This window comes from Diadema antillarum, unplaced genomic scaffold, assembly GCF_040938485.1.
Source record: "Diadema antillarum isolate AM-2024a unplaced genomic scaffold, OU_Dant_1.0 scf00000128, whole genome shotgun sequence".
Classification (NCBI taxonomy): Eukaryota; Metazoa; Echinodermata; class Echinoidea; order Diadematoida; family Diadematidae; genus Diadema; species Diadema antillarum.
This window is the reverse complement of record NW_027271017.1, coordinates 4,026,848-4,315,205: the sequence shown is the minus strand read 5'-3', so window position 1 is coordinate 4,315,205 and position 288,358 is coordinate 4,026,848. Positions and strand designations below refer to the sequence as shown.

Here is a 288,358-nt window from a genome sequence, read left to right as displayed (position 1 = left end):
GATTTCTTTTTGTTTTCATGGGAGATGTGCAAAAAACACAAGAAAGTTCACCTGTTAGCAAACATACATCAATAGATCAATAAGACAAGTTTATTCGCAGCCAATTTTAGTGATATTATATGCAACATTCATCTCACGAACAGAAAGATGGATTCTTTAATCCCTAATTAAACAATCCCTGCTGCTGCGGCGATGCCGCCCAGGATTAATTCCCCACTCAATGCAGCGTCTCTTGATATTTGTAACCGACGCCCCCCTTTCAACCCCATTTTGAAATTTCAGCTTGGCTGAAATTGTCTCGTAGTCCATCCCACTGGCAATCCAAGTAGCAATGTCATGCTTATGATCTTCGAGAGCCATATCGTACCATAGGAATATGTTGTCAGCGAGAACAAGCTGGGGAGCAGAAGGAAAACAATGTAACGTTCTATGTTGTAGGGCCAGGGCCGGCCTAGGCTGAGCGGAGCGAGACACGGACAGTGTGTACGATTACAAAAAAGCGCGCCACATACTGCATGACTGCCGTTGGGGGCGGTCTTCAATATCCCGTCGCTCGTTGCAATGAAAAATAGAAAAACGAAAATCGAACCGATATCCTATTTCCCATTTCCTATTTTATCAAATCTTGAGAAAATAGGATTTTGAGTCATTTTTCCCCATTTCATGTTAATGAAACGTGGAAAATAGAATTTCAGACAAAATCCGTAATTCTGTTTTCCGTTTTCAGTCAGCATTGAAATATTGACCTCTGGTTCATTTTCCTGTTGAAATAGCCGACGGGCGACAGGATTACCACGCAATATTCGGTTTTCTGTCACCAGTTTTCGACCGGTCACTGAATGGTACTTTAATACCCTGATTCGTTGGGGGCGGTCTTCAATATCCCGTCGCTCGTTGCAAATGGAAAATGGAAAAACGAATATCAAACCGATATCCTGTTTTTCATTTCCTATTTTTTGAAATGTTCAGAAAATAGGATTTTGAGTCATTTTTTGACATTTCATTATAATGAAATGCGAAAAACAGAATTTAAGAGCAAATCCATTATCCTGTGTTCCATTTTCAGTTGAAAATAGGATATTGATATTTGACTCATTTTTCCGTCGGAATAGGCGACGGGCGACGGGATTTCCACGCAATATTCAATTTTCCGTCACCAGTTGTCGACCGGTCACTGAATGGTACTTTTATACCCTGATTTAATCAGGGTATTAAAAGCATGTGAAAATCAAATGTAGGACGGTATAGCTTGTTTTTTTCACGGAGCAACTACATATAATTTTTATATTGAAAGTACAAATAGTTTTCTCAAGTCATTGTAAGGAAAAACGAAAGATACAGTTGCAAAATCTGTCTAGCTCTGCATGAAATAAATCCATACTAGCTTTGCCTAGTACCTCCTTGGTATACAATACACATGCAATTGTTCTATAACCTATATTCTACTAAACTGAGCCCATAATTCTGCGGAGTTTACAAGATTGATGATAATGTCCCTCAGAAAATGTGAGCTGTAAATATGCCTCGATAAAATCAGTGTGTTCGAGCACGTCTGAGAGGTCGCAAATTCATGTTCGTGTACGTCGGAATTGAAGGTTATCGTTATGATTCCGCTAGCGGGCATTGTATTCGAACCAGTAGTAAAACGCAGGAAATTCCGTAATTGGAGAAGGGAAAGTTGTTCTATGATATCATGGAGCCAGAAAATTATTTGCATTTCTTGTTCAACAAATGTATCAGTGTGATTAGGTTGTAAAGACCCAATCACACGCTGTGGAGAGATAACACTTCGGTCTCAGTGCATCGTCACTAATATTTGACTACGTTGTTCCCCTCGTGTCATATGATTGCATTCGTCGATGAATCATATAACGGCTGACTGTCAGCAGATTTGCTATCCAAGTAATGCTAAAGCCTTCGTTTAAGAAAAACTGTAGCTGGTCTCTTGTAATGTTGTAAGGAATACGTCCTCTGTGGTGGCCAGTTTCTTCCGGTTGAACGTAATGATAATGTGACACATCATGTTTAAGGAGTCGACTGAAGAGCTCTAGCCGAAGTGACTCATTTAATCTATCAAGCGATACCAGCAAAACTTCGTGTCCTTGAAAATAAGAAGCATGTCGTCTTAATTGTTCCAATGTTTGCTGTGCATTTTCCATATCGTGTCTATTCCTGGCCCCACTATTGTCAAGACGTTGCTGCAGTTCGAGCAGAAACACTCTTCCCCGTCTCATAAACTCGGCACGGTTCATCGTAACATGATTCCTCCCTCTTCGTGGCATGCTCCTGCCAGATCGTGCACAAAATGAAGTGATAATCTGAAAGAAAGAAATAAAGAATGAACAACAACAAAATTCAGGAAGAAGAGAGAGAAGGAGAGAGACAGCATCTATAGGAACTTCAATCCAATTGTACCAATAATCTCAAACATGACCGTTCGCTTATTTGCAGGTTGTATAGAAGTTCAAGTATGTAGATAAGATGAAACATTTGACTTTACTTTCCTCTCTTCTGTCCATCAGTCTGATTGCTAAGAAATTTCTTTCTCATATAACCTTTCTTGTCCTGAAGGAGCCGAAGAATGGGGTTATACTCTCGTGTACCCCCGCCCCCGAAGCAGATATATCTAGATTCCACTTTGATTTTATTCATTATATCTTCCTTAAAAGAAGGGTAGTATCATTCACAGTCACAAAGGCCTGCGTTGAATTATAATACGTTAGATGTGTATGCAATAAAACGAACATTAATTGATGTTACAGTTAACTATTCTTATCACAGCATAAGACACATGGCAAAAACACATCTTAAAAAGAGTGGAGAAAATAAAAACAAATTAAACCATGTTATCTACCTGCAATAGTACAAACGGTTCATATAAAACATTCTTAATTATTTATTTAATTGTCGTTAAGTCCTTCAGTCTTCTTAAATGTTTGCAATGAAAAGGTTGATTGAATAAATGGGAAACGCATCAAATGATTTGCTTGCAGCATTTGAGAAGGAGCATTTCTTATATTCTGTTCTAGGTGTGGGTACATGTTTTTTTATTACCTATTCGGATATAAAGACAACTGTCATCTACAGGGGCAATCAAATCCTCTAAAAACGCATCTGTTCCTCTCATACAGAGGACTATTGCTGTGTATAATATTTGGAACGATTACATTCTTTATTTGGTGTATGCTTGTGCCATTTTCTTCTCTGTTGTCATGTTTGAACATGTTAATATATAAATTATATATATATATATATATGTTGATAAGGTAGTCCACGTGTTGGCAAGATAAAAAGATAAGTAACAAAGCTGCAACAAAGTTCATGCTGTATTCACCAACGGTTTATTTCTTCACACAAATTTTCGAGCGTCTCGCCTCAGTGGTTTAAACCCCTGATCAGTGGTTTTAAACCACTGATCAGTGGTTTCCCCGACTTTTGCAACACATGGCATTCCATAGGTGTCTTGGTCTTGGTTTTACGCTTCTTTGATCCTCCGAGCAACTCGTTCACAATTGTAGCATCGCCTCTCCTGCGGGGGTGGGGTACTACTTCAGGGAGGCTGCCTTCCCATTTCCATACCCTGGACCCTGTCCCTAAGAGCCTTTAAGTTTGTTGACTATATCAGGTTTACTCTTTTCAGTCTGGCTGGCATGGATGCCTACCTGTGTCCGCACCCCAGAACTGTGTGTGTGGAATTTCTTAAAGTCCTCCTGCTCCTGTTCGATGAGTCTTGTAACGCGCACTACCTCATCAAAGGAGGTGATCAAATCGTATTTGTGGCATATAGCCATTTTGATCGCTTCCCTACTTAATGCCTTCCAAAGTACGACCCGGAGTGTCTCGTCTTTGGCTTGGGGGGCTATATACATGTACCCCCTCGCCCCTTGGCTTTGTCTATTGCTAGTTGTCATCTTGCACTAAAGGCTGAAATTGTTTCGTCTCGGCCTTGAGTTGTTGGAGAAAGATGGCTCCGGACTCCACTTTCCCATAGAACCCTTCGAGTTTATCATGTATTTGTCCAACAGTGGCGTTTATGTCAATGTAGCCCCTGTTTGGTGCAACACTAAATCATATGTTTCATGTTGTATAGTTTAAATGGTTTAAACTAGTATATAGGATGACCAGGATGCTGCAACGAAATGAAAGTGGGCAAGCAGCTCACATTCCTAAGCACTGTGGTCACTACCGGTCAGTAATGGACCGCTCTAAACACACACCTGTGTGCTGACAGGTTCCGAAGTCCAGCCAGTGTGGTTGCCATGGTAATGCACATGATATATACCAGCTTCTGGTAGGAGCTTGCGTCACTGCCCTTTTCTTTCCCTCTCTCCTCTCTCTTGCTTTATCCACTCCCACTCTTGGTTCCCAAACTCCCTCTCTCTCTGTCTCCCCTTACTCTCTCTACCTACCACTTCCTCTCCCTACCCCTCTCTATTGCCTTTTCTCGAGAAAGTAGCGTTAGTCATTTAATGAGAAATGGGCTCTTCCATCTCAACAGATGAAGGTGGATAAAAGTTACTCGAGTATATTGAAATCATGATATTTGAGAGTAATTAGTTTAACTCTTAATGTGCCAGGCCCAAAACCCCTAACGTGCCAGAGATTTTTAGCCAGTGCTCGGAAGCTCCGAATCTGGATAGACAGGGTAATTTCAAACTGTCATATCTCTGTAATTACTGCTTGTTTTGAAATGTTGTCTGCACAAAAAATGTGGAGAAATGGTAATTCTTTCGTGCCATGTCGTCAGTTTGCAGTAATATTTATCCTAATTTGAAATATTGCTGAAAGAAATCATATCATAAAAAAATTATTAAGAAATTTTGGGTAGCATGAAAAGGAAGAATTAATTGTGAATTTTCTTCAATAGAACGTGTGTTTGACTCTGTGACAAAGTTTTAGATATACATTTTTTCTTTCGAATGATACCACATTTGTCAACTAGAGTCGTATACTTTCAAAGATATTCGCAGTTTGTTTTGCCCATGCAATTTACTTTTTTGACCGAGTAGTTCATTCCCAAACTTTGGTTATTTAGTCCCGGTTCCTCTTTGAGAGTAAAGGTAATTGTCCCGGGTCTTGGAGGAGAGTCTTTCCACTCTTTTATCCATTTGAGCAGGAAGTGCCAACAGTAATCCCTCTTTTGTTAGTGTGAGGGGCGAGCGTGCCCTATTGAAATCGGCAGTCCTTTGTCGGTGAGGGGCTCGTTGGCGTGCGAGCCCATGGTCACAGGCGGAGATAATCCGAGGATGCCTTGAACAATGTGCTACACTGTCGGACCAAAAAATATCTTATTGACAATGCGGCGCATGCCTTCCTTATTATTTCATCAAAAGTCTACGAGTAATCGATCAATGGTCAGTTCCTTGTTTTGCGTAGCTACCCACCACCAAAGCGATCGCGGCATGACTAAAGTGTAACCTTAGTAACTTCATAACAACGACGCGTGTTTGGCTCACAACAAGCGATTTACTCACAGCACCACGAGGACAGCCGCTGAAACCTGCAGTTGAAGCCACGTGCTTGTTGCGCCTAGCGCTGGTTGAAACCAGATACGTGGAACAAAGTGGAATTTGAAAATATAGCACTACACATATCTCCATAATCCTCATTCTGAAACGTTCACCAGATTTTGAAGAGCAATCAGACCCTCATCTAGGTCTAATATTCCCGCGAACTGTATGCGAACATCGTTTTGTAGGAATATGAAATTCTCAAACTAATTAGTCTATTTCAAAATGAAGGACATAATGGCACACAGACCAAGAACTACACATCCATATGAAATAAACAAAGGTTACTGATAGTTCATTTGCGTGCACTGCAGTGCGGTGATTCGTGGGGGGGGGGGGAGGCGTAAAGAAAGGGAGAGAGTGATTTTTGGTTTGCCTATTTCTGAATATTCCAAAAGATTTTGATCGGTAACAATATCATTGTTTACTGAAATTATTTTGGAGCTTAGTGAGTTTCATTTTCGTATCGCACCAATATCATGACCATGTGAAAAAATCTATTACTTTGCTTTTTGACGTGATCGGTACATTGGGTGTTGGGTAACACTTAACAAACAGAATATCAGCGATATTAGAGGTATCCCAGAAATTGTACTTCACTTCGGAAAAGTGTTTAGATGCTGGACCTTCGCATGACGGCAGATTCATTTCCCGACATTTTAACCGCTAACGTCTCACAACCTTAGTAATATCGGAGAAAACTGCAAAATCAGAATGTAAAGTCTAGCACTCATCCGTCGCGAAAGTCATGCATCCACACATCAAAGAATATGATCAAGTCAAGCACGCATCCTTATGTTTTGAAAAAAAAAGAAAATATATATAAAATTGTTGAACATTATATGATTAGTATGATCACGTTATTTGAGGTAAAAAAAAAACAAAAACATGAGGGAAAACATTTGAGGTGCAGTAAAAACTAAAATCTTTCCAACAAAATTACCATGATGCAAAATGATAGAAAGAGAGAATCAAAGGACTTCAAAAATCATCGTACCCGTGTAGCAGCTATAAAGAAGAAGGCAATGCTGGTAAGTGGGATTGAGCCGCCGGGGCAACAAAATATCAAGCAAAGAAACAAGATGTCAATCAATCAAACAAACAAACAACGAAAGGAAACTACAAACATAAAGACAACCTTTAGAAACTCTGCTAATGTGGGCTTTTTTGATGTCATTATCTCTCTTTTGAAATTACGTCTCCTTACTCGCTAATCGCTCCTGATTAGTTTACGTTATTCAGCAGTATAGTCAATACAGCTATCTTCTGTCGGAAGATCTGAGGCGCTTTTCTTATTGCTGCTAATTCTGTTCACTACACGTCTTGTAACTCAGAGTGTCATCTTTTTCTCTAGCAGAAACAGTATTTACACTCTATACTGTCGAAGTTCAGTCGTCCCGGTGTAGCGTAGAATGCTAGCTTCATTATTCATACTTTTCTTTATCAATTTTTATGATTTCGATCACTGATCGTGCCTTTGCATAAATCAAAGTATGTGCTCTGTCTCCCCCTCTCTTTCTCTCTCCCTCACTCTCTCTTTATATCTTGCCCCTCAACTTCTTCATTTCTGATCGTTGACTTGTTATTCACATTAGGCATAATTGACTGTGAAGTTACGATAATCTCAATGTCAATAGTAATCACTATCGCTGCAAAGGAAGGGGGAAGTTTTCGCCGTCTGGTTCATGAGTTCAATTAGATACGCTCAATGATGATAATAATTATACATAATAAATGAATGCATGTACACGCCAAATACAGAATGAGCTGTTTTTCACGTTTGTAGTTTCGTATACACCCATGCAATCACTCGTATGCTGTAGGATGCATATAGGATGATGCTTCATTTCGCTACAAACTGAAGGGTTTCAAGGAATGAATGCAGAACACAGGTGGTACTGAAACTCATATTTTGTTGTGCACAGAAATGAAGCAAAATATGCTATAGGCAAAGGGAGTCGAAGTAATTCCTGTCAAAGATTAATTTGGAAACGTGTTTTACTGACCTAAAAACTCAAACCATGTTCAATAAAGCGTAGGTGTCACGCTAGTATATAAGTTTCATTCACAGGCTTCGACTATAACTATCATAGGGCTCTTCTAGTCTTCATAAAACATGTATCGTTTTCTTGCAGCTCCGCGATGCTCACTGTATTTGAAAGTCGACCGAAAGAACTCTCACAAAAGGCGAAGTTTGTATATGCTTATACTGCGTTTATTCATGAACTAAAGCTTTCTTTGAACATGCAAAATCTTCACAACTTATGCTACCATCAGGGGAGGTCTCTTGAATTCTTGGTTTCTGTTCTGTACGTTGCTCTGATTGACTCTTCTTTCTTGGTAAAGACCCTATCTGCGCTAATGATAATCATTTCCTATTTTTTCTCACAGTCCGTCGAAATCAGAGGCCTTCCTTCAACACCCTGTCATTACCACATTCTTCATACAAGGTACCCCACGTATTTCAAGTACCTGTATACAGCTTGTTGATTTTCTTTTTTTGATAACAATTAGATGCATTACTGACATAATCACTTCTTGAAAAATGTACACGAAAATCGTTGGCACAATGCATACAGTCAATCCACGTTGCTATAGACATGATGGAGGATGGTTATGGAAATACATGTACGGACCCATCACAACAGCCACGTCCCACCGGTATCGAGACAGGAGTAATGCAACTGGAATGGACAGAATTTGAATCTGTTTTGAAAATTGAATAATACAGAGCTAAAAAAATGATAGTTTGATTTTTTTTAAGAACATGTGAATACCTCTAGTATCCAAAATTCACGAAAATGGGTATTGTACTGCCCACGATCTTCAATTCTGATCTGTGGTAACAGCGAGTTCTTCAGATCGGCGACGCTAACATCAAGACGGCGCAGATTCCCGTGTTGGACAATGATCATGGCTGTTGGCTGTGTCGCGCATGTTCAGAACATAATGATCTGCCTGATTAGCGTCCTCTTAGCGTTTGCGAGGCAAATCTTTAGTTCGTGTTTATACCACTGTGTGGTCAAGATGAGAGAGATGAATGGCAAGTCTTATGATTGAAGCTTGTCTGTGTTCTTTCTTTCCTTTTTCTCGCAAAAGCTGATTGCTTTTCTTATAGGCTACAACAACACGGTATTATGTATCCTGAAGAAGCTTTGCAAAGCGGAATAAACAAAAAAATCTGACTGCAGCATGAAGGAGAAGCATTTTATGTTCTGCTTTACATGGTACATATTTTGTCCTATACTATTATGACAGAGAAGAAGCGCCGTCTTAGGTTATCAAGCGCAGTCGTTATAACATTACTGTCAATATATATATATATATATATATATACTTCTATATACATGTCGGTAGAAAAGATGAAGAAGTAGAATGGTAATGAATTTTGAAAGTCCGAATGTGCTAATAAATAGCACTGTTGGACTGTCAAAATGCATTACCACTCTACTTGTTTATCTTTTCTTTACTGGTACCAACACGCGGACTATGAGTTTCATAATACATAATCATAATCTATATATATATAGCATACAAGGTGAAGCGGCTTGGCCTCCTCCGTTGTGGGTGCTGCATTATATTCATGTGTAGGTGTGACGGGAAAGACTGCTCGCAGATGTTGCAGTAATGTTCACTATATAGCCTTTTACTCTCCCAAGCTTTCGACCGAGTTACCAGTCTTTTTCAAGGGCTTGGAACGTAAACACAAAAGCAGAAAAGCAACCAATTTGCATACATTTGAACAGAATAAGGCAAAATCGTATATATATATTTATATATATATATATATATATATATATATATATATATATATATATATATATATATATTCACAACAGTAGCTCAATATAAACTCCGTTGGAGACGTAAATTAGACGCATTTTCGCCCATAGGGCTTTGTCAAGTCAATACATTTGACACTTTACGTCTCCAACGGAGTTTATATTGACCTACTGTAGTGAATCTATACTTTCTTAGGACTCCGAGAAGAAACTATTTGTTGCTGTTATATATATATATATATATATATTATACAATAAAGAGAGAGAGAGAGAGCGAGGAAGAGAAGGCGCCTTGTACAGAACAAGTGTACATGTAGCTACTTCATTATTCATCCAGGGTGAGAAGATAAGGGCATTCACGAACGTAGTTCAACGAATGTGTGTATACGTGGAACATGTACGTTGAATTATCTATACGTCCATGAATGCCTTTATCTATTCCCACTCTGCATATTATGTATGTATGTATATCTTTTAAATCGACATGACAATGCTTTATTGAAATGAATATTTAATTTCTTTTCAATATTTAGTTCGTTGACATACTTGATGAAACCTAGATTTACAGCCCACAATCAATTGCGCGATAATATAGTCTGTCACAATCATTCACGTGTTTGATTCTGCTGGCAGAAAAGGTACAATATGACAGGGAAAAGGTAAGGTTGACATTTGCAATTGAGGTGTTGCCAGTTCAAAACACTCATTCCCCATTATTTTACGAGTGTTTACAGACCGATATTCTTGTTTCGACGGGATATGTTCATATATTTCCATAGTTTGACCAACAAAATACTGACACATGTTTTTCGAATGTAACAAACCATGACCAAGGTTGGATATCATGGCCTTCTTTTGTTTGAGGCGGTCTTTCGGTAGGCGTTTTCATCTATGCAAATAAGGCACTCTTATTGTATTCGCGGTGAGGTGGCGTGGCCATGAAACATCTATTCACGCGTGCCGCGCCTTTATTATGGGCTAGGTTTTGGAAATAGGCGACACTCTTTCTTTTCAGGTCTTTCAAACGAAAGTTTTATTCTAGAGCTATAATAACCTTTGCTTATACGTGATTGGCGAAGGTATCGAACGTTGATAGTTTTAATCCTGCTATTCTATCACCCGAACTGATCACATTGACTTACATAAGAAGGGGGAAATTGCCAGTGATCATCATTTATCTCGATCGATAGTGTGATTTTTTTATGCACATGTGAATACCTCTAGTATCCAAAATTCATGGAAATGGGTATTCTACTACCCGCGATCTTCAATTTTGATCTGTGGTAACAGCGAGTTCTTCAGATCGGCGACGCTAACATCAAGACGGCGCAGCCTCCCGTGTTGGACAATGATCATGGCTGTTGGCTGTGTCGCGCATGTTCAGAACATAATGATCTGCCTGATTAGCGTCCTCTTAGCGTTTGCGTGGCAAATCTTTAGTTCGTGTTTATACCACTGTGTGGTCAAGATGAGAGAGATGAATGGCAAGTTTTACGTTTGAAACTTGTCTGTGTTCTTTCTTTCCTTTTTCTCACAAAAGCTGATTGCTTTTCTTATAGGCTACAACAACACGGTATTATGTATGCTGAAGAAGCTTTGCAAAACGGGATAAAAAAAATCTGACTGAAGCATGAAGGAGAAGCATTTTTATGTTCTGCTTTACATGGTACATATTTTGTCCTATACTATTATGACAGAGAAGAAGCGCCGTCCTAGGTTATCAAGTGCAGTTGTTATAACATTGCTGAATTTATAATTGTATGTAAGATACATATATTTTGGTATATATATATATATATATATATATATATATATATACATGTAGACAGAAAAAATGATGATGAAGATGAAGACTGTCAAAATGCATTACCACTCTACTTTTTCATCTTTTCTATACCTACTGGTACCAACACGCGGACTAAACGTTTCATTATATATAATCATATATATACAACATATAAGGTGAAGCGGGCTTGGCCTCCTACGTTGTGGGTGCTGAATTATATTTATGTGTAGGTGTGACGGGAAAGACTGCTCGCAGACGTTGCAGTAATGTTCACTAATAGCCTTTTACTCTCCCAAGCTTTCGACGGAGTTACCAGTCTTTTTCAAGGGCTTGGGACGTAAACACAAAAGCGCGCAAAAAAGCAACCAATTTGCATACATTTGAACAGAATAAGGCAAAATTATATATATTATAAAGATACACATATGTGTATTAAAAATATGAATATATATATATATATATATATATATATATATATATATATATATGTTGATAAGGTAGCCCACGTGTTGGCAAGATAAAAAGATAAGTAACAAAGCTGTAACAAAGTTCATGCTGTATTCACCAACGGTTTATTTCTTCACACAAATTTTCGAGCGTCTCGCCGCCCTTTCTCAAGTGTTGATACTGAGAGAACAATAACAAAATTCATTTTATATTATTGTATTATTCATTGTATTTTTGTTACTTATCTTTATATATGTATATATATATATATATATATATATATATATATATATTATACATATAAGAGAGAGAGAGAGAGCGAGGAAGAGAAGGCGCCTTGTACAGAACAAGTGTACATGTAGCTACTTCATTATTCATCCAGGGTGAGAAGATAAGGGCATTCACGAACGTAGTTCAACGAATGTGTGTATACTGTATATACGTGAAACATGTACGTTATCTATACGTCCATGAATGCCTTTATCTTTTCCCACTCTGTATATATGAGTGTATATATATATATATATATATATATATATATATATGTACATGTGTCTTTTAAATCGACATGGTAATGGTTTATTGAAATGAATGTACTTCATTTTATTACAATGTTTAGTTCGTTGACATATTTGATGAAACTTAGATTTACTGACTAAAATCAACTGCATGATAATTATAGTCTGTCACAATTATTAACGCGTTTGAATCTGCTGGGAGAAAAGGTACAATATAACAGGGAAAAGGTAAGGTTGACATTCGCAATTGAATTACTGCCAGTTCAAAACACTCATTCCCAATTATTTTACGAGTGTTTACAGACCGATATTCTTGTTTCGACAGGATATTTTCATGTATTTCCATAGTTTGACCAACAAAATACTGACACATGTTTTTCGAATGTAATAGACCATGACCAAGGTTGGGTGTCAAGGCCTTCTTTTGTTTGAGGCGGTCTTTCGGTAAGCGCTTTCATCTATGCAAATAAGGCACTCTTATTGTATCCGCGGTGAGGTGGCGGTGGCCATGAAACATCTATTCACGCGTGCCGCGTCTTTATTATGGGCTAGGTTTTGGAAATAGGCGGTACTCTTTCTTTTCAGGTCTTTCAAACGAAAGTTTTATTCTAGAGCTATAATAACCTTTGCTTATACGTGATTGGCGAAGGTATCGAACGTTGATAGTTTTAATCCTGCTATTCTATCACCCGAACTGATCACATTGACTTACATAAGAAGGGGGAAATTGCCAGTGATCATCATTTATCTCGATCTCTCCTGCGATTCGACAACGTTACTGCTTCATAATCTCTAAATACTCTATCAGTCTCTTCTGAATGAGCTAAAGTGTGCTCGCTTCTATGGCTCCACCGAGAAAACGGCGAAGGCGTGAGTTCACTGCCGAAGAGGTCCGTGATTTCATGTTGGACTCTGACTTCGAAATCGAGGATATTGTAGATAACAACTGGGAAGAAGACACGCAATCATCTCGTAGCAGTGAAAGCACAGAAGAACGTGATTCCTCACGTCTTCTCCCGGAGTTTGAAGAGCACGGTGAATCACTGTTTGAAGACTCGTCAGGCGACGAAGCTGATGGAGGTGACGATGACCACCTCAATGATCTACCTCCGCCTCATCCAACAACTCATGCTGAACCACTCTCCGATCACGATTGGCGGAGACTTGAGCCTGACGAGCGATTCAAGTCAAGTCGACGAGTGTATGACGACCAACCCAGACTACTTTTCGACGCTGAAGGATTGGAGCCAGTGGACTTTTTTACGAAGTTCTATCCGACTCCCATCTTTGCCCACATAGCAGATGAAACGAACAAGTATGCGCAACAATTCTTCGATTGCCCAGCGCTCCTCCCAGAGGCTTCTCGATTCGGCGTATGGCTGGACACCGATGAGGAGGAGATACGCGCTTTCACCGCACTTCAAATAGCGATGGGACTGGTGTCAAAGCCATCTGTGCCTCAGTACTGGGAAACGAACTCCGACATCTTAGTGACTCCTGGGTTTGCCGACGTCATTTCCAGGAATCGATTTCAGCTATTGAACACCTTCCTTCATTTCAATGACAACGAGAAGACCTGTCAATCGACGAGAGCTTGGCGCCGTTCAAAGGAAGAATCTCCTACAGACAGTACATCCCAAACAAACCACGGAAATGGGGGAAAAAATTCTGGATGCTCTGTGACGCCCAACGGATTTTGTCTGCGGTGGCGGCAGTATGTCGGAGCCGAGGGACAAGACAAATGGGGACAGCGCCACTGAAGCCCTGGTGAAACAGCTGACGGAGCCATTCTACAACACGGATCGCGTGATCGTGATGGACAACTATTATAGTTCCGTAAAGCTCTACGAGGATCTGTCACGGAACGGACTTGGAGCCTGTGGAACGGTGAGGAGCAACCGACGAGGACTTCCAGAAGAGATCCGACGTGGTGGTCTGCACCTTGCGAAAGGTGACGATCCCGTGTTTTTCGCCAAAGGGAGGGAGATGTCAGCAGTGACTTGGCATGACGTGAAACTCGTGAACGTGCTGTCGACCGTCAGCAGCAACGATCTCAAACAGAAGCAGATACGGAGTAAGAACGCCGAAGGAGGTCGCCGTACGATTCAGAAGCCAGCAACTGTTGACGTGTACAACAGGTTCATGAACGGCGTGGACAAAATGGATCAACGCATGTCCTACTACCGCTACCCTCATAAGAAAATCAAGGGATACCGCGTAACCTACCACTTCACCATGGAAGTAGCTCTCGTGAACGCTTACATCGCATTTCGCATGGCTGGCCACAAGATGTCCACGCGCGACTTCAGATGTCGGGTGATTGAGGGTCTGCTGAACGGCTACAGAGCATCTCGCTATCGTCGGACACCGTCACCTCCCATCGCCGACAACGAGGCAAGACTGACTGAGCGCCACTTCCCAGCAGAGTTCGAAGATCGACAACATCGTCCTGACTGCTACGTGTGTTCGGACCGCAGGAGGGGAAGGCGAAGACAGACGAGGACATACTGCCGATAATGTGGACTTGCTATGTGTTGCATCCCGTGTTTCGAGATCTACCACACCAGAAAAGATTTCCGATCATAGGTCACAAACACTGAGTCTTCTGATGACATGAACTCTAAACAATGTCATGAACTTGTCGTGTATAGGCCTGTCTACCGTTGCTTATAGAATATGCATGTTCAAATTACAGCTCACAGATGGCAAGCATTTCCAGGTGCATGATTCATTGTAATTACATGGACATTATTGGTTTTACGATCCAAGACTGAGATGTATTGAAGTATAATCGCGATATCTGTCTGAACTTCACCCCAAAAGAAACGTTCCGTGTACTCTCACTTGTACTCATTTGCATGTACACAAAACCAGGTGGTTATTGTCTGTCAAATCGATCCCAATTACCAATGATTATGTCATTAGCCAGGGTAACGTGAAATCTTTAGACATGAATTTCTCTGCCAAGTTATCTCTCATATTACATTGCCTATTTACAGTGTACACACAATGTATGTACATTACAATAATGGTGATATTCCCGTAATTGTAAGGATTGGTTATTTATTATCCGTAAGTCTTCGAAATAGTAATTAATAGCATTAAAAAAATCAAATACTGTACAAAGAGATAAACGTTCATATTGATGATATGGTTATACACAAAATATAAATGACAATGTGATAATTTATTGAGATGTAGCTCACAAGTTCTTGTATTATCAGAAAAGGTTGATATTATGGGTCAAATCGATCCCCATGAGTAACTGGTGTCAGTGATATGCCAGTGATTGTGCCACTAGCAAGTTTATTATCAACTTGTACTAGTAATTTATTTTGTATACATACATATGTCCGACAAATTATGGAATTATGGATTTGTGTAGTGCTCATTACACTTACAATGTATACTTGTCAGTGGCAATTCTGAATCTCGATGGTATATTGTCGTGTTTATGAATTCAATGGTGTATCTTATCAAACTTTAGATTATGTGGGGTTATTTATGTCATTGTGTAATTATTCCTTGGCTCTTCAACAATAAGTAGCCGCTGTCATGATTTTACAGCGAGTTCCACGATCGCATTTGAATAAGTAATTGTCATATCACCACATATTACATGCATGTAAGTTGTCAATGTAAGAGCAGTGAATTCTTTTCCGGATATCACTAGTCATCGTGTGAATGAGGAATTGAAAATAAAGCATTATTCACAGTGACGAGTGAAAGAGATAAACTATACTCATCTGTTTCTTATTTGTAATTTAATCAGCGTTGCTGAGTGTGTAATGTCAGATCAAAGCTGATCAATTATAGTGAGATTGCAAAACTGAAGTGTATGTAACTACTGAAGGATACTAGTAGTATCTAGAGATATTGACGAGAGAAGGTGCAATGTATATTCAGTAACAGGTTGTATATGTGGAGTGAGATCAGTTTGAAGAGAGAATACTATTGCCAGAAAGACAGAGAGAGAGAGAGAGAGAGAGAGAGAGAGAAAGTGACGAATGGAAATGGAACTCGACGTTCCAAAAATAGTTATCTATGACATACAGTATAACGATAATAATAATAATAATAATAAACATGTGTGCATATAATATATATATATATACATATATATATATATGTATATATACATACATATATATATATGTATATATACATACATATATATATATATATATATATATAAATATATAAGTATATAATGTGCGTATATTTCTTACTCTCTCTCTCTCTCTCTCTCTCTCTCTCTCTATATATATATATATATATATATATATATATATATATATTGTATACATACATAGATCGAGGTCGTCAGTTTCTTCTTCGCCTAAAAACACAAAATCAAATAAACAACCGACAAACAAGACTCAAAAGCACACATACAAACAAAGCAAGAGTATGATTATTAGCACACTTAGTTGTATGTAAGGTTGGAAAAGTATAATAAGCGAAGCTGAAAACATGCACAACAAAGGAATTCATCAAATCATACACTCCATGCAAACGTACTGTACAACAACGTCAACATGTAAGCTAACAGTTTTTATATCCGCATCAAATCATACGAGACGCAAGGTACGAAGAAACAATGCACGAAGCCTTGTACAGCAATTCCTCTTTAGAGTATATAGTTCTCCCCCCCCCCAAAAAAAAAAAGAGAGAGAGAGAGAGAAAAAAAAAGAAGAAATGAAATTCGCCAATAGGGTATTAGTAACAACAAGAGTTTGAGAGACAAAGCTATTCTGTCAGAAAGAGAGAGAGAGAGAAGGGACAGATGGATATTGAGGTTAACGTTACAACAATAATTTGAAGTTATTCATATATCATAGAGAGATATAATAATTTTACCTCGACTTCTTCACTTATTTTGTGAAGTAAAGATTTGAGTTAACGACATTCTTGTATGACCAAATTGCACCAATTATTGAATATTGAAAAAGGCTGCGTCTTGATCGTTTGTATGGATAGTACCCCCCCCCCCCAAAAAAAAAAGAACACACACACACACACACACATATCAAACAACACACAAACAAGAATCAAGGCAAGTTCCACAACAAAAGGTTTGATTATACGGGTACACTTAGTTCTATCTTAGATTAGAACAAAAAAGCTAAGCTAAAAAAAGGTCAAAATCACGTTGCACTTTGCACAAATTACGTAAAACAGCGTCAGGTGTCAAGTAAGACAGCCTACAGTACTGTGATCTGTTGTATTTGCCAAATTTATTCACGAAATTTTGTAGAAGAGGAAGTGCAAGAGAGTTGCTCGCCAAGTATATGAGGAGCTCATTGATACACAACAACAATAAGAAGAAATAAAGACATATCGCGGTTCGATTCATTGCCCAGAAATATCAAAAGTAATATCTTTATTTTGTATTTCCGATGGATTTTTCACCGAGTCAAAAATCCGTTATAAAACGATCTTCAGAAGTGTAACGTCATAATAATTTGCAGCCCTCGATACGTACGATAACAACAACAGAAATGAAAACACGGCGCACTACGCGGTGCAGATAGCAATAAGGTTCGTAAGTCCACAGGGTTTTAGTGAGAGTTTAGTCAGTTTGAATGACTTCCGCTATCTTGGAAAGTCCTTCACGTACGTTTTTGGATTTGATCAATGTCAACATTGGAATTCCTTTTGTTGACTAGTTTTGTTGAGCACTTTACCATTTTACAAAACATGGGACACTTATCGTCAGAAGAAAGTACACAATAAACGCATACAAAGGGCCAAAAAGATAGGACATTAGCTATCGCGATGTGTGCTTTGTGAATGTCTATGAATCGTTTACTATGTATACAGTAGGAGAGCGGATCGTATCACCGAACGCCTTTTTTTTGTGGCTTTGAATTCAGCACAAAGTGGATGAAATGTCGGCAAAAAATAACACCGGTTATTCACAAAGTCCTGAAAATACGAATTCAGCAAAAGTACGCAAATTATTCACTCAGGTTTTTGGAGAATAGGCTTCAAGTATATCTTTCTCTCCAAAAATTTAAAAAAAAAATCAAAAGTTGTCTTTTACAACCGCAAAAAAAAAATCGCATTATAATTAGGTACATGATTTTCGTAATGGCATAGTCAATGCTTTCACATCTTGTTCTTGCACCAGAACCACAATTCTTACCCAAGGTTCACTACATGTACCTACTAGTATTCTTACCGAGGGGAGGACAAAGAGAAAAAGAATCGGCTAATGAGGCTCATTTTTTTTTCTCACCGCAAAATGTCTAATACGAACATTTTGAATAGTTCCCATGATAAAATCTTGCGATAAATCGACATCTTCTTCTAAATCTGAGGTAAAATGTGAATTTCTTAACGTTTTTGCATTTTTGTGTTGCATTCTATTTTTGCGGTTTCGGTCCTTATAAACGATTTGTGAGGCCAGTCTACGAGGTCCCGCGAGTATTGAAGATCGTAAGTACGCAGAAATATGCGTACGAAATTACTATGATGTCGGGCAATACCATACCAGCTGCATTATGTATTCAGTACCTCCCTTTCTCAAGGTGTGTATATCGAACTCTTTCTAGCGCTAATGATATTATGTAATGACACATTCATACACAAAAGGGGACTATACCTGGGTATTTTTATACCCTTTTCACCTCCCCCTCTTTTTCTCCCATTCTGTCTTTAGTCCTAAAGTACGCCAACCTAAATTTCTCCTGGTATTCACTTTCATTTGGACAAGGAGACCGGCAATGACAGGCTAAAAACAATGACGATCACGTCAACGCAAATTATATGGATGTGCCGTGCGGCTTAGTTCACGAGTCAAGTTTTCGCTTGCTGGTACGCGTGCATACACAAGGACAAAGGCGTTTTCTTCTTTTGTATCTGATTGTATGTAAGCGTCGGGACGATTACAGTACATCAAACAGACAAAAGGATGAAAGGCTTGACCGTCAAAATAAAAGCTGACCTTCTCTGAGGGACAAAATGAAAGCATGCTTTCAGCCGTCCCGCAGGACAGCATCCAAGTGGAACAAGACGACTGGAACCTCATAGAAAAGACACGCAGACTCAATAGCGTACACACGCGTGGTTTACCAATGAGACTTTTGATTTATACACAGCTCACAGAGGGTGCGCTCACGCCGAATTTTCCCGGCGCGAAGAAAACATACCTTGTCGAAAAATCATGAATTTACTCTAAAAAATCCTATGTAAGCATACACAAATATTTAGTTCAAACGATAGATACACTTATCTGCTATCATTATATATCAATGGCAGTTTCATAGTGCAAGTAATTATGATACCACAAACATTTTAATGAGCAGGAGTTTTCTTGCTCTTCTTAGTCGCCGATCGGCGACCATGGCACGTCAGGACTATGGTCGCCGATCGGCGACCATGGCACGTTAAGAGTTAAGACAATGTGTTTCATGTGTTATGTGTATAAGTGCTAATTACAATGTGGTAAAACAGCACACTATGTAGTACAAATATGCTTTACCTGAAGACTCCACAACCACCCCCCCCCCCCCTCAGATTACAGTATCCACCCTCTAATTTAGCAAGGTGGTGCTGTCCACCTCAACTTGCATCATCTTGGCTCAAACTTCCTCCTCTTTTGCTCCCGCTCTTCAAAGAGCGAGGATGTGTTGAGCACCCCAGCTTTTGACAGTCTTCACAACTTCTGATATTTCAGGTAAGCTATTTGCACTCAATCCTATTCATGTAGTTATTGATATGTGTGATTGCTTTCAAGTAATATCATTTAGGATTAATGAGATTTTGCTGTAGTTCAAGTATTTGAAACAAGTCAATTGATAACATGTGCCTTAACATTTCATTGATTTTACGAGTTAAGCTCACTTGCTTTTATGATGATAAGGACTGACACTTTGGTAAATTGTACATTAGGTCATTTGTTCATCTGTTCAGTGTTGCTAATATACGCCGCACATGGTGCTTTGTTTGACGCTTCAATTGCATGACTTTGAAATGAAAGTCACATTTGTTTTGGATTTAAATAAAGTGGTATTGTCAGGACAACCAGATAGACTGCAGCTATCTGTTGCTGCGATATCACATTAGGCTCACAATGCATTTATGTAAAACTTAACTGAACAGATCATGCACTTGCCGTATATTACTTTCAATGCATTTATGTATCGAATGTTATTTATGTTTTAACACAACGTTTCAAGATTCAATTGATTCATGTTTGATCCATGAAGTTTTGCGTCATTTAATAGACTACGTCTTTGAAGTTAGATATAAGAAATCATTTGATAATCCTCTTTTGCTCCCGCTCTTCAAAGAGCGAGGATGTGTTGAGCATCCCAACTATTTACAGTCTTCACAACTTTTGGTATTTCAGGTCAACTCGACTACAGAGACCTGAAACAATGGCATAAGTAAAATGTCTGCACTGAAAACTTGCTCAATCGTTGCAATGGCTTGTATTTGGTTAAATTGTTAGGAACAAGCTTGTAATGACTTAAGAAATAAAACCGTTGAGAAACAGGACAACTAAATCCAGACATGTAGGGTCTGATTGGAATGCCCTTGGCATGACTAAATCATATTGTACATAATGTATATGTGTTTCTTATTATAATCATTAAAGGAAGCTATATATTTCCTTTAAAGACAGTTGTCTAATAGTTATTGATTAGCAGTCATGGTAGTAAATTTATTTAATTACTCCTTACTGGTGAGCATAGTATGCATGATGGTGAGCGTAGATGAAAGTGTTTCACCATGCTGTATGTGTGAATGTGTATAGTTGAGACTGAGTGATGTTGATGTGACTTGTTACACACTGCACATATGTTTGAAACCTTCCCGTAGACCGAAAGGTGGGGATATATTTCGAGTGTTAGTGTATGTTAACATAATAGTACATACACATAACAATAAGCCCAACCAAAATTCTTCCGCTGCGTATTAATATCTGTGTTTTACGAAAGGTCCTCCCCCACCCTAAAAGTTTCGGCGCTACACCAAGGTGCATAACTAATTGACTGGCTTTTCCTCTAAGCGACCGCCTAACTAGCCGGGCAAGCGCCTCAGAACTACTAGAATTATCCCGATGGAGGCATTCTGCTTCATACTTTCATAGCTCAAAATCAACTTTCCCCCCTTTCAGTTTTGGGTCCCCACTAAACTGGGAGAGGCGAACCGAGTTCTGCAGGGGGAATGGATGGGGAGGGCCGGGGAATGGCTGGGCAGACTAGAGGTGTTGTCTGTGAGGGCTGGAGAATTATTCCAGTGCTCTACCTGATGCGCCACAGCAGTGTGGGGTTCATTAATGTAGCCTAGAACACTGTGCCTTAGCGTCAGCTCTGGGAATCGCAGTAGCAAAGGATGGGTATACTCACGCTGATTTTGGTGGATGCTGCACTCCCTGTGAACTGCACAGTGCACCGCATAGTACTGCCGCATCAAATGCGGCAACACCACCAAGCTGAACTGCTGTTCGAATTCGTCTAACTTCTGATTTTTATGATACCACCGCGTCTCCGTTAATCCTAGGCTACGGTGAAGAAATGAAGCCAACCGGTCGAACTCCTTCTTTTCTACCTGGAAAATATGACACAAAAACATGCCTTCGGTGGACTGGTAGCCCCCACTTGACCCCGCAATGAGTCCTGTGATCACTAGTTCGTATACTAACAAACAACTGCACAGCTCTACAAAATCCTCAGTGTGCAAAATTCAAAAGCAATAAACCATCTACCAGGGTGGCAAATATCCCCAGGGGCTCTTGGAGATGTCAAGGTACCCCAAACTGATACTTTAGGGGGAGGGGCTTACTGAAAGCTTCTAGAAATTCGGCCTGGCCTGCGAAAAACCCAGAATGTCTTCGGAAAATCCCCCACAATTGTTCGTCTAAAATCAACTCCATATATTTTACACCTCCCCCTCAGTTACTCGTTGAGACTATAGCATACTTTCCCAAAACAACATCAACAACAGCAACAACGACAACAACAACAAAAAAATCTGAATGTAACTGAAACCTTAACAACAATGTACTCTACAATATTGTTATTATCATTAATAAGTAATATTATAGGCACACACACACACACACTACGCCCCCAAAAAATATGTTGACTGCCTGCAACAATTAAACAATTAGGCCTTCGTCATTGAAGAATATCTTCTATCTAATTAAAAGAAGAGCGTCGTGCTAATGACGCGAAGGTTGTGAGTTCCGTTCTAGCCCACCCCCAACCTCCGCTCTCGGGGAAGGGACTTGACACAAGGTCGACATGTCAACCCGAGTAGACTGGATTTTATTTTCTAAAGGGTCTGTTAGCTTAGTCGTCTACTCGACCTGGAGCTAGAGGACACACCATTCATTCAACAATTAATGAATTAAAACAATTTAAAATCAAATTAACAAGGAAAGGCGAGTGCGTGTGATCACCACTATACCTGAATCATAAGCTTATACAGAGGTAGCTTCTTGGTGTTATCAATACTGCTTTGCCTGAGCCAACATATGCAATCCTATCCCCAACGGGGTGGTGCCGATTGTTTCAAATAATTTACTCTACTGGAGGAAGGGGGGGGGGGGGAAGTGTTAGTTGGGAGAATGAATTAGTAGGGTGTGGCCACTTATCACTTTTTTTGGTGAGCTGGTTCTGGTTGTCGCCAGGCAGCTCTCGTCTCTGGTGCGTTGGTTCCCCCCGTCGATGCACTGGCGGACTAGGGTGGCAGGGCGACTTCTGCTTCCCTCTCCTCTGGTTTCGCCTAAGCGAGTCCTGGATCACGTCCACAAATATAAATAGACACCTGTTTCCGTCTGTGATCTTGTACTTCAATCTGGTTGAGTTGGCACTGGTATTATCCGTAGTAAACAGCATAGACCTGACTTTCCTTTAACCCGAGCACCAACTGATGGCGTCGGGAAACCTGCCCCCTTATATACGGGATGGGCTCCCGCAAGGGGTCTATGGGAAGCTCCATAACGGGTGTATGGAACGCCCCGCTATTCCCCACAGGGGTGCTCCTACTACAGAGCGGTTGTATGGGAAACTCCTAGTGCATTATTGAACAAGAGTTCTACATATGCGTTTACAATTTTATCATTCAGCCAGTCATTACTGAGAAGTAGAACAATTTTCAGATATTTTTCTTTTCCTATGCAAATATCTTGTTTCTTTCGATTTAATATTTCGTTTTCCATTTCTGATGTGACATTGCAATGCTGAACGATTGTTTGAACTTTCCCATAAGGTATGTCACTCTGCATCTGTGCTATTTCAAGTCTTCGTAATAGTATTGTTCTTCATTGATTCACGCACCACAGACCCCGTTACCCATCAGAACCAAACACATCTTTAGGGCTAAGGGTCACTGGGTGACAGTCTCGGGGTTCAATGGACAGTCTGGGTCGAAAATGATGGGAGGCTTAGGAGTTGGTGTGCGGGAGGCTCAGCCTGGTACCCGCTGCTGAGGGAGGGGTCCGCTCAATGTTACTGGTGTTGAACTGCCTCATGATTCAGATGAAAGTTTTCAGTTCGCAATATTCCGGAGTTTAGGGCTTTAGAACATAAATTGATATCACTGTATATCATTGTGATCGTCAGAGGTAACCTAGTTTGCAGGCACAAACCCTTGTTGGTCGTAAAGGAGTCTGCGCCAAGACTACTACATTCACCACTTTGGCACTGTCCCATAGGCCCTGTGTTGAAGCTTCAGGCTGCAGTGTAGTGGTGCGTGTATTAGTCTTGGCGCATGCAGACTCCTACATACGACCAACAAGGGTTTGTGCCTGCAAACTAGTGGTAACCAGGGAGGTGCTCTTCCCACCTCCTTGATGCAGCGCAGTCTGTAGGGCCAAGGACGTAGGCGTGAACGAGTGCACCATGCCGAGCGCGATGCGACTCACGTCGAGCTTCGCATGAGTTACCCAAAGATCTAGATAACAAACGAGTTCTTTAACAGCCTTGTACGAGTTTCAGTCGTAGGAAGGGCAACACATTTACCCTCTCCATATCGGCAGTGATTTTGCTCAGTTAGTATAATTCGTTTGCCTCCAGAAAAAAACAAAAGGAACGGGTGTCGATTCCTTTGCCATATGCAAGTACCTCCTTTAATCTAATGAACATTGCTTTAGATTAATGGTTCAGACCTATTAACCAGATTTCTTTTTGTTTTCATGGGAGATGTGCAAAAAACACAAGAAAGTTCACCTGTTAGCAAACATACATCAATAGATCAATAAGACAAGTTTATTCGCAGCCAATTTTAGTGATATTATATGCAACATTCATCTCACGAACTGAAAGATGGATTCTTTAATCCCTAATTAAACAATCCCTGCTGCTGCGGCGATGCCGCCCAGGATTAATTCCCCACTCAATGCAGCGTCTCTTGATATTTGTAACCGACGCCCCCCTTTCAACCCCATTTTGAAATTTCAGCTTGGCTGAAATTGTCTCGTAGTCCATCCCACTGGCAATCCAAGTAGCAATGTCATGCTTATGATCTTCGAGAGCCATATCGTACCATAGGAATATGTTGTCAGCGAGAACAAGCTGGGGAGCAGAAGGAAAACAATGTAACGTTCTATGTTGTAGGGCCAGGGCCGGCCTAGGCTGAGCGGAGCGAGACACGGACAGTGTGTACGATTACAAAAAAGCGCGCCACATACTGCATGACTGCCGTTGGGGGCGGTCTTCAATATCCCGTCGCTCGTTGCAATGAAAAATAGAAAAACGAAAATCGAACCGATATCCTATTTCCCATTTCCTATTTTATCAAATCTTGAGAAAATAGGATTTTGAGTCATTTTTCCCCATTTCATGTTAATGAAACGTGGAAAATAGAATTTCAGACAAAATCCGTAATTCTGTTTTCCGTTTTCAGTCAGCATTGAAATATTGACCTCTGGTTCATTTTCCTGTTGAAATAGCCGACGGGCGACAGGATTACCACGCAATATTCGGTTTTCTGTCACCAGTTTTCGACCGGTCACTGAATGGTACTTTAATACCCTGATTCGTTGGGGGCGGTCTTCAATATCCAGTCGCTCGTTGCAAATGGAAAATGGAAAAACGAATATCAAACCGATATCCTGTTTTTCATTTCCTATTTTTTGAAATGTTCAGAAAATAGGATTTTGAGTCATTTTTTGACATTTCATTATAATGAAATGCGAAAAACAGAATTTAAGAGCAAATCCATTATCCTGTGTTCCATTTTCAGTTGAAAATAGGATATTGATATTTGACTCATTTTTCCGTCGGAATAGGCGACGGGCGACGGGATTTCCACGCAATATTCAATTTTCCGTCACCAGTTGTCGACCGGTCACTGAATGGTACTTTTATACCCTGATTTAATCAGGGTATTAAAAGCATGTGAAAATCAAATGTAGGACGGTATAGCTTGTTTTTTTCACGGAGCAACTACATATAATTTTTATATTGAAAGTACAAATAGTTTTCTCAAGTCATTGTAAGGAAAAACGAAAGATACAGTTGCAAAATCTGTCTAGCTCTGCATGAAATAAATCCATACTAGCTTTGCCTAGTACCTCCTTGGTATACAATACACATGCAATTGTTCTATAACCTATATTCTACTAAACTGAGCCCATAATTCTGCGGAGTTTACAAGATTGATGATAATGTCCCTCAGAAAATGTGAGCTGTAAATATGCCTCGATAAAATCAGTGTGTTCGAGCACGTCTGAGAGGTCGCAAATTCATGTTCGTGTACGTCGGAATTGAAGGTTATCGTTATGATTCCGCTAGCGGGCATTGTATTCGAACCAGTAGTAAAACGCAGGAAATTCCGTAATTGGAGAAGGGAAAGTTGTTCTATGATATCATGGAGCCAGAAAATTATTTGCATTTCTTGTTCAACAAATGTATCAGTGTGATTAGGTTGTAAAGACCCAATCACACGCTGTGGAGAGATAACACTTCGGTCTCAGTGCATCGTCACTTATATTTGAATACGTTGTTCCCCTCATGTCATATGATTGCATTCGTCGATGAATCGTATAACGGCTGACTCTCAGCAGATATGCTATCCAAGTAATGCTAAAGCCTTCGTTTAAGAAAAACTGTAGCTGGTCTCTTGTAATGTTGTAAGGAATACGTCCTCTGTGGTGGCCAGTTTCTCCCTGTTGAACGTAATGATAGTGTGACACATCATGTTCAAGGGGTCGACTGAAGAGCTCTAGCCGAAGTGACTCATTTAATCTATCAAGCGATACCAGCAAAACTTCGTGTCCTTGAAAATAAGAAGCGTGTCGTCTTAATTGTTCCAATGTTTGCTGTGCATTTTCCATATCGTGTCTATTCCTGGCCCCACTATTGTCAAGACGTTGCTGCAGTTCGAGCAGAAACACTATTCACCGTCTTATAAACTCGGCACGGTTCATCGTAACATGATTCCTCCCTCTTCGTGGCATGCTCCTGCCAGATCGTGCACAAAAAGAAGTGATAATCTGAAAGAAAGAAATAAAGAATGAACAACAACAAAATTCAGGAAGAAGAGAGAGAGGGAGAGAGACAGCATAGGAACTTTAATCCAATTGTACCAATAATTCCAAACATGACCGTTCGCTTGTTTGCAGGTTGTATAGAAGTTCAAGTATGTAGATAAGATGAAACATTTGACTTTACTTTCCTCTCTTCTGTCCATCAGTCTGATTGCTAAGAAATTTCTTTCTCATATAACCTTTCTTGTCCTGAAGGAGCCGAAGAATGGGATTATACTCTCGTGTACCCTTGCCCCCGAAGCAGATATATCTAGATTCCACTTTGATTTTATTCATTATATCTTCTTTAAAAGAAGGGTAGTCTCATTCACAGTCACAAAGGCCTGTGTTGAATTATAATACGTTAGATGTGTACGCAATAAAACGAACATTAATTGATGTTCCAGTTAACTATTCTTATCACAGCATAAGACACATAGCAAAAACAAAAAGTCCTCCTGCTCCTGTTCAGTGAGTCTTGTAACGCACACTACCTCATCAAAGGAGGTGATCAAATCGTGTGGCATATAGCCGTTTTGATCGCTTCCCTACTTAATCCCTTCCAAAGTACGACCCGGAGTGTCTCGTCTTTGGCGCGGGGGGCTATATACCCCCTCGCCCCTTGGCTTTGTCTATTGCTAGTTGTAATCTTGCACTAAAGGCTGAAATTGTTTCGTCTGGGCCTTGCTTTGCAGCGTAGAGTTGTTGGAGAAGGATGGCTCCGGACTCCACTTTCCCATAGAGCCCTTCGAGTTTATCATGTATTTGTCCAACAGTGGCGTCTATGCCAAGGTGCATAACTAATTGACTGGCTTCCCCTCTAAGCGACCACCTAACTAGCCGGGGAAGCGCCTCAGAACTACTAGGATTATCCCGCTGGAGGCATTCTGCTTCATACTTTCATAGCTCAAAATCAACTTTCACCCCTTTCAGTTTGGGGTCCCCACTAAACTGGGAGAGGCGAACCGAGTTCTGCAGGGGGAATGGACGGGGAGGGCCGGGGAATGGCTGGGCAGACTAGAGGTGTTGTCTGTGAGGGCTGGAGAATTATTCCAGTGCACTACCTGATGCGCCACAGCAGTGCTGGGTTCATTAATGTAGCCTAGAACACTGTGCCTTAGCGTCAGCTCTGGGAATCGCAGTAGCAAAGGGTGGGTATACTCACGCTGATTTTGGTGGATGCTGCACTCCCTGTGAACTGCACAGTGCACCGCATAGTACTGCCGCATCAAATGCGGCAACACCACCTAGCTGAACTGCTGTTCGAATTCGTCTAACTTCTGATTTTTGTGATACCACCGCGTCTCCGCTAATCCTAGGCTACTGTGAAGAAATGAAGCCAACCGGTCGAACTCCTTCTTTTCTACCTGGAAAAATATGACATAAAAACATGCCTTCGGTGGACTGGTAGCCCCAACTTGACCCCGCAATGAGTCCTGTGATCACTAGTCCGTCTACTAACAAACAACTGCACAGCTCTACAAAATCCTCAGTGTGCAAAATTCAAAAGCCTGGCTTTTGCAATAAACCATCTACCAGGGTGGCAAATATCCCCAGGGGCTCTTGGAGATGTCAAGGTACCCCAAACTGATACTTTAGGGGGAGGGGCTTACTGAAAGCTTCTAGAAATTCGGCCTGGCCTGCGAAAAACCCAGAATGTCTTCGGAAAATCCCCCACAATTGTTCGTCTAAAATCAACTCCATATATTTTACACCTCCCCCTCAGTTACTCGTTGAGACTATAGCATACTTTCCCAAAACAACATCAACAACAGCAACAACGACAACAACAACAAAAAAATCTGAATGTAACTGAAACCTTAACAACAATGTACTCTACAATATTGTTATTATCATTAATAAGTAATATTATAGGCACACACACACACACACTACGCCCCCAAAAAAATATGTTGACTGCCTGCAACAATTAAACAATTAGGCCTTCGTCATTGAAGAATATCTTCTATCTAATTAAAAGAAGAGCGTCGTGCTGATGACGCGAAGGTTGTGAGTTCCGTTCTAGCCCACCCCCAACCTCCGCTCTCGGGGAAGGGACTTGACACAAGGTCGACATGTCAACCCGAGTAGACTGGATTTTATTTTCTAAAGGGTCTGTTAGCTTAGTCGTCTACTCGACCTGGAGCTAGAGGACACACCATTCATTCAACAATTAATGAATTAAAACAATTTAAAATCAAATTAACAAGGAAAGGCGAGTGCGTGTGATCACCACTATACCTGAATCATAAGCTTATACAGAGGTAGCTTCTTGGTGTTATCAATACTGCTTTGCCTGAGCCAACATATGCAATCCTATCCCCAACGGGGTGGTGCCGATTGTTTCAAATAATTTACTCTACTGGAGGAAGGGGGGGGGGGGAAGTGTTAGTTGGGAGAATGAATTAGTAGGGTGTGGCCACTTATCACTTTTTTTGGTGAGCTGGTTCTGGTTGTCGCCAGGCAGCTCTCGTCTCTGGTGCGTTGGTTCCCCCCGTCGATGCACTGGCGGACTAGGGTGGCAGGGCGACTTCTGCTTCCCTCTCCTCTGGTTTCGCCTAAGCGAGTCCTGGATCACGTCCACAAATATAAATAGACACCTGTTTCCGTCTGTGATCTTGTACTTCAATCTGGTTGAGTTGGCACTGGTATTATCCGTAGTAAACAGCATAGACCTGACTTTCCTTTAACCCGAGCACCAACTGATGGCGTCGGGAAACCTGCCCCCTTATATACGGGATGGGCTCCCGCAAGGGGTCTATGGGAAGCTCCATAACGGGTGTATGGAACGCCCCGCTATTCCCCACAGGGGTGCTCCTACTACAAAGCGGTTGTATGGGAAAATTGTAAAGGAGTTAAGAAGTCAAATTCCTAGTGCATTATTGAACAAGAGTTCTACATATGCGTTTACAATTTTATCATTCAGCCAGTCATTACTGAGAAGTAGAACAATTTTCAGATATTTTTCTTTTCCTATGCAAATATCTTGTTTCTTTCGATTTAATATTTCGTTTTCCATTTCTGATGTGACATTGCAATGCTGAACGATAGTTCGAACTTTCCCATAAGGTATGTCACTCTGCATCTGTGCTATTTCAAGTCTTCGTAATAGTATTGTTCTTCATTGATTCACGCACCACAGACCCCGTTACCCATCAGAACCAAACACATCTTTAGGGCTAAGGGTCACTGGGTGACAGTCTCAGGGTTCAATGGACAGTCTGGGTCGAAAATGATGGGAGGCTTAGGAGTTGGTGTGCGGGAGGCTCAGCCTGGTACCCGCTGCTGAGGGAGGGGTCCGCTCAATGTTACTGGTGTTGAACTGCCTCATGATTCAGATGAAAGTTTTCAGTTCGCAATATTCCGGAGTTTACGGCTTTAGAACATAAATTGATATCACTGTATATCATTGTGATCGTCAGAGGTAACCTAGTTTGCAGGCACAAACCCTTGTTGGTCGTAAAGGAGTCTGCGCCAAGACTACTACATTCACCACTTTGGCACTGTCCCATAGGCCCTGTGTTGAAGCTTCAGGCTGCAGTGTAGTGGTGCGTGTATTAGTCTTGGCGCATGCAGACTCCTACATACGACCAACAAGGGTTTGTGCCTGCAAACTAGTGGTAACCAGGGAGGTGCTCTTCCCACCTCCTTGATGCAGCGCAGTCTGTAGGGCCAAGGACGTAGGCGTGAACGAGTGCACCATGCCGAGTGCGATACGACTCACGTCGAGCTTCGCATGAGTTACCCAAAGATCTAGATAACAAACGAGTTCTTTAACAGCCTTGTACGAGTTTCAGTCGTAGGAAGGGCAACACATTTACCCTCTCCATATCGGCAGTGATTTTGCTCAGTTAGTATAATTCGTTTGCCTCCAGAAAAAAACAAAAGGAACGGGTGTCGATTCCTTTGCCATATGCAAGTACCTCCTTTAATCTAATGAACATTGCTTTAGATTAATGGTTCAGACCTATTAACCAGATTTCTTTTTGTTTTCATGGGAGATGTGCAAAAAACACAAGAAAGTTCACCTGTTAGCAAACATACATCAATAGATCAATAAGACAAGTTTATTCGCAGCCAATTTTAGTGATATTATATGCAACATTCATCTCATGAACAGAAAGATGGATTCTTTAATCCCTAATTAAACAATCCCTGCTGCTGCGGCGATGCCGCCCAGGATTAATTCCCCACTCAATGCAGCGTCTCTTGATATTTGTAACCGACGCCCCCCTTTCAACCCCATTTTGAAATTTCAGCTTGGCTGAAATTGTCTCGTAGTCCATCCCACTGGCAATCCAAGTAGCAATGTCATGCTTATGATCTTCGAGAGCCATATCGTACCATAGGAATATGTTGTCAGCGAGAACAAGCTGGGGAGCAGAAGGAAAACAATGTAACGTTCTATGTTGTAGGGCCAGGGCCGGCCTAGGCTGAGCGGAGCGAGACACGGACAGTGTGTACGATTACAAAAAAGCGCGCCACATACTGCATGACTGCCGTTGGGGGCGGTCTTCAATATCCCGTCGCTCGTTGCAATGAAAAATAGAAAAACGAAAATCGAACCGATATCCTATTTCCCATTTCCTATTTTATCAAATCTTGAGAAAATAGGATTTTGAGTCATTTTTCCCCATTTCATGTTAATGAAACGCGGAAAATAGAATTTCAGACAAAATCCGTAATTCTGTTTTCCGTTTTCAGTCAGCATTGAAATATTGACCTCTGGTTCATTTTCCCGTTGAAATAGCCGACGGGCGACAGGATTACCACGCAATATTCGGTTTTCTGTCACCAGTTTTCGACCGGTCACTGAATGGTACTTTAATACCCTGATTCGTTGGGGGCGGTCTTCAATATCCCGTCGCTCGTTGCAAATGGAAAATGGAAAAACGAATATCAAACCGATATCCTGTTTTTCATTTCCTATTTTTTGAAATGTTCAGAAAATAGGATTTTGAGTCATTTTTTGAAATAATGAAATGCGAAAAACAGAATTTAAGAGCAAATCCATTATCCTGTGTTCCATTTTCAGTTGAAAATAGGATATTGATATTTGACTCATTTTTCCGTCGGAATAGGCGACGGGCGACGGGATTTCCACGCAATATTCAATTTTCCGTCACCAGTTGTCGACCGGTCACTGAATGGTACTTTTATACCCTGATTTAATCAGGGTATTAAAAGCATGTGAAAATCAAATGTAGGACGGTATAGCTTGTTTTTTTCACGGAGCAACTACATATAATTTTTATATTGAAAGTACAAATAGTTTTCTCAAGTCATTGTAAGGAAAAACGAAAGATACACTTGCAAAATGTGTCGAGCTCTGCATGAAATAAATCCATACTAGCTTTGCCTAGTACCTCCTTGGTATACAATACACATGCAATTGTTCTATAACCTATATTCTACTAAACTGAGCCCATAATTCTGCGGAGTTTACAAGATTGATGATAATGTCCCTCAGAAAATGTGAGCTGTAAATATGCCTCGATAAAATCAGTGTGTTCGAGCACGTCTGAGAGGTCGCAAATTCATGTTCGTGTACGTCGGAATTGAAGGTTATCGTTATGATTCCGCTAGCGGGCATTGTATTCGAACCAGTAGTAAAACGCAGGAAATTCCGTAATTGGAGAAGGGAAAGTTGTTCTATGATATCATGGAGCCAGAAAATTATTTGCATTTCTTGTTCAACAAATGTATCAGTGTGATTAGGTTGTAAAGACCCAATCACACGCTGTGGAGAGATAACACTTCGGTCTCAGTGCATCGTCACTAATATTTGACTACGTTGTTCCCCTCGTGTCATATGATTGCATTCGTCGATGAATCATATAACGGCTGACTCTCAGCAGATTTGTTATCCAAGTAATGCTAAAGCCTTCGTTTAAGAAAAACTGTAGTTGGTCTCTTGTAATGTTGTAAGGAATACGTCCTCTGTGGTGGCCAGTTTCTCCCGGTTGAACGTAATGATAATGTGACACATCATGTCCAAGGGGTCGACTGAAGAGCTCTAGCCGAAGTGACTCATTTAATCTATCAAGCCATGCCAGCAAAACTTCGTGTCCCTGAAAATAAGAAGCGTGTCGTCTTAATTGTTCCAATGTTTGCTGTGCATTTTCCATATCGTGTCTATTCCTGGCCCCACTATTGTCAAGACGTTGCTGCAGTTCGAGCAGAAACACTCTTCCCCGTCTCATAAACTCGGCACGGTTCATCGTAACATGATTCCTCCCTCTTCGTGGCATGCTCCTGCCAGATCGTGCACAAAATGAAGTGATAATCTGAAAGAAAGAAATAAAGAATGAACAACAACAAAATTCAGGAAGAAGAGAGAGAAGGAGAGAGACAGCATCTATAGGAACTTTAATCCAATTGTACCAATAATCTCAAACATGACCGTTCGCTTATTTGCAGGTTGTATAGAAGTTCAAGTATGTAGATAAGATGAAACATTTGACTTTACTTTCCTCTCTTCTGTCCATCAGTCTGATTGCTAAGAAATTTCTTTCTCATATAACCTTTCTTGTCCTGAAGGAGCCGAAGAATGGGGTTATACTCTCGTGTACCCCCGCCCCCGAAGCAGATATATCTAGATTCCACTTTGATTTTATTCATTATATCTTCCTTAAAAGAAGGGTAGTCTCATTCACAGTCACAAAGGCCTGCGTTGAATTATAATACATTAGATGTGTACGCAATAAAACGAACATTAATTGATGTTCCAGTTAACTATTCTTATCACAACATAAGACACATGGCAAAAACACATCTTAAAAAGAGTGGAGAAAATAAAAACAAATTAAACCATGTTATCTACCTGCAATAGTACAAACGGTTCATATAAAACATTCTTAATTATTTATTTAATTGTCGTTAAGTCCTTCAGTCTTCTTAAATGTTTGCAATGAAAAGGTTGATTGAATAAATGGGAAACGCATCAAATGATTTGCTTGCAGCATTTGAGAAGGAGCATTTCTTATATTCTGTTCTAGGTGTGGGTACATGTTTTTTTATTACCTATTCGGATATAAAGACAACTGTCATCTACAGGGGCAATCAAATCCTCTAAAAACGCATCTGTTCCTCTCATACAGAGGACTATTGCTGTGTATAATATTTGGAACGATTACATTCTTTATTTGGTGTATGCTTGTGCCATTTTCTTCTCTGTTGTCATGTTTGAACATGTTAATATATAAATTATATATATATATATATATATGTTGATAAGGTAGTCCACGTGTTGGCAAGATAAAAAGATAAGTAACAAAGCTGCAACAAAGTTCATGCTGTATTCACCAACGGTTTATTTCTTCACACAAATTTTCGAGCGTCTCGCCTCAGTGGTTTAAACCCCTGATCAGTGGTTTTAAACCACTGATCAGTGGTTTCCCCGACTTTTGCAACACATGGCATTCCATAGGTGTCTTGGTCTTGGTTTTACGCTTCTTTGATCCTCCGAGCAACTCGTTCACAATTATAGCGTTGCCTCTCCTGTGGGAGTGGGTTACTACTTCGGGGAGGCTGCCTTCCCATTTCCATACCCTGGACCCTATCCCTAAGAGCCTTTAAGTTTGTTGACTATATCAGGTTTACTCTTTTCAGTCTGGCTGGCATGGATGCCTACCTGTGTCCGCACCCCAGAACTGTGTGTGTGGAATTTCTTAAAGTCCTCCTGCTCCTGTTCGATGAGTCTTGTAACGCGCACTACCTCATCAAAGGAGGTGATCAAATCGTATTTGTGGCATATAGCCGTTTTGATCGCTTCCCTACTTAATCCCTTCCAAAGTACGACCCGGAGTGTCTCGTCTTTGGCTTGGGGGGCTATATACATGTACCCCCTCGCCCCTTGGCTTTGTCTATTGCTAGTTGTCATCTTGCACTAAAGGCTGAAATTGTTTCGTCTCGGCCTTGAGTTGTTGGAGAAAGATGGCTCCGGACTCCACTTTCCCATAGAACCCTTCGAGTTTATCATGTATTTGTCCAACAGTGGCGTTTATGCCAAGGTGCATAACTAATTGACTGGCTTTTCCTCTAAGCGACCGCCTAACTAGCCGGGCAAGCGCCTCAGAACTACTAGAATTATCCCGATGGAGGCATTCTGCTTCATACTTTCATAGCTCAAAATCAACTTTCCCCCCTTTCAGTTTTGGGTCCCCACTAAACTGGGAGAGGCGAACCGAGTTCTGCAGGGGGAATGGACGGGGAGGGCCGGGGAATGGCTGGGCAGACTAGAGGTGTTGTCTGTGAGGGCTGGAGAATTATTCCAGTGCACTACCTGATGCGCCACAGCAGTGCTGGGTTCATTAATGTAGCCTAGAACACTGTGCCTTAGCGTCAGCTCTGGGAATCGCAGTAGCAAAGGGTGGGTATACTCACGCTGATTTTGGTGGATGCTGCACTCCCTGTGAACTGCACAGTGCACCGCATAGTACTGCCGCATCAAATGCGGCAACACCACCTAGCTGAACTGCTGTTCGAATTCGTCTAACTTCTGATTTTTGTGATACCACCGCGTCTCCGCTAATCCTAGGCTACTGTGAAGAAATGAAGCCAACCGGTCGAACTCCTTCTTTTCTACCTGGAAAATATGACACAAAAACATGCCTTCGGTGGACTGGTAGCCCCCACTTGACCCCGCAATGAGTCCTGTGATCACTAGTTCGTCTACTAACAAACAACTGCACAGCTCTACAAAATCCTCAGTGTGCAAAATTCAAAAGCCTGGCTTTTGCAATAAACCATCTACCAGGGTGGCAAATATCCCCAGGGGCTCTTGGAGATGTCAAGGTACCCCAAACTGATACTTTAGGGGGAGGGGCTTACTGAAAGCTTCTAGAAATTCGGCCTGGCCTGCGAAAAACCCAGAATGTCTTCGGAAAATCCCCCACAATTGTTCGTCTAAAATCAACTCCATATATTTTACACCTCCCCCTCAGTTACTCGTTGAGACTATAGCATACTTTCCCAAAACAACATCAACAACAGCAACAACGACAACAACAACAAAAAAATCTGAATGTAACTGAAACCTTAACAACAATGTACTGTACAATATTGTTATTATCATTAATAAGTAATATTATAGGCACACACACACACACACTACGCCCCCAAAAAATATGTTGACTGCCTGCAACAATTAAACAATTAGGCCTTCGTCATTGAAGAATATCTTCTATCTAATTAAAAGAAGAGCGTCGTGCTGATGACGCGAAGGTTGTGAGTTCCGTTCTAGCCCACCCCCAACCTCCGCTCTCGGGGAAGGGACTTGACACAAGGTCGACATGTCAACCCGAGTAGACTGGATTTTATTTTCTAAAGGGTCTGTTAGCTTAGTCGTCTACTCGACCTGGAGCTAGAGGACACACCATTCATTCAACAATTAATGAATTAAAACAATTTAAAATCAAATTAACAAGGAAAGGCGAGTGCGTGTGATCACCACTATACCTGAATCATAAGCTTATACAGAGGTAGCTTCTTGGTGTTATCAATACTGCTTTGCCTGAGCCAACATATGCAATCCTATCCCCAACGGGGTGGTGCCGATTGTTTCAAATAATTTACTCTACTGGAGGAAGGGGGGGGGGAAGTGTTAGTTGGGAGAATGAATTAGTAGGGTGTGGCCACTTATCACTTTTTTTGGTGAGCTGGTTCTGGTTGTCGCCAGGCAGCTCTCGTCTCTGGTGCGTTGGTTCCCCCCGTCGATGCACTGGCGGACTAGGGTGGCAGGGCGACTTCTGCTTCCCTCTCCTCTGGTTTCGCCTAAGTGAGTCCTGGATCACGTCCACAAATATAAATAGACACCTGTTTCCGTCTGTGATCTTGTACTTCAATCTGGTTGAGTTGGCACTGGTATTATCCGTAGTAAACAGCATAGACCTGACTTTCCTTTAACCCGAGCACCAACTGATGGCGTCGGGAAACCTACCCCCTTATATACGGGATGGGCTCCCGCAAGGGGTCTATGGGAAGCTCCATAACGGGTGTATGGAACGCCCCGCTATTCCCCACAGGGGTGCTCCTACTACAGAGCGGTTGTATGGGAAAATTGTAAAGGAGTTAAGAAGTCAAATTCCTAGTGCATTATTGAACAAGAGTTCTACATATGCGTTTACAATTTTATCATTCAGCCAGTCATTACTGAGAAGTAGAACAATTTTCAGATATTTTTCTTTTCCTATGCAAATATCTTGTTTCTTTCGATTTAATATTTCGTTTTCCATTTCTGATGTGACATTGCAATGCTGAACGATTGTTCGAACTTTCCCATAAGGTATGTCACTCTGCATCTGTGCTATTTCAAGTCTTCGTAATAGTATTGTTCTTCATTGATTCACGCACCACAGACCCCGTTACCCATCAGAACCAAACACATCTTTAGGGCTAAGGGTCACTGGGTGACAGTCTCGGGGTTCAATGGACAGTCTGGGTCGAAAATGATGGGAGGCTTAGGAGTTGGTGTGCGGGAGGCTCAGCCTGGTACCCGCTGCTGAGGGAGGGGTCCGCTCAATGTTACTGGTGTTGAACTGCCTCATGATTCAGATGAAAGTTTTCAGTTCGCAATATTCCGGAGTTTAGGGCTTTAGAACATAAATTGATATCACTGTATATCATTGTGATCGTCAGAGGTAACCTAGTTTGCAGGCACAAACCCTTGTTGGTCGTAAAGGAGTCTGCGCCAAGACTACTACATTCACCACTTTGGCACTGTCCCATAGGCCCTGTGTTGAAGCTTCAGGCTGCAGTGTAGTGGTGCGTGTATTAGTCTTGGCGCATGCAGACTCCTACATACGACCAACAAGGGTTTGTGCCTGCAAACTAGTGGTAACCAGGGAGGTGCTCTTCCCACCTCCTTGATGCAGCGCAGTCTGTAGGGCCAAGGACGTAGGCGTGAACGAGTGCACCATGCCGAGCGCGATACGACTCACGTCGAGCTTCGCATGAGTTACCCAAAGATCTAGATAACAAACGAGTTCTTTAACAGCCTTGTACGAGTTTCAGTCGTAGGAAGGGCAACACATTTACCCTCTCCATATCGGCAGTGATTTTGCTCAGTTAGTATAATTCGTTTGCCTCCAGAAAAAAACAAAAGGAACGGGTGTCGATTCCTTTGCCGTATGCAAGTACCTCCTTTAAGGTGTCACCATGCAGTTTACAGCAAAATAATCATTTTTGTGCATTTTCTTCTATTTGGTGTATTTTAGCTTGTTGAAGTTGTTTTATATTTATCATGTGTACAATGACAAATGTATTAGTGAGCATGAAATCCGACACCCAATATTCCTCATTACCATATAAAGGAATACATAAGAAATACTTTATTAAAGCCTCTCTCATCAACCACTCATCCAATCATGTTACAATTTGGTGTCAAGATAGCTCATGTATATTAGACATGATTGAATGTTTTGGTTTTTGTGTTTTTAATTTCTTTTTTTTTTGTATGATTTTTTTTTAAACCAATCACATTCAAGCTCACCTAATTATGTATTCATTTGTTAATTAAGAAGAAATTACACAACCAGGAGATATAATTTTTCATTCAAACAACAGCTTACACATCAACAAAACATCACTGCAAGTTTGGGCTTAATCTATGCTTTCATTCTCACAAAATCTTTCACTGAAATATATCACCTCACATGAAATCACACTTCTGTTAAAACAAAGGAAATAAAAAGCTGTGCAATTCGCATTACCTCATCAATGCACACACACACATGCCAACACCTGGATAATGCAAAAAAGGGGGCATAAATGCATTTTCTGCTTGTGATACATATATTTACAGATAATATCAAATATTTACAATGTCACATATAAAATTGGAATTGGAAATTAATTCATTAATATATAATTAAACATTAAAAACTACAATAAGGGTTGAAGGACCCAGCCACCAGCATTGTCTGCGTGAGTAGCTGGGCCTTCCTGCTACAGTATGTATAACTACATAGCTGCTGGGGTCGTGGGGATGTGGCAGTGTTATGCTGGTCCCTGAAAGACAAGGGTAGTGTTAAGTAATGAAAGACAAAGGGATGAATTAATTAAACAATATAATTAAAATAATAGAACTTTCTATAAATCAATATATACATATACACGCAGGAAAATAAACAATTTTTTTTTTTTTTTTTTTTTTGCATGGCAACTGCAAATACGAATCAATCTTGTCTTAGATTAAAGACAAGTTGACAACTTTTCAATAATCTAACATTGTTCATAAACATCCTTCATAAAATACAAGTATAATTATATCAAAATGTATAAATAATGAATTAAAGCGCGCATTGAGATGTCCATATCAGTGCAGGCAAAATATTGACCTGCAATCAATGTGCATACTGAATTGGACTCTCTATGAGAAGGCACCCATCGAATACACCCCACCCTCCCTCTCTTCATCCTCCTCATCCCTAGCCTTCCTAGCCTTCCTAAGTGCTTCCCTCCTTTTCTTTTCCTCTTCCCTAGCCCGTTTTTTAGCCCTTTTTTTCCTAAGATTATCCCTTCTTTGCGAAACTTCTGTGGCATGAGCTCCCAAACTGAGATTGAGTCTGTGGAAGACTCTCTCACGACTGGTTTGCGCGCCACAGTTGAACGCAAGGACTGCAAGATCTACTGCAGTGCGAACAACACGTGGGCCTCGCCATAGGTGTTTTGGACACCGTTTCCAGATGAGAGAATGGAAGCTCTCATTCTGGTTCTGGGTCATGCCTGGGAGGCATCTCTCGAGGAGATCGGGCTTACTCAATCGTGAGAATGTTGGCAGGAGAAGGTCCAGAAACACGGGGTCTAAGTGATTCTCATTGTCCTTCTCTTTGCCTGTTTTCTTGTACTCACACCATGTGTTCTCGCCATCGGGACAATATTGATGACGTACATCAGGATCAGGCAGTTTGACTGAATGATACAAGATGGCCAATATTGCCCTTCGCATCTTCTCTACTGCCCTATCCCTAGCCTCCTCACTATCTAAAGCCCCCTTGTCTGCATGTTTACGTATTGTACTTCTATATAATTTACATAGCCTACCAATTGATCCCGTGTCTGATGTCCCCCTTAGCCTACCCTTTGCACGCCCTACCCCCTTCCCATCTGCTAATTTGCCTTTATTTTGTTTCCTTACAGTGTCCAGTGCCTTGTACATTCTCTTACCTACATGCCCTACACAGTCTACCTTACGAACCTCATGACCCTCCCCATAAACATCCCTAACAGCATTGAATGAACTACTATCCCCATCACACAACATATACCTATACCTTATCTTATGCTTACTAACTGACCTTTTCCACATTGTTACTGCCGCATCTACTTCCATTTTACCACTACTCCCCTTATGATTACGGAAACACCTATCCTCATGCCCAGCCCACCATGTTTTGTATTTATCTTTCGTCTTATCCCACCCCTTCCTAACTTCACACTCCTTACAAACCTTTGACAAAACTTCCCTATCTATTACCTCCCCAGTATCTAGTGAAATTACCGCCCCCACCCCGTGATTCGATACGTGCCCCCTCCTGTGCCACGTTCCATCATACGACACTGCCACATCCACCACATCATCGGCTGTCAGCCCGGGGTTGCCCTCCCTAGCCTTCTCCCTCAGGCGCTCAGCAGCCTCGGACATTTGGTCCTCGCAGGTCTGTGATAGGGAAAATGAAAACAGTAAAAATACAATTTATCATACAGATAGATGTTTTCACATGTCAAGAGAAAAATGTGACAAATAATTAAAAAATGAGAAAAATACAACTTATTCCTTTCAGTAAATAAGTCAACTAATCAATACTAATAATTTGAGTTTAACTATTTCAAAGTTAACTTGTGTACATGTTATCAATTTTGATATCAAATTACTGCCAAAATTATAATTCACAACACTTCAAACAAACCTCATGTATGGATGTTGACAGAGAGGTCACATGTCGCGTGTAGCTCCTGCAGGTGACAGGCGGTGGTGTGCCCAGCAGAGCCGTCATGTCCTCCAGGCCAGCCCTTGCCAGTCCCACTTCCATGCCAGCCAGCGTTGCCCTCTTGTTGATTTCAGCTGACTTTCCTGCTCCCTCACATGCATTGGGTGAAGAGCAGAATTGGTGCTCTTCACCACAAACAGAGCATTGTAAGATGAGGGAGCAGTTCAGGCCATCACGCTGGCTGGCATCCTCGAGCGGAATGAGGTGTCCTGAAAATAAGAGAATATTTTGTTACCCTCTATACAATACAAATGATGGCTGATCAATTTATGCAAGGGAACACTGAACTATGTGACAGAATTATCAGTTGTTCCTTCTATTGACCAGTAAATAACATTCATAATCTTTTTTCTAATACACTAACTTAGAATTTATAATGTACGCTACCTATAATATAGTGGTACACCAACATGTCAACTCACGACATGTTTCGTGGTCACACAATCCAACTTCAGTCTTCACCATATTCATCTGTGTAATGCTACTTGACACTAGGACACTCACAGGTGGAATTCAACACTATAACACTCTCATTCTAAGTCAAAAACACTCATAATTATTACCTGCCTCCTATTTCTTGTATGCTTTCAAATTCAAGATGAACTTACTTACAGTTAGAATCTAGAGCCTTCTCTACATCTGTCACATATCGCTTTCCAATAGAGAAGCCAGTCTAAATAAAGCAACCATTCATCTCAATCTAATGTAAATATAAATAAGAATATACATCATTACTTGTATAAAAGTGTCATTTCACAAAGATCTCACCTCCATTGCAAACATGTGCTGCCTGAAGAGCATCCTTCAGCTGCTGGCCACTGATGAGGTAAAACCCCTCCAATTCCCGACGCGAATTGCTATGGGTGGGACTAGGGGCACTTGTACGTGGCAGTGCTGACTTGTTAGCCTCCAGTTTTCTTTCGGAGGCTGTTGGTGCTCCTTCTTCTTTCTCCTCCTCAAGCTTCCTTTTTTTTACTTCATAGGAGGGCACTCCATGGAAACCTTTGCGTTTTTTGACATATCCTTGCCGTTTTCGCGTCATTTTGCTACAGAAAGTGAGTGTACTGGTGCTACTGTTCACACAGGCTGAGCAGGGCTAGAACCATGTGTGACCTCTCTACTGTGTCAGGGTCTGACACTAGAGGGCAGCATGCCACATTTAAGATCATGGGCTCATTTTGCTGAGCTCACTGTGCCCTTCAAAATGATGCCTCATTTCATTATTTTTTTTCAAAAAATGGTGATTTTTTGGTATGTTGAAAAATGATAAATTATTTGCTGGAAAATAGCATGCAAGGTCATTAAATACCTATGTAATTATGCAATTTGAACTTGATTTTGAGGCATTTATTGTTGAGATACAACCATACAATTACAGATATTCATTTTTTAAATATCCATGAATCAACTGGACTTAAAATAAAAAAATCAAAATTTTTCAAGTATTTTGACCATTTATTGTGCATTTCCCCCCTTAATCTAATGAACATTGCTTTAGATTAATGGTTCAGACCTATTAACCAGATTTCTTTTTGTTTTCATGGGAGATGTGCAAAAAACACAAGAAAGTTCACCTGTTAGCAAACATACATCAATAGATCAATAAGACAAGTTTATTCACAGCCAATTTTAGTGATATTATATGCAACATTCATCTCACGAACAGAAAGATGGATTCTTTAATCCCTAATTAAACAATCCCTGCTGCTGCGGCGATGCCGCCCAGGATTAATTCCCCACTCAATGCAGCGTCTCTTGATATTTGTAACCGACGCCCCCCTTTCAACCCCATTTTGAAATTTCAGCTTGGCTGAAATTGTCTCGTAGTCCATCCCACTGGCAATCCAAGTAGCAATGTCATGCTTATGATCTTCGAGAGCCATATCGTACCATAGGAATATGTTGTCAGCGAGAACAAGCTGGGGAGCAGAAGGAAAACAATGTAACGTTCTATGTTGTAGGGCCAGGGCCGGCCTAGGCTGAGCGGAGCGAGACACGGACAGTGTGTACGATTACAAAAAAGCGCGCCACATACTGCATGACTGCCGTTGGGGGCGGTCTTCAATATCCCGTCGCTCGTTGCAATGAAAAATAGAAAAACGAAAATCGAACCGATATCCTATTTCCCATTTCCTATTTTATCAAATCTTGAGAAAATAGGATTTTGAGTCATTTTTCCCCATTTCATGTTAATGAAACGTGGAAAATAGAATTTCAGACAAAATCCGTAATTCTGTTTTCCGTTTTCAGTCAGCATTGAAATATTGACCTCTGGTTCATTTTCCTGTTGAAATAGCCGACGGGCGACAGGATTACCACGCAATATTCGGTTTTCTGTCACCAGTTTTCGACCGGTCACTGAATGGTACTTTAATACCCTGATTCGTTGGGGGCGGTCTTCAATATCCCGTCGCTCGTTGCAAATGGAAAATGGAAAAACGAATATCAAACCGATATCCTGTTTTTCATTTCCTATTTTTTGAAATGTTCAGAAAATAGGATTTTGAGTCATTTTTTGACATTTCATTATAATGAAATGCAAAAAACAGAATTTAAGAGCAAATCCATTATCCTGTGTTCCATTTTCAGTTGAAAATAGGATATTGATATTTGACTCATTTTTCCGTCGGAATAGGCGACGGGCGACGGGATTTCCACGCAATATTCAATTTTCCGTCACCAGTTGTCGACCGGTCACTGAATGGTACTTTTATACCCTGATTTAATCAGGGTATTAAAAGCATGTGAAAATCAAATGTAGGACGGTATAGCTTGTTTTTTTCACGGAGCAACTACATATAATTTTTATATTGAAAGTACAAATAGTTTTCTCAAGTCATTGTAAGGAAAAACGAAAGATACAGTTGCAAAATCTGTCTAGCTCTGCATGAAATAAATCCATACTAGCTTTGCCTAGTACCTCCTTGGTATACAATACACATGCAATTGTTTTATAACCTATATTCTACTAAACTGAGCCCATAATTCTGCGGAGTTTACAAGATTGATGATAATGTCCCTCAGAAAATGTGAGCTGTAAATATGCCTCGATAAAATCAGTGTGTTCGAGCACGTCTGAGAGGTCGCAAATTCATGTTCGTGTACGTCGGAATTGAAGGTTATCGTTATGATTCCGCTAGCGGGCATTGTATTCGAACCAGTAGTAAAACGCAGGAAATTCCGTAATTGGAGAAGGGAAAGTTGTTCTATGATATCATGGAGCCAGAAAATTATTTGCATTTCTTGTTCAACAAATGTATCAGTGTGATTAGGTTGTAAAGACCCAATCACACGCTGTGGAGAGATAACACTTCGGTCTCAGTGCATCGTCACTAATATTTGACTACGTTGTTCCCCTCGTGTCATATGATTGCATTCGTCGATGAATCATATAACGGCTGACTCTCAGCAGATTTGCTATCCAAGTAATGCTAAAGCCTTCGTTTAAGAAAAACTGTAGTTGGTCTCTTGTAATGTTGTAAGGAATACGTCCTCTGTGGTGGCCAGTTTCTCCCGGTTAAACGTAATGATAATGTGAGACATCATGTTCAAGGAGTCGACTGAAGAGCTCTAGCCGAAGTGACTCATTTAATCTGTCAAGCGATACCAGCAAAACTTCGTGTCCTTGAAAATAAGAAGCGTGTCGTCTTAATTGTTCCAATGTTTGCTATGCATTTTCCATATCGTGTCTATTCCTGGCCCCACTATTGTCAAGACGTTGCTGCAGTTCGAGCAGAAACACTCTTCCCCGTCTCATAAACTCGGCACGGTTCATCGTAACATGATTCCTCCCTCTTCGTGGCATGCTCCTGCCAGATCGTGCACAAAAAGAAGTGATAATCTGAAAGAAAGAAATAAAGAATGAACAACAACAAAATTCAGGAAGAAGAGAGAGAAGGAGAGAGACAGCATCTATAGGAACTTTAATCCAATTGTACCAATAATCTCAAACATGACCGTTCGCTTATTTGCAGGTTGTATAGAAGTTCAAGTATGTAGATAAGATGAAACATTTGACTTTACTTTCCTCTCTTCTGTCCATCAGTCTGATTGCTAAGAAATTTCTTTCTCATATAACCTTTCTTGTCCTGAAGGAGCCGAAGAATGGGGTTATACTCTCGTGTACCCCCGCCCCCGAAGCAGATATATCTAGATTCCACTTTGATTTTATTCATTATATCTTCCTTAAAAGAAGGGTAGTCTCATTCACAGTCACAAAGGCCTGCGTTGAATTATAATACATTAGATGTGTATGCAATAAAACGAACATTAATTGATGTTACAGTTAACTATTCTTATCACAGCATAAGACACATGGCAAAAACACATCTTAAAAAGAGTGGAGAAAATAAAAACAAATTAAACCATGTTATCTACCTGCAATAGTACAAACGGTTCATATAAAACATTCTTAATTATTTATTTAATTGTCGTTAAGTCCTTCAGTCTTCTTAAATGTTTGCAATGAAAAGGTTGATTGAATAAATGGGAAACGCATCAAATGATTTGCTTGCAGCATTTGAGAAGGAGCATTTCTTATATTCTGTTCTAGGTGTGGGTACATGTTTTTTTATTACCTATTCGGATATAAAGACAACTGTCATCTACAGGGGCAATCAAATCCTCTAAAAACGCATCTGTTCCTCTCATACAGAGGACTATTGCTGTGTATAATATTTGGAACGATTACATTCTTTATTTGGTGTATGCTTGTGCCATTTTCTTCTCTGTTGTCATGTTTGAACATGTTAATATATAAATTATATATATATATATATATGTTGATAAGGTAGTCCACGTGTTGGCAAGATAAAAAGATAAGTAACAAAGCTGCAACAAAGTTCATGCTGTATTCACCAACGGTTTATTTCTTCACACAAATTTTCGAGCGTCTCGCCTCAGTGGTTTAAACCCCTGATCAGTGGTTTTAAACCACTGATCAGTGGTTTCCCCGACTTTTGCAACACATGGCATTCCATAGGTGTCTTGGTCTTGGTTTTACGCTTCTTTGATCCTCCGAGCAACTCGTTCACAATTATAGCGTTGCCTCTCCTGCGGGAGTGGGTTACTACTTCGGGGAGGCTGCCTTCCCATTTCCATACCCTGGACCCTATCCCTAAGAGCCTTTAAGTTCGTTGACTATATCAGGTTTACTCTTTTCAGTCTGGCTGGCATGGATGCCTACCTGTGTCCGCACCCCAGAACTGTGTGTGTGGAATTTCTTAAAGTCCTCCTGCTCCTGTTCGATGAGTCTTGTAACGCGCACTACCTCATCAAAGGAGGTGATCAAATCGTATTTGTGGCATATAGCCATTTTGATCGCTTCCCTACTTAATGCCTTCCAAAGTACGACCCGGAGTGTCTCGTCTTTGGCTTGGGGGGCTATATACATGTACCCCCTCGCCCCTTGGCTTTGTCTATTGCTAGTTGTCATCTTGCACTAAAGGCTGAAATTGTTTCGTCTCGGCCTTGAGTTGTTGGAGAAAGATGGCTCCGGACTCCACTTTCCCATAGAACCCTTCAAGTTTATCATGTATTTGTCCGACAGTGGCATCTATGCCAAGGTGCATACGAATTGACTGGCTTCCCCTCTAAGTGACTGCCTAACTAGCTGGGCAAGCGCCTCAGAACTACTAGAATTATCCCGCTAGAGGCATTCTACTTCATACTTTCATAGCTCAAAATCAACTTTTCCCCCTTTCAGTTTCGGGTCCCCACTAAACTGGGAGAGGCGAACCATGTTCTGCAGGGGGAATGGACGGGGAGGGCCGGGGAATGGCTGGGCAGACCAGAGGTGTTGTCTGTGAGGGCTGGAGAAGTATTCCAGTGCTCTACCTGATGTGCCACAGCAGTGCGGGGTTCATTAATGTAGCCTAGAACACTGTGCCTTAGCGTCAGCTCTGGGAATCGCAGTAGCAAAGGGTGGGTATACTCACGCTGATTTTGGTGGATGCTGCACTCCCTGTGAACTGCACAGTGCACCGCATAGTACTGCCGCATCAAATGCGGCAACACCACCAAGCTGAACTGCTGTTCGAATTCGTTTAACTTCTGATTTTTATGATACCACCGCGTCTCCGCTAATCCTAGGCTACTGTGAAGAAATGAAGCCAACCGGTCGAACTCCTTCTTTTCTACCTGGAAAATATGACACATAAACATGCCTTCGGTGGACTGGTAGCCCCCACTTGACCCCGCAATGAGTCCTGTGATCACTAGTTCGTCTACTAACAAACTACTGCACAGCTCTACAAAATCCTCAGTGTGCAAAATTCAAAATCCTGACTTTTGCAATAAACCGTCTACCAGGGTGGCAAATATCCCCAGGGGCTCTTGGAGATGTCAAGGTACCCCAAACTGATTTTTTAGGGGGAGGGGCTTACTGAAAGCTTCTAGAAATTCGGCCTGGCCTGCGAAAAACCCAGAATGTCTTCGGAAAATCCCCCACAATTGTTCGTTTAAAATCAACTCCATATATTTTACACCTCCCCCTCAGTTACTCGTTGAGACTATAGCATACTTTCCCAAAACAACATCAACAACAGCAACAACGACAACAACAACAAAAAAATCTGAATGTAACTGAAACCTTAACAACAATGTACTCTACAATATTGTTATTATCATTAATAAGTAATATTATAGGCACACACACACACACACTACGCCCCCCAAAAATATGTTGACTGCCTGCAACAATTAAACAATTAGGCCTTCGTCATTAAAGAATATCTTCTATCTAATTAAAAGAAGAGCGTCGTGCTGATGACGCGAAGGTTGTGAGTTCCGTTCTAGCCCACCCCCAACCTCCGCTCTCGGGGAAGGGACTTGACACAAGGTCGACAGGTCAACCCGAGTAGACTGGATTTTATGTTCTAAAGGGTCTGTTAGCTTAGTTGTCTACTCGACCTGGAGCTAGAGGACACACCATTCATTCAACAATTAATGAATTAAAACAATTTAAAATCAAATTAACAAGGAAAGGCGAGTGCGTGTGATCACCACTATACCTGAATCATAAGCTTATACAGAGGTAGCTTCTCAGTGTTATCAATACTGCTTTGCCTGAGCCAACGTATGCAATCCTATCCCCAACGGGGTGGTGCCGATTGTTTCAAATAATTTACTCTACTGGAGGAGGGGGGGGGGGGAGTGTTAGTTGGGACAATGAATTAGTAGGGTGTGGCCACTTATCACTTCTTTTGGTGAGCTGGTTCTGGTTGTTGCCAGGCAGCTCTCGTCTCTGGCACGTTGGTTCCCCCCGTCGATGCACTGGCGGACTGGGGTGGCAGGGCGACTTCTGCTTCCCTCTCCTCTGGTTTCGCCTAAGGGTCACTGGGTGACATTCTCGGGGTTCAATGGACAGTCTGGGTCGAAAATGATGGGAGGCTTAGGCGTTGGTGTGCGGGAGGCTCAGCCTGGTACCCGCTGCTGAGGGAGGGGTCCGCTCAATGTTACTGGTGTTGAACTGCCTCATGATTCAGACGAAAGTTTTCAGTTCGCAATATTCCGGAGTTTAGTAGTGAACAGGGGTCGTTATTTTTACTGTTCTTTGCAGGTTGTCATCAAAGAAATGTCTGGCTAAGCAAATGAACAGGAGGCTGGGAGGTAATACAAATTCATTCTGCTCTGTTGTGTGGGAGTGATGTTTACTTTAGCAAATTTGTTTTGCCTTGTTTCACTTCCTTACTTGACATATATTCTGAGATTAATTGGGGCAAGAATACTTCGTTTGAATGAAAATCCTTTTCTCGTGGTAAAGGAAGCGTCAATGTGTAAGTGGTTTCCTCTTCCGAGTTGCGATGGTTGCACTCCACGCATGTCTTGGTGCGTTTTATAATAATGGAAGTGTCAATTTTTTTACACCTAATTCTCAGATATGTGCCGGCTAACTTTGTGATGTATTCATTTACGTCTACCAGTTCACCAGATTGAACTCCAACAGCTCTTTGGGCTGCTCTGAGATTTGGCTTTAACTCTATGTCTGAGAAACATCTTTTATTTTTGTTTTTAGTTATGTCCTTAAACAGATGATGAATAGATTTAGCAAGACGCTTATCTCTGTCATATTCCAATTGATGGAGGTGGATGTTTCCTTGAATACTACGCGTGGTTATCATACTCGGAACTTGTGGAGTGGTCGCTATCATCTGATTTGCTGCATTAAACCAGCAGTTATTGTTTGAGTTTGGCATTGGAATCACTGCAAGTGTTGTTTCCCCAGCACATGGTATTGCTTGCTGACGTGATTCTTGATGAATGTCACAGGGGACTTTCCTCTGAATGTGGGGAACGAAAGTCCTCCCTGCGACCTGGGATCTTTTCTATGTAGTCAAAGGTTGACTTTCTCAAAATGCAGCAAATTGTTAGCAGACCATTCATTCAATCAACTCTTTCGACCTGTGCAACTCATGTGCCTCGAAATAAGTAGCCAATCAGTGCACACAGTGTTCTTACAATATAACAATCAATGAGATTTATTATACTGGTCTCAAATCGAAACTCACTATTTCTTCTTCAATATCCTTTATAAATATGTCGAAAAATTGCATGAACGAAGAATGTGCCCTTTTGAAATTTTCTTCTTCGCAGTATCTTCATTACCCCAACTGGGTAGCTCAACATCGCTTTCAGAATTGATGGTGTCTTAGCTGTCATTGTCAAAGTTGCTTAATGAATTGATTCTCCTTGTTAATTCTTGTTTTGTCTTGGTAACAAGATTGGTCTCTACAGGGGAATTTAGCACAGTGATGATTGCACGTAGTACTGTCAGAAAACTATCCCACAATCTAGCATTTAATAGTAATATATTATTATTAATAATATACTATTAATAGTAACAGTAATGAAAACATACCACTTTGCTTGTGCTTTGAGTAGACATCTAGACAATGTTTCTTGATGTCTTTCATTATATGTGCTGTACATGAATGTATAACAGTCTTACATAAATCACCTGGACTAACTGTAGCTTTACCAGTTACAATCCTAAAACACCTGTTCAAATATTGGGTGTAATCTTCCCTATTAAATACATTCATTGAAGCTAAGATGAATACCCATGCCCTCTCTGAGTTGATTTGTTTGGGAATACAAAGCTTTTGGGAACCGCCGCAATATTTACCTTCATAAAATTGTAACTGATTAAAAAAGTTAAGAATGGTCGGTAAACATTGATCTCCGGAAATCATGGAAGCAATGGGTAATGGTGATTTTCCTGAGATCGGGTTTCATATCGTAAATTCATAGTAAATTATTCTCTTCTGTGTAAGAGTTGACTGGGTGATGGATCCAGTTGCGTCAACAAATAAAGTGTGTTTCGGACTGAGATCATGAAAGAAGTGAACAACACCTCGTGTAAAAGTTATCGCATAAAATGGATTAATTGAAACCTGTTGAATGAACCCCACCCCAAATTTTCACTGCTGTCCCCTTAATCCGGTAAGTTGCTAAGCTTCGCTAGGCTATCTAATTCTTATCTAGCTTTCCTGTTTTGGAGATTAGATTCACTAGATATTTTTTGGAGCACGCTGGGGGAGGCTCCCACACCCCGTCTTTTTCCTGAGATGAAAGTTACGTCATCCTCCTCTCGCAAGAGTTGTCCATACTTTTTTAGTGGTTTTATACCTCTAGAGATTTATGAACACAATTGTTCCCTCAGGGACCCAGTAATCTTCCTTGCTCTCCTCTCTTTGATATTATGTTTGATACTGCCAAAACATAGGGGTTAGGTCAATGCTTATGTAGCCCCTGTTTGGTGCAACATTGAATGATATGTTTCATGTTGTATAGTTTAAATGGTTTAAACTAGTATATAGGATGACCAGGATGCTGCAACAAAATGAAAGTGGGCAAGCAGCTCACATTCCTAAGCACTATGGTCACTACCGGTCAGTAATGGACCGCTCTAAACACACACCTGTGTGCTGACAGGTTCCAAAGTCCAGTCAGTGTGGTTGCCATGGTAATGCACATGATATATACCAGCTTCTGGTAGGAGCTTGCGTCACTGCCCTTTTCTTTCCCTCTCTCCTCTCTCTTGCTTTATCCACTCCCACTCTTGGTTCCCAAACTCCCTCTCTCTCTGTCTCCCCTTACTCTCTTTACCTACCACTTCCTCTCCCTTCCCCTCTGTATTGCCTTTTCTCGAGAAAGTAGCGTTAGTCATTTAATGAGAAATGGACTCTTCCATCTCAACAGATGAAGGTGGATAAAAGTTATTCAAGCATCGAAATTATGATATTTGAAAATAATTAGTTTAAGACAATGTGTTTCGTGTGTTATGTGTATAAGTGCTAATTACAATGTGGTAAAATAGCACACTATGTAGTACAAATATGCTTTACCTGAAGACTCCACAACCACCCCCCCCCCTCAGATTACAGTATCCACTCTCTAATTTAGCAAGGTGGTACCGTCCATCTCAACTTGCATCATTTTGGCTCAAACTTCCTCCTCTTTTGCTCCCGCTCTTCAAAGAGCGAGGATGTGTTGAGCATCCCAGCTATTTACAGTCTTCACAACTTTTGGTATTTCAGGTAAGCTATTTGCACTCAATTTAATTTATGTATAGTTATTGATATGTGTAATTGCTTTTAAGTAATATCATTTAGGATTAATGAGATTTTGCTGTAGTTCAAGTATTGGAAAGAAGTCAATTGATAACACGTGCCTTAACATTTCATTGATTCTACGAGTTAAGCTCATTTGCTTTTATGATGATAAGGACTGACACTTTGGTAAATTGTACACTAGGTCATTTGTTCATCTGTTCAGTATTGCTACGCCGCACATGATGCTTTGTTTGATGCTTCAATAGCATGACTTTGAAATGAAAGTCATATTGATTTTGGATTTAAATGAAGTGGTATTGTCAGGACCATCAGATAGACTGCAGCTATCTGTGGCCACCATATCACATTTGGCTCACAATGCATTTATGTAAAGCTCAACTGAACAGATCGTGCACTTGCCATATAATTACTTTGTGTGTATTTATGTATCGAATGTTATTCTTGTTGTAAAACGACATTTGACCTATGAAGCTTCGCTTCAGTTTAATAGACTATGTTTCAAAGTTAGATATAAGTAATTATTTGATAATCCTCTTTTGCTCCCGCTCTTCAAAGAGCGAGGATGTGTTGAGCATCCCAGCTATTTACAGTCTTCACAACTTTTGGTATTTCAGGTCAACTCGACTACAGTGACCTGAAACAATGGCTCAAGTAAAATGTCTGCACTGAAAACTTGCTCAATCGTTGCAATGGCTCGTACTTTGTTAAATTGTTAGGAACAAGCTTGTAATGACTTAAGAAATAAAACTGTCGAGAAACAGGACAACTAAATCCAGACATGTAGGGTCTGATTGGAATGCCCTTGGCATGACTAAAGCATATTGTACATAATGTATATGTGTTTCTTTATATAAACATTAAAGGAAGCTATATATTTCCTTTAAAGACAGTTGTCTTAATAGTTATTGATCAGCAGTCATGGTAGTGAATTTATTTAACCACTCCTTATTGGTGAGCATAGTATGTATGATGGTGACTGTAAATGAACGTGTTTCACCATGCTGTATGTGTGAATGTGTATAGTTGTGACTGAGTGATGTTGATGTGACTTGTTGCACACTGTACATATGTTTGAAACCTTCCCGTAGACCGAAAGGTGGGGATATATTTCGAGTGTTAGTGTATGTTAACATCATAGTACATACACATAACAATACTTGCCCAACAAAATTCTTCCGCTGCGTATTAATATCTGTTGTTTTATGAAAGGTCCTCCCCCACCCGAAAAGTTTCGGCGCTACACTTACATTGTACTTTTGCTCTTTTTTTCATATTCATTTTTGTCCTCATCGCAATTTCTTTCTCACATTGTTACTTTGCCCTTTTTGTCACTGTCCGCCGCTCCCTTTTCATTTCTGCTTTTCTTTCTTGCGGATGGAGACACTTGAGGTGATGCTTACTACTGGTGTTGACTGTTTTACTGGTATCTACCTTACGTTTACGTTGTCCAACTTCCTGCCCAAAGACTTTCTTACCATTATTGCAATTATTCAATCCACATATGAATTCGACATTCTTTCCGGTCTTTAAAGTTTTGGGAATACCTACACAATGATAGTGATACCATTCTTTTCACATCATGCATTTGATATACTGAAATGAGGAATCATACGGAGTTCTGCATGCACAATACAGTGGACTGTCAATTTTGTCGCTGCGTTTTGCTGCATTAATTTGGGTATGTTCATACTCTGCAAACTTGTCTTGAATTTTTCTGCGATTTTCATTCCACACTCTTTTTAAAACTTTGGAATGTTTTCCAACTCTCCTACGAGAATACTTTATTTTTTTTTGGCAATAAGTATCCAAAAATTGCTAGTATTGAAGTATTCTTTGCTCTTCCCGTCCATGGCACTGTGCATTGCTTTCACCATATTGTTGATATCAAGCGTCTGATATTATACTTTCCTTAAAGCTCTTTGTCCCTCCCAGCAGTTATTGTTAAAGTTTGACATTGGAATCACTGCTAGTGTTGTTTCCCCTGCATATGGTATTGCTTGCTGACGTGATTCTTGATGAACATTGACTTTCGATTTCTTGTGATTTCCTTGATCATCATTGAATGAAAAGGGTCTTCTGGGCGCTTTCTGATGCTTACTACTGGTGTTGACTGTTTTACTGGTATCTACCTTACGTTTACGTTATCCAACTTCCTACCCAAAGACTTTCTTACCATTATTGCAATTATTCAATCCACATATGAATTCGACATTCTTTCTGGTTCTTAAAGTTTTGGGAATACCTAGTACACAATGATAGTGATACCATTCTTTCCACATCATGCATTTGATATACTGAAATGAGGAATCATACGGAGTTCTGCATGCACAATACAGTGGACTGTCAATTTTGTCGCTGCGTTTTGCTGCATTCATTTGGGTATGTTCATACTCTGCGAACTTGTCTTGAATTTTTCTGCGATTTTCATTCCACACTCTTTTTAAAACTTTGGAATGTTTTCCAACTGTCCTACGAGAATACTTCATTTTTTGGGGCAATAAGTATCCAAAAATTGCTAGTATTGAAGTATTCTTTGCTCTTCCCGTCCATGGCACTGTGCATTGCTTTCACCATATTGTTGATATCAAGCGTCTGATATTTGTTAGTAAGATTAGTAAGATTTTATTGACTCTATCAACCCCCTCTCGAATTCAGGAATTCTTCTAACCTTCCCACGGGATAAAATAACAATCTTGTTCCTTTCCTTAAAGCTCTTTGTCCCTCCCTTCAAACAAGCACCGCTGTGGCTGTCCTTTGTGAGATTAGTGTCCATGGTCCCCGTCTCATATTTGTTTCCATCTTGCTCATCAGGTAGTGAAGTCATCTTTACAATCACACTCACCTGCACTGTACCCGTTGGTAGAAAAGGACCACTCTTGCAGTCACGGTATAACTTGAACAGTTCATGGCTCTCTAATTCCCGAAATACTTTACAAAGTTCAGCTTATTCCAGGAAGACACACAGTTCACCTTTACTACCACGGAGGCCCGGTCCAGTCCTTCTTCAGTCCAGTTGGTAGCCTGATCTTGAAGGGCGACCTCAGGGGTGATATGTTGGTATAACTCGCCTCTGAGATATCGGGCCTTCTCATCGGACGTGAAGCAGTGGTGGGTTGAACACGACTGACGGGAGACCAAGCCTAGATCGATTACTCTGGCCCGCCATTGACCTGTTGTTGAAGAACATACATGGGCAAAATTAAAACACATACCATTTGTGTTTTTGCCTGTGTATAGAAGGATTATAGGGAGGGAAGATGAACATATAATTTGGGTAGTGATGGGAAGGTTATGATGACTCGAAAAACAATGAGATGAGTGGATGAAAGACAATTTTTAACCTCACTTGTACAATGCATTATCCTAAAGTGCTTTCATTTTTGTAAGCATTTGTCGATGAGTAAGATAATGTGCTACTAGAGGGATTTAAATAATTTTTTCTACGTTCGAAAAAGTAATAGAAAAGGGGAGAAGGAAAACCAAAGTGTTCAGTAGATATTAGTGGTTGAACTCACCTGAAGAGGACTTTTTCAACAAGACATTGTCCTCTTTTAAATCATTCATCAGATACCCTCTCCCGGCTTTACAAATGTACGTATGCAGCACAGATCTACACTGCAGTCAGAACTCGGCTATCCTGTACTGAACAGTCCTTCCTCTAGACCTGTTTTGTCAATGTATATCAAGTCGGTGATATAAATTATTCCTTCTCAGTCAAGTCTGTAACACTGGAGAAGTTCTACACCGGTGTGCGTATTCAGGGGATGAACTCTTTTGTTAGAGAGGTTATGCCTGATCTCATTGTGACGAAACTATGATTTCTGTTGGAGTTAATTTGTGTCATCGCAGTAGAAAAAGACACCACTCCAAAATGCTCGCAACCATTAAGCCGATAGGCACATGGCATAAAGCACACGCAAAGCCATTCATGATTAAGGTGCCTGTTCCTGCTGGTTTTATTGAGAGAGTTTCTTCGACATGGTTCACATTATTGTGAGAAGAGTTATCACACAGAGGTGCCTAGCAGCTCCTAGGTCTGCACTCAGTGACGTCTAGATATCTTCTGAAGACAATTTTCCTATTTCTTGTCTCCTACAAAATTGCTGATCTTTGAAAAGCCACTATGAATAAAGGGAAAGTAAAGTTGTCCTATATGGACAAGTCAGCCATTTACAAAAGGGGAAGGGTACATTAAGGGAAACAAAAAGAATACTACCTTGGTCAAGTCAGCACATTGCTGCTACTTACTTTTGTATTGTCTCAAAATCACATAAAGACATAACATGAAAAATAACTCCTGACCAATCACACCACTACCCCTTCTTACATAACTTATCTTACTTGTTGTCTGGGATGAGAAATAAAGAGTTGTATAGCATCTACACTTTTGACCAATCATAAAGAAGGTCAGTCTTACATAATTCATGTTATAAGTTGTCTGAAATCTATTCAAAGAAACACAAAAGAAAATTACTTTTAGCCAATTATCTCTCTGTCTGGACCAGCTATGTATATCTTTATTTCTTGTTAGCCTCCTACCCTAAGGGTTAAGACCACCTGACCTTTGAGATGTTTGCCCCTGGACAGGGGATTTATCTTACATTAAGCTCCTGTGGACTGCCACCTGTTGTGGTCTGGAGATGGCGATGTAATATACAGTGCTATACATTTAAATGTGAAATGGACACTACTATACGCATGGGGTATTTCCCACACAATAATAGAGCTGACATGTGCGCATATCGCACTCATGCTCGTTATGGTGTAACCGGTGGATTAATGCTGCCATGTCTTCAATATTGTAAGCGGCGGCTACTCCCTTAAAGGTGGAGAAAGATTATGTGTATAATACCTACCTGATTTGGAATGATGTTTTCTCCTGGTTCGGGTATATATCCTGATTGCCCAAGGCCCAAAGAACTCAAGGCTGATGTTTCTGTGGGCTCGTAGTTCTCTCTCTTCGGTCGTGCAGCATTTGCATGCCTTCGGATACCGAAGGCAATCAAACCGTCCTCAACGGGTTTTAAAGAATTCAGAATACAATATGCTTTTTTATTTCTAAAATGGAAAAAAAAAAAATCTTCATTTTTTCATGTGCCCCTGAGGTAACACAAATGTTGAATATTTGTTATTAAAGAGAGAGGAAGACTCTCCAGTCTTTGTTGCTAATAGTCATGCAGGGGTTGGTAAATGAGGTCCTCCTGAAGCAGAAGAACTTTGGGACATCCCGCCAGAAGAGATATCAACTTCGGGAACTAGGGTCTTTTTGTTGTGTGCATTGAGTACATGTACAATGTACATCACACCCCAGTCTTTTCCAATAAAAGTCTTTATATCAGCTTTCCCATCAAGTAGAATGCCACAAATTTGATACCAATTTTTGTGTTGTGCACAAGTATCATAGCTACATATAGCTCTAGATATTACATGTATCGGGATCATTTGATAGATTGTAAGTCTGCTGTATGTTGTCTTCCTCTACTGTATGCATAAAGTGTTTTGTATTTTGTTTTATTGTGCAAGTTTACTAGCTGCATGTTAACATGTCACACGTTCATTTGTTATACTGGAAAACATGATATATTCGAAGCTTGAAATTTTCGCGAATTGGAGCTGACAGCCTTTTTTGTGGCATGACATTTTCGCGAATTGCCACTGCCGTTTGATGCATATAGTGTAGACAAGAACCTTCGGGTGCATTTTAATTTCGCGAATCTTGGCGCTCGCGAAATTCGCGAAATTAAAATGCACGCGAACATTCCTCGTTCTACAGTATGATGTCTGTTGTCAGGAAATGCCATACTGTAAAAAAGGAAATTTTCAGTTTGGAAATTCTTTGCACATTTTGCGCAACCAGAAACTAGTGCAAAAATATAAGGCATGGGAATATTATTACTTGCCATGTGTTCTAGTAATTCATGTCTTCATTCTGCGGAATTTAAAACATATGAAATTCATTTTACCCAGCAAAGCGCGAAAAATAACTCGCATGAAAATATTTTACAGTACTTTTGTAATGCAATGTCACGGGTACGTGATAACCTTAAAGTTATATATTTGTAGAAGCCTATATCTGTTGTACAAGTATTCTACATGCAGACATCTCTAGTGTAATACATTGGGACCCTGTTTATTGAAGAGTTATACTTGATTTGTACGGTTGATTTTTATCATACGATTGTAAGTCTTGTGTAGTAAAGGAATTTACAGTCGATTATATCTTTTGATAAAACGGGGCCCAGTTACACAAGAGTAACTCTCAACAATAATTAGAGAGTCCTGGTTAAGTTGATTATATATTCATGTATTTGTTGCAGAAGTTGCTTTTTGAAGTTTCTGTTAGGTTTTATGTGATTTATATCTCTATGTGGTAGTAAACAGGAAGATAAATCACATTTTTTTTTGTGTGTTGCCCTTGTGTTAATGGTTGCTATGTTTGTTCTGCCTACAAGTTACAGTACCAGTACTTTATATAGTGAAGTTCCTGGAGAACTGTAATTGTGTCCTTCCTAAAAGGTGCAAGAATTATACTCCTCTAAAGAAACTACTTTATAAGACTAACTCAAAATGAATACAGTTCTGTCAATAAGCCCAATTTGATGAAAAATGGATTTAGCACTTTTAAAAAAGGAAGGATTTCTTCATTTGTGGAACACCTTTGTGAAGTAGGGTCTAATGGGACACTGAATCTATCAAAGGGTTTTCAGTTGCTAAAAGTTTTGGTGCAAATTGTGATGTCCTAACAATTTCAAGAAAGTATAGAAAGAATCCAGCATATCTCTGTTTTTTCTAGCATAATGAAAACAGCGTTTGAATAAAAGTTTATCTCTTCGGAAGGAATAATATTCCTCTTGACATACAATGTATGTCAATAATAAGTTAAGTGAGTGTATATTTTTCATATGCTTATGTGGACTTCTCTCTATATTACTGTAAAACATGATATATTCGCGGCACGAAATTTTCGCGAATTAGAGCTGACGGCCTTTTTCGTGGCATGAAATTTTCGCGAATTGCCACTGGCGTTCAATGCATATAGTGTAGACAAGAAATTTCGCGAATCTTGGCGCTCGCGAAATTCGCGAAATTAAAATGCACGCGAATATTCCTCGTTTTTACAGTATTCCATGACTTTGAAATCACAAAAGCTGTAAGCCATTTTATCCAGTGATGACGGCACATGGATATGAGCAAAATTTCAAAAAGTCATAACTTTTGACGATAGTCTAATTTTTCCTCAAACTTCACTGCTGCTTTGCATGATTTCTGCATATTAATATTAAATTGAATACACATAAATGTATATGTTTGGAGTAATTTCCCTTGTAAGGCTGGTCTGTGTGAATCTCAATCGTGACACAAATGAATCTGGATATTTTTCAACTTTGTGGAGTGCTAATGCCTGGTGATTCTCAATTGAAAATGATGCTCTCTTTTGTTACATGTTATGACCTGAAATATACTCTGTATCAGCATGCATATAATACATTGTATACTGACTGAATATGTTCATTTTCTGTTGAATTTGCTTGAAGGATAGTACTTGTACCAGTACCTGTGTTGTGTGAGTCATGAGTTTATTCTTGATGTCCAATGCAGATTGTTCATGATCAACCATTTGTGAAGAGATATTTAGATATCTCAGGTTATATACTGTATGTACAATGTAGTTGCCTTTAGGGTGTAAGATATAAGTTCATTATAATCTTTTTTTAGAGCTCTTGTGTACATGAGACACATTGAAATGACACACACACATACACACACACACACACACACACACTCTCACACTGCTCACACCTGAACTAATTTTACAGTCTCAGATTTGGGTCATTGTATCACAGAAAAGACAAAACCTACAATTTAAAATCCTAATTACTGTTAATTTTTAATCAATACCTTGTATATATTTGTTTTTGTTTTGTTTGTTTTTTATGGGGGGGGGGGGGGGCTGTGACAGTATACAAATAATGAATGTTTATGAGTGCAATGGACAGAGTATTTCATGAGGTGAAAGATGAAATGAGTTGAATGGATCAATATTTCATGTTTCAGCGAATTAAATATTCTGTCCACAGCATGAATGAAAAAAACATTTTATTATATGATATTTACATATAACACCAAAAAATAGATTCTTGTCATTTGCTGTTTTATGAATTCAGAAAAGACAGAATGTACGATATCTGAGAGTGATTGCTGAGCACTATAATCTGTATGATGACGTACAGTTCTAGTAAAATAATCAATATTGAACCAATCAAATGACAAGGATTTATTTAGGCATTATATAATGAGAGCTGTCACACAGCCGCAGCAGGGACCCTTCTCGATTATGTTTTGTTCATCAAACATCAAATCAAACCACACAATTGTACCATCAGACACTCGAAATAAACTGTCGAGTAACACACAATCATTTTTTTCTCGTATTTTTGCCAAGGCATTCCATGCGTTCATTTTAATGGCACAAAAACAGGACATGGTGAGTGGAATATGACATCACAAAAATGAAGAAAACAGAATCAACTGAGAATGAAAACCAACGGTGATTGCGATACTCCAAAATGAACAATAGTGCACTGAGAAATAATTTCGAAAAAAAGAAGAAGTAAAACATGACAAGCATACAGTTTTGAGACTTTTGACTGTAATTAGCATTGACCAAATACTCTAATAATGCTCACAAACATTACATTTTTGATTTGAAAGAAGTGAAAAACGTGAAGGGAACAGTAGAAAGAAGCTTGTGCAAGACAGTTTAGCGGGACAAATAGATTCAGTACTGTGGAGTTCACGTGTGATACGAGCCTACATATTACACAAAGTTTCGATGAAAACGTTTGATCTACAGTTCAAATTTATTTGAGGAAAAGTACTGCTAAAACTGACATTAAACGGTACCAGATGATAAACTGTCACCAGAAATAGTCTCAAGCCTGTCAATCGGTGCAAGGATTATCATTGAAGAGTACTTTGTTGCATAATTCGTGCATTTTACTGGGTATTTTAACCTGACAAAACACTTGAGACAAAGTTCCAGTCTTTGTTTCTACAACATGAAATTCAGCATGTGGGGACTGTGTAAGTGTGTTGAAGTGAAGGTGGCTTGTTACAGACAGATTTGTGTCACACACTTCGTTGTAGGTGAAATGGAAGACCTATATCTCGCTTTTCTTGTGAAAAAGAAAACAAAAATTATATTGATTGATGGATATGAACAAACGAATCGTCAGAAAAGCTCAGAAGATGCTAGTGATAGTGTTTGCGAAAAAACCTAAATCTTGTGGTCAAGCATCAAGTAATTATTGTTTTCATAAGAATATATTTATGATCTTCATTTCAAATATATTTGATGTTGCAGTTATCCTGGGTGTCTGATGAATGATAAATTGAAAGGGACATCAGTGCACTAACGTTGCGCACTCTTTGATGAATTTGTTGTTTCACGGAGAAAAATTTACATTTATAGCACAACTATTCATCACGATTTTCATAAAGCTAAGATGTAAACTCTTCTTAAGATTACCATAATTATGACTTGATACACCACACGAAGGACACATATCTGTTTACTACGTTAGGGAACCGTTTTCTCTCTCTCTCTCTCTCTTTTTTAAAGTCTGTTCTCCAACTTCTCAAACAGAAGAAGTACATCTTTCACAACATATACTTCAATGACACATATTCATCTCAGCCTATCTGTTGAGAAACAAAACTGATACGCGACAAGAATCACGCTAGAGGATTTCACTACCTGGTAAACAACGGGTGGCACCGTTTTCCACATCCAAAACCAAAGTGCAAAATGAAAAGCTTCGACATTGAAGATTTAGAAAAACAAACTCAGTGCATCTTTGCATATTTTCAAAAGGAACAAAAGAGAAACGACATCTGAACTTGATCACAGTTAAAACTCTTGTCTATTCACCTAGGTTCTGGCCATTTTTTTTTTCTCTCAGAATCTTTTAAATATCGTAAAAACATCTCAAAAACGCATCGAACGAGCACAAGAAAAAAAGAAAGCATACATACCATTTCTTATTAAAACAATCTTACAACTTCCATACATCATCTGTATTTATGTCAATATAGATACATAATTCTGTTTAGATTTTATCTCAAAAAATGGTCAACATAACAAGGAAATAAAGACAAAAAGAAAAAAAAATGCACAAGAAAATACAGGCGATAATATTATATATATAATATATATATCCATGTTGTTGACTCTCAAATGGAAATATACATTTCCTTTTTAACAAATATGTACATATCGCATACATTGTGACTTCCATCCTGACACCAGAAAGATGGGGGAGTCAGAGAGCCTGCCATAGTTTGCGCATCAGAATAATCATGTACAGTACCAGTAAATTATACAAAACGTCACTTTGGCTCTCCATAGACACTTTCCCCCAAGTTCTTGCGTTGGCAGAATGTACAAGCTGAAGAACGATGATGTTCTTTCTTTTTTTTTCACAATTTTTTTTTTTTTAGTCTCCCTTTTTAATCAAAAGCATTTATACAGCTTGGCTGACATATTACAAAAACATGAATACTTTCACTACTCATGTCTAATATAAGGGCTGTTTTATATATACTTTTTTGATTTTTGTTTATACAGGTACTAACAGTATGACCATCCAACTGTCTTCTAAGGCAGAAAAAAAAAAGTGTTGTCTTTGCTACATGCTATGCAGAGTTTCTAAATGTATGTGGTGTAGAAGACCTACTCATTAAAAACTATCTATAGCAAACTTCAGAGCAAAGGTCAAAACAAACCTATCACTGCCTAGAAAAGTGAAAAACCATGATAAAGTCGGTTGAACTGATTCATATCTTTTTTTAAAATTATTATTCTCCTTCATATGCAATATCTTTAATAAATATCTTGTTCTGTATTGATAAAATAAGACAGACTTGTATTTCATTAAAAAATATGGAACTTTTATGAATGTAAATCCCTTTTGAATCGTTTATGGGCGGTAGACAAGCTTTTAATCACAATCTTGATGAGTTGCAGTTGACTATATTTATCAGAGATGAAGATTTCACAGCCAGATTATTCGAGGTGGAAAAGGGGAATTCTCCAGATTTTGCAGTACTTTGTCAATTCTAGTAGCTGTTAAAATGATGGTACACTGATGTAATCAATTGCGAAGGAAAGACATTGCTTTCACAGTAAATGTTACGTGAAAGCTATGTAATTGAAGCGAGTACCAGTATTGATATTCCAACTGAAGGTAGTTGTTGACAAGGTGGAAATAAATAATGAAGTGTACCGACTAATATGATGTGAAGGAATTCCAACCTTGGAACGTCTCTTAGTTTATTCAGTACTGCACAGATTTCTCCAAAATTTCATGGCCTTGATAAGTTTGGGATAAATGCCGGCTATCATACCAAAAGAGATTCAATTTGGTAGAATGTGAATTCTACTCATCAAAATCTAAAGATTATCAACAATGCCCATGAGAATATTCTGTTCAATTTGTAGGTAGAATTTTGACCCATTTCAGAATGCATTGCAATTTCACATTGGTCTCACAAATGTCAAAGCTTTGAACAATATTAATCCATACTGCACTATCATCTATCATTAAAGATATCCTTTGGTGAGATTAAAAAAAATACAAACAAAACATGGACAAAGTTTAGAATATCATGAAAGAAATGGGCAAGCATTTACGAAAAACAAATATACAAATGCAGGAACTTCCGTTAACCCTTATACAACTGGGTAGTTTCCTTTTTTGGACAGCACAGTGTCTTATCAATCATGTTTACTTTTTGACTTCATACATCTAAAAGAGAGCCCAGCTGTTGATACAACAACTGTTTGAGACGGACAGTGGGCAGGGCAGCAAAATGCCTTCGGTATTTCTCGAGGGCCATCTCAACGTGTGGATGCTTTGCCGTGAAGATCGAGGCCATTCCTCATTAGCCAATCTGCTCTAAGGGTCTGGAGAAAACGAGCAGCCTGTTATGAAATTTGCTTCTCCAAGTCATCATTCCTTGGCTGTCACATTCCCCCTCCCTTTGTCACTGCGTCATTTCGTCACCCCCATTTCTTTTTCTTTTTCATTTCGCTCATGGCACATCTTGTGGTCATGCAGATGTTTCGAGCTAAACTTCCAATGACGTTGATCTGGCGGCCTCAAGTAGAGTTGTATATAATGCCACGCAGCAGAGATACACAAAAATGAAGGATCCAACCTAGTCATTCAGCAAATCCCCGGTTTACTGTATATGTAAAATGCAGGGATAATATATGTCAAAACACTTCTTGCAGATGGGCTTTTTAAACAAAATAGCTCAAGATTTCAGACAACATGCATTCACTGGTTGCAGTAGAAGAATGCGACTTCGACCCGCGTCTCTGAACACGAAAACAACAACAAAATAAAACAATGTACTATCTGGTTCCATTTTACACTGGATACCGTCTCTCCATGAGGCTAGGACATCTACACGGAGTTGCTCATCACGTGAAAAAACTCGAGTTGGGGCGCTACACTCGTGCAAATCTTGGGCGATTGGTTGCGTTGTGATGAGTAAAGACGGGAAGAGTTTGTTGCCGCGGCCCCCAATGGGACGATTGACGGTGCTGTTCGTTATCTAAAATATAAACTCTGATTTAGATTTTGAAAGAGTTTCTCTCTCCTCGTACAGGTCCCTTCAAACGTCTCCTTATATGTTCTGAACTTGAGTTATCGTGGCCGAACAACAAAACATATCCTCTCTGCGTCAAGATCACGGATCTAAAACACACCAGTCCGACAGGAAAAGGAGGAGATCACGGCAGAACGGACCGCGAAAAAACGGGATGCCCTCTTCAGGCTATGAGTTAAAACTCTCCTCCTCCTCGTGGGCAAACGCCATGGGGTTTGCCGTCACCGTCAGTCCCAGGTCGTTTGTATTCCCGAAGGAACAGGTTGTCGTGGGGCTGCGGTGGGGGCGCCCTCCGCTTGTTCTTGTTCAGCGAGTCCTGCTGCTGCTGCTGCTGTTGTTGTTGTTGCTGCTGATGGGCGTCGCCTGCCACCATGCCCGCGACTCCACCTGCTTGGTGTTGGTGGTGCTGCTGCTGCGGCTGGTGGTGGTGGGGGTGGTGTGAGACTGAGGAGGGAGGGGGTGGCAGGATTCGTTGCGAGGGCTGCTGCTGCTGCTGCTGTTGCTGTTGTTGCTGGTGGTGGTAGTGCAAGGGGTCGGCTGATGTTGGTACCCTGTGTTGCTGGGGGAATAGGGATGTGGGGATTGCCGGCCCTGTGTTGGATGATGACAGAAACAAGGAGAACACACATTAAACAAAAATATGTGATTGGATACATCGAGTTCAAACTCTTTTTAAAGCAAAATCTTCAGTGGTTGGGAAACAAATAGTGTTATGATTGCTGGGAACATATCAGCTAACTGTGGCTATCTGCCCCTATCATCACTTAAAACAATTGAGCTGGACTCTGGTGCATGTCCAGTGTGTTACCTGTTCTCTCCTTTTTTTTTTGGTGACTGCAGAAACAAAGTTGCCTACCAAAGCATGTGTTTGATGGTTCAAGGACATTTGCTCCTGCGACAATTGCTCCAATGAAATGTCTGCATGCTAAGCCAAACATAAATTCTACCTTCAAACATAACCCTAATCGTAATCCTACTCCTCACATCAAACTAAACCTAAAACTCTTTCACAACCCCAACCCTCCCCTAAGTCCTTGGAGATAATAAGACCGGAGCAATTGTCGCAGGAGCAAATGTTGTGTTAAAGTGTTTGATAATTCTTTATCTTTCCTCAAGGAGCAGATGTCCTTTCATGAACAATACCCCCTTGAAGATATCTATCCCGTCTCTGTATGTTTCAAAGGTGTGCGAAGTGGAAAAAAAAAAAAACTCTGCCTGTGACTGAGTGTCGTTCCATAATACGTGTGAAAATATATTTGACATGTGAAATACGACTCTCTGGAAACATACATGAAAGGCTGTGATTACAAGTCACAGTCCGAGCGGAAAGGGATGTCACAGTGGACCTAAGATTGATCACGCACCTTTTCTACTGTTCGGCGTCACTCTCCTCGTCTGCTTCGCTGATCCGTTGCCCATGTGATCGCCCACCTCGAGGTCTCTACCAACTGTCGCAAAAACAACAGCAAAAAAAAAATTTCATGAAAATAGGAATATACTTGACTCGATTCTCTTTACCTATCAAACTTAAAACGATCAATTAACTGACGACAAGATCTGATGGTCGTAATACTGTAGAATGTGATAAATTTTCGAAGAAGCTGCCTTCTTTTATGGTACTGAAAAATGACAGTGTTCCTTATATTCACTTGATTGCTTATTTCAGACATGATAAGCAAAGAGTTAAATAATATGATGTAAGATTTGAATTTGTGTTCTGTTAGCAGAAAGCGCCCCAGTCTCCTTGTGACAGCATTCACACGACAAAATCACGGTGGTTTTAACCAGAGCAATCACGGAGATACTCAAGTGTTACAAGCTTCTTGACTGACAAAAAAGAATGATTCCTTGAATTGTGAAGGCTTCTATATTCTGTTGTCGGGATATGAAAACATTTTCGGGAAGCTTGCTGCAGAATCAGGGAGGAATGGCTACTCCAGTATTGTAATGGCAGGGAAGGGAAATGAAAATGCCAAATATTTCAGCCCTTTTTTTGTTCATCTGGATATATACCAGATCAATTTCAGTCCCTTTTGCAGTCTGATCATTTGAGCATACAGGGATGTACTCCTTGTGAACAGACTTGCAATATTCTTAGGGCTGATAAGGCACATCTTTTGGTGGGAAAAAAATATTTTTACCTTTCTAGAACAGACATGTGCAGTCATGCAATTTGGGGGAAAACAGTATTTTCCACTAAATCTGCGACATTTTTGGTTGAAAAAAAAAGAAGTACAAAATACTGCAAAAAAGTAACAGCTAGCATATCTGTTTGAGGCATAACACTGTACCTCAAATGTATTCATATAGTGAGGATTTACAGGTGCACTTCACACACAAAAGGGAAAAAAATTGAGGAGGGGTGAATCTGACGACCCGCAAAAAAGACGACGCACCTTTGGTGCTCTCCGCTGGCGGCGATCCGACCACAGGGATTCCCGCACTCTGCGCCGCTGCTGTCACGGCACTGGCAAAGTCCGTCTCGGCGCAGAACGACCCATCCGAGCTGCAGCTGGTGGCGCTGTTGCGATTGCTTCCCCTGTGCTACTCCCGTTCATGGACGCCCACGACGCTAACATCGAACCTGCGGGTGGCACGGTATGCAGAAAAATAAACCGATAAATAACGTCTCCGTGTAGAAAAAAAAACAACAATCTTTTATCATGTCTCCAGAATTCTACATAAGAATTGAACATTTAATGCATAGTTATTAGCACAGAACACTCTTAATGATCTCCCCTTCAAAGCCCTTGCATAGATTCTCCTTTTGCAGAATGAGCTATTCCTACTTTGGCTCTGAAAACCAGTGACCAAAACAGACAACTGTACCATCACATCGAACAGAGACAAACTGTGCAAACCTCAAGAAAATTGTGTGTGCAGCAAACTTGTCAAAGAATTTGTGTACTTTGGGGAAAAAAAAAGTTGTAATTTCTGTTTTTAAATCATAGCAGAATTCCTGATACAGATAACTAATGCAATATGTTACCATAAACCTATCTCGAAATATTGGAAAGAAGATTTTGCTGGCTCTGCAAGCTATTGATGGCGATGAGCTGTCTTGTTTATTTGTTTTGTTTGTTTGTGTTTTTTAGTCCTGATGATGTCTCATGAGGCTTGGGCAGATGAAGAAGAAGAAGAAGAAGAAGAAGAAGAAGAAGAAGAAGAAGAAGAAGAAGAAGAAGAAGAAGAAGAAGAAGAAGAAGAAGAAGAAGAAGAAGAAGAAGAAGAAGAAGAAGAAGAAGAAGAAGAAGAAGAAGAAGAAGAAGAAGAAGAAGAAGAAGAAGAGAAGAAGAAGAAGAAGAAGAAGAAGAAGAAGAAGAAGAAGAAGAAGAAGAAGAAGAAGAAGAAGAAGAAGAAGAATGGAGACAAGAGAGGGCAGACTGGGACTTAAAGAATTTTACCTGTACAATTACTTGACGTTTCTAAATCCGTCTCTAGATCATCTGGTATTAACTTGGGCGATTGGTCTTGCAGACCTGAAAAGGCAGTAAGATAGGAAAGAGGTATTATATCACTGAAACTCTGTTCTTCACTTACAAAGGAAAAACATGACATAAGTTTCATGCAATTTTAGCTCAAGCATGCTGAGGAGCTTTGATGGTCTTTGTCTAAATGTTTATTATATGTAAAAGTTTTGACAACTCAATTTACATTGTAGTTACAGTTTTATAGGATCTGCATTCATTATTGCTGCCAGGTAACTTACTAGTGACTTCTTCAAATGATCATTCACACCCATGCATTTATCAAATTAGATAATCACTACACAGAGTTTTCTTTGGAAGGAGTTTAATGATGATGACAGTAAAGCCCGCTACACACTACACTATAAGACCGATCGCACAATGGATACCGCACACCATACGATCATACTACACAACTAGGCTTATGACCGTTTTGACTTCAGTACATCCATACCAAAGGATATAGAAGTGCACGCAGTGCACACTGCATATGCTTGCATTTTACTGTATTGTGATTGGCTGAAAGCCCATGACCAGTCATGAAAATTTGACATGTCAAATCTCTGCAACTGCCACCAAGACCCAGTTGCACGACTAGAACCTGGCAAGAGTCGTATGACCGGTCTGATCGCATAGTGTGTGGCTGGCTTCAATTGTTATGCTGTGCGAGGTTCTGCTTCTGGCATATGTGTGGAGGTTATTTCTCAAAAGGGTGGTGTATGGCCAAGTCATGCTGGCACAGAGACAGAAACACCAGTATCAGGTGGTGGTCGGGAGGTGATGAGGGGGATGACAAACTTACCGGTGTTCCCTCCTATCCTGGGGAGCATTGGCTGGGCCTCCTCATTGTCCGACATCGCCTCGCTCTGCGACATGAGATCATCGTTGAACTCAAGTAGCTCACGTCCCAGCTGCTCGTGCCGCGGGTCCTCAAACACCTGGTGGGGGGCGAGCGGCTGCACCCCCTGCACCCCGCTCATGGGCGGGTACTGTCCGTTCATGAGCCCCCGCTGGGGCAGCGTGGTGGCCACGCCCATGGGGTGCTGCCCCAGCAGCTGGTCGTCGCCGCGGGAGACCACGGGGAGGGTGTGCGGAAGCCCGTTGGACTGGACCGTGTGTGGGTGTGTGAATGGCGCCGTGTACGGGTACGACAGTTGTTGCGGATGCTGCCTCATCGGCAGAGCCGGAGCGTGTTGGTGGGTGGGCGGATGCCCCCCGCTGCTCATCAGGGCGGGCTGAATGGGGACGAAGGTGGGGTGGCCATTGCAGGGCGGCAGGGGCTTGGGCTTGCTGATAGAGTCCTGTAATTGCATGGTGGACGGGTCTGCCCCCATCGGTGGCTCCTCCGGGGGAGGGGGCAAGAACTCGGTCCAGTTACTGGAGGGGTACTTTCCCCCTACCCCTGGACGTACTTTAGGTTTTCTTCTGCTCCCTGTGTGACAGCGACAATAGGAAGAAACGCCTTGCATAACTCATTGATTCCAAAACATTTCTGATGACATACCAATCATCTACCTCGCTTTGTTTCACATTTGAAAAAAATGTCACCTCTGAAATAAATGAAAAATAAAACTAGCACTTGCTTTGCCTATTGAAAGCAAAAACCTTTGCCAAATGCTCTAATCAAACAGTCTGCCTCAAACGAATTGTACGGTTTTGGTTCCAGAACTAGGGAGGAATATATCTTGTCTCTGTTCAACTTGAATATCGCTCCATGATGCATTCAATTTTTCTTTCATGGATCTGTGTAATGCAGCAGAATTATTCACCTACTGAGGCAACATCTCACCTTTACATTGTCTTTTACATTAAAATTTGGCAAGATGTTGGTCTAACTTGTGAAAGGACAAACCTTGTGAACTTGTTCCAGAGTCACTGAGTCCACTCTGGCAGTCTGCACATAAATGGGAGCCATCTGGTATGGGGAGAAAAGTATCATCATTGTAAATTATAAAAGTGTGTGGCAACATTGATTTTTGGTTGAACACGTCATCACTGAGATTCAGAGGATGTGCTTAGCATCACCTCTCAGCCTTAGATTGCTCATCATCATCATCGTAATCATCACCACCATCGTCATCATCACCAACATCACCATCACCATCATAATCATCAATATAGTCATCATTATCATCAATATCATCATCATTATCATCAATTTCATAATCATTATCATCATGGTGGTCATTTTTCTCACTGACATCATCATATCTTGATCACTTCATTATCATCATCATAACTTTAATCTTTATCATAGCTACCTTCCCTAATCATTTCCCAGCCACCATTGTTTTGCCATCATTGTCAAAGTTGTAATCTTCATGATTTAAAGCCACTCCCAACTGACCTAACTTTCGAGCCCCTCAATGTCCTGTCCAGAGTTTTATGGGGGGTAATAAGCACTGATAGCCAACACAACCTACTTTACCAAAGAAAAGGAATTGGAGTATCAAGTACTTGTATACCTCAGGCAGGAGGATTATGACTCAATTTCAGATTTACAAATGGTTCTGGAATAAAATGAGTTCTTGAAGGAGACATCATCAGCTACACTGTACTTCCACAGACTCTCAGATGCTGAGATTGGGACTGAGGATCTGGGAGGGGAGAGGAGGGGGGTAAAGGGGTAACTGAGGGGTGGGACTTCTTACCTCTCTGAGGAGGCAGAGGGGGCACGCCGTCCATGTCGCCCTGCCGCCCTTTCTTGCCGGATTTCTTGCGCCCCTTCAGCTGGCCCGCTGAGGAGGGCAAGGGGTACGTGATGGACCCTGAGGCCGAGCCCGAGCTGGTGTCGCTGCAGTTCTGCCTCTGCGCCGCCATGTACTCTCTGATCTACATTGGCAATAGAGGGCAGCAGAGCAATGAGAAAAGGTTAGAAACACACACTTCTTATGTTTGCCATCTTTGGAGAGGTATTTTATTGTAAAAGTTCTCAAATATACAATGTACATGTAAATTTGATAGCATAACATACGTGGAAGAAGATATGGTAGTACTCTAGCTTCCTGCCAATTTCTCATATCATTTGAATATAACATTTGCTGTCAAAAAACACATGAAAATAATCTTTGAGACTCATTAAACACACACACACATACATACATAAAGGGATTTCTGTAATTTCTTTTTGGCTGAAGGGTATGGAAAAGACGATAAGGGTGGCAAAAACTGGGACAGGTTATGGTTTGAAAAGGGACGAAAATGGCACTATCAGGGGTATGGGAGCAGAGTATTCACGGTGAATTGAGATCATCAAATTGCAGTTTGGCAAGGTTTCAACCCTCATAGCGACAGCCAGCTCAAAATGCCCCTAGCGCAAACATGTCACAAACATTTGCCGACAATGAATGATGCAAGCCTTACTGGCGAAGCTCGCGGAACTTACGTTTGGAGGAAGGACCAAGGTGGTAGAGGCGTAGGGCTCCGCCATGTGAGGGGGAAGCGACTGGCAGTGTTCCGGCAACATGTGGGTGCACTGGTTCAGGGGCAGGGTGTGCGCCATGTGTGGGCAGGACGGACTCTCGTCGTCATCTTCGGATTCATTGTCGACCACTGCGTACACCGGAACATTATTTCTGGAGCGGGACGGAAACGAGACTTTCATTTACATGAATACTTGCATTATATGATATCACACAAGCTGTACATTCTAAAATTAATTCATTATGATCACATGCCTGCGAATTAGCAGGAATTGAAGTGAGCCTAGACTAAAAGCGAAAAAGAGAAAGTTGCAGTGACAATATTTGCATAACAAAGTGACAAAGCAAAATTTTGTAAAACTTCTCTTCTTTCTGTTCTGTACAACCTGTTTCTAAAGAAATGTTGGTGTGAATTGTCAGAACTTCAATGGAAATGCAGATGGTCATACTGTGAGAGCAGATTTCACAAAGGGTCTAAAATGTCCATCTTTAAATGCCATCTATACTTCAAGCATAACAAGTTGCGCTGTCGATTTTACAGCAGAATAGATGTTCTGCACTACAGAATCCTTTCAAAACCGTGACTCAACTTCATTGCCACAGCTAATATCTGTTTACACATGCACACGAAAAAAAGAAAAGAAATAAAAATACCCCAGAACAAAAGACTAATGGTCACTCCGCTCACCTGTTGTACTGGTCACTTTTACAGGTGCTCATGTCCTGCTTTTCACCCTGGGTCATCTGCAGGTGATCTTTGGATTCTGCATTCACAAAAAGAAAAGAAGTATATATTTGTTTCATGTCAATGTCATCCATTTATAAATGACTTCATTTTACTCACCAATACCATTCTGAATCATACAAACATGGCATAAATGTTATCAAACCAAACTTTGTATCGATAAAGTCATAAACATTTAATCTAGAACAAAGGTGGCAAACCTAACAGAATTCTCCTTTTTTCGGCTGATTTTTGAAACGAGCTTGATTCATTAAGTCTTGATAACTACGATATATATGTTTTGTTATTTTACTCCACTTTTACAATAGTATAATAGTACAATAGTATCTCTCTTTCTTTTTTTTGTAAAAAATTCATTCCTTTTTGTTTGCTTTTGTTTAGCTGAAAATGGGGGCATTCATTCTGGAAGAAATGTCATAAAAAATCTCTTTCCTGAATGAAGGGTTCACTTTCTGAAAAACACATCCACTTTTTTGTTGCTTTTCAGCATTCAAACCTCTTCACTTGTGTAACAAATGTGAGAGAAGTTGGAACTACTCCGATATTGACTAAGGGCCACCAAAGAGTGAAATACCCTTGTTCAATTTCTCACTGCATTATGTTTATAGCTCGAAACCATTCTTGTTTGAAAAGAACATAGGTTAAGATGCTGTTGCACACTGGTATACATGCATCAGGAGAAAAAACCATTAGTGTTGCTGAAAACTGGCCAAGAAGAAAAAAAATAACACTGATTGCACACACACTGAACGTGCGATCAATGTCAACTTTCAACTCAAACTGCTGTAAAAACTCACACATTAAAACATAACTCTACAAACTTGCAATGTTTTTTTTTTGCCTATTTTGCAGTAATTTATGTTTTTAAAAATTCCATGCACCACTGCTGAAAGGCACATGCATTTTTCATTTTTTAAATTTTTTTTGGTGTTTTTTAATGTAATTAGTGCGGGACTGGTCCACATTTTGCCTTTTGTAAGTCAAACAGCACACAAAATTCTTTGAAACACATTAAAGGAGCATTCATCCCTTTGCAATTTTGAATGGGTGGGGATTTGATTAGGTCGGCAATACACACACAGAGCGAGATTAATAACGGAAGACAGACAAAAAGTTCAAACGAAATATTGACTTAAGTGTGTTTGCTTCGGTTCTGCAGAGAAAAAAGGAGGAAGGAGCAATTCTATTAGTCTGCAAATTGTATGCATCATCCCATTTTTTTTTTCTTTTTTAAAGCATTGTAACTTCAGATGAATTTGCTGCTGTTAGGAATTTAGGGGGGAGAAATCTTTGGGTGCTGTGATGGCAACCACCTGCATGAAAAGATTTGCGCCGATGAGTGAGTGTTGCATAGAAATGTTGGCTTCTACAGAGTGGAGCAGTGTTTGGAGGAAAAGTCATGTGATATGAAGAGGGCTTGAAAGAGTGGGGCGCCCTCGTGTGGTTGCAAGAGAAAGAATACCAAATTTCTATATTCTTTTTGAGTGATGGGTGCATGGAGAATGGGATACTAGTGTTATCCAGTGAACAGTGTTGTAATGGGGTGTGAGCGTTAAGCATATATGCTGAGAGTAAATGGAAGGAAAAAAAAACCACTATGGCAACTTCAATATATTTGTCAGAAAAGTACACCATCACTAGATTTGAGTTATGCATATGGTAAAATGGTGAGTGAATGCCCGCTGTGTGAACAGATGGAAGAAGAAATCTGGCTGAATAGTGAGAAATGCTGATATAAATAATGATCTTCATAATGATCTTCAATTGTGTTTAACACATTTGGTTCTGCTTAGATTAAATTCAAATCTTGGTGTGTACATGTATCTATTCTTCAGCATTAATTTGTTTCATGGGAAACAATGTTCAGATTGGTAAAATAAAGAACAAGAAAGTATAGAGTGATTTCATGTAGTGATTGGAATGTATCTATAAATGATTTATGAATTATGTAATGACAAGAAAATTGACAGAGCCGAAAAAACTGACGTGATGCACCAAAAGTACAATTGATATCCACTCTTGCTTTGCTGTTAACTGACTTCTGAATAATGAACCACTCTGCCGCATATCACTTTTAGTCGTCATGTGACACAACTTCCATCCAAAATAATCAAATCTTAACTCGAAACAAATAAGAGGTGTTGAGGCTCAGTGGTTAAGCCCACAGACTATCAATCACAAGGTCCCAGGTTCAAGTCCCCTGGTGGCAGCAGTTGTGCCCCTAGGCAAGGCGCTTCCCACTCATTGCCTAGTTCTACAGAAATAATTGGTCCCTTAGTTCCTTGGTCTGTTTGCCTACTATTAACCATCTATTGCTTCCTATTTAACAGAACTCATGTAAAACAAATTGATTGAAATCAAATCACGCAATTTGGGTGTGGTTTCCTTAGAAATAAATATATCTCAAAATATATATAAAATGTATCAATCCTATCTGATCATTAAGTCAAAGAATGGACGAATGCCCACACTTGTAAGAGAAGAATAAAGCACCGTTTTCAAATCAATCTAGTCTTGAATATCAAACACAAAGCAAGAGCAGAAAGTACAAGAAATAAGAGATTCACAGGTAAAGAGAAAGTTGGAACAGGTCTTCACTCGCACTGGTATCATATTATCGTTTGCAGTACTTATCAGAATTGCGATGCGTCACGGAAGATCCACTAAATGGTCTGCTACAAAGCACTACTTGGTACTTCTTTCTTTTTGCTCTTTTTATCTCCATCTGCCTTAAAACTTGTGTTTTTTTAAAACCCTTTAAAATGCCTCCCTCACCCTTTGAGCAGAGGTATATAAACGGATGCTTTTTAGATAAAATTCCGGTGTTGAGTGAAAACTTGCATCCCTCCTTCAAGAGAGAAAGCAGCACATATCTTCCTCAAGAATTTATATTATCTCTTTTAATTTACCTGAAATTGATACATGATTTTGGTCACTTCAATTTGAAATACTTAAATATGCTAGTCTAAGGAATTCGGGCCATGAATTAAAAAAAAAAATCATATTGAACAGACTTGCAATTGTCAATTACCAGTTTCACTGAATGTGACCATTCATGTCGAAGATAAAAGTCATTTTTCAGGGAGATTTTAGGTAATTCCTGTTTTTGTAATAAAAAAAAAGATTGGAGTGTGTATGTTTTTCTAACTTGAATCTTACTTAATGAGAATGATTTTACCAATATCAAAACTCAGCCAAATCTTTACCTTGTGCAAACACCTAAGGTCATTAGTAAATATCTTGAAATTCATACAGTCATATAACTTCGGAAGAGATTTTGGTGGGTTGAACTGAGAAGTTCGAGTTCATTTTGATGCCTACTTTCTACAAAGCCTATGTAATATATAAACGTGGTATTCTTATATCTATCTCTTTTTTTCTCCATAAGTTTATCTCTCTATCTCTCGTTCTCTCTTGAAAGGGGGAACTGTAGAAAGCTGTGGAAAAGGAGGGTGAGGGGTTAGTGAGTGAGTGTGAGTGTTAGCGCACCGTAAGCCTCTAGCAGCCAGTAAGCGGGGCTAGTCGCCCCGCTGTGATGGGGTTGCAGGTATTGGTTCTTGCCCAGCACGCTGCGGAGCGAGCCGTTAGGGGGCGGGGCAAAGGTGGTGACCGCGGCGGCCGAGCCGTTACCATGGAGACTGGAAGACTGGCACTCGGACGAGTTGTTGCTGCGCCACGTCTGGTCGGGCGGCCAGCTCGGGTGGCCGTTGCTGGTGGGCTGGCCGTCGTACTGACTGGTCAGTGACGTCCTGCGGAACGAAATAAACCACTCACAAGTGACCAAACATGTCCATCAATAGTCCTGGGAACCAGCTTCATGCTACATATCAATTTACACTGCTGATATATCTGTAATACCAATCACATCAACACATGTTTTGTGGCTCCCTCAGCTAAGAGGGCACAGTTACCATGGCAACAACATCACATTATTACTCTTCATTTAGAACCCATGGTTTCCGTACTGCTTTAATTATTGTACCACACACTCACTAAGAAGAAATCAATGAACATTATTCTGAAGAATGACATAGCAGTAAAACAGATGTTGCTTGTTCTAATACAAATTCTGCAACACTTTCGATGGGCATGCTTCCTTAGCCTCTGTTTAGGAATTCTCATGTCATTATGGCAAGACTGAACCTCCTAATATGCATTTCTGTGGTTGTACCCATGGAAACAACATCATTCAATGTGGCTTTGCATACGAATGAGGATGTTCGAAGGAATGTAGTCTAAACTTAAAAGTGCCAGGACTTACATGTGTGTTGCTCCTTCCAGACCTAGCGGATCTAAGTCAAGAGAGAGAGGGAGCGGGAGAAAGAGAGGAGGAGAAAGAGACGGAGAGATGGAGATGGAGAGAAGGAAGAGAGAATGGCAGGGAGGTTGGAAGAACGAGAAAGGGGAGAGACAGTTACGAGAAAAAATGAAGTAAAAGAGAGATAGAACGGAAAACATGGTTATTCGTCTCATCCCGGGAATTTGCAGTGGTCTTATGAAATGACAGTCATAAACTGAGCACAAGCCAAGATACTACCATGAATATGATGACTCACATATTCGTTCACATATCGCGAAACTCTTCCGGTAAAACTATTCGTATTTCAGAAGGGAGGCACTCTCCCATAAGGTATTATACTAAGAAAGGAAAAAAAAAAGGCTCAGAACATCAACCTTAAAAATCTGAAGAAGTTGTCTTTATGCAGTTTCTGCTGTTTTCCTCTCTTCTTCGTTGAAAGTCATTATTATCACTTCACTGAAGGTCAATGCTGTGTTGCAGTAATTGCAAAAAAAAACCCCAAAAAAACTTAACTGTCAAGTTGAATTCTGATTTGAGGAAAAACAGGAACCAAAAAGATATCAAATTATCTCATATCAAATGACTATAAAGAGAGAGAGAGTGAACTCGAAATACAGTAGCTTGAGCAAGTTGCTGGTAGTACAACGTGGCTACTCTATTAATTGTTCTCTCGGTCAGCAACACTAGAGTGCGACTTTGCACAAGAACACTTCTTCTCTCTACCACGGTGTATTCTCATAAGTATCCAGCGGGAAGCTGCTGCTGTAACATTTCACACATGTGCACTGTTAAGTGTCAGCAATGCTTTAATGCTATCCCAAGCGGTGGCGAGATAGTTATTTTCAAGTCGGCCTACTAATGTGAGTGCAGGTTTGATTTGCGGCATCGAAGCAAGAGTATTTCTTGAATCCTTCAAGGTGCATGGCGTGGTGGAAAAGGAGCTACCAGTACAGAAGAGATAAATCCTGAGGCATCCCTTTGGCTAAGGGACTAACAACAATAATTACAATTACATTAGCATGTGTATTATCATTATAACAATTTGTATTACTGTTATCATTATAATCGTCACCATTATCATTCATAATCAATTTTGACAAATCCATACCAGAAAACAAAACAAAACATAAACCTTCAAATGGACTCACTCTTGGTTAGATTGGCGGCGTGCTTCAGCTTGCGTCGTCGCAGCACGAAGGCCACGAGCACGAGCAGGATCATCATGACGAATCCGGCGATGATCCCGTAGAACCACGGCTCGTCCGTCACGCCGCCCCTGTTGGTGGTGTCGATCCCGTCTCCACTTCCCGGCACAACGGCAACTTTAGAGAGAAAGAGAGAGAGAGAAAGAGGAAGAAAGATAAGAGATGTGACTATCAACATTCAAATAGAAGAAGACTTTTCTTTCCAATTTATGACATTCTTCCGTCGAGTTGTTTTCATTGCAACTGATTAACAAATCGTCCTACATTGACGTAGATGAGCACTGAATTAATCAGTGTTCTAGGTAGTTGCAATGACAAAAGAAATCATGGGCATGCATTTCGTGAATTTGAATAATGACGTAGTACCCGCAGCAAACTACAAGGACTTAAGCACCAGCACTGGCTGTCGGGCAGAAGCTTGGTGGTGTAATGGATAAGACGCCTGTCCGGAGATCAGGAGGTCAAAGGTTCCAATCCTGCCCTCAAGACTTCTCTTCTTAAAATACATTATAGACAATACACACATATAGATTGATGATGAATCATTCTATACTGTATTCTGTATGATGTCACAGTCAGCATCACAAATCTTGAATACATGGCTGCCATCAGCGTCCCCTATATTTCAAGGTGATTCCAAACAAGCAACCAGGGAATTACTAGTGTGTTCTTTCCATGCATCTCAATGGGCAGAAACGATTCCCGAATCTGGCAGATTCTGATATTATCTACTCCAGGGATGATAAATTATACAAAAGTTTTCAGGGAGCCCCGCCCTGCAGATGCAGGAATATTTGGTAGCTCTGTGAATGGAAAATTACCAATACCCCGGGTCCCTCCCACTGACCCTAATCTTAATCTTAATCCTAATCCTGAACCTTATCCTAACCCTTACCCAAACTCAGAACCCTAAATCTAACCCTAACCCTAATCTTTACTCTAACCTTATCACTAATCAGTATTTAGCCGGGGGGGGGGGGGGGGGGGGGGGGGGAGGTAATTGTCCTTGGAGGTTAATTTCCCTGATACAATATTATTCTAAAGTTATCTTTTCTTTCTCTTTTTTGAATTCGGAGATGGGGAGTAACAATCTATTGCCCAGTCCCAGCTACATAAGAATGGTATGTAGGGCAAACAACATACATCCCTAATATTGTTTGAATGTATAGGTGGGATGATTGAACAAAAAATGTACCCAGAGTTGCTGGCAGCGCCACGACAACCACGGAGCTGGAAGGTCCCATGCCGGCCGTGGTGTAGGCGGACACCAGGACGCGATAGACCTTCCCAGCCTCCAGGCCGCTGATGCGGCTGGAGAAGGTTGTGTTGCCCTGGATAGTGCGGTTGCGTTGCTGCGAGGTCCTGTTGCCGCGGCACGAGACGTGGTAGCCGGCAATGTAGCCGTGTACCCGCTCCTTGGGCGGGGCACGCCAGGAGACGATGATGGCGCTGGAACCATTGCTACGGGCGACAACGCTCTGGGGCGGGGCTCGAGGAACTGAAATAAGAGAACAAAATACAACAATCAATACACTACCTTCTGCTTTTAATAGCATTCCCTGACACAACAGAAAAATACTCATCTATTGTGAAACTAACTATAAATACCTCTGATCTTCTACAGTCAATAACAATATTTGTAGGAAGGCCAACATGTTTGGTTTTCTAAATAAACAAGTATCACATATCTGATACGGGTACATAATATCGAGAGGTGATTAGCAACTGATACTAAGCATTTAACCAATTTTTTTGGAGAGAGAAAAAAATTGTTGCACAATTTCTTCTACAACTTACTGTCGGCGCCCGTTCTGGCGATGGTCTCTTCACTCAGGATACCACAGTAGAGGCCGTTGAATGGTTGGACACTGATGGCGTACTCCGTCCACGCCGATAGACCGTTCAGGGCGAACGTTGATTCGGGATTGGTGATCGTCTCGATGAAGTACGCGGCCGGAGCGGCGCCAATCTGGCGATACTTTATGTGCAATCCCTCTACGTACTGGGTTGCATGCTGTCGGATCTGATTGTTTTGAGCCAGAGTGAAATAATAAAAATAGACTGCTTACAATGTCTTTTGATTACTCTCAAATTTCTAGTTTGATTGGAATGTTTCAAAATCAATTTACGAAACGAAAAATATGTCTCAATACAGCAGTGAAGAGAAACAATGCCGGACTTCAAGTTTTGACTTTTCTTTAGTAGCATACGTTCAATTTGGCTTCACAAAATGTCACCTCGGGTAAATCAATACTCTATGAATGATCATAACAATATAATTTTCTGTCTTTAAGAGTCATAGTAGGCTCCAGCTCTGTCTCTATTCATCTAACATGTCTTATATGTAAATGAGTTTATGGCAAATTCTACCATCAATGTTATCACTACTATCTCCTGAATACCCAGTCAAAGAAAAGGAAATATCACACAGGAAGAAACATGTGGTTGTTGAGGGATTTCCAACACTTGTCCATCGTTTTGTTGATTGGCACTCCCCTCCCACACGATCTTAAAAGGTGTACATCATGCACACGGAGAGTCATGGATGCCCTACCAGGTGTGAACCAGTGAGGTAATAAATAAATATATTCATCTGCACTTACCTCCCACCGGACCTGTATGGCATTGGGTCCCAGGGCCACAGCACTCGAGATGGCGATGGCGCTGCCATCCAGCTTGTTCTGCATGTAGCGGCTGTCTCCCGGCCGACAGAGCGGGCCCTCGCCTGGTGGAGGACAGACAAGTTTGTTGATGGTAAAAAGCGTCATCGTATGTCAATATATCATTCCTACATACTTCCATCCATCAAAATTGTCCAAAGCCTGATCAGAGAAAAGATAATTCCCTCATAGGGGAGACACTTGACATTTTTATGATAAGGATATGATGAGATGTTGATATTTTCAGGGGCCCTCTTGCATAATCACGGAGGCTTGGCGGCTCTCTGACATGACATAAAGCAGTGGTGGATCCAGAGGGGGGTGCACCGGGCGCGCACCCCTCTTTATTTTTTGATAAAACAGAAGAAATAAAAAGAAAAAATGGGGGGGGGGGGGGTGTGCACACTCCCTTTAATTTTGTAAAGGCGCCTCCCTTTTACGGAATTCCTGGATCTGCCCCTGCATAAAGCATTAAATAAGTAAGAATATGGCAAAAAAATGCTTTGTAAACACCAAGTATGATCCAGCAACAGTGTTCCAGGGGTGCCAAAGATAAGATCTTCTTTAAATTGTTGGGTGTTGCAAAAAAAAATGAAACAAATAAGAGAAGAGAATGGTAATTTACCTTCTTCCAACGTCCTTGCAGCCATGGCCGGCGACTCCGGCCCCGCCCGACGACAGACTTGTGGGCGCACAGAGACGGTGTAGTCGGTGCCGGCGTCCAGCCCCGTGATGATGGTGGAGGTCATGCCCTCCACCGACTGCACCAAGGCACCTTCGGCGCCGCTGGACAGCCGGTATCGCACCTGGTAGCTGCTGATCTGGTCCTCATTCTGGGTGGCCTTGTAAAGATGAAATAAACATACATATTTTAATTTCATCTGTGAGACTACAACGTAGTACCATTAACGAAAATTAATTTACTGAGACACAATTTCTACCTTGCTTTTTTATTCTTGATTATGCCTGAAGTGACAGAATCAAATCAATATTTCATCCTAAAAGTATACTATGGTGACAAACTAATCAGTAAATATGCCACATTGATATAATTTGTCATGACCATAATGTTATATCACATCTAGACATTATATATTTCTGTATATATATATATATATATATATATATATATATATATATATATATATATATATATATATACATATATATATATATGCCTTTCTATAGTTCTATATTTCCAACATGTCTATGCAGCCAGAAAGGGGTGTCTAACTGATAGAGCTTCATGAGACACATTAATTTCGACCAGTTAACTATATCAATGGCAAAGTTTGACACTGGCTATTTTTTAAAACACTGCCAGCTTTTAATTAACAAAGAAGGGCCTCTGTTATAGGAATGAATTTGTGTCAAACCAACACTCTCTGAACCAAAGAAACCATAAGAAGTACATGTATGTTCACATCTTAAGTGTATTTTGCATTTTCATAATTCCATTTTTCATACAATCAGAAAAAAAATCCTTATCACACATCGGCCATTTCAAGGCTCTTGGTAAAAAAAACTAGATATATCGCTACGGCGATTGATATGCCTCCGTCATAATGCATGGTTCTCCTAATAGGTCTATAGTACAATGTCTTGACAATGTGTGATGACAGTTTCAAACAATTGGCAAAATATTAAAATGACAGGTTTGACACAAATGTGCTGAATGTTCACTTTCCTAGAACTAGGTTCAATTGGATGAATGATTAAAATGTCAGAGTGCAGGTATTTGGAGAATTGATGATTTTTACTTGACTTTTGACCCTTTTATAAGTTTATGCATTGAGTAATTTTTCAAGGTATTGAGAAAAAGTATAATTTCAGTATCAAATGGGAAAATAGCATTATCTAAACCTGGCCTTTGACCTTCGACCTCACAGTTCCAAAGAGAATCACTGTTAGGTTGAACATGCATAAATATGTAAGTTTTATGATGATACCTTGATTTACTTTTGAGATATGGAGGAAAAAGTGCAATTCAGCACTTTCACTTGACCTTTGACCTTTTGACCTTTGACCTTTCGGCAAGAAACTTCCCACAGAATATATATTGGGTAATACATGTATACATCAAGTAAAAAAAAAAAAAACCAACCTTCATTCATTGCATAAATATAAGGAAAGTAGTGATATTTTGAGGAGTTGACCTTGACCTTTGACCCCCCTGACCTTTGACCCATGACCCCCAACTTCCCTAGATAATCACTGTTTATCGGTACAAGCATATATACTAAGTTCCATGAAGATACCTTGAACCATTTGCGAGATATGGAGAAAAATATGAAATTTCAATTTTTTTTTCACAAAATAACCTGTGACCTTTGACCTTTGACCCTGTGACCCTAAAATCCACACAAAGTATTATCTCCCAAGGATATACCCTCATACCAAGTTTGATGTAAAACCACCACACGGTTCTTGATATATCGACAAAACAAAACAGGACGGACGGACGTACGTACGGACGGACGGACGGACGACCCGAAAAACATAATGACTCCGGCCACTTCGTTGCGGAGGCATAAAAAAATCACTAGTAAATTGCATAACACTTTTTTTTTCTTCTTTTGGAATACATGTTCAAGTACATAGATCACTGCTTGACATCAACAAAGGTAAGCCTACCTGCCACGTGACTTTGATGGCTGAGGGACTAAGGGCTGTGATTGCAGTGATTTCAACTGTCGTGGAGCTCAGGACATCGGACTGACATTCTTCAGTGACCCTATCATCTGTGAACAAAAATTTTTCAAAACATGCTAGCAAACAGGTGCACAAATTGGTTCAAAATGAGGATAACATGATTGTTCAACAGTAGAACGTGTTGCAACCTCGTTGTAAATTATTGTCATCATCGCTACCCTTATAACTGATTTTTTAATTGGCATTTTATTCTAGAAAATTAGAGATTGTGTTTCTCAAATTGGCAATTTTATGGGTTTTTTTTATTACCTTCTGACTTGTGCAGATCTGATTTCTCCAATAGAAAATATGCAGCAACAGTTAGAGTTGTAAACATAGAATTGGTCATCGCTAAATTGGCAACTCTAACTGTTGCTGCATATCTTCTATTTGAGAAATTAGATCTGCACAAGCAATGACCAGTTCTATGTAATCTTTATCCAATACAAGACTATTAAAGATATGCAGCAAAGGTCAAAGTTGCCAATTTAGTAATGATCAACTCCATGTAATCTTTCTTCAATAAAGATACGCAGCAAAAGTCAGACTTGCCAATTTACTGATGACTGTAAAATAATCGTAGCAAAATTCCCCCAGGATATGATGGATTTGTGGAGTAAGCACTAAGTAAAAAGTTGCCCTTAAACAGAGAGAAAATATGGCTGCTCTGATATACATGGAGAACCATGAAACAGTACAGGGATGTCGAGACACAAGAGCGAGAAGGGAGAAGGAGGAGAAGGAGGGGGAGGTTACCTTGTGTGGAGAAGGTCTCCGAGATGGGACTGGGCAGACCAAGGCCGTTGGAGTTGATCGCCCTGACGACAACCATATAGGATGTTGCCGGGATGAGGTGGTTTAGGGTCACGCCCTCTCCCTGGATGTTGGTGGCGGCAACGGTCCAGCCTGGAGGGGGAAGGAGGAGGAGGAGAGATGATCGCATCAAACTTGGTGCTGCAAGAAATGTTGCCATAGGAAGCATCTCCATGGCAATGAGCACAAACATCACTTCTTTTCAAAGTTTCATTCTTCACTATGGGTCTCACCGGTGACAGAAATTAGCTCATTTGCTCAGAATAAGTCAGTCTCTTGTGAAAGCAAAGGCTTTTCATGTACAGTATCTACTGAAAATCTTCATGACCACCCTGGCACCAAATAGGGGGATGGCTTACCAGCACCATTCGTTTGCTCCAGCCGATAGTACTCGACCTGGTAGCCGATGACCGGCGGTGACCGGTTGGCGATTGGCGGGGACCACCGCAGCTGGATGGAGGACTGTGTGGCGTTGACCAGGCTGGGCTGGGAGGGGGCGTTGGGGAGCTCGTTGGTGCTGGGTGCAGTTACGACGGGGTGTTCCGCCGTCTCCTCATCTTTGGATTCAAACAGAACGGGGAAAGTCACTACCGAAATACATTCAAGCCCCTCTTGATCTACAGCAGTTATTCAAAGCAATAAACATTAACAGAGGCCTTAATGGACAGATCAATTTTAACAACGGGCAGGGTGCGAAAGAGAATTGACCACAAAGAGTTCAACATAGAGTCTCATGAGACAAGCATGTACATATAATTTACATATACATTTTCATTTCATCTAAGTATGATATATACAAAATCTTTTCCCCCAAAAATAGTTATGCCAAATTAGACTTGAAGCATTTCAGAAAAAATACTGCAAGAAGTGGGATTGGTTGATGATGGACGTATTAAAAAAGGACACCAAACCCACTTGTGAATTTACATCATCTGCACCGCTCCCCCCCCCCCCCCCCCCAAAAAAAAAAAGAAAAAGAAAAAGAAAAAGAAAAAGAAAAAGAGAAAACTTCTCAGGGAATAGTACATGCATCCAAATCGATATATACATACATCCACAAATCTCGCATGAAATTTATATCACTGGAACTACATTCATTATTCCTTCCCCTTTACCCATAATGCAGCAGAAGCAGAGGGGACTTATTTCTACTGGAATCATCTTACTGCCCTAGATATGATTCCAACTCTTCATAACTCTTGTCAACACAGTATAACACCTGCCATCTATAGACAAGTTACATTCTCCCTGTAGACTATCAAGTAAACAACAACAATAAATAAATTGCAAAATAAGGAGTTACATTTCATCCTCCATTTCAAAATGGAATATAACAATACAAACAAAAGTACGAATGAAAGAAATGTAATGCACAAAACACACCTATGACCAATAGGGTTGCCGAGCGGCTTGTCTCTCCGCTGCTGTTCGTGGCGATGCACGTATACAGGCCGCTGTCGCCGCTCTCCACTCCGGTGATCTGTAATGTCCCGTCGGGCTGCTGCGAAATTCTGCGGGGAAGATTTCGAGCAGAAGACAAGTTAAGCTAACTGACACACAAAGTTCACAAATATGATATATGCAGCACAGTTGCTTAACAATGAATGAGGAATGCTTATATATATATATATATATATATATATATATATATATATATATATATATACATATGTATATGACAGATTTAGTTTTTACTGATGATGAGTTGTGCTATAGCACACAAACATACTCTGAAATGGTGAGAATACCATATCGATGAATGCTGGATCGAGACCATTGACATGAGCAAGTTTTCTAGCATGCTGACTTATGCAAGAGTGAACATATGAGACAGGCAAAACCAAATATCAGTACCAAAGACCAGATCCCTCCCCCCCCCCCTCCCCCCCCCCCCAAAAAAAAAGAGACCACTAAAATGTCAGAATATTGTTTTCAAAGAAGATAATCTGATGAAACACATATTGACTTAAATTGAATTGAATTTATTCTCATAATTCACAGCAAAACAAAATAAAATACATATCACTGGGCAAAAGCATTAAAAAAAAATCATCAGATAACAATTTAAAACATTTATTAACCCGTTGAGGACGAGTCCGGAGTATACTCGGGCAGGTGTCCATGGGAAATGCATGTTGTAGCAAAATCAGTCCGTCCTCAACGGGTTGAAGAAAAATGTATTGCTACAAAACTAAATGTAACGTTGTCGGGGGGAATCAACATCACAAGGCTACTTGTGAGTAAATGACAGAACCAAAGCTTAGGTCCATTACGAATAAATGTGAGAAATATGATGGAAGGAACATATAATCTCAAGCTTACGGTGATCCTCCACCCGTGACTGTTTTGTCTTACCTGGAGCTGCTGTAGGAAATGGTGTTACCATCCTTAGTCCAGTCGATGGTCGGGGTGGGATTGCCGGCCGAACGGCACAGGAAGGTGGCCACAGAGCCCACGACCAGCGTCTGATTGGCCGGCCCGTATCGCAGGATGGGGGGCGGGGCCATGGACTCATCTGGATTGGGCAGGTGGGGGGGGGGGGGGCAGAGAACCAGAGAGGAAAGGTTAGAGAGATTAATTTTCATTTTGTCAACTTCAGAAAATGTGAATAGCTCATGAAAACGGAAGACTCATAAAATAACTCTCAAGCAGTTCTCTTTTCCCATAATGTAACAGTCAATATATCTGCACGAACAACAAAGTACTGTAAAAGTGGATATTTTCGCGCGACTAATTTTTCGTGCTCGGCCCGGTAAGAAGAGTTTTGCATGATTTTAATTCCGCAGAATCAAGACAGTAAGTATGGGAACATATGGCAAGAAAAATCATTCGCGTGCTTTTATTTTCGCGCTGGTTTCTGGTTGCGCCAAATGCGCGAAAATTTCAACACTGCAAAAATTTCCACTTTTACAGTAATGCATCCACTTCAAAACTACAATTATGCAACATTTCTGCAAACACACAATTCCCTCATGCAGCTGTACATTTCTTGCACTTACAGTGTAAGAAGGCTTTACAAACTATGCTTCAAAACTTGACATGGGAAGGTTAAACAAAAATGTAATAATGAGCACTTCAGTCTTATTGTCAAGAGTGGCTTCCTGCCAGTTAGAAGTGAGGTATCGAGGTTCTGTGGTTTGTGGTCTACATTGAAGAAACAGATGCCTCGGATTCAAATCTCGCTTCGAAGGCATACTAACACGAACACCACAGGTACTAATGCATGGTCCCCACATTGTCATCATCATCATTATCATCTCCTTGCCTCTACTCAAATGTTTAAAACGCTTTTGAAGGCATACAATTTCTGGGAGCTTTGCTGACATCAGAAACTCACAATGAATAACTATTATATTTGTTTAGAGCAAATCTCAGCCCAAATCCACCAAAAATTCAAAAATTCTGTCACCAAAAAACTTTACTAGGACTTTGCACAACAAAGAGCACAGACTGACTAAGCAGTAAAATTAGAAATCGAGGGTTGCCAACAACATCTTACTTAAAGAAACGGTGTAAAACCCACACTTACATCATCAATTCTTTGAACATATATCCACAGACAAGAACATCAAGTGAGCACAGAGCAACAAACATGGCAAACACAAACAAAATCTGACAAGTGTTTTGAAGGAAAGTATGGAAAAGTTTGAATTTGTCCCTCTTAGTTTAACACTAAGCTCCTCTCTGACCAGTTAAAGATGATCAAATCAGAGTGGGGAGTTAACATCCAGTGCAAAGTTCAGTTTAATTGCATGTGTGCTCTTGGAATGCTTAGTAGTCATGTGGTGTGAGTAGTGTGTGTGAGTGTGTGTTTGTGTGTGTGATACTTCCATGACAACTACCAATCAACCAATCAAAAGTTCTCTTTTGATAATGAAAGGGATTAAAACAAATGCATGCTCCCAGGCTTCTGTTCAAGCGTCAAAATGCCACATCGAAATGACATTTCTCTTAATCAAGATACCGGCCACTCCACATAGCATCAGTGCTGCACTGTCGTTTTCAATAAGTCATAACAAAAACTGACAAATATTAAACCAGCATTTCCTTGAAGCAGAGCTCAAATGTTGTAGGCAAACTCTGTAAGGTGGTCTCCAGTAGTTGATTGCAAATAGAAAGTCATATCCTGAAGTCTTTACATTTTGTTTTTCCAAAGGCAAATTTTGCAACACTCAAATTTTCACAGACACAAGGCCATGTAAAAAATTATCATTCTAGCTGGGGGTGGGGAATAAACCCCCAAAATAGTGATTTATATTAAAAAAAATAACAGCTACAGATTTTGTTTCCTGTCTTCTATATGAGGCAAGCATGTCGGCATTCATGTCGACAGATGGTGCTTCCGCCACTTGGGAATTCTTACAATTTGTTCCCGAGACTGTCAAGATTGGCCGTTGAGTTCTACAAACTATTTTACAAGCAAGAGAGCAGCCATCTAAGAAAGTCTCACAAAGTTCAGCCTGGCTGCAACCAGTTCGTTTGGCAGCTTTGAGAATACCACCTTGTCTTTCATCTACAATGGGTCTGCCAAAGCAGAAGCAATTTCTGCCCCCACAACCACGGCAAAATGAATCTAGGAGAATTTTGAGAAACCTCTACAGGTCATTTATTCTTTAGGGATAGGAAAAACAAATTGAATGTCTTAGTAAATAAAACTGACAAGTCTCAAGACCAAGAATAACCAGATGCCAGACCAACCTTTCCTCCATAATCATTAGGAGACCATGGGATGTGAACTTTTTCAAGCTCACTCCGTTTCACGGCAAAGATATATACGAAAATGTCACTTTTACTTGTCCTTTCATTGGGAAACAAAGACGTCAGCGGGAAAATATATACCATGACAGCTACGGCAATCACCATACGTCAGTCCGCCCTTGAGCATTGAAGGAGGAATCAAATCGCTTGGTTTGCCTTCAAGAAATGAAGTTGATATCAGAGAAGAAGGAGCCAACCTGCTCCGAGGGAAACATGAGCTGTAATGACTTCAAGATGATTAGTTCGGGCCTACACCCATCATCCAAAATCAACTCTCTGAGTACTAAATCATGCTGCAAACTAATTCTGGCAGGTAAAGGCATTGGTTGGTATTCAATTCGCCGTCCAAAGCAACTGCGGAAACTGTTCCGTCTGTTCTTTTTTTTTTTTTAATGATGCACAGACAGCAAGTCCATCTTGTAAATCTCTTTTTTATTTTCTCTGGAGGGTTAGCAAAAAAAAATCCACCATGCTTTATTGACGACAAGTTTATATTTGAAATGTCCGACTTCATTTTTCTCCTGAGTTGAGCTATTGATTCAGAATATGGTAATGATGATGTCTTGCCATATCTTTTTTCCTTCTTTTTTTTTCAACTCTATGGATTTTGACGAATTAAGGAATGCTTGTTGCTTTTTTTTGTAGCAACATTGTCAATATGAAATGTCATCTTAAATGCCAATAAAACAACTTTCAATGGTACAACATACCCTCAGTGTCTACTGACAATGGACATGAAATACATGTATGATATCCCGTTGCTACATTTCCATTGTTTTAAATTTATGGCTCCTGCCAGATGTCTGTGACAATTAGACTCATCCATTTTAATTTCCTTCCAAAATGACGAATGTACCATCTACAAACTATTTTGAATTTGTCGACTGCATGTTTGTTCTGTGTATTTGTATCATAATTTGTTGTTTGTGGCTGCTCGGGAAGTGAATGAATGCTTCCTACTTGCAGCAAGCGACCGCGGAAACGATGCCTTTTACGTTCCCTCCGAAGGACTACATCCCTGAGATCCGCTGAAATATTTGCGACACAGAAAGATCCGCTTATTTGTTTTGGGACTGATGATTTTAAGACAACTGAGCACAGCATGCTTGCACTTCCGATGATGTTCAAACCATGCCACATTAAGCCTCATGCGGTTCCACAAATTCACTTCGAGGTCGATCATTACCAACCACAAAGTATTGTCACAGCATTTCAACACACCAGGGCCATATTCATGTAAGCATCCCAAATTTCAATACAGAACAGACGTAATTTTGATTCTAAAACAATATTGCATCCATCTACAAACAAAAGATGAATATAAATGCTTGAATATTCATATCTGAATTACAAATTCCTCAGAAATGTAAAGAAATTTGAAGTTGAGCCCCCCCTTTTTTTTCATTTGTCCAATAAATTTTGACAATCCCAAGCGTTTTCTTAAAAAAAAAAGAATATCAGTGTTTTCCGTATACATGTACTTCATCTTTAATTGCTTTGATAAAACTCTTGCATTCCACAAAAATCTAAGATCAAAGCATATCCTGTTTGGACAAATGACTCAAATTTGGAAACTAAATGCACACAGAGCTGTTTGTAAAGTGTAATGGTTTTGTTATGTTTTGAACGTTGAACTTTTTAACCTTAATGGAGTACCCAAAATGGGAAGGGGGGGGGGGGGGGGGTTGACATTGGGACACATTTATCAATTAGATTACATGCAAACTTCGGCAAACAGAAAATGGAGTTTTTGCTTTTCTTCTCTTTCTTTTGCCTACTTGACTCCTTACTTACACTGCAAGAATTCTTCACAGAAAAAAAAAAGAAAAAAAAGACAAGCACAGATCACATTCATCCTATTATCTTCCTTTTTTTCTTTCAAACTCTCACCTGCCTCACCGCCTGCACCAGTCCCTCCTTTTGGTATAAACCGGAAGATGGTAGCAGAACGGCCCAAGCAAAGGGACGGGGGTTTGGTTTGGTTTTTCGAGGGGCCGAGGGTCGAGTGTACATGGAGAATGTTCGTGTGGGGAGAGGTGGCGGTGGTGTTAAAATGTGTGTGGATCGATAGTATGGGGTGAGGAGGATACACCCGGAAACCACGGTAAGAATCATGCGGTAGGATGCGTGGTGGTGGTGTGGTTGGTAGTAGTGGTGGTTGTGGCAGTTTGGGATGACATCCAATCGTCATGGCAACCACCAGGTGATGCGGGGGGATAATCCCAATGCCACGGTAAATCATGCAGATTGATGATTGGTAGTGGTAGTGGTGGTGGTGGTGGTAGTAGTAGTAGTAGTGGTGGTGATGGTGATGGAGGAAGTGTTGGCATGTTTCCATGGCAACCATAGGGTAAGAAGATGGTGGTAGTTGGTGTCCCAATCACCATAGCAACCATGCAGATGAGGATGATGGAGAAGATGATGAAGATGAAAGCATGCCAAATGAAGGACAGATACCCAAGAAGGAGAAAGAAGAACAAAGAAAATGCCAAAGTGGAAAAATACACAAGGAAAAAAGAAAATCAAGCAATAACCAACAGTAAAAGTCAGGTAGATCCAAAGGTGAGAGTAACAAATTCGAACAACAAAAGAAATCTTCTAAAACGAGATTCAAGCTTCAGGCACTTTGGAGACAGAATTTTGCAAATCAAATCCCGCGTTCAGAACTCATCTGAACTCATCCTACAAATTATTTTGAGGACCATCGCTTAGATGATTTTGTCATTGAATTACTAATTAAGTGGATCATCAAAGTTAGTTTTGTAAATTCCTGACACATTGACAATTTTTTGGTTTCTCTACTTGAATGGTCCCATTATCATGATACTACAAATATGTGCCACAGGTTAGTGGGATTAGAATTGTTATGATAATGGTGTAAATATGATTTTTACATCGGCATTAATTCTATGCTGTAATCAGCACTATTCATGCATTCAGGTAATAAACAATAGCAACCTTATATTCGCTTCTTTACGAGCTATTGTAACAAGCCTGGTTTATGTGCATGAAAACATTGTATCTCTAGAATAGAAACAAATAAAATCACAACGAACCAATAATCAACGAAGATAAAAAGTCTTGAAATTATATCGTAGGAAATATCAAATAGAGGTGACAGATAATATCCATATAGTAGTTACAAGAGTTACTTTTGATAAACAAGGAGCAAGTATCCAACTTAAAAGTGACAGCATGCAAGTTTGTTAGTCATATTTCAAATATGGTTGAAGAGGGGGAAATATAAACAGAGAATTTGTACGACAAGATAGAGGGCGCTATTCTCACCGATCACTCGGAGTACTGCGCTGGCCTCGGCCACACCCGTTCCACCGCTGGCGTAGCAGACGTACGTCCCCGCATCCTCCATTCGCACGGAACTGATCTGGAGTTCGCCGGACGCCGAGACCCGAAAGCGTCCTCTCTGTTGCTTGATGAACAACAAGTTTTCCTACAAAGTGACGATAAGAGAATAAAAGAGTTGCCATTAATAAATATTTGATGGATGTCATTTTCTCAGTTCTCTCATTATGTTTTGGTTTTTATCTTGAGAGCAGAAACCTTATGTTAAAGCCTACTTCTTTTGGTGAAAACAATATGCAACATCAATACACAGCCATGGAAGGGTTAAAGAATAAAAAAGTGAGTTCTGAATATTGAGTATGAACTCTTGCCAAGTTCTTACTTGCATTCTTTTTATTTTTTTCATCTCATTTTGAAAGTTGTGACAACGTAGTCTTTGCCAGGAATGTTAAAACGCTGAGCTAACCGATGTACGAGCTGGAATGAAGCCCCAAACTCTGTAATGACAGCCAACGAGAATAGCTTCTTAAAATGTATGTGTGTGTGAATCTCCCCTCTGGCAAGACCAAGTTCTGTGGTTGGGATCAATTTGCTGGAGTAGAAGTACATATATCAACTTTGCTTCCTTTTCTCTCATTTTGGATATAAAACACTGACTAGGTGAAAAGAAGGACAACAATTGGGGAAGAAAAGAAAAATGAACTGCAGTAGATGGTTTAGCAGTAAGGCATTGGAGTAACAGCGCTCCCCTGTGGTTGAAAGTAGGTTGGCTGGTGTTCTACGCAAAAACCCTAACCCTGACACTTCCAATGATGGCAAAGAAACCGAAAGATCCCCCGAAGACATGATCAGCTACACAAGATAATAAATTCGAATACACAAACCCACTTCTTCTTAAAATGCACTTATTACCTCTTTCGGCACACCTTTTATTTTTGTACCCTCGTTATCTGCGTGATATGCACTTTCATTTGACATGTTTTCTTGTTAACCTCCATTTCTTTTTCACCCGCTCCTCTCTCTTTCCGAAAAAGTCGCTTGCGCATCTTACTCATTTTCTTCCGACCCCATTTTCATTAGCCGATAAAATCTGCCCCATTTGAACTTCTCGCCGGATGGATGGACGGGCTCTTAATGCGCTCAAAATGTTATCTGTGGCCATCAGCATCGAGGGCGCATCAACGACGGACGGAATCACCCCCCCCCCCTCCCCTCATCCACAGGTGTTGTCTCCTCATCATCGCTGCACTACATCTTAATAGCTTTTTGGCCCCAAGTCATCCAACGTCCTCATTGGTCCTTCCCCCATCCTCTTCTCCGGATGAAATGAAAAAAAAGAAAGAAGATGATACGAAAGAATCGACCACAGTCACTCTCGAAGTCAGGCGGCCCGACCTCTGCCTCACAATACTGGCATCTGTTGCTCTCAAGAAAACTGACTGGTACCCCAGGAAGATGACCAGTAAACCACGCCCATAAAATGCTACCTTTACCCGCTTTAAGGAGATAACTGGCACCCTGTCTGCAACATCGCCTTCCCATAGACCTCTGCAGAATGCTTTCCTATTTTTCTGATGGGACAATGAGTTATCCAAGGATATTACTTTCCCTTTCAGCCAATCTCATGCTCTTGCCACACTTTAAAGAGGCACTCAGGAAAAAAACATAAGTAAAATGTTGTCTCTCCACCACGATTATATCCTCAGCAAAATCTTACAAGTTGAGGGACAGTCAAGTTTGAGAAAAAGTAAGTCATGCAAGTCAAAATCCTGACTAACGGAACCATACCTGGTATGAAAAAAGGATAATATTATGATGAATAATTAAAAAAAAAATAATTGGGGATATCCAATCCCTTTTAGTTTCAATTTTCTTATTCATGATTTCTACTAACTTGTATGAGAAATAAAAATCACTATGAACTTTTAGTCTCACAAAATCAAATTATGGTATATTTCAGGGAGCATTATTTGCTTTCCACTGGTTACCCCTAGCTTCCAAGAACCTAATACGAACCTTAAAAACCACAAAGAATATCTAGAATAATGTCAATTGCATACTTTGAGTAAGGTGTATGATTGATAAAACAAAAGTTAGAATAACTGAGGGTATGTGTAACTGTAAATTTGATATCTTTCTTATACCATGAGTAGAACAGCCATAAAGTAAAACTGAAATCGAAAAAGCTTGTTACAAAACTCCAGGGGGAAAAATATCTAAATCATGTTTTTGAATATTCTGTTCTTTGCCACCCTACAGCTGCAGGCACTGTAGCCGTGTACATCAACGCTCACAAATTGTACCATTCGAGTATTTCTTCTGAAAAGTAAGACGAAGAGAGAACAGAGAGTATGGGGGGAGGGAAGGTGGTTTGAACGAGAGTGGATGACGGAGTCGGAGAGCACTTACAGAAGACTGCTTTCTCCTCCGGTGGATCGTCAGCGACCCGCAATGCGCCGGGGTCACCCCACGGGGGAGTGCCAACAAATTTTGGTATTCTGGGGCAATTTTCTCCCCCTTTGATGTTCTGTCCTTACAGTCTTTAGCTTGACATGCTTTGCTACGCTTGATCCTCCTCCTCCTCCTCCTCATCATCATCATCATCATCATCTTCTTTGATGGCTCTTTTTCTTGATGAATCGTATGATTTATTTGCATACATTCCTCACTCTAGTTCTTCCCCTTCTTTAACCCTTTATGTGTTTTCTGTGTCGATTGGCACAAACCCCCCCCCCCCCCCCCCCAACAAAAACCATAGTGTTTTACACACTGTTCAAAGTCCCTTTCACAGCAAGGGTTAATGGGTGAGCAGTGTGGCTCTTGGACTTCGGTTCTTTGGGAAGAATAGTAAATCGGAGGAGAAAGAGAGAGGGAGAGCAGAAGGAAATGGGAACCATACGGGGCCTCCTCTGCTGGTAGGAGACCGGTAGGAGATGCGGTCTGTTCACCTGCATACATGATTCATGGATGGGGGAAAAGACCAGTCGAGGAGGAGTCGTAAATTTGGAGTGTCTCGGAGGTTGGGATACCATGAGGGACCACAGTGAACAACTGGCCTCCGATAATGCTCGCGATTTCGTACCACTGCCAATCAAGTTTCCTACTTCCCGTCCCTCCCAGCATATTAATAATATATATGATCTACGCATGATTACATGAAGCATTACCAGGTGATAGAAAGAACGTAATTGAAATCTCAAATTTAAGCGAAATTCATTGCTACAGCAATTACATGACTCACCTTTCATTCAGTCATCTCACTGAATACTCTTTAGAAGCTAAAAAAAGTCCCAAAACAAAACTTCAACTTCTATCTGAAATATATTCATTTGTTTTTCTCAGAAGACCTAGAAAAAATTTAAAAAAAGACATGACAACTTTAATTTGATTCTTTTGACAAAATGATATGGAAGAAACAGAGGACAACAATTCTGGAATATTTCGTAATTCAGAATATGGTGCACCTATAGATACCAGCATCAAGCAACTATTGAGTGTTATGCGATATCACTACACCTCATGTAGCGTAAGGGCCAAGTACTACAAGAAATCCACTTGACGCTTTTTCTTACAGCGTGATTACCAGATCTGGGATGGGGGAACAGACAACATGAAGTACAACACCTCTGGCACCTTAGGGAAAACGCGTAAAACTAAAGACGAGACTAAAGATAGCTAGAGATGGGGGGGGGGGGGAAGAGGGATGGGATGGGATCAAATAAGGTTCATGTCTCACCTCCGTGCCTTCTTTCTGCCAGTGGATGATGGGGGCGGGGCTGCCGACCGCCTCGCACTGGAACCGCGCCGTCTGGTCCACGCGAATGACCTTGTCGCGCGGCGCCCGGACGAAGTCTGGTACGGCTGGAGAAAAAAACAAGAAAACAAAAAAGACAATGTGAAGTGAAGAAGCAAAGTTTCCACCAACATGAAGAATCAATGCCATTTTAAAAGGAATGTTTGAAAATGATTTTTAATTTTTATGATGAACAACAAGATTTTGAGTTCAAATTAAAGATTCTTGTGTTGATTACTTTTTATTGCAACTGACTGACAAATTGCCCTTCATCGATGTAAACAAACACCACAGCATTTTTTAATAGTAGCCATAATAAAAAAGTCATGGGCATACATACTTGGGTTGGACTTGCACCGGCAACCTCCCGGTTGCTATTGCTAGACTAACATCATATCTACTAGAATACTCAAATTCCTCCCAATAGTCAGTAACCATTCTAATCCCTTATAGCAGCAGGTACAGTATATCCATTCAAATTTAATGATTCTACTTTCTTTTTATCTTGCCTACTACTCAAAGCACTGAATAACTGTGTTTATTTATGTCTATGAAGAGCAATTATCAATCAACTGCAATAAAATTTCACGTTTATGGACAGCACAGGCAAAAGGTAAATCCAGAAACATTATGTGTCTGCAACTATTTGGGAGTAGAGGGTTAGAAAGCTGTGTTTATGGTAGAGAACGTCATCCATGATGAAATGTACAAATATTATGCTAATTGGTGTAAGTCCATGATGCCATTTCATGAAGTACAAGTAGATTTGTGGTGTGGTTAATTTTTCATCTATAGGTTGCTCGTCAACATGTCAGCATCCTGTAAAGCGTATGTATGAATATCCCGATTAGGCGTGCGTGCATGCGTGTGCATTCCCCGTGCGATCGCTGGGACAAATTAGCGAACATTGTGCGCAAGTCATTAATGATTCATAGCATGACGAGCTAGTCAGATGTGCTGATGAGGTGCCTTTCTTTGTTTTCTCATCAAGATGATGATTGCCAAAGCTTACGTTTTCTTCCCCGCCACGAAAAACTGCTAACGAAAAATGGCGGGAAGAGAGGGGCAAAAACAGTTCCCCTGTGCCTGATGTGATTCGTTGTCTAAGAGGACACAAGTGATACTTTTGAAAACGTTAAACATCCACTGAAGTCTCCCTTAAGGCTACAGCAGAAAATTTACCTTTTGCTGAATGGCAGAATACATGCAATGAATTAATTTTGTTAGACAAGCTGTAAGCAAGCACATCTGCACAAACCTCTGATCATTTTGCATCCAAAGACGTACATAAACAGAAACAGGTCAGACACACGTATCATGATGGACTTTTTTTTTTTCTGAATTCATAGTTTGGTGACAACTCCTACTGTTACATTTTTGCTACATTGTTCACTTTTTTTTTTTAAGGATGGTGAAATAAGAGTGACATTTTTTTCTTCGCTTACTTTCTGTAATCAGAAACAAGTTTTATAGGCACACGATATTCCGCTGTTCCTTGTTCAACGGATGCTACAGATGATTTCTTTTTAAAGAGTTTAAAAAGAAAGGGATATTCGGTGCTTAGTGGTGGATGCGCATGTCGCGGCACACGACGTGCGCATTCGGCAAATCTCCCGTGGTGGAGGCGGTGCAAGCAAACTTGGGGAGGAAAAGTCACTTTTGCCGAACTCGGACGACATCCAAAACCATCGATGGGAGATTTTTCCGGCAAAGAGGCGATGTATCTCTTGACACACAGAGAGTCGAGTGCCGGGGAAGAATTTAATCTTGCCCAGCCCAAATTGAATCAATCCCGACATGCTATATGCATTATCGCGAGGGGTGTAAGTAATGGAACGGAATTACGCCGGCCCTAACTCGATTACGTCGCGTCAAGTTGACGCATGTACAACAAATTAATCTCGCGTGAGCCCCAGCTTTCAGGAGAAACTGAAGAAAATTTGCACAGAGAGAGAGAGTGAAAAAAAAAATTAAAGTGAGAGAGAAAAAAAATGGACGAGGAAGGAAGGTGATTTGATACAAGGGGAGCAATTCTTGGTGGATAACTTTGGGGGGTTGTTTCTTCAATTTTGGAATACCATCACACAAAATTCCAGAACATCCCCACACTTTTCCCCCCTCCGTTTTTTACATCAACACCGCCATGCCTAGCTCTGGTGATATTAACACCAGCTTGTCGAGTTATACACAAAAGGACCAACACATCAATCATATTCTGTCCGCCACGGACCAGTAATCGTACTGAACTATCAAAGGAGATAAACAGCTGTTGATGGCACCTTGTTTCATTCAAATCACATCACTTTTCGCTATTTATTGACAGGGCACACTGTTCCACTTTTGTGATGAAGTATCAAGTCTCCAAAACTTGTCTCAATCATTTTTGTTTCTTTTCTTTCTTTTTTAAATACAATTCTGATCACAAAAAATCCCTTGAAAAGGGGCTCTTCATAGTCCTCCACTGCAATTTGAGATGCTATTGTAGCTCTCTGTAATGGCATGTTATAACATTCAACAGATTTTTTAACCCCACTGAAATCGGACGAAAGCGTACTCTCACTCAAATTCCAGCTCAAACTCTTCAACATAAAGAGCTCTTACTTGGATTACACAGAATAAGGAAAATTAACCCTTCTTTTACCAAAAATACTGTATTAAGGTGGATAAGGTATTTGAAATAGGCAATTTATAGTCAGAAGCGGAAATTGACTGAATACTTTATTCCCATAAAAACAGTGATTTTTCATCTAATCTCAGGAGTTGGGACACTGGTATTCAGGGAAGAATCAGGTGTCTGCTCCCTGGCGGACCTTAAAAGGGGTACTTTGGCAAGATATGATGACATTTAAATCCTTTGCATACTTTGAGTGCTGACTGACACAGAAAACCCCATAGCATTGTACACACTATCCAAAGTCCCCGGCACAGAAAGGGTTACATTCATGAACTCCCAACCCCTGAAGTCAGGCAATGGACCGCCCTTCCCTCCCCATCCCACCCCCTAGTTTCCTTCCCCTCCCAATCCCCCTCCCTTCCACCCTCGATAACCCCCCAATCATTGTCTGGCATGGCCATGCCCACACCCCTGTTCTTGTAATTATCTTGTCACCCCAAGTTCTACAATAATCACTCACAATCCGGGTTTCATCTTCTTATCGCCATCTTTGTCCCTCTCATTCTCTCTTCCTGCAAAAGTACTTACCGATGATTCAGTTTTCTCGACCAGAAGGCCAACCATGGACAATAAGAAAAACAATTTCTGTCTTTCTCTATCTTACTTTTTTTTTCCATTTTTCAGGATGCGTATATTATTCTCCAACATGTGGTTAAAGAATTCTAAATGTACGGTATGGGAGCTACCACAATCAATCACCAACATTTTGGCAAGGGTTGGTAGCGGGAATTCTTCCACAGATAAGATGACTGGTTTTCTCTGTAATACATGATTCATTTGTGCCTGTCATTGGCATTTCTTCCCTTATCCAACGAGAAGTTGACAAATCAACTTTACGGAAATAGAATTAAAGTAGTAATGCATGAGCTTGTTCTCGGCCATTCACCTTTTCATTTTCCAACACCCTCTAAATAGGTTGACTGTAAGAAATAAAAGTGTATTTGAAGAGTTTGTCCGCAAAAACCGATAAGTCCATATTTGCCAAATGGAGGTATTTGTGATTAAAGGTCAAGAAAAATAAAGAGAATAATTAGACATATTTTGCTTCTTTTGACCATAACTTAAAAAATGCACATTTATATGTAGTGACCAATATATCATTTAAAAGGTATTATTTTGTACTTAAAGACAGAGACGGTACTTCAAAATTTTCAAAAATGGACTTATCGGTTTTTGCGAACAAACTCTTCATTTGATAAGTGTAAGATATCCTCAAAGACCGCGCCAATATTTGGAACGAACGTTCATTCAAGATCACTTTATAAACAGGGTTTTTTACCAGTTAAGTTTTTGTTTTTTGTTTCTCTTTCTCTTTCTTTCTCACTTTCACAAACAGATGTAAAGCAGACTTAAATAATGGTACCTTGCACTTAGGAATCTCAAACTTACAAAATGGGACACATTTCCCATGCCCTGAGGTAATACAAATCATAAACACAATTCCATATATATTTCTCTCTCTCCCCTCAGAACAGACAGGGGCTCCTCGGATGGACTGAAACAAAAAGCACGCTGCTTACCACTGACTCGAAGTCTTGCCCGAGCATCGCTGGTCCCCCAGATGTTGACCGCCGTGCAGATGTAGTAGCCGTCATCCTGTTCTTCCGTGTGACGTATTCGGAGCGAGTTGTCCGGCAGCTGCGTCGTCCTGCGAAAAAATGGGGACGAAAAAGTTTGACAAGATTGCGTAAATTAGAAATTCTTCCCTACCAACCTGCATCGTACTGGCTCATTTTGTTGTGCATTCATGACACCTGAAAACTATTTTTGCTGTCAATCAACAATAACTTTGTACAGCAAACAGAAGCATGATTAGGGATATATGTCTGGGAGAAACAATACTAAAGTTTGCATTCAGACTTACACAAATATCAGGGAATATATGTATACATATATATAAATATATACATTTGTATTGCATCACAATTTGCTATGTATTTCTTTGTTTTATACAACTCCTTCACAAACTACCTTTTGTGTGATACCATTTTAAAATATCATTTATCAGCTGAAATTGTTATTCAAATTCAAGTTGGAAAATCTTGCCCCAAGTATCTCAGTTTACATGTAACATGTTTCTCAACACCTTTTCAGATCAGATCTTTGGTAAGTCTGAATTCGCCCCTTCTCAGTTACTGGGATCTCCTTCTAAGTGTGCAGTGGGTGCCAACATGTGGCTGGGATCAAAACTTTGGTCTTCACGAGGGATTTATCAAGCAAATTGAGTGGATCAAAGTTTTTCTTTCCCCCTTTGGTGGGCGAGGGGGGATGAGTGGGGCGGGGCAAATATTCTGGCAAACAAGGTTAGTGGCAGGCTTGTCTTTGAGGTCGTTCAACTTTTCATTGTGTATACTCTTCTCATCTTTCTCGCAATATATAGTGTGAGTAGGAAAATGGTACAGCTAAAAAAAAAAAGAGAAATTCATATGGTGGTATAATCTTGAAGAGAGAGAGCATATATGTATCATATCAAAATGGTTGTCTTTTAAAGTCTTTCAAAACTTTGACTGAAACTTTCAATTGTGCCTGAAACAGCAAACTCAACAGAACTTCTTGATTTTACAAAATCAACACAAAATGTACAATATTTCTATACATAGCTTTAGATTCCTGAAGCTATTGTTGATGTACTGGCAACATTTAATAAAATATTGTTGCTTTGGAGTCAAAATTAGCATTGATTGATGAGTCAAAGCTGAGGATCAGTATTTCTACTCAGCATCACAACTTTGTCTGCAAACATCGGTGTCAACTCGTAATTAGCTCCATAATATGACAATACCTTTGCACAACAAACTTTAGACACACCTCCAAGCCTTTGTTGGTTAATTCTCCACTAGTTTAATAGAGAGAAGAATAGAAGATAATCTTCTGTAACCATGGCAACCCCTTTGGTATCATCCCTACTCTCCGAAACGGCCCTCACACTGCCTTTTTGACCCAGCATCACCAGGTACCCTTTTATACACCTTGGTCATGAGGAACACATTGGGCAAATAGCATCTTGTCCAATGACGCTTACATCAGGCAGGATTTGAACTGAGAGTCCCCTTTTTAAGTGCCTAGAGCCGTGACCACTGTACCACATGTACATCTGAGATCTGAGCTAACGGTGTACCCAGTGTACACCACCCGGTGGAGTCAAAAATACCTAGCATGGCAGACAAAGGGCGTAAGTTTAGAAAGATGGAATTTAAAAAAAGAAAAAAGTATGACATGAACTTTACCTCAACTCTCTGCTAAAACAATAAAGCGAACCTCAGCTTGCCACACGATGGAACGTGATGATGAGAGGAGGGACGCCAGTCTCTACAGTACAGCATTCTTTCCCATTTCTTCTTCTCCCCCCCCCCCCCCCTCCCCGAAAACATGTGTTCATACAATCACCCCTGGTTTTGCATTCACACCAGACCTCACTGTACATGGGCAAAAACTAATCTCAAAATAAAACTTGGGTCCCTGATGTAAGCTCTCTACCCATCCTTTTTTGCCAGCTAATGTTAAGGACCGTGTATCTCCCACCCATCCCCCAATGTACCAGTTTGGCCCGATCTCTCTTCCCCCCTCCCTTTACCAATCCTTTACCTCGCAAGTCAGTATCATACCAACGAGAAGTTCGTCTCATATTTAGGCGTGTATGGGAGATGGGGGAGGTGGGAGAGGAATCTTTTTTTTTCTTTTTACTGACGATTCAGACAAGACAGCGCTTATCCATCATGACTGATATGGGGAGAAGTAGATTACTCCGGTGATGGATTTGCTGGTGGGGTAGGGGTGGGTCTCCCTCTTTCTCCTCTTTTTGCCCCCTTTCTCCCTCTCTCTTTCTTCTTCTCCCTTCCTTTCTTGATCTTTCTCTTCATCTATCCTCCTCTCTCTATCCTTTCACAAATCTTTTTTGTATTCTTTATCAACCTATTTACTGCTCTGTGTATTCATTTACTTATCTTTCCATCCATCTATCTCCCTATCCACCTATCACGGCATGTCTCATCATCCATCTATCTATCTATCTATCTATCTATCTATCTATCTATCTATCTATCTATCTATCTATCTATCTATCTATCTATCTATCTATCTATATCTATCTTTCTATCTATCTATCTATCTATCTATATATCTCTCTATCTATTCATCTATCAGTCAATCTACTACTTTACCAATCTCTTCACCAGCTACCTGCATATCTATTCTTCTACTCTTTATATATTTTAATAGCTCTCATTCTCTCCATCAATATACAGAATTAGCTTTTTTATTCTCTTTCATGTTCTTCTTTCACCATGTTAACCCTTTTTTGGTGATTTTCATGTCATTGACACAGAAAATCTCATAGCATTGTACAGATCTTCCAAAGTACCTCGCACAGAGGAGGTTAAACCTCCGATATTTCTCCATCCAACATTTCTCGATGTTTGTTTTCTTCATTGCTTCATGGAAACTATATCTTTTTCCTGCTTAAAACCAGACAGGTATCATCGATTCTGACACACATGACGAGACCATCATGTCTTCTTTATTTTTTGTCTTCTTTAAGATTGCTATTTTGATGTGGATATTAATGACTGAGTTGAGCGCTGGAGCAAAATTGCATTAAGATACTGATACCCAAATTCATGAGAAAACTTCAAATGTAATGGCTGATCAAGCCACACGCAATGGAGCGTTTTACCAAAAAACTGCCACGTCTTGGTGCAACATTTCGTCAGAGGCGATGGTATGGCCATCTCCTTGGTGAATCATGGCTTAAACCCTCCTGCACGCATCGCGACCGATCTCCGCAATGTGCTCGAAGGAGCATGAAAACATTAAGACAGACACCATCTCCTCTTCTTAGTTGTTGTTTTTTTCCCCCTTCATTTTGTGTTTTCCTCAGCCACGGCTTGTACATCGCTTTTCATCCCAAAGAAGAAGAAGAAGGGGACTTCATCTTTCTGTCACTACCAATGCTAACATGTCATCTTTCAGATGCTCAAATTGCATTTGACGTTTTTTCCATTTGTATTTCTGGTTTTGCTCTTGTGGGGAGAAACATTGTCCAGGAAAACATAAGTGCCCCCCTCCCCCCAAAAAAACCAACAACAGCAAAACACAAGACACTACAACACAAAAATAAGGTAAACCAAAAATGATTTGAAAAAAGATGCCTCAATGATATTTCAGGCTCTTGGGAAGTGGACATGATTTCGTGATTTGAAATTTCCGCATGTCAGTTTTGATTATCGTCAGGGGACGACGGCATAATGTTTACAACATTTTAACATGTCTAGCGATCAAACTGCAAGACATTTCAACCCTGTGTCAAACTCATTATGACATGACCAGAAAAACAAAAACAAACATGGTTTATCATAATTTGTCTCCGCTCTCTCTCCAATTGCATCTAATATCCCGGAAACATATTTATTGCCCATTACTGCAACTCGCTGAGAGGAAACATTTTCGCCACTCCGAAGACTCGTCACGCACAGAGGGTATTTAATCAAACAGCGCTCGCACAAGACAGAATCTAGGATGTTGGCGAGGATGTCATGTTGCATGATTACATGCACCATTGTTTCTTTTTTTCCCCTTTCTTTCGAATGGCATCAATTCCAACTCGCCCGGAGCGTTCATCTCGTCTCGAGGTATCCTCGGAAAATGGGTCAATGCTATTGGCCATCAATAAAACATGTGACACATGACATTTATGCCTTGCTTCTAATTGTGGCGAGGGGAAAGAAAACATGACAACATGTATCTTCTTTCTAATTTTTGTTTCTTTTTCTTTTTTTGATTACAAATGCTCATAGACGCAATTAGATGTAATGTGCCCAGGGATGGGGTGTAAAAAAAAAATAATTTGGCCCTGTGAAGCTTGAAATCAGTTCCACAAGTTCACAAGTCACGATCAATCAACCACTGGGTATAAATTTGTAACACTCCTACAAGGAAAGTTCATCTCTTGACATTCACAGATTACTTTATTGCATTATATTACAGATATTACAAATGGAAGTATTATGGGATGGATGCATGATTTTTGTTATCTCAGGACACTGCCGAAGCAGGTTGATTCAGCTATCAAACGACAACAGGGGGGCATTTCATGTAGCATTTTGGTTAGATTTTTTTCAGACAAATTTACTCTCAGCCAATCAGAAGCAGGGATTTCAGTAGCTTATAACAGTTAGTCAGAAAAATTATCTGCCAAATGCTTCATGAAATGCCCCCCCGACCCCCCCCCCCCCCCCCACTCCCAATGATTGCAACCCAGAGGTAAGAAGGTTAAGACATTTCAAGTTTTTACTACTGATGATGGTTTTCTTTATATATCACGTTACTTGCATTTTGTGATGGTGGCGCTCAGGGGGCTAATAAACTCTCATCCAACTCGATGTGATGACACCAACTCATCTAACCAACGAAGACAACACAGGCTACTCCTTTGGGTTAGGTGATGAACTTTTGGAACATGCTTCTTGGGGATGCCCCTGTCCACTTTTGGCCACTAAAATCTATAGTTACATTCAAACGCAGTTGCCAAACTTGAAGTTTAGGTCGAAAACTTAACTGTGGACGATTAGCTTCGCTTGTGAATTCACGACGCAGGTTCACAAGCGCACCTAAACTTTAAGTTACAACTTACGAGGGAATCCCACTCGATGATTACAATGGCAGAGTGCAGAGTATTTGCTAGATAACCTTGTGCCCATACAAAATAGCGCAGCGAACAAGACGCGAGGCTCATGCTAACTCACAAGCTCGTTGATTATTGTGTCCACACGGAGCGAAACTCCGAGTGGGGACCCCCAGTGGCTCATGGAGAGAGCGCAAACCCTAAGATGTCTCGTCGTTCTAATCATCGACTAAACTTAAGGATTGCTAACTTTCGAGTGCGTCCACACGGTGCTTAACTACAAGCTAATCATCAAGAGTTAAGTTCCCGACCTAAACTTAAAAGTTTACGAACAGCGTGTAAACCTAACTTGATAATATATGACACTGACTTTTACTACTATAACCCCCCCCCCCCCCCCCAGTGGTCACTTTCTTGGTCACTGTATTTCCTCCTTACCTGCCAGCCGGGATCTCTCCGATGTCCCGGCTCCAGGTGACAGTTGGTTCGGGGTCGCCCTCCACCTCGCACCTCAGCACGGCCGCCTCGCCTGGAGCCGTGATAGTGTCCTGGGGCGGGTTGATGAAGGATGGTTTGACTGGTGGGCGGGGCAGGTGGGGTATGAGATGGAGAGAGAGGAAAAAAAATGGAAAGAAAATGATGAACTGAAAACTGATAAATGATAATGATTTGCTTTTTATGTAAGCCCCATTCCACCACACTGGACTCTTGAATCTTATCATTACCCTGGTAACTGTAATCAACCTTTACATCTTCAGCACACAAACTTCTTTCCCTTACAAGCAAAGGAGCATTCCAGCTGAGCTGCAAACTTCTGGCACACACGTGCTACATCCAACCACTAGAATGCTCAACTTTCTACCAGGTACTCTTTTCTGCACCGGAGCGTTGGTGCTGAAATTGTGTATTTTTGTTTTTCAGCTATACCTGGGTCAGCCTCGGAAAGACAGAAGGTCTATTTTCATCTCTCCCCTTCCCCTCCCTCGACCTACACCTCTGAAGTTTTTTAAAAAAAAATCATGATTGATATTTCATATTTTGCCTATAATTTGTCACAGTCTGAAGATGCTTTTTGTTATAGCGTTGTCATCTTATACAAACGACTTCTACATCCTCTTAGTGCATTTGTTCGGCTACTTTCTATCAGCAGGGGAAAGAAAACGAAAAGAAAATGAACCAAATATAGACATATGCACGCACATGTATCTCCAATTACAATGAAACATCCATCATAAACAAAATCAAAAATAGAAGAGAAAAGATACAATAAGTGAGAGTGACAAAAGAAGATACCCTGGCGAAGAGATGCCAAGATACGAAGATGACAAAAAAAAATGGATGAGAAGGGAAAAGTTTTGACGTGCACTGAGAGTCAGGGTATCTCGATGGAAAAGAACATAACAAACCTTGATGCTAAGTCTCGCTGACAAGCCCGAATGAACCCCGCCATTTTCCCTGCCTTCTCCTTATCCCTGCCAGCATAATGCACAAACTCCAAAGCTTACCCAGATGAACCCCGGCTCGACGTCTTTGTGCATACATATTTCTCGGATTCATACAATTTTCCTATCGTCCATGTTTTTATGATACCAGTGCAGGAAACACGACAACATAAATGTACACAACGGACAAAAAGATTGGGAAATAGAATACCAACCTTGGACGGTTAATGTCGCGGCGCGGCTCGTTGCTTCTCCGGCCACATTTGTCGCTCGGCACTTGTACACTCCTTCATCATCTTTCCTCAGCTGCAAAAAAAAAAATTGAATAAAAAATATGAAAATTTTAGTACTGTGGATCATTTGTTACCCTGCAAATCTTAAAATTTCATTCAATTAATCTTTACAACAATAGATGGAATAATTTCCCTTCTTCGACAGAATCAACATTTCCACATAAACATAAGTGAGCGAAACAAATGCACCAAATTAAAAAAAAAATGGATTGTAATATGCAGATTACTTCACTCACAGAAATTAAAACTGTGTGTGGTATAATTCACAGTTTTTATTTTCATGAATTTCAAGAGTCCACAGAGATTCATGTCACTCACATCTCAAGAAAATATTCCCTCCAGTATAAACATAAATAAGCTGGATATTGTTTCAAGATTGGGAATTTGTTAATTCTTCCCCTGAAGAGGAATGGTACTTATTCCTCCTTTCATCACCATAATTCTGCATCTCAAATGTAACCACTTGGAAAATTGAATTACAAGTCCCAATTAACTTAATATCATCCTAAAGATATACATTGAATACAGCATACACACATTTTATAGACAGACACAAATGTATAAAGACTTTATCCAGATTCATCCGTTTGAACATCACCATAAAGCTCTGTTAACAGACTTCTGCAATCTTTATGTTGAGCAACAACAATGTTTGAAGATATGACGGAACATATGACATCATTTCAAAATCACAAAATGATACTTAGATGACGTCATGTGAATGAGTGGTCATGATGAACTAAGCAATAATGGGCACTATTCATGGGCAAGTGCAATGACCACGGAAAGTTGTATGTGATATGGTCTTGACACTTCTACAATAAAGTGACCACAAAACTTGGCAGCAAGAGCGAAAAATAAAGAAAAAAAGGAGGAAAGAGTTAGACAAACACAAATAGGTGATATACCGATAGTGTATCACCTACAGGTGTATCTTGAACTCTATAGGCTAGCCACCTTGTAAGCAAAACCATGGAGTCATTGGCTTGTCAACCGCCATCCTTCATCTTTTTTCATCTGTCTACTTTGTGCTCGTTGTAAAGTTCAAAACATGAAATAACTTTCTCTTTTACAGGTTACGATGCGGAAGAAACAAAATATCAATGTCCTTTCACATATAGAATCTACATGATATCAGCTTATCCTATAATATTCACGCAAAGAAATGATGGGAAGAAGAATACGGCGACTGCGGCATCTCAAAACTGTCGCCAACGAGTAACAGAAGACACTGACAATTGGCCGGGGTAGAAACCCCATCTCTGACATAACCCATGCGCTCGCAACCGCCCGAACCCCCGGTGAGACCTGCGATTTGAGAAAGTGATAAAACCCTCGACAGATGTTCCGCCGAGACAGCTTTCGGTTCTGACTATCCAAGCTCTTTGCTTTCACTCCGCAAAGTCATGCCCCATCCACACTTAAAAAAAAAATGACCTGGAAATCTTTGAGGGGATTTTACTTCACAGAAAAGATATGTTTTGAACACAATAACAACCTGTCGTTTAAAAGTGGTGGACCATAAAAAAAAAAATCTCGGAGAAAATGAACCAATAAGTACATGTATAACAAAACTGGAGTGACTATTGCAAATATGAGGGATGCATTTTCGCTTACTAAAAATGATATCAAGTTAGATGCCTTGATATGTTGAGTTCACTACAAAAGCTGCAGAAGAAGGCAAATTGGAAAGAAAGAACAAAATTAGCCAAGTAAAGATTTAATCATTTGAGGGGGTAGTCTTGTTTTATAAACTCTTCTTTAACTTGGGCCATGTTTGGTCACCAGAATGCCAAATCCTCTAAATCCTGAAATGTATCCCTCATCCTTAAGTTGGTGACACATTTCAAGAGAGGCAAAAAAATCTTATAGTCTCAGTTTGGCAAGATATGAATGTATTTCATTTTGATTTCCTGAAGATTCAAGGAATTGCACCTACAGTTCCCTCAAAGCATTATCAAATATACTGTAGGCTATGTATCAAAATTACGAGTTGCCAATTTGGATAATAAGATGGCAACATTGGTAGCAAAGGAGAATTCATCTGCATCATGGAAGAAGGACTTGCAGACAAAATGCACGCAGCATGGCGACAAACACGGCATGCCCTCCACGACTGCCTTCTTGATTAGCTCGATGTGGGAGGAAGGACTCTCTTATTTTGCAGGTGTGAACTGGGCCCCATCCACTTTCTTATCACTTTCTCAGTTTTCTACCCCCTCCAATATCCCCTTACCCTCCTCCTCCTCCCTCCTTGCTAGACCCATCCTCAACTTTCTTCTCTTCACTCAACACCATCCAATCTTTGTAAAAGGTCAAAAACAGCTACACTGCTGCATTTAATGTCGTCCCTTATCCCCCCCCCCCTCTCTTTTTCTTTTGGAGGTAGTTCTTTTGATATTTCAAAATGTACTTTTTTTTTCTCCTTCTTCTTCGTCTTCTTCATTTCTGTCATTTAATTCTTATCTTGTCTGAGATTGCTTTCTGTGAAGAATGCCTGCTACCGTCGGTTGCGGTTCGACAAGTTTGGGAGAGGACCCCTTGGCCCTTGTTTTCCTTTGCCTCTTGATCCAAGACTATTTATAGAGTTCTCTTCTACTAAACTTTCCAGCAAATTTGCTGCATCTTTTTTTTTTCACTGTCATATCTTTTTATTCACCTGTTAGAGATTCTTGGCATATTTCACATGTGAGTATGAATATATGAGTGGTTCCATTGTTCGCGCAAAAAGTTTCTCACGCATCTGTTGCTATCTAAGTCACTGCTCATGCAGGGTGACCAGCTTTTCACACCTTAAACATAGGATGAATTTTATCATACTGTTAGAAGATGCACGCATAATGATTCTTGCTGATAAGTTATCAGATCCTGGACCTGAGAAGTTGTCATTAATCATGAATTAAAAAATTAAACAGATGACGAAGACACCGCAATAAAGTGGTGCAAGTGAGTGCAGACATTGCCTCGTGTTGTCGGGGTATTAATTACGTTGGGGCCACATCAGCAAAAGGGCAACTGTGTGAGAGGTGCAGCCCCAGTCGCTATTCCGTCACCGTTTCGGGGTGCGCACTGTACTGTCTCAGAGATTAAGGTATGGGCACACCGAAATTCCCCTGTTTATTTGGTTTGGTAACACGATGCCATAACACGGCTTCTGATGTGTAGATGCCTTTTTCTCTCCTTCTGTCATCATCTCTCTCTCTTTCTATCTTTTTCTCTCTCATTATTTCATCTCTCCTTTCTCTTTCTCTTACTCTCTTCACACACACACACACACACACACACACACACACACACACATTCCTCTCTCTCTCTCTCTCTCTCTCTCTCTCTCTCTATATATATATATATATATATATATATATTCCTTCTTCTTTTTTTTTTCTCTCTCTCCAAATGTATGTATATATTTCTCCAGTTAACTCTCGTTTCTATATCTCTCCCCATCTATTTCCTTTCACCTAACAAATCATATATATATATATATATATATACTTATCTCACAACTTTTCAAATCTGCTTATCGGTTTCAATGAATCAATCAATTAGGAGAAGAAATCTACACCTCCTTGACAGCAGTTACCCTGACTTCAAAGAACAGACATGGAATCGCTGGTGACCCGTCTTTAGACCAAATGCAATAAATCACCCGCCTCATTCCCTTCCTTTCCTCACTCTTCCCCCCCCCCCTTTCCTCACTTTACCTACATACATTGTATGATAACGGGGAGCATTCTTATACCACTGTCCATTCCAACCCCCTCCCTCCCCCAATCTCTTCCAGAAAGATGTGCCCCTCCCACCTAATTGGCCAAAATTCTCCTGATAGGTGCACGCCCGATTTGTGGGAGCGAATGCAGGGAGGGAAATTTGTCAAGCTGGAATGCGCCGAATGACGTTACGATGGAACAGGAATTCTCCCTAGCTATTGTGGAGGAGGAAGAACAGGAGGAGAAAGAAGATGAGGGGGAATAGGAGGAGGAGGACGGGATGATGAGGAGGAGGAAGAAGAAGATGGAGAGGATGGTGGAAATAGGGGAGACAGGTTGAAGGAGATGGGAAGATGGATGAGATCGTCATGAATGAAGTTTTAATAGACGGCTCTACTCACAGAAACATTCTGAGCTCTCACTCAAACTACATGTACATGTATATAGAAAGCAAAGAAGCATGTTGGGAAGGGGGAGGGAGGGGTTGTGTAGGAAGAGTTACACGTTGTATGTTGGAAGGAATGAGACAACTGAAAATCTTCCCCACTGCCTTGGTTGTGGATGTTGTTTGCAGTGTAACTAAGCAAGCATCCCTGCAACTCCAGTAAAGGCTGGTGAAGCTAACGTTCTAGCCACTTCTTCGCAGAGTATCTATTCCACCGGTTGAATGATCTATTTGTCAATAATGCGGACGCAGACTGGTATTGATATGCTCGGAAGATACCTTATCATCAAATCTAACAAAGAGCTGTAATTGATTATCTTGAGATGTTTGTTCAATACACAGGTAACAACAGACTTAGCACTGATACAAATCCCCAATGCCTGCTTCAATTCTTGAAAAAAGGGGGTGGGGGAAGCATTCGTTTGGTCTTTGAATCTTAAACCGAACCAATCATTTCTTCTGCGTGTGTGTCTGTAAATTTGAGCAACACATACAACATACACATGTCCGCTGATCTAGTTGTATGTTTATGGAAAGAAGGCATCACACTTATTGATTTTTCACCCCGCATCACGTTGCGCAGACAGCTGCACTTTACATGTGTCGATTCATGGGAAACGTATACGGCAGATCTTGTACTCGGCATGGAGTGTTCGGTCTTGTATTACCCTGCCCCCTCTGGGCACAACACATCACAAGTTTTAGGAGCTTTAGATGCAGCGCTACTCGGATCCCCTCCAAAGATAGGAGAAGACGCACCGTCCACGCACCTCTGTCGCACGCTGTGGAACGTGGTGTGAGACAAAATTTCAATTTCAGCTGCGCCCCCAGCAACGGGGCGGCTGTCATCCCCTACATCTTTCCCCACCGGCTGATTTCGGCGCCGACCCATTGCCCCCCTCCAACACTTGTCATCACGCACGTGCCCTGCCAGCGCGTCATCGGTCGCAGCGCTAACCGAGTCTACAAAAGCGGGCCTCATTTAACTGCATCCTACACCATTAGCACGCTTCCGGATGATCTAATTTGACGGTAATCCGATAGGGTCGTATCGCTTGCACATTTCTCAAACATACCATCACTGGACATTTTCTTTTCTAGTCTTTTTCCCCACATCACCTAGAAGGGTACTAAAGCCAGAGGCAATTGTAAGACACATCATGTGCCTAGACAGATCAATAATACCTGAGTTTAAAAGAATGCTGATGAAACAAACTTCTGGTCTTAAAGTCTGGTCTCTCACTGGGCCTACAGTTGCTCTTCATTTGTTAATTCTTCAAAGCATATCATCTTAAAATGATATTACTTTCTCAAAGATAAAGTCTCCACCTCACCTCCTTCAACATGAGATTCCCATCGGCCATTATCTTCACGCGGATGTTGTCCGGTTCGATGAGCTCGTCGTTCTTCAGCCACGTCACCTCTGGGTTGGGGTACCCCCTGGGCGGGGTGCACACCAGGACTGCTGAGTCGCCAGAAATCAGCTGGTCGCTCTCCGGCTCCAGCTTGAAGTCCGTTTTCAGGTCTGAGAAGTGGATGAATGAAGATGAAAGATTGCAGAGGTTTAGGATTAGACGCTCAAGTTTAAGGTCCAACAAAGATTAAAGGCATCAATGACAGGCGAATGGCAAAACTGACTTCAAAGTTTGATTTATTTAAAGTTTGAATAATTCAATCAAGAAGACATTGCAATCAACAATGTGGACTTAATGATGCTGTCTGTGGTCAAAGTAAACAGACAGAATTTCAGAGGAGAACTTGCATTCTCACAGCTCTTTTGAGCGGGCCAAAATTCAACGTGCTGAGTCGATACGGTTTGCCATTCTCACAATATCATACTGTGATGTAGAGAGTCCAAGTTAGGTGTTCCAAAAGAACTAGGCACTGAACTGATACTACTAAAATCTGTCTTACACATGAAATTATGATACTTCGGTCATATCTCAAGAGCAGATGACTCCACTGAATATTCCATTCTCTTGAGATACAGCCAAAGTAACAATGCGATGCAACAAGGGGAGATTCTGGCTGCCTCACTACCGTTGCTACATTGTAGATCTATGCAAACCCTCTGACCATGAACCCTGTGGGGTGTATAAACAATGTGGCGCAATATGCTTCATTTCAAACCTTACAAACACAAAGACACAACACCGTACGACCTCTCAAACAGAACTGAATAACACAATGAGGGCAATAAGTGTTGAAATTAGGTTAAAAGTACAGTGAACATAAAGAACATGAGTTAGAGATTTGTAGGAAAAAAACAACAACAACACAAGGATGTCATTCAATCAATCAACTCCCTTTCTATAATGAGACGAGATGATAAGAACATTCACTCACAGGTAGGCTGGAAAGGAATTTGTCCATCTTGACCTAAAAACTAAATAGCCCTTAATTCTATTAGTTCCATTACCTGCCTCTTTTTTCCCCTCTTCTGTTTTTTTTTTTTTCACCTTGGAGATACCCTAGACTAGGATGATTCATCAGTGGTCTGACACTTCATCCAACCCCCTGAGCAGTGGAGAGGAGTTTCTCCGATCCCGGTGGTTTTAACACCGGACTGGTTTTGGGTTACCCAGCGGACTTGTTTTCACTACTTAGCACGTCCTTAAATCAAGCCCCATGCTAAACATTCAGAAATGGTCTCCAGTTCCTTAAGGGGAAGGGATGAGAAGGGGGGGGGGGGGGGTAGGGAGAGGGGACGTCACTTGAAGGTGAAGTACCAAACAAAAAAAAAAAAGAAGAAGCAAGTTCATTGTCTTGAAAGAGTCGCTTTCCCCGCATGACATTCATTAAAACAGTCACTCCCTACATGACCTGTGACAGTAATAGCCGACTGTTTACGTTGATATTAAAATATCGGGGACCGGGTGTTTATACGCTCTCTGTCTCTCAACCGAAACATCCTCACCTCCGCCGCGGCCGGACTGAGCCCGGGCCGTAATTTGCGAGCGCAGCGGATGAAAACCGCACATGAGTCACTCTGTCTCTTGTTTTCATTTGGTTGCTCTCTTCCGACCCTCCGTCTAACGAACGAACCCACAAATTGGAATTGGAAGAGAGACCCTTCCCCCCTTTTTTTTCCTAATCCTCAGCCACGGATCCGGAAAAATCCACCGTGATTTACCGTTGGTGCTAAAAATCGCCAAAGAACTCCCCCAAGAACCGTGGCTGATGATTGCCATGGCACTATTACGAAGGGCAGTATTTACGGTCGATAATCGCCACCCCCCTCCGCAAATTGCGCATTCTTGCGACTGATGATGTGTTCTTGGCATTTTCATAAATTTCCACAACTTAATGGTCGGTCGAAGAATTTGCCGTGTTTGTAATAAAACCTATGGCTCCACGCTCGTAAACCAATGCCGACTTAAACAGAGTGGAGACTTTCTATCCTTGTATATCTGACAACCAACAAAGATCACTCAAGCCCCGAGACTTATGACCTTTTTGCTCTTCATCCAATTCCACTTTCTTCATTAAGCCTCTGTGTACCTTGACTGCAGATTGGCACAGAAAACCCCATAGCACTGAACATACTGTCCAAAGTCCCTGGCACAGAAAGGGTTAACCTTACTGCAATGAACAAGATGTCTACATTTGTAACAATATAACATACCAAGGAATATTAGAACATTCATACACTTTTATAAATACAGGAAAGGTCACAACTTGTGGATATCATGAGTTTTATGTATGCCCTATCATACTGCTTTACATTCCTTAGCATCTTTGTGCCATTGACTTAAGTCTGTTTATACTGATGTTCATCAAGTGTATTTAGTGGCACACTATTCAGTCTGATGTATATTTTCACGTGAAGTTAAGGAATAAATGAAGTGTGATGAACAAGACAAAAATGTGTAACCTTGCAATTTGTGAACAATGCCCTATATCTGTTCTTTAAAAATAGATATATCCCAATGGAGTGGTACTATATCTTTTGATGGTAAGATCTGGTCATACACACATTGGACCATTTTCAAGTCATTCTACATGTCACGTTTCTTACTTTTCCACCCAGATATATCGACAAATGAAATCCCTTCAAACTTTTGAATAACCTGTTGGTTGCACAATTCTTTGGGCTGGACACAATACGAAGAGTTTGTTTGATGTGGGTTTGTGAAGAGAGCACTTTGGAAAAGATCAAATCGCCTTTCACATGTTCAACAGAGACAGACATATGATGCACTGGGCATTATTTGAGCTGGAAGCATTGTGCAACATACATTAAGCCCTATAATATCATCATCAAGTGCTTGTAAAAGGTTGAAGTTGTCCTGAAAATGGTGAAAATACATCAATATAAATATCATCATTATAAAGGTACAATACAAATAGTGATGTCATAGTAAGATGTGGAAATTTAATACATTTTAGTCTGGACAAGAGTAATCTGTTACTTATGATTCATCATTTTTCGGTAAAATCCTTTTCATAAGCATTTTGTAATCATATAACAACAACTTCTGTCAATAATGGAAGAGGAAGAGGAGAAAAAAAAATAATTGGTGAATTGGGGATAGATGATTGATGTAGGATTGGACAGATCAGAGGAGGCAACCCCATTTTCAACAACTGTGCATCACTCCCAATTACCTCATCAAAACTACCTCATCAGGTTGCTGCACAGTGGGGGCATTAGTATCCAATCCAGACTTATCTAAACATCTCCCCTCCTTGACTTCCAACTTCAGTTTATGATTGCGATATATTGATACTTATTCTAAATGGATGCTTGAAGAGTGTACCCTATGTATGTAGTCTTGGCACCGTGCAGACTTCATTAATAAAGTGTACCTCCTACATATGACTTTCACAGAAATGACAATGCCCGGTGCTTCAAAATGTGAGAATATCATTCTCAAATGCCGTAAAACTTACATCTCTGGTAATCAAAAGAACAGGAGACGGTGAAAATAGGAGGAAACATCATAGCCGACCAAATCATCAGATGATAAAAGTCAAAGGAAGAATTTGAGGATGAAAAGTGGCTGCAGGATGCAGACTAAGCATCACTTGGCATCTAACAGGTGTGTTGAGTAAACTGGGAATGGACACTTTGAAAGCGGCCTCATTTCCCGAGCAATTGGACGGATTTTAGCGACGAACCGTGAGTCAGAATCGAAAGGAAACAACACAGCGGCAAAGGCGGACCATTTGACTGTTCTGACCAAAGAAATACTTAGGATGTCAAAGAAAACATAAAGTTTCTCCAAAAAGTGCAAATGTGGGGAAGAGAGGAAGTGTATTTTTTTTTACTACCTGAGGTTTCACTCCTGTAATTAAGGAAAAACAACCCACCAGTGATATGATCGGGAGGTGGGGGGAGATGGGATGAGATGCGGAGGATGGTTGGTAGTGAAAGTGATGACAAGGTGGAGGACACCTGTGACTCAAGGGAGACAACGGGTGTGGCAAGGGATGCCTCAAGAGATGGAATGGACTTTCTTGGGGGGAATGCAGAACAGCAATTTTTGCAGAGTTGCAGGTTTCTTCTTCTGTATTGAGTGTCTTCGGAATTGGGTTGTTTTATACCAGGGTGTGGCCATTTCTCCTACCACCAGTCACGAAACCCCCTCTAATCGCATCCATCGACCAATGATCCCTGTGTTCCAGATTCAACATCACCACTACTGCCATAATCATTTTCATCACCACCCCTACCATCATCATCATCATCATCATCATATACATCACTAACACCACCACTATCACATCATTATTAAAATTGTCACCAACATCACCACTGCCGTCACCACCATTATCATTCTTTTGATGTGGTCATTATCACACTGAGAATCACTTTCATAATTATCCGAAACTTTTCCTCACGATGCCACACAGTAGATAGATAGATAGATAGAGAAAGAGATGGAGAGAGATAGAAGAAAAAGGGACAAGACATCAGGGCGTCGCCGGGAAGTTCTAGCCACCTGCTCCTCTAGACCACAGATAACCTCATGATCCCTGTGCATGGAGAAGGAACCATCACATATATGACTGGGGATGGTAAAAACATGGGCCACTGGATGTCACTGACATTCAGCAAGAGTCATCATTATCGTCGTGGCAACGGATGATTTTCCGCCATCATGCTAATGGATAATGTTCTCGTGTGAGGCTCCTCATTAGCGAGAGAGAGAGAGAGAGAGCAATGGATTACCACACAGCTGGTATCTTCACATCTTAGGAAGCTAGTTGTAATGTTCTTCTTATCAACATTTAAGATCTCCATGTTCCAATGCAACTACACTCCTGGTAGAAAGCTAATCACGACGATGTTGCTCAAAAGGAACCAAATTTGGCTATTTCTCTTCAAGCTGATAGGTATCATGGGGGAATGCAAACATTCTGTTATTAGTGCCGAAATATGGTAGTTCTCAATTTTTGCTAGCAGCTCTTTGTGTCTTCTTCATACATCCATGAAGTTCTGATAAAAAGCAGTTTTCCTTTTAAAAAAAAAATCACCAATCATAAAAGTTTTGATATGATGTGGTATGATTACTCATTTGCACCAGAGCAATTCAAATTTACAATCATCTGCATCTTTTTTTTTTCAGTTTCCTGAATATGAGTTGGATATAATCAAGACCTGAAATGATTTGCAGACTGTTTGGGCACTGCTACCACCCCTTTAACCTTTGGACTCGCCCCTCTCCCCTCCTCCCCTCCCCCCTCTCCTCCATCTCTCAGAAGATTTGGTATCGTGATCCCTCCCTGGGCACCCGGCTTGCTCGTGTCGAGACCAATTTCCCCCTCTGGTCCTAAGGAGGCTCCGCGAGAGCCAGTCACCCCCGCACAAACCTTGCGAGACACAATCAACTCAATCACTGGGCCTTATCTTGAGCTGTTTTCTTTCCATCTACTGGTACTTTGCGACCGTATTCCTCCCGCATACCGAGGGTTACCTGCAAGATCTGTTTTCTCTATGCTGGTGTTTCTGGCGGGGGGATTTCGCATCTTCATCCGTGCAAAATACCATGCCCGTTAGCAACCGTCATCGAAAGTTTCCCAAGCATTGTTAAAGAGGAGGAATTAAGCTCAGCTTACATGAAGGCGAGATGCAATATATTTTTTTTTTTGGTCCCACTTCCACTCTCATATTCCTCTAGCTCAAAACAAATTCTTGGCTTCTTCCCTCCAATTATACCATCCTTGTTCAAAATCTGCCTGACTTGCTAGTTTCAGTTCAACTGAGGTAAACATAGATTTCAGAGCAAAGTCACACGCTTCTGCTGGAAGTTTGTTTTCGTTTGTTCCATTTTCATCTGAGAAGATGGGTGGATAGTCCATATTCAGCTGCAATAACTGGTCTTCCATGGGGTCCAGCAACTTGGATGTAAGGCGGGACCACTTCATCGGGTTTAACACCCTGCTCTTTGTGATGAATATGAATGAAGCGGCATCTTTTATGTGCATGAGTTGGGACTCTCTCACACGCGGGACCTTCATTTTATGTCCTATCCGAGGGACAGAGTGTTTTGCCTCTTGCTACAGGGGACAGTATGATTACACACAACAATGCTCAGTGGGACCCGGGAATTGAACTGAGGTCCTTTGGATCGTGAGGCAGACGTGCTACCGACTGAGCTAACTCACCGCCCAACCAACACATCCACCACATCGAAATCAAGGCTTGTGCTCTTGTTTTCAAATCAGATTAATATGAGAGATGAGAAGAGAACATCTCTCTCCTATGAAATCCGTAAATGTAGGGAAAGAAAAGCAGGATAGCACAACGAGTACCAGGGTATTTTCACCCCGAAAGTCCCTGCTTGCATAAATGAAAGCGGCGATAGAGATAACACGAAGTGGGAGGAGGAGATGGGATGCGGTTGCCACGGTGAGCAGAGGACAGGATGATCTGGTGGGAGAGGGTGGATAAACCACACCGGATCGGTTGCGACTTGAGCACACATCAATTTCGCGACGGGAAATGTGTGGTGATTTGCGGAATATGAGCAAAATATGTCACTCTCAGCTTTCCGCTTTACCCGTTCTCCGGAGTCTGCCCCAGCAGTAGTTCTCTCATCAGCCAAGGCTGGTAGGAAACTGTGGGGTTGATGCGGACAAATTGATGTTGAGGGGGATGGGGTGGGGGAGAACAAATGAATTGAGTGGTTTGGAGTCGCCTGCAAATACACCTCTGATGAAGGCTGCGTCTGTCGACCTGCTGCCTTGAAGACAAATCCCATTTTTTGCGGCTAAGTTGACATCAGTCTTTCTTTTCCATTTTTCTCTTACGCCAAATATGACTGCTACGATCTCACATGCCACAGGAAAGGAAGGAGGAAAGAGCAATTCGAGGACTGTTTGATTCCAAATGGGAGCTCGTTTTTGCGGGGACAGCTGTGCTCGGATGCGCACTCTCATTTTCGTCAGCATCGATCTTGCGATGTCGTTTTGATTTCGGGCGTTATTGGGTTATTTGGCTGATGCGATTTCTGCCACCGTGCCTCCCATTAGACCTCGTCTCGCATTTCCACTAGCACGCAAAATTGGGGGAAACAGATGAAAAAAAGTAAGCAAAAAGCTACCATATCTTTACCTTCCACTGGTGGTACTAACTTAGTGAGATAGTTTGTAAGCAGAAAGCACACAATTGTTCATAGCACAACCGTCTCTGATATCATGAAAAAGGACTCCACCATCATTCATATCTCCATTTTCGTCTTTTGTAGGTTACTCCTGCACAACCTCTATCCAAACTTTCTCCGCTTAAAGGTTCAGCCGTTCTTGTTAAAATACCCCCATGTTTTGACTTCTGACTGATCAAGAGTTTCTTCCATAACTCCATATGGGTGAATAAATTAAATACTTTTGTTTTTCATCAGACATACAACCGCTCAATCTGACCGATTCTCGCTGCAATTATAGAACACGACATCATGGTGATGCTCGCATCATGTGAGCTATTATTAGAAATGATGTCACCACCACACAGTGACGAAGCGCTACTTTTACACGCGGATAGAAAGAACACCACTTCAATGGACTCGCTTCCATCATCATGACAGTTATGTCAAATTTCATTCTAACATCCTCTTGCTTCTCCTGCAGTTTTCCTCAAAATCAACTCCAACTTTCTGCGATAAACTCTTTGTTAATGTACTTGGGATTTATAGAGATAACAAGTAGAAAACACTCATACAATAGTTGGAGGTAAATATCTATTATCGTGATGAAACCAATGATATGCAGTCAACCTTGCATAAGTCGAATAATCACATGAGTCTGAGGTCTCTTCAAGTCCTCTTTCCTTTATATTCCATTGATTTCAATCCTACATAAGTCAAATTTTCTTTTGTCAAAGGTATTTCTTGAGTCCAAATAGATTCGACTTAGACAAGGTTGACCATATTCACTCATACTTTTTTTCCAAATACATACATGACAGTTATCAATGCTATGTTAAGTCTTGCACATTTTGAGGCTATAATAGTTGCCAAACCAAACCTCACACTGAGTGACATGATCGATGAATTTTACTCACAAAACTTACATATTTTTATATAAAATTCTGACACAGAGATTTAAATGTTCCAATATACAGTAGTCTAAGAAAAAGCAAAGTTGAAACTCAAATGAAAACTACAAATATCCCCCTCTCACACTAAAGCCAAGAATAGAACGAGTAAAAACTGTGCTCTTGTCCTCTGGAAGTCTTTTTATCCTCAGGTCTGCTGCCTCTATTCACAGGGAACTCACAGAGAGACGAAGGGGGGGGGGGGGGGGGAGGGAGCTCGTTTACCACCTGTATTTAACCCATTGAGGACGGGCTGATTTTGCTACAACACACATTTCCCACAGACTCTTGCCCGAGTATACTCGGGACTCATCCTCAACGGGTTAACTGAGGAAAAAAGTGTGGTAAGGAGGTTTGAAGATTACCCATTCCTCGCCGAGGAAAACAGCCATCAGTTTAGGGCTCACCTGGCTGCCAAAAAGCGCTCCTCCCTCAAACCGTCTCTCGTCATTAAGTATGACACGGATCCAAATCAAAAGCTGATCCCCGTCTCAAGCTGTTGGTTTTGATCCACATTTGCCAACTCGCAGGCTACAGCGTACGCAAAATCACCGGCAAGTAGCAGACTACAGCATGTACTCCCATCCTACACAGCCGACCTAGTACAATCTTTCAACCTGGTCCATACCGAGTTCTGAAATGCCCATAGACTTTATACGCAGGTCACCAGGTTCCCGTATGGAGCTGGTTAATAGATTTTCGTTTTTCATAGACAACACAACGTATATGAAGTTTCTACATCTTTACTTCATACCACTACCATTTCAATATTACTTACTCCATGGCTGCACACTAACCTATTTTTTTTACTGGTCCGACTTTTGGACAAGCAGGTGCCCATTTTTCCATCTTTTACTGGTTCATTACTGAAAAAAGTTACTGGTTCAACAATGATTATTACTGGTCAGGGACCGTCGGACCAGTGCCAGTGTGTAGCGTTGACTAACTCCTTCGTTCATTTGATTGAATTGGTCAATTCGAAACCATGACTTTTATTTCACCAGTTTTCATTTTTTCTAAGTTAAATAAAGACTACTAATAGTTCCCCCTGGATTTTTTGTCTGACATTTTATCACTCAGCAGTGATCCTGTACATCAATTCAAATTGTTAAACACATTTGCTGTTTTTTCCCCCACATTTTATCACATGCTTTGATAAAGTGTGTGTCCAGTCTTTTTGTATCTCTGTGCAGTTATATACTCTATTGACATAATACAACTGATGAATGCTACTCTTTTACCTGATTCTTGACTAAGAACTCAAATATGTAATAAGAAGTCATTTCTTTCATCAAACTATATCCTGTCAGCTATTTCATTTCACACAAATCTAACATCAAATAGATACTTTTATCACATTTCCGATGCCCAACAACACAACATTCCACACAGAGTCCAAATTTGGTGTTTTCTATATATCACAGCCGAGAAAGGAGACAACTTGAAGCTAATCTAAACAAGATATACCTCCATACAAAATCCATCACCTATGTGTGGATTTTGCGAACAAAAAATTTCTGCGGTTTCAAGAGTGGACATTCCCGCAATGCTGAATTCCTAACACGCATCCTGTTTGCAGTACAAACAGTCCCATCTTTTAAGTCATTGTTCTCTGTCTGTCTCTAACTGCCTGTCTGTCTGTCTATCTGTCTGCTGGAAGATAGAGCGTTCCCTCAAACTTGTCACTTCCAGCACTACCCCCCAGCCTCTAAAAAACCTCCTCCTGCATTCCGACCCGGCTTACAGGAGATACATCCCAGCATCCCCTGATTCAAAGTGCATCGCCTCACATCAAATTGTACGGACCTTCCTCCTTTATACGACCATCTCACCTCCCCCTCCCCCCCATCCCCCCCAACATCATTCATTAGCCACGATTCCACGAAGAAAAAGAAAAAAGAAATCTAGTTTCAAAAATCCACAGCACTTTTAAAGGAAGAAATCAACCTGAAGTCTAGTCAGTGTAAACTTTTTATCACAACAACCAATCTACTTCATATCTCTAGACATCCGATCAAATTTGAACATTCCAAAAACTGATACCTGATATTCTTCCCCTTCAGAATGACTGGTAGAGAAAGAGACCCTGAGGAGAACTTCAACATTTTTGGATAAATATTGGGAGTAAAATTGGACAGCTTGATTTGAATTTCACTGGTTAGATTTTAGACAGAAATTTTTGTTGATGTACTTTCTGGCTTGACGAAAGAGAGAGCTGACAAAATTTTTGCCGACCTTCATCACCATTTTCAACTTTACAGTACAGTAGTCAGTGGCAGCATTTATCAACTTTTCTAGGTTTGAAACATAGTAACAACCCTGTGCAGTGTGTGTGAACGGTGGCAAAGAATCTTGAGTTTTGCATCGCGATGCAAAAACCGCGAACTCCTTTGTGTGAATGCAGCTATTGGTCAACTTTTTTTTCACCAACAGTGTTACTGGTCCTATCGTTAAAAGGAAAGGTGAAATGAAATGGATTGTGGGAGAGAGAGGAAGGAAGGTGGGCGTTTTCACTTAAAGCCAACAGGGACGTGAGTTTTTACATAAACTTATCTTCAATTACAGTCCTGTAGTTTTGCTCTTATCTTTTTTTTATATATCTCTCTCAGTGAGATTGAATGACATCATAAATGTATAATTGATATATATATGTTTCCTTTTCTATTTTCTACTTCTAGTCAAGCTGCCTATATTAACCCTTGCGATGAAACCCACACTTGGGAAGAACTTGTTTTTCTCGCATGCGATGAAACATAAGAAGATGGATATTTCCAGAGAGAAAACTGCCCATTAGACACACACACACACATACACACACATACACACAAAGACAATTTTGTTATCGGCCCATAAACATGACCGACACATGCCTCCGAGATGCAATTTCACGAGAAACGGCGCCGTAATTATTCCTAAACAAATGGAATAATCGAGAACATGCATTTTTCATAGGCACAGCCCGAGAAACTCTTGCTGACTTCCTTTCCCCCACCCCCCGAAAAACAGAAAAACGTTGACGTCTCTCGCCCGGCAATATATTGGATGGACGCCATCTCAAGCGACAACATCGACGAAATGAAACGAAGGAAATGTCAGAGGGTATCAAAAAAGAGAAGGAGGAACATCAAGGAAGACGGCACTGGAAAGGGAGGGGGCTCGGGGCTCGAGAAATAGCCCCAAACCACGCAAAAGTAATTACAGATACGGCTGGGAGGGGGTTTGGAAGAGACAGGGCCCCCTAAATGGGTCATTTTAATGAGTTTTCTTTGTGACTTCTTTGATATGCCAATTATTGCATGCCCAGAATGCAAATTTTGTTGCACACTCCACTTGTAATTGATTGCCCTCTTGGCATTGTGGCAGAAGTTTTTGTCTTCTTCTTCTTCTTCTTCTTCTTTTTCTTCTTTTACTTCTCCTGTCTTGCTCTTTAAGAGCTTCAAGATTGCAGCAATGAAAATGAATAGAGACTGGAAGAGGGTCGATTCCACAAAATGAGCGAGATGAAGAGAAGGGTTTCAAGAAAACTGAACTTTGAGAACTGCCATCTGACATAATTCAAAATGATGAAACAGGTAAACTGTATTCTGAATACTTTTAACAATCAAGAAATGGTTACTTTTTTATAAATGAATCTAAAATATCAACTAAACTCAATATCATACAACTGCTAAGGTGTATATTCATGAGTGGTTATTTGAACCTTTATGATGATTGTATTCCCGATGAACTTTACATAATCATTTAAATAGTTGTGGGTTTATTTCTGTAGTTCAAAGTGCCATATGGAAGGAAGAAAATGAATGGGATTAAAAAACAAACAAACAACTAATTCTGCTCGAGGTTGATTTCTTACAGTTTACATTCCATTTGTCATTTGTAAGATATTTGCGAGTTTGGGTTTGCATTCTTTAACACTTGTCACTTTAGCTGGTCTCTAAACCAGCGTTTACTCTGACTGTTGTGGAGTGTATTTCTTGTCTTTCTGGGAAACCTGCTTTGATTCCTCCTCGATCCGTTTTTAATCAGATTTTCCACTTCTCTCGCTCTTTCCATTTCTCTTTCTATTTCTGTATATACCTCTTTATCTTTCTCTCTCTATAGAACTATCCATCCATCTACCTATCTAATATGTCTACATACGTCTGTATCTTTAAGAGAGAACTGCAAGGACGTAAAAAGAGAGAAAAGAGGAAGAGAGGGAGAGAGAGAGAGAGAGAGGATAAAAAGGATGTTACCTTATCAGATTCCTTTTATGGTCACTGGTATCGCCTGACTAAAGTGAGAGAAAGCGGCGCTCAACGTTCGATTGCGTTTTCATAGCAACGTTCCGTTCCGCACCCATCCTCCTCATCTTCTCCATGAAACCTCTCGTCTCCTAGATCTCACGACAGGACGGACAGGCGAGGGGGGGGGGGGGTCTAATCCGCACTCCTCTTTGTTTTCATTGGATCTTTGCGGTGCTTGAAGCGGAATTGTTTTAGTGTAGTTTTACGGGTTCCTCCCGCTCGAGAGACAGGGAGACGAGAAGGGCGTTGATTGGGAGCGCATCTCTGTTGTCACGGCGATGAGGAGGAGACGGGTGCCATGATACCTTGCCTTAAAACAAAACGAGCCTGTTGGAATGCTCATGGAGCAGTGTGAAATTTATCCATCTCGGGGGACAAAAAAAACCCCCAAAACCTGGGAAGCTATGTTTGACCCCAGTAGGGAAGATGGATAACCGAAGGAAGAGGAAGGTAAAGACAGATAAAAGAGATGGAAAAGAGAAAGATGAATAAGAGAAAGATTAACTCTGCGATGAGCAAATGGAGCCATTTTCTTACTGAATAACAAAGCTGGACTTGAAGAATGAAGGAAAGATGAAGAATGGAGCTAGCATTGTTCTCACAGAAGCTGGTATACCTCCCACCTCGTAACCCAAATCAAAGAGCTTCTCTTTAGAATTAGAAACCGCTAATGGAGATGGAGGGCATTTAGATTCTAGATTTTACGGAATAACCAAAAGAAATTGTCAGTTGGGATGGGGTGAACGAGAACTAAACGAGACGGACTCTGGGCATCTTGCTCTTCACTGATGTGTTACACTTTTGCATTTTGTGACATATATATTTCATGTCCTTCTGTTTTTAAACTTCAGTTCTGTCTGATTGATTATACTTGCGACATATTAAGGTCAACTTGGGCACAGAGCAGCGGTTCAGTTCAAATTTGCTTTTTGCCAAAATATAAGGGCTTCTCTCCTTTTAATATCTCTGTCCTTTTGCAGACGTAGGCACATTTTATGGCTGCCCTCACATTAGCCAATTTCCTATCTAACATGCATTCAAAAAACACTTGTTAAAATTCACACACCACTCCGGCACTAGAGACTCGGAAAAAAAAATGGGGACAAATATTCCGACGAAATTCAGCAGCAAGCAGCAAGGGGGGTCTCACTTTCCTACTTTCCCCTTCCGCTCCTTCAAATCATTAACCTATTCTACCCTCCCGTACACTTTTTGAGAGAATTTATTGTTTTTTATGAGAGCGGTGTCTGAAATTATGGATTCTACTGCCATGCAAATCTTACCCCCCTTAAGAGCAGTTACAATTCAATTTGTAACTAGAGGGGGCATGTATGAAAAGGAAAAAGGAGGGAGATACAGAAAAAAATATATATAGAGAAAAAAAAAGGACGGCAACTTATTTTTCTCTCTTTGAAATCAAGTGCTAGATGTAAACAAGAACACCAATTCAACAAGTGTGCATTTTAGTGAGAAGACATATGCCTATCCTAGCCTTTAGTGTGTGTCAGTATGTATGTGTTTGTGTGTGAAAGACAGAGAGAGAGATATACAGAGAAATGATTAGACAGACAGACAGACAGACAGACAGACAGACAGACAGAGAAAAAACAGATACTGGTAGACATAGAAAGAGATAAATAGAGAAAGTGAGAGAGAGAAGGGATCACCTGCCCTCGTTCTTTCAGGCAAAAACAAAAGTGGAAAGGTATTGACAAAACTTGAAGGATGTCCAAAGATTGAAAGTACCCCCCCCCCCTCCCCTGCCCCCCTTTTTTTTCAGGAGAGAAATATTCTTTGGGGAAAAAATGAAAAAGAAAGAGAGCATTTTCAAAGAGAATCACCTCACACTCGCTTCTTTTGAATACATCACTCAGATCACGCTTCTGTGAAAGTCAGTCAAAAAAATCCCTCCCAAGACTCCATCTGCTATTCCTTCTCTCTCTCACATTCTCTCAATCCCTGTTTTCCTTCCTAGTTTCTTGTTTTCTTCATTAGTCTTAGTCTTTAACCACTCCATCCCACCCAACCTCCCAAAAATTTACACGCCGCTGTTTTAAACTGGCTTCCTTTCGCCTAAATCCCTGTTTAGTTCCTCTCCTCCCTGTTAACGCCTCCAACCCATAGTCTACCGGTTTCTCCTTCCACGCTTTCGACTGGTTAGCCCCCCCCCCCTTCTTCGCCCTCTCCCTTCTCTTCTCTCGCCTCTTAATGCATTCTCGAATGCCTCTTGATTTTCCAGGCACTATCACTTTCCACGCTATCGATTCTTCTCGCATTCCGTACTTACTTTTTCTTTTGCTTCTTACCTACACCATCACACCTTTTACGTCAAGCCACTTTTTTTTTTCTTCTCCCCCCTCAACACCTTTTACCCTCTTGCTGTAGTGTTCTGTTACACTGGCATACATTTTGTTCCTGACTGCTACTCTTTCTTCAAGGAACAAATTTCTTTCTTTTGGTACGATCTTTTCTATTGAAGACATCTTGAGAAAAATCTGTTACCAGAAATAGGTGAACTGTATACACAAGAGCAAAGATTCCAGTCCAAATTACAACATACACGTACTTAACAGCAGATCTCATTTAATTCAGTTGCAACAGACTCTGTCTCAATAGTCTCTCATGAATATACAATGTTTATCATACATTTATAAACAGATTACACTTATGTCACTGTTCCTTAATTTTCCATTCATTTAATGTTATTTGTTTCCTAACTAAATGAATGATACCTCACCTAAAAGTTATGTTTGTACTTTAAAAATTCCAGTCTCCAAATCTCTGGGTTTTATCTTTTTTCAGTAAAGATATGTGCAATTCTTACTGTATCTCATTCATTTCCTTTTCATTATATTTAATCATATTACGGCAATCCCAGCTTTGAATATGAGATGTACCCTTTTTTCCACCCTTTATTGTTCAAAGATCTAATGTCCAGCCTCTAATACAGCACTCGCTCACCCTTTCTTGTTTCCATCTTTCCTCTTCTTCTTTTTTTCACGCAAAAAAAAAAATGTACACATTATCCTCCTTAAGAAAACTGTTGAAGTTCTTGACTTGTCCATTTATGCAGAAAGAACATTTCCCCCCACAAACATTACTCTTAAACTCACTCTAGGTGTATGCAAGATTATGCTATTTTTCTCTTCTGTTTCTCCTTTACTTTTTGTCTTCTTCTTCTCCTCTTCTTTTTCCTTGTTCTATATCAGCTTCTTATCATTATTATTCATATTCTTTTTCTTCTTCTTCATATTCATCTTCTTCATTAGCTTTAATTGTCTTCTTCTTCTTCTTCTCCTTTCCACCCCTTCATAATCTCCTTCTCTTTTTCATCCTTCAACTTTATCATTTTCATCTTTCCTCCCTTCTCATTCTCCTCATCTCTTGATACATTTGGACTTTCACTTTCCTGTCAAAACCCTTCTTTTCTTTCTGTTTCTCTTCCTTTCTGAGACTGCCTTTAATGGAAAAAAAAAGGAAAAAAAATTGTCGGGGGGGGGGGGGGAAGTGGTGAGAAGGGAAGAAGAAACGATGCGGGCCATATCGGTTCTTGCGGAGTGGCACCTCGCGCCGGTGCACGCTCCATCCCAAGCACCTGAAGTGTTCCGTTTGCAAGTTGCACACTAATGGGCTGAAAGCCGAGACCGCGACCACAACTTACCGCGTCAGATCACGTACGCGGTCCTTGATTTCGGATGGTCGTGGGATGGGTGTTTTTTTCCTCTTTCTTTCTGTTTGCACCTTTTTCTTCCCCCCTTTAACTTTCCTCTACAGTAGCACCCTTCACTGTTCACAGATTTTTTGCCCTCTATATTCTAGCATCTTCTTTTTCTTTGCTCGCTTGCCCTTTCAAGCGTTGTTTACCAACTAAAGAGAAATCTCTCGTTTGTGTTTTTCCCGTGCTTAAAGGCTAGATGAAATTTTTGGCCACCGTCCCGCAGACATCATGACACTCCCAATTCAATCTGATGATTGCATGAATAACAAAGTCACAAAACTGTCAAAATAAGGACTACAACACTTCAGTTCCCAACACCAAACAACAGCAACACATATGTGCACATAAAGGACATACAAATGTACTCCTCACATGTCAGTAAAAAAGTCCACCAGCAACTTCATCGAACTTCCTCAATGATATCTGTTACGTCACCATGGATCACATTTTCACGGCAACCAGCATCATCTTTCCTGACATATGGTATCTTGAAGCTAGATCACTCATCCAACACTGTGTCCCCGCTCAAAACCTAGATATGTCTTCTTCAACATCAATTATGTGTGGAAACTTGCAGCTTGGCATACACTACACCTAGGTTTTCCTGGAAAAAACAGACAGCTTGCTAAGGACCTGGCTTGACATATCAGCAGAAAACATATGTAAGCTGAATTCAAAGTATAGACATTCAAATGTGACTAGAGGGTCCATTATAAAGTTGCCAAGGAAAAATTTCCAAAAATAAGTAGAGCCCCCCCCCCCCCCCCCCTAATTGCAAATAAGCAACAACGTCTGCAATGCCAGCAACATCAATAATGCTAGCGACGTCAGCAACCTCTGCCATGTCAGCAACATTAACAATACTAGCTACACTGGCAATACAAACAACACTAGATGCGGGATCAACCTTATGCACGTAAGCAGCACTAGCAACATCAACCTCTAAAATACACCAGTATGAACAATATCAGCAACAATACCAGCAACATAAACAAGAGACCCGCGGGTCTAGCGCTCACCTGAGTATCGCAAGTTCACCTTTCACGCAGTCACTAATCTAAATTATTCACAGCTCTACCAAAATTTGACCAGGCATTCTCAAGTAGAAGATGAAACTGTACAATAAGGGCCCAAATTTTTTAAGATTCCTTAATTTGGGGGGGGGGGGATTGGGGCCCCCTGGGGCCCTCTGGGTGGGGCATGGTGCCCATTTTTATAAATTGAGATCCTGACCCCCTAGGGATGCTACCTGCCAAGTTTGATGAAAATACATCATGAGGTTTTCAGGAAGAAGATGAAAATGTACAATTCAGGTCCCCATTTGGACCTTCCCAACCAACCCCCCCCCCCCCCTGCCCCCAAGAGGGGCACCCCTTGATCTCCTATGAACAAACTTGAAAATACAGTCATTAATGTACTAACTCATAGTATTATTTTACCTCTATAACTTCTGATTCTAGAGAAGATTTTTAAAGATTCCTTCATTTTGGGGGTTTGGGGCCCCCCTGGGGGCCCCCTGGGTGGGGAATGGTGCCCATTTTAAGAAATTGAAATCCTAACTCCCTAGGGATGCTACCTGCCAAGTTTGGTGAAAATGGGTCATGGGGTTCTCAAGAAGAATATAGAAATGTACAATTTAGGCCCCATTAGGACCCCTCCCCTGGGTCCCAAGGGGGGCACCCCTGATTCTGCCATGAACAAACTTGAAACTACAGTCATCAATGTACAAACTCATAGTATTAACTTAGCTCTATCACTTCTGGTTCTGGAGAAGAAGATTTTTACAGATTCCTTAAGTTTGGGGCGTTTGGGCCCCCTGGGGGCCCCCTGGGTGGGGCATGGTGCCCATTTTAACAAATTGAGTTCCTAACCCCCTAGGGATGCTACCTGCCAAGTTTGGTGAAAATGGGTAATGGGGTTCTCAAGAAGAAGATGAAAATGTACAATTTAGGCCCCATTAGAACCCCTCCCCACCCCCCTCCCCTGGGTCCCAAGGGGGGCACCCCTAATTTTGCCATGAACAAACTTGAAACTACAGTCATCAATGTACTAACTCATAGTATTAACTTAGCTCTATCACTTCTGGTTCTAGAGAAGAAGATTTTTACAGATTCCTTAATTTTGGGGGGTTGGGCCCCCCTGGGGGCCCCCTGGGTGGGGCATGGTGCCCATTTTAACAAATTGAGTTCCTAACCCCCTAGGGATGCTACCTGCCAAGTTTGATGAAAATCGGTTTTGGGGTTTTCAAGAAGAAGACGAAAATGTAAAAAGTTTACGCACGACGCACGACGGACGACGGACGACGGACGACGGACGACGGACGACGGACGACGGACGCCGGACGAAGGGCGATCGCAATAGCTCACTTGAGCCTTTGGCTCAGGTGAGCTAACAACAAAACTGCCCACATCAGCAACATTAGTATACATAATCGGCAGCAGCAACATATGCAACAATACTGGCAACATCAACAATATTGTCAACACCAGCAACAACACTGGTAACATCAGCAACAATACCAGCAACATCAGTATACATGTACATAATCAGCACCAGCAACATCTGCAATTCCAGCACCTCCAACAAATACCAAACACACACACACACACATGCACACACACAATCTTTCCCTGTGATTGGTGGTTAGACAACAGACAACACGAGTACCACTTACATGCAATCTCCAGGGTGGCGTTGTTGCTGAAGACCGTTCCAAGGCTGTTGCTGGCCTCACACTGGTACAGCCCGCCATCCTGCCCGCCCTGCCGGCTGCCGATCACCTCCAGGAAGAAGAGGGTGCCGCTGGCGTCCAGGATGCTCCTCCGTCCACCAATCCGCAAGGGCCGGCCATCCTTGAACCACTGGATGCAGAATGGAGAGGAAGATGGTACTGTCGTGATTTCATCATCATTTTTTTTAAATTATTTTATCTAAAATCATGAACACAAAGGCTATTTGGGAGGGGGGATGTTAGGACAAACACTATTGTCAGTGAGTTTTCTGAGCTTAAAAGGATGGTATAGTATTGATTGAGGTGAGGATTCAGCTAGTAACTTTTTGATAGATACTTAGAAAACACTTTATGAAATGATCAAAGGCATACAATTCTAAGAGGAATTCAAATTTTATTTGATGAAAATTGGTTTTGAAAAATGGCTGAGATATCCAAAAACAAAGTAAAATGAAGCAATCCAAATAAAAGGTGGGTCCCACCTTTTATCAAGATTGCTTTATTTTGGATAGCTCAGCCATTTCAAAACCAATTTTCATCAAACAAACTTTGAATTCCTCTTAGAATCATATGCTCTTTCATATTTCATAAGAGGTTTCTCATTATCTTGAAAAATCATCCTAAAAAAATGTTGGAAACCTGAGGCCTCGTCTCACCCGAAACTGTACCATCCCTTTAAGATTTGAAAACATGTCAGCCAAACACAACAGCAGCAACAACAACAAAAACATTTAGCTCCTCTTATGACTTCAGGGAAGATATTAACAGTTGCTCAGAAGTCAAACAATCAGCCAGTATCTGAAAGGGATTTGGGGTTTTGGGTGAGACCTAACTTCAGGTTTCTATTTTTTGTTGTTGTGAGATAATGAAAAACCTCTTATGAAATATGAAAGAGCATGCATTTTCCAAGAGGGATTCCCTGTTTATTTGATGAAAATTGGTCTTGAAATGGCTGAGATATCCAAAACAAAGCTATCCTAGTAAAAAGGTGGGATGTACCTTTTATTAAGAATGCTTTGTTTTACTTTTTTGTTGTTTTTGGATATCACAGCTATTTCAAAACCGATTTTCAGCAAATACACTTTGAATTCCTCTTAGAATGGTATGCTCTGTATTATTTCATAAACTTGGTTTCTTGGTATCTCGCATACAGCTACTTCAAACCAGCATATTCTACACGACAGTATTGATAAGTCATCATATCCTACTCTCTCCCTCTGCCAAACATAACGAAGCAAAGCAAAGCAAAACATCGGATTTGTTGATACGCTTATTATTCTCTTTAGACATCATTATGGAGATTCTGAAAATTGTTGAATAGGAAAAGGAAGACAGACAAAAATCTAAAATGATATAACACTGCATGGTCCTCTAGCTATTGGATACCACTGAGCAACAGCATTCTCGTCTTCGTCTAAAAGGGGGAAAAAAAAGGGCAAAAAAATCTGAAAGAAAAAACCTCAATAGTAAATCTTCAAACCACCGGCCATTCCAAAGTTGTGACAGAGTGGAGATAGTGGATCTCGTGTGAACGAAAACATCTTCGCCCCGAACAGATATCAGATGATTCTCATCACCTTACGACCCAGAGTAACAGAGGAGAAACAAGGAGAGAAAGGAAACAGATTTAGAGAGAGAGAGAGAACGAACGGCACAGCTAGTTTTCCCTTCCGATTCAAAGACATTGGGCAGACCGTTGCAATCTTATCGCGGGTCATTACGAATGTTTGTCGGCCCAATATTCCCCGGCCCGCTGCAGGCCCAATCAATATTCGTCTCCAGACATATATGTTGTTCTCTCCCTCTTGAACTCATATCATCGTATCTTTTCCTTCTACCCCCCCCCCCCTCCAACTGAACCAGCACGAGCTGCTAAAGAAAAGCTGCAGTGTTCAGACTTCAATTTCGTCGAGTTGCCAGCACCTTTTCTTGGCCAGTGTCAATGACACTGCAACAGACCTACTTTTGTTATCGACGTTATATCGATGAGAGAGAATAAAGAACTTCCGCAATCACAGTGGAAAGGTAATCTGCTTATTCTTTTCTCTCTTTTTTTTTTCTTCATTGCCGATGCATCCCTTCAACATTCATAGATAATACACAACAATATTAGGAATACCAACACTTCTGTAGTGAAGGTCTCTAAATGTTTTGCATCAAAGGTGCTTGGTCTTTCTACCATGATAATTCCCAATGAAAGCAACAGGTACTTCCAAAAGGTACAGACGCAAATATTATTGAAGCATTGCTCAGTGAAGTAAGCATGGATGCCTGATGAAGTACAAGTTTCACTCTGCTTAAAAAAAAAGAATCTAAAACCTGCCACCTGCCATCTTTTACATTAATTTTGACCAGCTGATTTGCGAATGAAAAGAAAAGTCTCAACTTTTGGGGTTTTGGAGGAGAAGTCCAAGAAAGAATTGTGAACACTGCTGTTGAGTTGGAAGACTCGAGAGGATTTTTTTTTTTTTTTTTGGGGGGGGGGAGGTGCAGAAAATTATAATGTGCAAGTGCAACTCCTCATGAAATTCCTTCATGAAAGCCTCCATGTTATACAACATATTCTCCAGATTATCATGAAATAACAAAGAAAAAAAAAACAGGAACAAACTCTCTAGGAAGTTAACTAAAACTATAATCTGGGCTACCATGACTTCACCCGTGTTCCCCTTCTTTAAATATTGTTTTCAAGCAGCGCTCCATACGACTGGAAACTCTGGTACAAAACTGACCCCTTGATAGAAAGAGAGAGAGGGAGGGAGAGATGTAGCTCCAATCAAATCTACCATCTGTGATGCATGTCTTGATTTTTATTTCTTGACAAATTAACAAGTTGTACATGTATGAATATATTTTTGGGGGAAAATACTTCATATTTTACAACCCTCTTGGTACCTCCCTGACCTAATAACCCATCATTGGTCCAAGGTAAAGAGACCACTTATACTCAGGACCTTTTTCTCTCTCCCCTGCTCCAGTTAACTCTGGCCAAAATTGAGAGAAGGAAGTGGCAGGATAGAACCAAAACAAGTCTGAAGTCACATAGAGAGAAATAGAGAAATAGATAGATAGATAGATAGATAGATAGATAGATAGATAGATAGATAGAGATAGATAGATAGATAGAGAGAGAGAGAGAGAGAGAGAGATAGAGATAGATAGATAGAGATAGATAGATAGAGATATATAGGTAGATATCACAGATAGATAGACAGCTAGATGGATAGGATAGATGGAAAGATAGAGATAGATAGATAGATAGATAGAAATAGGTAGATATATAAATAAATAGAAAACAGAGATAGATGGATAGAGATAGATAGTGATGGATAGATAGATAGAGATACATAAATAGATAGACAGATAGAGAGATTGATAGATAGGAGAGATAGAGACTGATGAATACCAACTGGAGACACTCTGAGATAAAGGACAAGGGCAGAGAGGAAGGAGGATAATATGCATATGAAGAGGAGGAGAGAAAAGATGAATCTTTCACACAAGTGGACTGGTATAATTTTTAGGCTGTCCTGACAAGAGTCTGAAAAGACATATTGCAAGAAAGAGTTGTTGACAACTTTTCTCATTTAGGGACCACTTTGGTTGTCATGGTAACCAACTACTTATCACGTTAACTGTCCTGTATTGGAAAGGGATCCACATATGCAATGTTCACATGTGGCCTGGGCCACTCTAAAGGTAAAAATGGACTGAACACGCTGGATGGATCCTGCACGCACCCATGAGATGGAGCATCAACACCTGCCAAAAAATGTACACAACCCTTATATGACTGGATTACACCCATAATTAAAATTTTCTGATTTGTACTTGTATCACATTGGAATATCAATATATAAGTTGAATATTGGCTATCTTCCTAGTATACATTTGTATTTCCATCAATATTTGTTAAAAACAGTGATATCCACACTCACTCTATAAGAAACAGTGGATCTGATCGTTTTCCCCCTGTTCGTACAGTTTTAGCCATTGAGACAATAACTTCTATTGGACCTTGTTTCTGGAATGAGCTAGATTCTGTCCGGTTGCAATCAAGTTCTCTAAGATCCTTCAGGAAAATCTTAAGCCAGTTTTTAAAAATCCTATATTTAATTATTTTGCTGTGATCACTTGAAGTATCTCTGCGCACTGACAATGATGAGAGACAGTTCTGCTTTACCTCCTAACCTACAAAAAGAAGTTCAAAGAAAAGAAAGGAAGAAAGAAAAAAATACTGAAGAGGTGGGTGAGGAAAGGAAGGGAAAGTCAGGGACGTGGAATATGTTTCCCCCTCCATCTATTTTTCGTCTCCGCAGCTGTGAAGAGGGGCTTGGCCGAGATACCCGAAGAAGAGGTTCGGCGGTCCTGGTTAACCCCTCTTGACTTTCTGACGGGAACGAAAAGCAAGGATCAGATTGAAACACTCCTCGTTGTGTGGAGACTGTTCGGTTGAGGTTGCCATGGCAACCGCATCTTCAGCAAAGGTGGAGAGAAATGGAGAAATGGAGAAACAGACAGATGGGCTGAAAGACTTGAGAGAGACGGAGGAGGGCAAGGGTGGGAAAAATGAATTCAAACAGGAGAGCAAAAAAAAAAAAAAAAATGAAAAGGAGGAATAGAAAATTGAAAGAGACCTAATTATCTGTGAATATATCTATCTACCAATTTCTCTATATAATCATTTGTCTCTCTTTGGCCTCAAGTGAACAAATACGATGAGCTAATAGAAAATATTTTGTGGGGAAATTCCAGGCGGTGAAATGAGGAGGAATTATGAAATCTTTTCCAGTAACAAAAGGAGACTGCAGGAAGAACCTGTTTGTCTTCTCAGCTGGTTCTTCCATTTCCATCTCAGCATGTGCCTTCCAGTCACTCTTTAGATGGATAGATGGATGGATGAATGGATTGATAGATCTACAGTCTGATGGATAGACAGATCAATAGAGAAATGGACAGTATGGACATAGAGATGGATAGAATGATGGATAGATTGATAGCCAGGAAGATGGATATTAGGTGGATTAATAGATGGATAGCTAGACAGAAGGATGGATGGATAGATGAATAATAGGTGGATAGAGGGCATATAATGTAGATTGATAGATATGTGGACAGACAGATGGATAGATGGATCTGGATATGTGGATAGACAGATACATAGATGAATACTAGGTGAATAGATAAATGGATGGATAGAAATAGATACATAGACAGATGCGATATACAATGATAGATATGAAGACAGACAGAACGAAAGAGAGAAAGAAAGAGAGAGAAAGAGAGAGATGGAGGAGTTTAACATCTCAACTTAAAAAGGGTTTTGCCAGTTTCGTGGAATGTGGACGAGGCAATAACTCCCGGGATGGAGAAGATGCAGCCAACTTTACAGGCCGGACGACATTCCTGCACTGTTAGCAAACGTCTGCAACCCGAGGTGTCGTGGGAAACGAGAGAGAGGACTCTACTCAGCTGGACTGTCCAGAACTTCACACGAAAGAGAAGGAGAAGTTTGGAATACCAAGGGAAGATCTGCTAGGAGCTTTAATCTTGTCTCAACAAGGTCCCTCCCTTGCAATACTACTAATTACCTATAAAATGCCAAATATGTGAGAAAAAAAATGATGCAAGTAGAACTGACAAAAAAAAAAACCAAAATTTGAAACTTGCACTTTGTATCCAACTACCAACAGCATTGAAATTCATAAGTCTGCACATCTTTTTTTTTTTTTTTTTTTTTTTTTTTTTTTGGGGGGGGGGGGAGTATTGTTTCGTATTTTTGGTGGTGGTAGGAGATGCCTCCTGTTCTAATTTTTAGAGTTACTTGGTTGAGATATACACAACTCTTGCTCTAACAACATTTGTATCCTTCAATTGTGCTTTTGTGTCTAACAGGTGCACAGAAGAAAGGAATTGGGTGTTGTAGTTTGACATATTTGGGAAACACGTTGATCAATCAACCCCTCTTAGTACCCTCCCCCCCCCATCTTAGCTCCACCTCCTCGTACTGTGGTTCATCATCCATGTACTAGTATTATTTTCATTATTAAGTTATATACCCAGTCTATGAACCACCTCATTCACTGATTGACCTCTCAAAAACAACAACAACAACCCACAAACATCTGGTGTCAAATGATGGGTTCGATGAACTTTTACCAGCATGCACACATACCGTTCTCAGCATCCCACTTCTAGAATTTCACACCAGGAGTTTTGGAAGATATTGCCCAAAGGGAAAAAAAAATATGAATAATGATGCATTTTTTGTTTGTTCTAGAAATCGTAGGAAGAAGATTTTAATAAATCTTTTGAAAGAAAATCAACAATGACATCACTGATGTTTTGTGTATTTGAAGGTTGAAATACATTTCTACTTGGACACAGAAAATTGGCATTTTTTTCTGTCTGCATGAGTTGATAATCAAAGGTTATCAAAATGCCCTTTAATGAGAGGGAATAATGCCATACAACCTTGAAATTCAGGTACTTGTACATTTCATGGTTAATCTACTGATTAAATTGGATGATGACATAAACAAAGTCATTTGTTTGTGATTATTTGTGAGCAGATAGAGCATCATGTGCAACATTAAACAAAAAGGATACAAGAGGACTTAGATTGTGTGAACTACGAAGAGACTGTCTTTATATTGATATATTCTTTTTAATTCCACTGGCTTCTCCTACTAATACTCATATTCAATTTTCATCTCCAGCGTAATTCGCCTCTTATCCAATGTCTTAAGAAGAATATCATTGCAGTCTTTTTTTGTATTAAATATTGCAAAGCCTGATCAAATACCAACTGATGCCAACCGATTACTCCAAGATCTTTTATGATACCGCTTAATCCTCCACTGAGCATTGACTTCTAGCAGCGCCGTTGCCATGGCGATCTGCATCATCCTGGCCGATCGGTATCTGAATCAACAAGGGCACATTGTGATGGACGAACGCAAAGTCATAATTTCTCATCAATTAGCGGGGGCTAAAGCTTGCTATAAATGAGAGAGGAGAGCCCCATTTCCTGACAAAAAAAGTCTAAAGGGATTCAGACGATCAAATTGGATCTATTCAAGAATTCTGATCACAATCCTTCCGTGCCTTGTCATTTTTTTCTGCAGAGGCCAAGGTCAGAGCCAGGTAGAAAGCAGAAAAAAAAAGAAAGATAAAAATCAACAATAAACACACAATGAAAAGAGCCCTACATACTTCTTTCTTTCTGTAGCATGCCATCCAAATGTTGTATCATCATCAACATGGATGCGACAGCAAAGGCTTGTCGTGCGACATTCCGACCAGGTATTCCCTCTGGTAATCTAGTTACCGTTAAAAATTGCAACTTAGTGTTGGAAGTTCATAAATTGATGTACAGAATGTTTTGATGGCAGCGTGGAATTCTTGGTGCAAAATCTTGCAAAATCCATTTATATTTCCCTGACTAAATGAAAGTGTTTAAATGTTTCTATCTATCTATCTATCAATTATTCCAATCATGCCAATTAATGCAATAGGTATGAGCAGCGATTAAGGACCTATTTTTTGACTTATGCTGTGTCCTTGACTTCAAAAAGGCACTGTAACTTGCTCATTATCATTACTGAAACTGAGCAAAGCACAACTTGATGTTATTGAATGAACAAGTGGGGCTGAAATAAAAATGAAAAAATAAAAATCACCTTTTAGCATGAAAATCTGTCCCAAAAAAATCTTTTGCAAACATATGACCATTCTCCTATGCTGTCTCATACAGAAGACAGAAAAACTGAAACACTTGGCCACCGTGTTTGTGCGAAAATACAGAAAATCTCTCCTTTTAAAAGGAAAGGCCTTCGAGGTAAGTTTACTTTCATCAAAGAAGGATTTACAGACAAATGACCCTGGCCAGAAATTGAGGAGGAGGTAGACCATCTCTGCCTCTGGAAATCCGAAATATGATTCGGTATTGATACTTTCCGACCGGGAGTAAATCTTCGCGGATTCATTGTAAGAGATCGGCACTAATTGTCTGACCGACCGGATTATCTCCGCCTCCGCGACTGTCATTCACACCGGAGAAATACCGCACGGAGCGGTCTCATTGCTGTGACGACTTTGGACATGCGCAGCAGCTAAACCGGGAGCTCAAATACACAACGCACACACACACACACACATGCACGGACGACAACATCCCTGCAATCAGCATTCCTGTCGTGCGTGCACTGCACAACTATTCGCTCCAAAGTAACACTTGTTTTTAATCAATTACGACGCTGTTTGGTTAACATTTTCCCCCGCTAGACTTCCCCCCTCATACCACTGGTGGAGACTGGAGTAAAAGCGCCTGCAAATTAGTGTTCAGGAGGGGGGGAGGGGGAGGAATTCGGTTACAAGGGGAAATCAAAATTGCTGGGGGTGATGGCTTTTCTTCTCTCTTTTCCGACTGTTCATCCCCCTTCCCCTCACCCCCTCCCCCCTTTTTCTTTTTCCTCCCTGGTCTGATACAGTCAAGATTCTAAACACATTGAGACACCCAGTCTCGCATAGCGCTGGAATTGCCGCTCGACAACAACGATGATGATGGTGGGGATGTTTTCATTTTGCCAGTGCTGGGAGAAAAAGAGTGATGGGGCGAAGGCAAATATATAGGAGACCAGAGGGCGGAGGAGGGGTGTGGGGGTAGGGAGGGGTTGATGGAGGATGGTGGTATTTATCTAAAAAGGTTGAGGGCAAGAGTTGAGCTTGAGATGTGTTACTTCTATCACCCATTGTGTTAAGGGGGGGGGGGTAGGCAAAGGCAGGGAGGGAGGTTGGGCTGGACAGGAAGAGAACGACAGAGGGAGCCCTACCATCTTCCAACTCTCAAAGTTTACCGAGTGTGGGACTGCCTGCTCAGTTTAACCAGGGCAGTGGGACCCTGGTGTAACACGGGTGGAGTGGAGGCATATTGTTACATAATCACACAGTGTCTTCAGAAATGGCATTGTAATAACACCTCTAATAAAGTTTATCATAAATAAATATTTATCTCTCGGAGGTGTTGGCAGATACTCAACTTTATATTTAAAAAAAAAAATGGAGTTATTCCCAGACTTTTGTTTCACTTTCTGAACAGAAGGGTTTAATAAGTACTCGACTTTGCAAAAGCAATCGTGTACTCCTGGTCTGTGGCTGATTAAAGGTTAACAGACAAGGTTGGACAAGTCATAAAATCAATTACTTGACACTTCTGATCCACCTTATCATATGAAATGCAGTTTCTAATTTTACAAAAAAAGGTGTTTTTAGAGGGAAAACCAGACCACGTTAAAGGAACTAGTCCTTGTTTAAGTAACATCAATTCCTGCTGGATTATGACCAGTATATTCTCTCTCTCACACACATACACACCTACAATTGTATATACAAAATGTGCATGCAAACAGAATCTTCAAGCAAACATTTCGGTCGCTCAACAAAAAAAAGAGTTTGGGACATCCCTCTTACCCGAATGGTTGGTGGCGGCTTCCCTTCCGCTCGGCACTCGAACTGGGCTGGGTCACCCCTCTTCACGATCAGACTCTTGGGCTGTTCCACAAAACGCGGGGCAAAATCTTCGGATTTCTTTCCAGGCGATACAACTGCAGAAACAAAAGGAAACAAGACAAAATAAAGATGACTAATAATAATAAAATTATCCCAGAATAGTTTCAGAGATGTAAGGAAAACAGCAATTTATTACACATCTAATGACACTACTTCAAGAGGACTGGTCGAAAAATTACACTTCAGTTTTGACCTAACACACTCCAACATGTTCCATATTTGGTCAGCTTATGAATGTTGAAAGAAATCATTCTTCAAAGGAATAAAAATAAAATTTATGACTTGATAGTATTCACTAACATCTATCTTCACATACAATTGTCATGCTTGGGATAATAGACAAAAGTAAGAAACTTCACACAAAATACACAAAGAGAGGAATATAGATGTCAATTGTCAGTTTATTCCATTTTTTTTTTTTTTTTTTGGGGGGGGGGGGAGGGAGAGGGGAATGGATAGATTAACACATCTGGCTTGAAATCTCATGTTTGGACATGCTTCATGTACAACCCGCTTCTCACAAAGACGTGGGAGGAGGTGACAAATTCATTGACTGGTTATCACGAGCGTCCTCGACCAGACTCGATATCGAAACGGCGAACAGAGGTGACAATTCTTGGCGTCGTCGCGCCATTTGACACTGGTCTCGTCGGTAAATCACAAAAAGCGTTGTTTAGCGGATCGCAGACAGCGAACCCCAAACACTCCGTGATTGAGAATAAATGACAGATAACGTCAACATCTTAAATCATTCCACGGTAAAAGTCACAGTGAAATTCTCTTAAAAGAAAACGGCATTTCTGAAATAAAAGAATTCCATCGGAATGAAGAAACCCAAACCCCGTCTCTCCAGGCAGACAAGAATCATATGACATAGTGAAAGGGGGAAAAAATATATTCTGTTCTCTCTGAAGTGTTCCCTCCAATAGAGAGTTTTTGTGTTTATTTCTCTACGTCAAATATTCCATTTCTCATTGCTCAACAGCATTGATTTGTGATCCCTGCCACACTGACATGTTAGTTTGTGGAAGTCCAAAATTGGTGAGCATCTTCAAGGGGTGGGGAGGGAGGATGGGGGGGGGGGGGAGCAGGGGGGGGGGAGCTTTATGCAGATACACGCCTGCAAAAACATAAGAGGTCTACTGTCAAGGACCGACTATATAATCACCAAGTGTAATGTGACAAAGCTTGCAGGCTCACTCCCAGTGAACTCCAGTATCTATTATCCAAAGAATGAAAATCTATCTTCTTCCTTTTTTCTTCCTGTAAGGTGCAAACACTTCCCCACGGAGTATACTTGCACGTTTGTGGAGGGCTCTCGCGAGCAGTCAACTCTTTAGAGTCTTTGGGGCATGAAAGGGTATACATGTGATTACTAAAAGTTAGGGATGTGTATGTATGGGTTAAAACCACACGAATCATGGCCTTGGATGAATAGAAAACACTGATGCCTCTAATCCTTTTGATTTGAAGGCGTCGAGGGATGGCAAGTTGATTCCATTGTGGGGATATGCTACTCAAGAGATGGATAGTGTTTGGGGAAAATCTTCCACTCTTCTTTAGAAGAAAGGTCCATGTTTTTGGGGATGTGGAAATAAGCCTACAAAGGCACAGAGTTGCTAGTGGTCTTAGGACCACGCCCATGATCTCCCAATAGGCCCGTTCACACACAAGGGAAAAAGTGCGATTTAAAAATCGATTTTCTTATCGCGATCAAAATTTCGAAATGTTTTCGTGTGTGGACAGAAAAATCTCACTAATTACCGCGATCCTTATCGCGATCCAACTCGCACTATTAGTGCGATTTTTCAGAATAATCGCGATTATTTTGCTTGTTTACAAAATCGAGTCTCTTTGAATCGCGCGCTAGCAGCGCGAAACGCTATTCGGACTGCGGGGTCAGTCTTCGGTCATGCAAGTTTCGCGCATGCGCAATTTGGCCACTGATCGTTCTTTCCTTGCTGCGAAGTGCGATTTTTCCCTGTGTATGAACGGTCGGAAAAAAAAAATCGAAAATTGGATCGCGATTGTAATTTCGATTTCCGTTGTGTGTGAATGGGCCTACTGAGTAAGGTGATCCTACTAGCATGCAGTTGGAAGAGATAAACACCATACCATCACACTGCATAGAGATGGGGGACAAGGTCAAAGGACATCCCACGAGTTTGTTGTGAGGGCATCTATGCAAATGAGGAACAGAGCAGCAAAAGTTAGGCTCCTAGAAGAAATGTTATTCAACCTTCCTCGTACATTTAGCCTTTATCAAAAATGTGTGCATGGTTTGTGGAAACGGTGAAAAGAAATATCAGAGTGTGCACGTTCTTGGAAGGTTTTTACGCAAGATCTTTCTTTCCTTTTTTCAGGGGGCATCAAGACGCATGGAATGGGACGAATGCCGCAGTGGGAGAAGTCCGTGTGGGTGTATCAGCATGTCTGTGAAGTTGATTGAGGCAGTGTAAATATTGTCGTTTTGTCCAGGAGAGTCCACTAGTGCTGATGAGGAGAAACATGAGTGATGATGCGGAGGGAAAACAAACAAATCGTCGGCTCTCCCTCTCTACCCCTTCTCCTAATCTGCCACGATTCCTCAGGACCCTTTATATTCTGCTCCAACCCTTTACCCACTATTTATGTCATTCTTTATCTCTTTCTAGCCCTCCATCTCTCACCTCTCTTTCTATGTATTTCTACACATCTCTTTCCATATCTATACTATATATCTCTCTCTATATGAACATCTCTCTCTCTCTCTCTCTCTCTCTCTCTCTCTCTCTCTCTCTCTCTATATATATATATATATATATATATATATATATATACATTGTACATATATCTCAATCTCTATCTATCTCTTCATAGCTTTCTTTATCTATTATCTTTCTCTCTCTCTCTCTCCATATTTCCCCTCTCTCTATTTATCTCTACAAAGCTCTTTGTAAATCTATATATCTTTCTCTCTTTCTCCATATCTCCCTCTCTCTATATATATATATCTATCTATTTCTTTATCCATATATTTTTCTTTCTTTCTTTCTCCATCCCCCTCTCTATCTATCTCTATATATCTCTTTATGTATCTATCTATCTCTCTCCCTTTCAGTTCTATATTTCTACTTCTTCTCACTAACTCTGCTTTGTCACCACTCCATCTGTTCTGTCCCTCATCTTCCATATCTTTCTTTTCCAACTTATAACTCCTGGCAATATATTTGTGGAGTGGGGACATAACCAAAATCTAGCACAAACACCTCTCCACAGAACACACAGTTTGCCCTCATTTCGGGAAAATTGACAACTTTAAATGTGAGCGGTGACGAGAAATTAGATTTTCCGCTAATAAATGTTGGTTCAACATCCGCAAACTGTCTTGCAACATTATTATCTTGACACCCAATAATCAGCCCACTTTCCACTCGCAGAGAGAAATTAATGTCTCATCAGTATTGTTATTAAAAAACATGGACAGTGGGGGGAGACAAACATCACGGGGCAGAGACGAATCGCAACAACCCGACAAACCGACATCTGGGTTGGTGGGGAATAATTCTGATGAGAATATTACAGCACCAGCACGGATATTGCCCCTGTATCTTCTTTATCGTCGTGTGTAGTAGCAGCAGCGATCATTAACTAATTGCGTTAAATCATCCCCGCTGCGATTATCGGGGACAAAGAATCATTGCCTATCCTAACGTGGCCGACTTCCTGCTCATATTAAAAGATGCTCCTTTCCCATCCTGGTATAGGGGGATATGCAAAAAAAAAAAAAGATAATCATAAACTAATTTCACTTTCGAGGATTCTTTATGGTGCGTGCGTGGGGTGGGGTATGGGCCTGTGACAGGGAAAGTGATAAACAGCTGTTGCAAAAAAAAACAACAAAATATGGCCGCCTCTCTTCATGGCCTGTTTAAGACATCCGATGTTAAGAGCTAATTAAAAACACAAAATCTATGACTGATGTTGACCTAGATTATCGAATGCCAACCTGTTTCACTGTCTGTTGAATGACACATCAATGAATTCCCCCCTCTTCTGTTCACCGACAGACGTCCAAACTGTTTTTGTTTTTGATATAATAGGGAAACACTGGACACATTTGTTTCTTAAATGCAATCATCGTATGCACACTAAGCCCTATATGTCAACTTGTGTAATTGGTTAGTACTACCTTGATTCAAGAAGGTCTCTACTGCACAGAAAAAAGAAGAAGAAGGAAAAAAAAGAGAAATGTTTTCATTTCCATCTTGATCAACAAAGAAGACAAGAAAAGTTTGTAAAAAAAGATTACATCACATTTTCTTTCATTTTTTAATTGTGTCCACTTTCTTTGAGGCATCTGCCCGCATCAGAAAAAGAAGAGGAAAAGCACAAGGTGGAAAAAAGTTCGACCTGTGCAATTGATAATCAATATTCTCATTCTTTGTTGATTTTTCTAGTCATAAGTTAAGGCTACAGCTATTCGGGGTGATTTGTCACTAGGAGCTACAGTGGGCAAATTTGATTTACGAGTCCCCCGTGAGATTTCTCCGAGAGCGATAGGTTATACCGCTCACGCTGATCAGTATGCACGAGATGTGCATCAATGCCCAAATAATGTCTTCATAATCACTCACTTCGCCTTGTGATTGTACGCCGGAAAAAAATAAATAAAAAAGATTCTCAAATTGGCAACTGTAAAGGAAGGAAAAAAAATGCTTTAAACAAGACGCGATGAAAGCTCTGCTAGCTTTGTTTTCTTCCCGACTCCGCTATCTCTTTCTTCCCTTTTCCGCCTTCCATGCTCCGAAGGATCCCTCCGGCCATGTCCTTGCTTAATTGCCGGATAATTACTCCCGCAGACGTGGCGGTCCGGGGACCTTTAAAACAGTCGCACAGAGATTCCCCTCCACCGCCACACGTCACCGCAGCTGGGCGGTCGACCGACAGATGCCGGGAGATGAGCCGTCGCCGTCGACCAATCAGGTGCTACGACAAGTGAAATCCCAGGCTGGGGCAGCCAATCGACCTCACTGCAATTTTGTTTTTCCCTAATTGGCTATGTTAATGAATGAGGTCAAGAAGAAGAAGGAAAAGTAAGAGAGGAGTTTTCCAAGGTCGGGGGATCATTTTAGTGGAGAAAAGATAAACTCAAGAAGAGGAACCAAGTCTTGCTTGTAAATTAATCTTTTTCTTGTCCTCTTTATTCTATTTCATAGGTGTTTCATTATACTAGTACTGGTCCTGAATTTTCCTATTTTCATTCTTCTCCGTAGGCATTCTATTTTTGAGTACTGGTCCTGGATGGAGTGTTTTTTTTTGCAGTCATGAACATCAATTTTTTTTAAAGGTGAACTTGACTACTCCGAGACCTGGGAGGGTTTTTTATTTTTTGAAATATTTTCTTTCTTCGAATCATCACTTTGGTGTAATTGCACTTCTTCTATGTGCTGGGAGGCGAGAGCTTGAGTTGAGGGAATTGGGGGAGGGGGAGGGGTGTGGGAATGGGGCTACGGAATGGGGTTAGGATAGAAAAAATGAGGTTGAATCAATCTCGTAGGTGTCTGTGCATGCGATACTTAACACTTGAAAACATGCTTGCATGCAAGAGCAGCAAAACTTTTCTTCAAGAGGGAATACAGTCCCTTCTTGTATTGCCACTAACTCAACAAAGTAGAGCTACAAACCATCTCACCCACTAGCCCAGGGCTACTGAAAGTCAATGCAAGACAAGTGTACACTGACAAGTGGCTAAATGAAATATGCATCCCTTGCCCACGTATGCTCATTTAGGGCAAGTGGGGGAGAGATCTTCTATCATGCCCTGACCCATATAATGAAAGCACTGCTCATGATCATAACTCTTTCATAGCAGGAGTACATTAGTTATGTGCTGTTCTGTCGCGGGCATTATCAATTTTTTTAAGAACTCCTAACATCAAGATGAATGAATGGGACTGAACAATCTCTGTTTGATGAACACAATGCCATCCTGTACCAGCAAAATCAATACACAAGAAAATCTGTTGTATACCTCTCATGCAAGGTCTAAATTCTACATCTTGGATATGTACTGCTTCATTGCAGGAATCAAGTATTTCATTATCATCAGAGAGGCAGCTTCGAGACATATTGAATACGGCACCAACAAAGTTGTTTCCTCGCGTATGATCAGTTAGCTCGGCTCTTACGTTTCCCACGTATTCTCTGCCTTCCAACTGCTGTGCAACATATTATTCATGCTCATCAACTTGGCACTATAGGCCATCAAAGTGATTCATTAGCGTTCCGAAGAAAAACATCTTTTCTTCTTCTTCCTCTACCAAAGCTACTGTTTTAACCTCTCCCCATAGCCCCCTCCCTTCTTTTTCAAGATTTCACCGCTGAGGTTCCCCATCTTCATATATGTGTGCATCTGGAGGGTTATGGGGCACTAAAAGAAATTTATCCGTAATTTCTGCTCGGCTGATGTTTTCCTTCAATTTCGGCATCTGACGGATTTGTTATCTTTGCACTTTTCCTCTCCCTCTCCCTCTCCCATCGCTCTCCAGATGTAGTGATCTGCGCACGGAGGAAAATGGCACTTAATTTCATTTCCACTTGTTTTTCCCGCGGTCGGAAGAACAAGGAACGAACGCCGTGGCAACAAGCTGGAAGATGGTGATGCCTAAACACTATCTTCATGTAGTGGTGGGAAGAGCTGGGGCAGTGAACTTGTATCTAGGTAAATCTGTTTTAATATCCATCGACTCCTAAATGGGGGTACTTTCAATTGACTTAGCATATGACACAAAAGTCTCCAGCATGCAGCGAGTTAATGGAGGATATATATATATATCTCCCTCGTTAGGTATCGCCTTGTCATTGAGACAGATGCAGCAACAGAACACAAACACACACACACACACATACAAACACACACACACACACACACACACACACACACACACACACAGCTCATAACCTGAATGTTTCAGTATAATAAGAGCATTTGTGTTTTCCTATGCAACATACACATACAGCTGTACATACCCACACCACGTAGTGATATAACTGAGCCATCTTAAAGTTGTACTGAGTTGCAGAAAACTCAACAAAGAGTCACATCCATAAATTGGTCCACTGAAGGGAACCCCCTTTCTCACTGATATTAAGACAAAAATACACACTTTGCCATTCCAGACTGAATAAGGAAATAAAGGAAATGTCATATATTGGCTGAAAAGGTGTTAGTCTACAACTTTCTTTGATTTGTGCTTTAATTTTTGTATGCAGATGATATGTATCAATGTTGGTGTTTCGTTTTGTATTGCGCTAAAATATTCAGTCCAGTGGCTAGGGTTAGGGTTAAGGTTAGGGTGATCGTTATTAGTGTAATTTATTATCCACTATGAAAAATTCACCCAATCCTGCACTCTATAGAGCATGCCTTGCCCTACCATACAACCGAAGCACACGGACCAAGCCTCCCTGGCTTTCTACAGTACCAATCAGTCGAAACGCAATGCTAATGATGCTACGGACGCCACGGGTATTTCATTGTTGCTGTTTTTTTTTTTTTATCCACCTCCTTCTTTATTCTCTTGTCCGTTCTTCACGCGCGCGCATAATGAGGGTCTGTCCGTGCTTGGTGTCATCCCGTTCACGCTCGGCTGTCTGTCCCGCGGTCCTCTCTCGTCACCGCGGCTTCCCGAGATCTCGCGATGGAAATCTGCTAAATGGGTCCAGTGCTGAGGGATCACCCCCCAACCCCCTCCCCACCATCCTAATCCTACGAAAACAGGTGATCTGGAGGGAACAGGCACCACATGAAAAGGCGCGACAGAGATCCTAGCCTCGGCTCCAGGCTCCGGGACGGCATTTATGAAATATCCATCGCAATTCAATTTCCTAATTGAAGTCCGTTTGGTCTTGCATTGAATGAACAGACATTATCTCTTCTACTGTCCTCTCAGTTCCAACACTGTTTGACTCCTGATCCATGAGATTTCAGAAAACATGGATAAAAGGGACTGAATTCAGCCCTAGCTTTTTCATCTTTGAGTAATCAACGGTTAGCGCCAGAGATATTACAGAACAGCCCGACCTGACATCTACGTCATTCAAGGGAAAGACTTCTTTCTTTTTTTTGGTCATCTTTAAAGGGGTAAGTGTCTGATTGTTATCTTTCCTTGCAAACTCCAAAAGTTTTGCTACCTCAAAAAGAAAGAAACAAAAATCCTGGAGACTAACAAGTAGAAGAAAAGGAGAGATAGTTGACACTCTAAAAACTAGTTGGTCTGTGCAAATCAGCTTAGATTAAAGTTCATTTAACTCCTTGAAGATTAATGATTTAAAAATCATTGACATCTTACACATCAAACTTACTACTGATAACAGCATTGTGAAGATATACATGTAGGTACACAGGGGGGCAATTTCATAAAGTTGAGGGAATAATGGTCTGAGGATAATTTGGTAATGGTGGATCTTTAAAGGGACTGTACAGTACTGGTTGAGGTAGGGATTCATGTTTTGAACATTCCTAAGTGAGATAATGAAAAGCCTCTTATGAAATGTGAAAGAGCATGTAATTTTAAGAAGGATTCAACGTTTATTTGATGAAAATTGGTTTTCAAATGGCTGAGATATCCAAAAAAGTGCTAATAATAAAAGGCGACATGCCCCAACTTTATTAGTATCTCTTTGTTTCACCTTGTTTTTGGATATCTCAGCCATTTCAAAACCGATTTTCATCGAATAAACTTTTGATAGCCCTTAGAACTGCATGCTCCTTGACATCTCATAGAGTGGTTTCTGAATATCTCACAAAACGTTAAAAGCTAAATCTTCACCTCGACAAGAACTGTACACACCCTTTAAATGCGCTCTTTCAGGTACTGTGAACATGAGCAGACACAAAAGTCCGTAATGCTCAGTTGCCAGATTCACCAAGTCCTCATGGTCTTTGATTAACCCGTCGAGGACGGACTGATTTTGCTATAACACGCATTTCCCATCGACACTTGCCCAAGTATTCTCGGGACTCGTCTTCAAAGGATTAAGCAATAAGAGGTGCATACTGAGTAGACCGTGTTGAAAAATGCTGTGGGATTGGTGTTACTACATCAAGGTATCAGAGCAAGGGTGGGCTTTTATTTTTAGTGTGAATTGGGTTTCATCCAAACAGGTATAAAATGGAAGTGATGGCAATGAACTTCCAAGGGCTTTGGGGGGTTACAAGGTGCGATAAATGGTGAGTTTGAGGTACTAAAGGTCGCAGGAGGTCAGTGCCAACCTGATGGATATTCAATCTTTAGGCTTCTCGCTAAAATCGAATTAATTTGTATCCAAATATTGCGAGGGGGCCTGGCATTGTCTTCAAGTGGATCGGCTGGAAAACATGCAGACATGTCGAGGGGCGAACTCAGCGTTTCGCTACACGTTGATGACGCTGCAAAGCGCCAATTCTCACGAGGTATGGGCAATGACTTTCGGCCTAACTCCCCTGGAGTGCTTGCCACACGTGACTGACTCATGAAAAGATTTGATTGTACGTTTTTCCCCTATTTTTTCCTGCTAAAAGCCATGTTCACATACACTTCAAAGTTTGTACCATTATAAACAAGAGCTACCAAAATGCCTCTAGCACCACTTTCTCCGTATGAAGCGAGCAAGATATTACAAAATCATATTCCCATGTGGTTTGTGGTTATGAGTTCAATGCCCCTTTTAAGCTTCTTACATGAATTTGTGATCCCGTGCACGTCAAATTTGTTAGGTTTTTGCCACTTACGTAGTATACCAAAGAAGAGTGTTGACTGCATGTTTCTTCAGCTGCATTTAAGTCTCGCCAGCTCTTTCTCTCAGCGTGGAGAAGGGGGACAAACACAAATGGAAATACAAGGTGCTTCGATATCTCTTGTGAAAAATGGCATCTCTGCCTTTTGAGTGGAAGAAGGCAACGAGTGGATCCGAGAGAGAAAGAGGGAAACGAAGGGAGGGAGAGGGAGAGCGAGAAGGCTTTTCTCAAAATGCAGCACCTTAAAACTTCTTGACCTCAACGGGATCATCTTTCCCGAGTGTGATCTCCGAGAAATGTCACTGAAGATGCTGTTTTCGGTGCAACAGTGGACTGAACCTCCTCGGAAAGCATTGAAGAATGATAGTGGACAATACTCAGTAACATCGGCCCACTATGAAATGAGGGGGTCCTATAATTATAGTACATATAAGGATATATGCTAATTTTCTTCACCTTCCACAGATACTTCCATCGGTGACTGAGCTCCGTATATGACAGTGAGGGGTCTTTAATTTGTTTGGTGTGTTTTTTTTTTTGTCTAGAATACCCATGTGTGCATAACCCATAGTAAGCCATCACACAAATCAAATTGGACAATGGTGAAGCCACACATATTGCAGTTTACCCATCTTTCTATACGGAGCCCGTAAAGTTTCACCTTACAACTTTGTTATATTTTTTTTAAATCTTCTTTTAAACTGACAGAAAGCATATGACAAAAAAAAAAAAGGTTTCACACAACACTTCCTGTTCTACATTCCAGTGAAACAAAAACTAAAAAAAGAGGGGAGAGGAACTGAGCGCACAGAATATACTACTATTCCAGTACCCCATGCTGCAAATGATCTAGGCGAGAGAGAAAAAAAACTAATAGTGCAAAATATGTCTAATAACAGCAGACATTGATGTTACATTACACAGGATAGGGGCTCCCCTCCCTCCCTCCCCCAAACCGAACACCTCAATTCCCTGTGATAAATTGAGGTCGAAGGTCAAGTTGGTCGGGATGCTATCCCTTTTAGGAGGGTGCCCACAGCCACGAGATTAACCCCTTGACCTCGGAGGATTACTCTATTGAAAGTATGTTGGGGTGACAGACACAGAGACATGGGAGGGAAAACCGACCAAAAATGATGATGCACAAGTAAGAATGGGAAGTACAAAAGAGGGGGGGGGGGGAAGACAGGATCGAGAAAGAGATATAAAAACAAGGCCATACATTCTCCTGATCAGAGTGTGGTCCTTGTATGATTTTGTGTCAAAGTCTTTAACGGGGAAGTATGGCATCTACAGCGAGAACCAAAAAAGTTTCATTAAAGTTCTGCTTTGACGAGTCTGTCTTGACGAATGTGCATTTTTCGACTCTATATATGCATTTCTGGCTCATATACGTGTGCGATCACACTTTTTTTCTTTTTGCATATCAGAAATGCGATTCTAACCCCATAATCAAAACAGCTTTGTGTTTAATAGCTGCTCAAAACTCCCTGAAAGTTGCTTGGCAACCTTAAATCTGCACCAGAACCCAAAATCTAAGTGACCAAAGCAGATTTCAAAGGAAATGTTCACATGTGCCTGAGCAGAGCCACTAAAATCATCAAAATTGACCTCAGAGTATCAGAAAGTATGCAATTAGAAATATATCACATAAACCAGACACCATGATGTACAATTTATACCACAGAAAGAAAATTGAAGAGAAGGGCATTTTTTGTGTCTTTTTTCCCAATCTGATGCTTTCAGTTTAACCCAGTTTTTCCATACTAAATCATCCTCACCCCGCCCCCATTCAATATCTCTGGATACTAACAATCTATTTTAGAATGTTGCCAAAAGACGCTAAATCCTCACTCTAATGGAAGGAAGATAGCCTTTTTTTTCTCTGGCTGAACAACAAAGAATTACGGGGTGGAATGGATTTAGACTCCCTCGACGCGTCGACAAAAATCCTTTTAAGAATCCCTGGGCGTGGATGAGCGAGTATTCCTCACTCTCGGTAACAAGGATCTTTTGTAGCTTCATCATATTTTCTTTTTCGCACTTCTTTCTTTCTTTCTATATGATTTTGTTTTTCCAACACATGTTTGCTGTTATGTTTGCAATGGAATGTTCTTTTCACACTATCCCAATCTCTTCTGTTTATTGTGATTCTGTGGTATCATGTGCTTCGTATTCCAACTCTCGTTACAACATCTCGTTACAACATCGAGATTGGTCTTGGCAAACAATTCCGGAGCTCCACTTGTAAGCTGGCTGTGACACGCTGGGATGACTTCAAAAAAAAAAAAAGTAGTTAGACAAACTGATCTTTCAAGAAACAGTTACAAACATTTCTTAGGCTGGGACTAGTCGAAAATGCCTTAAATTAAAAGAAAGCAATATTTAGTACCAACTGAAATTTGCAGATAAAAAAATCATGATAGACTTCATATTGCCTGGTAACAAAGTCTCGCAATGAATAGGGCCTACACTCTAAAGTAAAACCACATAGAATTGGACCAAATTACAGTACTTATATGTAGTGGATGACAGAATGGTCCATACAGAGCTCTTCAACAAAAACGATTTGGCGGAACTTTTCTCAATTTTGTCTCAGGAGGGGAACCGACAACCCCCCCCCCCCCCCCATGAAAAGGAAAAGAAAAAAAAAATCACACAAAAATCATGCTCTGTCTTCTTTCTTTGTTATACAACTACGTCTTCACTGACACTGACCGACACTGACCGAGCAAGGTACATAAATGGCCAAGAGAGAACAAACTGCAGACCACTCCCTGAAACCGTCTTTGTCCCTTCGCCATCTGATTTCTTGACCTTAATCTTGCTGCTGTTGAGGTATATATGGCCATGCCCAGACCAAAATAAACACGCTCCTAAAAACTGTATGTAAACACGAGCTGTGATAAATTTCTCGCTGTGGCCAATATATATCCTTTTTAACCCGTTGAGGACAAGTCCCGAGTATACTCTGGCAGATGTCTATGGGAAATGCGTGTTATAGCAGAATCAGCCCGTCCTCAATGGGTTAATAGGAAGGCACTACTAGAAAGGAGTCCAGCTTTTTTTTTTTGTTTGAAGATAAGAACAAACATTAAAGGGCAAAAAACTGAATTGCCATGACCTCACAAGATCAAGGCTTCGCTCTTTGTTGCAAAAAGGACGGAATCTCTTCATTCTCCTCAGAGTAAATCAAAAGTTATAACTGCCACCACACCTAAAACACTATACGAAAGATAAAGATTGGAAGATTTGGGGCTTTTATTGCTGTGATTCTACTTTTGCACTTGATACCCAAGGAATGGCAACCCACATCTGGGTGAGAAATGCATGCAACCCATTCCTTGGTGCACGATCATATCCATAATTTTGTCGCTTGATGCAAAACACGCAGATCTTCAACTTATTTTTGGCATTTCCCTACCATGCCTCTTTTCCTTTCTTTTGCTCTTATATTTCACAGCCTTCTTTCTCTATAGATATATCTTTTTTTAAAGCATTCATATTCTCTAAATGTAGACCACCTTATAACAAATATCAAGGAGCAAAATGACAGACATTTAACATGATCCTTTACTCTCAAATGTGGTATTTCTTCAATGTCATGGCAGAACAGAAACTCACATTTCTTCTCCTGGTCGGAGACAAGAAAAATATACAGGCATCAAAAAAGCGCTAAATATTTACCCTAAACAGACAGACTGTTTTTGCTAGTTTGCATTCATTCCCCGTCCTCTTTATCCATTCTCTGAGATTCAAAGAGAAGGAGGGGGGGGGGGGGGAGGGATTCCACATCTAAAACATTCCACAAAAAGGCATCATAGAGGTGGACGGTGACTTATTTATAATTCTCGCCAAAAACCTGTGACGTTCAGACGATCAAAATATACTGCCAACTTGTGAGCAGACACTATGAATCATTCTCAAGCGCTTCCGAAAAAGTGGCACGGAGCACTTTCGGAATGAAAGATGCGCCGAGAGGCATTAAACTTTCGGAAACTGAAACTTGGGGGCACGAAGAATGTACAAAAAAGGCAAAGAGGAAACAAACATTGGCACAAAAATACTGAGCATCGAGTTATCTTTCGACAGGAGAATCCAGTAACTTACAAAGAAATTGGTAACAACGAACAATGAAGAAGATCCTCATCTTACGAAGAGACAAATGGAGAATTAGACAAGTCTTAGTGAAAGACAAAAATAAGAGAAAGTGCCACCAAGATGTCCAGTTTAGAAAGAGAGATGCACAGAATGAGCCAAAGAGACAGAGAATGAGAGAGGACCTGCTGTGATATATGGGTTGGCGTATATGACAAACCAAATCCATTTTCGCCCCCGTAAACAAGGGAGGAAGGCGAGATTAATAAACAAGAAACCCTGCGAGATGAAGAATGATACGTGAGAGTCAATAACCCGGGAACAAAACTATGGCGCCATCTGGCGGACGGACTTGTCTGGTGTCTGCGACAGTGCGGAGTTACTTTATCAAGCTTTAAGGAGAATTGGGGGGGGGGGATGGTTTTTCAGGGTTTAATGTTGTATGTGATCAGATAGGAGCTGGTGGGGTTCAGTGGTAAGGACCATAGACCCTCAATCCTGAGGCTCTAGGTTCAATTCCCCTTTCTGCAGTGGTGGTGCCCCCAGGCAAGACACTTTATCCTCGTGGCCAGCATGCCTGCTTGCTAACAGGCATTCACTACTCCCTCAGTGGCCATGTTACATAGAACATTTAACTTAAAATAGTTCAAATAACAATAATCTACCAGTGGTATAATCTTCTCTACAATCACAGAAATAAGGGGTTAATGATGGTATGTGGGGAACGAAATGGTCGTCTGGGCACTGTTCATTTCTTGGGCAGCACCAAGAGTTGAAAGAGTGATCAACTCCCTCACTTCTATTGGTGACCTGTTTACATGACAATGCTGACAGTATTCTGAGATTGTGTTTTCCGGAGGAGAGAGTTTTGAAAATCATTCCAGGACTCGCTGGATGTTGTTGAAGAGGGTCAAAGCCCGAGGTCTTTGGACGATGTAAATAATTCTGGAGATGTTTGGTGAGAGACTGGTAGTCATTTGAATCGTAAGCAACGACTTGCGACTGCCCCCACGGTATGTGTGAAGGAAAATAGATGTCTATACACTGATGCCAACTCAGCTTAAACTGTGTTAAAGACTGACTTCTATCAGAGAGGAGTGACATGCTCAGGATTTCTCAGCCACTGATACCAGTCCAAACTGGATATCCTCCACCTCCTCCACCTCCTCCTCCTCCTGTTCCTATCAACAAGGGCAGGGGAGTTGACTTGTTCTACTCCACTGGTTTTCTTTCCTGAACTTTTAAGTTTGTCTGTCCCTCATCACCGGGGTCAGAATTAAGCGGTCGGCGCTAAAGGACGGGAGAATGACGGCCTGTGTATTTGTGGAAGAGCGACTCTGAAGGGGGTCTGGACGTGATGTGCTCATCAGACACCGGTCGTTTGTCAGCGCAGAAGTTTGTTATCTTCTGCCCGAATTTTTACGGCTTCCTCAAAATTTCTAGAGCTGGATAATGTCATTGACCATTTCCTTAATGCATGTTCACAGTCATCAATACCTTCCGCTAATACTATGCCGCCACATCAGTTATCCTATCGAAGATTCCATCTTTCAAACAAAACTTCAGATTCAACTTTCTGTAAGGCCTGCTACTTGCATGGTATGCGTCATGTGATCACTTTTGAGTGCGTCAATCAGTGAATTAGCAGCAATTTTTCAGTCAGTGATCACTTTTCTATCTTATAACGATACATTACATGAATATTCTGAAGGAGTGCAATAAACAATCTTGCCCGCTCGCCCAAGGACAACTAAAAGACCAATTCTGGCAAGTAAAATGAAAGGACACTTGCCCCTTGAGTCTAAAGCCCTTGTCTGAACATCCATTCAGGTGAGAGAATTTATAGAAATATAAAATGATAATGATATAATGTATATATCTTATTTCCCTTGCCTGAACATCCATTCAGGTGAGAGAAATATATAGAAATATATATGTATATATCTGATTTCTTGTAAGACTTTGTAATGTATGTCGCAAGACGCCAGCCGCTTTTCCCTGCAACAACCATCAAGAGGAGAATGTCTCTCCTCTCGCCTACACAAAGACTAAACAAAAATTTCAGATCAAATGGCTACTCTTGATACTGTTAATGAAAAGGCTTGCCCCCCAAAAAAAAAGAAATCATGCAGTCCCAACCACTGTTGTAACTCACAGAGATACCTACTTAGAAAACTAGCCATTAAGAAAAAAAAGAAAGAAGAAAAAATGTGAGTCATTTCACAACTGAGTTAACCCAAACTCCTTAGAAGTCTCAAAGATGTAAACATATCATCTCCCATAAATACCTCCCTCTTTTATGGAGCATTTTATCAATTGATTCCAACCCCCCCCCCCCAAGTCCAAGGACATTTTGATGGCCCTCTCTAGCCGAGTCCGTGTTCCATCAGAGGCAATATAAAGCTGTCACCTCGGTAGCCAAGAGATGGGGCTCCCTCTCTCCAGTTTATGTCTTTGATGTCAAAGCGGGTCACTCGTACCCTGGCCCCCCCATCCTCTGGGTAAACAAACAAATTTTCATACGGCCGGCCGGTACACCTCTTATTTATTGATGGATTAATGAATAACGGAGAACTGAAGTCGTCAGAAGCCGAAATTTGCTTCTTCCGCCATCGTCTTTGATGTGGCTTGATGGAAATCAACCCAAAGTGCATTTGAAGAAAACTTCTTTTTTTTCTTTCTCCTTCGTCTCGTCCGTCCGTCCTCTCGACTTCATCTTTCCACTTCTGTTTATTTATCTCCACCAAATGTCCCGGGTTAGCCAAGTCGGTTTCTGTCCGCTTTCCATATTTCAGTCTAAATCAATCTGTGGCCCACTTTAACACCCGAGTTTCAATTATAGTTTATGCTTAACGTACGGGAACAGACAGCCCACAAATCAAGCTTGTCATAACCGCATCTCGCCATCGCGAGAAAACATGTCTGTTTTCCATCTTGCCGTGGAGCAGAATAATGCAATCCGTAAAGCAACATTCGATTTCCTCCCCAAATTGCAAGTGTCAAGAAATCGCACGAGGAAAGTGGCTGCCAGTTTCCTCGTTACATCGGCATCAATCTAAAAATTGCGAAATGTCAATTTTTCGCAAATGGTTTAAGAATTGTTCCATGACCACTGATAAATGAAAATGACAGATTTATACCAAACATCTATATCAAATTGTGTTTTGGAGAATACCAACCGAGCATTAGAGCCATTGACACACATTGTAAAATGACTGTAAAAAAACATTCTGCTGAAATTATGGCATGTCTCTTTATATCATTTCTGTTGAAACTTTCAATGCTAAATGCTTCACATTTGACTCTCTATCTATTTCTCTCTCTTTCCTTCTTTCTTCCATTCTCTTCATCATTCTATCTATCCACAACGTAGTCTGATAGTTAATACCATGATCCAGATTAACAACTAATGGCTTTATCACATTCTCTCCAATACACTGTATCAACACACTTTATTCCGTTAACATACTTCTGAAAATGTGAAATCACTTTATCCCAGAATACCAATCAAATTACCTCAAAACATTCCACTGACATTAGCAAATGTTAATCTCCTTTTCCACGCAGAACATTACTCTAGCTCTCTCTGCACGAATCTGATCTGTGTCCTCACATCCCTACAAAAACTTATTCTATGTTTCAATAACCTTTCTTTCTGTCGCTTTCTCTCTTCCTCACTTGCTTTATACCTGAATACAACTTCAACATTTTCGGTAATCAAAAGGTATATATATATATATATATATATATATAAGAGAGGGTGTGAAGTCTATGGGCATGGTACGTAAAAATCCCATTTATGATATAACACGTCAGGCAACGTCATATACACATAAGGAGGAGCAACCATGTGGGGGAAATAACATAAAGGCAAAGAAGAAAGAAAAACAATCCCAAGCAATCGTTCTCTCCGAGCGGAGGGAAGAATATTGAAGACAAATATCAAACTGGGACAATTGTATTGCGTTACGAGAGGCACTCCGGTCAACTCGAGAGGAAAGAAAAAAATAACATCGCAAGTCTGATTTGACCCAACCAGAGAAGAAAATCAATCTGAATATATATATGTATGCAGGAAGTATGTGTATGTATATGAACTCAACCGAGTGCTGTGTTTGTTTGTTGTTTTTGTTTGTCTCCCCTTTGTCCACCTTACTTCCAAAAAATGGCTACATTTTTAAGTTTTGCTTTGTTCTGTTTTACTTGGGGAGGGGTAGTGGGACCAAATACAATATTGCATTTATATCCATAACACAACTGTATGCGCTAAGGTTCAGTGTACATCTGAAGAACGTAATTATGAACCCCCTCTTCCCGAAGTAGTCTAGTTACACAGGAGTAATATTAACATTCACAGTCCTATACGGAACAAACTAGAACATGTCATTTCAGTATTGTCTAGTCTATTCAAGTCAAATAAATGGGTATTAGTCAATCAAACTATTCAAATTCTAATGGACAGCTTCTCTGCAAATATTACTTGTTCTTACAATGTCTCTAATTGAAGTTTTAGTTTAAAGTGTTTGGTAAAAGTACACAGCAAATGTGGCAAAAGCATCCTTATTTTCAGTCACAAAATGCAGTGCATTGGAGAAACAAGTTCTTCTTTGGCCTGCCTAGTGGAAAATGGCAACCACAAAGTTTTCTTCCCAAATTAGAAGACACTCTGCCTCCTGATAACAAATTGCTGTGTGAAATGTGAAAAGGCACAATTCTCCATCCTTTCTGACTACACACATGGCTTCAAAATAGGCTGTCCAAAATAATTCTCTTCATACACTAGAATATGCTCTCTCTTATGGACACAGGGGTATTCATCTTGAAAGTCTAGATAAATTGGAGAAACCGGTATTAATACAAAATGAAAGGGAAAAGAGTGAATGCACGTGATGGGGGCAGAGCGGATGAAAAATGTCATAAATGAAAGAAAGATTCAGAATACACAGAGTTCTTTTCCCCATCAACTGTCACAGATATCCACTGCCACGGAATATCTGGAGAATAGATGCTAGCGTTGAATTATTGGTTGCCGTGGCAACTGAGAGTAAGTCCCTCAACCAACAGAGAGAGAGAAAAAAAAAACCCACCAATATTGTTCATTTCTTAAAAATCGTTCCACATTTCTCCTCTCTCCGTTCCTATTCTTTTTTCTTTTCATTCTACCTCCTTGGCGTTACTCTAACTGCTTCATCTGCTTGACTTGGGGTGCATTTTAGTGCAGCGGACATTTCACGCTGCGAGGTCCCCACAGACTTAGGCTAACGCAACAGAATCCCTCTAAAGTGTAGTACTGTATGTGCTGCAAGAGCTCGTAGCATCAAAAGAGACTATGGCCTGACCAAAATTCCAACAATCGGATTTCCCAGCTTTAACTTGTCAGCATTAGCACAAATATTGTACCAGTGTTCTTCTTCTGATTTTGCCTTTTTGGTGAGATATCCAGGAATGAGTGAACAAGTTGTATTTTGTTTCTAATAGTACAAGGGCTCTCAAACAGAATGGATGTATATACTGCTAAGGAAAGATTTGAAGTACCATAAGATCTTGGTCACTGGGAATTTAATCCTCTTTTCGTTGATCTGACAAAAAAATTACATGTGCCTCTTTGGTGAGTTTGTCCAAGCTCTAACCAAAACCTCAAGTCAAGATTGGGTTCGTATCAGAGCAATGTCTTACATGCTTTAGGCTGGGATGCTTAGTTATGATGCTAGCATTTTAAAATGATAAATCAAATGTGTGTGTTATGTGTGCCTTTCATTCCTAAGATTCAAACAGCATCATAAAGTCACCTCGATACAAAGTGCCCAATTCTCCTGAAACAATAGATATTTGTATTGCAAACGTAAACTAAGGTTTGCCATTTATTTACTTATCACATTACGCAAAAGCCACTTCTGGTCACAAATCCCTTCAAAGTTGGGCAACTGATAACTCCCGCATAAACCAAGCATCACCAGTTGTGACAACATTGTGACAAAGTTGCGACATTGTGCACATATACATAAACAACATGCATGTGTTAACATGCTGTCCATCATCTAATGAGATGACAGAGCTGACATTGTCGAATGTCGCAACACACACTGCCATTCCTGCCCATGAAAATCATTAGTTCAACTCGTGTTCGATGCATCCAAAACTTTGTTGTTTTTCTTTGCTGCCGATGGCTAACAAATTCTCTTGGCGTCAAGGCGAACACATTCATTCACACCCTGTACATGGGATGGGTGTATATACCGGTATTGATGCCTACGAGGGTGCAACCTATCGCTATAGCGACACCCTCTTTCTCCCAGAGTCAGACGTCCTGACGAGATTCATTAGCTTCACCTTGATCATCAGCATGTGATTATGATAAGTAGCGAGGAGGGAGAAACGTGTCGGTCGGCCCCGGCATACACACGCACGCATGCATGGGGTGCAAAAAAACATGTGTACGACTGCTTGTAAACTCCTGCCAAAACATCGGAGGGGTGCCGGAGATGGGATGCTAAAGCCATCACCGATGGATGGGTTGGAGGGGGGACGCCATTCTCCACTTTGTGCCCCGCTGTCAGAGAAGAATTCTGAACGAACTTCCCCTCCGATGGGAGGAGGGGGGTGAGAAAGGGGGAAACAGGCATCAACTGCTTTTCTTCTCTCTGCTCTCCCGCTTTCTCACGTCTGCGGTTCATTCACGTACGAATAAAAATCGTAGGCCCTAACTTCCGCTGTCTCTCTGATGATACAAGCGGGGCTTTCTTTTCTTGTTTACGGACCGGCGTATTTAGCTTTAGTTTTTCAGTCTGTCAATCAGCCCATTATTAATCCATTTCGTCTGCATATCTGTCTCCCAACATATTGGCCTATGTCATCACGGTTGTCATGACGACATACGTCAGTCTCATCTTTTGATCTCCCGTGCACATCAGACCGCCATCAGCTATTTGTGTGACACATTAGAGCTCTAGCCTAGTTTCAAGGCTCTGCTTACTTTCACTCTCATTACCTTCTACGCCACATATTCGAAAATGTTGCAATGTGGATTCAATTTGTCAATCTCATCTCTATTGCTAGCCTCGACTCCAGATTCTCACAATACGGTATTACGATACTTTCTTTCTTTCACAGTGCACTCATAGAAAAAGGCACCCGTGCTACCTAGCATCATCAAACGAACATATCAACATTAATGTATGCTTTCATACTTAAAGAGGGAAGAGTATTCCCCTCCCCACGAAAACTCTTTGAGGTGAAGGACACTATTAGAACTTGTCACGTTCATCTTGTTCGCAGACCAAATCCTGGCGGCGTTTTTCTCTCCTCGCTAAATTCGGGGACCGTGCATGGAGTTCCACTGGGCCTGGTATACTCATTTTCTTTATTTTTGTTTCTTTTCAGGGGAAAAGGGGTAATTTTTGTGTGCTCAAAGTCAAGGCGGAGAGAGAGAGACGAGCGAGTTAGCAGGCAAGCGGGGAGGTCGGCCGGTCGTGGTTCAACACCAATCCCTTGATCCCAGGGTGTCACTTCCAATGAAAATCATCCTTATCCTCACTGACACAGAATTTGGTGAAGGCACCCTTATTCCTGTGGTCTCTCCCCGCCCCCCCCCCTTCCCACCACCACTATAGAATGCAAACTACGCTTCGAATCAAGTTTTGCTGCACCAAAAATGTAGCGCAGAAGACCATGATGGTCTCATATTATTCTTCTTCTCGCTGATTTTCCGTCTCACTATGCTTATCTGTCCATCAATTCATTTTGCCAATCTCTATCTGTATTTACCTTCCTTTTTCTATCTACAAGAGCCTACATATCTCTCTATTCCTTTGCTATATACCTGCTTGTATTTACCTAAATCTGATTGCCTGTGTGTAGCAAGCTGGTGTGTAGAATTATTTCAGTGCGCAACTACTCTTCCATATTATGCATGTCATTTTATACTCATCCTGATGAATCTATTTCTTCCATCAATCTACCAGGTATTTATTTATCAGTTTTATCTCTTTATCTTCACCATCAATTGATCCATCTTAACAACAGACTTAACAAACATCTATAAACCTGTGTTCTTCAATACTGAAAGTCATTCCTTGCAGAATCCCATTACACACTTATAGAAAAAACACCATACGACATTATTGCGTAGGATCTTCACCTGCCATCTAGGGTACAGCAAGAGTTTGGTTCTTTCTCAAAAGTTTCACTCTCATATCTATTCTATATTTTGAATTCTACCTTCTGTGGAAGTTTATCTCTCCTAAAAAAAGGTTATAATGTCCCCTAGATCAATTCATGACCACTAAAAACTTTTTGCCATTACAGGAGTGCTTGTTACTGACTTGAGTAAAGATTGCACACTCATCTCAAGATTGAGAGAAAAAATATAGCAATAAGCATTAATGAAATTCGATCAATTTTCCACGACACCAGCACACTTGACTTGCATTGTTGCTGCTCTGCGAATTCATGAGTGCATCTCCGGCATCGCCATGACGACGACTATGAATGAATCCGGGGCACGGGTTGACTAAAGGGGACTGTCAAAGATGCGTTAAATGAAAGCCCGTCAGAGCATCTACCGATTTCTCGGACAGCGTCATTCATGTGCTTTGACATGTTTGATTAGTAATTAACATGTCAGACTCCCCCCCCCCCCCTTCCTACCAGTACTGTACCCAAGCTAAATCAGCTAGTCACTACAATACGCTGCAGCTTTTTCATTTTTTCCTACCCCCAGAGTAAATGCGAGGATCTTCGCAGCTCTTAATGGCGAGATTTCCTGCCAATAAGACCTCTGCAACATGCACTTCAAACACATGAGGGGGCTAAACAGCCATTGATTGGCCGTAATGGTTGTGTATATTGACATAGGCTCACCGCCGGGACGATTACGAAAGCGAGAGAATCATATTCCTATCCAATCAGACTCAAAAAAAGAGAGAGAAAAAAAAAGCCCAAATAAAACATCTCTTTCACTAGCAAGGTATGATGTGGAATGTGGAATGAGTACCCCACTCTCTTTATGATTGAACTGTACTCTGTATTTAGATAAGAGGTGATGTTTGAGTATATTTTTGAACACTTTCAACTTGCTCATTATCAAAAGCATTTCTGACGTTTCCGTAACATTGCTGTATTTATCATCAATTACCTTTCTGCAGATGAATAATACATGAACTTAACTTGGTAGTTACAAATTCTCTCCTTTAATTGGACAAAGGAAGTAAGACACTTCAGTATTTAAGAAAAAAAAAGACACCCCCCAAATCAGGTTAATACCACGAAGTGAAGTGGATGGCTCAAGCTTTCTGACATTTATATTCGTAACCCCCAAGGCACACTTTCAGATACCCAACATCCTCATTGAGGATGATACTTACGATCCCATTAAACCTCAAGTGGCTGTTGTCTGTGATGGACAACTGCCGATACGAGCAGACATGAGCATCTCCTCCGCTATCCAATCCACCACGCCCGTTTCTTGCGCCCCCCACGCCCACTCAAACTCTCAACAACTGCATCCCTCTTCCATTCTTCAGGAAGAGTGCATGGGAGGATGGAAGAAAGAAACAAGGGGTTGGGTGGGGGGGGGGGGGCAGGAGGAGAGGAGGTATAAAAGTTCACAAGCATCGCTCCGAAAACTTATACCCCTCTTCTCCAACTCCCATCTCGCATATTTCTCGCATGAGGTATCTCTCAACGTTCGAGGCCCCGACAACGACGGTGGTATTGTGTTCCCCCGGTTTTGCATGCCTCGCAAAATGCTTGCCGGAAACCGGAGGAGACCGGAGCTAAAGAGGAATGGCAGAAACCGATTCGGAAACTACTCCCACCAGTTTTCCCCATGGTATGGAACCGAGCTGTTCCCTTCCTACCGGGCAGTCGGACAACCTTCTCACTGAAACATCTGGGGCACTTGGGAGCATGTAAAAATGCTAGTTTTGATTTGGAGGGGTGGGGGCGTTGGCAAGATGATGACGACGATGATATGTTGAGTCTTTCAACCTATGGAGGAGAGGAATTTGATGATCATCATGAAACCATAATGGAAGAAAAAGAAGAAACAGGATTAAAATGAAAGACGGATGAAATTGTAGGAACAATTTCGATAAAAAACAGAGAGAGAAAAAAAAGAAAGATCAAAGCTTTCTGAGAGGAAACAAGGATGGAGAAATGCGATAAGCAAAATACAAGGGAAGAATGGAGAAGACACAGAAAGAAGAATAAGAAAAGGAGAGTTGAGAGTGCATCTGAACTATCTTCACCCATCCAGGGTGAGCTGATTTTGCTGCAAAATAAGTTTCCCACAGACGCATGCCTGAGTATACTCGGTACTACTCTTCAGCAGGTTAACCCGTTGAGGACGGACAGATTTTGCTACAACACGCATTTCCATAGACACTTGCCCGAGTGTACTCGGGACTCGTCCTCAACAGGTTAAGTGACAGTGTATTAAACAATGAGCATCTTAAACTCAACATGATATCCACCTTACGTGGTAAGGAAGGAGAAATATGAACAAGGGACAAAGTATTTGATGTGCACAATTTGACACATGGGGACATTTGTAAAGTCATTTCCTAGAATTCCAATATGAAGACATTGCAGTCTGATAGGATATCCAGGGAGGACTCTGCCATATAGTCAAGTGTTGAGAGAACTTCAGTGAGCAACCTATACCCCAATGAAAGAAGATGCCTGGAATATGGAGGGTGTACAAGCCTATTACTCCGCAAACTCGGGAGTGATGTACACTGTATAATCATAATGTGATTCTTTAGGATGAGAACATCCAGTGTAAATACCCCCAAGAAAAAAAAAACAGCAACTTTTGCTGCACATTGATCAATGTTTATGATGACTGGTGAGGCGCTTGGAAGCGCTTGGAAGATGTATGTAGGAGTGGTGTAAGGGGCTTGAGTGTGTGTGTGTGGGGGGGGGGGAATATAGAGGGGTGAGGTTGATAATGATAGTTTGATGAGTATAGGTAGCAGTGCCCGCTGGTAAGCAGATCTGGTAACAACGAAGTTACCACCCCCCCCCCCCCCCCCCCCCCATCACAACTCTACGATGATAGCGCAAGCCCCGCCGGCAATCGCTCTGCCACAGTTACCCCTCCGTCGTCTCCCTTCCCCGGAGGAATCCTAGGATACCACTCCACTGGGGCCTCCGATAGTTCGGCTCCTACCCCTTTTGCATCACTTTTCTCCCGCTCTTCCTCTTTCTCTTCTATACCTCTCTTGCATCCATTTTCTCTCTCTCTCTCTCTCTTTTGCTCAGCTGAGAGATGGAAGGGGAGAGTGGCGCTGCAGGTATTTCGACCCTCTTTCCTCTTATCGCAGAAGGATCAATTACACTCACCTAGAGGTGGACACGAGAAAGGGTGATGATGTTGGGGGGAAACGGGGGAGAAAAATGGTGTCAATTTTAAGGGGCAGCGTCAGTCGGGGCTCGGTTTCACCCGGACGAAGAAAAGTTTGGACCTTGAAAGATGACAGATGCAGCATCTTCTTTCTCTGAAGCTTTATTTGTAATTTGTCTCAATTTGCAGACACCCCTGGGTTTATAACAAACACTTAAGTCTTAAAGGATGCAAGCATGGTGTTAATCAGAGTAAAAATTTCTCCACACTGAATGGGCAATATCAAAATACAAATTTCCCAGGTTGAGTATCTTCAATTTTGTAGAGAAATGCACAAATTCCCCCCCCCCCCCCCCCCCCCGAAAAAGAAGGCTGCAGTATCACTGGTTTACCATTACCATTACTTTACTTTCTGCAAAGCTGTTATTGGACTGGTTCCCAAATCCAGTTCAGGTACACTTCACAGCAATACCCATATCTTTCACTCAAAACAAACTGCACGCAATTACTGTGAAAGCTACACGAGGTGACACCCAAAGACGATGTTGCCCTCGAGGAAGAAACATTTATGTTTTTCCCCAGGAGCCCTGGAGAGAATGCAAAGTCGGTGAGACGGAGAGCCATAGGAGAGAGAAAAATAACTGAACTTTGTCACACGGCGTCTGTTATTACAACTGGATATTGAGTATCGAGATGTGTCGTCACCAGCCAGACCGCGCGAGGAGTTGTAAGGAAACCGGGTAAACTCCGGCTCGATGCGTTTTCATTTCAGTCTCCAGTAATTTGTTTTATGGATCGCGGACCTATCGGATGCACCGTCACCTCAAAAGGGGGTCTTTTGTTACCCCTCTCCGATCTCTCTTCCGCCCCCATTCTCACCACATCTTCCTGGTTATCCCTGCAAAGTCTACCTCTCTTCTTTCATAGTCCTCTCTCTGTCTTCCTCAAATATCTTCTGCTCATAATATTGTCTGTTTCTTTTAGTTTTAACCCTCACTATTTCTGCTTCTCGTAAAGCAAAAGTTCTTATCCTCCACTTCTCCAATTTTTTTTTCACCTCCACCTCACACCCTTTCAAACCCTTGCATCTCTTGTTTCTCCCATGTCCTCCTCTTTCTACCACAAACATAATAGTATATACAATGGCTCGCCCTAGTCTGCTCTCAAGGCTTGTGCATTTGTGCCCCGCGAAATGAATGCAGACCTAAGCACAGAGCCTTTCCATTCACGGCAAGGTCGTAGTCTGCACCCTCTTGTAAATAGTGTAATCATTGTAGGATCCCTTCCAAAGACCACAGAGTGTGCTGCTATATCCATGCAATGCAACCTGATTTATTTTTCTTTCTTTTTGTTTAATTAGAATGATGGTCTGAAGGTCAGACTAATAAAATACATAATAAGAGGAAGTTCTGTAAATGTTAAGTTTCTTGTGCACAAGTCCTGCTACAGTCAAAACAGTTATTACACACAATACGAGAAGAAGTTACTACAGACAGGATCCTAACATTGTTTATCTCTACTGTTTTACGCTCACAAGTGTGTTTAACACAAGTGCCAATAGACCTCAAATGTTTATAAATTGAAAAGATTCATTTAAAACACTTGATGAAACAAATGTGAAAATTTTGCCACAAGCATTACTTCATAAAGTGAAGAAATGTCATTTTGTTCATCCTACATTCACATCTACTGAAGCTTTCAGTGCCACAACCAGAGTCTACTTCACTATCATTCATGAACAATCTCAGTCCCCTCCCACCAAATCTGCCAGCCAGTGGCTGAATGCCGTGGTGGTACCATCAGGACTTACTCAATATTTCATTACCCCTCTCTTCCTCCTACCATGCCCCCACCAGAGAGGCAAAGTATACGTACCCTTCACACTCTTTTCCCACCACCTCCTCCCCCCCCCCCCCCCCCGAAATAAAAAGAACCCCATTCTGCATCAAAGGTGTTAGTGTGTCCTATTGATCCAAGTGTAATCCGATCCACGCAAATTACGTGTTACCCACCATTCTTCGGCTTTGCCGTATTGATTCTGCGCTTTGCTCGCCCCTTGATTCGGTGCCCGCTCCGCCCCATCCTCAGCCGCCCATCTCACCCCCTAAATGGCTGCAGTAATTACATCTGCAGAACATCAATACCATACATTCATGTCCGTCTGATTATGCATAATTGCTTGAGACACAAATGTGAATACGCAAGGCCCCCCGATTTGTGGGTGTTCGACTTACCCAGTTTGATTCCATGCGTACTGCAATTTTTTCTTTCTTTTTTTATGATGACCAGTTTTGACAGACTTGATGCTTTCCAAATCTGGTATTTTCTCTCTCTCCCTTTCTCGGTCACTGAGTGTGTGTATTCTATTTTTGTACTGATTTATGATGAAATTGATGCGGAGGTTTAACATTACTCTTGCTCATTCACATGGGGCCTTTTTTCTTTTCTTTTTAACTCGCTTTGCAAAAACAAAACAAAACAAAAAACAACAACAACTCAACAATATATTAGCAGGCACATCAGTCAAGTTGCAAGGCTCCTAAATACAAAGTTACAGCGGGTTATAGTGCTTGAGGTGACATAAACCCCTGGGAAAGACTTCAATTTTATATCGAGTGACTTTGACAGAAAGCTGGACCCACTTTGCTGTCTCACTAATATATGATACAACAGGCATCAGTAAATCTTTAGATAAATGCACATGTATGTGTGAAAAGTACATAAATACTTCATTTTGAAAGATCTACTCCCAAGTTTAGTCATTTACATTATTTGATAATGTAAATGACAAGTGACAGGCTTCTTGAATATGCAAGTATGAGCTTGCAGACAAAATGAAAGAGATAAAATATGTGACAATACTTGCTAAAAAAGGCAAGAACAGGAAGAGAAAGAGAAAGAGATAGATAAATAGAGATAGATATATAGCGAGAGATAGAAGACATTTCCTTTTTCAGATGGTTAATTGATATATTCTAATTATGTCTCACTAAATACTGCAAAATTGGTCCTGAGCTCTTACATGACAGGCCAATGTAGAAAATTGAATTCTTTTTTATATGTTACAGTAAATTTTTCAGGGTTAAATCTTATATGTGCCAGGCATGTGATTATATATGCACAGCGCGACACTACATTAATAATGAAGACTTTAAAAAGTTGTGCTGTTTGTTAATCAACCTTTTGAGGGGCAATTCTAATTGATTCTCCTCTTCCAAGGGGGACAAAAAAAAAGAGGTCTAATTACTTCTGTTGAACCAACGGCGGTTAGATCAAATCAATTAGAACATCTCGGCCGGATGAAGGGGAAACAAACTACTAATGGAGATACCTAATGAAGAGGGAGATTCGGTGGGGGGGGGGGGGGGGGGGTAGGAGGGAGAGAGAGGGAGAGCGAGCGGGAGTGGCAGTAGCTTTCTGCAGATTGCAAACGGCTGGTGTATCAGTATGTGCTAATGACATCCTCTTCTTTTTTTCTAAATGTGGATGTGAGCCACGCGGACGTTGATTTGGGCACACATTGTTTTCGATGATTACCCGCATCCCTCTGCTGGTAGGGTTTTTAAACTCACTAATGAGGAATAGGTGGGCCCACCCCATAATTACAATCACCAGTCACTCACTAATAACTTGGTTTTTCTCTCTGCCCCATGGCTGCTACATCTAAACTACAGTAAGCATTCGGTCTAAGATTCCCTGACCATTCACTACACTATTATCTGTGACAAGACCCCTACATAACAATGATGACAATGGACAAAACGACGGAGGAAACGACTGGTGTTCATTCGAGGATCAATACAGATAGGTGGTCACCAAAACAAGACACTGGTTCCCTCAACATTCATGCTCACCGTAGCAAGATATGGAGTTCCTTACAATTTGAACGCATCATATTTGACAGGAATAAGTTTCCCTCCCTCTTTCCTCCTCTCCACTGTCTTCCTCCATGCCTCGTTCTATCTCTCCCTCTCTTTTTCTCTAGCTATCCTCTACACGTTCTCTGAATTTCGAGATGGTCAAAGTTACCGCAAGAAGAGAAAGAGACAGAACTTGCGGCTCTTTTTAATTTTGCCACTTTTAAATCATCCATCATGTCTCCCTTCACAGTCTGCTCAACTCTCCTCCTGTCTCTTTGTGACCTTCTGCTAATTGATTGACTAAAGAATTGATGTAACGAAATATGAAAACATAGTGGCTTTAAACTCGAGCTACCATGGCAACCATTCTCTTGCTAGCACTATCTGTCTTTCTTCTATCTCTCACTCATGAACTTATATATTTTCTCTCTGCCTCTCTCTTAATTATGAACATACATTTATGTTCACTAACAAAGAGAAAAAAGATACATATCTTTTCTCTCTCTCATTCATGAACATATATATTTTCTCTCTCTCTCACTCACAAACATATATATCCTCTCTCTCACACTCATAAAGAGAAATATATATCTCTCCCTCACTCATATATCAGTTTCCTCTCTTCCTCTGCCCCACTCTCCTGTACATTGATCGGCTGCAGAAGAATAACAATGGAAGAAAACAAGAAATCGCGGACTCCGGGGCTACGCAGCATGGATTTATAATTTTTCCCCGTTCGGATCGATGCAGAGAAAATATTGAACAGAGCGACAGGTTGTTCAATATCATCGGCAGCGTCACCCAGTGAATGGCAAATCAGTGCATACACACAGACACACAGACAGACAGACAAACATGACCACAGACAGACAGATATAAACAAAAACACACTGACTAGAATAAAATAACAGTGTAAAATATTCTATGATACCATTTCAAAACTCTGCATATTTTTTTTTTTTTGTTACAGACAGAACTTAAAACTCCAAATGAGTCCAGAAAACATCTTGATGATATAAAAACCTTCCCAGCAAACAAGTTTGTTTATTGACAGTACTTCTCATTTTTTTTTTCAGTGAATGGTTAGCAATTAAAGATCACAGCTTACAAAACACTACATCACTTTTGTACAGATTGGTACCTCATTATTAATGGCAGTCACGTAGACAGCATAACTCAACATACAAATCAATTTATAATGCATGTGTTTATTGGACAACTCTCACCGCTCAAAAACATGGCTTGGATGTAAACAACTTTCCTAGCGCTCGAGAATACAATCTGAAATGAAAATGGGAGTAGGGAATACATATCCCTACCACCTTTCATCGAATTATCGAGACAGTCGCCATGGCAACACAACCTTGGAGGCAGTTACGCAAAACAAAGGGAGATGAAGGCATTGTTAATCGAATAGAGGGAAAGAACAAATCAAATTGAACAATTTTCTCCCAGCCGTGCCTGGGACTTTTCATCATCTCCGGGAACAGAACGAGAACGGGCAGGAAATGGAAGACGACAAATGGTAGAAGGAAGAGAAATATTTTGCATGTGCACAAAATTTCATAAACATGCTTCATCTCATTCCTCTTGCGTTTCAAAGATCATGTCATCTATTTCAAATTATCCATTTTGCAGAAGGGATCCTGTGCTATATCTTCCTGGCTTGCGCTTAAATTCCTCCTCTCTTGTGTGAACGAGAGAACGGAGGACCCAGGGCCTCACAGGGCCCCTGGCTACTTCACTGCTACCACTGACGATATGACAAACGTTGGGCAGAGAAGGACAGAGCCACCAAGAAATAAAGTTAGGCTTCTTGTTGCAGAGATGGATACAAAGACAGTGGAACAAAAAAAAAAATAATAAAAAGAGAGCTGCGCATTTCAAATGTCACCCATGTAATATCTTTTCATCTAGAGCTTGTTTACTGTGACTGAGCTGAGGAAAGAAAAAATATATATATATGCCCTCCGGGAAAAACAGGATAACAAAATCTATTCTATTGACATAAGAGAAATTTCCGGGTTGGAGGACTAATGCACCATGCATCAAGGTATGGGTAACCTGGAAAGCTTCAGAGATGACTACTACAGGTCCATGTAGTCGTACATTTAGTTGAACTTTGGCATACACTGGCATCAAATTTGACTTTACAAAGGCTATCAATGATTCGGTTCCTCACGCAACGAATCGGTGTTTTCACTGTTAAGTGAAAAGACTCATTTTTATCAGTTTATATATATAACAGACATGTTTTCAAAACCAAACTTCAGAATGCTTCTGGTTCCTAGAAATCAAAAGGCCAAACAATGAACTGTTCAAGAAAAAATGCTGCTGGTGAAACTTGAAGCTGCTGTTCTCAAACCTGTAATTTATATGTTGATCATAAATCTGGAAATTTTTACTATTCATGTAAACTAGTGCACACTGGACTTCCATGTTCACTTTGTTGAAAGGTCCTCAAAAAATACTCTGGATGCATTGCAACATATTTTTTTCTGAACTAAATCAGGATTAAGAGGAAATCCGTCACTTCGAGCTTTCCATCAAACCTGGCAATTTGACATTTTGTTAAAATAGAAATCTGGCTGATTAGGATAAACCTGAAGGACAATCTATTAAAAGAAAAGAATGATCAGGGACGCAAACACATCGTAAATCTGCAAATTAGTTTCTTGTTTGACATAGGAATGCTCATCGACGAGAAAGATAGCGAAACAGTGTACGTAATGAAAAGGACAAATCTTGAAAACTGGGAATTTTGCCGCATACACTCGCAGTGCGAAACCAAAACGTGCACTACCACTGCCCACGTCACGCGCACACAGACAACAAGTCTCTCTTTGAAAAACTGGCGAGTGCCCCGCAAACTACCCCACCCCCAAGAAAAACCAGTGCACAAAACAACAGCGCCCATGGTAGCAACACATTTTATTGACTTCCCAACTTCTGTGTTTCCAGGCACTATCGGCAGCACATCAAAGGCATCAACGAGCGGAAATAATCATCTTTTTTTTTTTCTGCCCTGAATTTTTCTTCCACCCTCTCTCTCCCTCCAACTCTTTCATCGGTGAAGTTGGCTTAAAGAACAAAATGAAATTTTCCTTCGGCCCTCACACACGCCAAATTAACCCATAATGCTCGTTTGCACAAATCAGCGCTAGCTGGGCGAACCTGACTTTGCACAGTTATCAAATAAATCACAGAGCATTGCTAAGCGCTGTGACTGGGGAGGGAACGAGATTATTAATATCGTAAATTTTTAATGATTAAGAGATGAAAGTCACTGTGATTTTTTTTGTCTATTCCCTCTCATAAAGGTTTAGGTGGGGGGGGGGGGGGTGAAATTCCAGGAGTATGAGCACTGATTAAGTTTGTGTGCTCAGAGGGAGAAAAAGAAATGGATAGACTAAGTGGCAAAAACAGGGCTTGAATAATAGCAAGAGTTGATAGAATGTTTATAGGTAAACATGTTAAGGGCAATAGAGTCAGGGGGGTGAATCAGGTAGTACGTAATGGTCACACGTTAATCACACCTGACTAAACTAGCTTTGGATTGGGAGATGCGGCTTGGTCAGACCAAGCGACGCCCCTAGAAAGGAGACATAGACTGTCCATTTCAATACTGAAAGCAGGAATGATTTCACTGATGATATTGATGATGATGATGATGATGGTGATAACAATAATGATAATAAAAACAATAATAATGATGATGATGATAAGAAGATATGTTGTGGATTTAAAGCATTTGGACAAAAATCTTAAAATATCACCTCACGACATAGTTTTATCTTCACACAGGTGTAAATTCCATTGTGTTCATGTCATGCAAGGGTATCGAATAGGATTAAACGTTTTTGTATCATATCCCTACATATATTCTTTTTCCCCCACAACCATCAAAGCAGGATGGGACTAATACACTGCACTTCAAGGGAGGAGAATTAGAAGCGCCGTCAAAATAGATCTTGCCAACCAATGGGTTTTTCCCTTAACGAAAGATGCTGGTAATCAATGCTGCAATGGCAACCTGAAGGAGCATAATTATTGGTTTCCTCTTTCTATATTTTTTTGAAATTCTTTTTGAATTCTGGACAAACTGCATGACGTGCCTCCGATCGGCAGGATGCCTCAAAGAATGGAAACAAAAGGGAGACCAGTTAACCTTGGCTCCCATCACAGCCCAGACTCAGAGAGAGATACTCCACGAATACCATGTGTAACCATGGCAACCCTACAGACCATAGAAACTGGGCAGGTATAGAATGCTCGCATCTTGACAGCTTCGCTCTCGACCAGTTTGTTGTCATTCCCTTCTTTTTGATCTTTTTTATTATTTAGAATTATTCTGCATGACAGCATGCTTTTTCAAGAGCATTGTTGAAGCTCAAGATTTTTCTTTTTCTTTTCTCTCTCTTCTCTCTTCTAAGGCACGGCAGCCAACACTGCCAACACACACTTGATTCCGCTTCTCATGCACATCTGTGTGTGCAAAGCCATATTGCTCCTGGCTTGGAGGCTGGTGGGGGGGGGGGAGGGGGAAGAAAAAAATATTGATGTACGAATACATTCGCCACGCAGCTGCAGTAACTCAGCGGCACATGAACTGCATGCAAAATGCCACGCATGCATCCACGCATTCTGCCATACAGTATATATATTGCAAACAAACGAGTAGACAGATTTCTGCCAATGTGGATATTGGATATATAAATACATATATTGTATTCCAGTATATGCCGGTAAAATTGGAAGAGTGGTTCTTTGGTTCTTGTTGATGTTCGTCGCCGCTTTGGCTCTCAGGAAATATTACGCTCCAAGCATTGCAAATTTTAGATTGTAGAATGCAGAATACACACATCAAAAAGATATAAAGTGCTGGAGTGTTGGGGAAGGGGGGCATAACATTTATATAATGTGAAGGTTGTATGTATGGCAAAGAGAAAAATACATATCATAAATGCTGGCAGATGTTGACCCGCTTCAAGATATTAGATATTGAATATCAATGTTTTATGACATTCTTTCCAGGCATATATTTGCCTTCAGCCTGGTAGTTGTTATGCATGCATACTACAGATACTTTCTTTGTTGGGAAATGAAATAAGAAACAAACTTCATTTTGTTTTGTTTTGTTTTGTTTTGTTTTTTTTTTTTTGGGGGGGGGGAAATAATGTCAGCCATGTACAAACTGAAACGACCACGGAAACATGTAAGGAATAACTAGAAAGACTGGCTAGGCGGTGGAAAGTATGGGGAAACGGGAGGGGTCTAATTTTTCACCACAATTTCTGCAACTATTGTTCGAAAATGTGTCGAGCAACCTAAGCAATTTCCGTGAGTGACATGGGGCAAGATTTAGAACTGTTCAATAATCTATTTTGACATCGCAGTCTTCCGAAACGGGAGAACACGAGCCGATGCAACAGGTATGGTCAAACAGGAAAATACACGGCAATGTTTAATTCAATCCTAATTTAATCCTAATTTAATCCACCCCCTTGATCCGCCCCTTAACGTATTCATTACATCCTCGTACGACTGAAGTGCGCTTCAGGCTGGTCTACTTTTTCCGTCTGTCTTTCCATAGTTCCCCCGTTTCTTTTTTTCTTATTTTTGTACAACCATCTTATCCACCCCTCCCTCCCCCCTTTCCCTCAACAAATCTAGAAACAGTACAATCAATACCCCAAATAAATCGCTAGCGCCCTTATATTAGCCCCTGAGGGGTGATAAGAGTACCACGGACGCTCATTTCTCTGGCCCGGGGCGTGATCCACCGATCGCTTGCGACAAGAGATGTGGTGGAAATTGAGTAGGGGGGTGGGTGGGGGTGGGGCGGAAGAACTTTGACAATAGCTCCGCAATATGGGTATCGCTTTACAACTTTGCATATCTATACATGCTACACTTTGGTGTTCCTTCAGTGCAATTCATATATTGTACTATTATTTTTCTTCCCCCCCCCCCTCACAATTGTGCACAATCACTCTTCTCAAAATACCTCAAAACTGTGATTGCTTTCTTACTAATACTATGGCTTTAATTTTGAAATGAGAAAGAAAAGTGAGGGTTGCTCTAAAGGTATATTTCCTCCTGCTGCACCCCCCCATAAAGCCTACCATGTTCTGCGAGAATTTCACTACCGTGAAATCATCTTCCTGTCATTAAATTTCACTGCACATCTATCATTAGAGAAAGATTACATTTAAAGTAACTGAGATTTACAAACAAATTCACAACTTAAGAAAGAAACAGATACTTGAATCATTAAAAAAAAATATGTTGCTAATTTAAGACTGAGTAAAAAAATCTAGCAATTACATGTAAGAGGCTTTAAAATTTCTGCAAAGAAAACAAAAAGTCACTACATACACACTACAAATTACTCAAATAAAAATAAATATTTGCTCTACCTAATAAAGTCCTACAACTGAGTTAATAAACTTGGTACTTGGCACTTGAAGAAATGAAGAATTAGTCTGGTGTCCAGGTACTGCATCAAAATCTTCAACAAATTGCCTTCCTCCTCTGAACAGGATGTTATCCTGAATCTTAGTCTGTTTTTGCTAACTATCAAAAAAAAAAGAAAGTTATTTTGAGAGGGTCTGATTCATCGATTTTCCATTGAACGAAACCGGTTTCCTTTGCCTTTGGGGGATAAGCCAAAAAGTACTCAATAAGCACTTGCAAACCTTTGAATACCTTTCTCTCTCTTTTCTTTTTTGCAACTGCATCTACCTTCTTTTGTCGCTACAATTTCCAGTTGGGGTCACAGTCACAATCCCCCTGCAACATCCATTCTGGTTCAGAACATCCCACCTACCCTAACCAACTGTAATGTGTGTGTGTCCATGCTTTTTTTTTTTCCTCCTCTCTTATTCGGTTTTTCTTGTGCAAATTACGTGCGCACCGTGAGACTGATTAAACAGTGCTTGTCGTCGGCCTGCTATTTGAAGAGCACGGTGTGGCGTCGTTCTGCACCGCGATTGCGCACAAAGCGCCTTTCTAATTACGCCGTTCTCCCGCGAGTCCCTCTGGCCAAGTTACCTTTTCTGTGTCCTGTTTGTTTTTGCTGACCGAAAGTTTATCGCCGACAAAGGTAGCCCCCACAAAAAAAGAAGAGCAAAATACTGAACCTCAGAGAGAAAAGGCAAAGTGCCTTAAATGGTGTGAGGCCTGGCCGACAGGTTAATTAGACGATGGGAGCGATTAAGTCGGGCCAAAACAAGGTTTCCATCGTTTATCAGTTAAGTCAGGCGTTAGAACGTCCTTGAGGATAATTAATTTCCTCCTAAAAAAAAGGGTAAAAGTTAGGACCATAGGAAGGGGATTAAAGCATTACTCATACTTCTCGGTGAAGTCATCATTTAGAAGTAACTCTAGTTTAAAAGGTTTTGCAAGCTTTTTTTGTGTGTGTAAAGTAATGGCTCTTCGGAAGCTCATTTGCCAACTTTTTAATCTTCTCTATTTTTGAGTCATCCCCACATGTAGGATGCCGTGAAGACTGACAGCAGGGAGAATCGAGATGTTGGCGTCCATCTGAGCTGTTAACTTTGGTTACACCTACAGTGGGCACTCGAGAGTTGCGATCTCAAACCACAGTACGGGGTGGAGGAGGCACAGGCATGGGGGAAAAATACCAAAAAGGCGAGAGAAATCGTCCCCGGGAATGGGATCGTCCCCGACGATGATGGCAAAGCAGGAGGAGGAAGAACATTCCTGGTTTATCAATCCAAATTTCCTCCTGATGATCGTAGAATCGACACTGGGAGCATCTATCTCTCTCTCTCTCTCTCTCATCATCTCCATCTTGGAACGTTCAACAGCCTCTGAACTCTGCTTCAACCCATTTTACTCTGTCATTCTGCCTTTCTCTCTTCATTTCTCCTGGAAACAACAACAACAAACAAACAAACACTGCATCTCCACAGCTTGATAACTCCTATCGTCTATTTCTGATGACTGGTGATCTTACACCAACTTGGCTACCCATCACATAAAATTGAATTAAAGCACTCGAAACTCTAATCTACCAGGTAGATTCAAATGCAAGGAACGAACATCACCCTCTAACACAACGTCAACATATACTCTAGAAGCAAGATCTTCCTTTAGACTACAGTGTACAAGGGAATAACGTGATGATTTTTTTTTTCTCTTTTTTTTTTTTTTTTGGCTTGAAGCATCTGCTGGCATCATTGTCTACATGACAGCCAGAGCAATTAATTGAATTTGAAATTACCGCAGTGAGCCCACTATAATTCTCTTGGTTTTTACCTTCTTATAGAACCACCGGTGGTCAAAATAATGTTTGTTGTTTTTATTTTAGCTATTTGCATTTCAACTCAGTGAGGCTTTGCAAAGGTATGCATTGATAAAATATTAGTCCCAAATTCATTTCTTTTTTCCCCTCACAAATCTATTCACAGATCTGATGTCTATTAGAGCTGGAAATACTGCTTCCGGCATCCTTTAACAAAGGTAAAGGTGTGTTTATCTTAATTCTGTATCAACTCTCTTCCATTGAGCAGTGACAGCTGATTACATGCACAGCCTATCCATTCATTTTTACTGAATCTGCCAATTTTGCAATTGTATTGGAACTAGAACATGTGACTTTATTATAAGTGCGGCTTAAAATGACTGTAGATACATTGTATACCCTGATGCGCACAACTCAGATTGTGACAAACATACCTTTAGGGTTAAGTTCATTTCCATTCAATGTTGTTGAACAGAACTTCCAATATCCTTCAGTAAGATCTACTCCATTCAATGCACAGAAATTCAGTTCAACTCAATTTGGTGCATGGGGTACCTTCGTCAGGAAAATGACCATGGCTTGCATGGTTTGACATATTCACCTAACAAATCATCTGTCACAGGAGCATTGGCATAGCATTACAAAGTGTGAGGAATTGTTTCTCCCACAGGACAAAATAGGCACTCGCCCAAGAGCCCCATGGTTTTAACAGGCAGGTGGCTCATTCATGTCACTTGCCCAACAGCAAGATTTAGTTGCCATGGGCAAGTGGGCAAGGGCATCTGTAGCATCCTGCCATAAGGCTTCCCCTCCCCTGTGTAAGTCACCTCTGCTTCCTATGCTTCTTTCCTTCCCTTCATTCCCTCCTCCCCATCCCTCTCCATGCACCACCAATGAGGGCTCCCTCCCATTACTGCGCCTCCCTGTCTCCCAATGATGTAAGAGGAGGCCTTACTGTCTCCTCAAGGGGGGAAAGTGGCGGCATGACAGTAGAGATTTATTGGAGCCACCATCGAACGAGAGGCGGGCGGGGCTGGTCATCCCTCCGCATCCTACCGGACTTTATCCCATCCTCCTTCCACATTCTACCATTCTCACCCTTCCTCCTAAAGCCTCTTGCTCGCTTCATAAAAACATCCTTCTTCCTTTACTCTGTGTTGGTACAATCTGCATCATCATGTAAACCACTTCTTCTTCCATTTACAGCCAAAAAAAAATCATTGACTATATCTCAGAACCAATCTACTCCCAGGCAAGATCTGGTATAGTGATGCTGCTCCCAAAGATTGGAATAGTTCTCCTCATGATATCACAGACAGTGGAGCCATCCTTGACATACCACAGAGATTCATCAAAACATTATATAGATCTATTCTGATTGTAATATAACCTGTACAAGCCACTACGATATAACAGTACCAGGTGATTTACCCGGTATCTATTACAGTGGTATTTCGATGAAGTGATGGTGCCAACAAACTACCATGGTATTCAATGCCAACAGTAACTCAAATGCAAAATGCACCTATTGACATTGAACTTGTTATAAAAAACTATCAAATACTAAAATTTAATTGACAGAGATTTCAATCCTGAAAAAAAAATCACAAAAATAAAGGGCTGTTCCTATATTTCACTCTCATTGCATGTTAAAAAAATCATCACACATACACACACACACAAAATCATATGGAACTGAGAGTCAAAACACATTAAACTCCTATCACAAAATCCACAAATCAAAACAAAGCCAGCAATGAGGTCAAATGCTGTAGCTCTCAAGCTGTTAACAGCCATATTATTCATATTTAATGATTCTTTCTGCATTCTCATGTAAAAATAGTCAAAAGGAAACTAATTGCTCAACACTCAATATGGAATCAACCTCCAGTGCTGTTCGGAGTGGTGTCAAGAATATGGACGCACGCGTGTGAACATATGTTGAGCTCTTTTATCTAATTAATGTTATTAGGCTTAGGGCTTGAAACTGGCCTCGACTTGTCACAAATGATTAGCATTGATTTTTCCCTGTCTCGCTCTGTGCTCCATCTCAGTGTCTTCCAGCCCCCCCCCCCCCATGATCGCATTATACTCCACTTCACGTTCCATTCTAAACACATCTCTAAAAGGTTTACAAATGATTCTTACCTTGTTTTGTTTTTTGTTTTTCTCTGTTTTTTTACTTCACTGATGCCCATTAAAACATTTGTTAACTTGTTAGAAGTATAGGCTTAACATTTGAAGAGGATTCCCCACCCCACCTCCTTGTGAAATAATGGGTATGCTTTTTTGAGTGGCGTCGAGCCATTTGCACTGAATTACAAGCGAATAATTGCTTGAGGATACAGCTGTCAAGAACATATCAGAGTGGTTTCACTTAAGATTCATCAAATTTGACAGGTCTTAATCTCAGTTGATTTAAATGCCTTTGGTTGCTCCTTAAATTAGCCAATGTATTTCACTTGAGACAATCACAGAAATCTTGAAGGGCCTTTGCTAAGCCTATGAAGCAGGAAAAAAAGAAAAGAAAAATAATACGGAAGACCTTTGCTGGACCTCGCAACGAGGAAACCGCCTGCCTCCTGTGCAAGCCAATGGACACACAAAACGATCGAGGGAGAATAACCTCGCTCTGATGAATCGTCGCGGACTGACGTAACCCGTCCCAGCCAATCAATCACTCCCGAAAGTAAATGTAGCGTTCGTATGCATCGCTGTACGAGGAGAAGAAAAAAATTCCACTGAGAACATGCGTACGCAGGCGGGCCAAAAAAACTGTTCAAGATGACTGATGGGCCAGACAAATAAATCTATAAACACATAAACAGAACATTCACTGCATTCACACTGCTCCTAGCTCACAAACACTGCACCGTTGCGTGGTAGACGGGGGTTTGTCTGTGAGATGGAGAGAGCGAAAATGGGACTTCACGAGAATACTGACGATACAGTTTTGCCCCTCAAAAGTATATACATGGCAACACAGTCTTTGCAAAATTCATAAAAAGAATTCCCACCAAGTTCAAGGCTGTATTAGGCTTGGAATTATGACTCCAGCAAAGGGGAACAAGTTGTATTCCATTATTTGATTGGCCTGCAAATATGATACATGTTGTCACTTTTGAGCAGACTTTAGGTATTGTCAATCATGCTGAAGTCCCATACGTTCAAAATCATGTCAGGTTAAAAGGCAAGAGGTAAAAGAAAAACAAAAAATTAAAGAGGACATACTTGTACATGCATCATTCCCATTTCTCAGGGAAAGCTATGGCACACAATGCCACAATATTCACAAGTTTGATTTGTTGGGGCACACGCTTCTGTCTCCAAGCTCACTATAATGTAAGATTCCGCACTGATACAGTCCCCTGGTATCGGAAAGCGACATAAAGTAGAGTTCAGGGCGTTTCAGAGGACAAGGGTCGAAACTCCCATGATGCAATGCCTGCCTGTCTCCCCCGAGCTACCATCAATCAAAAGCGCAGCACTGCTCAGCTTGCCGATGTTTCTCGCCGATCAAATGCAACAGGTATTTTCTCGCCACCTTCCTTTTTCTTTTTTTTTGTCCCTTATTTTTCCCACTGTCGTCACTATCTCCCCCGAAAATCACCTCACGATTCTTAACCCCCCCCCCAACTCTGTTCACTCAGGGAACAAACACCTAGCCAGGTGACTGCAACCCAATAGCTCCCCTTCGACTAATGCTCCTGGATCACATTCCCTCGTCTCTTTCCAAATTTTCCGGCCACAAAAAATGCTCGACAGGGCGCTAAACATCTCATTTCTGATGACCACGGTTGCGCCTCCGCGAGGGCCGTCCGCGGAGTTATCCTTTTGGCATACGATTCATCAATCCCTGTCGTTTAAACCGTAATCAATACGCCTTCCCGTTCGATCACCTTTATCGTTAAAAAACAAAAAGGCAGGAAAAATGGGGGGGTTGGGGAGAAGGGTGGGTGTGATACGGAGCCAGGGAAACTGCAAAGCATTCGAGATTTGCTACAATCTCGTTTGTTTTCCCACATCGGCGGTAACCAGGCACGCACCCACGAACAAAGTCATCAAACTAGGGATAACGAAAAAAGCCAAACCCACAAGCAGAGCTTTCTTATCTTCTTGCTGCTGTTGTTGAAGTTCTTCTTCTTCTTCTTCTTTTCCTTTCTCATCCACCCTCTTCTTTTATTCTTTGCTCAAACTCATTACCGGGGTTTGATCATTCGATAGTCGAGAGTAGAGTTTGTTCGCGGAAATTTGCGTTGCGCTCGAGACCCTCGCAAGCCTGCGCATCCGTCATGCACACTTTGTGTCTCCGCATCAAGGACGTCGGCAAATGAGGGGAAAAAACTGGCAATACGTCAATTTTGGTGGCAGAAAAACAACAACCAATACATCATACTTTTCCCCCAAAACCAGGTGGAATAAGTACGTTAGGAGAGAGAATACTAAGAAGGTGGAGGAGGGGAGTTTTCATATTCCCCTTTTTTTTCTTGAACTGGACATAACAACCAATGCCGGAGTCTTAAACATACATTCCTCCTTACCTGACACACATATTGTAGCATTAATAGAGAGTCCGCGAGACCGAACTGGGTTATAATTTGTTTGAGTATCGAATCAGGCCCCTTCAGCTCAGCCGAGGGCAAATTTGCTCTTCGGCTCAGGCAAGTCTTGGGGTATGTCAAGTTCGTGGAGGTAGATAGAGACATTTCGTCAAATTAAAGGGACGGTTCCTCTCGCAAATTGCTCATGCCATCTGTACCTGTTTCTAACAAAATGATTGCAAGATGTGCTAATGCACAATGATAAATAATGACTAATTATCTATGTAATTGTTTCACACCCGGCATTTGCCAGTGTGCCTCTTCAACTTGGCATCCAAATTGGGGATATTGCCAATATTCCTTGCAAAAGTCTCAAAATGGGATGGGTGGACTTGATGTCCCTACCCTAAAATATCAATGTGCTCACTATCACTCCTTGGGGAACCTGTTAAGATGGAAAGTCAAAATTTCTTGCCTGCTTTGGGATTTTGATGAAAAACTATCCCTTTAAACTTGGGATGCAGTGTATGTTGCTCTGGTGTGAGCGGTGAGCGTGACGCATTGAAATTAAGCGGGTCAATCATTGTTTTGTTTTACTTTTACTTTTTCTCTTTTTTTTTAGAAGGGCCTGTCCATTTTGAGATTGATCATTGGCAGACCATTTCAGGCCTGTTTGCTCTTCATTTTATGGAGACCCTTGGGTTAAGACAACAAGACTGGCCCTATGTGCACAATCAATCAACCAACTTTGGTCAAATTGTTGGTCAACACTCTGCCTACCCATTGATTTCATACAGAATTCAACCAAAACAATTAAAGGACAAATCACTTTGAAGGGGAAAGATAGAAAAAAATCCATATCACTGACATTGAAGAGTTAAAGTGAAGACCTTATTCTCTGGTAACTTCAAATATGCAAGAGATAAAACCTTAACCTGTTCCATGTCAAACTTTAAAAGCACCAAGCGGATTTTGTGATGAAACGATCAGGCAGGAGGTTATGGACTTAAACTTTTGACCCCAAATTACTATATAGTGTGTTATTACGTATTGATCTTGCCTGCACTTGCTTTTTATCACCTTGCTCGTTTCATACAATTTGTACCTTCCACTATTAAAGTTAGATAGCCTGCTTCCTTCTTCTGGATTCTTTGTATACAAAAGTTACGTTGTAGATGCAGTGATGTCAACCTCATAAAAGAGGTTTTTTTTTTTTTTTTTTTTTTTTTTTTTTTTGGTGGAAAACAGTATTCTTGCCTTTCCTGCAACAAAAATATACAGTACTGATAATGCAATTTTGGAAACAAAACAAAACAAAACAAAACAAAACATATCTTCCCTGAAACCTGCACTACTCATTTAAAAAACAAACAAACAAACAAACAAACAATCAAACAAAGAACAAACAATAACCAGTAACAGTTGGAATCTCTGTACATGTCTTCACAGAAGAGTATTTGTTTTTCTTCCTTATCACTGAAGCAGTTTCGAATGATCTGATGGACTGATTTTGCTACAAACACGCATTTCCCATGGACACCAGTCCTGCCTGAGTATACTCTGGACTCGTCCTCAATGAGTTAACACTGTGTTCATTTTACAATAATCTTATCATGTCTGTAGATCTTGCAGGGGAAATGTCAATACACAAGTGTTGTAAATCTGAATATTGAGCAGAACAGAAGAAAAGAAAATGAAGATGACAAATGAAATGCCACTGGTAAAGGCATCTCCCAACACAGTCTATTAATGTTTTTTGCTTTGTTTTGTTTTCTCGCTGGGCAAAATGCAAACAAGAATGTTATAGGTCCAGATTGTGGTATCATTCCTTTAGAGTAAAATGGCTGACATCATACCCTCCCTCCCCATCCCTTTCTTCCCCTCCCCAACAAAAACAAAACAAAACAGACAAAAACAAACAAGGAAAATGCCTTAATCTCATGGGAATGCTCGAGATCCAATTTTGAGGTTCTCTGATCGATTCTAGGCAGGAAAAATTTGCATGTCAACACATGCATCAGCACATTAATTGCATGCAATAGTCCCACTCATTGATCTACACAGACAATGACAATAAGGTTGAATGACCTAACGGTCAGAGCATTGTTAAATTACCACGTCGTCTACTGTACAATTCCACCAGTCAATAATTAATCATCATACCACGATAGAAAATGGTAATATTTAATATTGCCGACACATGACCAGCCGCTTGTTTAATTTCTCCCCCCACTGGTACGACCAGCCGCGAGAGTGTGCCCTTCCTTAGCATCTTCTTGTCTTCGCCGTGGCTATGCGAGACCGCATCAGCTGCAACGCAGCCGAAAATCAATACCACCAGCTCCTAATGTTTGGCGAAGATCACGTGTGGAACATGTAAAGGAAGACGAGGGGGAGTGTTTGGCTTGAAAAAGACACAAAAATCAAAATGAAAATAAGAAGGAAGTATATCTTTACTTTTCTGTCTTCTCACCGATGCTCCCCAAATGACAAGGCTCCAAATGAACCCTTTGTGTGTGTTTTGAGTACTGACTGGAACAGAAAACCCAAAGGCATTATCATACACATCGTCCATAGTCCCTGGCATAGAAACATCTAACAGTCTGAAGGCTTGTGGCTGTTTGGTCCAGAAGTGTTTCTCAATTCTATATACTTGGCAGATCAACAAAACTCCCATCCACAGCAAATGGTGCTGGTTTCCTAGGTTAACTAAGGTCATGTTAAGGATCCCATTTCTAGTCCTGACAACGTATATCTACAGTACTCTCAGCTTGTACAATGACTGATACAAACAGAAAGATGAAGAATAGACCATAAAAAGGGGATTTCCTTGTTTCATCTTGTCCTGCGCCTACTTAACTGGTTGAAGGCAAGTCCCTAGAATACTCTTGCGGGTGTCTATGGGATATGCACATTATAGCAAAATCAGTCCATCTTCAACGGGTGAAGTACAGCACCCCCAACAAAATAATCTAACCCCTCATCACTTGTTCCAAACAACCATACGAGAATTTCCTCCTAATTACATACATCATAATTAAGAAATGACAGTAAGACTAATGAAGTTATACCGGTAGTCATTCTTTTCCTCCCGAGCATATCATTAGCATTTTAAGGCACTCTATCAAGTCAAATTCTTCCTTCTTGTACTCCAAGCCTTGCTGCACAACATGCTTTGCAATTCATTATATTCTAGTGAAATCACCTTCCAGTGTGGTTACAGTACCACTTCTTTCCACTTCCACTAACGGAATTTGAAAGTACTGTACCTTGGGCTTTTGAGAATTTTTTCGCTCAGTGCATATCCTGTCTTGTTGTACTGTGAAAGAAAGGTCGGGGCAAAAGAGGAAAAAAAAGACGAAAAAGGAAGAAAAGGGGAGTGTATCTTGTTTCCTGAGTGAAGCTTTATAATTCGTTTTAAAAACATTGGGGGTAGGGTACGGATGGAGAACCTTTAAAACAGAGTATCGGTTACGGCGTGCCCCTGGGTATTTGTAATTCAAGATTTCAATTAATATCTGCGCCCATTGTATGTCCAAATTTGCTAGGGACTAAAGGGTTCACGCGCAGTGCTAAGCACGGGTAGTGAAAAGGGAGAAATAAGGAACAAAATGCTCCCTTGTTATTAAGTTCAAAGGCGACGGCATTCTTTCGTAACAGTCTGCGCTCCCTCACGCTATGATATTCCCCTCAAGTGTGCAAAAATTTGCAACAAATAATCGCGAGACGGATACTACACGGCACAGAAAACATCCTCTTTCGCAAGAATGTTGGCAAAATTACATTTCTCGTTTGCGACCAGATCACCATTAGTGCACTGCCACATCAAACTTTGAGTTTTCATCTCATTTTATTTTTTCCTGATCGCATAGACGGTTCATAACTGCAGACTAATACAAATAATAATAATAAAAAACTGCTGAGGCATTCAAGAATTAACAATCTTCTTAATAACCCTTTGTCCATTATCCCACAACTTTTAACCTTATCTTTTTTCTGTGACACAGAAAAATGAAATATTAATATTTCATAAATACATTGTTTTGCTGCATTTCTGTGGCAAGAGAAAGCATGTCAAATTTTGACCTTCTGAGCGCTGTCGACGCTGCTTTGACACACCTTTCCCATCAACTTCTGAGCAAAAATTGACTCCAAGAAAAAAGTTCTGAGAAGACTGATCGATGGATGCATCAGGTTGAATGTTCCTAAACCAGTTTTTTTTTAGGTATGTGTTCTTGGTAGGTGAATCTAGGCAAGACACTACATGGATATAAACATAATCCAGCAAAAAAAAATATCAAAGAACTGCTCAAGAATTTTCATCAAAGAGAAGTCATTGTAATGGTAAAAATTTGAGGAAATGTCTTTTAGATCACTCTAGTCTTTGACGATATACTTTTTTTTTGGTCAACTCATGCTCCCTCCACCCCTCCACCCCTCCCTCCTCCCCATGGCGTCCTTCCTTTGAAGATTCATTCTTGTGTGAAACTCGCGTCTGTCGGCAAACTTTGTTGCAATTTGGAAACCTCTCAAGATCTGGTGGGCCGTACCCCCCATTCTTCTCAGGGGCTTCCCTCGATCAATTGAAGCGCGCCTCTCCGGGTCCCCGGGAGCTCGGTCGGTCGGCCGAGATGGGTCGACAAGTGAATGGGGGAGGAGGAGGAGGGGACGGGAGTGGGGAATTGCATTAAGCGGATTGTGCAAAGGATTTCTTCACTGACGCAGAATAAAGAATGTGGGACTATTGGGGGGGGGGGGGGGGGGGGAGGTACAAGACATATTGAAGATAGGGAGAGAACAGCCCAGGTCCAAATTGTACGAGAACTGTTTCAAATGATATCAATCAGCAAAAACATGGATCACTAACACAAATCCTCCTTAATTTTTCTTTTTCTTAAAATGAATTCCCAACTATAAAACCAGATCAATCGGCTCATATTATCTTAGAATCATAACATATAGTTCTAGCAATGTTTGAATAATCAATACCATGCGTAATACAAGTCAAAGATGAAACTGGTTAAATAAATCATAAGGTCCCCCCCCTTCCCACACCTCTGTGCACATAGGAATGCAATAATTAAGAGACCATCAATGGTGACAAGTACACTTGTATCACTGTATTATGAAAATATGCTAATTTTTCTCATTCCTTGTCCAATCTAAATGAAACTCGAATCAACTTGCTCTCTATTCCATTAGCATGACTTAATTTTTCTGCATGCGAAAGTTGACTTAAAGCACAAAGTGCAGTCTCGCTAAACTGGGTAGAGGAGCTAACATGGACCTATCAAACTTAACTCTACACCCACCTGACTTGTTACATGAAACAGATGGTCTAAAGACTGACCAATGCAATTGTAGCTGAATGGAAATCTGTTGTAATATATCTGTATGTCTGCATGTCTGTTATTTGTAAAGGTCATCATCAGAATGTTGAGACTCATCAGATGCAACTGGAACATCGAACACTTTCTATTATCTGGATTTTCTTTCCAGAGGAACATAATTAAGTGGGGGAAAAACAGTATAAGAGATAGAGAGAGAGAGAGAGAGAGAGAGTAGGTGAATGACACAAAAAGAAAGAATTCTGGCTGGAGGGAAGAGTGGACCAAGAACTGGACACAAACACCAGGCCTTTGTTTTCCAACTTTCATTCCTTGACCAGCCCACACACACTTCAGCCAGTCCAAAGTTCCACTGTCCTTAAAAAAAAAAAAAGAAGAAAAGTTTTTCATCCACGGTAGTCTTGCAAATACAGACTTGTGCTTCCAGTAAGTGCAACTCTTGCTCACATCATAATAAGCAGCTAACCACATCTCAATCAGTATCTACATGGCAACATGAATGATGAACAAACAGGCTCTTCGTATATAATTGGACAATAATCTCTTCAAAAAAAGAAAAATCTTATCCTGCTGTGTCACTTAAGTATCATCACAAAAACCTTTTGACAAGTTTTGCCCTACCGTGACCTCGACTGACTTACTACCATTCAGAGTTTGGATATAGAAGACTAATCGTCAATGTCCGGTATTGAATGTTCAAGCTACTTTAATGCTGTAAAGCTTAGGCAGTGGCATTGGGCACTTAGAGAGGTGTGAGTGGACGTTGCTATGGCCTCAGGGAAGTGAAGGGGAGTGAGTGGACGGGACTGACTGACCGCTCACTCAGATCCAAGAAACCCTCAAAACGGCGGCGGGGAGTGGACAGGCGAGCAAACAAGCCGCATCATTCGATGTTTGCAGTGATGCAACATGTCAGAATTAGATGTTTGTCCCGAGAAAGCGACGCAGCCTTCGCTTGACCGATGTTTGGCTTCATGTGGTCCTACCCTTCTGAATCTACCTCCAAAAACGAACATTCTGTGACGCTTCCCCAATGACACAAACATTTTGTGCAACTTTTCATGAATAGATTAATTCTAATAATATCTGAGTGCATGAGAAAACAAAGCCTGCTTCAGCTCCTTTTGAAAACTTGTAGAAGGCATTACAGTGTAGGTGACAGTTAATCCCCATTCTCTATGATACTATTAAAGTTCCAAAGACTTCTCATGAAAACCACCAGACTGCTGGTAGTAATGTTGAGATTAATAGATCCACTGAACCAGAAAATTTTTCATGATTCAACAATGACCGATAAACTTTCTTCTTGCCTTACGTGCGACAAGACAGATTTCCACACAAATCTGGCCAAAAGTACAGCACCGTCACAGCTTTCTACTCATGGATTGTATTTGGTCAGTGAAATCAATCATGAATCAGAAGATGGTGCAGAAGATCATTTTGGATTAAAAGCTCTCATCAAATGTGACTGAGTACCAAATATTTCTGAATCAGACTGAAAATATGGTATCTTTAGTACACCCTGTACATGCCTTTACAAGCAGAAAGGTGACAAAAGCATATCAATTCCGACACCCTAGCCTGCGTCAGCTTTTAAAAACCAATATGGACCGATGGTCCAAAGAATCCCACACAAAGGAGTGTGACTGACTCAATTTCGATTACTCAGACATCGCATTGACAAACGTGCCATTTCTAACACCCCTTCAGTTGTCAAGACTCCCTAATACTCACCACTTCATATTTGCATGATAATGCCAATGTTTGCCGACCGGCTCTTTGTACAGCAAACGAGAGCACGCTTCTCGTCTTTTCTTCTTCTTCTTTTCTTTTTGTTTGTGGCAAAGAATGGGAGGATGATGGAATCCTATCAAGAATCAGTGCTCATACAGCTGAATTAGATTTGAATAAGCTCAAAACAGAAGGCCCATGAGGCACAAAGAATCCCTCCGAGTTTTCCTCCAGCCGACACCTCTAGAACAAAAGAAAGTTGATGAGAATCTTTTGGCCGGTGGGTTCCATTCATTTAATGCAATCAGGCAGTCAAACAAAAAAGAAGAAGAAAACAAGAAGAAAAGTAAAGCAGAGGAACAAAACCTGGTGCTGATTCACAAGCAAAGATAAAAGATGCGAGATCTTCGAGGGTGGCGAAAGTGTGCCTCTAACTAGCCAATCAAGAGGAATATTAATGACAAATCATCACTAGCCCCGAAGAATGAAAGACTTCATCTTCTTTTCTTTTCTTGCATCTTCAAGCAGTCACAAATTGGACAGCGACTCATTAGGATGCCATTAACAACCGGTCCAATTGATCGGGATCTAAACCCTCTTTCCGACCGCCTGCCGCTGAGAGATAACAATGCCTGTTTCCCCAGTCCTCCTCAAAGTCTCAAGGAGGACGATGACTAGCTCCTCCAGGGCTGGGATGGGGGTGGGGGTGGAAGGAGGGAGAGGGGGTTTGTTTGGGGGCTGTTGGCTTCAGATTAATTGATTATCACTCACAAGACGGAAAGAGGGTGATAGTACAGTTAACGCGCCACACACAGGACAAAACTCACGAGTAGTAATTATTACCGTCATGATGTCACCTGAATTATTGATTTGCATTGGAGAGCGGACACGTTTACGAGACCATCCCAACATGAATTGAATGGATTGGTTTGGTGCAAAAAAGAGAAGAAAAGAACATGCAAGATGGGTTTGCGGGTGATGACAAATGCAATGACAAATGCCTCTAAATGGAACTCCTTCATACTACGAATACAGACATGTCATTTTAACTTACAAAAAAATCCTTTAAGTCGAGTTTTAGGGTTTGCTTTGAAAATCATGCTATGGTATGTAAGACTGTAGTCACTACTGTAGCACTTACCACAAGCTACATTTGCCCTTGACACTCACTACCTGACACAGACTCTAATTTCTGTGGCACTGTGTGTGTACCAAGATGTACTAATGACTGAAATTTCACCAGAAATCTCAGTGTGAAATATACCAGGTGAAAACATGGCCCTTGGCTTATTCTGATTGTCAAGATAAAGTATGCATTAAATTGAATACATCACACACCACTTCCACTATGCATCAAAAGTGAATCACATCTAAGGCCTCTATTGTGATAATTCAGCTACAAATCTAATGCCAAATGGGAAAGTTTATATCTATAGGGGTGCTTTTCCAAATAGAGTCGAAAATTTGCAGAATGTTCAGAAATTTCGTGTAATTAAAAGTGCATCGCTCACCCTCAAACAATATACTTGCCTCAAATGTGCATGGATGTGGTTTAGTCTAAACACTACTTAATGTACATGCATACCACAAGAGCATCTGCGGAAGGTTTGTTGATATCGCATGGCAGAAACAATACATACATTCCACCTGCTAGTTACAAGCAGCCAGAGCTACAATGTATGCCAGTGGTGTAGATTTCAGAGCCCCACATTCTCCGATGACATCATCATGGTTAAGATTGTTATCTTGTTGGGGAATTAGGCGAGATTCTGGGTGTTGGCAAGGAGTCTCCCAAAACAAGTATGCTTCATTAGCGGAAAGTTCATTACCATAATCTGTGAAAACCCCCCTCCCAAAAAAACAAACAAACAAACAAACAAAAAACAAAACAAAAAAAAAAACAAAAAAACTAAAAAAACTCTGGTAAATTTGTGGGAAGCAAGAGGAAGAAACAAAGGAAACCCAGAGCAGTATTTCCATCTCCCATATAGCACCCCAGATATCTTGCCATGAGATCAAAAGACTTGTCTTCTACCTAATTCACCATTTTGTTCGGCAGTGGCATTGAATAAGAACTGCACACACTTCATAGAACTGAGTAAGAGGGGCTTTAGAAGACACATCATGCTCTGCCATGACACAGTTCTCAACGGGGTGGGGGCCTGGAAGAGACAAGTACGCATGATGACGAAGAAGGGCCTGGAGTAGAGCCTATCTCCCAGTTCCAACTGAGGCATGATACTGAATTGGAGTTTTGAAATCTGCGGGATACGCGCGTACAGTCGTTGCGACATCAGTTATCCCACCTGGGGCTTGGAGAAGCAACTCTGACCCTTGTACCAAGATAAGGGCATATGTCTATACCTCCTAGCACCCCCTCCCCTTCCCCTTCCAACAAAGACAGAGTAACAAGGGAAAAGTGGGGGGGGGGGGACAGGAGGAGGAGATGTGTAAGACCCAGGAGAAAGGGTACTGATATTGTGAGTTGGACAGAGACAATAGTTTTTATGGCACCTTTAAGAATTTCATAAAACATATTGCAGGAAACTGAAACAAAAAAGAAAACTGTTTCACAAAATCAGATTAACATATTGTAAATGAAGTAGAGATGGAAAAAGAGTCTTTTAACAGCCGATGCAGGAAGAAAATGTGGTGTAGGTAGGTTTTCCCGAGGGGGTGGGGTATTTCGCCTAAATTGAGTTTAATACGGCTAGTAAGAGAGCCACTGGATGCCAATTGATGTGTGAGCTCTCTTTTTTTTTTCTTCAAACTGAGCGACAGTGTAAATCGGTTGGGGGGCTCCAACTCGATTCCACCTATCTCAGACAAGTTCAGCATAGATGTCCGTGTGTGTGTGTGTGTGTGTGTGTGTGTGTCTGTCTTTTTGTGTCTGAGTGTGTGTTTCAAAGACTCCTACATTGTACTATGGAGCTCCATGGTTGTACCAAGGTTGTACTTTGCTTGCTTCTTTTGTCAAGTGCTGGATTAAAAGGGGGAAAAAAATGGCATCCAATTTACAGCATGTTGTGCGGGTGCTGATGGAACCCACATCATCTGTTCTTTGTCTTTGGTCCTACTGCAAAGCAAAACATTTGAGAGGGGGAGAGAAGGGATAACTATACAAGGTTCAACAGAGCTGGTTGCCTTGTGCTTGCAGCTGAGCTATGAAAAATCTCTGCTGTATCAGGGTCTGTGGTTTGTCTCCCATTGTACAAGACACTTGATCTTTAGCTAAGCTCTTTGTCTATATTCATGCGTATACATGTACCAGACATACACATACATTTGAGATGTGAGTGAATATATCACAATGTAGAAATATTGGGCAAAACCTCATCCATAGAAAAGAAAAGATTATTGAAACAGATAGGCCTATATTTCTCATGCTTTTCAAGACTTTGAAACATGAGCAAACTTACACAAGTTGAGTTCTAGACTTCAGCCTCACTGTTGTCCCCCCCCCCCCCCAAAAAAAAAAAAATCCCTCCGTACCGCTCTTCATGCACCCATTTGGACAGACAAGCATCTTGCAGGGGCCACTGGCCAAAAATGTCCTCCGCAATCGCCAACCTGAGGAAGGTTCTCTCGGACGATACGGCAGGCCTTTGTACTCTTGCGATGCAGCACTAATATCCAAATGGGCTGCGATGTACGTTTATGGGCGAAGCCAAACGACAGAGCCGGGTAATAATCGCATAGAGCTTGGCGATAGGCACATACACGTTTGGACGTCGTAACAAGTGCACAATGTCATACTCAAGATCTTAATACGATGAGAGATATTACAACACAGACTTCACAAATGTTGAGAGAGGATATTTTTGTACTTATTTAATCATCTGCAACACAAGGAATATAAGCTACTAATGTCATATATTTCAGATATGTTTAAAACACGTGTCCTAGGCGCATATTACTAGCAATGTGATATCTTCATATATGTAATGCTGACAATAATGATATTGATAAGCACAATCTCAAATGGTGCTGGGAAAGTGCTGGTAGTATGAAACCCCACTGTCTGTGCAGACTACATGTTTGGTTTATTGTGGAAAGGAATGCATTAATATAAACATATTATTTTGTAGCTTGTTGCTAATAAACTTGAGGTTTGACTCCTGACGAACTTGGAAACAGCAAGAAGGAATAGGGTGCATGTGATCGCTTGCTCTTTTTACGACCCAAACTAAAACTCCACAAACACGATTTACATTCTAGTGGTTCTTATACAAGAGCGGAAATGAGAGCGGAACTGAACGCGTTACGGAAAAAAAAAATATTCTGTAGGCCCTAAATCTACAGCAGCAACAATCTTAGGCTACACGGAAAGAAATTCTCGCCATCTTTTTTTTTTCTCCCCGAGAAGGGTCAGGAAAACTTAACCTCCAATTATTTACGGAATTTCCCCATGTTTAGCCAACAACTGTGAATTTCCTTTGGTTGGGAAATCTGCCGAGATAACACTGCCGTCTCCTGAAATGTTGTGATTATCCTGTTTTGCTTCACGACTTCACGATGTCCCTCTTTCATCCTCCCCTTGTTTTCTTTTTTTCTTCTCTTCCTTCTTCCTCTTTAACATCGTCGTTGTCGTCGTTTCCACTCTCGTGAATTCTCCCAACAAACTTATCGCCCCACACTTCCTTATTGCATCAGCAGCTCAAGCTAAAAAATGGTAAAAAGGGGGGATGGGGGTGTGGGGGTAGGGGGTTGGGACTGAGTTTATCACAGGATTCAGATAAACACGTCGCTCTCCCCTCCAAAATGTCGGAGAAAAGAGTTTTTATCAGTATTCTACAGGGAGGAAGTCAACCCAAAATATCAATGCTGTCATATACAATCTCATAAGATCTCTTCTTCGCAGAGATGTATGATAAGTTGTTCGAAATTCCTTCCAATTCCATGAAAATATTTGAGATGTAAACAGAGAATGAAGCCATCCCAGAGATCACAGGGATCAGGACACATGGTGAACTTGTACATACATAATCACCTTATTAGCAAAACATACTTTTCCCATTGAAGACTTCAAGTTCAGATGTGTATACACAACTGATCTTCAAAGCTTAGAGACACAAATACGTGTATCATGTGAAAGTGTGTGCTCAGCTAAAACTTATCATATTACGCTATATAGCATTATGTACAATGGCACGACTGGCTACATATAAATCAATCCTCCTTGGAGCCTACTTCACTGCATCTTGCCGCTACCGAATATATCTCTAGTGTTTGTTTGAAAACCCCTGATAACACGATCCTCATGGGGTTGCCGAGATGTCCTCAACATAAAATCTCCCGTCCTCACCTTGTGATAACGCCGCCTCTGTATCGCCACGGCGACGACCCCGAGTCCCATTATCACAGAGCGATGACGAGACTTCAAACAAGCAGGGCCTGCTGTCTGCAGGTAGCCCTGGTGATAAGACCTTTTCCCTTTTTATTTTAACGCTACCCACTCCCTGCTTTCATTCTTTTCCTTCACTTGCCAAGGAGAGAGAGGAACAAGTAACTGATAACAATTTACCCCAGACGGCCGAGCGAGCGTTGGATTTCAAAACATCCATCCCCCTCCAAACCAGCCCGATTTGATTACAAATGTGTACAGTTCCGACAGCAAGGGAGTATGTCCTGTTTGCGCTACATGGACGTCTAAAGATGCGTAAGAAATACTGCTGTATTCTACCATCATAAGCTGTTAATCCACAATCATCCCCATGTACATTGTACACATGTTAAGATTCGATGGTTCTCACACAAAGATAAAATTTTCCAAGAAAAAAAACACACCAAAATTATGACCTTTAAATCTAAATATGAATGCACTATCGAATCCCTTCCTTGTATCGAATTTTATGCCAATCACACTGTCGTTCATTCCCACATCTGCATCACAGGCATGTCTTGTATGCAGTCACAAGTGCTGTTTTGCTGACCATTGCAACAAAAAATCAGTAATATTTTGTTTGTCACAGTCACACTATTAGCCCTCAATCAATTGAGTTCTAGATAGCGTTTATTTAGAGTACATTTTTCTTAAAAACCTCACCAAATGTTTAAAGTTGTTCAGAACAATCACGACAAACCAACTCCCCTACACTGAAATGGAACAACCACATCAAAAATGAACAGAACACCTGAACAATCAACCAAATAAATGCATGCAAATACTAATTTCTTTGTGTGTGTGTGTGTTTTGCAAAAAAAAAAAAAAAGTGTTCTGATGTTTGTTACCCTACTGTGATCACATTCAAAACACAAAGATAAACCGACATGATGGAAGAGCCCCTAACTAACAAGATTAAACACCTTCCAACCTTGTTTAACACACTTCTGCTTATTTCCGTTGCCATGGGGACAATACCACACCCTGTCCTTGTGGTTTCGCTGTCCACACACTTTTCTCAATCTATTATCACTCATGTAATCGCACCAGGAACAGCAAATAATGGCACGCTTGTCAAAGAACAATGACTTTGCACTACCGGAGGAAGAACATAGAAGAATAGAGGGAGGGAGGGGAAGGCGGCGAGTGAGTGATGGAAAGAATGACAGAAAGATAGAAATAAAGAGAGAGAGAGATAGACAAAAGGATAAAAAGAGAGAAAGAGAGGGAGAGAGATTGTAGAGAGAGAGATGTCAAGCAAACATGGCTTCTTCAGATAAGTCCAAACCAAAAACGTGTCAATCTCTGTTGAATTATGCCGCGGACCTGTTAATCGAACACTGGTCCCGCTCCCCGCGCCCATAGAGGGGAAACAAAACAAGCCATTAGGGCCATCAAACACCGCCCTGATCACCCAGCGATGGGCGAATTGGTTCAACAATCGGGTACACAAGCTCTACAAAATGTTGCCTGCACTTAGGGTCACATCTTCATCCACGCATGGCAGTACAGTGTCCCGTGGTACATGTACATGTCTCACCAAGATACCAACATGAATGTCTTGCAATAAGGGCATCATGTCCAAGTCAAATAAAAGCCCCAGTTTACCATAAATGTATACCACAAATGCCCTTCCAAAATGATTTTTTGCTATAGTTAATGTGAATGATTGGTTGCACATTCCGTATAAACACCCAACATGACAGTCATTACATTAGTGTAGACAAGTTGTCCATAAACTCTGAAAAGAAGAAAAAAAAATGTGTAGGATTGTAAACTACTTACAATGAGGTTGGAATATGGGTCAATGTATTTGTACTCTAAATAAAACAACTTTCCCTTGAAAAAAAAAAATCCTTACAGTTTATGTCAATTTAAAATCATTCTAGTTAAATTGGTCAACATTTCACATACATGGTTCAATACAATCCCAGCTGCTGGGATTACTGTGAATGAAATGAGTGTATTTTCATCTTCTCTCAATACTGTCTTTAAGCAAGATCTTCTTTATGACCAAAAATACAACAGTTTGAAGAAGCTAGGTAGAAATGGAAGAAGATGATTGATAAGTTTAATTTTTATAACTTCTGTCACAACCTTAACATTAACTACTTACAACTGAATAATGATTGGGTGTTGTATGAACCCATACTTATAAATAAAATGCAAATTGCACTTGACGCAAAATAAATTTATTGAAATGTCTACAACAAGTTATACAGCACTGAAGGACGGTTGGTAACTGTTGGTTTTAACGTCGGGCTCTGTTTGATGATGCAAGTGCTTTGTTTGCGAGCACATTGTCTGCGACATGAGTGAATAAATACCTCTCGATGTTTGTTTCTTGGGACATACTGCTAATTGTGGTCAAACATCAATGCAGACATTTGATTGGAACATGAGGGGAAGGAGGAGGGGGGGGGGGAGGGGGAGGGGAGCGAGAGGGAACCAAACATTGATATTCTGATTAACTCTTGTGGTCCGTACAGGAGGCTCGTTCACATCGTGTGTGAATCTCATTGTGTAGAAGCGTCTTCACAAACATACATTCCCATTCTCTCTCTCTCTGATCTTTCTTTGTCTATTCTCTTCTCCCTCAATATTTCCCTCTCAATTGTCTTCACTTTTCTCTTCTTCCTTCAAACTTTCTTCTTCTTCTGCACCCTTCTTCCCCTTCCCCCCTTCTCTCTCTTCACTATCGCTGCCCAAATCGCGCTGCGACATCTTCCCGGCCAAGATCTTACTGGATCATCTTCGCTGGCTTGGTTCCCCCGAGTGACGTTTGACTTTGTTTGCCCGCCGAAAACCCCCGAATAGGATGGGCTCTACTGCCAACGAGAAACTTCCCACTTCCACTTCCACCATCTGTTGGCCGCCCCTGTTTGCTCGGCAAATAACTGCCCCACCACGTACAAAGACCCAGAGTGCGAATGAATAAGCTGAAGAGGTGTTGCTAAGTCGCTGGGCGACAATACCAAGGGCCCCCAGACCGGACCCTTCTGATGGGTCCAACTTTTCGCCCACTCCAATCTCCTCCACCTGTCTCCCGGTGGACAAGAGTGGGGTGTGGCTCAAAGCAGATGGGTAAATGAGTTGACCAACGAAAAGAGCGAAGCAAATCAACTTTGTGAGAGTAAATAAGAGTTGAGACAGCAAGAGAAATTCTTCCTCCCCTTGGAAAATGATGAACGATGCATGCTGCTTAATCAATGCAGGACCGAAATAGCTCTGAGACATGGTATGATATACTCTTTAAGCACTACAAAAATACTTGTTCTCTTTGAAGTTTGTCTAATATTTGTTGCAAAAGCATGGACTGATATTAGAGGTGATCACATAAAAACATAAGTTTGCTTAGAATAGAATGACATGTATTACCCTCCTCAATGACAGTCCATAACAAAACTAAGGGGAAATGATTTGTATCTGAAATATTTAACATACATGTACGGGAGGCAATTGTAGCCTCTTTCCAGTCTTTCCTTCTCTACAGCACATTACAATCTCACTTTAGCATTGCACAATTGGCAACTATGAAACCATCCAAATGTATCTTTTATCACATACAGCAACATAAAAGGTGTGAAAGGCATTATAAACAAGATATGTTTTATCCACCTGAATGCCATATGCACAGGTGAACAGTCAGTATTTGTGTCCAGTTTAGCGATGAATGTAAACATCTACTACGGAGACACGACTAAAACATTAACAGGCATATGTAACAAGTCTCCACTATAGTAGGGTCATCACACAGGACAGAGCATTCCTCAATGGGGTTTGGTATATTACGTGTATGTTATGTGTCCACGCAGAGTCACGTTCGGAAATTGGTGCAACAAAATACACCTGTACCAGTGCATGGGGGTGAAGATGAAGACCAGTTTACAATCACAGAGGGGTGCGGGAGACAAAAGGGAGGGGTAGGGTAAGGAAAAGAGGGACAATAGATTGAGGTCACACCCTCCTCCTGGACCCACAGTGGAAGAGTACTGGATTGTTTGGTTTTCTAATTAGCAAAACTATGGCGAAGAGATCCTGTGGTTTGCATGAAATCACGTCCGCACACTGATTATAAGGGTAAGATCCCGTTAGACTACTGGGCAGGGACTGTGTTAAAGGACAAGTTCACCTTCATAAACATAAGGATTGAGAGAATGTAGCAATATTAGTAGAACACATTAGTGAAAGTTTGAGGAAAATCAGACAATCCGTTCAAAAGTTATGAATTTTTGAAGTTTTTGTGCAGTACCCGCTGGATGAGAAGACTACTGCAGTGTATGAATAACTTAGATGTCACGTGCGTACAACAATATAAGGAAAATATAAAGAGAATTTCACAAAATTCCATCTTTTGAAAAAAGAACACATTCCCCTGACTCGTTACCGATAAATGTTATGGGTAATATTATTCCCCCTGCCTTTAAAAAGAGGCAAGTCAATTGCTCTTTTATTATGCGAAAAAAGTGAAAATATGTTGAATTTTCTTTTATATTTTCTTTATACTGTTGTACGCATATGACTCACAAGCTGTAGTAGTCTCCTCATCCAGCGGTTCCAACACAAAAATTTAAAAAATTCATAACTTTTGCATCGATTGTCCAATTTTCCTCAAACTTTCACTGATGTGTTCTACTAATATTGTTGCATTTTCTCAATCCTTATGTTTATGAAGGTGAACTTGTCCTTTAAAGAGAAGGGGTCGGCTGGTCAGAAGTGATTAAAATGCATGGCTTGGCTTCGTCCACACCAGCTGCTACAATCTGGACCAACTTTCTCTAGCAGGACAAAGTATGTTCCCTATCTTTTAAATAAGCCAACAGCTGTTCCAAGGTTCCCTTTTGTGTTATGGGAGGACCATTTTCTTTGGAATTTTAAACTCACAAAGTGAATAAAAAAAATCTCATTGTTACAGAAAATGTTGTCTAGCAACTGTGCCAAATTCCACAGGAAATTTCACACACAAACTTATAACGAATTTCAACTAGTCGGTCAAAAGAAGTGTGTACACCAAAATGTAAGTACAGGATGGGGTGGTATACCCCAGTATCTTGGATATTATTTTGACTCTTAATGGTTGTACCAAGCAATGATTATCATGACCATCACACTTTGCATAAAAAAGATAGCACAAAATCAAAACAGTACTGTAGTCTGAATAAAAACTTGATGCACACTCTGGCAATACTACCACTATAAAGATTACTTTTTCATATTTGTATAATTGCAGAAGTTGCAGCAACTATGGATGAAATATTTGTGGCTTCACATCTTGAAAACTGTATGCTACTTTGTGGAACCAGAAATTAGTATACAAGTAATTTAACGATATTCCATCCCTTTGTTTACAACCTAAATAAATCAATATCTTCTCCCCTTTTTATCTCCCTACACATATGGTGCTAGTAGAAGGCCGAAAAGTCACTGAATTTTTCCTTTTCTTGTCTTTTCATTTGTTTCTCACTTGCGAAAGAGCATACCTTTGCATGGCGCCCTCACTGGGACTGTTCGGGATGAATTATTCAGGACTCCGAGAGGGGCTTAGACCCCGATTTGCCCCCGCCCCCCATTTCTGCCCCCATCTAATCGCCCCTCCCATCCCCCATCCTCTCTACGGAGAGTTGGGTGATTACCCCCTTGGTTAATTCATGAGAAACTGAAAAAGGATAGCCTCTGGTCAAGTCTCAAATGGTCAAATAATACTTTTTAAAAAATGTAAAGAAGATCAAAAGATAAGATTCTGAATGCTTGATGACCAGATCTAATGCTGATGGGAATTCAAAATTCTTTTCAAGAACCCTTTTAAAGTTGAGGTGAGATTTGGAATAACTTGAAAAACTTCAAACGTCTTTGATTCCATCAAGAGTTGTGAGATTTTGTGATATTCATATAGTTCTAATGGGATTAAGTCCGTTACAACCATATGTAAATCTTTCCGAAATTTCTCAAGGAGGTGGAGATGAGTGACTTTCGCACATCACTTCTTCCTCTAGATTGTGCTGATGCGTACTGATGAGGTGTTGAATGCAACAGTAGAGCTGGTAGCTTGTTTTGCAAAAAAGGAAGTCTTGTGAGCTAGACTACCACATATCCATTTCTTTCCTTACACTGAATACAGAGACACCACAAAGTACAACATCCTCCCTGATCACTTTATCTGATCTTTATTACAATATATTATTATGATCATTATCATTATCATAATCACCATCATCATTATCATTAATATTGTTGTCATTATCATTATTATTATCCACAGCTTAATCCTCGATTTGGCGAACTTCCAGCTTCATCTCCATGCCACACTTGTCGTGTTATCCTCCCAGCTATAACTCCTGGGTACACTGTAAGTGTGTCAACTTTAAACATTTGAATACACACTACAATTCATGCAGAGTACAGCTCATGCTGCATAGCATTGTCAGGAAAATTAAAGGGGCGGTCTGCTGTCAGGTAAATTAAAGGGGCGGTCTGCTGTCAGGAATATTAAAGGGGCGGTCTGCTGTCACCACAAACGATTTAGTTTCCCCCCCACTTGAAAGCGAGCCGCAAACCTTAATATGTATTCAAGGATGTAGTCTGTAGAGAGGTGACAGTGTTCTTTTCATTGCAAAATATGGGAGGGATGCATGCAAAAAGAGGGGATAATTGATTGCAGAAATCATCGGCGCGGAACTGGCTTTTAATGTCCATTCTTGGCGAAACATTAATGCCAGCTTTTGAGGCGATTTAGGCGGGCCTCTGATCCCACAGAAGATGCAACGGCCCGCTCGGATTAGGGCAATTTCTGGACAATTGTCGGGGCGATATTCTTTGCCAGGTTTTGCATTGATGCTATTTTGGAACCTTTTTTCGGTTGCTCCGCACATGGACAGTTGAAGAAAACAAAACGGGGATTGGAGAATTTAATCCAACAAAAAAGAAAGTAAGTAAATACAACATCTGATTAAACCACAATGCTCCTACTTTTCTTCTCTCACTGATTTCGTTTGCAGGTGAAAATAAGAAAAAAAAAAGACTTTGAATCTTTTTATTTCCTCTTATAAATTCTAAGGCTGCAGAAGTAAGCCCATAAAAAAAAAGGTAAAAAGAATCACTATTAAAAAAGTCTGCATCTGCAAAGGAGTCTTGAGGGAATAGTTATGATGTCACAAAATGTCATTGAGAGAAGCTTGCCAAAGCGGTACCTTTCAATTCCAATTAGGCGGAGGAATGTGGATATTTTCCTACTATTAGGATGTAAATTTCCAATCTCCAGCAAGCAAAGCCCTTTCTGGATAGTGCCACCCTGCCCCCATTCCCGCCCCCCCCCCCCCCCTTGTCCTCATTCTTCTCAAGAAATAAGCTACGCTTTTGGGTCGAGCGAAGTCATGTAAATTTCATTAGTATATTTCTCCTCATCGGGAATTTATCCCCGTGCTTTTGAAATGTACAAGCAGTTACCAGGCTGCTGTGTAAATATCATCCGTGAACAAACAATAAGTGCCGACGAAGAGAACGACATTGCAGACGCCACAGCAGACAGCTTACCACTAGCACAATTCCTGCGCTAAAAGGGGGATTAGAATATAAATACATTGTAACAGAATGGGGGTCTTCCAGTAATTGAAAAGGAAAGATAGTGGGTTCTAAGATTTACACAGCAAAACACCCCACTGTCATGGAGAAGTACACATAGAAATAGAAGAAGATAACTCACAGACCCATTTACTAAATATTTTTTTTGTACGGCATTTCAAAAACATGACTGTCTGGTTAGAAACTACAGTATCAAACTGTCCAGTAAATAGTTCAGTTTAAAATTCGGCAATAAAGAATGTGCTTGTATGAAATGAACTTATCTCTTATCCATTATGTAACAAAGCATTCCTCACTGTACATTTATTTCTAGGAACTTTATGAATTGTAACAAACATCAGGAAGACCATACAAACATAAGATGCACTCATGTGTTGGTATGCCATGAAAACATTTTACAGTACAAAGTGCAGAGCACCACTTCTTGTCAGATCTAATATGGGTGTTATGTTTGCCCCCCCCCCCCAACAAAAAATACAAGAAGATAGAAACAAATTCCTTGAAACTGACCCAATAATTGTGCCGCTCATTGGAGTTCATTGCTTAAACAAACTGTGGTCATGTTTGAGAATCAAAGTTGGTCTTATGGCACATCCCAGAGAGAGAGAGAATTAAAAAAAAAAAAACGGGAAAGTGCACAGACTTTGTCGAGGGGTTCTCAAACTCTCAAAAGGGCCGTGGAGGTGGAAAATGACAACCCTGTATGCGGAGATCGGATTCATTAGTCCGCTGATGAAAATTAGCTCCGCGATTTAATTAAGCACCCCCTACTCCTCTCATCAGTGCTAATAAGGGATCTGCCATAAATAGCGAGTTGGAGCAAGGGACCGTCGCCGAGTGCACTTTGGGCGGCCCGGGAATGCGCAGGACTAGCAATGAGACCAGGCATCTCGATCTAGAGACATCCCCCTTTTTACAAAGGAAACACGTAGGCCCCCGTAATTGGGTTCAATTGGAGATAGACTTCTACGCAGGTCGGCTAAATTGCAATTAGATGGACGGGCCCTTACCGACAAGTCTTTTTATTTCTTTTTGCCGTTTTGTTTTTGCCCTTTTTTCGCCCGCTCCTGGTTTCGCATTCCAGCCCTTGGAGTAAAAGAGGTCACCGTTAAAATCTCTGCTGCCACAGATATTGTAACTGCTGGTACCTTCCCCGTGAGCAGAATGTGCAAACTTTTTGAGATGGTTCCTAAGAGATCTTGAGGGTATTGCCAATTTGATGATGATTAAACAATGTACAATGTACATGTGTTTGGAAAATCTTGCAGTTGAATACATTTCTAAAACCTTTCTTAATTGCTTGAAGTACAGCTGCAAGGCAGCTCATGACTCTTTTGTATTACATCTTTTTTAGTGGTTGTACCAAAGAAACACAGACCATGGATATCTTAATGTTTGGTATAGTTTTACCAAGTGGAGCATGAGGAATCCAAAAGGCAAGTTATCAAATCATGTTGAATACATATTCATTTTTTGATAATATCATTTCTGAGATATCAGCCACTCTTCGACGTTGTCGACATCTTTCAGACACAGGCAATACTCTTAACAGCTCTATGTATCTAGCAAGTACTTCCCAATCAAAGCCTCATTTGATCCTGACTTAAAAAAGTCTTAATCCTACACAAATGAGATTATTTCAACACACGTATGTTGCCAAAAGAGACAACATTCCTTACTGAAAGCCTTTATCTATAAATGCATGCCAAGTGCATGGTGATATTACTATTAAACAACATACAAAGTAGCTGCATGCAAAACAACTGAACATCTATAAGTACCAGTATTTTTAGTCTGAAGGCGATGAGTCATCCAGAACTATCCCATCACTTCCAAATAACCAAAACCTGAACCTAACGACAATGACGTTTTAACTTTTCCTCAAGTTTGTTCAGCGACGGTAAAACTTGTGAGATTTGTCATAGATGGCAAACAATAAAGACAGCATGCCCTACCTCTTGTCTTTGATTGAGCAACATAAGAAAACAGAACTTTGGAGGAGTTGGGGTGGGGTGGGGTGGGGGTGGTAGAGGAGAACAGAGTAAAAGGAACAAAGTGATATCGTTCTAAGTGGATATTTGGATACTACCCCAATTTGGGGGGATTTTCCTTCCTGCTGAAGACAGGGTGAGAAAAGAGATGGTGGAGGTAAAAAAGGAAATTTCTTAAGCCTGATGGACACGATGGAACACAATGCACGCACCCCACGAAATATCTGCCACTCGCTCTCTGCTCCGTATGGGAGCATGCCGGGATACGCCCAGTGGCAGCTGGGTGCAGCCCGCACTATTGGTGGAACTCGACCTCTGTGGCAAAGAAAACACGCAAAATTGGGGCAAAAAATGTGTAATTTGGTTGTCTCCTACCCTACCCCCTCTTGTCCTCTGCTGCAGCTCCATATAAGAATTCAAAAGTCTATTGGCGTATTATGAATTAAGAGGAAGAGACGACATTGCTGTAGAGGCTTACTCTGTTGGAATACCGAGCAGCCTCGATTGCAGTTAACACGCAGACAAGAGAAGTCACCGGCTATAATAAGTGGCTCTGCAGTCGCGTGTTTTTGCAAGCGACGGTCACACCGGTCCGTTTGGGCTGGAGGATGGACACAAAGATGACGATATGCTGCTGTGCGAGAATTCGTGACGAAACGTCCGCACCCCGCTGTCCCCTTCCCGGTCCATCATCGACACCACTATCCTGTCTCCCCCCCACCCCCCATCCGACACCCATTTACCACCGATCAGCCCCCTCCCCATCCCTCTACCACCAACCAACACAGCCTTCCTGCCCCCTCCCTCCCAGCTCATCCACCAAACAAATGCCATCTAGAGCCGGATTCATTTTTTTGTTTGTTTTTGTTTCACATCCACTAACTTAGAATATGCCTTTTTATATATCTCTCTCTACAGCACAATAAAAACAACTCCATTCTTGCATTTCTACTTTTCTTCCTAATTTCTCATTTGACTGAACTATTGAAATACCACTTGTTCCCCTGAGAGAGAGAGAGAGACATCAGAAAAAAAAAGAATATTCCTGTCATCAATTCAATACAAACCTTCTCATTTAATCGTATAACAAAATAATCTGTTTCATCAATACCAGACAAAGATAAGGGAAAACTGTCCTCTCTCTCTCTCTATTTCATTCTCTTTATCTAGAGAAAAAAAAAGTGACAATTTCATGAAAACATAACCACAACTTTACTGATTTTTGCCACCTTTGCATACAGTAATTTCTGTGAACACAGTTCAGTGCCTTGTTCCTTCTGTCGTTCCATCATATTTAATGGCGTCCATTTTTTCCAATATGGCCGGATGAAAAGGACTTTATGAAATTCTGCGGCAGACCCCTTGCCAGGCTAAAGTGCGAACGGGGTGGCTGCGAATTAATCCGAGCCTTTGTTGAGCTTCTTGCATTTGCACCCCGCTCATTTCCTGTATGGTTTATTCTTTCTCTCTCGCTCTCTCAAATACAAAGTCAAAAGTTCCTATCAAAATACCACTCGGATAATCAATTTTGCTCACATGTCACTTAGAGAGTACAAAGAGATGTATACAAGCATCGCCGATTCTCTCTCTAGAAAATTGTTGGTTGCTCCTGAAGCGAACGACAATTTGCTAAGAAAATTACTTATGTGGAACTGTGAGAAGCTTCAGCTCGTGGGGCAAAACATTTCCATGCTTCGTCTGTCAGCCAACATCCTCCTTAGCCTGTACATCTAATTTACATATATTTGAATATCAACAAAGAAATCTAATTAATAGAACAGATGGACAGACAGAGGAGATGTCAGACAGCCAATGAAAAAAAGAGTATCTCACATGACCACACAGAGCAATTTTGAGAATTTCTTGCATCTTCTTTCTTTTGTATGAAAATCATAATTTTCAACTTCTGAAAGACACCGTTTTTCTTTTTCAATTTCAATTTGTCTTTATATTTCTGAATGGGAAAAAAAATATATAGGATATAGCAAAAAAAGAATAAACTCTGATAACCAGCTTTAAAATATAAAACTAATAAAAAAGATGGTCAACGAAATGCGAATCAAAGCGAAAATGCAAGAGAAATATGTATGATGGGACTCACTTAACAGCGAACAGTTGTATTCGCTACTATTCACAAGACATTACGATGTGAGAGCATAGGTGGAAATGAGAGTGAGTATGATAATGAGCACCTGGTATGCAAAGTCAAAAATAAAAAAAATAAAGAAATATAGATAACTAGAAATGTCGCTATGGCGACTGGTATGCCTCCGCCATAATGCATGATTCTCTTAATAGGTCTATAGTACATGTGGACAATGTGTGATTACATTTTCACAAAATTGGCAAAATATTAAAATGACATGTTTGTCACAAATGTATTGAATGTTTATCTTCCTTGACCTATGTTTAATTGGATGAATAGGAGAGCATGTATTTGGGGATTTACGAACTTTAACTTGACTTTGACCATTTCATAAGTTTATGCACTGAGTAATTTTCAAGGTATGGAGAAAAAGCGCAATTTCTGTATTGAACAGTAAATTGTTATTATTTTCATCTGGCCTTTGATTTATAAGAGAATCACTGTCAGGCAGAACATACATAAATTCAACATGTACTAAGTTTCAAGATTACTTGAGCCACTTCCGAGATATGGAGAAAGAAGTAAGTTCACCACTTTCACTTGATCTTTGACCTTTTGACCTTTGACCTTCTTGGCAAAAAAAAAAATCCCAGAGAATCTCTATTGGGTTATACATGCATACATCAAGTTAAAAAAAAAATAATCCTGCTGGCATTGCATAAATATAAGGAAAATAGTAAAATTTTGAAGTATTGCCCTTGACCTTTGACCCCTGACCTTTGACCCCATGAACCCTAAATTCCTTAGATAACCACTGCTAGTCAGTAGATGCATATATACTATGTTCCATGAAGATACCTTGAACAATTTCCAAGATACAGAGAAAAAAGTGAAATTTTAACAATTTAATTGACCTTTTGACCTTTGACCTTTTGACCTCATGACCCCAAACTTTCACCAGAGAATCTTAATTGGGTAGTACATGTATACACTAAGTTTCAAGAAAATATCTTCAGGCATTGCATAGATATGGGGGAAAGAGTAAAATTTTAAGCATTTGACCTTGACCTTTTGACCTTTGACCTTGAGCATGTGCACCCAAAAGTTGATAGGCACAACTTCATCCCCTAATACACATACATGCCAAGTTTCATTAGGAGATCTCAAAAGGTTTTGGTAGTTACCCTGTCCACAAAATTCATTACGGACGGACGGAAGGACGGACGGACGGACGGACGGACGGACGGACAACCCGAAAACATAATGCCTCCGGCACCACTTCGTGGCGGAGGCATAAAAACAGACATATGTGACAGATACGGTGATGACATAGCGCCATCTCTACGAAAAAAAAAAGAAGAAAGAGAAAGATAAGGCAAAGTAATCGCAGATTGCTAACCACAGAAATAAGTGTGCTGCATTCATTTTCACATCAGAGTCTGGCAAAATCATTTCTAAACTCTCATCGCTCGCGGCTGTGACAGTTCTCCTAATATGAGCTCGGAAACAGCGAAAAGATGAGGGAGAGAGAGAGAGAGAGAGAGAGAGAAAGCGAGGCTAGGGAACACTTCATAATCATTTAATCGCTTCAACAGATAGCCACAAAAAAAAAAGAGAGATTATCTTGAGGTGAGTATACATCACTCACAGCCCATAAAAAAATGAGATGCATTAATCGCTAAAACACACACCGTTACTCTCTTCTTCCTATACACGGGTTAACGCAAAAATCTCCTCATTGTGCGACTGCGTACGGCAGGCTCTGCTCAGGACTCGTACCGAATGCTATGTACACACACGATTGCAAATCTTGGCACGTAAATATTGCTGTATCAAATGACCATTTCCGTGCCGGAGTATCACTCTGAATAGGAAAACGTGGCATGTTGACAACACCTCCCAAGAAAACAAGAAACAGATTTGAAATCCTGATTCAAGTCATGCGCCGCACCAATTGATAGAGGCGCCTTTATTAGCATGAGCTACAATTCCTTAGCGGCGGATGTTTTGCTTATGAATATATTCAGAAGGATGTACATTTGTACTTCTTCTGAAATAATAACTGTTATTGTGATTTGAGAGAATCTCTGCCTTTATTGTTATTTTCTTAAAGTCCACAGATTCTGAACAATTAGGTATCATGCAGGATTGTGACAAGCAGTACTGATTAGCACTATCTTAATATGGGTTAACCTAAACAATAACAACAAACTCTGTTGACCACGTGTAATATGGATGATGAAACACTCACGAGCATAAATAAAGTTCTGAAAAATCAATTACTATAAAAATATCTACAAACAAACATCACCATGCTGGTAAACAGTTACTGAAATGGTTTCTTCTGACACTACCTTTCCAAAGGGGGAACTGAGTTTAGTGAATCTCGTTACTCATGTACTAAATAAAGAATTACTTTTTTTTGAGGTGCATCTTACTAATCCATTCAATCTTCAAGTTTGTAATAACTTCAGTTCGACACCATATCGGAAACACTGGTAGCATGCAGGCCTAATGCAGCTCAGATTTTATAACCTTTTGTAGGGTACCTAAAAGGGGGAGGAATCACCCTTTGCTTTTAGGGGGCAGTTTTCCCACTGACAGTGGACATGACCATGGTCAACGCTATTATGAGCAAATAGGGGATTATCCCCCCCCCTCCCCACACTCCTTTCCTAAATCTAAGGGGGAAGTCTATGGAAGATGCTCACCAGTCACCTTAGAGTTCAATTTTGAGACTCAATTTGAGAGTGATTCCTATAACAATGACACTTTAGGCAGAAGCCATGTTCATTACTAACAGGTGATCCAATTTGGGAGACACTAAAACCCTCCAGGGAGTGCGTCCCAGTCTCTTTTACCACCATCATGACTAGGGGTCAAAAGCATTGGAGGAAGTTAATGGAATAAGCCCCCCACCCCCATGCCATTGATTTTCCCAGGCTTATCCAGGTTGATAGCTGGGGATTAGCACCCAGAACAGGTGGGGGATTAAGATTATCTAAAGACCACTGAGAGTGTTTTTTTCCTTGTGTATTACATAGCAGCTTCTTCCTCCTTTTTTTTGATCTCTGAACTTGGGCCCAGGAAGAGCCAGCTGGTTCGTCCTCTCCATTTCCTGGATGAATCTTCAGGCTTACTTACCCAGGACTGGACTCGCCATATTCGCCTATTTTCTATCAATTTCCATACACTAAAAGCCCTACACTACAGTTTCAACACCAGTAGAAAAAAAAAAATCTGTTTTTTATTCAGCATACAATGTAGACAGCAGAAAACTTTCTAAAGTCCTCAACTCAAACTCACAGTTACATCATTTTTTACTGTCTATAGCCGATCAACACATATAAGCATATGAAGAGTTTGTTTGCAAAAACCGATAAGTCCATATTTGCCAAATGGAGATATTTTTGATTAAAAGTCAAGAAAAATAAAGAAAATAATAAGAAAATTTTTGCTTCTTTTGACCATAACTTCAAAAATGTACCTTTATATGTAGTGACCAATGTATCATTTTAAAGGTATCATTTTATACTTTATGACAGAGATCGTACTTCAAAATCTTCAAAAATGGACTTATCGGTTTTTGCAAACAAACTCTTCATATATTCTGAAGTCTTTCACAGCACAGTCTATCAATAGTCAAAACTGACCCTATTATCTACATTGTATTGACTACTTTTCTTCATCCCATATCCCAATAGTTCACTCTTGAACAAAGACTAAAGCTGAATATCAACTAGCCTTTTCTAACTTTCAACTTCTAACATATTCAAGGATAACAAAACAGCCACAAACAAACAAATTCAGCATTGAAGTGTAGATTCTTTCTTTGTTTTCTTACATCATGAAACTGCTGACATGTCAGAGCTATACCTTCGAGAAAAACTTGCATGCACTGTGAATTTTCACTGACATTTTATCCACGGAAGAGGCTACTGTGCTTGGAGGGTACAGAGATGCAGGTCTGGTGGAAATAGCACCAAAGCCATGTTTATTTGCTGGAAGAATTTTTTGTTTGGGAGGGGGTGATAAGACTAAGCCTGTTGCTTCCTTTCCAAAAGGATTAAAATGCAGGGGCTTGCTCTTTCCTGGGATAGGTGAAGTACAAATAAACTTGGGGGTGTAGATAGTAGGCCTATATGGGAAAAGAGTAAAGGAGCAGTACTCTCTTCTAAAAAAAAAAAAAAAAAAATCTGAATTCTGAAGTTCTCGCAAACATTTTGTTGAGGGTTAAGGATACATGTGTGAACTACAGTAGAGCAAGGATACGTTCTTGAGTAGATCAACCCTTGACTACAGAAAGCATTCTTTCAGTTACCCTTTTATTTCCATCTGCAACCTATTGGTTTAACTATGACCATGGCATTTTTTGGAAAAGAGGTGCCTAGGGAATCAAATACATTAGCGAATTGCTGACATTGAACATGTGTGGATTGCTACTTGACAATGATTTTCACCACTTATGGCCCCTACCAATTATTGGCAACATGAAAAAACAACACCAACAACAACAAAAACAACAACTAAAATACAAGATAGTTTGACAGGATTTCCTTTTTTTTTTTCCTTTTGTGACACTTAAAATTCAAGAGCATGCACCCAATTTAATCATTTTCATAATTTTCAGTCCGAAACTGCAACATTCCTATCAATATCCTATTACATACACACACAGCCCTGAAAGTGAGAGTAGATACATCCCACAATGTAAAATTGACAGAGCTAGTAAATAATCTCATCTTTCACAAAGTTTCAGTTTTGATAAGAGATCAACGCCCCTCCTCCCCCAACAAAGGAATGTAAAAGATGAATACTTTTGGTGTTGACAGATGTATGGTACTTCAATTACTCTCCAACACTGCTCCACAGATATAACTACAACAAAAATCATTCTCATGTAAATGTACACTGCAATAAACAGGAGTTCTTTGGCATACCCCAAATACTTTTGAGCTTCAACCAAATTGACACTTTCCATTCCAAGTTTCACATTCCAGACTGTAAATTTCACTGTGTGTGCATGTGTGTGTGTGTGTGTGTGTGTGTGTAAGTGTGTGTGTAAGTTTACCAGACTGTGTAAGTGGGTCCATACATTTACAACTGAATAATTCCTACAGTATAATTATACAGTAGAGCTTTTAATAACCAGCGGTAGGATGGAACCAAAATTTGTGATGGACCCCTTTGAATCCCCATACTCTCAAATCAATTCAGTAATCTTCCAATATTTCCACCATCATCTTGAATTGCATCCTAGGCAATTTGATTCAGTGTTTACCTTGTGTATTTGATTGATTTTTCACTGCCACTCTGTGATGATCAAACTTTCTTGGGGGGATTTTGGGGACTACCATTGCATATTTGCAGCATGCCATAAACCAAACAAATGCAGGAAGAAAAAAAGTTTTCAATGACCTTGTGGAAGATTAAATTCGGGACCAGAATATGAAAATGCTGGTTTAAAAGAAAAAAAATGAAGGGGTAGAAGGGGGGACGCAAGGTTCTTGTCACTAATCTTGTCTACTTCTACAGCTAGCGTGAGCTCGACACTCGATGGCCTACCAAACCAGGACCGAAAGGCGGCATTGTGCCGCCTTCTGTGTGGCTACCGAAACTTGGCTAATTGTTGGGTGATAACAACAGATCAATACCAACACCTCCCTGAATTTAAAAGATTTTTTCTAAAAGGAGAGATCCTGGATCAAAAGGTTTATGTCCAATGAACGGCTCGACAAGCATACCAAAGTCTGGGAACAAAAGAAGAAGAGTAAGAAGAAGAAGAAAAAACAAGAGACCCGCGGGTCTAGCGCTCACCTGAGTATCGCAAGTTCACCTTTCACGCAGTCACTAACCTAAATTATTCACAGCTCTACCAAAATTTGACCAGGCATTCTCAAGTAGAAGATGAAAATGTACAATAAAGGCCCAATTTTTTTTAAGATTCCTTAATTTGGGGGGATTGGGGCCCCTGGGGCCCTCTGGGTGGGGCATGGTGCCCATTTTGATAAATTGAGATCCTGACCCCCTAGGGATGCTACCTGCCAAGTTTGACAAAAATCCATCATGAGGTTTTCAGGAAGAAGATGAAAATGTACAATTCAGGCCCCCATTTGGACCCTTCCAACCACCCCCCCCCCCCCCCCCTACCCAAGAGGGGCACCCCTGGATCTCCTATGAACAAACTTGAAACTACAGTCATTAATGTACTCACTCATAGTATTATCTCAGCTCTATAACTTCTGATTCTAGAGAAGATTTATAAAGATTCCTTCATTTGGGGGGTTTGGGACCCCTGGGGGCCCCCTGGGTGGGGCATGGTGCCCATTTTAACAAATTGAGATCCTAACCCCCTAGGGATGCTACCTGCCAAGTTTGGTGAAAATGGGTCATGGGGTTCTCAAGAAGACGATAAAAATGTACAATTTAGGCCCCATTAGGACCCCTCCTCACCCCCTCCCCTGGGTCCCAAGGGGGGCACCCCTGATTCTGCCATGAACAAACTTGAAACTACAGTCATCAATGTACTAACTCATAGTATTAACTAAGCACTATCACTTCTGGTTCTAGAGAAGAAGATTTTTGCAGAATCCTTAATTTTGGGGGGCTTGGGCCCCCTGAGGGCCCCCTGTGTGGGGCATGGTGCCCATTTTAACAAATTGAGTTCCTAACCCCCTAGGGATGCTACCTGCCAAGTTTGGTGAAAATGGGTCATGGGGTTCTCAAGAAGAAGATGAAAATGTACAATTTAGGCCCCATTAGGACCCCTCCTCACCCCCTCCCCTGGGTCCCAAGGGGGGCACCCCTGATTCTGCCATGAACAAACTTGAAACTACAGTCATCAATGTACTAACTCATAGTATTAACTAAGCACTATCACTTCTGGTTCTAGAGAAGAAGATTTTTGCAGAATCCTTAATTTTGGGGGGCTTGGGCCCCCTGAGGGCCCCCTGGGTGGGGCATGGTGCCCATTTTAACAAATTGAGTTCCTAACCCCCTAGGGATGCTACCTGCCAAGTTTGGTGAAAATGGGTCATGGGGTTCTCAAGAAGAAGATGAAAATGTACAATTTAGGCCCCATTAGAACCCTTCCCCACCCCCCTCCCCTGGGTCCCAAGGGGGGCACCCCTGATTCTGCCATGAACAAACTTGAAACTACAGTCATCAATGTACTAACTCATAGTATTAACTTAGCTCTATCACTTCTGGTTCTAGAGAAGAAGATTTTTACAGATTCCTTAATTTTGGGGGGTTTGGGCCCCCCTGGGGGCCCCCTGGGTGGGGCATGGTGCCCATTTTAACAAATTGAGTTCCTAACCCCCTAGGGATGCTACCTGCCAAGTTTGATGAAAATCGGTCTTGGGGTTTTCAAGAAGAAGATGAAAATGTAAAAAGTTTACGCACGACGCACGACGGACGACGCACGACGGACGACGGACGACGGACGACGGACGACGGACGACGCACGACGCACGACGCACGACGGACGCCGGACGAAGGGCGATCGCAATAGCTCACTTGAGCCTTTGGCTCAGGTGAGCTAAAAACACCCAAGTTGGACGTAGTGGTATTTTCTGACATGCTCAATCTAGGCCTTCAAGTAGTACTCTAAAGCCTATACAATGCTTGCATGAGATATACATGTACTGTACTAGGCACAGGCTCTCTGTACATACATTTATACATGTATGACCTGTATCACACACAAACTGCTTTCAACATCTGGCGTAAAAATATACTTTACCTTTTCGGCAAATGGAGAAAGAATAGGACAATTGTCACGGGTAATTTGTCGGATGTTACGACGTGAAATCGGGTCCCAACTCTTTGGGAAGCCACTCACCCAGCTCATCCGAGCAATTACATGCCTTTTTTTTTTCCTTTCTCGTAAAATCACCACCCCGATTCTCTTAAAGGCTCCTCCCCCCTGCTGAAATCATGTACATTAGGCGCTTCTCTAATTGCCCGTAGTGCTATTCTCGACAAAATTCCAAAGGTTGATAACCTGCAATTTTAGGCTATTATCATGTAAGCAACAACACTTCTCTTCTCAAGTTATATTCCTCAAAAATGGGACAACAACATGGACAGCAATTTTTTCCACTTCCAATGGCTTGTTATTACATTACAGTACCTGGGCCCTGTTTCATCAAAAGATAAAATCTATTTTGAATTTCCTTACCACACATGCTGCCATACATGTAGGCTTACAGTTGAAATCAACTACATACATTTGTAATCAATTTTAACTCTTCATAAAACAGGTCCCTGCAGTACCCTAAATTGCCTTTGATGCATACGAACTGCAGGTTTGATTTCTGTACATGCAGTTTGGGATTCTTTATTCCTAGTACGCCAAGCTGTGCAGAGGAAATGGCAGCGAATTGATACTTTGCCGTGTCGTCATTCTGTTAAAAAATGTCATGAGAAGTTGTTTCTAAGCAAAGAAATGTCACTAGCTCTTGTTCCCATAGAGGCTAGAAAACATAAAGAGTATAAATTTTGTGGGAATATTAAAAGAGACAGTGGAAAAATAACTTATTAGACTTTTATAGTAAGCGCAAACAACAAAACCATATGGGATATGCATACTGAATAAAAATAGTTGCTGAATATTTTTCTTTATGAACATATAATGACAAAGGTAAACAGTCGCAGAGTTAAGACGAGAATAACCGTTTGTTACACTGTTGCCAATTTGATGCAGTCGGGTTCAAGAGGATTTTGGAAAGGCCAACATCGGAATTGGATAAATTTGCCGGGTCTGTTGGGCCGATTGAAAGACAAGAGACCCCCGCGTATCCTCCCCAATCTCGGGATTCGGGCAGAAAGGATAAACCTGCGCACTTCAAACGGGACCCCGCCGACGCAATGTTACTCCTTTGTCAGGTGGCAGGCTCCCATAGCGGAAAGTCGCAAAGGCACCACCGTACGAAACAACAGCTTCGAAATGATGTCACTTAAGGTCTTGTGTATCCTCTGTCTGAGATTTGCGAAGATCCGACGGGGAGCTAAGATGAAGGAATTATTTTGTCCCCCCTAAAATGACTCTCTGATAAACGCACAACGACATAAATCATCCCCTTCTTGCACTGAACGAAGAGAGGGCGGAGAGACGAGGGCAAAGAAGAAAACAACAGCAACAACCAAAAAACGGGGGATGTTGAGAGCGATCCCGGGGAATTCTCCTAAAGCAAATTCTACAATCTCCAGGAATACATCTATCGGAAAGATGATAAATTATCGAGCATATATACTCTCCATATTTCCTTACGTCTCTCTTCTCTCTCTCTCTCTCTCTTTCTCGCTTCTTGCTTCTACTGCCTGATTTATTTCCTCGCAATCTCGCCATTTTCAGTCTCAATTTAGAATGCTCTTATTCTCGTGCATGCCACTGAAGCAAAGTCTTCTCCGATCGGGAGTTCCAAGACAACGAGGGGCCCCATGTCACAAAGGACTCCATGACAATGATGAAGGGTAGATTAAAAAAAAGTGCGCATGATACAGCATTATTGCATAAACTTCTTGTCGATAATCGAATAATCAAATTAGCGGGGAAATGGTTTTCGAAAATACATCCAAAATGTCATGCACCCCTTTTGGAACATACTGTCACTACATTCCTACTATAACTGCCTCTTTCACTATACCTTTCTATCTATCTATTCCTTCATCTACCCAGCTATCTATAAAGTAAATATATATCTATCCAATAAGAAAGATATTCCAGTATATTTATCAAATGCTTATTCTACCTCTGTCATCACCTTCACATTATGGATTTTAAAAATAATTCCAATAATTCTGCAACAACATTTTTTTTATTTCCCAGAACAAGATACAGTATAGGCCTATAAGCAAATGTTAGCCTGGAATGAAGCAATTCTATGGCAAGCATAATGGTATTATGTCTGTGCACTCTTCATTCATTAGTTTAATATTTAAAACTAGATCATCACTTGTTACAATTATTACTATATTTTGCAAAAGAGTATAAACTCTACAAATATATAATCTCAGCCATATTCCTCCCTAGATCTAAATCACTCTTGAGAGATAGTGTTTATATTCACATTTTGACTATTCATATAATCAGAATAAAAGAAGTTTAATTGACACTTTATTTTTTTTTTAAATTCTAATGATATGAAATTTTATGGCTTCACATTTTAAGGAAACAGTTCAGCCCATATTGGTCAAACAAACAGCATAAATCATGGGAGATTTTTCCTGTCTAAAACATTTCCCATTTTAATACACTGTGTCCATCTGGTGGTGAATTTCTCCTTTCTATGAAATGAAAAATAAAGGAATAAAAATAATCATTGCAGAGTTACAGTAACTCATCAACTGTGACTGCTATGAGCAAGAAATCGTGCTTTAAACATTATAGTATTCATACCCAATTATATATTTTCTGTGATAATGTAATGCATACAACCAAAGGCAGAATGGGGAGGCAATTATCTGTCACATCTAATTTGCATACATGCAGTTGAGACCAATGCCACTGTTTTGTAATAACATGTGACACCAATAATACCAATTTCCTATCTTACGTCTGACTTTGGCTTAACTTTTCACAGTTCTGCTTGTTCGATTTTACTTGTGTAAAGCAAACATGAACACACAGTTAGTTTTCACTGCAACATTTCACAGAACACAGATGCCCTTCTTGTTGTTTTGTTTTCTCCCAAGTTGGGGAGTTCAAGTCACTATTAGCCTGCCCATTTTCCCTCTTGCAAAGCCAAATAAAAAGGCACCACGAATAGGTTAACGGCCCTTCTGCTAGTGATAAGTAGTCGGCCATAAAGGCTTTTACAACTTCACATAACACATTTTACCCCTTCCCTAGGCAAGAAACAAGTACAGCTTGTCGTAACCAAGACATGCTTGCATCCCGGATAAGAGAAGGAAACGGCACAACATCGCAGCTATGGGTTGCCTACACACGGGGGTTTTGGAAATAGGCCTGGGCTCAGAGACATAATGTGATTGAGCGTCCTGCCTAGTAGATGAGATGTGGGAACGTTGCGAGGAAAGTTGCGTCTGTTATTGTAATTGCATTTAGGCAGCACAAAATTAGGCGGGGGGGGGGGGGGGGGGGGGAGTTGGAGGAGAAAGTGTGGGAGAAGGGGGAGAGGGGGAGAGAGTGAAAACGGTACAGGTGAAAAACAAAGTTTTGTGTTTGTTTTGTTTTTTCCCTCATCTCCTCTCGCAACAAAGTGTGTTTTTCATATGCCGATAATAATAGTCATCGTATTGTACTGTTCATATGCCCGGGCCACTCTGTGCGCATCAGAATTCAAACAGGAGTACGATTTGAGATCTTGAGAACAAGGGGTGCTTCTGTCGATCAACTGTTCTGGGATTAGCCAATCCCCCCCCCTCCCCCCTCCCCCATCCACCTACCCCTTGATTTGAAAATAATCTGCCTCCATCAGTGATATTTGCATATTTGCCATATATGACAGTTACCATGTGGATGCCTTTTTAATGCTCTATCTCATTTACTCACGATTTGACTCCAGAGACTAACACTGACCACCAAAAGCAAATCACAAAACCGTGGTCCACAATAAAACTGCAAAACAAAAATTGAAGCCAATTTGTGACAGACTTTCATATGAGCTGGCCGTTTGGTCTAAAAATACCAAAATCAACTGGCCGGGGGACCGGTGTGACCGTGAAAAGTGATGATGATGATGATGATGATGCTGTTGATGACTTTGGTGACAGGCGGTCTCAATCAAATGCCAATGCGGAGCAATATCCCACTTCCTGGAAGCGCGCAAGGATTTGTTCATGCGATTATAAAACCTGCCTTACAAATTGAACAAAATTAGCATTGGTTGGTCGGAGGGAGAGGGGTGAGGGGGTGGGGTGTAGATTATTCAGAAGGGCAGGGAACCGATCGAGTGAGAGAGGACAAGTTTTAAAATATGACGACAGACAGTCAAATAACATTGCGAACGTACAACTGCCATCGCTCGGTACTCACCAACAAATTGGGCGACAATTAGCCAGCGCAGGATGAATGATATTCCGAATGCCATTTTTCCCAGATAAGCAACCTTGGTTGTGGGACCATCTAGGTAAAGCCAATTATAACACCTCCGCGGTGTATTGCCGCCGTGCAGTTAACCATTCACCTCACGCCGGTGCGGGAGAAAAAAAATATATATATATATATCTATATCTATATGTAATATATTCCTCTAGTGCTCAGCCGGTAGTACATGGGTGTCTTTGTAATCCTGTTGTGTGGAATTGGAATTGATCATTTGCACAATGCAGTAATCCCGGTTCAAAATTATGCGCCCACATAAGTAAGTAGCAGGTCAATGCTGTTCATAGGATCACACAAATAATATATTCCTCAATGTGTGAGAGCGTGTCTGCTCTCCTTTTCGAGAGAATCTCTGGTCTAATTTCCTCAAACTCGTTCCTTCAAGAGTTCGGCTTCCAGATGGAAGAAAGACTGGTGTTGTTCTCTCGTCTGGTCTCTAGAGTCTTTCCACTACAATCCTCGGTTGTTGTTTTTTTTCTGCTGGAGAAAAGGACAAACAGAGATATGTAGAATCTCAGAAGTAACACAGCTGGGCCTTGTCACAGGTTTCCACTCAAAACTGGTCGTCTTCGCCTCATTCCTTCATCGCCTCCTCGATTTCCACCACTGGGGCTAGCTGACTTGATGGAGATCCAGTTTGGCCTCCCCCAAAAAAAGAAACACAACCAAAAGGGAAAGTTTTGGGCAGATTCTTCCTGAGATTGTCAAGACAGGAGTGGAGAATAGAGCAAGCCTGGGCCCAGCTAAGATGATTTCGTCCTCATGTCTGAAAGAATTTGCTAAAACATCCACGAAGACCCACCAGCACTACAGCTCCAGCGCGAAACTCTGAAATTAGGGGGCTGGTGATGCTCTGTGAAAAACAATTCCAGCGTAATAGCATGGGAGTTTAATTTCTAAGTCTTCAGGCTCTGTCACCAAAGAGGAATATTTGTTCCCTTTTCTTATTTTCTTCCCTCAGTCCTTTATTTCAAGCAAGGCTTCCACACTCCCAGATGAAAGGGGATCAGGGAGGAGTGGGAGGGGGTGAAGACGGAGAAAACAAAAATAGTCCAGTGACGATGCGGAGTCCTTCTAATCTTTGGAGTGGTGTCGCCGAGTCTGGCTTCGTTCTGCCGATAGGGACTGGATCACTGGTCTGTGTCCCCGACTAAAAGAGAGAGACGGACGAGACAAAAGTCAGCCGTCCTTCTTTTTCTCGCTGTCTCTCTCTACCACTCCGCTGCGGAGGAGAGCTCGAGAGTCACTTGGGGGCAAACGGGGGTTGCGCTCGGTTCCTCGGCGGCTGCGTGGCGACCGGAGGAACTCCTCGCCGGGGTCTGGTCAGTGTACGCAGCTGATCGGCACTGACACGTCCTTTTCATCGGATTCCACTATCTTTCCCCCTCTCCTTCGATCTCGTTCCCTCTCTTTTCTCCCTCCGTCTCTATCCTAATGGAGGAGTTTAGTTTGCTACGCCGGGATGAAAAAGTACAGCGGATTGGCTGAGAGGTGAGAGAGTGAAATTCGCCAGTGGTTTCAGTCTAAATTCCACGCATTAAAGGTCCAACATGACTCGGTGATCTGACTGGAAATAGGTGAAGAGATGTATCTGGGTTCCTTGTGTGTACTTAGTTCAGTTAAACTCCTCTTCTATAAATAAATCCCATGCGTGCCGAAATGATCACCGTCGATAAATCCTTGGGTAGTATACCGTAATAGTTGTCAACTAATGAAAGGTGAGCATAGAAAGCTTAGCAAGTGAAGAAAACATCAAGAAATGTCTCAGAAGTTTCCAATCACCGTAAAAGAGTTCATTCACCGCATTTGCAATCCATAAATTCAGATATTTTCTCAGAGTGCAGATCAAATTGACCCCAAAACCTTTCCTTTCCGAAGTAATGTCCAATTCATGGAAAGAAAAATAAAAGTGACAAGCATTTCCAGAAGATGATGAAGGCTGCGAAGATGAAATCACAGATCCATTCCAAACTTTCCTCGGAATCAAAAGAGAAGTAAGAAGTCTCCAGAGGGTAGATGCTGAAATACAACACGCTGCAGCGAGCTGTATAAAGATTCCGGTCGAAGAGCTGAAAGAGTGCAAGCTGATGATATACAGCAGCTACTGTACCACGCACTGACAAGTAGGTGGGTACGGTGGTGTTCCAACCAGAATGCTCCCCAGAAGTTCAGGCAGGGAAGATTGCTGCTTTACCCATGCAACTGCAGCAGCCTACCACCGCATCGCACAAAGCTGACCACCAAATGATGCTCAATGTGGAACTGTGCGCCTCCGCTCCTCCAAAAATTTTACCTCACTTCTTTTTTACTCTTTCTCTTCACTTCATAGTCCTCTCTCTTTCCCTCTCTCTCCTGCCTATACTTGGAATACAATCACCCACCAATGCCTGCGAACACACACGGTGCAATTTACATGCAAAAACTCTGCACAGCCAATTACATCGCACACACATACATTAGCTGGAACTTGCTGGGAGAGTGTGTGTGTAGTGTACACACATACACAGTGTATAAACACATGGCCACACATAGGGATTAGTGCTCTTGGCTTATAATACCCTGCAATGCGGGTATACACACACACTCACGCACAGGATACACTCAATGCTGGGCATTTGCACATGCTGTGAAATCTCAGTTGGTGGGAACTGATTAGTCTATCTAGTCAGACCTGTTGCAGCAATTTTTCCAACATATGGATTTTTTTAGTGCTATATTTTCATATTTATACCATAAAGACAGTCTGCTGGTAGCGTTTTTGATAGTAATGCTAGTCTTATTTTCCAAAATGCAAAAATAATGAATTATTAGAGCTCCAAATATTACTAGTGCCTTATTTATCAGACTAACATCCTCCAACCTGACTTGCTGAAAAGTACCCTTCATGCATATGCATGAGGGTTTGTTCCCACTGCCAAGTAGGGGTGACTGGTTTGCACAAACTCCCTGAGGGACCCGTGCAGCTGGCAATTCTGGTTCATCGGTCGAAGGCCGCATTTCCATTTTCGTTCGTCCGGCGCCCGCCTGCTCGCGAGCAAATTTTGCAGCGTCCCTCTCCTCAACCACCGCAAACATTTGCGAAAACTCTCTGCGTTCACCGAGGAACGTTTTTACCCCTACCCTGTAAAGGATACAGCCTTTTCCCTTTTACCTCTTACTATCTTTCTTTGCATAGCTAATTGTTTTGGCGGTGGATTGGGGGGGGGGGGGGCATTTATTGGAAGGAGCTGAATACACTATGTGGTTTGCTTGATTACCCATAATGCACTGGTTGGTGTGTGTATGTGTGGGGGGGGGGAGGGGGGTGGATAGAGAGACAGTTTAAACTAGCCACAATTTGTTTACCTCTTAAATAATCATTGCATCCAAAATTTGATGCATTTCTTCGGCAATCCAAGATGGGAAACTCAGGATAAAACTAATACGACAAAACCACATTCAAAGGCAACAAACATTCTATCCATCCATCTAAATTCAGGCTTTGGAAATGTGAATTTGTTTTCCTAAAGTTTGGCCATCATCATCCGTTTCTCGAGCCATAACATCGTACTATCTAACAGCCTGTAATAATTTTACAAGGAGATATCTTTCTTTGTTGGAATTTAATAGTTAGTGGTGATTTTATCCACTCAACATTCCCTGAATAACAATATCTACATGCATAATAATAATATTTGCCTGATGACAGATTAATATTCGTGATGTTTGAACAGATGGATTAGAACTAATTTGCACAATGTATCTGCTAAACAATAATCACTAAATACAATCATAAAGGCCTAGTTTGCCATAATTTGGACATAATGATCTATCTACACATGATATATAAGGCACAATAAGTCCACAAAAAGAGAGAAGTATCAAGTGCATTGTTTATTGAAAGAAAAATGTGAACAAAATGATTTGATCTATGACAGATTTTTTTTAATGTCCCTCAGTCAGAATGCATGCTGCCTCTCCTCTTCTGTGGAGTTGGAATGGATCAGTCCAAAACTCCATCTCTCTCCGCCTGCCCTGTGTGTGCTACCAGTGAGCAGTGCCCTCCACATAATGTGATTTACTCTTCCTCCCATCTATGTTTTACACCTGTACATGTTTCTGCTTAGCCACACATTAGATATAAACAAAGATCATTATCTTTTTTTAAAGGGGAATTCCAGATCTGTTAAAAGTTAGTCTGAAAAGAAAAACCAAAATATGGAATTTCACAACAGTTAAAATCTTATCAAACTCAGATTCAAAGGAAGTTATGACATTTCCAAGATTTGCTATTTTTTTTTTGTACAACAATACTTGAACAGTTAATATGAATATGTAAATGAGTGAGCCGATGATGCCATCACCTCACAATATTCCATTGATCATCCACCCAAAAATGGCCAAAATTCAATTTCTCTCATCTAAAAGTATTAAACATAATTTTCCTGGTTGAATAACTTCAAAATAATGATCAGTCAGATACATCAGCATTTGAGACTGGGGCATAATTGCATTTGATTGAAAAACTGAAAATTACATGATTTTGTGCATATACTGTATGGCAAATTGTGAGGAGATGACATCATCAATTCACTATTTTGCAAATCCATATTGAAAACATCGTTTCAAAATCATGTTTCCAGGCAGAAAAGGTAATTACCATAAATGCACCCTTACAAAACAAAAGAAGTGCTTTAATCAATCGATCAGTGCTCTGCTCAACATTCTACTGTTAATGACCGAGATCCGATGAAATGTCACAGAAAAAAAAAGTGGCAAGGACAAGGGTTAACAATGGATGAAGGACTTCCCCTTCTGAAAAAAAAAAAATGATCTCATGGTCAGATATGTGAGGAATGAACTCCGAATGACTGAAGAATTTGGCAATTTTTTGCCACTTCCTGTACAACTTGCACAACCTCTCATAAATTGCCATTTGATTGCACATTGAAATCCCTGACATTAACCCTGAATGGTAATTTGTTGTGCCTTCAACATTTTTCATGCAATCAAGAGCAATGTCCTTCGCCCTACCGATGTTCATGTTTACACCTTTCTATCAGTGCAGATTTAGTGTATGTTTGGTGCTACAGATGTAAAATATGACAATGATGGAATAAATGTATCTGCATAAAATGTTAAGTTACATGACTAAGATATTTTAGTGATAAAAAAAACATCAACATAGCTAAAACAATTGATATCACAAATGACCTCAATGTTATTTCTCTCCCCTCCCCATCCCCACCCCCATCCCCACCTCACCATCCATCACTTGAAGATCAGATTTATGAAGCAACCATTCCTTCCTCACGTACATTAACATGGTTCCAAGTCAATATGGCAACAGACTATATGCAAGTTGCAGTCTCTTACTCCTAGATTCAAAACTGATGAAACATCCAATGTCTGACTGGTAGAAGGGGAAAAAAAAAGACTAGTCGGTCCGTAAGGCCAATGTAAGATACATATGTACATGCATACCACTGACCCTGTGGGCAAAAGAGGGAAAAGTACAGGCCACCCTCCGGACGTTAATTTTCATCGATCCTGGTGAATAAATTTGGCCGGCTTTACGGCAAAAACTAAAGCAATACTTTCATTCTCTTATCTGCTCTCTGTTCTCTCCTCCCCCTCTCTTTCTCTCAATCTCTCATTTCTGTTTTTCTCTCTCTCTCTCCGTCTCTATATCTCGCTCCCCGATTAGATTCCACGATGAAATTACATTTTTATATCAAAATTTGCTGCGGTCCGTAATGAATTTCTTACTCACCTAATGTCAAGAGACATGTTGACATATTGTGTGCAGAGAGTGCACACTGGGCCAGTCTCCACAACATATAAAGTTTCTTCTCTTTCTTTCATATCTGCGTTTGAAATACAATGTCTGAGGTCTGCATATATATATATATATATATTTTTTTTTTTTTCTCAATATGTATTTACGATATAGCTGAACTACATACTAGCAGAGCTATATGATTGAATATCTTTATTTTTCCATTTTACTGTAAAACGACAAATGTTCGCTAGCATTTTAATTTTGCAAGAGCTAAGATTCGTAAAATTAAAATGCACACAAAATTTCTTGTTTACACTATACGCACTGAATGTTTAGAGGCAACTCGTGAAAATTTCATGCCGCGAAAAAGGCCGTTGGCTCCAATTGGCGAAATTTTCATGCCGCGAAAATATAGCGTTTTACAGTATTTCTTACAGCCGTTACACTTAATTTTCAATAGTATCACGATTATTTCTCAGATACGTAGCCTTGTCGAAAGTGTATTCACGACTTTCATTCAGTGACATATACACAAAGGAAAAAGAAGTAAACTTTGACCTAACAGTGAAAGAAGCATCAAACTCCACATAAAAAAAGTTTTGAAACTTATTTTGATCGATTGGTGCTACACAAATAAATGTCAGTAGGAATTTTTCATCTTTAGGTAAATACACATTCTACCAACTGGCAAAAGACTTTATACAAACTGCATTGCAAAAGTGCATGTGACTTTTCCCTTTAATCTTTATTCTGACAAAATTGTCTTTTAAAAAACTTGACTCAATTCATACCCTCCCAGCAACTCTTTTTCTGTGAAGATGAACAAATATCTCAATGCATGCATGGTGGTGTAGATAAAAGAGAATATGGAAGAGATACAAATTTAGTGAGCAAATCTCAGTCTGTCATACAAACATGTGTTTCTAGTGTGTATATCCAGGACTCAATTCAATGTCCATCCTTTCATCAGAACTTTGTTGGGCGGGGAGACAGACGCTTGCCCCGAAAAGTCTCCCTTCCAGTAGTTGGCTTGATCGACATTCCTCTGTCGTTGTGAGGGGGCAAATTTCGTTTCATCTTGTGGCATTTCTTTTTTCTCCACCGTCGTCGAGGCAATGTGCACACAGACGGAATGGTAAAATGTCATAGAGAAAGAAAGAAAGAAACTAAACTCAGAAGACGGCTGGGGGGGGGGGAGGGGGAATCTCGATGTCAGATGCACAAATGCAAAGACAGGAAGAAGACCGCCACAATAGTTTGGAAATTGAATATTCGGAGCAACGACATAAACTTCAGACGATTTAATGATACTCAAAAAGACCCTGGAGCACATGGGATACGCACCCCCTTTTCTCCTCCCTCTCTCTCTCCCTCTGTCTCATTCTCAGTTTGTGGTGGGCTCCCGGTCACCGTTTTCGATAGAAATGACATCGTTTCGGGATCAAAACACGTCTTCCTCTTAATTGGCAGCGCCGTCTGAGGTGCAGATTATGAGAGGAAACACTACTGCACACTACGAGGGGTGGGGTGCGGCGTGGGGCTGTTGAATGGATTGATGGCAGTTATGATATTCATATTTTTCGTCTGTCCTAACTACCATGCCTTTGGGGCTTAATTTAGTTTTTATGGTTTCTCCTTTTCAGGCTGTTTCCTACTTCTTTTCATCTCCACATATTCATCCTCCTGTCTTTTTTTTTTCTCCAAAATTGGCCAAAATGGGAGAAAAAATATAGACACAATGGGATTACAGATAGAAAAAAAAAAATGGGAGCCAGGATTGTCAGCGATCGTGGAGGTACATACACTCTGACTATGGCACACGAAGGCAGATGCTTCGGCCCCGCCTTAAACTGCCGAGGCCGTCTTGATTAAAACGATGAGAGATTATTTCTATGATAACGTCGGAGGAATATATATCTATATATTCCAATCTAATTTCTGTCTTGGGGGTGATTCTGCCAATGGTTCACAAGAAGTCAACATCCAATCTTTTGTGTGAGATGAAGACACGAGATACCACATCCCTCCTCAAAAAAAAAAAATAACGAAACAAAACAGGGAATTCTCCAAGATGTCTCGGATACTGTATTACACACACAAAAAAAAAGAACTGCATTACTCAACAAAAGATCTGTAATGGGTGGGCTGCGGTTTATGCGTTATTGGACACGCTGAATTAGATACGAGATAAATTTGACGTTTTGCATAGTGGCATGGATTTGACCCCATGCAAAAAGAGTCACAGCAGATTTTATCCCTTTTCCCTCCTTTTTTTTTTGGAGGGGAGGTGGGGAGGAGGCACAGAGTGATGTCTGGGTGACAAATACAAGATATACACCATATATATATCTATGCATATTGAGTAACCTTTTGCTTTTCATCAACGTATGAAAAATGTGGCTGGGAAAGTGATGTAGAAGATGTGTGACACTTAAAGTGCATTCTCGTCGCTGCTGCTTTCCTCTTTAAGTTATGCCCATCAAGTTCAAGAAATTTTATCTTTATAGTTTGCTGATGTAACTTATCCTGGGTTTTTTTAAATCATTATCTATTGTTAGTATTTAATAAGATGGAGTCAAGTTTGCTTTTTTTAAAATAATTTGAGTCCTTGTTTTCCACATACATATGTATGTATAAGAATTGTTTATTTTGGTTGTATATTTTTCAAAAGCCCCCTAGTTGTTCTTTATTTCTTTTAAATGTCCTTCTTCTTTTGAAAAAAAAAATTAATGACATATAAAATTTCCATCAATTCTTTCTTCAATATGAGACATGCAGTGAAATTCAAAGGGTCACACCTTCTTGTAAGGTTAGTTGTTGGGTGCCGTTTTGCATTCTTGTTACTGAAAGAGATAATATTAGTTGTGTGATCTGTAATACCTCATGAATGGTCATGACGATACTTGTATAATGAATGTCCGTACACCTCCCTTTGACTGAACTCTCGATAAATCTGCATTAGAATGGGATGACTCTCTGATTTCACGTTGAAATTTGGTAAGATTTCGCATGAGAAGTGCCTTTGCTGTGTGACGGAATCAATCGTTTCAGTGACGTGGTTAAATACTTCAAGACTCGCACCTTAATGGATAAAGATATTTGGACTAAACGTAGCTCTAGGATTAAGAGGGCATCATTTTGTTTCTCTCTTTCTCTCTCTGTCTCTTCAGGAAGTGGTGGTTTTGGGGAAGGAGGATGGGGGAGAATAAAAGGTAAAGAAGGGTAGAGAATAAGTCCACAGCTATCGAGGAACATGTATGATATTTACCAATTTTTCATACACAGGTTACGAATGGAATAACATTTTTCTCCTTCTTCTTCTTTTCTGGAACTTTGCTAGAGGGGATGCCATTAACAGCACAGAGGGACGAGCGAGGAAGAAAAAGAAAGAAAGAAAGAAAGAAAGAAAGGAAGAATTCGAGACCATTCAACAATCCTTGCAATCATCCTCAAACCACCGCCTACTGGGCCATCCGGTCCCTCCCTACCTCTTTTTAATAGCTCTATGACAACCAAAGATCACAAAAAAAAAATAAAAATTGGATGCATTATCTTGCTGAGATTGGCTTGCCTGGGGAAAATCTGAGGAGAAGGAAGGAGAAAAAAGAAAAGAAAAGAAAATGCCATTATGTGATACTGTCATTCTTCGCTCATTTATCATTTTCCTCGTAAGGACGCCATCTCTCTTTCCTTACCACTGCGACCGACCGACCGCGAGGACAGGCAGTCTTCCCCATCATTTAAAAAAAGAATGACAGAAAAATCGTGGGAAAAATTTTTCATCTATCTCAATGAAGTACAAAAAATCTTTGAATAACTCTTTGGAAGGATTGACCCCCTCCCCCCACCCCGGAAAAACAAAATAGGAGTTATGACTGAGGGAAAATTTGTTCTTTCTAATTTCTGCCATTTGTTATGATTACCATCTGTCTGCAGTCAGAGAGGTATGGATGCTGGAAGGGGTAATAGAGGGGGTTTGATAGTTTATTGCTTGTAAATTGCTACCAGGATATGAACCCTGACTTGTGTTACAATCTGCAGCCCTTTTGTTCAGGAAGATCCAAACGAGGAACTCTACATCCAAATCTCCGGTAAGTAGACTTTTTCTTTTTTTTTAATCTTGGGCTAAATGGATATTACTTTGGAGAGAAAATGACTGGAGACCATTCAACATTGTTCATGAGGAATTAAAAAACCCCAACAAATTTTAAAATCAAATTACAATAACGGAAGCTAGCTCTAACTGTGCCAGAATATGTAGACAGGAAAATAGATATGTATAAAAGCCAAAAGAATGACCCAAAAGAAGACAAATAGAATCCGCAATCAGAAATTTGACTGCGAAATTTCATTCCACAAATTATATTTTATCAAACGTATGCCTCGCAATTTCATTTCCTGTATCTTTTATTTAAGAGTGGAATGCACAGTTTCAGAAATGATTTTGAAGGATTTAAAAAACAACACCATCAAAACAAAATCAAAAACAAAGAAGGATTGAACGTCAGAGTTGGCTTTGATAAACAGAGTACACGCAAACAAACAAATCGAAAGAGGTTTAATCAAAATTACATCTAAACTAAGAGAGATATCGATTTCTAAAGTTTCAAGCTTTTGAGTAACAGTGATATTACTACAGAGGAACCTTGTAACATCAAGGCCCTTTAATACCACCACAGTGACCTTATCGCAAAGGGTTTCTCTCTCTACTTTAGGGTACAAAAACAACAAAATAGAACTATAAAGAGTTGGGAACAGCAAAATCACCTTGTTATAAAAAGGTTTTGTTATACCCTCAGACCTCTTTATGAGGATACACTGTTACTATAGCAACTGAACATTCAAAAGCTGGTGAGGAAGTAATGTCATGACCCCACTGGTCTCCAATGGACCTACACACACAAAGTTTGTCACTAAATTTCTTTCTTAGTTTTTTGACATTAAATCAAATGAAAGTACCCCAGAACTACACATTGTCACTGTGTTACTAAAACTTTACAATGATGACTTTTACAAGGTGGGAAGGGTTGTAGCTCGTTAAAGTTCTTGACCAAATATACATTTTGTATTATATATCTTAGTGCACAGACATGTGTGCGGGATGAGAAGTGGTAACACTGTTACCCCAGCTAATTTGCATACAGGGTCATAACCAATCTCATTAATTGGTGAAAACATTTGAAACTGTCAACGCGTGGTCAATATCCCCTAACTTTCTTTATCTCATCTACTTTCAGGAAGCTTCACCTGTTCCACACATATGATTTATATGACTTTATTTATATAATCTCACTTTGAACACTTGAGTAGAATTGCTCTTTAAACATTCTGCAGAAAGATGAAGGAAATTAAAGGCATGTTTTGATATGCTGGAATAAAAAACAACAACAACAACAAATAATTCTGCGAAAGGTTAAACTACCAGTCAGCTTCTGAATGCCAAAAGTCAGCTGAGTTTGACAAATATTTATTCTTGGATGTGCAGAGGGGGTATATTTCTCACAAATATATCCAGACTGACTTTCTCTTGGAGCAGTTCGTACTTCTGGAATATATTCTGGTATTTTATACATTCCTCCAGCCATTGGGTTCTAGCTGTACCATTTTCCCCTTCTACAAAAACTCCCTTTTTTGTGTTTGATTTATGCCACCTCAAACAAAATATCGTGTCGGAACACCGTGTTGTAGCACCCTTGTCCCTCGCAAATGACAGGAAACACGAGTCAATTGGACTCAGTTTGATTTGATCCAATTCAAGCGGGAACAGAGAGAGAATGCGATGAAAATAACGCACGGCGTAGCGTAAAGGACCGCACCGTAGAGTGGCATTGTTGGGTCAAATTATAGGATAGAGGCAATGAGAGAGGGGAAGAGAGGGAGGGATGGTTTTTATATACATATCGCAGTAACGATCTTTTACAAATATGCACTTGTGCCATGGAAAATATTGTGATATCTTTTTTTGGGGTGGTGGAATTGGATGGGGGGTGGGGAGGGGGGTTGGGCTGATAAAATAGAGCCAGGAAAAGAGAAAGAGAAAACAAACTAGGTGGGAGAAATGACAGAAACCCAGTGAAAGAGGGTAATTCTTTTTTTTTAATCTTCTTCGGGTTTTTTTTTCTTTCTTTACATATCTTCTCTCTGCATTTTTCCCATTTCTCTCTCTCACCTCCCTCCCTCCCGCCCGCCCTCTTTAAGGTGAAGTGAATGTAACCCGCCCCGAGCAGTTCAATTTGTAGCCAACTTTGTTTGCGGCTTTCGGCGAGCGTTGCATCAACAAGATGCGACAATGGCCGCGTCCGTAAAGCCCCCCATTCACAGACTCATTTCAAACCTGTCTATCCTCTGCCTTCTTTCCAATAAAAAAGAATAATAAAACTAAAAGGAGAAGAACAAACATACGGAGGGGAGGGGGGGGGGGGAGGGGGGGCATTGGGGAAGTTTGATTCTATAAAACATTTGCCCCCCAAAAAGTGAGAATGTGGGTAAAATGAATCAACGAAACTTTCCCCCCACTTTTAAGGATCTCGTTTTCTCTTTTCTTGCATTACATCATGGTCTGTTCTTATTGCTACCCTTCTGCTAGATTGCTTCAAGCAATATGCTGAAGAGGGTGTTATTTCAATGGCTTTTCCCTCCTTCCTCAAAAATAGCGCAGACCCTCTCTCCTCAATACTTAACTGTACTCGGACGGGGGGAAAATATTCACGTTTCTGCGTGTGTGTGTGTGTGCATACCTACAGACTCTTCACACAAAACTTTTGAGTAGTTATTTTCTCAATTTCCATCGCCAATCAAGACCTGTTTTCTTCTGAGCACAGCAGCATAAAAAAAAAAAGTGTTCACCTATCCGCAGGCTTCGGACCGATTCTGTCTATCAAGTTGGGAAGGATTCTCGCTTACTGATGGGGGAGTGCTATTATCGATTTCTCTTTTCCTTTAGTGCATTCCTCGTGTAACATTTGTGACAGCGTGCGAAAACAAACTCCAGCGTTAAAAAGGGAGCTCTAATTGATTCTGTATTCCGAGGCTGCTGCTTTTCTTGCAGGGGCAAACCCAACCGAGAAGTTTGTGCAAGATATTATCAGAAGAAACATTCCCTGCGTGCACGAGTGCCATGTTTTTGTCGAAAAACATCATCGCACTCGCCACCTAATTGGACGGTAATGATGTTGACTCGGCATTAAATAAGGAAGGTAATTTGCCCAGGACAGGAAAAGTCTGTGCAGCTTTCAGGCCACATACGTTCACTGCTTTAAGTTAAAATCCTCCACATCCTTAAACGACTTTGATACATGGAAATAAAATCAAATTGAAAAGAGCAATCTAAATGTCAAAGGAATTGGACATGAAGAACAGAAACTTATGTAATTTGACTGTATTACAAATTTGTTAGGAATCAGTATAATCAGCGGCAGTTGCATATTTAGTTAGACAAGCTGATACTGTCACTGTCAGCCAGTAATCTTCACATCAGCCAGCACACCAACCTATACTAAATTTTATCTCCTTTAGAAAACAAAACAGAACAAAACAATACAGAAACAACTATGTCCCTTGCATCTGATTATCTCCAGTTAGTCATGAAAACTTATCACTGATGAATTTTTTTGGGGGGCTTGCACTTTTCCAATCGTTGACCACGGACACAATTTTGGAGTAAACTTGAATGAGGATTAGCTTCTCAGTTTGAATTTATCTACTGTAAAACTCAGAGATAATGTTCGCATGCATTTTAATTTCACAACTATCGTGAGAGCTGAGATTTGCAAAAATAAAAATGCACGCAAAAGTTCTTGTCTACACTCTATGCATTGAATGGCAGCGACAATACACTGAAAATTTTATGCCGCAAAAAGAATGCTCGTGGCTCCAATTTGTGAAAATTTCAGGCTGCAAAAATATCTTGTCTATAGGAGCTAGGGCCTACCTTCTCAGTTTGAATTTATCTATGATGCTTTTGTGTCTTCTGTTCCATTTTGTTTTGTTTTTGTTTTTGTTTTGCTTCTGTTTTCTTTTGTTCTTGTCAGGTGACCGTTATTTTCTCCTTGCAGCCCTCTTGGCTTTCTCAGAAAATTCTCCCCATGAAAGTTAAGCAAGAATATTAAACTCCAATAAACTTGCCTCCTCCTTCAACCATTTTGTTCTGCCAGTGTGTAACATGAATACAATGAGATCAGATAACATGGACCATGAATGTGATGGTAGTTTCAAAAGGGTGCTTTGGGATTAAATATCTCAATGATCGAGCAACTCAAGACAACATTTTCTCTGAAAAGGGGGAAAATCGATAAATGTTTCATCAATTGCTCCGTATATCTTTGGCTTTCGTCAGCCCTTTATCTTCGCAAGCCTGAGAAAGAAAAACAAAAAAACATGGATATTGGTGTATCTTTATGGATGTGATAGGGGTAAACAACCTCTATGATTTATGGGAATCATATTTAGTGCATCACGGAGCGCTCACAAGTGTTTGTGCATAGGCAAATGTGGTTTAACCTGAATCTCGTTCACATATTTATTGGATGGGCACATTAAAAATATACTGCTGACGATTGCTGTAGTCTGAAAACCCTGCAGATGATGTAAGCCACTCAACTTTCATTTTAAGTTGCATAAATTGTTTTGTTAAAGATCTTTAAGAAAGAAAGAAATATAAAGTCTTTCATAACATCCATTATTCTGCCTTGTTATGTACACAGAATTGTGAACTGTCTGTGTAGGTGGGATAGGTCCATCAAAAATATAATGCTAATGGTGGATATATTCTGGAAATCCTGGAGATGATATAAGTCTCTTACTTTTCATTGTAAGTGGCATAAATCCTTTCATTAAAGATCTTTACAAAGAATAAAATCTTTCATGAAATCAATCATTCTGCTTGGTTTTGCAATAGAAACGTGGAGTGAATGTATAATATTGAGATTATTGTGAAGTTTGGGTGCTAAAAGAGGAGAAAAAGCTGAGATAAAAGGGAAAGGAACGCTTTCCCGAAGATTTTACAATATCCGTGCAGTTTGTAGAAAGCCTAATACTGTATGTTATCTTACTCATGTGGTAAGTTAACCCTTTCTGCGCCAGGAACTTTGTACAGTGTGTACAATGCTATGAGGTTTACTGTGCCAATCAGCATTCAAAGCACACACGAAGGGCTATAGGGAACTCAAAGACTGCAAGATTAGTGCATAATAATTATGGGTAACACTCTGTCAGAATTCGCTGTTCATTTTGCGCGTGACTGCGTGGACGTCTGAGAAGCGGCCGTTCATCGGTTAATCTTTTGCGGCAGCTTCTCCGTCGACACTTCCGAGGCAATCTTTGGGCGCTAAAGAGAAGACGTATCGCGTTGATGGATCTCTTTCGATCCAATCCCCGTACATCCCACTTCCTCCTCGTCTGAAGATCGTTGGCGACAAGTGAGTTTTCCTGCCCACGGAGTCCAAACTCTTTCCAACATTCCAACATAAAGGGAGATGCTTTTGTTCCCCTTACCCCCTCATTTCTCCACCCCCCATCTGTCTTTCTTCTTAAAGGTATTGTCTACTATTGGAAGCAGTGATTTAAACATGTTGGATTTATCACATTTGATGCATATATGTGTAGGTTAGTTGTATCACAAAAATCCTACCACATAAAAAAATTGCAATAAAGCCTAAAATATAAGATATCACTATTTTTCTCACTAAACCGTAACCGTAGAGGGTTTAGTCTAGAAACATTTTTATTATAATCATTGTTCACATTTTGTAAATTATACTGATTCAAATCTTTTACATTGGTTGTTTCTATCCCTACGTCACATTTTAGAACTATTTCGAAGGACTAAAGCTGGATTTTGGTTTCATCTGCAAATGGTAGGCCTAAATGATGCCTTTAAGATTTCAGCAGTCACTGCCTTGGGGATAATTCACCCTTTCTTCAATCTCAGAACACTTTATAATGTTCTGCAATAATTATAGTAAAATTGCCTAGCTTGATTTAGGAAAAAAAAAATGTATGCATGTAAAAATGTACGGGTTTTGAGTCTGGCTACTACAATGGCTGTGAATGAAGTGATAAAGAATGTTTTTGTCTCATTTAGACCAATAGCAAAGTGCTACACCAAAACTGGCAAAATCTGAGAAAACAAACCAAGACAACCATCATCTATCTTGGATGAATTTCCATGAGGTTTCATGAATATGTAAATATAATGATGCATATTCATACAGCTCTAACATCAGATATTTTCCCATTAATTAGAAATTCTCTTAGACTGGACAATGTTTGGAGTTTGTCTTTCACACCAAATTTCTTGGTTTCTGAACTTTGTTAGGGTGCTTGGGGGCAGGGATCTGTGTAGGATAAACCAACAGGAAATGTTAAATTGCACTAAGAAAAAAAAATAGGGATTATGTCTGGATTTTGATCATGGATGACACATTCTTTCAGGTGTTGATTAGTCTGTGGCTGTTCAACAAAGCGGATAAACTTTCTGGCTAGGTTTTAGCGGGAGTTTGCAGATGGGCGCACATCTCATAGCTTGAACAGGAGAACAGCATATGTGCTGCCTTGTTCTTTGCTATGAAAAGCATAATTTACCATCTGAAGATGAAACAAAAACCCAGCAATAGCGCTTCAAAATAGTTCTAAACTGTGAGTTAGGGATTGAAGCAACCACTGTAAAAATTTGAATCCATATAATCAATGTTAAGGATTGTTAGATACACAAAATGTGAAGTGTTACACATGAATAACAAAAATGTTTCCAGACTAAACCATCTACAGTTATGGTTTATTGAGAAAAATACTGATATCTCCTTATATCTTACGCTTTCTTGCGAAAATTTTATATGGTAGGTTGTTTTGTGATACAACTGACCTACACATATGCATCAAATGTGATATCTTGGAAATTTTTGAAATCACTGCTCCCAAAGGTAAACAGGACCTTTAATCTTGAATAAAGACTACAAAAAAAAATTCTTGAGAAATTAACTTCAAAGGATACTAGAAACATGGTGTGTATAATTTCAAGTAAAAGATGCAAGACTATTGAATCATGATTCATGCTATACAGCAGCTAAGGAATGTCTGTAAACAAGTAACCACAATGGCTTATACAGTGTAGTTCCCTTGGAGGGACAGGGCAACATGGATAAACGTCCTTGCCCAGGGCCAGAGGCACAATCATTGCTACCAGTCAGACTTTATGATTATTGGAAGTCTGTGGTCTTATCTCCTGACTGACTACAGCTCCTCAATTAGATATTGGATATTTCTACTGAAATTAGCAAAAAAAAAAAAAAGAAAACTCAAATTTAATCCTTTAAGAAATACAGTAGTATTCCACCATTATAACTACACACTCATCTGTAATTCTCACACCCTCCACATTTTTTATTTTAATGAAATAAGTCTGTCTCCCTTCTTCTGCCCAACACTTTCACAAACTGACATCTGCTGCGGGTACAGTAAACCCTTCTCCCCCCTCCCCCTCCTCCATTTCATTAACATCTTCATCAGTTTACAAACTTGACAATGTTCTAATGTTGTCATGGTAACAGAGATTGACTGAGGAAAAATATGAACTATATATCCCATACTCAATTATTTCTTTGATTATTCACTTTGACTGTGCAAGATGGGGGGGGGGGGGGGGGGGTGGGGTGATGGGTAAACCTGCATCCACCTTGAACATCTGTAGCATACCAGATGCCACCGAGATGAGAAACCAGCATTCCAGGCAGGTGAGAATGGGAGATTTGGCACTGAGATTACCCCCTCCTCTCCCCCACCCCCCCCCCAAAAAAAAAAGAGAAAAAAAAGAAAGGGGTCTAATTAAACGAACAGGCCCAGCTCCGCATACCAGGCAACAGCAGTTGTGAGTAAAGCTCACCTTTGAAAAAAAAAAGTTTGTAGCGTGGGAAAGTAACCATTTTGCTTCTTTCTTCCTCCCCTCTCCCCCCCCCCCCCCCACCTCTCTGGATTTAGAGGAAGGAAGATGCGAGGAAGAAAGTGTTAAGATAAATCCTGTGTGGATAAAGAGAGATTGACAGAAAAGTTGAAAGATTATCTTTTCATACTCGTGCAGCAAAAGAAAAAAAAAGAAAAGGAAAGAAAGAAAGAAAGAACAAAAGAAGAAAAGAATCTTAAGTGAACCTGGCATTTTTTTTCCTGTTTAGATCTCAAAAAAAGTATTTATTTTCAAATGTTAACTTTACAATCTCCTTTTTATTTTGATTTTGCACTATGACTCAGTACTAGAGATTAAGTTTATGAAATACAACTCTGTACCTGATGTCACTAGAAATAACAAGTTATGAAGATTTTTGTTGGTGTTGTTGTTGTTATTGTTGCACTGATCAAAGTAAAACAAAAGAACAACTATTTTCTATTTTGTAGGCTTCATATGCATATATCAAAGTGATATGCTTGCTTCTAAAGAATTTTCATAGAATCCACTGCACACCATTGGGGTTCATGAAAAGCTGCCAGGTCCAGTTCGCAAAGTGGAAGGATGGACAACAGAATGTTGATCGAAATTGCCAGCATTATATCCTCGACCCATCCGCAAAGACCATGTATGAAATTGACTGACAGGCAACAGAACAGTGCAAGGCGATAGGGAGAGAGCTTGGAGGGATGAGAGTTGTAGCGAAAGTGGCATAAAGGTAGATTTATCGAGATCCATCTCCAAGATTTTCTCACACTAAACGGCGTGGTTGTGGCGAGTTCTAGCCTCAATTCAGTCCTAACCAGCAGTATTGATGTTCCTTGTTTTTTCTTCTGTTAGTTTACAAGTGCTGTCTCCACAACCAACAAATGAACAAACAAACAAACTTCAATCAAAGCAAAACAATCAACGTGCCACTTCAAATCCATTTAAAATTCACTGAAATTAGAGCTGGTATGATGAGTAGGTTTGAATGGAAAACATAAAACAATGGAAACGTAAGACAAGTGGCTGATGTATGATTCTGTTCTGTAATACTTCAAGACATCAAGGCCAATTCTGCGGAATGTAACATAAAAAGAAAGAGCTTATGACCGAGTCTACCACAATTCCAGGTGTTGGTGAATGAATGGGAAAGGGGGTGGGGGGGGGGGACGGTTGTGGGGGAGATACCAGGTACTATTATTACCTGGCGAGAATTCTTTGGGAGCAACTGATATAGATGAGGCAGAAAGATAAGATTCAACACCTTGTGGGTAAGTGGTGCTAATTAGTGAAAACATCATGGTGGGCCTATAGAACAAGGGACAGGTGTACGATAGCTGTAAAATGACAAATCTTGTGGCAAAAACCTTCATCAACTCCACCGACGGTTCTTGTGTGGCATATGACTCACAAATTAGATCACAGAAAACTACTTCATGAGAAAAAGAGAAAGAGTGAAAGCGCGCAAGAGATGAAGAGAGTTAGAAATATAGACCTACAGATAAAAAGGGAGAGAGAGGGAAAGTTACGTTATCAAGTTTACCAGGACAGTGACGATCAATGAACATCTAGAACTCAACAAAACAAAAAGCTTATTACAAGATGTAGTCCCGTATGAAATCTACACACGTAGGTGACCACCCAAGACAATGAACATAGAAAACAAAAATAAAAGCTTGAATTTTTGCCATATAAGATGTGATGAGCTGATCACCAAACAATAAGATGGATACTCAAGACTTTTCACTAGTGCTAGAAGATCCTGATTTCACACGGCACTGTGAGTGGAAAGGTCCTACATTGCAATTTTCAAAGCTGCTTTATATCCTCTTGATTTTCCTTCTTCATTGAATTCGAACATACCTCCACTTGCACAATCCTCCCTACCCCCCCCCCCCCGAAAAATAAAAACAAAAATAACATCTTCAAGGTCTGCATGGTGATTATCTGCACTGTAGTCTTGATGTCTGATAAGGGACTCATGGTTGATTTGGTCGTCTGATGAGAAAATTTCACAGAAGTCTGAACTTTTTTTCCGGAAGTTGCATAATTCCATGCCAGTAACATGGCCGAAGATGTAATTAACAACAGCAACAACCAGTACACATGGGTAATGAATGATAAGATTACAAGTGGGAAGGGGGGGGGGGGAAGGGGGGTGGCACAAAGTGAATGATGGAACTGTGAGACAACATGATGATGGGGGGGGGGAGAAGGAATATTAAAGGTAAAATCAATTCTTTCAAAATCTTTGAGTTGACTTGAACAACAGATCAGTATACAGTAAAAGGAAGCATAGTTAAGCATACAAAAAAAGTTGTCATTAGGGGCTGTACGGTACTGGTTGAGGTGGGGATTCATGGTTTATACATTCCTAAGTGAGATAATGAGAAACCTTTTATGAAATATGAAAGAGTATGTAATCTTAAGAAGGATTCAACGTTTATTTGATGAAAATTGGTCTTCAAATGGCTGAGATATCCAAAAAAGTGATAATAATAAAAGACTTCATGCCACAACTTTATAAGGATCTCTTTGTTTCACCTTGTTTTTGGATATCTCGGCCACTTCAAAACCGATTTTCATCAAATAAACTTTTGATACCCCTTAGATTTGCATGCTCTTTGACATCTCATAGAGTGGTTTCTGAATATCTCGCAAAATGTTAAAAGCTAAATCCTCACCTCATCCAGAACTGTACACACCCTTTAAAGCAGAATAAAAATATGTCTTGGAAATTTGTTATGTCATATTCAAATATGAGAAACTACATCTCCTCTCAAGCTGAAAAGTTTGTGAACAATGGGGTGGGGTAAGGGAAGGGGTGATGGAGGGGGTATACTAGCTGAGGGGAGTTCCTACCTCCAAAAAACAAGGGAGACTCACAATATTACTAGCATGGACAAAACCTTGCACAACACATAACAAGACATCACAATTTACCTGTGGAATGGTGAATAGTCATCCGCATCCAGGTCAAAGGTCAAAGGTTGAGGGTAGACACATCGCAGTGATACAGTCAGAGGAGGAAAAAGTAGAGGAAAACAACAGAGAAAACATTTGATTAATATGTCCACCATGTGACCTAAATGCAGCATTACAAGCAGGGATCGCAACAACTGGATGTTTATAATTCCACAGGATGAGGCCTTTGCAAATCATCTCCATAGATTGCAAAATAAGTTCATAGGGATGGTTGATCAATATAAAGAGTTCTCTACACACATCCAACTGTTGTATTTACCTGTAACAGTTTTGCAGATAAGCCATCGTTTGAGAGAAATGACAGCCCATTGTCGAAACTGTCACAGGTAATTACAACGATTGGATATGCTTAGAGAACACTCTATCTACGTCTTCATAGATCTTTGTACACAAGCAATTTATGACATTACCCATCTACTCTGTACATTCTGAGATTTAACCCATTTCTGACGAGTCCCGAGTATACTCGGGTAGGTGTCTATGGGAAATGTGTGTTGTAACAAAATCAAACCGTCCTCACTGGGTTAAAGACCTCGCAGCATGGGAATTCATGGATGGCCCGATACATTCACTGCCTGCCGGGGTACATTATCAAATCATGAACAACTGGGGTCAGCGAATATGTGCATCAAAATGTACGCTCATCGGTGATGATCGACTCCAGTCAAGATTCACTTTAGCTTTGTGTGAACAGTACTTACATAGAAATCAGTGACAAAGCTGTACAGACTTTGTTACAGGGATTCTCAAATACTTGCAATCGAAATCAACTATAAATCAGTTATAACTCTTCAAAAAACAGAACCTGGGTTTTTCAACCCTTTACTGTGCATTGTTTGCCAACTGGTGCATCCACTGAAATACTTCCCCTGCTGATTTGCATAGATGCCTGGGTATGAACTTCTAATAGATGGAAATTACCTAGACTCTCTACTGAGGTACGATTTTCCTCCTGGATGGTTTGTTGTCAAACTTAAGGTCATTTTTTTTTTTATTTTTTAGAATTAATGGCAAATAATGATCAAAAAGCTTGCCAAGTACCAGTTAAATGGCTGGGCGCATAAGGGGTTAATATGGAAGAGAGAGAGAGAGAGAGGGAGATTTGAATGTGGCATATGAAGGGTTAACTGGCGTAATAGCTCAAGTCTGCCTGCCGTGATTCTCCACGTTTCGTTGGCCTCCGATGAATATCAGTCTTGTCGTGCGATTGCGGCGGCAAGTCTTCCCGTTGAACTCGAGAACATTTCGATAAACCTGAAATACATCTTCTTCTTCTTCTATCTTTATCCACTGTGCTCTTGGCAATATGCTCACACGAACATATCAATGTCTCTCTCCTTCTATATCTTTCTCTCACTCTGTTATTCAGTCTTTGCAGTCTCTTTATATTTAGGATGGTTGTTGTTGTTTTTCCTCTCCATGTCGGCACGGCAACGTAGCCGTGAGCAATGGCAACCCGAGATTAAAACTATATATCTCCAGGCTACAGTGTGTCGCGCGGCGAGGTTCAAAAGAGGTGATGGGAAAATTTGTAATATTAATCAACTCCTTTCGCTTGATACACACGCTTGACTAGGGGAATGAGAAGACAGGGGTGTATATAAAGAAAAGAATGTCGATATTAAAGACGACCATGAAAAAAAAAGAAATAAGAAGGAGGTTGGGCAGGCGGGAAGGCAACAAAAAATGGGGGAGATTTGATGTAAAAATGGGGGCAAAGATTGGTGGGTGGGACCAGCCGAGCAGGAATTAGAAAACAGATACCCCTCTTTGCGACAAATTAGCGGGTATCATTTGTCATTTGAGTGGTGATTGTGTTTGAAGGATAGGGGAGATCAGAGAGAACAAATTCCAGCGGACGGACGGATGGGGGGAAAAACGGCGGAAGATGCAACGACTTTTTGGGGTGCCAGATGGTCAGTCATCATAAAAAAAAGAAAGATCTTGAGTCTACCCTTTTAACTCAATGTCCCCCAAGGTTTAGTTTTCCCCCATAGATTGAGTACATGGCAGGTTAAAGTTCCAGAAAGAATTGGGTTAAGGATTTCTCAGCTTCAACAGTGAGGCTTATGGGGTCCATTCATTCTAACAGCAGATCACCACTTCATCAAAAATCAAGACAGCTTTAAATAGTGGAAGGTAATCTGCGAGTTGGGGACAAAAATGAAGAGAGCGCTTAATATTTCATTCAAGGCAGTTGAAGTGTATTATCCAATTAAGATGAATATATCATTACACATCCAGATTTTCAGAGTGCTGTCCCAAAGACATGCATAGTCTCTTATCAAGTCTGATGTAACTGAATTGAGGATATTCATTATGGATATATAATGTGCAGTCTCTTCTCAAATCCGACTTTATGAAGTATAAATAACAGGAGAAAATATTGTAAAATCAGAAACATTCATGGCATCAAACTTTGGTGAATCACAGCCGATGGCCTTTTTTGGCGACATGAAACTTTTGTGAATTGTCACTGGCACTGTATGCGTTGCGTAGACACAACCATCTTGTGTGCATTTTGCTTTTGCGAATCTCAGCTCCTCACAAACTTCTCAAAAGTTTCATGCATGCCAAAAAATTCTGGTTTTACAGCAGTCTGGGATTGGTAGCGTTGCACCTGGGCACGTGAATGATTCAGCTCAATGTGGAAATGTGGCTCTCTCCGTTGAGGTAGATATAAAGTGCAGCCATGAACTGGACAAGCATATACATTGTAAACTATAGCCCTTTTTACACTTATATTTCTTCACCCCGGACTTTCTCTGACCCAGGACTATCGTTAGTCCCGTACCAATATTTTCAGCTTTTTACACTGGCCAATTAGTCGCGTACTATCTCTTGTCCGGGGCTAAGGAGAAAACTGACCTTTTTACTGACGCGTATCCCCGCGGGTACCCGCGGGTATACGCGTTCAGTGGACGAGTCCATCCGCCCGCACGGATAATCCATCCTCGGGAATTTGCGTCTCGATTGACGCGGGTTGGACGAGGGTGGACGAGGGTGGACGAGGGTATTCAAGGGCACATTCCCGTTAAGCTTTATTTTGACCGCTCAATCAAAATACATTTCATGGAGTTCCGACTTTGCCCATTTTCATCAAATTCCGATTTCAGGGGCTTCTTTTCGATTTAATCACACTCTGATGTCCACTGCCTTGATTGTTCGCTACTTTCTAAAGAAGTACACCTGCGGAAGTTGTGCACATGCGTTCATCACTCAAGTATCAATAATTATTAGAACATATCGACATCGGTTACGATCATCTCGCTATTCACGACTTTTAACGACCTGCGCCACCAAAATTTCATTGCTGAAAATTCGGTGGCCCAATCGGGCTACAAAAAAAGTCGGATGTTTGCCTTTACTTTTGAAAATGAACAGCGGTAACAGTCGGCTCCGTAAGACGCAAAAATGAATGTCGCATGTTTACTTTTGATTTTAGAAATGAATCACGGTGACATTTGACTCCGTATGATACTGGAATAAATACCGAATGTTTGCTTTGGCGTTCGGAAGTGAATGATAATATTCAACTCCGTAAGACGATAAGATAAATGCCGGATGTTTGCTCTTACGTTCGAAAGTAAATAGCAATAACATTCAGCTCCGGAAGATGCTTGAGTAGGCTATATGTCGAATGATCCCTTTGACGTTCGGAAATGAATAACAAAAATATTCAACTCCGTACGATGATAAAATAAAAGACGGATATTTGCTTTTACTTTCGAAAATAAATAGCAATAACATTCGGCTTCGGAAAATGCTAACATAAATGTCAGATGATTGCTTTTACGTTCGGAAGTGAATAGCAGTAATATTCTGCTCCATACGATGCTAAAATAACTGTTGGATGTTTGCTTTTAGATTTCGAAATGAATAACAGTAACATTCAGGTGCGTTCGGTGGTAAAATTAATGTTCAATGATTGCTTTGATGTTCGGAAATGAATAACAATGACATTCAACTCCGTATATACGTTTATAAAATATACAATGTATATCTGATGTTTGCTTTTACGTTCGGAAGTAAATAGCAATAACATTCAGCTCCCGAAGATGCTAAAGTAAATGTCGAATGATCCCTTTGACGTTCGGAAATAAATAACAAAAATATTCAACTTCTTACGATAATAAAATGAATGACGGATGATTGCCTGTACTTTCGAAAGTAAATAGCAATAGCATTCGGCTCCGGAAGATGACAAAATAGATGTCAGATGATTGCTTTTACGTTCGGAAGTGAATAGCAGTAATATTCTGCTCCATACGATGCTAAAATAACTGTCGGATGTTCGCTTTTAAATTTCGAAATGAATAACAGTAACATTCACCTGCGTTCGATGGTTCGGAAATGAACACAATAATATTCAACTCCGTGTATACGATGATAACATAAATGTCTGATGTTTGCCTTTATGTTCAAGAGTAAATGGCAATAACATTCAGCTCCGGAAGATGCTAAAATAAATGTCGAATGTTTGCTGTGACGTTCGGAAATTAATAACAAAAATATTCAACTCCGTATATACGATTTTGCGTTCGGAAGTGAATAGCAGTAATGTTCTGCTCCATACGATGCTAAAATAACTGTCGGATGTTCGCTTTTAAATTTCGAAATGAATAACAGTATACATTCAGCTGCGTTCGATGGTTCGGAAATGAACACAATGATATTCAACTCCGTGTATATGATAACATAAATGTCTGATGTTTGCTTTTATGTTCAAGAGTAAATAGCAATAACATTCAGCTCCGGAAGATGCTAAAATAAATAACGCATGTTTGTTGTGACGTTCGGAAATGAATAACCAAAATAACTCCGTATATACGATGATAAAATAAATGTCTGATATTCGGTTTTACGTTCGAAATATAACAATAACAATCAGCTCCCTTCGACTTTCGGAAATGAATGATAATAATATTCAACTCCGTACGATGTTTAAATAAATGTCGGATGCTTGCTTATAATTTATATTGCTATGTACTTTCGCAAATAAATAGCAATAACATTCGGCTCCGGAAGATGCCAAAATGATTAATGTCACATGATTGCTTTTACGTTTGGAAGTGAATAGCAGTTACATTCTGTTCCGTACTATGCTAAAATAAATGTCGGATATTTGCTACATGTGTATTACATTTCGAAATGAATAGTAACATTTGGCTGCGTTTGATGGTAAAAAACAAAACAAAAACAAAACAAAACACACACACACACACAAAACTGTCTGATGTCTGCCTTGACGTTCAAAATTCGGCCCCGTACGATATGATGAAATAATTGTCAGATGACTCATTTCACTTTCGCAAGTGGACAACAGTGACATTCGGCTCCGTACGATGATAAAATAGATGTCGGATGTTTGCTTTTATATTTGGAAATGACTAACTGTTAAATTCTGCTCCGTATACGACAGAGCTGCCAACCTTTCGAAGCACAAATTAGTACTCAGCAGCTCCAAAATTCGTATTTTCCACCAGAATTCGTATTTTTTTCAATCTCCCTCTTTTTGCTATGAGGCCTACAGGCTCTAAACATAACGTTATGACACATGCCGAAGCATCCAGCTGGTCACCAGCACGATAAAGATTCTAAACTACGCAATGTTCAGCGTTGATTGATTGCTTTCTCGCAATGTGTACAAGTGCAAGTTTGTACCTCCAAAATCTTTCTGGGCTGATTATGGAAGCTTCCATTTTCTAGCAGGGGACGGGGAATGCTTGATCTTCTCAAGAGAGCTTCTGTGTGAGCGGATGCAAAACTCTGTTCTGTGTTTCCAATTATGTACTATCAAAACATAATCATGCGTTGTTTTCAGGCTTTTTTCATTTTATTGGATTTTAAACATCAGTATTTTTCGAAGTATTCCAATTCCTTTTCCCCTGACTGGAATCGGAAAGTCTGCTATAACGATGATCGCAAAATGCCGCGCTGTGTGTGGAAGCGCCGATGTGGTGCAAACACGTGGCTTCATTTTCAAGTTTAAATGAATGCGCCATGTGCTCCTGCCTATAAGAGGTTACTGCAAGTTCGATGGATCGAATGCGCCATAGCTGAGCTGAGCTGAATGGCTTGTTTACGGTAAACATGCAATTTACGTTCGATATGAAGAAATCATTACGTCTTTCACGAGGGAAAAACACACAAAACAAACAAACAAACAAACAAAATACACCCACGAACGAATGTTGATAGCCAAAACTTTGAAAAGTAATAAGCAGTTTTGATGCGCGTGAACTGAAATTAATTGTCATTACACGTTGTATTTTGCTGTCTAACCAGGTGATGACTGCATCTCATTGGACCTTCTCGTAGTGAATTTGTCTGGGCATACGAGACCTTTCATGTATTTCTGTGATTGCATTTTTAATTGACTAAATAATCAATCCTTTTGTTATTGTTCAGGGAACATTAGATATTCGATCAAGTACACTATAATCGACTCTTCGATGTTCCCTACTATGCGCCAAAAGAAAGGCTATAGACATAGAACCATGATATCTTTGGAATTTTTCCTTTAATTCAACTAATGAGCTGGTTCTTCGATCGATATTTCCAGGATACTTACACGCTGTTTATTCCAATGCGCGCATTCTTTCGTCTGGCACGCACCTGGGTGTGGCACCTGCTTTTGTGGAAATTTCCACAAGGGAGAGGGGTGGGGTGTCAAGTTTCTTCGAGCCGAAGAGACTGCATACACAATCTCTTCGCTTTTATTTATTGTCATTCGTGTTTTCGCCTTATTCTTTGCTGATATTGAACATTTAGATTTAACTTTACGAAAGTTGCTATAGCACATGGTTCGTTTTGTTGTGAGGTGTACGTAATTTCTTTTTTTTTAATCATTCTTGAGAGGGGAAAGAAGAGTAAGGGGGAAAGAAGACTAGAGGGAAAGGGAAATAAAACAAACGTCACGTACGCTGAGCATTCACAGGAAGCCGTCTTTTTACACCAGTCACCAGCATAGTTATCATCACTATCAGACATCACTCAAGATCATTTTAGCCTTTTCCTATGATCAACATTAAGAAACACGCATAATCCCTCGAGATAAATACCTAGGAAACTCAATAATAAATACAAAGTATCAACACCTCCCAACAACACAAACATTTAGAAAAGACAGCAAATAGCACATCGAAGCGACTGGGATCAAACTCCGTCGCTTCGATTGCAGCGAAGCGGAGAAATCGCCGTTACGAAAATAACAGTGCGAGACACTAAGAGAATTACGTTTAAATACTTCAAAGTATAAAGGGAACAGATAAAGTGATATAAAATGTAAGAAATCGTACTAAACGAGGTGTGAGAAACGACGGAAATAAAACGAAGTTTAGTAGTAAGCTTAGGCCCTAGCAAAAGTTTTGCAGCACCGAAAGCTACGCGAAAATAAACACACATATAAAACTCGGTATTGCGACGAGATCCTATGGGATCAAGTCAATAAACGATACAAAACAAAGGAAATTGATTCATTTTGACGGGAAAATAGTTTGTTATAAGTATTCTGTTATATGAGATCTCCTTTAATAGGCCTAGAAATAATCGAGTTTCCACGATACTCTGGAAAGAAAGTTCGAACGCTTTTCACCTGCACATATACTGCAGAGGGCAGTGCACATCAGTCATCAATACACGAACAGAAACTCACCTCTACAACTTCCTCGCAGAAAATGATGCAATAGCGTTATAAAAAAAAAACAGACAACACTCTAAAAATCATTTCGTACTTGGGAGGCAAGGGACAAGAGGATGAAAAGAAGAGAAAAAGAAGCAGACATTGCACAACGGGACGCTTTCACCCCGCCTCATACGGTACTGTAGTGGCAGCTGGCTAATTGGGATACCACGGCGATCCATGTAAACATCCAGGGTCCGTAGGCGACAGGGATTCACGCGCGCGAAGTTCTGTTCGGTGTACACAGTACGCAAGCAGCGATATGCGTGTGCGCACATTTTTCTATTCAGCGCTTTCCACATACGGTGCGTACGCGTTGCATCGATATCCCAGCTGAATACAGATAACATGGCACATGCGACGTGCGTTTGCTATATTTTTACCCATTATTTTGCCCCACTGTGAATTCGTACTTTCTAAGGACGTTTTCATATTGTCGTATTCCCTTCGATTTTTCGTATACGAATTTTTCGGAACGGTTGGCAGCTCTGGTACAATGCTAACATAAATAACAGATTATTGCTTTCACATTTGAAAATGATTAATGGTATACATAGGCTCAGTATGATGCTTAAATAAATAGAGGATGTTTGCTTCACATTCGGAAATCAATAAGGGTAACATTCAGCTCCATAAGATGCTAAAATGAATGTCGGTTGTTTGCTTTTATACAGTGTATTTGAAAATGATTAACGGTAATATTCGGCTCCGTAAGGTTCTAACATACTATAGTAAATGTTGGATGATTGCTTTTACAATCAGAAATGAATAGCGGTAACTTTCGGCTCTTTACAATGCTAAAACAAACAATCTGGAAATGCTCCCACTTTCTCATCCCAAAAGTAAGCTATGACCACCTAATAGCATAGGCATCAACTTTTATAATTATCTATAAGCCTATTTGCTAAATCTTAGAATTCAGAATAATGGTGATTGAGATGATCTACTTTTGTATTCATTTATTTTAGACATGGGTACCTGTCACGTCAGTAATGCTTAATAATTGTTTTTAGTAGGACCGATTTAGTTTTTCCTATGTTTTTCTTGATTTTTTTGGCCACCAAAAAAAAAAATAGAAATCAATGATTTTGGTGGTCAAAAATAAAAATTAGTTTGGAGCCCTGCGATATCATTGGGCTCATCATTACTTAATCTTTCCCATGATACGCTAATATTTATATCATCAATCTGCCGACGTCATCCGACAATTCATGATTCAAACCTTTTTTTTTTTTTCATCGTCCGTAACCCAACTTTGAACACAGACAGGGTATTCTTTCTCATTCTAGAGTAATGAAGGAGCGCACTTTCGGCTGTGATCTAAGTCCTATTATCATCATGAGTTCATGTCGCCGTTTAGTGATCTAAACTTCAGCTTTGCTGAACTGTTCAATGTCTTGAGCAGGAAGCGAAAACAATGGCTGGACTAAGGAACCTTCGTTTTTAAAAGGGGGAAATAAACAACACTGAAACCGAACAAGCCGGCCGAGCATTGTTTAGGTTAACCACGCGTGGTGATAATCGCGCCCATTGATCGCTCTGTCCAGCTGGCTTAACCCTATTCTAACTGGGAGGAGTTTTTACTGGGGGTGACCCCCCCCCCCCCCCCCCCCCCCCCCCTTCAGATCTCGGCCACCGATCGCGCGATCGCTGCGAAATTTTTCCTGAAGATAGAGCTGGATGTCAACTACAAGATTACATGGTCATACAATAGAAAAATATTGCCTTTCTATTTTTAATAAATTGATTATGCAAAGTTGTGCATGAAATCATATTTTCACCTATAACTCCATAAAAAAGACTGAAGTATTGCTAAATTTTTGTGTCAAAATTCCTCAAGACATATAAACCAATTTTCATTTAAAAATAAAGCACAGTCAAAACCAATTTCTTTTGTTTTTTATTGTTTTGTTAATTTCTTATGTATTTTATTGATTGTTCGACCTTGTGTTTTCTGTTGTTTTTCAAAATTTGTTGCAGGCACTTTTTCAGGCTTATCTACACTATATAGAATTGATTAATTTCAATGGTTCAAAGATGAAATACTATAATTTATATCAATTTAACCCCAAAAACACAATTTACATTCAATTTGCACACGATATCATGAATTTGAGCTGTTTTCCGGTTGACATGCATTTGCATAACATTACGTAACTTCAGAACGGTGTACTCAGACGTCGCAAATTTGGTCTCAAAATATGCGGAAGACTTCAATGAAAAAAGTTGTGAAACGACGCGGCAAAATCTTTGCGCGTTGCAGAATCGTGACGCGAAACGTGGGGGGGGGGGGTCAATTTGACCCATTTGACCCCCCCCCCCCCCCCCACCCAGTTAGAATAGGGTTAAGAGTATGCATATTGACCAAAAATAGTCAGAGGGATGCTAATTTACTCTTACAAGCTATCGCTACTATTTAAGTTGAAAACTGGAACTTTCTGAAAGGTTAAAGATGATCGTAAAATCAGTTCTGGCTACAGGATTTTATAATAATTATAATAGCATACAACATGTACCAAGTTTTCATCGTTTACCTGTCTTATCACTCCAAAGCAGTTCAGCTTAACTGTTGGCTTATAGAAGTGATCATCAATCGGTAAGGATTAGTCAGATGAATTCATGAATTCACTTTATGCATCACGGCTAATCGAACTATTCAACATCGTTGAAGTAACCATACTTTTTTATTTTCATAGTTCAAACTATTTCTTAACATTTATATGCAAAACGAAAGTACTCTACACGTTTTTCAAAATGCTCAGATGTAATGAGTCAATTCCACAAAGATTGCATTACAGCAACCTTTACTGACCTAAACAAGTTTTCTATAGAGCTATCAGTTCTATTATAATGGCATTCTGATAACTTCGACTGCGTTTTGAACTCGTACCGAGCACAGCATTCAAAACAACGGGTTCCTCAGGTCCTCTTTAGGTACTGGTATACTTGCTAAAAGCATTCTCTTTAGCTTCCATTGACAACAACATGCCATGGGAGGAGAATGGAAGCGATCAACTTTCTCGGTAAATGAGGCTTTTCGTATATAGCACACATTGCGTGCCTCTTTCTTTTTTTCTGTTTCTGTTGTTTCAAACTACACTGCAGCCGACACACAACACAAACACACCAAAGTTTACATTCAGGCAACCGTATTTTGGTATTGGTTAGAATCGAATTATATCTGTCTTGTGATTGGCTAATTATCTGTAGCAAAAACAAAACAAAACAAAACAAAACAAAAACAAAACAAACAAACACAAAAATGCTGAAAACTGCTTATCGAATATCAGTGGCGTGCCAAAGGAGTAAAATGGAGTCTATACTCTAAAGGGGCCTGAGCTTTTGATTCCAGAAGAATCTTCGTCAGAGGCAAAATGATAATCAGGCAGGGAAAGCAATCACATTATAAAGAAGTTCACACAACACGAACAGTCAGGGACAGGCTAGGGACACGGAACAAAGAAAACAAAAGGAGAGGATGGGAGGTCATGGGCAAGGAGGCCAACAGGTGAAGGGAGGGGGATTAAAGCAGGAGGGTGGATAGACAAAAGGCATAGGAGGGTCAGTGATAATCCTGAGTGCCATGGGGGTGCATCCATTTAAGAATGAATTTTCTCACACACCCAAGCTGTCGCCATTTATGTGTGTGCGATGAAGCGTTAACGCCGTCGCTAAGCAGGACTGTTGCATCATGGGGGGGGGGGGGGGGGGGGAACGGGTTGTGAGCTTGAACATAACCTGAACTTTAAGGGCGATTTTCTTTTTTTTTTCTTTTATGACTTCTAGGGATGCGGAAAGGGGTTGTTTTATATATTATTGTAAAGATAAAACTATACAATGTATGTAGAATTCAAGTATTTATATATACATGTGTAGACATGCCTAAAATTTCGTTTACTGCGACATACGCATTTCGACCGAGCGCATCACGACCTGTATGGACTACGCACATGTATTCTTTTATCTTGCGCTCTGCTTTTGTGGGAATTTCTTCAAGCATAGGTGTCAGGTTTTCCTACGTTACGTCTGCGGTCATTAATTCCATATTTGTTAGTTTGTCTGCTTTCTTATTCTGTGTTTTATGCATTTTACTTGAACTTAAAGGTCTAGACATTTCGTTTGCTAAATGCACGCGAGTCACGTTGCATTGTATGATGTATTTTGTTTCGTTGACCATTCATGAGAAGCGTTTCTTTGAGCAAACTCTCTTTTCACACCAAAATCACTTATAGAAGGTAGTCATCCACATTGGTTATCAAAATAATAATTCCGTCATTTTCCTTTCGTTCAGAAACAGGAATCAGAATTCTCAACACGTCATCCACATTGGTTATCAAAACAATTCCGTCATTTTCCTTTCGTTCAGAAACAAAAATCTGTTATTCTCAACACGTTATTACAAAAATTACATCTCACAGCGATAATAGGGCCTACTAGAACCAACTCATCGCAGCAAAATGACACATTACGGTTACGAGGACATACACAATGCTTGAACAAATTACTTTGCTTCAAAATGTAGAAACAGATGAAGTGACATAACAAGAGAAAGGGCGCACCGAAAGAGGTACACTGTATCAAGATCAACTAAGATAAACTCTAACACAAAAGAAGAAGAAGGAGGAAACTATTCCCCCCCCCCCCCACACACACACACGCACACACATACACACAAACGAGTAGATACACAAAGGTCATATGTTTACCTTTGGGAGCAGTGATTTAAAAGATGTTTTAGATATCACATGTGATGCATAATAGGTCCGTTGTGCAAAGCATCCTACATAATTTTTTGTAATAAAGCCTAGAATATAAGGAGATATCAGTATTTCTCTTATAGATTGTAAAGAACCTTCGGAATTAGGACCTTTGTTTCATTTTCGGATTAACGAACCTTCGGCATAACGAACCTTATTTCATTTTTTGATAAATGAACCTTTGGAATAACAAGTTACAAACCTCATATTTTCGGATTAACGAACCTTCGGAATAGCAAACTGTAACCGTTCACATAGTGTACTGTATTTTCGATCATACGGATTCAATTTTTTTTTTTTTCCAGCGGTTGTTTCTATCCCTATAACTCACATGGGGGTTTTGTTTCATGTACGTGGTGAATTAATACGCCTTTAACGCAAGAGCAAAAACATGGGAAAGTTTGAATGCTTTTCACGTGCACATCGTCACATAAAGAGAATCAGGTGCTGACGGACCATAGAAGTGTCTCAAAATCAATACTGCCATGCAGCTTGCACCAAAATCACAATTCTGATAGGTATTATCCCGTAACAGGGGCGGATCCAGGAATTCCGTAAAGTGGGGGCGCGTTTACAAAATTAAAGGGGGGCGCACGCACCCCTCCCCCATTTTTTTTTTTTTTTTACATTTCTTTTGTTTCAGCAACAAAAAAAAAAAAATAAAGGGGGGGGGGGGGGCGGGCGCCGGTTGCGGTCCTCCCTGGATCCGCCCCTGCGTAACCAAGTAAGTTTGAGAGAGAAAAGTTTGAGCCAAAAACACAGCGTTGACAAGTACTACCACAAATTGCATTTTAAATATGGTATATAGTACACAGTACGAGAAAGTATACAGCACGAGATCTCTAGTTTGATTTTCATTTCGCTTCGAATAGTAGACGAGCAGTGACAATCCGTCAAAGTGCAAACTACAGCTAGGGCCTAGCGGCACAGTTTACAGGTCTACCTTCTGTTCACTGCATGGTACACATAAACAAGAACAAAAGCGTTTTCTTCTTTTGCATGTTAGCATGGGGACGATAGTGAATTAAGTTCACCAAGATTCAATGTTTGTAAACAAGAAAGCAGCGCGTAGCAAAGACCTCAGATCGTTGTTATAGCACACGTGCATCTATTGTGGTAACATTTTAATCAACGCACTAACACCATCTGAACATACTGAACGATCATGCCACACAATCACTGTGAAGGGGAAATGTTCAGCAACAACAAGAGCACGAGTATGTAGCCTACCATATACTGTACGCGCATTCATTCCGTGAGTGCCAAATACAAGCTAGAAACACACGCAATAAAGAAACATTGCAAGTTCATGAACTGAGGGACTTTTTTTTTTGTCTTATATCTTAACAAGATAAAGACGTTGTGATTTCGGGTGCTGTTCGTTATTCCGAAGGTTCGTTATTCCGAAGGTTCGTTTATCCGAAACACATAAATTCCCTAAACCATAGAGGTTCGTTAATCCCAAAACGAAAAAAGGTTCGTTAATTCGAACATTTGCGGCGTTATTTCGAAGGTTCGTTAATCCAAAAATGACATAGGGTTCGTCATTCCGAAGGTTCGTTAATCCGAAAATGAAATAGGGTTCGTTATCTCGAAGGTTCGTTGATCCGAAATGATATAGGATCCGAAATGATATAGGGTCCGTAACGAACCTTCGAAGTAAGTCGAGCTTTGTTTCATTTTCGGATTAACGAACCTTCGGAATAACGAACCTTATTTCATTTTCGGATTAACAAACCTTCGGACTAAAGAACCTTACTAACGAACCTTCGGAATAACGAGCTGTAACCGTGATTTCATATCCAATTTGTTTAATTGGACCTTTTAAAAGCTATGATTGTATCGAATCATTGAAATGAAATTTAACGGCCTTCTGTCCGCCGTATCAAAAGTGTGATGATAAAGGGGATGTGCGCATTGTCATTCGAAATACATGTAACTACATGTAACTCTACATTTAAGTAATTAGTCTGATTATTATATAGCAACTGATTTTGGGATTGATAGTCACTACTGACAGTTTTTATTCTCGTAAACGGCACCTGTCAATCTCACAGGCGTCAAGTCGAAGCACTCACACGTCATGAATTGACCATAACGTAAAAACGACAGAACTCTACACACAAGAGTTCTGTGATAAAAACACGCTGGGCACACAAGATGAGTATGTTGGAACCACATGGCGCACTCACTGCTGGCAGGGCAAGCACGTGCTTTGCTCATCGAACTGATCGTTTTTAATATCGCTGCACAGCAGAGATTCGTATTCCAATGCACAGTAGGCTTACTCTCTCTCTCTCTCTCTCTCTCTCTTTCTCTAAAAAAAAAAAAATGAAAACATTCACACTTGAAAGGGTGGATACATTTAAAACGGAGTCAATTTAGAGTGAAATTGGAGTGAATTTTGAGTGAAAATGTTCATTTTCACTCGGAGTGACCTCCGGGATCACTCGAAGATTTTGGAGTGCTATTGATGTAGCGCGATTCCGCTGCTTAAATGCATTCAGTTTTGCTCATAATCATTAATTTCATCCTTCTTTTTTTTTTTCTTGGAAAGCAAGCACTCCTTAAAGAGGGAAAACCCCGATTGGACAAATTGCGACGTAAACATGCATTGACATAGTTATGTGATACGTATAAACAATTTATCATGAAAGGAGAGAAGGGTACCTACAGTACATGTATCCAAGATAAACATTATGCATGCACGTGTAGTACCACTTCTCGGGGACTCGAGTGAAGTTCAACGCAGCTTTGTTGATTACATAATGCCACTCTGGTGGTTTCGCCATACCCTTCTCTCTCTCCTACGTTTTCTTTGTTTTCTCCCTCTCTTTGTCTTTTTTTTTCCCTACAAATCGTGTACTTTAAGAATAGACAGACGGTGTTAAACTTCAACTCAAGTGGCTTCTTAAGATCTGCGCCTCTTTCATCCATCTTAGGGACCGTGACACTATTGTGAATGACACAATTAAAAGCATCACACAAGGACTTTCACGCCTCGTTAGACCTTTAAGACTCAGATCTTTTTCTTTCTTTTTGTGTGTGTGTGTGTAGACGTGGACGCCATTGGGAAATATCAAGCTCGAGACAATAAGTGGCCACTTACAATATAATGACCGACCGATGTTGAAGGTAGAATAAATCAGTAACTAAGTCAGAAATTGGGGAACCAGTAAATAAATAGGCAGCGATCGACACTTCGACGGTTTGCCAATCTAATGTGCAGCGATCGACGTCGAAAGTGTCAATCAAATACGTTATTTACGGTCGACGTCGAAGGTTGATAAAATCAGTAAGCAGCGATCGATGTCGAAGGTTGATAATCGGATGGGTGCTGTTCGTAATATTCCGAAGGTTCGTAATTCCGAAGGGTCGTTAAATTCGAAACACACAAATTCCCTAAACCTACAGGTTCGTTAATTCGAACGTTTGTGGCGTTATTCCGAAGGTTCGTTATTCTGAAGATTCATGAATCCGAAAATGAAATTAACGGAACAATATACCTTCTGAATAACGAATCTTCGGACTAGAGAGCCTTCGGAATAACGAACATCGGAATAATAGCTACCGATGTGTAAGGTTGATGAAATTATTAAATAGCGACCAATGTCCAAAGTTGATTAGGTCATACCGTCCGACGTTAGTGATCGAGAAAACTATAAAGTAGCGGCTGATGTCGAAAGTTGATAAAATAAGGACATTTAAATCAAATAGGTATAGCGTCCATAATGTCGAGATCAAACAAAATTGAGCAGCAACGAAGTGTCGAAGGTTTATGCAATCAACTTGGTATCGCACGACGTCGAATGTTAAGCAAAATTATCTGATTTATCCGACATTTGTTTTAGCATTGTAAAGAGGCTAAAGTTACCGTTATTCATTTCTGATCGCAAAAGCAATCATCCAACATTTACTAGTATTTTGACACCTTACGGAGCCGAATGTTACCGTTAATCATTTTCAAATGTTAAAGCAAACAACCGACATTCATTTTAGCATCTTACGGAGCTGAATGTTATCCTTTTTCATTTCCAAACGTGAAAGCAAACATCCGCTATTTATTTTAGCATCTAACTGAGCCGATTGATACCGTTAATCAGTTCCAAATGTAAAAGCAACAATCTGTTATTTATTTTAGCATCGTTCGGAGCAGAACATTACCGTTATTCATTTCCAAATTTAAAAGCAAACATCCGACAATCATTTTAGCATCGTACGGAGCCGAATGTTACTGTTTTTTCATTTTGAACGTCAAGGCAGACATCAGACATTTACTTTACCATCAAACGCAGCTGAATGTTACTGTTCTTCATTTCGAAATGTAATAGCAAATATCCGACATTTATTTTATTATATGGAGCAGACTGTTACTGCTATTCACCTCCAAACGTAAAAAGCAATCATCTGCCATTTTCTGGGCATCTTCCGGAGCCAAATGTTATTGCTATTTACTTTCGAAAGTAAAAGCAAACACCCGACATTCTGTTTAATCATCATACGGAGTTGAATATTAGTGTTATTAATTTCCGAACATCAAAGGGATCATTCGACATTTATTTTAGCATCTTCCGGAGCTGAATGTTATTGTTATTTACTTTTGAACGTAAAAGCAAACATCCGGCATTTATTTTTATCATCGTACAGAGTTGAATATTATTGTTATTCATTTCCGAACGTCTAAGCAAAGATCCGACATTTATTTTAGCATCTTCCGGAGCTGAATGTTATTGTTATTTACTTTTGAACGTATAAAAGCAAACATCCGGCATTTATTTTTATCATCGTACAGAGTTGAATATTATTGTTATTCATTTCCGAACGTCAAAGCAAAGATCCGACATTTATTTAAGCATCTTCCGGAGCTGAATGTTATTGTTATTTACTTTTGAACGTAAAAGCAAACATCCGGCATTTATTTTTATCATCGTACAGAGTTGAATATTATTGTTATTCATTTCCGAACGTCAAAGCAAAGATCCGACATTTATTTAAGCATCTTCCGGAGCTGAATGTTATTGTTATTTACTTTTGAACGTAAAAGCAAACATCCGGCATTTATTTTTATCATCGTACAGAGTTGAATATTATTGTTATTCATTTCCGAACGTCAAAGCAAAGATCCGACATTTATTTTAGCATCTTCCGGAGATGAATGTTATTGCTATTTACTTCCGAAAGTAAAAGCAAACATCCGACATTTATTTAATCATCGTACGGAGTATTATTGTTATTCATTTCCAAACGTCAAAGGGATCATTCGACATTTGCTTTAGCATATTCGTGAGCTGAATGTTATGGTTATTATTTTACTTTCGAACGTAAAAGCAAACATCCGGCAAATTACTGATACTTTTCAAAAGATTTTCGCGGATCGATTTCAGCTAATTTCCTTCATGTAGCCGATGGTTGACGGGAGAGTTTGATTTTCATATCATTAATTCCGCGCTGGAGCGCTCGGGCAAATGCGGGTGTTTAGACGAGCGTGAAAGTGCGGGCGACTTCCCTCGTCTGTACGCGTCCAAACGCCCGCGTATTACCTAGTACGCCCGGACGAAAGGGCTTCCCGCATTTGCCCTAGGGGTTTTCGTGACGTTTCCCGCGGTCGGCACTGTATTTCTTAGCCCCGGACTTTCTAAACCACATGAATATTCATAATTACGCTGTGTACTGTACACGTACATGCACGCACCTGCAGCACGTGATTACCTTGTTTCTGATTGGTCAGTGAGGGTCGGACTTCGTCCCCGTCGCTTAGCCCAGGATTATTTTTTCGTTCTGTTTACACTCACTTGCTTGGCACCGCAATTGCGGTGCTAACCCTGCAATTTTGCAGGGCCAGATAGTACCGGACTATCGGTGGGGCTAGCCCACTTTGGCAAAAACGAGTGTAAACAGAAAGTGGGCTAAGGATAGTCCCGTACCAACGGTGGGGCTAAGGCCCCCCCCCCCCTTAGCCCCACCGTTAGTACGGGACTAAGCAAAAATTTACAAGTGTAAAAACCCCTTATTACACATGTTCACGAATGTGTCATTTGCAAGTATGAAGGCCGTGACAATTTGCAAGATGATCCAGTTGTTTTCTTCCATTTTTTTTTAGCTGTCTATGCATGTATGTTTCAGTCTTTTTCTCTCTCTTCAATTCTTTATTTGTCTGTCTGTCTGTCTGTTTTTCTTTTTCTCTTCCTTCAATTCTTAAAGGGTGTGCACAGTTCTGGTCGAGGTAAAGATTTAGCTTTTAACATTTTGCGAGATATTCAGAAACCACTCTATGAGATGTCAAAGAGCATGCAGTTCTAAGTGGTTTCAAAACTTTATTCGATGAATATCGGTTTTGATATGGGTGAGATATACAAAAACAAGGTGAAATAAAGAGATCCTAATAAAGTTGTGGCATGTCGCCTTTTATCATTAGCACTTTTTTGGATATTTCAGCCATTTGAAAACCAATTTTCATCAAATAAACATTGAATCCTTCTTAAAATTACATTCTCTTTCATATTTCATAAGAGGCTTTTCATTATGTCACTTAGGAATGCTCAAAACATGAATCCCTACCTCAACCAGTACTGTACAGTCCCTTTAAGTTCTTCACCTTTCTGTCTATGTATGTGTGGATGTCTCTCTCATAAGGGCTTTTTACACTTGTGTTTCTTAACCCCGGACTTTCTCTGACCCAGGACTATCGTTAGTCCCGTACCAATTTTTTCAGCTTTTTACACTCGCCAATTAGTCCCGTACTATCTCTTGTCCGGGGCTAAGGAGAAAACTGACCTTTTTACACTCGTATTTCTTAGCTCCGGACTTTCCAAACCACATGAATATTCATAATTACGCTGTGTACTGTACACGTACACGCACGCACCGGCAGCACTTCATTGCCTCGTTTCTGATTGGTCAGTGAGGGTCGGACTTCGTCTCCGTCGCTTAGCCCAGGATTATTTTTTCGATCTGTTTACACTCACTTGCTTGGCACCGCAATTGCGGTGCTAACCCCTGCTATTTTGCAGGGCCAGATAGTACCGTACTATCGGTGGGGCTAGCCCACTTTGGCAAAAACGAGTGTAAACAGAAAGTGGGCTAAGGATAGTCCCGTACCAACGGTGGGGCTAAGGCCCCCCCTTAGCCCCACCGTTGGTCCAGGGCTAAGCAAAAATTTACAAGTGTAAAAAGCCCTTTACAGAGTGGTCCTAAAGCCTCGGCTGCGAACAGGGTTCCATTTACTGGATTCAGATACCCACTCTCCCCCTTCAGTGTTTGGAAAATAAATTCTCCCTAAGTTGTCGGGGACAAGGTCGAGCGGCTGAAAATGGGCATTCAGAGGCATTCATTTGGCTCAGGCCAGACATTCAGCCTCCCTTTACAAGAAGAAAGTGTCCGATTGTGCCAGATTATGGATTACTGCCACAAATTTTGCCACATTCGGGCTTTTGTTGGACAAGCGACATGGTCAAACAGAACATTTACAGAGAGACAAATGAGACAGGAGCACGGAGATTGACAGAAAACAGAAGTGTGTGATGTCACTTGGAATGTACTACTGAGAAGAGTAGAGAGGGAGACATATAATAAAGTGAGAGATAGAGAAAGAGAGGGAGATATATATATAAATATATACAGGGAAACTGGAAGAGAGAGAAATAAAGGGGGAAATAAATGAAATATATAGATAGCTAGATAGAATATGTGATGTCACTTGGAATGTACCACTGAGAAGAGTAAAGAGGGAGATATATAATAGAGTGAGAGATAGAGAGATATATAAAGGGAAACGAGGAGGGAGAGATAGATAAAGGGAGAAATAAATGAAATATATAGGCCTAGAGAGCTAGACAGAAATATATATACAGATGGAGAAACAAGAGAAAAAAAGAGAGATAGTGAGAGAAGGAGAGAAAGAGGGAGAAAGAGAAATAGAAGCAAAGAAAGAACATAAAATACATAGGGTTAGAAAGACCTATAATACACAAGCACAGTAACATATCATTGGTTGAGAACCAGAACGACGCTTGACGCTATTGCATTCTATATATGTTTTGGGTGTAAATAAAAACCAAACATTAAATTTTCATAATATTAAGAGTTCATTTAACCAAAAGAGGGTAGATTTATAAGCATTGTTCAAAATATTGGATCAAATTGTGGTTTTGATATTTAACATATAACTGAAAAAATGAATTGAATTTGACACCATAATATAGAGGAGATCGAGCTTCTTCAAGGTGATACCAAATAACTTCAACCCCCCCAATTGTTATAGAACCTTTCTGGTTCTCAGCCAACAATATAAACATTATGATAGAAAGTGGGGGGGGGGGAGTGAGAGAGAGAGAGAGGAAAAGAAACAAACAGTGTCAGACAGACAGAAAGGAAGATAGAAAGATAGACAGACAGACAGACAGACAGACAGCGCTTAAAGGGACTGTGCAGTACTGGTTGAGGTAGGGATTCATGTTTTGAACATTCCTAAGTGAGATAGTGAAAAGCCTCTTATGAAATAAGAAAGAGCATGTAATCTTAAGAAGGATTCAACGTTTATTTGATGAAAATTGGTTTTTAAATGGCTGAGATATCCAAAAAAGTGCTAATAATAAAAGGCGACACGCCCCAACTTTATTAGTATCTCTTTGTTTCACCTTGTTTTAGGATATCTCAGCCATTTCAAAACCGATTTTCATCGAATAAACTTTTGATACCCCTTAGAACCGCATGCTCTTTGACATCTCATAGAGTGGTTTCTGAATATCTCACAAAGCGTTAAAAGCTAAATCTTCACCTCGACCAGAACTGTACACGACCTTTAAAGGGAGAAAAGGAGAGGTCATTATATTTTTGGATGATGACTCATATATCATTACATCACTTCACGGCCACTGGGCAAACTTTATACTCCAGAGATTAAATGTTTTCATTTCAACAGACTTTAAGGAGCCTCGCAACTTTTGGCAGAAAAAAACACACACAAAAGGCAAACACAAAAAGGGGGTTTTGTCCAAATATACGTGTGGATTGAGCTAATGCAACAATATAAATAGAATACATCAGGAAAGTTCGAGAAAAATCGCTCAAACATTCAGTCATTTAAACACAGTCTTTGATTAATATTTGTCTTGATTTTGTGAGTGCGCATGATTGGAAATGCACATAAGTTCAAGTTTCATTCATCATAAAAAAAAAACAAGAACCTCTTTACAATTTATGTAAAATGAATATTCATCATCAAATCTACAGCAACAGTTCGATTGTCGTATTGACTGCTTTCCCCAGAAATGCGATAATGAGAATGGACACATCGAAGAGGAAAAAAGGCAGAAGCCTAAAATAAAGACTATGTCAGACAAGTGAGACATATTACTGATTAAAAAAAAAGAGGTTCCAAAGAAACATTATCATTAAATCAATGATACAAGAGTTTTAAAAAACAAAACAAAACCATACATCGAACAAATTGATGACAGATCTTCAAAAAATTCAGGGAGATGAGATTTTCGAACAAGAAAGACAGAAAGAAGTGACATAAAAATTGTGAAAATATGAAAATATAAACGGGAAATCTTACACACAAATCGAGGGGAGGAAGAAGGGAGGGTGATGAATGGGTTGGGAGGGTTCGGAAATCGTAACAATGAAAATAAAAAGGGGGTGAAGTTAAATGCGGCGGAAGAACGTGAAGTGAAAGAGGAAGCGAGAACAGGAAAGGGAGCAGTTTGGGAGCGGAAATTAAGAAATGGTAACGGATGAGGAGAGATGGGCGAGGGGGGAAACGACAAACGGGAGATGGGAGGAATCGGGAGGGTCGCAGAGCCGAAACCCGACAATGAAATTGATTGGGGGACATAAAAAACTACAAAAAGAACTGAACGAACTTGCAAGAGAAAAGAGAAGAGTAAAGGGATATAGAGAGATAAAGATGAGATCAAAATTTATTACCCCAGGGTGAAAAAAAAAGGGGGGGAGGAGAAATATTAATGTTTTAGAATGAAAATCTGGAGCGAAAACAGAAATAAACATCAATGAAAGTGTCTTCAAGTTGTTCCTTACAACAACACATGCATTCGCACAAACAGAATGAAAAAGAAAAAGAGTGAACGTCCCCCTTAGGCTCACATTTATCGTGAGATGACACGACATTAAAAGTCGCAATGTTTGAGCATTCCATTCACACTGCAGCGAAAGATCTTGACTTTCGAGATATGCTGCTCAAAGTTTTTGCCCCCGAAAAATACTAATTCGCATTTAGCTAAGGAGCAGTCTGGTATGATGCAATTTTCGGTGTGATGCTAGAATAGTCTCAGCGGAAAGCCGCCCTTTTTATTTGTGACCAACGAGAGAAATCCAAACGTAGAGTGGAAGGCACACGATAAATGGTGCATTCTTTTTCAGTGTGCGTTATCGTCACAAAACGTCACTTTGAAGTCAGAAAAATTGTGCTCCGGTTTGTGAGTTCTCTGGTGATCATGTTGGGCTTCGCTTGGTAGAGCTGCCAGGCAACTTTCACCCAAACGTCGTGAACTTTCACTGGCCGTGTGAATGCCCCCCGCCCCTGTTTATGAATCATCCTTTACTTTCCTTCGGGACCAAATCTTGCATTCCTAGGGCCGAAGTGTAACACCTGCAATACCTTCCTGAATCAACCATGTCTTGTAAGAGAATCAACTCCCCTTCTAGACACATCTGCTCTTACTAACACTTCCTTCAAGAACCCTCTCCCCCATTCACAGAAAATAATTGACTACTTGGCTCTGTTAATATTCAAATAAATAAAAAAAGATGAGCAAAAACTGTTAGAAATCATCCTAGAGGCTAACTGATGATTCCCTTTCGCTGTCTCATTTTCCTTGGCAGGACGGCAAAACGGGCCATTCAAAGTAGAGAGATGATGACTTTGGCAGTAACGGGTTGTGGTAGGGGCGAGGGCGGGAAGGAGAACATACCTGGGGTAAAAGAAATCATGTCTTCCTAAAGTTATCTAAACAATACGAGATGTTCTCTTCCTCTTTTTATATCTCTCTTTCTATCCCCCTCTTTCTCTTTCTCATGCTAAATTTCCAATTCACCTAAGCTCTACTCCCTCCTTGTCCAGGACCTTGTACACTTCACCACAGTCATGCTCACTTTGCACTCATTTGTAACCTCATCTTTGATCTTCACCCCCCCCCCCCTAAAAAATGAAAGAAAAATGCTTTGAATCTTGTGAGATAAAAGAGAAAAAAATTATGTGAAAGACACATAAGGGCTTTTTACACTTGCAAATTTTTGCATAGTCCCGTACCAACGGTGGGACTAAGAGGGGGGGGGGGGGGGGGGGGGGGGGGTTGCCTTAGCCCCACCGTTGGTACCGGACTTTCCTTAGCCCACTTTCTGTTTAGACTTACGAAAGTGGGCTAGCACCACCGATAATCCCGTACTATCTGGCCCTGCAAAATAGCAGGGTTAGCACCGCAATTGTGGTGCTAACCCCGCAATTGCGGTGCCAAGCAAGCGAGTGTAAACAGAACGAAAAAATAATCCGGGGCTAAGCGACGGAGACGAAGTCTGACCCCCCACTGACCAATCAGAAACTAGGTAATCAAGTGCTGCCAGTGCGTGCGTGTACTTGTACAGTGCACAGCGTAATCATGAATATTCATGTGGTTTGGAAAGTATGGGGCTAAGAAATACGAGTGTAAAAGGCCAGTTTTCTCCTTAGCCCAGGACAAGAGCTTAGTACGGGATTTATTAGCAAGTGTAAAAAGCTGAAAAAATTGGTACGGGACTAACGATAGTCCTGGGTCAGAGAAAGTATGGGGTAAAGAAACACAAGTGTAAAAAGGGCTAAAGAGGATGAATGAGAGCAGGACAAATCAAGGCACTTTCTGCTATATTGACTCAAGATTTCATAGAAGGAACATATTATGTCGTTATGATTTTCTCTTTATTTTTCATGAGGCAGCATGCCTAACCTTTAAGGTTATGCTTCTGTCTTGGACATGGAAAAGTCTGAAATGGTGCGCTTATTCCGGCATCTTGTCTCGGATGTTTGCCATCTTCTGCAAATACTCCAAATCCATGAAATGACACCTCATATCTGAAAGTGAAGTGAGGATTATCTACTTCATTGCCATAGCAACATCCTCCTCCTGCTTCCCCCTCCCAGAGCCTTTACCCCCTTCTCCTCCTCCTCTTCCTCCTACATTTCTTCTTCCCTGGACAATTGCCTCTCCCACTGGTATTGTTGAACCCATTCTACCCTTCGTGGAACCAGATATTTGACAGGATTGTTGTTGTTGCTTTTTTTCTTCCTCCTCCTCTGCCTCCTCCTCCCCCTTCTCCCTCATTTTCTCCAGACTCAACAACGTCTCCACTTCTTGGACCGGTCCTCCAAAAAGTGCAGGCGTGGTATCGGTTACCGTGCCCTCCCTCCGGTGGACCTCCCCACCTCCGCGGCCACCACCACTACCATCGCAGCCTCCAGATATGGGAGAAGGAGGAGGAGGGGGAGGAGGAGGGGGATATTTCTTCCAGACAAACCAGCACCAACCAGAGAGCTTTCCTTCTAAATACCCCCAGCATCCTTCTGTTTGATATTGTCTCCCAATGAAATTGCTTAAAGGCACAAATAAAGATACCCCCAGCACCCTTTTGTTTTTATATTGTCTCCTATTGAAAATGCTTAAAGGCACAAATATAAATACATACGTATTTCCATGGAGTATATCTCTGGAACTATGGTTGTTATCGACTATAGTGCACAGACACCCCAGAAAAGTGCAGAATCCTCTAGTACTATTACTGTTTGAAGGAAGGGGATCAAAACACTTGTTACCGAGCATGCAGGACCGAAGATGGGGATGTTGGGACCAGTACCATTGATTCACTGGGGCAAAATATAATGGGTATGAGACTTTTATAAACTGTTAAGAATTTGATTCTAAAGTAAGTTCTAAGCTATGATCCAATTGCACATACATGTATGCTATCTGACGCTCGAACATATGACTATGATACGAAAAGAAATAAAATTGACCCCCCCCCCCCATTCTTGCATTGGGTGAGATGTGGGCTTCAACAACCACAACAACAACAACAGAGAGAGAAACAAAGAAGATAAGAGCATGTGGGGGGGGGGGGGGGGAAGAAGGAGAGGAAAAGGGAGAGAGCCGGAAATTTATTGGAGGAAAGTTGAGACCGAGCAGTTTTATTGAGCCAAGAGGATTTGAAGAAGAGCGGAGTAGGAAGCTGATGGGATGGATAGATCGGATTTGATGGATCATCGGGCAGTATTTGGAAAACAACGGCGGATTGGGGTTGGCTTGCAGTCACAGCTAGGAGTTTATGGAGGCTTGAATAAAAGGGCAACAGTAGACTTGTAATCTTTTCTTCCTGGTGTTCGGGATCTTGTTTTGAAGTTCGACTTGAATTAGATTTCCAGATCCTGAAATGGTGGAGTTGCAAAATTGTGACTTTCGAATTGCATTTCTGGTTTGTACTTGAGATGAGCACTGTATGATGTTAGTGCTTGTTCAAAGAAATCAATTACTGTGTGAGCATGTACAATATCATTAATGCATCTCTACATAGAAATGAGGCGTAAGGTAAATCACCTGCTCTTTTCAAATGACATATTTCAAATGAATGTTACAATATAGGAATATGAAATTGTCATTTTTCTTTGACACAACTTCTGAGATTTTTTCTGAAGTACGTCTTCAGAAGATGTTGTTATACATCCAAGTAGCCCATGTGATATTTCAGTTGTGGCTACTACTGGTCAAAAAAGAAAGAAAAGTGTATTTTGAGTGTTCATATTCATTTCCGCTCAATGCCTGTGACATCTCCCAGCTCTCACAAAAAACAGGGTCTACATTTTCTGACAAATACTGCAATAAGAAAGTGAATGGAATGTTGTGACTTTGCTACATGTAATTCATAGATACATGAGCCAGATCCTAAGGATATGACAAAAGTAAAACTAGAGTTATTATAAGAGGTCATAACATTAGAAAATACAGATCCTTCTTTAATGTTTTTATAACATCATTTTACCATTCAGAGATCATATTCCTAAACTCTGCATTCTCTAAACATATCCAACATTTCAAGAAAACTGTGAAAGTCTGTTTTAAACGGTTGACAGTGAAATAAGTTTCCTTGTCAAATTTATTTCTGTTTTCCTTTGTAAGAGGTAAAAACAATCTAATTATCTTACTCTCGACATATACATGTCTTTGTTTTGCGAAAAAGGGGCTTAAAGAGATGGTACTCTTTTGGTTGAGATGGGGGGATTCAGATTTTAACTTTTTGTGAGATGATTAGAAATCTCTTAAGAAATATGAACAAGCATACAATTCTAGGAGGAATTCAAAGTTTCTTTGATGAAAATCAGTTTTTGAGGAGGAATTCAAAGTTTCTTTGATGAAAATCGGTTTTTGACATGACACAGATATCCAAAAACAACTCAAAACAGAGTGGTCCTAATAAAAGGTGGATCTCCTTTTATTGGGACCTCCTTGTTTTTGGATATCTAAGGCATTTCAAAACCAATTCTCATCAAATAAACTTGGATTTCTTCTTAGAATCGTATGCTCTTTTATATTTTGTAAGAGGTTTCTATTTATCGACATAAAACAATACATTTCGAATTTTAACTTTTTGTGAGATGATTAGAAACCTCTTATGAAATATGAAAGGGCATACAATTCTAGGAGGAATTCAAAGTTTCTTCGATGAAAATTGGTTTTGAAATGGCAGAAAATATCCAAAAACAAAGTAAAACAAAGTGGTCCTAATAAAAGGTGGGTCCCACCTTTTATTGGGCCCTCTTTGTTTTCAGATATCTCAGCCATTTTAAAACCAATTTTCATCAAATAAACTTGGATTACCTCTTAGAATTGTATGCTCTTTCATATTTTGTAGGAGGTTTCTGATTATCTCACAAAAGAGTTGGAAACTTGAAGACCCCATCTCAAGCAAAATCATATAATCTATTTAATTTTATATGAATCGGATCCCATTCCATCTGAATCTGAGAGCAATATTTAAACAAAAAGAAGACCGGAACAGTTAAGAGTGAAAACGAGAGAGGGGTGCAGATAGCGTAGACATGTGACCTGTTTTGGGTAAACCCGATTCGTCATTCTATATCTCCTGCTCTGAATATCTTGTCCTATATCTCGTCCGCTCGTGTCTGGTGGTCCGCATCTCTCTTTTATTCTCCTCCAACGTCTATTTTTTTTCCTCCTCTTTTTTTCTCCTCTCTAACTATCATCCCAACATCATGGGACATTTTTTTTTTTAATTTACCATTCCGAAACTCGTTTATAAATGTTCATTTTTATTTTAAAATCTTGTAAGTGCTCTGAGCCTTGGTGGAAGAGCATAATTAAACATGAACTGTATTGCATTAGATTATATAATGATATTTGATGTTTCTGTCAATTTTTGATGGTAGAGTTTGGGCGGAGATAGAAGAGGGAAATGCTTAAAATCTAATAAACAGATAACCTTGAACACGCGCCTGACAAACTTGACAAAACAGGTTAATCGCTCCTAAAAGTCTGTTTTTCCCCCTTTCCACCTTAGATATTACTGAACCAGGTGTATATACTGGTACATTGGAATGAGTATGGTTGCTTCTGAAAAGGGATTCCTTGCTCCAGTGTTGCTGGTGTTTTAGCCTCATTCCAGGCTTTTGAGCTTCTTTCATACATAGCATATCATCATATCAGTAAAACATTTCCTGCAGTCATGAAGAGAGGCTACACTTGATTGAAACACTTACAACACCAGACAGAGGGTACACTCATCCAATGCACAATCCACTGAAATATTAAGATGCTGTCAGGGTACAGAATTATGTATTTACTATAATTCAATAGTGGAAAAATGAGCAAAGAAAATGGGATTCCATCAGGATTCGAACCTGATACCTCTGGATTGCTAGCCCGGTGCTCTACCGACTGAGCTATAGAAAGCCCTAGTTCATCCCAGAAACCCTAAATTCTCAATGCTCAGATGGTCAGAAGCAATAGCAGTGTGTTTGTGTGCATTTGTATTATAATTTAAGTGAAAATGGTAAGAGGGAAAATACAACTATGAGCCTGGCAGAAGGCTACCATAAGGAGAAAATGGGAGGTTCAAAAGTCTGTCACTGCTGACAGACTGAACAAGGGCAGATTTGTACTCGGCTACAAGCCGCTTGTCGGGCGACACGGGCGCTGAATGATTTCAGCAGATATCTTGGAAGTGACTGGTATTATCTGACCCGATTGTCTACCAGCGCGGCGCATCTCGCGCACTTTTTCTTGGGCATTTAAGCGCCACGATTTTCTAGGGGAGAAGATCAAATTTGCTTCCTTATTTGGTCACAAGATGAGGGTATGATCCGGTCCTGGCACACTTACAAGATGTTTTCGTCAATAAAAAAAAGTCTGTTACACAGATGAAGAGTTGAGAAACGTAAACATGGGGGGGGGGGGGGGCTCTGTCAGCTGACTGATACAATTGAACTAAATGTTGGTTGGTTCACAGAAGAAATGGTAAACACTTTCAAATAGGGGTCATAAAATTCACCATTCACTCATTTTTTTCTCCTTTTTTTTTTGCCAGTGTACTGGTTCTTTATATTTCAACTGTTACTGCAATATCAAATGATTTTTTTTTCTTTAATTGGGTCTATAATTTCAGTGGAAATAACTAAGTAATGTTTCAAAGGCTTACTTGATGACAATCCGGAGAAGGCCACTTCTGCAAGAGAAACCCTAAACAAAACTACAAATATGACTACTGGATGAGAAATCTGGAAATACATTCACAACCTTATTCCTTGTTCTCATATACGAATCTACCATCAAAGTCGATTGGTATACAATAACATCTTATTTTCATAACTGCTACCCCCCCTCCCCCCACGCGAAAAAAAAAAAAATGATGGCAACTCAAATCTCAACCCTATACAAGCACACCAAACTTACGAGTGGTATAACATTCTTCGTTTACATTCGATTCCAGTGTAACTTCCACTCCTCTACTTGTCCGATTTTATGACACTTCTTACTGTCAGCACTGAGTGGCTGTCATTTCGCTTCAGTTTAGTTTCACCTGCACCCAGCCGTGGATGGCTCTCGATGGATGTCCACAGGGGTGCCTTACGCAATCTCTTCTGATATTTGACCTTTCTCATCTTCGGACTGCTGCGAAGCACATAGAGAGAGAGAGGCGAGTGTGCATGTTCTACCAAACGACAACACCCAGCCGCGCGACGATGTCTGGCGGAGCGATGCGGGAGTAATCGAATTAAGAGACCCACATTGGAGATGCTAAAGATGTGATCTTGGAGCATCCACACCAATTAGGGGGGAGAAAGAGGACCACACAATGTGCCCGTAAGCTGGTGATCTGATGCCCAGGATTCCAGAGAGGAAGCGGTGGACAGGATCTACACTGGTGCCGGGAGAGGGTCGATGGTTCTTTCATGATGATGCTGACGATAATCATAATGAGGATGACAACAAAATTGTAGCTGGTATTGTCTGGACTATCACCATCTCGCCGGTGAAAAGATGACCACAGACGATGGTGGTGTTGATGATGATGAAGAGATAGAGATGTTGGCGATGCTGGCAAAGTTGATGTTGGAAGCAGTATTGCTGCTGTTGATGATGATGGTAACAAGGCCAAAATAGGTAGCGATGATGGTGGCAAATATGATGTTGAAGGCAGTATTAGTGATAATGACGATGATGATGATGGTGGTGTTAACAATGCTAAAGAGGTCATGATGATGGTGACAAAAATGACGTTAAAGCCGGTATTGGTGGCGATGACAATGATGGTGGTGTTAGGAATGCTAAAGAGGTTGTGATGATCATGACAAAAATGATGTAAAAGCCGGTATTAGTGGTGATGATGATGATGATGGTGTTAAAGATGCTAATGAGGTAGTGATGATGGTGGCAAATATGATGTTGAAGGAAATATTGATGGCAATGGTGATGATGATGGTGGCGTAGTCATGCTGAAAAGGTATTGATGATGGTGATGGTGGCAAATATGATGTTGAAAGTAGTTACTGGTTGTGATGGTGATGATGATGGTGGTAGTGGTAATGCTGCTGAAGTGGTATTGGCATTTGTGATGGTGATGATGATGATGATGATGATGATGGTGTTAACAATGCCAAAGAGGTAGTGATGACGGAGACAGAAACGATGTTGAAAGCCATATTGGTGATGATGATGCTGATGGTGACCCTATGATGATATCAATTATGCCAGGAAGTTCCACCCAAAGATAGATTTTACCCAGAGAGACATATGCTACCAACGAGTGAGATATAATTTTCAAAACTGCATCCAACTGACAAAAGGTCAAAGGTCATGAAGTGGGATACAGTAACTCATCAGAATTTCAAATACCCGGAATAGTCATCAATGCAGTGCTGGTCATTTACTATCGACATAAAACAAGATATTTCGTTGACAACACATTTGACACAAACCAATTGTTGCACATGAAATTTCATTTTAATTCTGTATGTCTCACTGAATAACAGTGTGTGTATGTATGATACCTTTTGGTGAAATGCATTTTCACAAACAGAACATCCAATAATCAGACAATACACTTAGACGAGCCTAGTGTTGAAAGAAAATACTTCTAAGTGAATTTGTGGCTGAACGTCTATAAGAATCTGCCAGGAGGGAACTAATTCTATCAATACAAATGACAAGTAAATATATGATAAGATGTCAGCTGTATTTAAAGTCCTGGGCCCTGTTTCATAAAGCTGTTTGTAAAGTTACGAGCAACTTACGAGCGATGGGTGATCAGTTCTGATGTGCTATACTTATCAGAATTTCCATAATTCAGCACAAGAACTGATCACCAGTCGCTCGTAAGTCGTTCGTAACTTTACGAACAGCTTTATGAAACACCCTCCAGGTTTTGAAAGGGTTAAATCCTTAAATATCTCGATTCTCCGACAGAAACAACGGAAAGGCCACTTTAAGATCCTTTCCATCGTGGGAAGATTTTTTGGGGGCTTTCTCTCCCATAGCCAAGATGTGGCTTCCAGAGAGCTAACGGAGAGGTTATCTAAGTAGAAGTGGCAAGTAATGAAATGAGCCAATTACGGGGGAATCGAATCAGATCTGAGCTACGTCAGAAACAACTCGCATTCATAATTTCTTGCAGCAACAGAATCTTCACAATCTCTGCTCCAAAGTTTACATGCACCTTCTAATTCCACTGCAGGTTATGAGGATTTTTGTTTTTGTTTTTTTAGCAGAACATAGGCTCCTATTCTTTTTAGCCTTGTAAGACATGAAAAATGCATTAAGAAGCAAAACACACCTGATTTTAGAATGATCTTCTATAACTGTGATTTAAATAAGAAAATTGGCTATTGTAATAGGAGAGGAAACATATTTTGTGATTCTTCATTGAGTGACTCTGTGGAAAAATCTATTTAAACGAATGGCCATCATGTAAATGATCACCTTCTCATATGATTTTCTACACCTCTTTTTTAAGAAAACAACTCAAAGACCAATAAAAATGTCAAAATTTCCTAAATTATATGTGAATAAATAAAAAAAGCATAATAAATTGTCTGAGAAAACATCAGTTTTTCACAAAGAGAAATACGTTGATAAAAGTCTATCGTATCAATATTCCTTGTCTATCATGAGGCAGTCACATTTGTAAAAGACAAAAAGAAAAAAAAAATGAGGCTGAACCCTCTTTCACGTTGGTTCAAAAACCAATTTAATTAGACCTTGATTCATAGCATAATACCATATTCACGATCAGGAAAATACTTAGGCTTCCATGTCATGGATAGTAGTATGTAGCCTTTCTTAGCATGTCTTGGTAGAGAGAAAAATCACATTTAATGATCTATATTAGCCTGCCATCCAGACTACGGAGAATTTCATTGTACCAGTTGCTACCATTAATTAAACTTATTATCTGTGAATAAGTGACCCATGGGCAGATTAGTCTCATCTCAAGACTCATGCAGAGGCTGATGAACAGGGTCAATGGTTGAAAGTGGAGGCATTCTGTAGCCTGAAAGTGAGGCTAGCACTAAAATTGGCCATCAATGGCTAGTTTTAATGCTGTCACAATACAGAAAGTTACAAGAGAAACTCCTCTACTCAGGGGGTTCCCACACTATAAACCTGTTCTGGAACTTTTACTGGACTGTAAGAGCTATTAAAAAAGGCAGGTAAAACCAGGATAAGGTCAGCAACATGGGGAAAATGTGCCAAATTTACGGCCACGGCCATTGACTGCTGTCAGCTTTATGGCCAGATACATTCCATGTACCATATTATGTGTGTGTGTGCCCAGGTTTGATAATGTGCATAGGTGGGGTGAAGGTAAGCTGACTAGTCTCTTAAAACAGACTCAATCAAAGGCTTGACGCAACAACTGTCGATCAGATTTCATTCAGTTAAAGGTATTGTTTACAATTGGAAGCAGTGATTTTTTGCAGTGATTTAAAACGATAAAATGTTTGAGTTATCAAATTTGATGCATATGTGTAGGTCAGTTGTATCACAAAACACCTTACCATATAAAAAATGTGCAATAAATTTAAAATATAAGGAGATATCACTATTTTTCTCAATAAACCATAACTGTAGACGGCTTATCATAGAAAGAATTTTGTTATAACTATTGTTCACATTTTGCATACTTTATGATACTTAATATCGATTATACTGATTAACATTTTTACATTGGTTGTTTCCATTCCTGACTCACATTTTAAAACTATTTTGAAGCACAAAACTGGGTTTTTGGTTTATCTGCAAATGGTGACCTATACCTTCAACATCACTAGGCTAACTCCCAGCTCATCCAAATGCATGATGCTCTGTAAACAGAAAACATTACTTCAAAATGTGGAAGTACATGTATACAAACATATACTATCAAAAATTCTACAACATTTAATGTACTTTGCAACCGTTCAGTCTAACATTTTGTTATGTGAACTTCCAAAAATAAATTTGCAGATGGTACCAGTACATTTGACAGGCTCAGTTACATCATCTGATATTGCAAATGCATATTTGTGGTGAACAATAAAGTTTTTTAATGCAACTATTAAATTATGTAAAAACAAACAATTATCTGTAATGATATGCCCCTTCTGAGACAAAGACCACTAAAGATTAAAAAAAAAAGGGCATAGGCTTACACAATAACTTCACATTTTGCAAGACAGTAGAATGGAAACCCAGTTGTCTTCTTGTCATGTTTTGTTTTGTTTTGTTATGTTTTGTTTTGTTTTGTTTGTTTTGTGTTTGTTTTTTTGTTTTTTTGTTTTTTTGTTTTTGTTTTTGTTAAGTGTGTGTGTTTTTGTATGTATCTTATCATCTCACATAACCCTTTTTCATCCTTCCTTTCCATCCCTTCCCTTCATTCCTACCCTTGTTTTATGTAAATAATCTCCCTTCACCCCATTACACATATAGCCTCCCTTGTCTATTCCCTGTTTACGTTTGGAATTGTGTACCTTTTGTTAGTTTTTTCCCACTACGTATACATATATATACACAATGTATTTTTGTCTATCTTTTATTCCTGAGGGACCTTGTCTCACAAGCTATGCTTCACTAAGGTCTCCTCGTTTGCCTTTCTCAAAATATTTGTTACCCTTTCTTTATCATTTCACATGTACATGTAATCATATACTTATGTATTTGCAAAAATTTTAGTATTAGTTGTTGTTGTTCCTACATATTCTTGAAAGAAAGTGTCAATGTTATTGTTATGTTATTGTTATATTGCCTATTGTTGGAAGAAAGACAAATGAATAAATAAACTATAAACTAACTATAAACGTTCAGTGTATATATAAGCTATACCTTTCATGTCATGACAAAGTAATGTCTGGTGGATGTAGACTACCTCAAAATGCTTTAAGTGCTTTACTCTGTTCACAATAAATCAATGAACTATTATCTCCTCCCTTAACAAGTTTATTTTTGTCCACTTCCATGTTTGTTTAAAATTTAAAGCAATAACAATATTGGAAAAAAAAATATTAACTTTAACTCATGGCTGAACAACAATTTCCTTCTCAAATGTCACATTCTTTAGCAGTACAGAATAATGAGTCAGTGAAAATATAAACTTATTCTAAAGGGCTTTTTACACTTGTGTTTCTTAACCCCGGACTTTCTCTGACCCAGGACTATCGTTAGTCCCGTACCAATTTTTTCAGCTTTTTACACTCGCCAATTAGTCCCGTACTATCTCTTGTCCGGGGCTAAGGAGAAAACTGACCTTTTTACACTCGTATTTCTTAGCCCCGGACTTTCCAAACCACATGAATATTCATAATTATGCTGTGCACTGTACACGTACACGCACGCACCGGCAGCACTTGATTACCTCGTTTCTGATTGGTTAGTGAGGGTCGGACTTCGTCTCCGTCGCTTAGCCCAGGATTATTTTTTCGATCTGTTTACACTCACTTGCTTGGCACCGCAATTGCGGTGCTAACCCCTGCTATTTTGCAGGGCCAGATAGTACCGTACTATCGGTGGGGCTAGCCCACTTTGGCAAAAACGAGTGTAAACAGAAAGTGGGCTAAGGATAGTCCCGTACCAACGGTGGGGCTAAGGCCCCCCCTTAGCCCCACCATTGGTCCGGGGCTAAGCAAAAATTTACAAGTGTAAAAAGCCCTTGAATTGCTCAATTCAGCCTGCAATAGCCTCTTACTGGCCATGTATTTGTCATTGGGATTCAAAGTGTTGTTGTTGTTGTTGTACCTCATGTAACATTAAATTGTTTTATCCATTTCAAGAGATTGCTTTGAGAGAAAAATCATATCAAATTTACACCAGCATCACTATACTATCAAAGATTTCAGCAACAAAAAAAAAAAGTAAAAAAAAAAATCCCAGATTTTTGAAGGACATCTGGGATTGATTGATCCAAGTTCGGTAGCATCATAAATCTGACATAATTGAGGGTAGCGCAGTTACCTTTCCGCAAAAACATCCGGAAGAAGAATCGTTTCAAAACAACTTTCTTCGGAAATAATCCCGAGAACGTATTATCGATGGGCATATCAGGTAAGATTCTTGCAAGAAGTCGAGTTTTCTTCTCAGCATCTGAAGTCCGAGCCAAAATTCATCTCCTGACAGAGTTTGATTGTTGTTATCTAAATCTGAAAGGAACTTGATCAAAACTTTATTTAGTTTTTTTTTTTTTAAATCATTAGTGACAATTTTTGTGCTAATTGATAATCAATGCTCAAGGGTACTGTGGGACTTCACGTCTCTCTCAAATTTCGCCTCCCGCGGCAGCCATTTACATACGACACAAGATAACGAACCGACTGCAGCGTAGATTAAGCTGAAGTTCAAACAGTTGATTATTGCCACATCGTACATCATGGAAATGCTCGGCGGCCGACTGGCGCCTGCACCGTCTCGAAACCAAATCTTGCCGTCCTCGTTTCAGGTAAGAAATGTGATGCCACTGCTTATGGGCGAATCATGTAAAACTCTGCTACATGTGAGGTCCACCTTGAACACAAGGGGCACTGCACCTTCTTTTTTTGTTTTATACTTTCCCATGAAAGGCGGGGCATAAAAACAATTCAACCCCCTTCAAAATAAAACAAAAAAAAATTCACACAAAACAAAAAGTGGAAGCATGAATCACTCGCAAAATCTGAAAGTGGCATAATTCCATCCCATCGCCTTAATCGCCGGGGAGCTCGCTCAGAGGGACGTGCACGACTCGGAAGATGATTTAATTTGAGGGCGTGGCACTTGATTGGGAAGGAGGGGGGGGGGGAGTCATATTTGGTATTGGTAGTGGTGGTGATGGTGTTGGTGGTGGTGGTAGTTAGGAGGGCGATGATGATGAAGTGCAAGGACCACTTCAGGGCGTGCCCAAGTGGAGTGAATGGGAGACCACTGGAGCGCCGCCACCGCCGCCGATCTCCTTTTGTTCGGTAAGACTTACGGAACATCGTAAAGAAAAGTGGAACAGGCGGAGGAACAAAACACACAATCACCGTCTTGAAATAATTGATTATCCGTCAATTGACCTCTTAAAACGGCTCACGTTTCGGTCCAAAAGTAGCCGGGCACTTTTGACCTCAAGGACCTCTTCCCTGTCTAAGCGTCTCGTCTCCCTCTTTGACCTCCTTGTTCTGCTCCCCAAGGGCGTGGCAACAACCCCCCCCCCTTCCCCCATCCCTCTTCCAACTCTTCTTCCAGCTTTACCTACCACCAAACACCATTCCCTATTCTCTATAATTATTAGCACCAATTGAAGCACATCTTCATTCTGGCATATCCTGCAGTGTTAGTAATCTCTCGCATTGTTTGCATATGCCCTCATGTAACATTCATACCAGAATGAATTAATAACACAAGAAGAACAAACTACATCATAGAGACATTCCCACCCATTTGGCATCCCTTTTCTTCATCTCTTTCCCCTTCCGCCAACCTCAGGACCTTTCTTGCCCTGACTGATAATTCCCATGTAAATTTACCCTGAACCCCAAGGACAAAAAAAATTATCTCAAAAGGCCCCAATTTCTCTGATCTAAATATTTTTCCTTTGTTCATCCATGATGCACATCGTGGCAATCTTTTTTTGATCTCATCCTCCCTTCTTGTTTATTGTTTTTCTCTCGCTGCAACCATTAAAAAAAAAAAATGTCCCTAAAGTCAGGTGCAGCAGGTGGGAGTGCATCCAACCACTTATCGAGATGTCATCACCATGACGATGGGTCTGGGCACACAAAACCTATTTAGAACTCAATAAGTTGAATAATACCTGGTGGTAATTGTGGTAAACCACGACCCATTCATTCTATCCTTCCAACTCTATGATTTATTTTTTTAAATTTTTTCTTATGGGGGGTGGGGGGAGGAGAAGCGATCCAAAACAAATAGGACTAACCATATGACTGATTTATCTTTTTCCTTCCTTCTTTCTTCATGGGTATATGCAGTATAGCAAGAGCCAAGTTAACACATCTGAGGCTACTAGTATACAGTACCACTGACATCTTATCAACTAGGCAAGAGTTCCTACAGGCGATGAGGGAGTTAAAGTAGAAAATGAGGGTTCAGAAACACAGAGCAATAGATAAAGAGAAAGAGAGAGCGATCTGACTGCTAGATTTAAAGGGGATGGCTAGTAACCGATCAGTGGGAATCAGTGGGAATGCTGAAGGATGATTGTTCCAATCCTTGTGGGATTCATTTAAGATTACATTATATATCTACTGTTGTGTGAAAATTATTTGCTTCAGAACGGTCTCATATTCAAGTAATGTGCAGATTAATGCCCCGTCACTGACCAGGGACGCTTACCTGGAAACATCAAACTGCACATTACTTGAATATGAGACCATTCTGAAGCAACTAATTTTCACACAAGAATAGATATGTAATGTACTCTTAAATGAATCCCCCAAGGATTGGAACAATCATCCCTCAGCATTCCCACTGAATCCCACTGATCAGTTACTAGCCATCCCCTTTAAGCAATGTCTTGAAATTCATGGATGCTGCAATATTTTTTTTTTGAGAACAAGAAATAGTTCATCATAACAAAAAAAAATGTTTCTGTGAAAGACTTCAATATCCTTTTCTATGAATGAAGCTCATGCCACTGGAAATGTAATACTGAAATACAAAGTCAGTTTTCTAAGAGTGTGACCCTGTTTGTCAGTTAGTCTGTTTCTTTCAATTTCTTCCACGTGTGAATGATTCACGATGAAGACTAAAAAGCTAGCTTTACTGGAAAAAAAACACCAACACCTCAAGTGACCTGTCAGTTTTTCCTGGTATCATGTCGCTTTCTCCAAAAGGGGTCTGTGTTTGTTTATTTGTTTGTTTGTTTGTTTCACTTTTTGACTTCTGCGCATGACAGACAACAATCTTTCTTCGGTTGGGTTCGATTTCTCTGATTTTCCAATGACAGTTCTGGCCGGACAACAATGCGCTAACTGTCTATCTCAGCTGGCGGACAATCTGGAAGATGCTGAAGTCGTTAGAAGCAATCACCAGAATATGTCGGTTGTGGAGGGTAGAAAGTGATGATTTCAAGACTTAAAAATCTTGTCAGAGTGTGTGTTTTCTTCCATTACCCTCCTCTTTCACGCAAACTGCGAGAGGATGTCCTAATTTGGGAATATTCTTATATTCAATCCTCCCCTTTTCCAGTTCTGTCACCACAAGAAAAATAAGAACCCATCCTGTCCATGTCAAAATTCCTCGTTAGTTTTGACCACAAACTAAAATAGAAAAATAGTCAAAACAGATGGAAAGTGATGTGTTGTTGAGGTGATACAATGAACACTCTTGTCCCGAATAGTGGCAGTCGTGTCGCCACGTTCTCGATTTACGAAAGGAAAGAAAAATAGGCACGAGCGTCTTTAACAACAGACAAAGAGTGAGAGTATGTCTAAGCACCAAGTTGCAGGTGACTAAACCCCATCCTCGCCTCGCCTCCCACCCCCCTCCCCAAGAGAAAACACACATCAGCAAGTGGCAATGTCATTTAGTGATAAGTTCTGTCCGATCATATGTACAGTTAGGCGCTTCCGCCGATGGTGGACTCATCGTCGGAGTTTGGAGCAACACTTCATCTGGTTGTGTCCACCACTAAGTTCCAGTTGCGATGCAAACAAGCCACGAAGAAGAAATCTCCGCCACACTTTTGTAACACATACTTAAAGTGCAATTCAACGCCATCTTCAAGCTGGCTTCGATAAATTGTGCCAAGTCTGACAAACGGAACGATAGAGGTTTCATAACAATTGGACTTAGTGTAAAGCAAGCAGTGAAATTTCAAGTTATCCCATGTCTTCACAAATTGACATTCTAGTTGCAACCACATGTGCAAATTAGAGAAAGGTGATGATGTTAGCAGCTTACAAATCTTTTACCGTCTTGCATGCAAATCTTTATCAAATATACTCGTTTTGATATAAAATCAAACAGGAAAGACAATTGCATCATTCACATCAAAGTTTGGCTATGTGGCAATGACTAAAAGCAATGGCTTTAATGGGGAGAGTTAAAATATTTCTATGATTGTAGTGAGCATAAACTAACATGAGAATAGTTAGATGACATCATCAATTCCACTAATTTGCATACGCAGCTGCCGCCATAATAAAAATTCAGTGAAAACATTGTTTTGAAATGTGCGAATAATGTCAATATCTTCTTTCTCACTTTGATGAAACTTCCATTGTCTTGTCAGTCTGATTTTGCTATGTCTTGTTTGTTGTTTTGTTTTGTTTTGTTTTTCTGTGAGGCGGTGAGTTAGCTCAGTCGGTAGCGCATCTGCCTCACAATCACACGGCCCGGGTTCGAACCCGAGTCTGGACTGAACAATGTTGTGTGTAAGCACACCGTCCCGTCTACTAGCAAGAGGCAAAACACTCTGTCCCTCAGATAGGACATAACATGGAGGTCCCGTGTATGAGAGAGTAACAACTCATGCACGTAAAAGATCCCGCTTCATTCATTCATCGCAAAGGGCAGGGTGTTGAACCCGGTGAAGTGGTCCTACCTCACATCCAACTGGACCCCATGGAAGACCAGCTTAACGTAGCTGAATATGGGCTATCCAGCCATCTTCTCAGATGGAAATAAACAAACAAACAAACAAACAAACAATCAGACTTGAACATGGATATTTTACGTGCACTTTAAAGTCCCCGTGTCACATGGGAGAAGGCTCCAGAGAGGCAAGTCTCAACCCCCGTAAGGACCATTTACTCCTACTTTGTGGAGTCCACAGGGTTACAGGTGCGCACTTTTGTCCATGTGTGCATATGTCATGCCAAATTGTCTTTGATAGGTTCACTGTAAAAGGCATCTATACGTGGAATACCATTAAACGTCCATCAGAATGAGTGCTGGAATGGTGTAACTAATACCCCTTTCAATAACTCAGGCATTTCTGGCCAGCTCCTGGCCCGAGCTAATTTGGCCCGTGCCAAGCAGTAAAAATTGCGTTCAGTAACTACAGCAGAGCCGCGCTACTTTTACGATGACCCATTCACGAACTTGGCCACGTAAGGGATAACTGCCATGGTAACTGAACACGTCATGGACGGAGCGGAAGTGCATTTTTGCGCGATATTTAATGTGCATGCCGCGTGCTTATGAGCTGAGCAGCATAAGCTGTGACCTTTGACCGTGAAAGGAATTTTGGCCCGCGCCTGGCGCTGCTATCGTTCATAAACTCTTCAATCAGCGCCAGGCCCGTGCCTGCTCCGCACCTGGTGCTAGCAGCTGCAGCAGCACCAAAATAGCCCGCTCCTGGCCCGCTCCTGGTGCGGGCCACTTTGGCCCGACCCATTCATAAACTCAAAATTTTACGACTTAGCTCGGGCCTGGCGCTAGCCAGGGGAGTTACTGAAAGGGGTATTAGATTCTTGTGGACAACTACCAGACATTTGTTGTTGTTGTTGTTGTTGTTGTTGAGATGGCTATCAAGGGTATGTAAAAGAAACATTTCCAATATTTTGTTGGAATGCTCACAATACTGCAGGGAAAAAAGTGTGAACAAAATTCTCTTGTCTTTTTTCAAAACAAACACACAGCAAACATACACTCCAACCCCTGAAATCAATTTCTTAACGACAAAGACATGATGAACATATTCTTGACCCACATTAAAAAAAACAACAAAATACTTATACTGATATAAATCTTGTAATGATTGATTAGGGAGGATTTTGCTGAATGTTACAAGACTTTTTAGCAATTTTTTCTTTCATTTGTTTTCGAACATGTCACCATTGTTTTAAAAAATAAAGTAATTGGATGCCTGAGTCTGGATATTGGAGTCTAAGCTTCGCTAGCATCACTGACTTACCTATATGTTGCCATGGCGATGATGTTGATGTTGCCAATTTGATGAGATGCACAACATGGAAGGAAAAAAAAAGAGAAAACAAAAGAATGATAATTAGCCATAAATACTCCAGGCTGAAATCAAATATCATGCCACATCATAAACAATAACAGCTCATCTTAACTTCACCATTTAGTTTTGCTTGGTCACATTTATTTCACATCAACAGGAGCCGCATTTACACTTACTAACATCGCGATTTTTAAAATCGCGATATTTTGGTCCACCGTTTACACTTGCGCAAAAGCACGCGAAGTTTGAGCTTCACGAAACATCGCGATTTTTTGGTCGGTAGTGCGCATGCGTAATTTACCTGTTTTCAACACGGTAGCTGAGTGGAAGCGCGCGCTATTCTGTTCGTTTTCACTGCAGTGCAGTATATTTGATCACAGCTGGCTGGTTGGAACGTTGAGCCAGGGCTTTTTATCACATCAGTACAATGCACACATAAATTTGTGCTTCTCGAGACTGTTTACTTACGGTAAAACTATGTAGCTTGCTATATTAGATCACATACGTAGTAGGTGTGTGTAAAACTTCATCTACAGCAGCATTCAGGAGGATCATGAAATTTCGCCGATATGACGAAAGTAGGAAGTAAGACTTGGAAGTTAGGACTGGATTGATCAGGCGACAGCAAGAACTAACACTTGTTACGTTCTCCTGAGTCCTGTATTCCACAAACAACGTATATATATATCGAGAGCAGTACGGGCACTCCCACAATCTGAATCAACGCATTTCTGACCATTTCTGGGAGAACATTATTTTGTTTAGTTGTCATGGGGTGATGATACGTGTTTGGAGAACTTCAGGTTTGATACCAGTAGTAGTTTTCACGTACAGTGTACTAGTTTCATCAGGGAGGGGGAGGTGAGAGACCACGAGCCGACAGCTGTCTATACCGTGTACGAGTACTCTCCTGGCCAGTGACCGACGTGCTCTCTATACACGTTCCAAAGAGGGATCGGGAGCGCGCGTAAACTCCCGGTGCAATCCGATACCGAGAGTCACGTGATGAAAAATCGCGATATTTCTGCAGCTTGGGTTTACACTCGCTAACTTCGCCTCAAACTTCGCGATGTTTCAAAAAATCGCACTCCGGCTGGCGATTTTTCTGGCGATGTTTCGAGGGCGTTTGGGTGTAGTTGCTTAGCAACTTACACCCAAATGTCGCGATTTTAGAAAAATCACGATTTTTCCAAGCAAGTGTAAATGGGCCTACTAATGAGGACTTCAACTGCTTACAAGCTAGCTCTCATGGACTGATAGTTTAACGGCCCCCTTGGGATGAGGATAAGGTGCCTAGTCTGGTGGCACAGCTACTGCTGGACAGACTTGAACAAAGGACCTTAGGATTGGGAATCCATTTACGACTACAAACCTTATGTCAAAATAATGCCTCCGGCACCACTTCGTGGCGGAGGCATAAAAAAGGGGGGAGGGGGAGGAAGGGGAAGTTGGGGCTTAACTAACATATGTTTAACAATGTTTAACTGATGTTGCCAATAACAAGAAAAAATGGTAAAGAGGATGTCTTATCTGGAAACAAAAAAAAAATGCAGTCAAAGGAATAACAACTACACTTTAGATATGGAGTGCGATTCATCATGATAAATGCTTTTGTAATTGTGCTAAAATGCGGAATTCTGATTTGAAATATGGTCTTCAAAAAAAAAAGAGAAGAGAAAAATTGGGGGAAATTCCAAAAGCTTGTAAAAACAGGGCAGCAACCTCTAAAATCCTCATTCATCTCATCAACACTCCTGCTGTGAATTCCTCAGCCTGCTCAGAATAAACACTCACTGAAATGAAAGGAGAAACAAACTAGCCGCACAAACCATTCTTAAAAACATGACGTCTGGCATAGGTTATGGGGTTGTTGCCATTTGGTCAACCGCTTTACGTCCGCGGTAATACGTTCCCGCGAAAGAAAACACCGCAGAGAGTCTACATAGACCTTGTATCAATACTAAGTCGTGATACTGACTCGCAACAAAGTGGGAGAATGCCACAAAAAGGGCTCGAAACACAAACTTTGAATTGTTTCCGACCCTAATTTGTCGTAAGTGCTACAAAATATATCAGACAGATCATAGTGCTCATGATTTGTTTGATATTGGTCCATGAAATATTTCCAGGAATTTTGTTTATTTACTTTTCTTGAGTGCCGACAGTGGTCAACAGTCGTTGAGATATGAACAGATTTGATATTTTCTTTTCTGTTAATATGTAACTTAGTCTCAGATATGACACACACACACAAATATCATCAGTTAGATTCTAAGAAGTAATCAATTGTATTCATATTGTGAAGGAATCTCTCTGATGAGAGTTCAGTTATAGTCAGGATATATCTACATCTTTATAGGCCTACTGGAAATTCATTTTGATATGTTCATGTTTAAACTGATATATTAGTCTGTTTATGAAGGTTTTGCAGCAAATTGTTTGTTATTTCAGTGCCAATGTACATTCTTCTTCTTATTATCATTATTATTTTGTCTCGGAGGGGGACTTTTGTTTACATTCACTGGTTTGACATGAGTGAGTCTGTTGCTGTACTTATGCTTCATGTTTGTGATAAAATTATAAAGCCATGTGTTGCATTCATGTGTTCTTGTTATGTCAATAGTTTGATCAACCTACGCCAACTGTTCCACTTGCTGGGGAGATATGAATGTGTTCCAGTCTCAGTTCTGCACCCTCTCTTTCTTCCGTTCCTTCCCCCCCCCCCCAGAAAAAAAAAATACATATCTTTGTTATCGCTCCATGACCAGTGAGTCACGCCTTCTGACCCTAAGGATTTGTTGATGCACATGTCTGCCGTACGAAAAAAAGTGGGCAAATTAATAAAAATTGAGATCACCGCAACACAACACATGACTGCAACAAAAAGACAGTGGTATAAAAAAAGAATAGAAGAAAAAAAAAATCGGTGTTGTTGGAGAGGTAGAAGTTGTTTCGAGACTGGAAGTGCGAGAAATAGCATGCAAACAAAAATGATATGAATTTATCGCCCCCCCCCCCCCCCCCCCCTCTCTCTGCCGCCCCTCAAAAAATGAAAATAAAAATGGAAGTACGGTATGTCAAGAAGGACAATGAACCCGTCACGGAGACAAAGAGAAAACAGGAGAGTGACGGAACATTTGATGAGACGATTAATTTGTCTGCAGTGACTTTCCCTTTTTTTTTTTCTTCAGGGGGTTGGGATGCGGGTGTTGGAAGGAGAAGAAAGATCTAAAGTGGAAGAAAAAGACCAGAGTTGATGATGGTGGAAAAATATGATTTGTCATACAGAGGACATTTGCATGATTAATTTTTTCTCCATTTTTTTCTCCAAATTTTGAGATCCGTTCCGCTTTAGCCTCGAGGATGATGAGTAGGAGGGAAACTGAAAATGGGGAGGGACTTTTTAATTTGGAAAACTGCTCCATCCTCTCCCCCTCCTCCACCCATTCCTACTCCTCCTCCTCCTCCTCCTCCTCCTCATATTCCTCCTGGTGGTCCCTGAGGCGAGATGTGTGTATCCCATTTCTGGAGGGAGGGGGGCGGGGGAGATGAAGGACGGGGGCAAGGTGTGGAAACATTTGAGACAATCAAGAGAACGGCGCCTCGGACAATGGCTTACAAATGGCAGAAATGAGTAGCTACGTGACGGGGCATTTGTCATTCCATCAGCCCACAGGTCATTACATGGGCGGGACTATGAGATAAAAAAAAAAGGAGCAGAAAGATGAAATCAAGTTTATATGAAGCAATCACATCCTCTCTTTGTTACGGTTCACCAATGATTGCTTTAGACAGGGGGAAAGTTCAATTTGGGAAATTATTGTTTTGCAGATTGACAAAGTACAAATTATTGGGAGGGGAAAATGTGTTAAATTGATAAGTGTCTGGGGATGGGCTGAACTTTTGTGTTGCTTTCATCTCATCAAACTTTTTCAATTAGTTTCTGCCTACGCAAATGACGTGTACGCTTCATTAGACAGCCCAACTTTTCAGGATGGATTGACATGACCATTCAACCTCTCATCATTTCATTACTACATCAACATCCATCATTTTTTCTTGGCGATGTCTTTGGTTTGAAAGCAGAAGGGAGTTATGACACTGTTGGCTTGGTAAAAAGTCATAATGCCTTTCTGCCTCTGATTTTCTGCTGTTATGTTTAATTGGCACTAGCCTCACTACAAGGCACAGGTAGATTTCAAATAGATGAAAGATATGAAAGATATGAAAGATATGGGAGATACAAAAGTTATAAAAGATATGAATGATATATGACAGATAAGAACAACACAAAAGAGATATGGAAGATAGAAAAGAAATAGAATATATAAAGAGGCGAAGCATACCCCAAAACTGCACAAGCTGCAAAAGGGCAAAAAGGAAAGATGACAGAAAGTATAATTTCTCTTATCTTATATCTAAATGTAATTTGTTTAATCATTTGTGATAGGCTTTGGTTGTCAATTGGCACATAAAGTGTTAAGCACAAGTTTTGTTTGAGAATCTTTAGAGAAAAGTATTAGAGGAGAGAAAGTGAGCTGTATTTTCTACATGTTATATATTTGGTTATGGCTTTATTGGTTGCTTAGTAGTCTTCATTGAAGAGCTCTGAAATTAACCCTGAAATATCATATTAATTTCAGTCTTCACCTTCGAAGTAATGGTGTGACAGCTCTTCCTCTTTTTTTAAAACAAAAATTACAAAGTATGTCTGCCTTTCTGTAACATTTGAAGAACTAAATAAAGACTCGCTGAGTAATGCTTTCTGCTTGGCTGTTGTAGCAGATAAAGAAAGAAGAAAGAATAGCCCTACTATGGGTCAAGCTGCTGATTAATGTGCTGTCCATCTCAAAGACATGTTCTAAAAGCTCTTGTCGCTGCAAATTCCATCCCGCGATGTATCACTGCGTATATATCTTGCAGGATGGGCAAAGAGTACTTCTCAAGGATAAAGACAGGAAGAACAAAAATCTATCACATTGAGAGATGCACTGTGGGGAATCAGCGATGGCACGAGATACAATTTGCGGTCAATACTGCACATCTGACTGATGGAGTAAAAGAATAGAATAACAAACATTTGCACTTCCTGTTTAATTGCAATTTTAGCAAGGAGAGTAGAAATGATATCCACACAGATCAAAATTTCCCATTGATTTTTTTGATGTTGTTATCAATGACATTGCCCATATCGATTACAGTTTACCTTTCTGGATTCCTAACTTTTTTTTTCTGTTTCTTTCATCCTTTTCTTGTTGTTGTGAATAAAGCACATTGAATAATGTGTGTTATTTGCAGTTTGGAAAATGGCATCCAGATATCCCCTTGCATCAATGTGCTAGTGTGTGTTCCTTTGGATTTCTAATTAACTCTTTAAATGCCGTGGAACTAAGCTTAACTTGTCATGAATTTTCCTCAGCAATCAGTAATCGATCAAAACTTGACTTAATGTTGTAAAGCTAGCAAAGCTCACTCATGTGTAGCAATGTGCATCAGTACAACAAGAAGGCCATGAAGACACAGCTTGGATTAGCGGGATTAGTGGGATTAGCTAATCCCCACACATTGACAATTTCAGACATCTGAGTCAATCGGTGAACATAGCACACTCTAAGGGTTAATAGAAAAAGTTTGATATCAGCTCCTACCAGTTTATATGCGAGCACTACACCTAAAAAAGAGAGAAGAAACTAAATGAAAAGGTGAGAAATGAAAATGAAGGTATAAAAGAATATACAGCAAAGAATAGAATGAGGAGGAAGAGAGGGAGAACTTATATTGAGCTATCAAAAGTCTCTTCACCTCCTAAATGTATCCGCCGATTTTGTACATTACCTTTAAATCTTCCCATACCAGCAAACTAAATCCTTGTAAGACTGGTGTAAATGAAGGATATGATATTGGTACTTAAAACCCACTCCAACTCCATTATTTGCTGTTATTCATAGATGCCTCGGAGATGTTTAATGTTTGATCTTCTCGGCCGAGGAAAATACACCGCCCCTGGAATAGGCCATTCTCCCGGACAAAACTTTGTCGACTTCGCCCGAAACGAGAGGGTGACAACATCTGAGGGAGAGGCACTCGTCCGCCTCGCCTCCGAGTGTTTTCAGATCGCCAAAAGAACTTGTTAGTAAATGTGGTTATAAAACACATCGCATACTATTCAAGTGATCTGTTATTCCATTATCATTATAATCATTATCTCATTGTTGTTCTGTTTTTGTTTTTGTTTTACTATGTAGATTTATAAAGCTAATGTGAATCACGTCTCTCCGAATCATATTCCAAATTACAGCACTTGAGGATTTTGGTATCGTTTTGTCTGCTGATGTATTGTATTTTGTTGTTGAATGCTGGTGATGTATTATAATGTTGTTGTTGAATTATGAAAAATGAATTCAATTTAGATTCAAGATCAATTTAAATCCTTCCTTACTTCCTTCATTCAATGAAATTCAATTTCTGAATTCAGTTTGAATAAGTTTAAGCCAAGAGGTATTTTCCTAATACATAGCTGTATATCTTGTGTTCCATTCCAGGTGCACATTCACAGTTTGAAACGCAAAATGAGTATCTTTTTAGGTAGAATGACTGCTTTATAAGAGTATCTCTATTACTATCAAAATACAGAAGTGGAGTTTTACATGACCTCACATTTGCTCTGATCATGGCATGTGCATGAAGGTACAGAATCTCCTCGCATATAAGCTTTATCATGTGGCTGAAAACTCTTAAAAGTCTCAAACTCTAAACACGTTTAAAAGTGCATTCAAGGAACACGCGATTTACAAACGAGTTCTTCCGTAAGCATGAAACCCCTCCATCTCGTTCCCGCTTCGCGGCAATCCCTCCCACTTCCCTGCCTCACGTCTATCTAATCTTTTGAGAGGGCTGAAAATGGGGAGTGGAGCGGCCGCTTCAAGGACCGAACACATCTTCAACCTGCGTGCGCGTGTCTACTATAAAAGGCCAGCAAACAGGTGGATGGACAGATGGAATGACGAATGGATAGATAGATGAACAGATACATGGAGAGAAAACGGTAGTAACGGCCCAAAGTATGATACATGGTCTGATGGACTTATATAGAAGATATTAGATTATACAATTTAGAAGTAGATAGAGAAACTTGACAAAGAAAAGTATGAATATAAAAATATAGATGTATAGATACACATAAACATAGAGATATAATACAGATTTATACAGAAAACTCTGTGTGTTTGTTGGCGTATCTTCGTAAGTCCATCTCTTGAACTACATTTATCTGTTTTGTCTGTACATATACATCTTCAGTGTACATCTCTCTATCAATAGCTTTGTGTCACACTTTGTATTCCCCTTTCTAATCACTGCTCAAACTGTCCGCAAATTTAATCTTTTACATCAAATATATTCGTTTTCCTTCATAATTTGCCTTTATCCTCTCAACCAGTTTCTAATGTTGCACCTTAACACTGTGTGGTGAACATGTCTCTTTCTCTCCCCCATCTTTCTCTCTATATATCTCTTTCTATAACTCTTTCTCTATCTTTCATTATATATACATATATAGATATATTCATATATCTCTTTATCTATCTCTATGTATACACATATGTTGATATATTTCTCTCTGTATCTGTCTTTATTCATAAATATATAGATATGTTTTTATATTTCTTTCTCTATCTCTCTATATGTAGATGTATTTATATATCTTTTTCTCTCTCTTAGTATTCCAAATGATAGACATACGAAGATACGCCAACAAACACACAGAGTTTAGATAGATACCTTACATCACGCATGTAGTCTGTCACACAATCCTATGATATCTCTGTTGTCCTTTTTATTTATTTAACTGTACATATGGTTTATTTAGATGAATTCACTATACAGCATTGTATCAAAAATGTGAGACAAATCTGTGTGAGTAAAGTACAGCAATGGATAATATCCATTCGATAGTGAAAGTACAATTGATTGTGGCTCGGCACACACTATCTGTCCTTTGATTAGGAAGGAAAAAAGGCGAGATTCTCCCCTCCTTTCACCTCTCCGACAAATATTCGTTTGCCCGTGTTTGCACGTAAAGAATGCCACGAGAGCTACTGTTTACGCGACGGCGCCGCAACCCGTGGTAAGGTGATGCGTCGGGCAAATCCGCTGACAAGGTACTTAGCGGCACTCGGCACGACTTGTTACACAAGCCATCTCGATTAGAGGGGCTCCGTTTTCCCCGTGCTAACAGAGACAAGATATTGGTGAGTGTATTTGCCGAGCAAACACAAGTGGGAGATGATAGCGGAAGAGCGAGACGACCAGCAAGGTGCGAC

The 288,358-nt window shown here is 40.5% G+C and overlaps 3 protein-coding genes across 3 annotated transcripts; all 3 read right to left on the bottom strand.

The window, feature by feature from the left end:
- Window positions 1-38,898: 38,898 nt before the first annotated feature.
- Window positions 38,899-41,615, bottom strand: LOC139720495 (uncharacterized). The gene is made up of 3 exons (XM_071631849.1): window positions 41,288-41,615; window positions 40,439-40,728; window positions 38,899-40,188 (listed from the first exon to the last, which is right to left on the bottom strand). Exons 1-3 carry the CDS (start codon window positions 41,559-41,561, stop codon window positions 38,899-38,901), a joined length of 1,854 nt encoding a protein of 617 aa, XP_071487950.1. The 5' UTR covers window positions 41,562-41,615.
- Window positions 41,616-63,943: 22,328 nt separating this feature from the next.
- LOC139720494 (uncharacterized) lies at window positions 63,944-65,363 on the bottom strand. Its single transcript, XM_071631848.1, has 2 exons — window positions 65,133-65,363; window positions 63,944-64,359 (listed from the first exon to the last, which is right to left on the bottom strand). Exons 1-2 carry the CDS (start codon window positions 65,185-65,187, stop codon window positions 63,944-63,946), a joined length of 471 nt encoding a protein of 156 aa, XP_071487949.1. The 5' UTR covers window positions 65,188-65,363.
- An 864-nt stretch (window positions 65,364-66,227) lies between these two features.
- Window positions 66,228-218,728, bottom strand: LOC139720493 (roundabout homolog 2-like). Its single transcript, XM_071631847.1, has 31 exons — window positions 217,942-218,728; window positions 139,853-139,986; window positions 130,325-130,511; window positions 118,115-118,172; window positions 115,422-115,567; window positions 111,443-111,633; window positions 105,876-105,966; window positions 104,657-104,795; window positions 99,120-99,247; window positions 94,869-94,993; window positions 91,118-91,280; window positions 89,720-89,746; window positions 85,427-85,586; window positions 84,455-84,582; window positions 83,431-83,628; window positions 83,015-83,164; window positions 82,202-82,308; window positions 80,193-80,409; window positions 79,511-79,632; window positions 78,705-78,930; window positions 78,103-78,405; window positions 76,851-77,024; window positions 75,664-75,694; window positions 74,892-75,151; window positions 71,346-71,421; window positions 70,621-70,810; window positions 69,887-70,067; window positions 69,088-69,150; window positions 68,038-68,667; window positions 67,173-67,247; window positions 66,228-66,352 (listed from the first exon to the last, which is right to left on the bottom strand). Exons 1-31 carry the CDS (start codon window positions 217,994-217,996, stop codon window positions 66,228-66,230), a joined length of 4,860 nt encoding a protein of 1,619 aa, XP_071487948.1. The 5' UTR covers window positions 217,997-218,728.
- Between the last annotated feature and the right edge of the window lie 69,630 nt (window positions 218,729-288,358).

What these genes read in the sequence shown, in the direction of transcription:
- LOC139720495 (XM_071631849.1), bottom strand. Translation starts at nt 41,561, where the DNA reads ATGACGCGAAAACGGCAAGGATATGTCAAAAAACGCAAAGGTTTCCAT. An exon ending in AGCACATGTTTGCAATGGAG is followed by an intron (nt 40,729 to 41,287) that starts GTGAGATCTTTG and finishes TCTTATTTTCAG; the next exon opens with GACACCTCATTCCGCTCGAG. An exon ending in TGTCAACATCCATACATGAG is followed by an intron (nt 40,189 to 40,438) that starts GTTTGTTTGAAG and finishes TCCCTATCACAG; the next exon opens with ACCTGCGAGGACCAAATGTC.
- LOC139720493 (XM_071631847.1), bottom strand. Translation starts at nt 217,996, where the DNA reads ATGGCATTCGGAATATCATTCATCCTGCGCTGGCTAATTGTCGCCCAA. An exon ending in CCATACAGGTCCGGTGGGAG is followed by an intron (nt 78,931 to 79,510) that starts GTAAGTGCAGAT and finishes CAAAACAATCAG; the next exon opens with ATCCGACAGCATGCAACCCA. An exon ending in AAAAGTGACCAGTACAACAG is followed by an intron (nt 70,811 to 71,345) that starts GTGAGCGGAGTG and finishes GTCCCGCTCCAG; the next exon opens with AAATAATGTTCCGGTGTACG.
- LOC139720494 (XM_071631848.1), bottom strand. Translation starts at nt 65,187, where the DNA reads ATGGGCAACGGATCAGCGAAGCAGACGAGGAGAGTGACGCCGAACAGT. An exon ending in GACGCCGAACAGTAGAAAAG is followed by an intron (nt 64,360 to 65,132) that starts GTGCGTGATCAA and finishes CATCCAACACAG; the next exon opens with GGCCGGCAATCCCCACATCC.